The 263,845-nt window shown below is 52.6% G+C and overlaps 9 protein-coding genes, 1 long non-coding RNA gene and 1 pseudogene across 31 annotated transcripts; 7 read left to right on the top strand and 4 right to left on the bottom strand.

Moving 5' to 3' along the window:
- Positions 1-20,288: 20,288 nt before the first annotated feature.
- On the bottom strand, positions 20,289-31,336 carry NFATC4 (nuclear factor of activated T cells 4). The gene is made up of 10 exons (XM_073308585.2): positions 31,069-31,336; positions 27,699-28,629; positions 26,625-26,787; positions 24,707-24,906; positions 23,772-23,944; positions 23,250-23,390; positions 22,916-22,971; positions 22,514-22,640; positions 21,658-22,203; positions 20,289-21,191 (listed from the first exon to the last, which is right to left on the bottom strand). Exons 1-10 carry the CDS (start codon positions 31,163-31,165, stop codon positions 21,124-21,126), a joined length of 2,502 nt encoding a protein of 833 aa, XP_073164686.1. The 5' UTR covers positions 31,166-31,336; the 3' UTR covers positions 20,289-21,123.
- Positions 31,337-31,832: 496 nt separating this feature from the next.
- On the top strand, positions 31,833-45,902 carry LOC140896644 (ubiquitin carboxyl-terminal hydrolase CYLD). 4 transcript variants are annotated; one of them, XM_073308581.2, is made up of 16 exons: positions 31,833-31,908; positions 35,130-35,187; positions 35,801-36,233; positions 36,554-36,886; positions 36,993-37,098; positions 37,561-37,880; positions 38,115-38,283; positions 38,478-38,619; positions 39,053-39,175; positions 39,799-39,890; positions 40,128-40,191; positions 40,549-40,690; positions 40,803-40,911; positions 41,393-41,511; positions 41,701-41,917; positions 43,041-45,902. In XM_073308581.2, exons 2-16 carry the CDS (start codon positions 35,174-35,176, stop codon positions 43,223-43,225), a joined length of 2,568 nt encoding a protein of 855 aa, XP_073164682.1. In that variant the 5' UTR covers positions 31,833-31,908; positions 35,130-35,173; the 3' UTR covers positions 43,226-45,902. The 4 variants fall into 4 exon arrangements, with proteins under 4 accessions (XP_073164682.1, XP_073164683.1, XP_073164684.1 ...); XM_073308582.2 differs by lacking the exon at positions 31,833-31,908 and having other exon boundaries at positions 34,821-35,187; positions 35,801-36,152; XM_073308583.2 differs by lacking the exons at positions 31,833-31,908; positions 36,554-36,886 and having other exon boundaries at positions 34,821-35,187.
- A 10,306-nt stretch (positions 45,903-56,208) lies between these two features.
- Positions 56,209-88,962, top strand: KHNYN (KH and NYN domain containing). Of its 10 annotated transcripts, none has more exons than XM_073308568.2 (11): positions 56,209-56,268; positions 61,379-61,423; positions 62,034-62,294; positions 73,575-75,145; positions 76,451-76,581; positions 76,887-76,983; positions 77,600-77,707; positions 78,055-78,156; positions 78,424-80,186; positions 85,205-86,190; positions 88,843-88,962. In XM_073308568.2, the coding sequence occupies exons 1-9, from the start codon at positions 56,257-56,259 to the stop codon at positions 78,743-78,745; spliced, it is 2,649 nt and encodes an 882-aa protein (XP_073164669.1). In that variant the 5' UTR covers positions 56,209-56,256; the 3' UTR covers positions 78,746-80,186; positions 85,205-86,190; positions 88,843-88,962. The 10 variants fall into 10 exon arrangements, with proteins under 10 accessions (XP_073164669.1, XP_073164668.1, XP_073164676.1 ...); XM_073308567.1 differs by having other exon boundaries at positions 56,242-56,268; positions 61,376-61,423; XM_073308575.2 differs by having other exon boundaries at positions 56,251-56,268; positions 62,030-62,294.
- Positions 85,547-120,284, bottom strand: LOC140896641 (uncharacterized). Of its 8 annotated transcripts, none has more exons than XM_073308576.2 (10): positions 119,888-120,258; positions 118,189-118,270; positions 117,641-117,787; positions 103,857-105,566; positions 98,023-98,322; positions 96,977-97,104; positions 95,795-96,077; positions 90,288-90,422; positions 87,078-90,024; positions 85,547-86,667 (listed from the first exon to the last, which is right to left on the bottom strand). In XM_073308576.2, the coding sequence occupies exon 10, from the start codon at positions 86,650-86,652 to the stop codon at positions 85,621-85,623; it is 1,032 nt and encodes a 343-aa protein (XP_073164677.1). In that variant the 5' UTR covers positions 86,653-86,667; positions 87,078-90,024; positions 90,288-90,422; positions 95,795-96,077; positions 96,977-97,104; positions 98,023-98,322; positions 103,857-105,566; positions 117,641-117,787; positions 118,189-118,270; positions 119,888-120,258; the 3' UTR covers positions 85,547-85,620. The 8 variants fall into 8 exon arrangements, 5 of the variants coding, with proteins under 5 accessions (XP_073164677.1, XP_078704351.1, XP_078704352.1 ...); XM_078848225.1 differs by having other exon boundaries at positions 95,795-95,999; XM_078848226.1 differs by lacking the exon at positions 118,189-118,270.
- LOC140896643 (uncharacterized) lies at positions 104,098-110,985 on the top strand. The gene is made up of 3 exons (XR_012154602.2): positions 104,098-105,247; positions 107,106-107,303; positions 107,794-110,985. It is a non-coding gene; the product is annotated as an uncharacterized LOC140896643 (long non-coding RNA).
- Positions 120,005-132,219, top strand: LOC140896642 (rano class II histocompatibility antigen, A beta chain). 2 transcript variants are annotated; one of them, XM_073308578.2, is made up of 5 exons: positions 120,005-120,411; positions 128,508-128,774; positions 129,456-129,743; positions 130,194-130,298; positions 130,639-132,219. In XM_073308578.2, the coding sequence occupies exons 1-5, from the start codon at positions 120,342-120,344 to the stop codon at positions 130,764-130,766; spliced, it is 858 nt and encodes a 285-aa protein (XP_073164679.2). In that variant the 5' UTR covers positions 120,005-120,341; the 3' UTR covers positions 130,767-132,219. The 2 variants fall into 2 exon arrangements, with proteins under 2 accessions (XP_073164679.2, XP_073164680.2); XM_073308579.2 differs by lacking the exon at positions 130,194-130,298 and having other exon boundaries at positions 130,639-132,218.
- Positions 132,220-137,475: 5,256 nt separating this feature from the next.
- LOC144929239 (uncharacterized) lies at positions 137,476-140,600 on the top strand. The gene is made up of 3 exons (XM_078848312.1): positions 137,476-137,550; positions 137,955-138,218; positions 138,469-140,600. The coding sequence occupies exons 2-3, from the start codon at positions 138,029-138,031 to the stop codon at positions 138,735-138,737; spliced, it is 459 nt and encodes a 152-aa protein (XP_078704438.1). The 5' UTR covers positions 137,476-137,550; positions 137,955-138,028; the 3' UTR covers positions 138,738-140,600.
- A 3,754-nt stretch (positions 140,601-144,354) lies between these two features.
- LOC140897076 (uncharacterized) lies at positions 144,355-155,658 on the top strand. Of its 2 annotated transcripts, XM_073309358.2 has the most exons (6): positions 144,355-144,521; positions 144,670-144,872; positions 147,071-147,206; positions 147,689-147,781; positions 148,854-148,918; positions 149,544-155,658. In XM_073309358.2, exons 3-6 carry the CDS (start codon positions 147,161-147,163, stop codon positions 150,126-150,128), a joined length of 789 nt encoding a protein of 262 aa, XP_073165459.1. In that variant the 5' UTR covers positions 144,355-144,521; positions 144,670-144,872; positions 147,071-147,160; the 3' UTR covers positions 150,129-155,658. The 2 variants fall into 2 exon arrangements, with proteins under 2 accessions (XP_073165459.1, XP_073165458.1); XM_073309357.2 differs by lacking the exons at positions 144,355-144,521; positions 144,670-144,872; positions 147,071-147,206; positions 147,689-147,781 and having other exon boundaries at positions 148,473-148,918.
- Positions 155,659-186,829: 31,171 nt separating this feature from the next.
- On the bottom strand, positions 186,830-199,912 carry LOC140896777 (mast cell protease 3-like; annotated as a pseudogene).
- Positions 199,913-209,653: 9,741 nt separating this feature from the next.
- Positions 209,654-215,958, bottom strand: LOC140897128 (duodenase-1). The gene is made up of 5 exons (XM_073309470.1): positions 215,793-215,958; positions 214,477-214,621; positions 212,591-212,726; positions 212,052-212,306; positions 209,654-209,800 (listed from the first exon to the last, which is right to left on the bottom strand). The coding sequence occupies exons 1-5, from the start codon at positions 215,956-215,958 to the stop codon at positions 209,654-209,656; spliced, it is 849 nt and encodes a 282-aa protein (XP_073165571.1).
- A 41,679-nt stretch (positions 215,959-257,637) lies between these two features.
- Positions 257,638-262,724, top strand: LOC140897074 (mast cell protease 1A). Its single transcript, XM_073309354.1, has 5 exons — positions 257,638-257,695; positions 260,976-261,123; positions 261,657-261,792; positions 261,963-262,235; positions 262,575-262,724. Exons 1-5 carry the CDS (start codon positions 257,638-257,640, stop codon positions 262,722-262,724), a joined length of 765 nt encoding a protein of 254 aa, XP_073165455.1.
- The last annotated feature ends 1,121 nt before the right edge of the window (positions 262,725-263,845 follow it).

Raw genomic sequence — 263,845 nt, 5'->3', positions numbered from 1 at the left:
GAGATTGGAGGAAGGAAGGTGTGTCGGACAGGGACAGGTAGAGTTGGGAGGAGGGAAGGTGTGTAGGACAAGACAGGCAGAGATTGGGAGGGAAGGAAGTGTGGTAGGGACAGACAGGCAGAAGATTGGGAGGGATGGAAGGTGTGTAGGGACAGACAGGCAGAGATTGGGAGGGAAAGAAGAAGGGAGGTGTGTAGGGACAGACAGGTAGAGATTGGGAGGGAGGAAGTGGTGTAGGGACAGACAGGTAGAGATTGGGAGGAAGAAGAAGGGAAGGTGTGTAGGGGCAGACAGGCAGAGATTGGGAGGGAAGAAGGTGTGTAGGGCCAGACAGGCAGAGATTGGAGGAGGGGGGAACGGAAGGTGTGTAGGGGCAGACAGGCTAGAGATTGGGAGGGAAGGAAGGTGTGTAGGGGACAGACAGGCAGAGATTGGGAGGGAAAGGAAGGTGTGTAGGGACAGACAGGATAGAGATTGGGAGGGAGGGAAGGAGGTGTGTAGGGACAGACAGGTAGAGATTGGGAGGGAAGGAAGGAGTGTGTAGGGCAGACAGGCAGAGATTGGGAGGAAGGAAGGTGTGTAGGGACAGACAGGTAGAGATTGGGAGGGAAGGAAGGTGTGTAGGGCAAGACAGGCAGAGATTGGAAGAGGAAGGAAGGTGTGTAGGGACAGACAGGCAGAGATTGGGAGGGAAGGAAGGTGTTGTAAGGACAGACAGGCAGAGATTGGGAGGAAAGAAGAAGGGAAGGTGTGTAGGACAGACAGTAGAGATTGGGAGGGAGGGAAGGTGTGTAGGGACAGACAGGTAGAGATTGGGAGGGAAGGAAGAAGGGAAGGTGTGGAGGGCAGACAGGCAGAGATGGAGGGAAGGAAGGTGTGTAGGGGCAGACAGGCAGAGATTGGGAGGGAAGGAAAGGTGTGTAGGGCAGACAGGTAGAGATTGGGAGGGAGGGAAGGTGTGTAGGGACAGACAGGCAGAGATTGGGAGGGAAGGAAGGTGTGTAGGGACAGACAGGTAGAGATTGGGAGGGAGGGAAGGTGTGTAGGACAGACAGGCAGAGATTGGGAGGGAAGGAAGGTGTGTAGGGACAGACAGCAGAGATTGGGAGGGAGGGAAGGTGTGTAGGGACAGACAGGCTAGAGATTGGGAGGGAAGGAAGGTGTGTAGGGACAGACAGGCAGAGATTGGGAGGGAAGGAAGGTGTGTAGGGACAGACAGGCAGAGATTGGGAGGGAGGAAGGTGTGTAGGGACAGACAGGCAGAGATTGGGAGGAAGGAAGGTGTGTAGGGACAGACAGATAGAGATTGGGAGGGAAGAAGGTGTGTAGGGACAGACAGGTAGAGATTGGGAGGGAAGGAAGAAGGTGTGTAGGGCAGACAGGCAGAGATTGGAGGAGGAAGAAGGGAAGGTGTGTAGGGACAGACAGGTAGAGATTGGGAGGGAGGGAAGGTGTGTAGGGACAGACAGGCAGAGATTGGGAGGGAAGGAAGGTGTGTAGGGACAGACAGGTAGAGATTGGGAGGGAAGGAAGGTGTGTAGGGACAGACAGGCAGAGATTGGGAGGAGAAGGAAGGTGTGTAGGGACAGACAGGCAGAGATTGGGAGGGAAGGAAGGTGTGTAGGGACAGACAGGCAGAGATTGGAGGAAGAAGAAGGGAGGTGTGTAGGGGACAGACAGGTAGAGATTGGGAGGGAGGGAAGGTGTGTAGGGACAGACAGGAGAGTTGGGAGGGAAGGAGAGGAGGTGTGTAGGGGACAGACAGTAGAGATTGGGAGGGAGGAAGGTGTGTAGGGGACAGACAGGCAGAGATTGGGAGGGAAGGAAGGTGTGTAGGGGCAGACAGGTAGAGATTGGGAGGGAGGAAGGTGTGTATGGACAGACAGGCAGAGATTGGGAGGGAAGGAAGGGTGTGTAGGGACAGACAGGTAGAAGATTGGGAGGGAGGGAAGGTGTGTAGGGACAGACAGGCAGAGATTGGGAGGGAAGGAAGGTGTGTAGGGGACAGACAGGCAGAGATTGGGAGGGAGGAAGGTGTGTAGGGACAGACAGTAGAGATTGGGAGGGAAGGAAGGTGTGTAGGGACAGACAGGCAGAGATTGGGAGGGAAGGAAGGTGTGTAGGGACAGACAGGCAGAGATTGGGAGGGAAGGAAGGTGTGTAGGGACAGACAGGCAGAGATTGGGAGGGAAGGAAGGTGTGTAGGGACAGACAGGCAGAGATTGGAGGAAGGAGAAGGGAAGGTGTGTAGGGACAGACAGGTAGAGATTGGGAGGGAGGGAAGGTGTGTAGGGACAGACAGGTAGAGATTGGGAGGGAGGGAAGGTGTGTAGGGACAGACAGGTAGAGATTGGGAGGGAAGGAAGAGGAAGGTGTGTAGGGGCAGACAGGCAGAGATTGGAGGGAAGGAAGGTGTGTAGGGGACAGACAGGCAGAGATTGGGAGGGAAGGAAGGTGTGTAGGGGCAGACAGGCAGAGATTGGGAGGAAGGAAGAAGGGAAGGTGTGTAGGGACAGACAGGTAGAGATTGGGAGGGAAGGAAGGTGTGTAGGGACAGACAGGTAGAGATTGGGAGGGAAGGAAGGTGTGTAGGACAGACAGGCAGAGATTGGGAGGGAAGGAAGGTGTGTAGGGGCAGACAGGCAGAGATTGGAGGGAAGGAAGAAGGGAGGTGTGTAGGACAGACAGGCAGAGATTGGGAGGGAAGGAAGGTGTGTAGGGGACAGACAGGTAGAGATTGGGAGGGAAGGAAGGTGTGTAGGGACAGACAGGTAGAGATTGGGAGGGAGGGAAGGTGTGTAGGGACAGACAGGTAGAGATTGGGAGGGAAGGGAAGGTGTGTAGGGACAGACAGGTAGAGATTGGGAGGGAAGGAAGAAGGAAGGTGTGTAGGGACAGACAGGCAGAGATTGGGAGGGAAGGAAGGTGTGTAGGGACAGACAGGTAGAGATTGGGAGGGAAGGAAGGTGTGTAGGGACAGACAGGCAGAGATTGGGAGGGAAGGAAGGTGTGTAGGGGCAGACAGGTAGAGATTGGGAGGGAAGAAGAAGGGAAGGTGTGTAGGGACAGACAGGCAGAGATTGGGAGGGAAGGAAGGTGTGTAGGGACAGACAGGTAGAGTTGGGAGGGAGGGAAGGTGTGTAGGGACAGACAGGCAGAGATTGGGAGGGAAGGAAGGTGTGTAGGGACAGACAGGTAGAGATTGGGAGGGAGGGAAGGTGTGTAGGGACAGACAGGCAGAGATTGGGAGGGAAGGAAGGTGTGTAGGGACAGACAGGCAGAGATTGGGAGGGAAGGAAGGTGTGTAGGGACAGACAGGCAGAGATTGGGAGGGAAGAGAAGGGAAGGTGTGTAGGGACAGACAGGTAGAGATTGGGAGGGAGGGAAGGTGTGTAGGGACAGACAGGTAGAGATTGGGAGGGAAGGAAGAAGGGAAGGTGTGTAGGGACAGACAGGCAGAGATTGGGAGGGAAGGAAGGTGTGTAGGGGCAGACAGGCAGAGATTGGGAGGGAAGGAAGGTGTGTAGGGACAGACAGATAGAGATTGGGAGGGAAGGAAGGTGTGTAGGGACAGACAGGTAGAGATTGGGAGGGAAGGAAGAAGGAGGTGTGTAGGGGCAGACAGGCAGAGATTGGGAGGGAAGGAAGAAGGGAAGGTGTGTAGGGACAGACAGGTAGAGATTGGGAGGGAGGGAAGGTGTGTAGGGACAGACAGGCAGAGATTGGGAGGGAAGGGAAGGTGTGTAGGGACAGACAGGTAGAGATTGGGAGGGAGGGAAGGTGTGTAGGGACAGACAGGCAGAGATTGGGAGGGAAGGAAGGTGTGTAGGGACAGACAGGTAGAGATTGGGAGGGAGGGAAGGTGTGTAGGGACAGACAGGCAGAGATTGGGAGGGAAGGAAGGTGTGTAGGGACAGACAGGCAGAGATTGGGAGGGAAGGAAGGTGTGTAGGGGCAGACAGGCAGAGATTGGGAGGGAAGGAAGAAGGGAAGGTGTGTAGGGACAGACAGGCAGAGATTGGGAGGGAAGGAAGGTGTGTAGGGGCAGACAGGCAGAGATTGGGAGGGAAGGAAGAAGGGAAGGTGTGTAGGGACAGACAGGCAGAGATTGGGAGGGAAGGAAGGTGTGTAGGGACAGACAGGTAGAGATTGGGAGGGAGGGAAGGTGTGTAGGGACAGACAGGCAGAGATTGGGAGGGAAGGAAGGTGTGTAGGGACAGACAGGTAGAGATTGGGAGGGAGGGAAGGTGTGTAGGGACAGACAGGCAGAGATTGGGAGGGAAGGAAGGTGTGTAGGGGCAGACAGGCAGAGATTGGGAGGGAAGGAAGAAGGGAAGGTGTGTAGGGACAGACAGGCAGAGATTGGGAGGGAAGGAAGGTGTGTAGGGACAGACAGGTAGAGATTGGGAGGGAGGGAAGGTGTGTAGGGGACAGACAGGCAGAGATTGGGAGGGAAGGAAGGTGTGTAGGGACAGACAGGTAGAGATTGGGAGGGAGGGAAGGTGTGTAGGGACAGACAGGCAGAGATTGGGAGGGAAGGAAGGTGTGTAGGGACAGACAGGTAGAGATGGGAGGGAAGGAAGAAGGGAAGGTGTGTAGGGACAGACAGGCAGAGATTGGGAGGGAAGGAAGGTGTGTAGGGACAGACAGGTAGAGATTGGGAGGGAAGGAAGGTGTGTAGGGACAGACAGGTAGAGATTGGGAGGGAAGGAAGGTGTGTAGGGACAGACAGGTAGAGATTGGGAGGGAAGGAAGGTGTGTAGGGACAGACAGGCAGAGATTGGGAGGGAAGGAAGGTGTGTAGGGGCAGACAGGCAGAGATTGGGAGGGAAGGAAGGTGTCTAGGGGCAGACAGGTAGAGATTGGGAGGGAGGGAAGGTGTGTAGGGACAGACAGGTAGAGATTGGGAGGGAAGGAAGGAGTGTAGGGACAGACAGGCAGAGATTGGGAGGGAAGGAAGGTGTGTAGGGACAGACAGGTAGAGATTGGGAGGGAGGGAAGGTGTGTAGGGACAGACAGGCAGAGATTGGGAGGGAAGGAAGGTGTGTAGGGACAGACAGGCAGAGATTGGGAGGGAGGGAAGGTGTGTAGGGACAGACAGGCAGAGATTGGGAGGGAGGGAAGGTGTGTAGGGACAGACAGGTAGAGATTGGGAGGGAGGGAAGGTGTGTAGGGACAGACAGGTAGAGATTGGGAGGGAAGGAAGGTGTGTAGGGACAGACAGGCAGAGATTGGGAGGGAAGGAAGGTGTGTAGGGACAGACAGGTAGAGATTGGGAGGGAAGGAAGAAGGGAAGGTGTGTAGGGACAGACAGGCAGAGATTGGGAGGGAAGGAAGGTGTGTAGGGACAGACAGGTAGAGATTGGGAGGGAAGGAAGGTGTGTAGGGACAGACAGGCAGAGATTGGGAGGGAAGGAAGGTGTGTAGGGACAGACAGGCAGAGATTGGGAGGGAAGGAAGGTGTGTAGGGACAGACAGGCAGAGATTGGGAGGGAAGGAAGGTGTGTAGGGACAGACAGGCAGAGATTGGGAGGGAAGGAAGAAGGGAAGGTGTGTAGGGACAGACAGGTAGAGATTGGGAGGGAGGGAAGGTGTGTAGGGACAGACAGGTAGAGATTGGGAGGGAGGGAAGGTGTGTAGGGACAGACAGGTAGAGATTGGGAGGGAAGGAAGAAGGGAAGGTGTGTAGGGGCAGACAGGCAGAGATTGGGAGGGAAGGAAGGTGTGTAGGGGCAGACAGGCAGAGATTGGGAGGGAAGGAAGGTGTGTAGGGGCAGACAGGCAGAGATTGGGAGGGAAGGAAGAAGGGAAGGTGTGTAGGGACAGACAGGTAGAGATTGGGAGGGAAGGAAGGTGTGTAGGGACAGACAGGTAGAGATTGGGAGGGAAGGAAGGTGTGTAGGGACAGACAGGCAGAGATTGGGAGGGAAGGAAGGTGTGTAGGGGCAGACAGGCAGAGATTGGGAGGGAAGGAAGAAGGGAAGGTGTGTAGGGACAGACAGGCAGAGATTGGGAGGGAAGGAAGGTGTGTAGGGACAGACAGGTAGAGATTGGGAGGGAGGGAAGGTGTGTAGGGACAGACAGGCAGAGATTGGGAGGGAAGGAAGGTGTGTAGGGACAGACACGTAGAGATTGGGAGCGAGGGAAGGTGTGTAGGGACAGACAGGCAGAGATTGGGAGGGAAGGAAGGTGTGTAGGGACAGACAGGCAGAGATTGGGAGGGAAGGAAGGTGTGTAGGGACAGACAGGCAGAGATTGGGAGGGAAGGAAGAAGGGAAGGTGTGTAGGGACAGACAGGTAGAGATTGGGAGGGAGGGAAGGTGTGTAGGGACAGACAGGTAGAGATTGGGAGGGAGGGAAGGTGTGTAGGGACAGACAGGTAGAGATTGGGAGGGAGGGAAGGTGTGTAGGGGCAGACAGGTAGAGATTGGGAGGGAGGGAAGGTGTGTAGGGACAGACAGGTAGAGATTGGGAGGGAAGGAAGGTGTGTAGGGACAGACAGGTAGAGATTGGGAGGGAAGGAAGGTGTGTAGGGACAGACAGGTAGAGATTGGGAGGGAAGGAAGAAGGGAAGGTGTGTAGGGGCAGACAGGCAGAGATTGGGAGGGAAGGAAGAAGGGAAGGTGTGTAGGGACAGACAGGTAGAGATTGGGAGGGAGGGAAGGTGTGTAGGGACAGACAGGCAGAGATTGGGAGGGAAGGAAGGTGTGTAGGGACAGACAGGTAGAGATTGGGAGGGAGGGAAGGTGTGTAGGGACAGACAGGCAGAGATTGGGAGGGAAGGAAGGTGTGTAGGGGCAGACAGGCAGAGATTGGGAGGGAAGGAAGAAGGGAAGGTGTGTAGGGGCAGACAGGCAGAAATTGGGAGGGAAGGAAGGTGTGTAGGGACAGACAGGTAGAGATTGGGAGGGAGGGAAGGTGTGTAGGGACAGACAGGCAGAGATTGGGAGGGAAGGAAGGTGTGTAGGGACAGACAGGTAGAGATTGGAAGGGAGGGAAGGTGTGTAGGGACAGACAGGCAGACATTGGGAGGGAAGGAAGGTGTGTAGGGGCAGACAGGCAGAGATTGGGAGGGAAGGAAGAAGGGAAGGTGTGTAGGGACAGACAGGCAGAGATTGGGAGGGAAGGAAGGTGTGTAGGGACAGACAGGTAGAGATTGGGAGGGAGGGAAGGTGTGTAGGGACAGACAGGCAGAGATTGGGAGGGAAGGAAGGTGTGTAGGGACAGACAGGTAGAGATTGGGAGGGAGGGAAGGTGTGTAGGGACAGACAGGTAGAGATTGGGAGGGAAGGAAGGTGTGTAGGGACAGACAGGTAGAGATTGGGAGGGAAGGAAGAAGGGAAGGTGTGTAGGGACAGACAGGCAGAGATTGGGAGGGAAGGAAGGTGTGTAGGGACAGACAGGTAGAGATTGGGAGGGAAGGAAGGTGTGTAGGGACAGACAGGCAGAGATTGGGAGGGAAGGAAGGTGTGTAGGGACAGACAGGTAGAGATTGGGAGGGAGGGAAGGTGTGTAGGGACAGACAGGCAGAGATTGGGAGGGAAGGAAGGTGTGTAGGGACAGACAGGCAGAGATTGGGAGGGAAGGAAGAAGGGAAGGTGTGTAGGGACAGACAGGTAGAGATTGGGAGGGAGGGAAGGTGTGTAGGGACAGACAGGTAGAGATTGGGAGGGAGGGAAGGTGTGTAGGGACAGACAGGTAGAGATTGGGAGGGAAGGAAGAAGGGAAGGTGTGTAGGGGCAGACAGGCAGAGATTGGGAGGGAAGGAAGGTGTGTAGGGGCAGACAGGCAGAGATTGGGAGGGAAGGAAGGTGTGTAGGGGCAGACAGGCAGAGATTGGGAGGGAAGGAAGAAGGGAAGGTGTGTAGGGACAGACAGGTAGAGATTGGGAGGGAGGGAAGGTGTGTAGGGACAGACAGGTAGAGATTGGGAGGGAAGGAAGAAGGGAAGGTGTGTAGGGACAGACAGGTAGAGATTGGGAGGGAAGGAAGAAGGGAAGGTGTGTAGGGACAGACAGGTAGAGATTGGGAGGGAAGGAAGGTGTGTAGGGACAGACAGGCAGAGATTGGGAGGGAAGGAAGAAGGGAAGGTGTGTAGGGACAGACAGGTAGAGATTGGGAGGGAGGGAAGGTGTGTAGGGACAGACAGGTAGAGATTGGGAGGGAGGGAAGGTGTGTAGGGACAGACAGGTAGAGATTGGGAGGGAAGGAAGGTGTGTAGGGACAGACAGGTAGAGATTGGGAGGGAAGGAAGGTGTGTAGGGACAGACAGGCAGAGATTGGGAGGGAAGGAAGGTGTGTAGGGGCAGACAGGCAGAGATTGGGAGGGAAGGAAGAAGGGAAGGTGTGTAGGGACAGACAGGCAGAGATTGGGAGGGAAGGAAGGTGTGTAGGGACAGACAGGTAGAGATTGGGAGGGAAGGAAGGTGTGTAGGGACAGACAGGTAGAGATTGGGAGGGAGGGAAGGTGTGTAGGGACAGACAGGTAGAGATTGGGAGGGAAGGAAGGTGTGTAGGGACAGACAGGTAGAGATTGGGAGGGAAGGAAGAAGGGAAGGTGTGTAGGGACAGACAGGCAGAGATTGGGAGGGAAGGAAGGTGTGTAGGGACAGACAGGTAGAGATTGGGAGGGAAGGAAGGTGTGTAGGGACAGACAGGCAGAGATTGGGAGGGAAGGAAGGTGTGTAGGGGCAGACAGGTAGAGATTGGGAGGGAAGGAAGAAGGGAAGGTGTGTAGGGACAGACAGGCAGAGATTGGGAGGGAAGGAAGGTGTGTAGGGACAGACAGGTAGAGGTTGGGAGGGAGGGAAGGTGTGTAGGGACAGACAGGCAGAGATTGGGAGGGAAGGAAGGTGTGTAGGGACAGACAGGTAGAGATTGGGAGGGAGGGAAGGTGTGTAGGGACAGACAGGCAGAGATTGGGAGGGAAGGAAGGTGTGTAGGGACAGACAGGCAGAGATTGGGAGGGAAGGAAGGTGTGTAGGGACAGACAGGCAGAGATTGGGAGGGAAAGAAGAAGGGAAGGTGTGTAGGGACAGACAGGTAGAGATTGGGAGGGAGGGAAGGTGTGTAGGGACAGACAGGTAGAGATTGGGAGGGAAGGAAGAAGGGAAGGTGTGTAGGGGCAGACAGGCAGAGATTGGGAGGGAAGGAAGGTGTGTAGGGGCAGACAGGCAGAGATTGGGAGGGAAGGAAGGTGTGTAGGGACAGACAGATAGAGATTGGGAGGGAAGGAAGGTGTGTAGGGACAGACAGGTAGAGATTGGGAGGGAAGGAAGAAGGGAAGGTGTGTAGGGGCAGACAGGCAGAGATTGGGAGGGAAGGAAGAAGGGAAGGTGTGTAGGGACAGACAGGTAGAGATTGGGAGGGAGGGAAGGTGTGTAGGGACAGACAGGCAGAGATTGGGAGGGAAGGAAGGTGTGTAGGGACAGACAGGTAGAGATTGGGAGGGAGGGAAGGTGTGTAGGGACAGACAGGCAGAGATTGGGAGGGAAGGAAGGTGTGTAGGGACAGACAGGTAGAGATTGGGAGGGAGGGAAGGTGTGTAGGGACAGACAGGCAGAGATTGGGAGGGAAGGAAGGTGTGTAGGGGCAGACAGGCAGAGATTGGGAGGGAAGGAAGGTGTGTAGGGGCAGACAGGCAGAGATTGGGAGGGAAGGAAGAAGGGAAGGTGTGTAGGGACAGACAGGCAGAGATTGGGAGGGAAGGAAGGTGTGTAGGGGCAGACAGGCAGAGATTGGGAGGGAAGGAAGAAGGGAAGGTGTGTAGGGACAGACAGGCAGAGATTGGGAGGGAAGGAAGGTGTGTAGGGACAGACAGGTAGAGATTGGGAGGGAGGGAAGGTGTGTAGGGACAGACAGGCAGAGATTGGGAGGGAGGGAAGGTGTGTAGGGACAGACAGGTAGAGATTGGGAGGGAGGGAAGGTGTGTAGGGACAGACAGGCAGAGATTGGGAGGGAAGGAAGGTGTGTAGGGGCAGACAGGCAGAGATTGGGAGGGAAGGAAGAAGGGAAGGTGTGTAGGGACAGACAGGCAGAGATTGGGAGGGAAGGAAGGTGTGTAGGGACAGACAGGTAGAGATTGGGAGGGAGGGAAGGTGTGTAGGGACAGACAGGCAGAGATTGGGAGGGAAGGAAGGTGTGTAGGGACAGACAGGTAGAGATTGGGAGGGAGGGAAGGTGTGTAGGGACAGACAGGCAGAGATTGGGAGGGAAGGAAGGTGTGTAGGGACAGACAGGTAGAGATTGGGAGGGAAGGAAGAAGGGAAGGTGTGTAGGGACAGACAGGCAGAGATTGGGAGGGAAGGAAGGTGTGTAGGGACAGACAGGTAGAGATTGGGAGGGAAGGAAGGTGTGTAGGGACAGACAGGTAGAGATTGGGAGGGAAGGAAGGTGTGTAGGGACAGACAGGTAGAGATTGGGAGGGAAGGAAGGTGTGTAGGGACAGACAGGCAGAGATTGGGAGGGAAGGAAGGTGTGTAGGGGCAGACAGGCAGAGATTGGGAGGGAAGGAAGGTGTCTAGGGGCAGACAGGTAGAGATTGGGAGGGAGGGAAGGTGTGTAGGGACAGACAGGTAGAGATTGGGAGGGAAGGAAGGAGTGTAGGGACAGACAGGCAGAGATTGGGAGGGAAGGAAGGTGTGTAGGGACAGACAGGTAGAGATTGGGAGGGAGGGAAGGTGTGTAGGGACAGACAGGCAGAGATTGGGAGGGAAGGAAGGTGTGTAGGGACAGACAGGCAGAGATTGGGAGGGAGGGAAGGTGTGTAGGGACAGACAGGCAGAGATTGGGAGGGAGGGAAGGTGTGTAGGGACAGACAGGTAGAGATTGGGAGGGAGGGAAGGTGTGTAGGGACAGACAGGTAGAGATTGGGAGGGAAGGAAGGTGTGTAGGGACAGACAGGCAGAGATTGGGAGGGAAGGAAGGTGTGTAGGGACAGACAGGTAGAGATTGGGAGGGAAGGAAGAAGGGAAGGTGTGTAGGGACAGACAGGCAGAGATTGGGAGGGAAGGAAGGTGTGTAGGGACAGACAGGTAGAGATTGGGAGGGAAGGAAGGTGTGTAGGGACAGACAGGCAGAGATTGGGAGGGAAGGAAGGTGTGTAGGGACAGACAGGCAGAGATTGGGAGGGAAGGAAGGTGTGTAGGGACAGACAGGCAGAGATTGGGAGGGAAGGAAGGTGTGTAGGGACAGACAGGCAGAGATTGGGAGGGAAGGAAGAAGGGAAGGTGTGTAGGGACAGACAGGTAGAGATTGGGAGGGAGGGAAGGTGTGTAGGGACAGACAGGTAGAGATTGGGAGGGAGGGAAGGTGTGTAGGGACAGACAGGTAGAGATTGGGAGGGAAGGAAGAAGGGAAGGTGTGTAGGGGCAGACAGGCAGAGATTGGGAGGGAAGGAAGGTGTGTAGGGGCAGACAGGCAGAGATTGGGAGGGAAGGAAGGTGTGTAGGGGCAGACAGGCAGAGATTGGGAGGGAAGGAAGAAGGGAAGGTGTGTAGGGACAGACAGGTAGAGATTGGGAGGGAAGGAAGGTGTGTAGGGACAGACAGGTAGAGATTGGGAGGGAAGGAAGGTGTGTAGGGACAGACAGGCAGAGATTGGGAGGGAAGGAAGGTGTGTAGGGGCAGACAGGCAGAGATTGGGAGGGAAGGAAGAAGGGAAGGTGTGTAGGGACAGACAGGCAGAGATTGGGAGGGAAGGAAGGTGTGTAGGGACAGACAGGTAGAGATTGGGAGGGAGGGAAGGTGTGTAGGGACAGACAGGCAGAGATTGGGAGGGAAGGAAGGTGTGTAGGGACAGACACGTAGAGATTGGGAGCGAGGGAAGGTGTGTAGGGACAGACAGGCAGAGATTGGGAGGGAAGGAAGGTGTGTAGGGACAGACAGGCAGAGATTGGGAGGGAAGGAAGGTGTGTAGGGACAGACAGGCAGAGATTGGGAGGGAAGGAAGAAGGGAAGGTGTGTAGGGACAGACAGGTAGAGATTGGGAGGGAGGGAAGGTGTGTAGGGACAGACAGGTAGAGATTGGGAGGGAGGGAAGGTGTGTAGGGACAGACAGGTAGAGATTGGGAGGGAGGGAAGGTGTGTAGGGGCAGACAGGTAGAGATTGGGAGGGAGGGAAGGTGTGTAGGGACAGACAGGTAGAGATTGGGAGGGAAGGAAGGTGTGTAGGGACAGACAGGTAGAGATTGGGAGGGAAGGAAGGTGTGTAGGGACAGACAGGTAGAGATTGGGAGGGAAGGAAGAAGGGAAGGTGTGTAGGGGCAGACAGGCAGAGATTGGGAGGGAAGGAAGAAGGGAAGGTGTGTAGGGACAGACAGGTAGAGATTGGGAGGGAGGGAAGGTGTGTAGGGACAGACAGGCAGAGATTGGGAGGGAAGGAAGGTGTGTAGGGACAGACAGGTAGAGATTGGGAGGGAGGGAAGGTGTGTAGGGACAGACAGGCAGAGATTGGGAGGGAAGGAAGGTGTGTAGGGGCAGACAGGCAGAGATTGGGAGGGAAGGAAGAAGGGAAGGTGTGTAGGGGCAGACAGGCAGAAATTGGGAGGGAAGGAAGGTGTGTAGGGACAGACAGGTAGAGATTGGGAGGGAGGGAAGGTGTGTAGGGACAGACAGGCAGAGATTGGGAGGGAAGGAAGGTGTGTAGGGACAGACAGGTAGAGATTGGAAGGGAGGGAAGGTGTGTAGGGACAGACAGGCAGACATTGGGAGGGAAGGAAGGTGTGTAGGGGCAGACAGGCAGAGATTGGGAGGGAAGGAAGAAGGGAAGGTGTGTAGGGACAGACAGGCAGAGATTGGGAGGGAAGGAAGGTGTGTAGGGACAGACAGGTAGAGATTGGGAGGGAGGGAAGGTGTGTAGGGACAGACAGGCAGAGATTGGGAGGGAAGGAAGGTGTGTAGGGACAGACAGGTAGAGATTGGGAGGGAGGGAAGGTGTGTAGGGACAGACAGGTAGAGATTGGGAGGGAAGGAAGGTGTGTAGGGACAGACAGGTAGAGATTGGGAGGGAAGGAAGAAGGGAAGGTGTGTAGGGACAGACAGGCAGAGATTGGGAGGGAAGGAAGGTGTGTAGGGACAGACAGGTAGAGATTGGGAGGGAAGGAAGGTGTGTAGGGACAGACAGGCAGAGATTGGGAGGGAAGGAAGGTGTGTAGGGACAGACAGGTAGAGATTGGGAGGGAGGGAAGGTGTGTAGGGACAGACAGGCAGAGATTGGGAGGGAAGGAAGGTGTGTAGGGACAGACAGGCAGAGATTGGGAGGGAAGGAAGGTGTGTAGGGACAGACAGGCAGAGATTGGGAGGGAAGGAAGGTGTGTAGGGACAGACAGGCAGAGATTGGGAGGGAAGGAAGAAGGGAAGGTGTGTAGGGACAGACAGGTAGAGATTGGGAGGGAGGGAAGGTGTGTAGGGACAGACAGGTAGAGATTGGGAGGGAGGGAAGGTGTGTAGGGACAGACAGGCAGAGATTGGGATGGAAGGAAGGTGTGTAGGGACAGACAGGCAGAGATTGGGATGGAAGGAAGAAGGGAAGGTGTGTAGGGACAGACAGGTAGAGATTGGGAGGGAGGGAAGGTGTGTAGGGACAGACAGGTAGAGATTGGGAGGGAGGGAAGGTGTGTAGGGACAGACAGGTAGAGATTGGGAGGGAGGGAAGGTGTGTAGGGACAGACAGGCAGAGATTGGGAGGGAGGGAAGGTCTGTAGGGACAGACAGGTAGAGATTGGGAGGGAAGGAAGAAGGGAAGGTGTGTAGGGGCAGACAGGCAGAGATTGGGAGGGAAGGAAGGTGTGTAGGGACAGACAGGTAGAGATTGGGAGGGAGGGAAGGTGTGTAGGGACAGACAGGCAGAGATTGGGAGGGAAGGAAGGTGTGTAGGGACAGACAGGTAGAGATTGGGAGGGAAGGAAGGTGTGTTGGGACAGACAGGCAGAGATTGGGAGGGAAGGAAGGTGTGTAGGGACAGACAGGTAGAGATTGGGAGGGAAGGAAGGTGTGTAGGGACAGACAGGTAGAGATTGGGAGGGAAGGAAGAAGGGAAGGTGTGTAGGGACAGACAGGCAGAGATTGGGAGTGAAGGAAGGTGTGTAGGGACAGACAGGTAGAGATTGGGAGGGAAGGAAGAAGGGAAGGTGTGTAGGGACAGACAGGCAGAGATTGGGAGGGAAGGAAGGTGTGTAGGGACAGACAGGCAGAGATTGGGAGGGAAGGAAGGTGTGTAGGGACAGACAGGTAGAGATTGGGAGGGAGGGAAGGTGTGTAGGGACAGACAGGCAGAGATTGGGAGGGAAGGAAGGCGTGTAGGGACAGACAGGCAGAGATTGGGAGGGAAGGAAGGTGTGTAGGGACAGACAGGCAGAGATTGGGAGGGAAGGAAGAAGGGAAGGTGTGTAGGGACAGACAGGTAGAGATTGGGAGGGAGGGAAGGTGTGTAGGGACAGACTGGTAGAGATTAACAGAGATTAACAGATTAACGGAATAACAGAGACTTGGTGGGATAACTCATATGACTGGAGTACTGTCATGGATGGTTATAAACTGTTCAGGAAGGACAGGCAGGGCAGAAAAGGTGGGGGAGTAGCACTGTATGTAAGGGAGCAGTATGACTGCTCAGAGCTCCGGTACGAAACTGCAGAAAAACCTGAGTGTCTCTGGATTAAGTTTAGAAGTGTGTGCAACAAGAGTGATGTAGTGGTGGGAGTCTGCTATAGACCACCGGACCAGGGGGATGAGGTGGATGAGGCTTTCTTCCGGCAGCTCACGGAAGCTACTAGATCGCATGCCCTGATTCTCATGGGTGACTTTAATTTTCCTGATATCTGCTGGGAGAGCAATACAGCGGTGCATAGACAATCCAGGAAGTTTTTGGAAAGCGTAGGGGACAATTTCCTGGCGCAAGTGCTAGAGGAGCCAACTAGGGGGGGTGCTTTTCTTGACCTGCTGCTCACAAACCGGGTAGAATTAGTGGGGGAAACAAAAGTGGATGGGAATCTGGGAGGCAGTGACCATGAGTTGGTTGAGTTCAGGATCCTGACGCAGGGAACAAAGGTAAGCAGCAGGATACGGACCCTGGACTTCAGGAAAGCAGACTTCGACTCCCTCAGGGAACGGATGGCCAGGATCCCCTGGGGGACTAACTTGAAGGGGAAAGGAGTCCAGGAGAGCTGGCTGTATTTCAAGGAATCCCTGTTGAGGTTACAGGGACAAACCATCCCGATGAGTCGAAAGAATAGTAAATATGGCAGGCGACCAACTTGGCTTAATGGTGAAATCCTAGCGGATCTTAAACATAAAAAAGAAGCTTACAAGAAGTGGAAGGTTGGACATATGACCAGGGAAGAGTATAAAAATATTGCTCGGGCATGTAGGAATGAAATCAGGAGGGCCAAATCGCACCTGGAGCTGCAGCTAGCCAGAGATGTCAAGAGTAACAAGAAGGGTTTCTTCAGGTATGTTGGCAACAAGAAGAAAGCCAAGGAATGTGTGGGCCCCTTACTGAATGAGGGAGGCAACCTAGTGACAGAGGATGTGGAAAAAGCTAATGTACTCAATGCTTTTTTTGCCTCTGTTTTCACTAACAAGGTCAGCTCCCAGACTGCTGCGCTGGGCATCACAAAATGCGGAAGAGATGGCCAGCCCTCTGTGGAGATAGAGGCGGTTAGGGACTATTTAGAAAAGCTGGACGTGCACAAGTCCATGGGGCCGGACGAGTTGCATCCGAGAGTGCTAAAGGAATTGGCGGCTGTGATTGCAGAGCCACTGGCCATTATCTTTGAAAACTCGTGGCGAACCGGGGAAGTCCCGGATGACTGGAAAAAGGCTAATGTAGTGCCAATCTTTAAAAAAGGGAAGAAGGAAGATCCTGGGAACTACAGGCCAGTCAGCCTCACCTCAGTCCCTGGAAAAATCATGGAGCAGGTCCTCAAAGAATCAATCCTGAAGCACTTGCATGAGAGGAAAGTGATCAGGAACAGCCAGCATGGATTCACCAAGGGAAGGTCATGCCTGACTAATCTAATCGCCTTTTATGATGAGATTACTGGTTCTGTGGATGAAGGGAAAGCAGTGGATGTATTGTTTCTTGACTTTAGCAAAGCTTTTGACACGGTCTCCCATAGTATTCTTGTCAGCAAGTTAAGGAAGTATGGGCTGGATGAATGCACTATAAGGTGGGTAGAAAGCTGGCTAGATTGTCGGGCTCAACGGGTAGTGATCAATGGCTCCATGTCTAGTTGGCAGCCGGTATCAAGTGGAGTGCCCCAAGGGTCGGTCCTGGGGCCGGTTTTGTTCAATATCTTCATAAATGATCTGGAGGATGGTGTGGATTGCACTCTCAGCAAATTTGCGGATGATACTAAACTGGGAGGAGTGGTAGATACGCTGGAGGGGAGGGATAGGATACAGAAGGACCTAGACCAATTGGAAGATTGGGCCAAAAGGAATCTGATGAGGTTCAATAAGGATAAGTGCAGGGTCCTGCACTTAGGACGGAAGAACCCAATGCACAGCTACAGACTAGGGACCGAATGGCTAGGCAGCAGTTCTGCAGAAAAGGACCTAGGGGTGACAGTGGACGAGAAGCTGGATATGAGTCAGCAGTGTGCCCTTGTTGCCAAGAAGGCCAATGGCATTTTGGGATGTATAAGTAGGGGCATAGCGAGCAGATCGAGGGACGTGATCGTTCCCCTCTATTCGACATTGGTGAGGCCTCATCTGGAGTACTGTGTCCAGTTTTGGGCCCCACACTTCAAGAAGGATGTGGATAAATTGGAGAGAGTCCAGCGAAGGGCAACAAAAATGATTAGGGGACTGGAACACATGACTTATGAGGAGAGGCTGAGGGAGCTGGGATTGTTTAGCCTGCAGAAGAGAAGAATGAGGGGGGATTTGATAGCTGCTTTCAACTACCTGAAAGGGGGTTCCAAAGAGGATGGCTCTAGACTGTTCTCAATGGTAGCAGATGACAGAACGAGGAGTAATGGTCTCAAGTTGCAGTGGGGGAGGTTTAGATTGGATATTAGGAAAAACTTTTTCACTAAGAGGGTGGTGAAACACTGGAATGCGTTACCTAGGGAGGTGGTAGAATCTCCTTCCTTAGAGGTTTTTAAGGTCAGGCTTGACAAAGCCCTGGCTGGGATGATTTAACTGGGAATTGGTCCTGCTTTGAGCAGGGGGTTGGACTAGATGACCTTCTGGGGTCCCTTCCAACCCTGATATTCTATGATTCTATGATTGGGAGGGAGGGAAGGTGTGTAGGGACAGACAGGCAGAGATTGGGAGGGAGGGAAGGTGTGTAGGGACAGACAGGTAGAGATTGGGAGGGAGGGAAGGTGTGTAGGGGCAGACAGGCAGAGATTGGGAGGGAAGGAAGAAGGGAAGGTGTGTAGGGACAGACAGGTAGAGATTGGGAGGGAGGGAAGGTGTGTAGGGACAGACAGGTAGAGATTGGGAGGGAAGGAAGAAGGGAAGGTGTGTAGGGGCAGACAGGCAGAGATTGGGAGGGAGGGAAGGTGTGTAGGGACAGACAGGTAGAGATTGGGAGGGAAGGAAGGTGTGTAGGGACAGACAGGTAGAGATTGGGAGGGAAGGAAGGTGTGTAGGGACAGACAGGTAGAGATTGGGAGGGAGGGAAGGTGTGTAGGGGCAGACAGGCAGAGATTGGGAGGGAAGGAAGGTGTGTAGGGACAGACAGGCAGAGATTGGGAGGGAAGGAAGGTGTGTAGGGACAGACAGGCAGAGATTGGGAGGGAAGGAAGAAGGGAAGGTGTGTAGGGGCAGACAGGCAGAGATTGGGAGGGAAGGAAGGTGTTTAGGGACAGACAGGTAGAGATTGGGAGGGAGGGAAGGTGTGTAGGGACAGACAGGTAGAGATTGGGAGGGAAGGAAGGTGTGTAGGGACAGACAGGTAGAGATTGGGAGGGAAGGAAGGTGTGTAGGGACAGACAGGTAGAGATTGGGAGGGAAGGAAGAAGGGAAGGTGTGTAGGGACAGACAGGCAGAGATTGGGAGGGAAGGAAGGTGTGTAGGGACAGACAGGTAGAGATTGGGAGGGAGGGAAGGTGTGTAGGGACAGACAGGCAGAGATTGGGAGGGAAGGAAGGTGTGTAGGGACAGACAGGCAGAGATTGGGAGGGAAGGAAGGTGTGTAGGAACAGACAGGTAGAGATTGGGAGGGAGGGAAGGTGTGTAGGGACAGACAGGTAGAGATTGGGAGGGAGGGAAGGTGTGTAGGGACAGACAGGTAGAGATTGGGAGGGAGGGAAGGTGTGTAGGGACAGACAGGTAGAGATTGGGAGGGAGGGAAGGTGTGTAGGGACAGACAGGCAGAGATTGGGAGGGAGGGAAGGTGTGTAGGGACAGACAGGCAGAGATTGGGAGGGAAGGAAGGTGTGTAGGGACAGACAGGTAGAGATTGGGAGGGAAGGAAGAAGGGAAGGTGTGTAGGGACAGACAGGCAGAGATTGGGAGGGAAGGAAGGTGTGTAGGGACAGACAGGCAGAGATTGGGAGGGAAGGAAGGTGTGTAGGGACAGACAGGTAGAGATTGGGAGGGAGGGAAGGTGTGTAGGGACAGACAGGCAGAGATTGGGAGGGAAGGAAGGTGTGTAGGGACAGACAGGCAGAGATTGGGAGGGAAGGAAGGTGTGTAGGGACAGACAGGCAGAGATTGGGAGGGAAGGAAGAAGGGAAGGTGTGTAGGGGCAGACAGGCAGAGATTGGGAGGGAAGGAAGGTGTTTAGGGACAGACAGGTAGAGATTGGGAGGGAGGGAAGGTGTGTAGGGACAGACAGGTAGAGATTGGGAGGGAAGGAAGGTGTGTAGGGACAGACAGGTAGAGATTGGGAGGGAAGGAAGGTGTGTAGGGACAGACAGGTAGAGATTGGGAGGGAAGGAAGGTGTGTAGGGACAGACAGGTAGAGATTGGGAGGGAAGGAAGGTGTGTAGGGACAGACAGGCAGAGATTGGGAGGGAAGGAAGAAGGGAAGGTGTGTAGGGACAGACAGGCAGAGATTGGGAGGGAAGGAAGGTGTGTAGGGACAGACAGGTAGAGATTGGGAGGGAAGGAAGAAGGGAAGGTGTGTAGGGACAGACAGGTAGAGATTGGGAGGGAAGGAAGGTGTGTAGGGACAGACAGGCAGAGATTGGGAGGGAAGGAAGGTGTGTAGGGACAGACAGGTAGAGATTGGGAGGGAGGGAAGGTGTGTAGGGACAGACAGGCAGAGATTGGGAGGGAAGGAAGGTGTGTAGGGACAGACAGGTAGAGATTGGGAGTGAAGGAAGGTGTGTAGGGGCAAACAGGTAGAGATTGGGAGGGAAGGAAGAAGGGAAGGTGTGTAGGGGCAGACAGGCAGAGATTGGGACGGAGGGAAGGTGTGTAGGGACAGACAGGTAGAGATTGGGAGGGAAGGAAGGTGTGTAGGGACAGACAGGTAGAGATTGGGAGGGAAGGAAGGTGTGTAGGGACAGACAGGCAAAGATTGGGAGGGAGGGAAGGTGTGTAGGGACAGACAGGTAGAGATTGGGAGTGAAGGAAGGTGTGTTGGGACACACAGGTAGTGATTGGGAGGGAGGGAAGGAAGGTGTGTAGGGACACAGGCAGATAAATGTGCTGTGCATGGGTGCAGAGAGACGAATTTGATCAATCAATTGATATTCTTTCCTTCTCCCTGTCTCCGGTCCTTCCTTCTAACTTGCCCCCACCCCATTTGTCCTGCCCCCCGACTCTGTTCCCAGTCTGGGATCCTAGTTGCACACATTAGTCACCCACCCAGACAGATCAGCCAGGAGCCCTGCTCAGACCCTGAGCCCCTGTCACCCTTGCACACACGTCGTCGTGTGTCGGTGATAAATTACTTCTTCCACCAGGCGCCAGGAGGGTCTCTCTGCTCCTGTATCGCACCGCCCCGCGTCCAGAGCGACCCACAGCAGCTAACCCCAAACAGGCCAGCAGTAATTATCCCGTGACTGTTATTCCGTATAATGGGCACTGGGGCAGTAGAGGGTAGGGAAGGGGAAGGGGTGGCTGTACTGTGTAAGGGGCACTGGGGGGCAGCAGAGGGTGGGGGCGGGGAAGGGGCGGCTGTACTGTATAAGGGGCACTAGGGGGCAGCAGAGGGTGGGGGCGGGGAAGGGGCGGCTGTACTGTATAATGGCCACTAGGGGCAGTATTGTCACCCCACTCCACCTTCCATCCCCCTTCCCCCCTTTCCCTCTCCCTCCCATCCCCACTTGCCCAGCCTGTGCCTTTACTCCCGCCCCCTCCGAATCAGACACGCTTTTATTGTATTGAGCTGTTGTTTTTTTAATCAATTCATTTCATTACAAAACAAACCAAGATTCAAAGAAAAGGAGAAAAAATAAATGGTATAAAACTGGATATTATCACAGATACCCCTCTCCCCGTGCCCCCCAACAATACCACTGTAGTCATTAATGCCTTCCTGTCCCCATGGGGTGAGGGAGGGAAATTTAGGGAAGGGGCTTCCATGTGACACCATGGGGTGGAACCTCCTCCCCCACTCTATTGGAGAGTTACTTTACCCCATGGGGGGGGTGTGTGTGTTTCGTATACCCTGCAAAATCTGATGGCTCAAACTCCCCCCCACTTCCCCACCATTAGCTACATCTGCCCCCCACCCCCATTGCTGAATTGATGGGGCTGGGCTCACACAGAGGGGATAGGAATATCCCCTTCCCCTGGTTGGGTATTTTTGCCTGATAGGAAAATAGCTCCAGGAGGGAGGCGGAGAACGGGGGTGTTAGAGGCCAGGGGCCCCCTCACCCTGCATCTGGCATATGCTGTGAAGCCCAGATGGTAGGGGCATTTGGGGGAGGAGATCAGGGGGTAGGAGTGGGGACTTCAGAGTCATCCTTCCTGGATGTAGAAAGAAAGAGAACTAGGACAGGCGGTCAGAGAGCTAGGATGGATGGACGGAGCTGTGATCGACAGACAGAGAGCTTGGACAGACGGACAGAGAACTTGGATGGATGGATGATTGGAGGTGTGACTGATGGACATAGAGCTTGGACAGACAGACGGACGGACAGAGAGTTTGGACAGATGGATGAACAGAAATGAGATGGACAGAGCTTGGATAGGCCAGGAAGGACCCAGGAGCAGCCAGGGTCTCAGCTCCCTCTGCCCTCACAGAGCGGCTCCGGGAAGTCACTCAGGTCCCGGCCAATGATCTCGGTCACTAGGAGAAAAGAGAGGGGAAACCAGAGTGAGGGCCAGACAGACCCTGAGCCAGACAGACCCTCGCCCTGGGGCTGGATCAGAGCCAGTGCACCCTGGAGGGGAAAGGCCCCGTGTCCCATTCCCTAGCCCATGAGCCAGGCTGTCCCTCGCCCTGGGGTAGGATCGGGGCCAGCGCCCCATAGAGGGGAAAGACCCTGATTCCCATTCTACATCCTGTGATCAAGCCAGGGGAGGGATAGCTCAGTGGTTTGAGCATTGGCCTGCTAAACCCGGGGTTGTGAGTTCAATCGTTGAGGGGGCCATTTGGGATCAGGGCAAAAATTGGGGATTTGTCTTGCTCTGAGCAGGGGGTTGGACTAGATGACCTCCTGAGGTCCCTTCCAACCCTGGTATTCTATGATTCAGTCCCCTGCTTTAGAGCCGGGTGGGAGCCAGCGCCCCCTAGAGGGGAAAAGTCCCATTACCTTCCTCCAGCGTGATCCCCTGGACAGGCAGGCTGTCACGGAAAGCCGCCCGGTATCCGCTGCCCCTGGGTTTCTCCACCTCCTCAGTCTCCCCCGACTCTGGATCCCCCCAGTTGGGGGGCCCGGCTCCCTCTGACAGTGGTGGGGGGGTGAGCTGGGCAGAGGCTTGGAAGTGTGGGGGCCGGTAGCCCAACGGATGGAAGTGGGAGGGCACCGTCAGCCCAGCCCCCCCATACTGCTCCGTGTGTGGGTAGTGGTGGGAGGGATCAGTGGCCAGGCAGCGGTGATAAGGGGGTGTCAAAGGAAGCAGTGGGGGCCCATCAGGGTATGGGGAGGGGCTCCCAAAGGCCGCAGGGGAGGGAGAGTAGCCAGCCCTGTAGGGGGAGTCATCAGGGTAGCAGGGGAAGTGAGGGCGACTGGGAGAAATGTCCATGTCCCCAGGGCCCTTGGGGGGATAGGGGGGACTGCAAGGGGGCACCGGGGAGGAGGGGCCAGGGGGGAAGCTGCGGAGTGGGGAGGAGGGGGGTGGCTCCTCCTTGAAGATCACTGTGGGGACGGGGGGGGAGGGAAAGAGAGAGAGAGAGAGAGAGAGAGAGAGAGAGAGTCAGAGACTGCGGGGGGAGGGAACTGCCCCAAATCCTTCCCATCAAACAGCATCCCTCCCCTCTTCTCCTGCTCTCTCCCTCCCGCTCCTTGTCTATTTGCCATCTTTGCCCCTCCCCCCTCCCCCCACTAACCATGAGGCCAGGTGGGAATCACGCCCCCAATCGCTGCCTCCCCAACCTCTTCTCCTTCCTCCTCCCGCATCTCGTGCCCCTCTCCCCATTTACACGACTCCTCCCCCCACCCCACTCACCAGGCAGGTATTTAAAGGTCTGCGTTGGGCTCCGTTTCCGCCGCCCATTGGAGACGTAGAAATAGACTTGGACAGGCCGGGCCACCTGTGGGTTGCTGTATTCTGGGACTGTGAGGGTCAGCGTGGTCTGGAGGGGGGGGGGGAGAGGGAATTCGGGTGAGGGGGAGCATCAAAATTCCCTCATCCTGGGTGGGGCTGGAATTTGCAATCTGTTCCAGGAATCCAGATCCAGGGTCGATCCACTCCTGGATTTACTGCACCCCCACTCCACTCCCCCAGGGTCGATCCACTCCAGGATTTCCCCCATTCCCCACCCCGCTTCCACATGGGTGATCAGCTCCAGGACTTCCCCTGTCCCCCACCCTGTTCCCCCAGGGTGGATCCGCTCTGGGATTTTCTCACCTCGTTGCTCTTGAGCCGGTTGATACAGGCCTCCTCCTCCCATTGGAGCTTCCCATCTGAAAGGAGAGAGGTTATTGGAGAAGAGGCCATGGAGGAGTGGAGCAAGGGGGAAGGGAGGGGGGTAGGGAAGGTCCTGGGGGGATCTCTCCAAGTGCAGGGAGCGGAGGCATTGTAGGTCCAAGCGTCTCCTGGGCATAAGGGTGCACAGAAGGGACAGTGGAGAAGAGGGGATTGGGAGGGTACCAGTGGGGTGGGGGGAGGAATTGTGGCTCCCAGGGGGCTTCCCAAGTGCAGGGGGCAGGGAGGAGATGGTGGGGGTGGGGCTCACACTTACCGGGACCCCTCTCAATGAAGACGACCTTGGAGTCAGGCAGGAAGTTGGCGCCAGATAGCACCATCTCCTCGCCCCCACGCCCCGACCCCGTGCTGAGGCTGCATCTCTCCACCAGGGGGAGCTCCTGCGCCGAGCGCTGGGCTGGGGGCAGCAGAGGGTCAATGGTGAGTGCCCAGCCCCATGGACAGACACCCCCCACCCCACCCCGTGACCTCTAGTGGGGCCTGTAGTGGGCATGGACCGCATAGTCCTAGTTCGACCCACCACAGCCCCCAGCGGGGCCCATAGGTGGCACCAACCAATTGCCCGGGGCTGACCCACCATGGCCCCCAGTGGGGCCCATAGGTGGCACCAACCCCATAGCCCTGGGCTGACCCACCACAGCCCCCAGTGGGGCCCATAGGTGGCACCAACCCCATAGCCCTGGGCTGACCCACCACAGCCCCCAGTGGGGCCCATAGGCGGCACCAACCCCATAGCCCTGGGCTAGCCCACAGCACCCCTTGGCACCTGGGCACTCACAGCACTCGATGGGCACAGAGGCAGCTTGGATGGAGACGACTTTCCCATTGCCCTGGGGGACGTGGACCCTGAACACGAGCCGGACCCGGGTGTTCTTGCGCCCTATATCGGTCTCGCCCTTCCGCAGCTCGATGTCCGAGTTCCGCAGCTTCAGGATCCCCGCGCAATCAATGCTGGGGAAGGGAGGCAGGGTTAGGGGCCCCCCTGGAGTGTGGGGGGCAGGTCAGACCCTGGAATGGGGCCCTTGGTACCACTTCAGCCCCCGCCCTTGGGTCTGGAAAACCTAGAACCGGGTCCCTGAGTTGTTTGGATTGGCCTCTGGGGTGCAGGTCAACCAGGAGAGGGAGAAAACCCAGAGCTGGATCCCAGAGCTCCCTGGATTGGCCTCTGGGGTGCAGCTGCTGGATTCCCCACCCCACCCCCTGCCTCCCAGGACTGGACTCTGGGCCACAGCCTCTGGGGAAGGGAAAGACCTGGAAGTGGATCTCTGTGCCCATCCGAATGGGTTCTGCTGTGTAGCCCCTGTGGAGATAGGAAGATTGGGAGCAGGATCCCTTTATACCCTGGAATGATCTCTGGAGGCACCTCCCACGCCCTGGAGGACGAGAAGACCTGGGCCTGGATCTCTGCATCCCCTGGATTAGACTTTGGGATGCTGCCTCCCCTGGGAATGAGGGGAAGATCTCGAACCAGATCCCCTGCGTTCCTGCAGTGGACTCCTGGTCCAATCTTCCTGGGGCAGGGTGGGGTGGGGGACACCAGAATTGGACTCCTTTGCCATTGGCATGGATTCTGGGTGGAGTCTAGAAGTGGCACTGCCCTGGGATGGGGAAAAAAAATCCAGAAGCGGATCTCTGCTCCTTGTGGAATGGACTCTGGGTGGCACCGCCCTGGGATGGGGAGAAAATCTTGAAGCAGCTCCCCAGGGAACTCACTTGGCCGCCATGTTGTTCTCGGGCAGCAGGGACATCTCCAGCACCTTGGTGCTGCTGAGGATGGTCTCGTAGCTGGCGGTGGCCACCATCTTGCCGGTGATGCGGTGCACCTGGTAGAAGGCATGAGGCCGCAGGTTGCGCTCATCGGCTGTGCCGATGAACATCTGCAGGGTCAGTGGCTTCTCGTCATAGCCCAGGAGCTTGCCAGGAGGGAGGGGGAGAAGGGGAAGGACAGTCAGGAATCAGGGGCCCGATCTGCTCAGCCTGTGATCCACCAGCCAGGATTTCCCAAGGAGAAGTATGGGAGGGTGACATGAAAATCCTGGCCTGGATCCGTCCATGCAGAATAGAGAGGGGGGCTGGGGAAACCTGGACTGGATTAACCCCCCAGGGAATGGGGAGAGAGGGTGGGGGAAACACACACCAGGTGCCCCCTCCATGGGGAATAGGGAAGGAGTCTGGGGGAACCCAGACCGGATTCCTTTTGCTGTCGAGACAGGGATTTGGCTTTCCTGCCAAGGACCATGCCTGGACTGGATCCCAGGCAAATGCCCCCACCCCATGACTCAGTTTCCCACCCCTGAGGGAGCTTGGGTTCTCTCAGAGCCCCATCGTGTGCCTCGTCCCCCCCACAGCTCTCGGAGTCTGGACACCAGCCCAGCCAGGGTGGGGCGACGCCAGCGGTTTGGTGGTCTCCCCCAGGGCGGGCCCAGCTGTTTCCAATCAGCAGACGGGATGCACAGCTGGACTCGATTTGGGTTGGAACAGAAACAAGGGGGGAAAATCCTTTCCCCCCCAGACCTGGGTGAAATGGAATGTTCGGGGGGGGGGGGGGGGAAGGACTCATGGGGCAAGCTCCCCTGCACGAGTCCGAGATGGGAGGTGCTAACTGGGGTGAGGTTCCAGGATACAGGGGATCTCCCTTGCCTCCAGCCCCCAACACCCCCTCCACTCCCCTACCACCCTACCTCCTTCAGCCCCCACCCCTAAAGCCCCCCCACAAAACCACTCCCCTCCCCCCAACACCCCCTCCACTCCCCTACCACCCTACCTCCTCCAGCCCCCACCCCTAAAGCCCCCCCACAAAACCACTCCCCTCCAACTTCTTCAAACCCCAGAGCCCCTCCTCTAAAAACCCTTCCCTTCCATCCCCAGAGCCGCTCCCCCACACGCCCCCACCCTCAACCCCTCCATCCTCCCCAACCCCTCCCCCACACTCTGTTTCTCTTTTGCATACTCTGCCTTTCACAAATTAAGACTGATCTTTGTGGGTGTAGGTGTGGGTGCGCGCGCACACCTGCTGCCCCCTGCTGGAAGGGCTGAGCCCTGCAGGGTGTGAGTGTGTGTCTGTGTACCCACACACGCATGCGCGGCCTGTCCCTGGTCTGGAGCGTGGGAAAGGGCACCCTTGCATGTGCACTCCCACCCCACCCCCGCAGCTCCAGCCGGCAGGCTGGGGGGGAGGGCGGCCTGCAATGAGAGGGGGATGTGACCCCCTCCAGCTCTCCCCGCCCCTGCAGATCCACTGTCACACAGAGCCCCTCACAAGCAGGCCGGTCTGGTGGGACCCAGCCGGAGCAGAGCCAGGACAGTGAAGGAGCGGAGCAGAAGGAAACGAAAAGGCGAAGGGCGCAGAGCAAGCGGAGAAGGGTGCTAGTGGCCGAGGAGGCCGCTGTCCCCACCCATCCTGTCTCTGTCACCCCCATCCTGCTCCCCCCATCCCTGGGACCCACCTGCCATGGAACCCATTGCTCCGTAACCACCCACGCCACCATCCATAGTCATGAGAAACTTGGGGTCCCAGCTTGGGGGATCCAATCCCTGTCACCCCCCACCCCAGCCCAGGGGCCACTGGGGACGCCTGGAGATGGGGCTAATGGGGTGAAATCCAGGGATGCCTCCAAGGAAGCTCAGGTACCTTCACCACAGGGTGACCTCCTGGGGCGGCCTTCACGGCACCCCGGCTGCCCTCGGTCTCGTAATGGGCCCGGTGGTGGGTCCGGGGCTGGACTTCGATCTTCAGCTCGTATTGTTCATACTGGCTGGGCAGGGGCCAGTCTAAGGGAGGCAGAGCGGATGACCTAGGGCAGAGAAGAAGACAGGTGTCCTGGATGGCACCTTGGCCTCTAGGAGGCGCCGTGCTGCAGGAAGTGTGTGTGGTGGGGGGCTCAGCAGGGGGCCTCTGCCCTGGCCATCAGTGCTGGCACTAGGGGGCGCTGTGCCACAGAGAATAGGGGTTGGGGCTCCCCCCCATTAAGTGCTGGCCCCAGTGCTGCAGGGGCTCAATAAGGGGGTGCGCTCCCCTCACTGTCAATGCTGGCCCCAATGCAGCGCTAGGGGGTGCCGTGTTGCTAGGGGTGGGGCAGGGGACATTGCACTGCAAAGAATAGGGTTGGGGACTCAGTAGGGGGCACCCTCCTCTCACTGCCAGGGCGAGGGGGCGGGCTGTGTTGTAGGGGCGGGGGGTAGGTCTAGGGTGGCTCAGCAGGGGACATTGTGCTGCAGGGAATGAGGCCGGGGGCTCCGTAGCGGGCGCTCTCCCCTCCCCGCACAGTGCGAGGGGGTGCTATGCCACAGGGGCTCCCTAGGGGGCGCTCCCTACGCAGCCCAGGCTGCAGCATCCTGGGGTTTACCTTAAGAGGGAAGGTGCGGTGCCGCCAGGAGCCGTGTTTACGGCAGCTGCCACCGGGCGTGCTGAGCCGGGCTCTGGGATCTATAACAGGAGACATGGGCCCGTCTGCCGCGGGGCCAGCTTGACAGCTTGTTATTATACAATGGAACCGCTGCCAGCCGCAGCTGCAGCCCAGGGAGCAGCTGGCAAAATGGGACTGGCTGGCGCAGCGGGGTGGGGAATGGGGCCTTTCCCCTGTAGGGGGCGCCGGCTGGGATCCTGCCTGAGGGTGGGGACTGGCTGGGGCAGGCGAGTGGGGCCTTTCTCCTCTAGGGGGCACTGGCCGCACTGCAGTGGGCGGGGTCCTTTAGTAGCTGGTACCTGAAGATGGGGCTGTGGCCCCCGATCCTGGCCTTGGACCAGCCCAGTGGGGAGGGCACGGCCAGATAGTCCATCCCTTCCTTGCGGGCCGCCCCAAACCCCCCGTCGTCACCATTGCAGCATCCCTCCTCCTTCCGCGTCAGCGCCACCGTCTGCTCAGTGGAGGTCTTGCGGGCCTTCTGCGGGATGCTCTCAGCTGGGGGGTGCTGCCCAGTAGCCTCGTAGGGCGGCCCCTCCCCACCTGCCCCCTCTGCCCCCTCCCCGCCCCCCTCGTCGCCCAGGCTGCCGCGGCGGGAGAGGCAGGGCGAGGCCGAGGAGTGGGTCTCCGAGCTGGAGTAGCGCCGCTTGCCGCAGGGCGAGGCCGGGCGGGGTGCCAGGGCCACCCAGCCATCCTCAGCCCCCCGCCCGGCAGGGTACAGGCCCCAGGGCTCCTCCAGCCCGGCCCAGGGCTTGGGCGAGCCACAGGGGGAGCTGAGGGCAAAGCGGGCAGCAGCTTCGTTCAGCTCCCGCTCCACGTCGTCACCGCCTGCCCCGTCATCGTCCGAGAAGAAGCTCCAGGGGGAGGCGCTGCCACTGCTGGCGGGGCTGGGGGTGAAGAAGCCGGAGGCCGGTGGGGCCTCCCGGTAGCTGCCGTGGGCTTCCAGGGGCAGGTAGTCGCGTGGGGAGCAGTCCCACTCGGCGCTGGGCGAAATGGTGGTGATCTGGATGCTGGGGCACTCCAGGACGCGGGCGTCAGCCCCCAGGCGCACCCACCGCGCCGGCTGGCTCTCGAAGGTGTCATCCCGTGCCGGGCGGGGCGGGGGGGAGTGCATGCCGGCCCGGGGGCCCCCGACCAGGCGGGGCGGGCAGGGGATGCCCAGGGGGGAGGCATAGGCCGGTGGGTCACCCAAGGCCAGGGTGCAACACGGAGGGAGGTCTTCAGCATCAAGGTCTGTGGGGGGAGAGAGGAGGAGAGATGGACAGGGATGGTGGCAGGGCTCCTCCTGTCCACCAGGGGGCAGCAGACACACACACAGCAGGGCTAATCCTCTCCACCAGGGGGCAGCAGACACACACACAGCAGGGCTCATCCTCTCCACCAGGGGGCAGCAGGGACACGCAAACAGCAGGGCTCATCCTCTCCACCAGGGGGCAGCAGGGACGCGCACAAAGCAGGGCTCATCCTCTCCACCAGGGGGGCAGCAGACACACACACAGCAGGGCTCATCCTCTCCACCAGGGGGCAGCAGACACACACACACAGCAGGGCTCATCCTCTCCACCAGGGGGGCAGCAGACACACACACAGCAGGGCTCATCCTCTCCACCAGGGGGCAGCAGACACACACACACAGCAGGGCTCATCCTCTCCACCAGGGGGGCAGCAGGGACGCGCAAACAGCAGGGCTCATCCTCTCCACCAGGGGGGCAGCAGGGACGCACACACGGCAGGGCTCATCCTCTCCACCAGGGGGGCAGCAGGGACACACACACAGCAGGGCTCATCCTCTCCACCAGGGGGCAGCAGACACACACACACAGCAGGGCTCATCCTCTCCACCAGGGGGGCAGCAGGGACGCGCAAACAGCAGGGCTCATCCTCTCCACCAGGGGGGCAGCAGGGACGCACACACGGCAGGGCTCATCCTCTCCACCAGGGGGGCAGCAGGGACACACACACAGCAGGGCTCATCCTCTCCACCAGGGGGCAGCAGGGACACACACACAGCAGTAGTAAATTGTTCTCTCTCTCTCTAACACACCCACACAAACCAGCAGTAGTAGGCTGGGGTCTGTCTCTCTCTCTCTCTCCAGTAGAGGGCAGCAGCAACATAGTTTATCACACCACAAAAGCCCTAGCGCAGCGGCAGTGACCCCTGTTCCCCCCTTGACAAGGCTGCACCCTGGAGGACGCCAGGTTCCCGTCCGGCCCAGGGCCGTGGCATTTCCATGGGGCCCCAGACAAGAGGGCCAGGAATCTTGCGGGCAGAAACGTCTGTGCTGAAAACCACCGGCAGGAAAGCCGCCTTCCCACGAAAACACAAAGAGTTGGAGAGACACAAAGCAACGTGATCTCAACCCAATTGCCAGCTCCGACACACACCTGCTTCTCATTTAAGGCCCCATCTCTGCCCCTTTCCTCGGGTGGGCCCTTGGCCGGGGGAGGGGTTCTGGGGCTGTGATGTCAGACACCTTCGCCCCAGCCATGTGTCCAGCAACACGGGAACCCCAAGAGCCCTGAGGCTGGGCTGCCTGGGACCTCCCCTGCACCCACAGCGCCCCCTGCTGGGGCTGGAGTAGCTAGGAGCTCCCCCCCAAAGCCAGCCCTCCTGCCCCACTCCCCACAGCGCCCCCTGCTGGGGCTGGAGTAGCTAGGAGCTCCCCCCCAAAGCCAGCCCTCCTGCCCCACTCCCCACAGCGCCCCCTGCTGGGGCTGGAGTAGCTAGGAGCTCCCCCCCAAAGCCAGCCCTCCTGCCCCGCTCCCCACAGTGCCCCCTGCTGGGACTGGAGTAGCCAGGAGCCCCTCCCACTCCTCACATCACTCCCTGCTGGAAGGGGCTGGGGTCAGGGGGCTGCAGACCCCCCCCCCCAATGATCGGGGTCTGGAAACTTGATAAACTGGGCACCAGCTCTGGGACCTGAGACTCTCCCCCACCCTGTGGAGTGGGGCAGCCTGGCCTGGGATGGGAGGGGGCCGACACATGAACCCAATTAAAGGCGCACTCGCCTCCACTGGCAAGGCCTGGGTCGCCATGGGAACGTGGGGCACAGGGCCAGGAATGGGGGCGGGGGGAGTACGAGTCTGAGGGCGCTAGTTAAAACTGTGTGTCAGACAGACGGATGGCGGGGCAGGACACACAGACAGACCACCATGTTCCTCACAGCCTGGGGGGATCTGTGTGTGTGTATGTTGCAGGACAGGGTTGGAGAGCATGGGACCTGATGGACAGACACCCGAGGGAATTCTCTTCCCACCCCCCATGGCTGGGCTGTTCCGGGGCTGCGAGCTTCCCCAGAGCAGTGCCCCAGCTGGATGGGACGTGCATGGGGGGGGGGGTACTCTGGGGCTGCAAGCTTCCCCAGAGCAGTGCCCTGGCAGAACGGTCCGGGGCTGGGGCCGGCAGAGAGGCCACCCGTAGCCCTTGCCAGGCTCTTAGCATCCATCCCAGGGAGCTGCTCTTCCCATAACGTGAGAAACCAGAAGGGGTGTGTGTGTGTGTGTGTGTGTGTGTAAACCGAGCCCCCCCCTCCCCCTCATCCTTAATAGGACAAAACTTTCCATGCTCTTCCAGCCAGGGAAGAGCAGAAATCCTGCTGGCCCTTTAATACTCTCTCCCAGCCCACGCTGGCCCTTTAAGAGCAGCCCCCCCCCAAACCCCACATCCCTCACCTTCCAGAGACACCCCCATTCCCGGGGGGTCCTTCTCCTCTTCTCCAAAGATCAGCTTGAATTCCAGATCCTCATCTTCGCAGCTGGCCGCCCCCATGGGAGAGGCTGGGTCGACTGGGGGGAGGGGAGCGTCCCCCAATAGGGTGGGATATATGGGAGGTCCTAGGGGGCGCCCCAATAAACCTTCACCCCCTTATTCCACCGGGGGGGGCAAGATCTTCCTTCTCTCCCTTCTTCCCTCGCCTCAATTTTCGACCTTTATTATAACGTCCCCAAAAAAAAAAAAGTTGTCCCAAACTTTTCCCCAAGCCCCGCCCACATTCCCCCCTCCAAGCCCCGCCCCCCACTCCCGCCTTCCTGTGATTGGTCCCAGCCCCGCCCCCTCAGCCTGTCATATTTAAGGCCTCGCCCACAAACCTATTAAAGCTGGAAAAATAATAAATCCATTCCTGTCGTCCCTCCACCCCGTCTCCCTCCGGATGGAACAACCCGCCCCGTGCCGATTGGATGGCTGCCCGCGGAGCCCCGCCCTCCCCAGTAGAATGCATTTGGGTCGGGTCTCCCCCATCTGGAGATTTAAAGAGACAGAGTCTGATTTTGAAAAGGGAAGGAGAAGCCAAGTGCGATGGAAACCTTTCCCCTCTAGGGGGCGCCGGCTCCGTTCCGGCCCCAGGGCGGGGACCGGCTGGCTCAGGGGGGTGGGGAATGGGTCCTTTCCCCTATAGGGGGCGCCAGCTCCGTGCCGGCCCCAGGGCGGGGACTAGCTGGTTCCAGGGGATGAGGAATAGAGCATGGGGCCTTTCCCCTCTGGGGGGCGCTGGTGACTGGCTGGCTAAGGGGGTGAGTAATGGGTCCTTTCCCCTCTAGGGGGCGCCAGCTCCGAGCCGGCCCAGGGTCAGCAGGCGGCTGAAGTCTCTGCAACCCTTTTCCCGTTCAGTCGGGGGATCCGCTCTGGTTTCTGCTCTGACCTGTGGCTGGGTGAAGCTGTCCAAAGAGGGGTGGTGGCCAAGTCCCCCCCCCACCCCGTCGCCTGTGCAGACCTCGGGGTGGGCTGCTTGGAAAACCGGGAGCAACTTCCCCGTTGCAACTGGAATGGGCTTGCTGCAGCCCCCTCCCTTTGCCCCTGGAAATAGCCAGTGGGATGGAAGACCTCTGGTCTAGGAGGGTCCACACCCAGATCTCCTGGTGCCCCTCACTCCTGACCCGCAGCCCCTGCGAGCTCAGCCCCGGAGGGGTTAATGTTTTCAGGTTCCCTTTGCCATGACCAGCGAGTAAATGACGTGGTTAAGAAAATCCAGAACAGCCCTGGTCTCCCTCGTTCTCATTAAACTAATGGAAACCAGGCCAAGCTTGGGGGGCTGGGATCGGGGCCAAACGTCGGGCCTGGCCCAGCCTGAATCGATATCCCAGCGTCTGGGCCGGCTGGGGCCCCTGGGGGGGATCAAAGGCCTCGCCCCCGAGCTGGGTGGGCAGTGCTGCCCTTGAACCCCACCCTTCACCAGCCCTGCATCTCAGAGATCCCCAACCCCTCCCCTGGCCTCTCTGCACCCCAACCCTGCAGCCCCCCTCCGTCTTGCCAAACCCTGGCCCTCCAGCCCCACACTGTCCTTCCAGAACCCGACCTGAGCCTCTCCCCTACTTCCCACTCTGCCCCCACCATGCCCCCTTTCCGCTCCAGCTCTGTCCCCCAGCCTCCCCTCCCTTATAGCCCCGGCCTGAGCCTCTCTCCCCATCTCACCACCCCTTCTAGTACAGGTGCCTCGACCCCCCATTTCCTTTCAGACCCCTCCCCCAACTCCCTACTCTCCAACCCCCCACGTGCTCCTTCACTTCCCCTCCAGCTTCCCTTCCAGGCTCCCCTCCTGCCCCCACTTCTCCTCTACCCCCCCCCACCGCAGCTCTTCCCCCATCTGACTAACCCTCTCTAATCCAGTGGCCCCAACACCCTCACCCATTTCCCTGCAGACCCCCCCTCCCTTCCGCGCCCCGAACTCTCCCTCCTTACTCCTCCCCCAGTTCCTTTACCACCACCCCCGACCCCCCCCAGATGATTCGCACTCCCCCAGCCCTTCCCCCATGTCTGTGTGTCCCATTGACGTGGGTCTGGCTCCGCTCTCCAGTAGAAATCACGCCCCTGAGAGCTGGACTCTGACCCGAGACTGCGGAGATTTCGCAGCCCGCCCGCGCCGATCCGTCCGCTTCCCCAAAGTGTGTCGGAGAAAGAAAGAAAAGGGGAAAGGACCAGAAAGGACAAATCTCAGCCTCAGAATGTCACCTGCCAACTTAGGTCCCCCATGTCCAGCAGGGGGCAGAGTGACAAACTCTCCCCAGCCCCCCCTCCCCCCCGCCACAAGCCTGCATGGAATTATCAGCACCTGCCCCCCCACAGTGCCCATTGTACTGTACAGCCGCCCCCACCCTCTGCTGCCCCCTAGTGCCCATTACACAGTACAGCCGCCCCTTCCCCGCCCCCACCCTCTGCTGCCCCTAGTGGCCATTATACAGTATAGCCGCCCCTTCCCCGCCCCCACCCTCTGCTGCCCCCTAGTGCCCATTGCACAGTATAGCCGCCCCTTCCCCGCCCCCACCCTCTGCTGCCCCTAGTGGCCATTATACAGTATAGCCGCCCCTTCCCCGCCCCCACCCTCTGCTGCCCCCTAGTGCCCATTACACAGTATAGCCGCCCCTTCCCCGCCCCCACCCTCTGCTGCCCCCTAGTGCCCATTACACAGTATAGCCGCCCCTTCCCCGCCCCCACCCTCTGCTGCCCCTAGTGGCCATTATACAGTATAGCCGCCCCTTCCCCGCCCCCACCCTCTGCTGCCCCCTAGTGCCCATTATACAGTACAGCCGCCCCTTCCCCGCCCCCAACCTCTGCTGCCCCAGGACAAAGCTTCCAGCTGGAGACCAAAGGGTTGTGTGGCGGGGTGAAGACCGGGGCATTTGGAGACCTGGACCACTGGCACTAAGGGGAGAGGGACAGAGCCAGGGCCAGCCAAGGGGACTTCAGGGTCCACGTGGCTCCCAGGAGCCTTTATCTCAACCCTGGCCTTTGTGGGGGACCCAAGGTCAGGCCGACAAAGCGTGCCACGCGAAGCAGGGAGTATGTCTGCCATCGCTGCCGGTACCCCCTGGGTGTCCTGGGCTCACAAGGATCCCAGCCGTGGTTCATCTGGGCTGGATCAGCTGAGCTGAGCCCCGCAGAGGAGAGGGGTGGCTGGTACTAAAGTTCCTGTCTCAGAGGCCGGGGGGACTGCCTCTGCAGAGACATGGGGGTCCTGCTGGGGCCCCGGCCCAGTGAAGGGGTCACTCCCAGGAGACGGGTGCCTGGCAGAGTACAGTGCAGCCCTGTGGCTGGGCGACAGGGACAGGGGTGATACTGGGATTGGGAACGGGAGTTGTGGCTGCCATGGGATAGTCTGCATCCCCCGCAGGACCACCCAGTGCAGCTCCACGTCAGTGGGGCACAGGCGTGTGGGTCAGAGACTGTACATGGTCCATCCACTTGAGCCAGACCCACCCCCTGCCTTCTGTCATACACAGAGCAGGGCTGCTGCCCCCCAGAAGTGGGTGGAACAGACAGACAGAAACCCCCTTTTTGTAGTGTCAAACACTAGACCCCACTGCCATAAAGCCAGCCTGCTCTTTCTTTCTTTCTTTCTTTCTTTCCCCACCCCTCTCCACCCTCATTGGCTCCTCTCCCCTTCATCACACCCCTTTGATTCACACCCCCTTTCTCTCCAGCCCCACCCCCAGCCTCTGCCACTTCCTCTTTTGTTGTTTTCAGGGTTCCCACACGAGTCCCCCAAGGGGTGGGGGAGAGCTGGGACGCTCCTCGCCCACTCTCCCTGGCCCCACAGCCCCTGTTCTGGCAAGGCAGGGAGCGGGGGAACGAAGAAGACTTCCTGGAGGACGAGTGGCGAAGGAGGGGGAGGGCAGTTGCGGGCTTGAGGTTCTTCCCACCCGGCTGACTCTGTCTCCTTCCCTCTCTTTCTGAACTTTCTTTTCTCTCTCTCTCTCACTATCTCTCTCTCTCTCTTCCTCCATCCCTTGTGCTCCAGCTCGTCGGGGAAACCCCACCACGACTGATGACATCCGGACGGGGATGACGGGCGACAGGCGAGTCTCCGTCGGGTACCCAGGGACATCCTTTCCCCCAGAGCAGGATGGGCCCCCGTGGCCCGGGCCCCCAAGGCCCTTGCCCCCAGAGCAGGATGGGTCCCCGCAGCCCGTCCCCCTAGCAGGATCATAGACTCCCTTGGTGTTGGGGTCCTGAGTTTCCCCCATCCCAATGTTCCCCTCAGCCTGCCTGGTCTCTCCCACTCCCCGTCTCCTAGATCAACCTCGCCCCCCCCCCCGCCCGCCTGGTTCCCCCACTCCTGTTCCTATCCACGGGCTGCTCAGCCTGGTCTCTCCCCCCACCCATCGACCTCCCCCCACAGTCTGTTTTCCCCTGCCTCCCAGATGGGATTGACCCCTCAGCCCTGGCTGCCCCCAATTATCCCCTAAACCTGGTCTCCCCCACTGATATCCCCCGCCTGCTTGGTCTCCCCCCTCCCCTCCAGGATACTGGTTTCTCCGGATCAGCTCCCCAGCTTGGTGTCCCCCATCCCCTCCTAATGCCCCCCTAACCTGCTATCCCTCTCTCCTGGGTGTGCCCCTCAGCCCAGTCTCCCCCGCTCTCCTCACGCAGCAGTCAGCCCCTCTCTGATCTCCTCTCTCCCACCTCCAGGTCTCACCCCCCCATCACCATGCGGCCACGCCGGTTCTTCATCTTGGTGCAGGATTTCTCTGGGGAAGGTGGGGGGCAGGTGCCCCGGGGCAGCCTCCTGAGCCAGGCGGGCGAGCCCCCCGCTTTGGACTGCCCCTTCTGGGCCAAGCTGCTGGACACGGAGGCCATGGTGCAGCTGCCGGCTCGGGCTGCACGGGAGCTGAGCAAAGAGCAAGCTGGGATGCTGCAGGCCGTGACCAATGGGGACGAGCGACTGGGGCTCTTCAGACAGGAGGGGCTGCTGCGCAGGCGGGGGGCCCTGCGCCCAGGGGACCGGGTCCGGGTCCAGATCACCTCGGCCTCCGGGGAAAAGGTCCGGGGTGTCCTGCGCTACCGGGGACCCATGGGAGACAGCAAGGAGCAGGCTGGAGTCATCTTTGGGGTGGAGCTGGTGGTGAGTGAAGGGGGAGCCTCTAGGGGGCACCAGCTCCAGTCAAGGATTGGCTGGACTGGGGGGAATGGAACATGATGTCTTACCCCCCTAGGGGGCACCAGCTCTGACCCGGGCCTGGTGGGCTAAAGGGGGTGGGGGATAGGACATGGGGCCTTTCCCCTCGAGGGCGCACCAGCTCCAATCTGGAACTGGCTGGCTCAAGGGTCAGGGAACAGGACATGGGGCCTTTCCCCTCTAGGGCGCACCAGCTCCAATCTGGCCTCATGGTAGGGGACTGTATCAGGCATCCATGTCAACCCCCCTATTCTGTTCCTCTCCAGGGATCAGCGGCTGGGAAGGGTTTCACCGACGGCTCCTTCAGAGGCCAGAAGTTCTTCTCATGCCGGGAGAACTGCGGGGTTTTTGTGCCTGTGAGCCGGATTGAGCCGGATGAGGGGGCCGAGTGCAGCCCCCTGATAGCTCCCCGGGGCAGCCGCCGGGCATGCACCAGGCTCCAGCTGGCCACAGGGGACCCCCTCAAATCTCCTCCACCCCTGGAGCTCGGAGATCGGGTCTTCTTCAAGATGGGTGACAGTGCCCCTGGGGGCACTGTGTTTTTCTGCGACTATCTGCCCAAGAAGGAGATGGCTGGGGTCTTCGTGGGGATCTGCCTGGTGAGAGGGCGTTGACCCCCAACTTCCAGGGTGGGATCAGACAGCAAGATCCTTATTGAGAGGATCATAATTGGGGGCCCCTTTCCTGAATCCCCTTATTTTCCAGGATCAGCCTGTTGGCTCATGGGATGGCAAATTCAGTGGCCAATCGCTCTGCCACTTCCCCTCTCCGGAGCACGGGATCCTCCTGCCAATCACCAAAGTCCATAAAGGTAGGACCTACAGTAAACAGCAGGGGCGGGAGGCCCTCTGGGCTCGGCTTCATTGTACGGGGCGTTGGCCCTGCCCATGTCATGCGGTCGCTGAGATACAACAGCATTTCTTGGCCAACAAGATGGCTGCCCTCATGGCCTCTCTCCCAGGCATGCAATGGGACATAATGACATCCCTTCCAGACCTTCCGACTAGCTGTCCAAGATGGCTACCCTAATGGTGGTCACTTTCTGCCAGCCAAAATGGCCACCCCCCTGTAGCGGTCAATGCCTGTTGGCCAAGATGGTCACCCCAGTGCCAGTCAGTGATCACTGGCCAAGCTGGCCTCCTCAGGGGTGGTCAAAGCCTGACAGCCAAGATGGCCATCCCAGTGGTGGTCAATACCTGATGGCCAAGATGGCCATCCAACAGGCCCCATCTGCTTAATGTCTGCCATGTTGTTTTGGTTCCTTTCCCTACAGAAAAGGCTGATGAAGGCCCCAAGGCCTTGAGTGATGACCCCTCCCTAAGGCTCCTCAATGACCCCCCATCCCCCTCCTCCATTCGGTATCCACCCAGGCCGGAATGGGGGTCCCCTCATGGCTCTCCCTCCTCCCTGTTGATGGGGGGCACTGAGGAGCAGGGGGAAGGGGAGGAGGAGGAAGGAGAGGAGGAGGAGCTGGCTTTTCCTCTGCTGGAAATCAACTCAATGGTGGAGGTGCACGACCCCCCCATCTACGGGGTGATCCGCTGGATTGGGGCGCCGCCGGATGTGGGGGAGACCATTGCAGGGCTGGAGCTGGTGAGACAATGGCAGACATCTGCAGGGGACAGACATGGGGGTTTATGGGACCCCAACCCTGTCCTGAGTGGGGTCACCCCCATGGGGCAGGGTATGGGACTCTCATCCCATCTTTAGTAGGGTCAATCCATGGGAGGATTATAGGGCCCCCCAGCTGCCTCCCTCCTGGGGTCATCCCATGGGGAGCAATGGGACTCCTGGCCCCCTTGACACAGTCCCTGCCCCTCTCTCCAGGAGGAGCCGCTGCCCTCAGGCTGCACGGACGGGATCTACCGAGGGATGCGGTACTTCCAGTGCCCGCCCGGCAAGGCCCTCTTCGTCAAGCTACGCCACTGCCGGCCCGATGCCCGCTTCGGGGCTCCCCAGCCCCCTGAGAACCCCGTGCTGCGCTGCAACTCACTGGGTAAGTCCCTGGGGGCCTGGCAGGGGAGAGATGGAAGGTGGGGGGCACGCCACTGCGGGGGGCGGGCATTGGAGGGGGTGGGGGACAATGCCCCAGGGGGTGGGGACAGAGCTGAGGGGGGTGTCTCCCTATAGGGATGGGAGGGGCGGGCTAGTGATAGCAATCCCAGTCCAGGTCTGCCTCCCCTCCCACAGCTTTCAGGGTCTATGCCAGCGAGCGGGTGCCAGAGGACACCCCCCCAGGGCTGGGTGAAGAGGGGGGGCAGCGCCTGATGGGCTGGAAGAAAGGGATCCAGGGCCATTGCAACTCCTGCTACCTCGATGCCACCCTCTTCTGGTGAGTGACTTCCCCCCCACCCCCCGCCCTAACCACTAAGCCCCACTCCCCTCCCAGAGCCAGGGAGAGAACCCAGGAGTCCTGGCTCCCAGTCCCCGCCCTGGCTTTATTCCCTAGCCCCCACTCCCCTCCCAGAGCCAAGGAGAGAACCCAAGAGTCCTGGCTCCCAGCCCCCACCCACCTGCCTGCCTGTTCATTGGCCGCTCTAACCACTGGGCCCCCTTCCCTCCCCTCCCAGAGCCAGGAATAGAACCCAAGAGTCCTGGCTCCCACCTCCCCCGCCCTCTAACCACTAGCCCCCATTCCCCTCCCCGCACTGTGGAGAGACCCCAGGAGTCCTGGCTCCCAGCCCCCTGCTCTAACCACTAGCCCCCACTCCCCTCCCAGAGCCAAAGAGAGAACTCAGGAGTCCTGACCTTCCTTGCCCCCACAGCATGTTTGCCTTCAGCTCCGTGCTGGACTCGCTGCTGCTGCGCCCCGCGGACAAGAACGATGGGGCGTCTTACGAGGAGACCCGGGACCTGCTGAGAACTGAGATCGTTAACCCCCTGCGCAAGTGCGAGCATGGGGGGCGGGTGTCTCTCCAGGGGGTGAGGGGTCCATGGAGGGGTGAGGGGGGGTCTCTCCAGGAGGCAGGTGGGTCTCTGGGGGTGAGGGGTCTATGGAGGGGTGAGGAGGGGTCTCTGGGGTTGAAGGGGGGTCTCTCCAGGATCCAGGGGGAGTCTCTGGGGGTGAACAGGGGTCTTTCCAAGGGCAGGGGGGTCTCTGGGGGTGAAGGGTTTGTGGAAGGGTGAGGGGGGGTCTCTGGGGATGAAGGGGGGTCTCTCCAGGGTGCAGGGGAGTCTATGGGGGAGACAGGTCTATGGAAGGGTGTGTGGGGGTCTCTGGAGATGAAGGGGGTCTCTCCAGGGGGCAGGAGCTCTCTGGGGGTGGGGGTCTATGAAGGGGTGAGGGGGTCTCTGGGGGATGTGGGGGGTCTCTCCAGGGGGTAAGGGGGGGTCTCTGTGGGTGAGGAGGTGTTTGGAGGAGGGAGGAAGGGAGGGGGTGTCTCTGGGAGAGGCTGGGGGTGTGGCAGGTTCTGTCCAGGGGGAGGGAGTCCCAGCGGGAGGGGGCTGAGGGGGAGGTATGTAGGCAGATTGCCAGTGGGGTAACCCCCCACCCCCAACCCCCCACCCCCAGACACGGCTACGTCTGCGCCACCAAGGTGATGTCCCTGCGGCGGGTCCTGGAGGCAGCTGGACACTCCCCAGGCTTCACCAGCGAGGAGAAAGGTGGGGTGGGGAGGGGAATGGGACAGGAGGAGCCGGGGTGCAGGGAAGGGGGTGGGGGAGAGTGGCGGGGGGAGGGGCAGGGTATATGGGGCAAAGAGGTTGGGGTGCAGAGGGAGGGGATGTGGGGAAGGGGCCACGGGAGGTTTGGGGGTGCAGGGGAAAGGGGTGGAGGGGCTGGGGGAGGGGGGCTGGGGAAGCAGGGGGTCCCCGCTCTCACCCATGCATTCCCCCCCCCAGACCCCGAGGAGTTCCTCACCCTGCTGTTCCGGGTGCTGAAGATGGAGCCCCTCTTTAAGATCCGGTAAGACTCCCCCAGCCCCTCATTCCCCTGTCTGGCCAGCTCCTCCCCCTCCCCATCTGCCTGACTGGCAGGGTCTCCCCTCCCTCCACCCCCTCCCCCTTCTGCTGCCCCCCCCCACCAAGCTTCCACCCCCCCACCACTGTCTGCCAAACACCCGCTACCCCACTACCCCGCTTATCCCCCCCTACAATTCTCTCCAAAGTCCCCCTCCCAACCCCCCTTCCTCACACCCTCTCCATCTCCCCGCTACACATTCCCCTTCTACTCCTCCTAACACCCCCCAGCTCCCCCCTTTCCCCCTCCACTCCCCCCGCTCTCTGCCCCCCACTAACCCCATCTCTCTCTCCCCCCACCCAGGTCAGCGGACAAGGACCCCCAGGGCTGCATCTTCTACCAGATCTTCATGGAGGGTGGTGCAGGGGGGGCAGGCCGGGGGGTCCCCACAGTGCAGCAGCTGCTGGAGGGGTCACTGGTCGCCGGTGACCTCAAGTTCACTGAGGTGAGAGGTGGGGGACAAGGGGAGGAGCTGGGTGCTGGGGGGGGGGACTGGAGCCCCTATCCCCCCTTCCTGCCCCCCCACACTAACCCCTTCTTGCCCCTACCCCCGTCAGGCCCCCTCCTGCCTCATCCTGCAGATGCCCCGCAATGGCAAGGACTACAAGGCCTTCGCCACCATCCTGCCCAGCCTGGAGCTGGACCTCACTGACCTGCTGGAGGACAGTAAGGGGGGGGCAGGGGAGGGCTGGGGGGCGGTGGGTAGTGAGAGAAGGAGGGGACAGCCAGGAGGTGGGCAGGAGATGTGAGGAATGTGGCAAGACGGGGGTGGATGGGGGGCAGTGAGGAAGGGGGAGGTTTGCGGGGAAGGGGAGGGGTCAGCAAGGAGGAGGGTGGCGGGGGGTGCGAGAGGGTTGGGGTCAGAAGAAGGTAATGGGGGAGGGGCACAGAAAGATGGACGGAGGGGCAGGGGCAGAAAGAGGTGGTGCGGAAGGGTCACAGGGAGGTGGGGGGAGTGGAGGGGTCAGAAGGAGGGGGTGTGGGAGGAGATGGTGGAGGAGGGGCAGGCAGCCGATGGGGGTGTTGGGGAGGGGGTAGCGGGAGGGGGCAGGGTGCAGGGAGGTGGCGGGGGAGGGGAAGCAGTGCGGAGGGGGTTTGGCCCTGGGGTGCTGGTGCTGTGACTGACCACCCCCCTCTGCTTTGACAGCCCCCCGGGAGTGCTGTATCTGTCAGGATCTGGCACGGAGCGAATGCCCCGAGTGCTACGGGGACCCCAGCATCGGGACAGGGAGCACCCGTCAGTACTGCACTGTCTGCTGGCAGCAGGTACTGCCCACTGGCCACCAGGGGGAGACACGGCGATGGGGGTGGGGGGCGTTGGGGGCCAGAGGGGAGAAGGGGATGGAGGATGCAGGGAGTATTGGGGGGTGGGGGAGGCAGAGGTGGGTGTCTGGGGGAGGTGGGGGGGGTTCTGGGACATGCTGTTCCCTGTAATCACCCCCTCCCCCCACCCAGGTTCACCGTCACCGTGCCCGGCGCTCCCACCACCCCCGCGCCCTGCGCCTACCCCCAGAGCTGGAGCACCTGCCACCCCCACCAGGCCCCCTGCCCCGCCAGACTATGCAGCTCTACGCCGCCCTCTGCATCCAGACCAGCCACTATGTGGCCTTCGCCCGCCACGGTCCGCACCGCGGCCAATGGCTCTTCTTTGACAGCATGGCCGACCGCCAGGGTGAGCTGTGCGCCGGCCCTTTAAGGGCGGCGGGGGGCAGGGGGGCGGTGTCGCTGCAGGGGGCGTGGCTGGGGGCTGCCCCTGGTGGGCACCCCAGGAATTGCAGCAGGGAGACTCCCGTCTTCCTTCCTTCTTTCCATCCATTTTCTCTCTCTCCCTTTTCTCCTTCCCTCTTTTTTCTTTTCTCTCCTTTCTGTCCTTACCTCCATTTTCCTCCAGCTCTTCCCTCTTTTCCTTCTCTCATTTTCTCCTTCCTTCTTTTCTTCGATTCTCACCATTCTTTCCCCTTTTCCTTCTCTATTTCCATCTGTTTTTTCCTTCTCTCCCTTTTCTCCTTCCTGCTTTCCTCCACCTATTTCTTTGCTCTCTTCTCCTTCCCTCTTTCTCTCCATTTGCTCCTTCTCTTTTCAACTTCTCCTTCCTTTTCTTTTTTCTTTCTCTCATTTCCCTTTCCTCCTCTCTCTCCATTTTTTCCTTTTTCCTTTTGTCTCTTTTTTCTTTTCTGTCTCATTTCTTCCCCTTTCCCCTTTATGAGTCTCTCTCCATTTTCTCTTCTCTTTCCCATTCCCCCTCTCTCCCCTTTATATTCTTCTCTCTCTCCATTTTCTCTTTCCCGTTCTTTCCTTTTCTATATTCTCTCCACTTTCTCCTTTTTCTGTTTTGCACTTGTCTTTCCCCTTCACTTTCCCCTTTTTCCACTCCTTTTTCTTCCCCCCAATTTCTCCTCCTTTATATCCATCCTTCTCTCCACTTTTTCCTTCTCTCTCTTTCTAGCTTTTGTCACTCCTTATTTCTCCCTCTTTTGTTTCCAATTTTGTTTTTCCTCTCTCTCCTTTTTCTTATTCTCATCTTCTCTCTCCATTTCTCCATTCTCCTCTTCCCATTTTCTTTATCCATTCCTCTTGTCCCTCTTTCTCTGTTAATTTTCTCATTCCCTTTTTTGCTTCATTTTCTCATTCCCTTCTTCCTCTCTCCATTTTCTTGTTCCCATCTTCTCCCCCTTTCCATACCTTCCCTCCCTCCCTCCCGCCTCTATTTTATTCATTCTTTTTCTCTCCTTTTCCTCCTTCTCTCTTTCCCTCTCTCCTTTTTAACCCCTTCCTTCCCCCTTCTTCCTTTCCAGGTGGCCAGAATGGCTTCAACATCCCACGGGTCACACCTTGCCCGGAGGTGGCCGACTACCTGGAGATGAGCCCGGAGGAGCTCCAGGTGCTGGACCCCAAGTCCCTGCCCCCCTGCGCCCGACGCCTGCTCTGTGATGCCTACATGTGCCTCTACCACAGCCCCACCCTTGGGCTCTACAAATAGTCTCTCCCCTGGGGTGGAGGGATACGGTGACTGGGGAGAGGGCAACGAGACTCCATCAGCCCCAGGACTGCAGCCCAGTGAGGGGACTTTATTTGCACCATGAATGGGACACCTGTGCCTTTAAGAAGCGGCTGGGAACTACTTGGACCTATAGCTCAACCTTGGTATCCTTATGCCCCTTAAAGGGGCTGGATCAGAGCTGACGCCCCCTAAAGGGGAAAGGCCCTGTGTCCCATTCCCCTCCCTCCGAGCCAGCCGGTCCTCCATCCTGGGGCAAGATGGGAGCTGGCGCCCCCTAGAGGGGAAAGGCTCCATGTCCCGTTCCCCACCCCCTGAGCCAGCCAGTCCCACATCCTGGGTCCAGATGGGAGCCCCCCTATTCACCCACCTCCATGCAGGTGGTCTAATTTCTGGAGCAAGAGCAAGCACACGAGCTCTGAGTTTTTCTACACCCTGCTGGGGGGACAAGAGGGCCTGAACCTGGTCCCCACTTCTTCTGCTGCTTCCCCCTGCCCCGCTCCCCGTGGCCTGTAGGTGGTGATGGCCCCATTGTGACACCTCCATTAAAAGCGGACAGGACTGAAAAATCCCATTGCCGCAGGCCTGAACCAAACCAGATTTAAGACTCATCCTTTGCAAACCTGCCTGAGTAAACTGGTGACGTATAGGATTACGGCGCCGAGAAGAACTGGACCTACCCGATCTTTATCTCAGCAGCTGGGCTGTGATGCCACTGTGCTGTAGAGGCTTGCCGCACCGAGCAGCCGCTGCAGACATCCTGGAGGGCTTCCAGGAGAGACGGGGGGCAGTGAGGACATCCCTGGACAAGGCCAGGGCTCTGCTGGAATCCGGGGTGCAATTCTGGGCCCCAACCGTTCCAGAAGGAGGGATTTAAACTGGAGCAGGCACTGAGAAGGGACGACCAGGGGAACGGAGAGTCGGGCTGACGCGAGGGGAGTGAAAGAGCTGGGCTTGTTTAGTCTACCAAAAAGCCAGCCGAGAGGAGATCTGTCTGCCGGCTATAAATACACCAGGCCGGGGGCGGGCTAAATACCAGGGAGGGTGAAGAGCTATTGAAGCTAAAGGACAATGTTGGCATGAGAACAAATGGCTGCAAACAGGCCATCAACCAACTCCAGCTGGAAAGGAGGAGGAGGTTTCTCAGCACCAGAGGGGTGAGGGGCTGGAATGACCTCCAATAGGGGGTGTGGGGGCAAATAATCAAGTAGATTTAAGGTTGAGCTGGGGAAATGGATTAATGCAATTGTATGACAGGGAGGGAGCCTTGGAGCCAATCGTCCTCTGTTCCTAATGGTCATGCTTCAGTGTTCCAGACGGCCACTGGCAGGGGTCAGGAAGGGATTCCCCACCCGGTGTATGCTGGGAAGTTATTTTTGAATCACCTTCCTCGGAAGCCCCAGGGATGTCCACTTCTGGAGAGGGGCCATTGGACAGGGAGGGCAGAGGTCTGAGGTCTCCAAGCATCCTCTCTCTCAGGTGCTCTGGCTGGTTCTTGCTCCTGGGCCCAGAGTCTCGCTGGTCGCCGTATGTGGGGCAGGCAAGCAATTTTCCCCCAGCGCAGTTTGGCAGGGACCTGGGCGGGTTGCCTCCCTCTGCAGCATGTGGGTGCAGATAACTTGCCAAGATTAGCTGGATTCCATGGGGTGAGTGTTGGCATTGGACACTAATTGGATTAAACTCCCACTCTGGGTAGGCAAGCCCGAAGAGCGACCGACTTTGTGCCGATTCTGTTCCCAGAGTGGAATGTGATTCACCCCCCAGAACTACTAGCTTCCCCGGTGTAGACCAGCCCTTAGTGATAAGGAAGGTCACGAGGTGTGGTAGCAAGTTTCACTACCCCCTGCCACATTGATCCTGCCACGCCCCAAAAGACCTTCACTTTGTGTGGGCCTGCTACTGTCTCTGTGTCACGCCGAGGGTTTGGGACGTCAGGGCTGGTGCCAGAGAGAGCCCAGACCTTAGGCTGGGATCTAAGAGCGATATCCTGAGCTGGGGACCAGGATCAGGGTCCCAGTGCTGATGCCAGGGGCAAAGCTGGTGGCAAGGCCCAAGTACCGATGCTAGGGGTTGGGACTGGAGTCGCCCTTCCAGGCCCGGGCTGGGGTCGGCAGACTGAACCGAGAGACGGGTCCATCTCTGGCTGGCCTCCTTGCACAGTCACTTTCTGGAATGCCTCCTGGGTTCAAATAGGGCATCTGGGCCAATCAGGGACCAGGAGGAAGCTGTCACGCAGTCCGGCCCTCTGAGGCGGTACTTCCTGTGGTGGTGATCTTCCAGGGAAGGGTGCCCGTGGCATGGAGGTGTCAGCCACCCCTGCAGAACCTCACCCCTGAGCCTGCTGCTCTCCTAGAGCCAAGCCCCTGGGAAATCCTTCTGGGGATCCCCTCTGCCCAGGAGTGGGGTTTCAGGTGGCAAGGGTGGGACCCGGCTGTGCCAGCCCAATATGTGAGGAAGGTCTCCTCCCCGATGCTAGCGGCACCTCATCGGATTGGAGGGGAGCAGTGGCCCCACCCAGAGGAAAGATGGGGCACAGACCAGCTGATCACCCCAAGAAGACTGCAGAGGGGATGGGGCTGTGTAACCATCTGCCCTGTCTGCCCTGAGAAGACTTGCAGGAGCAGTGGGGAGCTGATAGGATTGGAGGGGGGGCAGGAGCTCGGGAAGGGTTGTGGGGAACAAGGGGCTGCTGCCGCTGGGGAGGGATCAGGAGAGCCCAGAGTGGGGAGGTAGGTAGGGCTTGGGGTGGAGGGTGGTGTGGGGAGCAGGTATATATAGACCAGCCAGCAGCGGGCACTCAGGGCAGTGGGGGTGGGTGGGATGAAGTGACCACTTTCTGTGCCATTTTTATGAAGCAGGTGTGTGCCTCAGTTTCCCCCTGCACATTGCCTTGCTGCCTGGTGGGTGCACACCGGCTAACGCTGCTCCTGGCACAGGAAGTGCGGGCGGGGGGTGTCTCCTCACTCTCTGGGGGTCAGCAAAGAACAGCTTGGAACCGACCCAGCTTCCAGAGGGGGAGCAAGATTCCCCCAAGGACTGAACGATCGACATCCAGTCGCTGGAAACCCCGGCAGGCGGGATGTGGGGACTGAGCTGGGGAACAAAGGGGAGAAGGTGTCAGGCGGCTGGGGTGGGAGGGTGTGAGCTGGGTCTAAGGGCAAAGAGACAAAGAGCCATTTCCCTCCTTTTATAGCCCCCAAAGAGAAACAAAGGAGTAAAGCAAGGAAATTCAATGCCAACAACTTGGTGAACGCCAAAAAAAAATCGATGCTTTATTCAGGATTGACAAATGCATTGTGTTTCTGCAGCAGATTCGACCCCAAAATGATCCCAAAGCAGAATTCAGGCTGCAGGAGGATTCAATTTTTATCGTTAAATGTCGGTAAATGTTGATTGCACGATAATAATCAAAATCAACAGCTAGGCAAGGTAAGCAAAATGCTATTGGAGTAATTACTAGACTTTGATTAAAGGCCGTTTACACCATATATTTGGCCATGTGCTGTTGACAATTTGTGTTTTACCAGCTATAAAGCTTTAACTTTTTGAATCTCAATGTCCACTGTCATTAAATAATTATTGTCTGTCCTCCTCCACTGTCTGATCCCACTCAATTTCCCACAACTGTGAAAATGTAAATACATATTTTTTTTTAAAAAAGGTTAAAGGCCATAATTTTGCACAACTGAAAATTTAAATTGATCAAAATGGAAGAAAATGTTTATAAACAAACATTGATCATACCTGTTGAAATTAAAAAAAAAAAGGCAAAAATCAAATTCTGCCACACCTAGCCGTAACTATAAAAGACCGAGAGGAGAATTAATTAAATTATCTGTGTTGCTAAGGATCGTGGGAGAGCCGCTTAGGAGAGGCAGATGAGCTGGGTGGGAAGGCGGGGAGGAAGGCACGGATTTCGAGGGATTGATTTGATCCCACAAATTTCTAGGAAGCCAACGCGACACTCAATCCAAGAGGCTCTGGCTTGGCTGTCGCCCATGGGATGGTCACGGCATCGTCAGTGGGCTTTGTCTCCAAGAGGCTCAGGAGGATGAAGGCAGAGGGAGGGAGGAGGGTCAGGTGGGGTCAAGGCACAAGAGGACGGGCTCCTGGCCCAGGCTGAGATGGTACTGCCATACAAAGCAGCTCTGTTTGGGTCTCACAGTCACCTGCAGCATCTCCTCGTTCTCCTGGGCTTCAGTCCAGTCCTCCTCCTGCTTCATCTGGGATCCGCTCCTGCCGTACTGGGCTGACAGGGAGAACTGAGCCTAAGTGATGAGCCCAGTGATGGTGCCTGTCTCGAAAGAGCTGCTGGTGGCCACATCCCAGCTGCCCCCAATGCTGGACAGCTCCTGCTTGGTGGAACCCCCCTTGCAGGTCATCTTCTCGGTCCAGGTGATGGACACATCAGCCACGTTGTCTTGATGCAGTCGCAGCTGCGGATGGAGATGCCCCTGGTGAGGGTCAGGAGCCCTGGTCAGGAAGCTGAACAGGTTGGGGTGGGTGGAGAAGATTCCTCTTGTAAGGCTTGGGTCAGTCCTCACATTGGCTCCCCACTTCTCGTCCACCATGACCAGCGCCTTGTGGGAGTCCATGCGGAGGTAGCAGAGGCCCTGGTGGTGCTTGGGGTGAATGGGGTAGGGGGAGAGCTGGTGGGGCTGGCTCAGGTCCTTCTTGGGCAGGATGACGCCCTGCTCCAGACAGCAGACATAGAAGGTGCTGTGTGGCAGTGTATGAAGTGGTCTCCCTAGCAGTGCAGCGTCCCAACAGACGCACCCTGGTCTGTGCGCAGGTCCTCCACCACCCGGAAGAATCATAGAATCATAGAATCATAGAATATCAGGGTTGGAAGGGACCCCAGAAGGTCATCTAGTCCAACCCCCTGCTCAAAGCAGGACCAATTCCCAGTTAAATCATCCCAGCCAGGGCTTTGTCAAGCCTGACCTTAAAAACCTCTAAGGAAGGAGATTCTACCACCTCCCTAGGTAACGCATTCCAGTATTTCACCACCCTCTTAGTGAAAAAGTTTTTCCTAATATCCAATCTAAACCTCCCCCACTGCAACTTGAGACCATTACTCCTCGTTCTGTCATCTGCTACCATTGAGAACAGTCTAGAGCCATCCTCTTTGGAACCCCCTTTCAGGTAGTTGAAAGCAGCTATCAAATCCCCCCTCATTCTTCTCTTCTGCAGGCTAAACAATCCCAGCTCCCTCAGCCTCTCCTCATAAGTCATGTGTTCCAGTCCCCTAATCATTTTTGTTGCCCTTCGCTGGACTCTCTCCAATTTATCCACATCCTTCTTGAAGTGTGGGGCCCAAAACTGGACACAGTACTCCAGATGAGGCCTCACCAATGTCGAATAGAGGGGAACGATCACACCCCTCGATCTGCTCGCTATGCCCCTTCTTATACATCCCAAAATGCCATTGGCCTTCTTGGCAACAAGGGCACACTGCTGACTCATATCCAGCTTCTCATCCACTGTCACCCCTAGGTCCTTTTCCGCAGAACTGCTGCCTAGCCATTCGGTCCCTAGTCTGTAGCTGTGCATTGGGTTCTTCCGTCCTAAGTGCAGGACCCTGCACTTATCCTTATTGAACCTCATCAGATTTCTTTTGGCCCAATCCTCCAATTTGTCTAGGTCCTTCTGTATCCTATCCCTCCCCTCCAGCGTATCTACCACTCCTCCCAGTTTAGTATCATCCGCAAATTTGCTGAGAGTGCAATCCACACCATCCTCCAGATCATTTATGAAGATATTGAACAAAACTGGCCCCAGGACCGACCCTTGGGATACTCCACTTGATACCGGCTGCCAACTAGACAAGGAGCCATTGATCACTACCCGTTGAGCCCGACAATCTAGCCAGCTTTCTACCCACCTTGTAGTGCATTCATCCAGCCCATACTTCCTTAACTTGCTGACAAGAATACTGTGGGAGACCGTGTCAAAAGCTTTGCTAAAGTCAAGAAACAGTACATCCACTGCTTTCCCTTCATCCACAGAACCAGTAATCTCATCATAAAAGGCGATTAGATTAGTCAGGCATGACCTTCCCTTGGTGAATCCATGCTGGCTGTTCCTGATCACTTTCCTCTCATGCAAGTGCTTCAGGATTGATTCTTTGAGGACCTGCTCCATGATTTTTCCAGGGACTGAAGTGAGGCTGACTGGCCTGTAGTTCCCAGGATCCTCCTTCTTCCCTTTTTTAAAGATTGGCACTACATTAGCCTTTTTCCAGTCATCCGGGACTTCCCCGGTTCGCCACGAGTTTTCAAAGAAGGAGTTGCCCCAGCTGATGTAGACCTTGGAGTCTGTCTGAGAGCCCAGGTAGCGCTCGCTGAGCCGGTGCAAGGGGTGCAGGCTGTGAAGCTGGATCTACTGCCCTTCGTTGAGGCAGTTGGTGGTGAGGTAGCAGCTGAGGTGGTCCTTCTTAGGGACCAGCCTGGCCTTGGGGTGCTTGGGCCTGAGGCAGACACAGAAGAGGTCGGGGAGGCAGAGCCAGCAAGGGGACGGAGCCGGTCTGAGGAGGAGGAACCCCATGGCCCCATAGAGATGGGGGTGGGGGTGGGCCCCCTGGCCTAGGGCTGGAGGGACACCTCAGTAGCGCCAGAGGGGAATCCGGAATGACTCCCCCTGGGCTTTGGACAAAGGCCAGATCGAAAGTTGCTCTGAGCTCCCCAACCCCAGCAGCTGCCAAAAGTAAAGCAGAAGGGACCCACAATGCATCAGGGTTCTCCCTAGAGGGGGAAATAGGGGTAGTGGGGCAGAGCTGGTCAAATAGTGAAGCTCCCACCATGGGACTAAGGTGACCAGACCAACCTAGTAAGGCACAAAACAAGACCAAGTAACCCTGAGAAATGAACCAGGGCAACAGGTTGTGTGGGACCAAGGGTGGTCGTGGGCCTCAGAGACCCCCTGAAATCGCAGATTCCCGAAGAGCTACTGAAGGCGCTTCAGAGGCCCCCCCTCCCCCCAAAGCCATAGAGTCCTCACCATCCTTCTGGACATTTGGCACCTTTATAGGTCTTTCTGCATCATGGTCATTGTGGGTTAGTCAAGCCTTGGTGGGGGGCAGACGGACCTCCTAGGAGTCACTGCCATGAAGGGCTGCGGACAGACCTCATGGTCCAAACAGGCCCACTACTGTCCTGAAGGACGTCTTGGGTCTCTCAGGCCCCTCGTAGGCTGCATGGACCCTCAGGTTCTTCACAGGCCTCAAGGCCATTTATAGTCCCATAGACCACTTGTTTCATGATGTTTTCAGGGGAAAATGTCTGTTTTGGAGAGACTAGCCCCAGTGGGGATGGGGAGGAAGAGACTGGGCACAGGGCCGAGGGCATCTCCATGGGCTTTCTGGCTCAAGAGTTGGGAGGAAGAGAAGGGTCAGGGTCTCTGGTGATGGAGCTATTCTGGCCTTGTCTCCACGGCCTGGAGCGAAGAATAATGTGGTAGCGGTTCATTATTTCTACAGCAGGAGTCCCCAGGCAAGATCACAGCCCCACTGTGCTAAGTGCCGTACATACACGTTGTGAGAGAAAGGCCCTGTCACAGAATATCAGGGGTGGAAGGGACCTCAAGAGGTCATCTAGTCCAACCCCCTGCTCGAAGCAGGGCCAATCCCCAACTCCCCAGACGGCACCCTCAAGCATCACAACCCTGGGTTTAGCAGGCCAATGCTCAAACCACTGAGCTATCCCTCCCAAAGAGCTCACAGTCTATGTAGACCAGCCAGAGGGGAAACTGAGTCACACACAGGGGAAGTGACTTGCCCAAGACCTTGCCTGGCAGCAGAGCCAGGGCTAGAACCCGGGTGTCCTGATTGCCAGCCCAGAGCTCTACCCACTAGACAACACCGCAGGCCCCTGGAGAGAAATTGGGGGCCATGGTGCACTATGTTCACTGGGCCCCACCTCCCACATTTTGCCCCAGTTACAGATCTTTTGGGGACCCCCTGAGTTTGGGGCCTGGTACAATTGCTTCCCATTTGTCCCCCTCTCGTCAGCCCTACGTGGGGCCTGTATCCTACAAACTCTGCCTTTCTCACACCCCACCCACCCCAATCTCCAAGCCCAGCCCCAGGACACTGTGTTTACACAATTCCTTTCTTCTGCCCTGCCGGTCTTGCAACATCTGTGGCGTTGCCTCCACCACTTCCTGGCCCAGGGAGGGTTATGCTAGAGACGCCTGCTGGAGCAGCGGCCGTGTCTCCGAACCCTGCTGGGCTTCTGGGTCTTTATCTCTCTGAGGCTCTCGATATTTCCTGGCAGATCCACAAGTTTCTGGTTGTAAATTCTCCCTGACGTATGGCAGGAGAGCAGGAAAGGAACATCTTGCCAGTGCTGAGCCGTCTCACGCAGGGACCAGCCAGTTGGGGCAGTGCCTGGCCATTGTCTTACAATTCTTCCGCCCCCCACCCCCGACCTCTCCTTGCTGTCTCCCTCAGGGTCTGAGGCTCGATGGCCAGGATCGTTCCACGGAAAGATGCTCCTGGCACCGGCATCTTCCGGAAGAGACACAGAGACTTCATGGTCCGCTCCGACCTGGGCTGCTACTTGCGGACAGAGCGTCTGGAGACCGGACGCAGCATCGAGATCCGGGGTCTGCACCCCTCATGCCAGGGCGGGGATCATTACCTGGGCTCCGAGAGGGACCCTGACATCTACATCATCAAGGGCGACTCCTACCGGGTGGTACAGGACCTGAGCACAGATGAAGGTGCTCAGGTCTACCAGCTGCATCCCAATTGCCGCCGCGGGGACCACTACATGAAACGCGCCGACTTCTTCTTCATCCTCTTCTTTGGCCAGGGGGTCGTGCGTGGTGTGTGCGATTTAAGCACAGACTCCAGGGGTGAAGACATCCCCCTACATCCCCAAAGCTGCCTGGGGCTCTACTACTTTGGCATCGGGAGCTACTGGGCGATGGTCACTGTGGACCAAAGATGGGGAGCTCAGTTCTACCTCTACAAGAGTTTTATCAACGCCAACTTGGCTGCAGTCTACTCCATCCACCCTGACCTGGTGAGTTTCCTTCCTGGGGGGCTGGCCCTGACCAGGGGCCCCTCCTTTGGAGGCTGGCAGTGCATCAAGACCCTCTCCAATGATTCGGACACCCCTATCACCTGGACTCACGCTGTGGCCCGGAAGGTGGGCTTCGCCAAGGAGAAGGTGGCCAGCGTCGGGCGCAACTGGAAGGTGGGCACTTCCGCCTCACTCGGGGCCGGGGAGCTGACAGCAGCTGTTGTCAAGGCCCAGTTCTCACTCTCGGCCGAGTACGGTGGGAGCAGTGTCAAGACGGAGAAGGAGGACTGGACTGAAGCCCGGGAGGAAGAGGAGACCTTCCAGGCTACCCTGGAGCCCAAACAGAGCCTCTACGTGTGGCAGTACCGCCTTGGCCTGGGCCAGGAGCCCATCTTGTTTTGCCGGGACATCAAGTTCACCAAAGACCCCACCCCGCCTGCCACCATCCCACTGCCCCAATTTTAAGACTATCTTGAGGTGGACCAACCAGCATTGGCCAGGACATTCTTGTGCATCCATGTGGTACATCATCATCTTCCTGGTTATTGGGTCACAGCTAGGCACAGCTACCCAAGGTGGGTCTTTTAGCTCACGCACTAAGATCCCAAGGTTCAATCCCTGATGCCAATAACTCCCCGAGGGGCATGGTGGTTACACGGATTGAGCTTCTTTGACTTGCTCTTGTGTTAATGTCTGGAAATCAGCGATGTGGCTGGGGAGTCCAATGGTATTTGCTAGTAATAGGAAGGCTGTTGTGTTAGTCAGGCCACTGGAGTGGGGCTGGATTCAATCCCCGGCTAGGAGCAACTGTCTTCCATGAGTCTTTGGGTGGGTCAAATTCGGGAAACTGAGGTATCAAGTGATTTAAGGGTGAAAGTGATTTAGGCACCTCAGTCCCACTAAAAGCTTCCATGTGACCAAGTCACTGCTAAAAAATGGGGTTTGGCCCCTGAATCACTTTGAACAATTTGACCCTGTTTCCCCATCTGGACAATGGGGCCAGTAGCATTTCTGTACTGCACAAGGCATAGTGAGAATTGTAGGCATGACTGGGCATCCATTTTATGAATTCGCCGCAGTGCCTGTTAGATTTTAAATCTAGCAAAGTAGATTTGCCAGTTGGATGAATATATTCCATAGCAATTGAATTGAGGATAAAGCCCATTTTGTTGAGTCCAGGCAGCTTAAGTATTCAAATGCTAGGTTCTGCTATTTCCCAAATCAGGGCACTTGCTTATTCTTAACCAATCAACACGCTTATTAATTCACCAAGGGCCACACAGGTCATGGTAAATCCCTTAGATTTAGAAATCTCGGTCAGATACCCAGTAGGGACTGAACGCAAAATACACGTGCAATCAAGTGAAACAGACTAGCATTGGGCCCAGCTGTTATAGACTTATCCATAAGATTTCTTCCGACATTTACTTCTCATCATCAGTCGTCAATTCTATAGTATTTCTGCTATGTTTATCACCCTCCCAGGAGTACAGTGACTCTTGTCTTAAGGGACTTTGAGGAATTTTTCAAAGCTCTGCTCTAGTTCAAAAGGGGTGTTTTGGGGGTCAGTTTTTGGCCTGTGTTCAGGCTTTGTGATCACATTGGTCCCATCTGGCTTGGAATCCCTGCTCTTGGAAAGGCTGGGTTGGAAAGGGACTAATTTAAGTGATCAAAAGCAATTGCTTGATATTATTAAGTTTCCTCTGGCCAATTGACTTGGCTTTGTAAAGGTTTATCCACATATCACTGGTAAAAATCTAAACAACCAATTCTTGGGTCTGTCAGCAGGAAGAGGCTGGGCTCATCAGGGAATTTGCAGGTGCCGGTTTTTAAAGGCCACAACAAGAGGAACCCAATCTCTGAAATGAAATCTCATTGCGCCTTCTCAGCCCTGGGAACTCTACAGTAGAGGGCATCTTTCCACACGGCTGGTCTAAATGTTGGTAGCACTTCTGCAGCTGCCTTTGTGGATTCTTCTGTTGAAGCCCTATAACCTTGGAGGAAGGGCGAGTAGGACCAATGGAGGGTGAGCTATCTCTGGGATCCCACAGGGCATCCTCAATTTTATACATCCTGATTTAAGGGCCATTGGAAACCAACCGGCTTCTGATTTCTACTGGACACTTGCTTCATAACCATCAGACTTTGGTTGTTTGCAGTGTAGATAAGAACATAAGAATGGCCACACTGGATCAGACCAATGGTCTGTCTAGCCTGGTATCCTTTCTTCCAACAGTGGCCAAAGCCAGGTGCTTCAGAGGGAATGAACAGAACAGGTCATGTTTGGTCCCAGGACATGTGAAAGACGAGGTGGGTCAGATAACGCCTTTTATTGGACCAACTTCTTTTGATGAAAGAGAAGTTTCAGCTTCTGCACCAGCTCTGTGGAGCTCGAAAGCTTGTCTCCCTCATCGACAGAAGCTGGTCCAAAAAAGGTATCAACTCACCCACCTTGTCTCTCCCTCTCTCAGCCTTTAGCTGATTCCTTCTGCTGCTTCCATCTACGTCCAGTAGATGGTGATGGTGTCCAACAAGTATCTTCGATTCTTTCCTTAGAGGGTTTTTAAGTTGTTTTCATTTCAGTGACCGTATTTCCCTGTATTCACCCCAGCTATGAGTTGGGATCCTCCCCCCTCTTTTAAGCATTGTCTGTTGATGCTTCGTTGATTTCAGTTCTTTTTCCTTCTCGCACCCAACGAACCCTCTTATGTCTAGGGTGCAAAAGTCCTTCTGAAAGCAAACACAATCCATTATAGTTCCCCGAAACATAGTGGGCTTTTGGCTAGTTCTAATATCTTTCCTTTCGTACCCTTTGATCTGATGCAGACCAACGCACAGCTCCTAATTGGGGGTGAAAGATAACGGAGGAGCAAACAGATTATCCATGGGATATTTTTCCTAGATTCAGCCATCCTGCTCTTCCAGGACAGTCTTTCAACTTTAGCTGGGCTGAGGTGTCACAAGGCTAATGGTTGTTTTCTTATGGTCTCTAGTTTCCAGCAGGGGTTCAGAACTAGCCTATTTTGGGGGGATCAGAGGGGAATAGCTTTTCTGCCCTTGAGGACCGAGAGGAACTAATTATTATTAGCCACATATTCTAGGCATACTTCTAACAGGATGTAACCCAAACTGTGAGACATTCAGATACTAACGTGATTCATACAAGTGACTGGCTAAGTATTGGATAACTGGGTTATCTGAGGTCTGCACTAGCTGATTTAATGGTCCCTTTAAATCCATGAATATAAGCACCTTTATGGTTTCCCGCTACCTGAAACCTGCATATGGGCCTTTAACTTCCAAATTCACCGGAGAAATGTCAGCAATTTGTCAGCTGTGAATAAAGGAACTTTGCACATTAACAAAGTGTTGTTTGGTATTGCACCGCCCCTCCCCCCCCGTTATATGATTTTGTGTGGATTTTTTTTTAAGGGTAAGAATTGGGAATGAAAGAGGAAACTAAAGGGATTAGCAGTGAGGTGTGGTAGGTAGAGGACTGGACTGAGGGTCTGGACTCCTGGTTCTATCCCCAGCTCTGGGAAAGGAATTGGGTCTAGCGGTTAGAGCAGCAGGGTCAGGAGCCAGGACTCTTCGATTCTTTCCCCAGCTCTGGGAGAGGAGTGGAGTTTAGTGTTAGAGCAGCAAGTCTGGGAGTCAGGACTCCTGGGTTCCATGCCAGCTCTGGGAGGAGAGTGAGATTTAATGAGCTGTTCCCCAACTGCCCCACCCCAGAGCTGGCTGCATTTCAGTGGGTGGGTGAACACTTCCTTGCAGATAGTCTACAAAGCCCGACAGTAGAAACGTGTCCATCTCACTAAGGCCCCTTTGGGGCAGTTCACAAAGGGTTAAGAGAGGGCAGGGCTGCGGGAGGGATGAATGGAAGTTCATAGCCTGGCCCCGCCCTCAGGAAGCTGGAAGCCACTGGCTGGATCAGGTGCATAGGACAGGTGATTGGGACTCAGCACACAGCTCTGCCACGGAATTGCTATGAGACCTGGGGTAAGTCCTGTCCCCTCTCTATCTCAGTTTCCCCTTTCACCCTGTGTCTGTTCAGACTTTGAGCTCTTCGGGACAGGGACTGTGTCCGTGCAGCACCGGGCACAACGTGGGGGGGAGGGGGCTGATCTCAGTTGGGGTCCGTGCAGCACCGGGCACAAAGGGGGGCCTGATCTCTGCGGAGGGGCTCAGAAGATATGAGTCAGCCACACCTGGCAGGGGGGAGGCTGGAAGCCTCAGACTTTCCTCCCATTCATACAAAGAGCCAGCCGCACAAACCCACTTCCCCGGCCAGAGCCGGTCCCCGCCCCTGCCTCGCCCCGTGTCACAACCTGGAATTTCCCAGCTGGGCCGGGCAGTGGCGGGAGGGGGCCTCTAGGGGGGTGGGGAGAGCAGTGACAGCCAGAGAGAGTGTGTGGGGCCAGATAGATGGGCTGCATGGGACAGACAGAAACTGGGGCAGATGGATGGGTGTTTGTGGAGATGGATGGATGGAAAGAGAGATAGAGGGCTTGGGGATGGATAGACAGGGGGGCGGATGGATGAATAGATACATAAAGGGTGGATGGATGGACAGATAAAGCGGTGGATGGATGGATGGAGAGATAGAGGGCTTGGGGATGGATAGACGGGGACGGATGGATGGATAGATACATAAAGGGTGGATGGATGGACAGATAAAGCGGTGGATGGATGGATGGATGGATGGATGGATGGATGGGATAGAGAGATAGAGGGCTTGGGGATGGATGGATAGATACATAAGGGTGGATGGATGGACAGATAAAGCGGTGGATGGATGGATGAATGGATGGGATAGAGAGATAGAGGGCTTGGGGATGGATGGATAGATACATAAAGGGTGGATGGATGGACAGATAAAGCGGTGGATGGATGGGATAGAGAGATAGAGGGCTTGGGGATGGATAGACGGGGCGGATGGATGGATAGATACATAAAGGGTGGATGGATGGACAGATAAAGCGGTGGATGGATGGATGGATGGATGGATGGGATAGAGAGATAGAGGGCTTGGGGATGGATAGATGGGGGCGGGCGGGTGGATGGATAGATACATAAGGGTGGATGGATGGACAGATAAAGTGGTGGATGGATGGATAGCAGGGTGGATGGATGAAAGGATAAAGGAGCATATGGATGGAGAGCTAGGGGGATGGATGGAGGGATGGGTTTGTGGATGGATGAACAGGCAGGCAGAGGCTGTATGGGCACAGCTAGCCATGGGGCCAGGGTGCAGAGGCCAGTGGAGGGGGCACAGGGCACCAGGCAGGGCAGAAGTAGACAAAGGGGGGCTCATGGCACTTGGCAGGGCGGAGGCCGATTGGAGGGGGGGGGCGCCTGGCACCGGGCAGGGGCAGGGGCTGGCCAAGGGGGGCACCAGGCAGGGCAGAGGCTGGTGGAGGTGGGCACATGGCACTGGGCAGAGGCAGGGGCCGGTGGAGGGGGGCACCGGGCGGGAGCAGGGGCAGAGGCAGGGGCCGGTGGAGGGGGAAACCGGGCGGGGGCAGGGGCAGGGGCCGGTGGAGGGGGGCACCGGGCGGGGGCAGGGGCAGAGGCAGGGGCCGGTGGAGGGGGAAACCGGGCGGGGGCAGGTCAGGGGCAGGGGCCGGTGGAGGGGGGCACCGGGCGGGAGCAGGGGCAGAGGCAGGGGCCGGTGGAGGGGGAAACCGGGCGGGGGCAGGGGCAGGGGCCGGTGGAGGGGGGCACCGGGCGGGGGCAGGGGCAGAGGCAGGGGCCGGTGGAGGGGGAAACCGGGCGGGGGCAGGTCAGGGGCAGGGGCCGGTGGAGGGGGGCACCGGGCGGGGGCAGGTCAGGGGCAGGGGCCGGTGGAGGGGGGCACCGGGCGGGGGCAGGGGCAGGGGCCGGTGGAGGGGGGCACCGGGCGGGGGCAGGTCAGGGGCAGGGGCCGGCAGACACAAGGGCCGGGGGAAGTGAAACTTCGCAGCAGCTGGAGCCTCCCCCGCCCGCTCGGGGCCCCGCGGGGTGGAGCCGCCGTCAGCGCTTCCGCCTGGCTGCGTCGCCCGCAGCCTGCTCGGGGCAGCCCGGACCCGGGCTCTGGTGAGTGCGATCCTGGGGGGGGGTCTGGGAGTCAGGACTCCTGGGTTCTATCCGCGGCTCCGGGAGGGGAGTGGGGGGGGGAGCGGATGGGGGGATGGGAGGCAGGACTCCTGGGTTCTATCCGCGCCTCTGGGAGGGAAGTGGAGTCTAGGGGGTAGAATGGGGGGAGGGGGCTGGGAGTCAGGACTCCTGGGTTCTGTCCCTGGCGCGGGGAGGGAGTGGGGGGAGCGGATGGAGATGGGGATGGGGACGGGAGGCAGGACCCCTGGGCTCTATCCCCAGGTCTGGGAGGGAAGTGGAGTCTAGGGGGTAGAATGGGGGAAGGGGGCTGGGAGTCAGGACTCCTGGGTTCTGTCCCTGGCGCGGGGAGGGGAGTGGGGTCTAGGGGATAGAGCGCTGGGAACCAGGACTCCTGGGTTCTATTCCTGGTTCTGCTACGGGCCTGCTGGCTCACCTTGGGCAAATCCCTTCCCCTTGGGTGACTACATTTTCCCATCTGTACAATGGGGAAGACAATCCTGACCCTCTTGGAAGAGCCAGGGATTACGGGTCACACACCAAACTTGTACCCCCTTCATGCGCTCTGGTATCATTCATTATGAGCCATATTATCTTATTTATAATTCACTAGTAGCTATTTATAATGGCTATTATGCCTTGTATAATAATTTAATCATTGTGATTATTCCATTTATTTAGTCAGACTGGTTATATATCATTAGTTACCATTTCTAATTCAACATTATTATGGACTGTATATTTATTGTGAATATTATAATGTGTTTATTATGAGCAATTATTTATGTCATTAATTACTATTTCTAATGCATCGTTATTGTGTATTGTATATTAATTATTATTAATTAAGAATGAGCATATATTTTGTAGTTCATTAATTACTCTCTATAATGCATTGTATATTAATATGATTATTATTTATTTTAGATTTATTATATATTATTTGCAAAAAGAAAAGGAGGACTCGTGGCACCTTAGAGACTAACCAATTTATTTGAGCATAAGCTTTCGTGAGCTACAGCTCACTTCATCGGATGCATTCTGTGGAAAATACAGGGGGGAGATTTATATACATAGAGACCATGAAACAATGGGTGTTACCATACACACTGTAAGGAGAGTGATCACTTAAGGTGAGCTATTACCAGCAGGAGAGCAGGCGGGGGCGGGGGGGGGAACCTTTTGTAGTGATAATCAAGGTGGGCCATTTCCAGCAGTTGACAAGAACATCTGAGGAACAGTGTGGGGTGGAGGGGGGGAATAAACATGGGGAAATAGTTTTACTTTGTGTAATGACCCATCCACTCCCAGTCTCTATTCAAGCCTAAATTAATTGTGTCCAATTTGCAAATGAATTCCAATTCAGCAGTCTCTCCTTGGAGTCTGTTTTTGAAGTTTTTTTGTTGAAGAATTGCAACTTTTAGGTCCGTAATCGAGTGACCAAAGAGATTGAAGTGTTCTCCAACTGGTTTTTGAATGTTATAATTCTTGACGTCTGATTTATATCCATTTATTCTTTTACGTAGAGACTGTCCAGTTTGACCAATGTACATGGCAGAGGGGCATTGCTGGCACATGATGGCATCTATCACATTGGTAGATGTGCAGGTGAACAAGCCTCTGATAGTGTGGCTGATTTGATTAGGCCCTATGATGGTGTCCCCTTACACTCTTACAACTACAATACTCACCTGCTGAAGTGAAGAAACAGATTGACAGAGCCAGAAGAGTACCCAGAAGTCATCTACTACAGGACAGGCCCAACAAACAAAGGAACAGAATGCCACTAGCCCTCACCTTCAGCCCCCAACTAAAACCTCTCCAGCGCCTCATCAAGGATCTACAACCTATCCTGAAGACAACCCATCACTCTCACAGATCTTGGGAGACAGGCCAGTCCTTGCTTACAGACAGCCCCACAACGTGAAGCAAATACTCACCGGCAACCACACACCACACAACAGAACCACTAACCCAGGAACCTATCCTTGCAACAAAGCCCGTTGCCAACTGTGTCCACGTATCTATTCAGGGGATACCATCATAGGGCCTAATCACATCAGCCACACTATCAGAGGCTCGTTCACCTGCACATCTACCAATGTGATATATGCCATCATGTGCCAGCAATGTCCCTCTGCCATGTACATTGGTCAAACTGGACAGTCTCTACGTAAAAGAATAAATGGACACAAATCAGACGTCAAGAATTATAACATTCAAAAACCAGTCGGAGAACACTTCAATCTCTTTCGACCTAAAAGTTGCAATTCTTCAACAAAAAAAACTTCAAAAACAGACTCCAAGGAGAGACTGCTGAATTGGAATTCATTTGCAAACTGGACACAATTAATTTAGGCTTGAATAGAGACTGGGAGTGGATGGGTCATTACACAAAGTAAAACTATTTCCCCATGTTTATTTCCCCCCCTCCAACCCCCACTGTCCCTCAGATGTTCTTGTCAACTGCTGGAAATGGCCCACCTTGATTATCACTACAAAAGTTCCCCCCTCCCCTCCCGCGCTCTCCTGCTGGTAATAGCTCACCTTAAGTGATCACTCTCCTTACAGTGTGTATGGTAACACCCATTGTTTCATGTTCTCTATGTATATAAATCTCCCCCCTGTATTTTCCACAGAATGCATCCGATGAAGTGAGCTGTAGCTCACGAAAGCTTATGCTCAAATAAATTGGTTAGTCTCTAAGGTGCCACGAGTCCTCCTTTTCTTTTTACGAATATAGACGAACACGGCTGCTACTCTGAAACCTATATATTATTTGTAATTCATTGGTATTATGTGCTGTAGATTAATTATTGTGATTATCACTGATTATTTACAATTCATTAGTTACTATTTATAATTCATCGTTACATACTGTATGTTAACTATTATGATTATTGGGTATTTATGATCAATTATGTATAATTTGGAATTCATAATTTAGTGTTATCTTGCAGTATTATTAACGTGTAATATCTCATCTATTAATTATTATATATATCTTTGTTAGCAGCGCCCAAAGACCCAAGCCAGCACTACAGAAACGTTTGAAACTCAGGTAGGAACACGCGTGCACAGTGATTCTGACCCGGGTTAAACCCACGCCTTTAGCTGGCTCCCAGAATGGCTGATCTGGGTGAGCTGGGAACCATCCGGAGCATGAAACGAAGATCAGAGCGTTTACACTGGAGTCGCTGGGCTGGTTTAGAGCTTGATCCAGAGTTTATTCCCCTTCCTGTCTGGGAAGAGTTGGTTGTGATGCTCGGGTCTGGCGCTCTTTGGTATTCAGACAAGGTGGGCGGTAGCTCAGCGGGGGTACATCGTCATGGCGGAGAGAGCCCAGCGGTTGGCGCTTGCCTTAGCCCAGTGCACTGTGGGAGCCAGAGTCTTTGTCCCTGTTTCCCACGGTCCTTTGCGCTGTGCCAAGCTGCTCCCAGTGCATTGTGGGAGCCCTCTTGGGGCATTATGGGGAGGCACTGCAAGACTAGGGGGTAGCCTGCGTCCCCAATGCAAAATCTAAGCCCCCCCCTCCGCCCCTGGCCAGCCAAGTCTCTTCACCTGCCTCTCACCCCTCCCCTGCCTGCCCAGCGCCCGCATTGCCCACCACCCGCACCCCCGTGAATTAACGATGACCTGTAATTAACCCCTCCCCCCTGTGGCCCAGGCAGGCCGAGGTGGGCGCCGTGGCGCCAGGCGGCACCATGGAGATGGGCGCCGCGGCGATGGGGGCGCTGGACGAGTTCGCAGTCCCCGAGGAGGCCCAGGCAGCTGTCACAGAGCAGTGGCCCCGCATCGAGCGGCTCTTCGGCGTGGAGCTCAACGTGCTGGGGGTGCTGGACGCCAGGCAGGCCCCCCCCTGCGCCCCCATGAGCGCCAGGCAGAGCTGGCTGCAGCTGCAGGGCCCCCAGCAGGACCTGCAGAGAGCAAAGGTAACGGGGGGCTGCTGGGTTCTCCCCGACACACCCCCGCCTCTCCCCATGCCCCTGTCCCCCGACATACCTCCATCTCCTTGCGTGCCCGCTACCCCCACACTCCCGTCCCCCATTCCAGCCCCATCTCCCCCCACCGCCATGTCCACCGACATACCCCCATCTCCCCGCATGCTCGCTACCCCCACACTCCCGTCCCCCATCCCCCATTCCAGCCCCATCTCCCCCCACTCCCACGTCCCCCGACATACCCCTGATGCCCGCTACCCCCACACTTCCGTCCCCCATCCCTTATTCCAGACCCATCTCCCCCCACCCCCACATCCCCCGACATATCCCCATCTCCCCGCATGCCCGCTACCCCCACACTCCCGTCCCCCATCTCCCCCCACCCCACGTCCCCCGACATACCCCCGATGCCCACTACGCCCACTCTCCCATCCGCCATCCCCCCTCACACACCCACATCTCCCCCACCCCCCACTCCTATCCCCCATCCCCAGACACACCCCCATCTCCCCCCACGTCCCCCGACATACCCCCGATGCCCACTACCCCCACTCTCCCGTCCGCCATCCCCTCTCACACACCCCCATCTCCCCCACCCCCGACTCCCATCCCCCATCTCCCCCCACCCCCACGTCCCCCGACATACCTCTGATGCCCGCTACCCCCACACTCCCGTCCCCCATCCCTTATTCCAGACCCATCTCCCCCCACCCCCACATCCCCCGACATATCCCCATCTCCCCGCATGCCCGCTACCCCCACACTCCCGTCCCCCATCTCCCCCCACCCCACGTCCCCCGACATACCCCCGATGCCCACTACGCCCACTCTCCCATCCGCCATCCCCCCTCACACACCCACATCTCCCCCACCCCCCACTCCTATCCCCCATCCCCAGACACACCCCCATCTCCCCCCACGTCCCCCGACATACCCCCGATGCCCACTACCCCCACTCTCCCGTCCGCCATCCCCTCTCACACACCCCCATCTCCCCCACCCCCGACTCCCATCCCCCATCTCCCCCCACCCCCACGTCCCCCGACATACCCCCACGCCCGCCACCCCCCACTCCCATCCCCAGACACACCCCCATCTCCCCATCCCCCGACACCCCCCATCTTCCTCCACCCCCACACTCCCATCCCCAATCCCCCGACAGCCCCCCACCCCTGCCACCCCCACACTCCCATCCCCCGACATACGTCCATCTCCCCCCACGCCCGCTGTCATAAATATAAAGGGAAGGGTAAACCCCTTTAAAATCCCTCCTGGCCAGAGGAAAAACCCTTTCACCTGTAAAGCGTTAAGAAGCTAGGATAACCTCGCTGGCACCTGACCACAATGACCAATGAGGAGACAAAAAGAAAAGGAGTACTTGTGGCACCTTAGAGACTAAAGAGACTTTCAAAGCTGGGGGGGGGAGGACAAAGGGTTTGGGTCTGTCTGGGTGATGCTTTTGCCGGGGACAGAACAGGAATAGAGTCTGAGAACTTAGTAAGTAATCTAGCTAGAGATGCATTAGATTATGATTTCTTTAAATGGCTGAGAAAATAGCTGTGCTGAATGGAATTGATATTCCTGTTTTTGTGTCTTTTTGTAACTTAAGGTTTTGCCTAGAGGGATTCTCTGTGTTTTGAATCTAATTACCTTGTAAGGTATTCACCATCCTGATTTTACAGAGGTGATTCTTTTACTTCCATTAAAATTCTTCTTAAGAACCGGATTGCTTTTTCCTTGTTCTTAAGATCCAAGGGTTTGGGTCTGTGGTCACCTGTGCAAATTGGTGAGGATTTTTATCAAACCTTCCCCAGGAAAGGGGGTGTAAGATTTGGGAGGATTTTGGGGGGAAAGATGTTTCCAAGCGGGCTCTTTCCCGGTTATATATTTATTAGATGTTTGGTGGTGGCAGCGATAAAGTCCAAGGGCAAAAGGTAAAATAGTTTGTATCTTGGGGAAGTTTTAACCTAAGCTGGTAAGAATAAGCTTAGGGGGTTTTCATGCAGGTCCCCACATCTGTACCCTAGAGTTCAGAGTGGGGAAGGAACCTTGACATGGTGGCAGAGTGGTGGGATTACCTTGAAATCATTTTGAGATCAATTTGAGATTTTTTGAATCAGAAGCACAGATTTGAAAAGGAAATATTTTTTTTTCCCTTTGGGCTGCTGGAAAGCAGGTTTTCAGCTGAAAGCAGTTAGAGGTTTTTTTGTCTCTGCTTGGGGGCCAGAGCAGAGACAACAGGGGATTGTCTTGGGTGAGCTGGAGTTTTCTCTACCTAGCCTGTTTCCTCTTGTTTTTTCCTACCCCCCCCCCCCCCCAGATGTTCTGGTTTAACTTGGATTTAAACCTGGAGAATGGTCAGTTTAGATGAGCTATTACCAGCAGGAGAGTGAGTTTGTGTGTGTATGGGGGTGGGGGGGATGTGAGAAAACCTTGATCTATGCAGGAAATAGCCCGACTTGATTATGTAAAGAGTTGTCACTTTGGATGGGCTAGCACCAGCAGGAGAGTGAATTTGTGTGGGGGGGTGGAGGGTGAGAAAACCTGGATTTGTGCTGGAAATGGCCCACCTGTTGATCACTTTAGATAAGCTATTACCAGCAGGACAGTGGGGTGGGAGGAGGTATTGTTTCATGATTTCTGTGTGTATATAAAGTCTGCTGCAGTTTCCACGGTAAACATCTGATGAAGTGAGCTGTAGCTCACGAAAGCTCATGCTCAAATAAATTGGTTAGTCTCTAAGGTGCCACAAGTACTCCTTTTCTTTTAAAGGCAGGGTAGTTAATCTTCTGCAGGGAAATTCACTAGTCTTCAGAGACTGGAAGAAGTGTTTTTTTTTTTTTTTTAACCTAAGAGCAACTAGAGGGGTTTTCTGTCTGTTTACCTGGAGACAAAGGTGTTAGGTTTTTTTTTTAAAGGATTTTTCTGTAGGCTGACAATCACTATCAGAGAACATAGGTATCCGGTTAGAGCAGAGCAAAATTTTCTCAGCCATTTAAAGAAATCATAATCTAACACATCTCTAGCTAGATTACTTACTAAGTTCTAAGACTCCATTCCTGTTCTGTCCCTGGCAAAAGCATCACCCAGACAGACCCAGACCCTTTGTTTTTCCCCACCTTCAGCTTTGAAAGTATCTTGTCTCCTCATTGGTCATTGTGGTCAGGTGCCAGTGAGGTTACCTTTAGCTTCTTAACCCTTTACAGGTGAGAGGATTTTTCCTCTGGCCAGGAGGGATTTTAAAGGTGTTTACGCTTCCCTTTATATTTATGACACCTGATATCCCCACACTCCCATCCCCCAATACACCTCTTGTCCTCCACTCCTAATCCACCCCCCCCCACACCTCCCCATCCCCTCACACCCCCGCAGACCTCCATCCATCTCCTCAACCCCCCCATGCCTCCATTCCCCCATGCTCCTGTCTCACATCCCCCGAAACACTTACCCATCCCCTGACACCCTCATCCATTCCCCCAACCCCCGACATACACCCCCATCTCCCCATCCCCATAAACGCACACCCATCCTCAGACACTTCCCCACGCTCCCAACACACACACACATCCTCCCACACCCCCATTGCCCATGCCCTCTATCCCTCCTCTAATTATCTATCACCATACACACCCTTCTAGCTAGATATATATTTTTCTATCCCCCATACACCTCTCCATCCGTCCACCTTTCATTCACCCCTTCATCCATCTATCCATCCCTCCACCCTTCCATCCACCCCCCCGTCCATCAATCTATCCCCCCATCCATCCATCCACGGCCCTCCACCCTGTCCATCCATCCATCCATTCATCCATCCATCCACGGCCCTCCACCCACCCACTGGGTCCATCCATCTATCCATCCATCCATGGCCCTGCACCGGGTCCATCCATCCACCCATCCATCCATCCACAGCCCCCCACTGGGTCCATCCATCCATCCATGGCCCTCCACCCTGTCCATCCATCAATCCATCCATCCACGGCCCTCCACCCACCCAGTCCATCCATCTATCCATCCATCCATCCACGGCCCTCCACTGTCTCCATCCATCTATCCATCCATCCATCCACGGCCCTCCACTGTCTCCATCCATCCATCCATCTATCCACGGCCCTCCACCTACCCATCCACCCACCCTGTCCATCCATCTATCCATCCATCCATCCACAGCCCTCCACCCTGTCCATCCATCCATCTATCCACAGCCCTCCACCTACCCATCCACCCACCCTGTCCATCCATCTATCCATCCATCCATCCATCCTTCCACAGCCCTCCACCCTGTCCATCCATCTATCCATCCATCCATCCATCCATCCACAACCCTCCACCCTGTCCATGCATCCATCCATCCACGGCCCTCCACCCACCCATTCACCCACCCTGTCCATCCATCTGTCCATCCATCCACCCATCCATCCATCCATGGCCCTCCACCCACCCACCCTGTCCATCCATCCATCCATCCATCCATCCTTGGCCCTCCACCCACCCTTCCACAAACCCTGTCCATCCATCCATCCACGGCCCTCCACCTACTCTGTCCATCCATCCATGGTGCTCCACCCATCCATCCACCCACCCTTCCACACACCCTGTCCATCCATCCATCTGTCTGTCCAGCCAAAACTCCTCTCCACTATTTCTAAGCTCTTTGTAAAATGGCCAACCTTTTCTGGCTTTTGTGCAGAAACATAAATCCACCTTCAGACTGTGTACAGTAGCAACCAGTGAGTGTGCGTATAACCGTAACACACTCACCGTGCGTGTGCATGTGTCCCAACCCCGCCTGTGTAAATATATCACATGTGGATACTAACCAACCATGGCCGTCGATACTGATCACAAACCAGCAGGGGTGCAGAGCACAGCACGATGTGTGTGTGTGTGGGATGTATCACAACCGTGAGTGTGAGATAACACTAAAGGGGTTTAATACACATACAGCCCCCACCCCCCTTGTATCACAACCTTGCATGCGGGTGTGTTACAATTCCAAAGGGATTCACTCCCTAAGGAATTTAACGCCCCCGTCCCCAGTGTGTGTGTGTGTGTCCCAACACCTTGTGAGTAGGTTTCACACCATCTTGTGTGTATGACAACTCTGGGTGTAGCTCCACCAACATCCCGTGTGTAGTTCAACCTCATGACTTTGCTTCTCTCTGTGTTTACATTTGGTAGCTAACTCATATCATCTAAACCTCCCCACACCTGTCTCTGCCCTGAGTGAATTTCGATACACCCTGCATCTTCAAGATTGTCACTCACTCCCTGGGTTCTGCACCAGTTGTTCTAACATTGAGTTTCTGCCTCTTCCCACCATTCCTTGCCTCTGAAATCGATTGATGAATTTTTAACCAGTATTTATGCAGTCTGGACCCCACCATAGTCAATGGGGCCAGATCCCAGCTGGAGTCAATGGGTCGTATGTCCATTGGAGTCAATGGGGCCAGATCCCAGCTGGGGTCAATAAGCCGTCGCTCTATTGAAGTTGGTGTGAGCAGATCCCCAGTCGAGTGACACTGATTCACAGCCCATTGGGGATTTGGTCCTGTGTTTATATCCCTTTGTCCTTCAACGGTTCAAGAGTGTGGTAGCAACCTCAGAGCAAACTTAGGAACCAGGCACAGAGCCCAGACTGGCTGGGAGTTCTGTGCTTAGATGTCACCAATCGATTCTCAAGTGTGAACTCCTCAGGCACGATCACACCCTTAGCATGGAGTCACAGAGAGTTCCCCTAGGGTACCCCAATCTGTCTCAGCACCCGGGGAGCCTGCCTTTGTGACAGATGGTCCCTTACCCCAAGAATCACAGCAATATTCAGCTTCCTCCCAGCTGCAAAGAACTGGTCACTTATCCTAGGTCAATCGCATCTTAGAACTCATGCCAAAGACAACCCTTGTAGTCAATCCTATAATAGACTATATCCAGTTTTATTACATAGGAAAAGGAAACAAGGGTAAAGCAGGTAGACACATGCACACCAATGAGTTCCAGGCTAGGTATCAAAAAGTAATAGACATTTCGATAAGAAGCCAGCTCTATATGTCCTCCAGGGCTAGCCCAGGCCAAGCACTGGGGATCTTTTGCTTGTGCTTAGTAATCCTCACCCCACCATGTCTAAGCAGCATAAAGATACAGCTCCTCCTTTTTAGGGCTTTTTCTTCCCTTCCCCCTCTTCTGCTCTGAGCTGGAAACTCAGCTGACAGGAGGCACTGGCTTGCTTCATAAGGCGGGGAGAGCAAAGGGCAAAGTCTTGCAGTCTCTTTAACGTCCCACGATTGTCTGGCAACGCCGGGACAGGAGGTTGCTGTTGGAGCCCAGCATTTTGCCCTAGTTCATGTCTCGCCCCTGCCCTCCTGCATTTTACAGCCATTCATGTCCCTGTCCTGGTGATTTACAGGGCAGATATGATCTCCCAAACAGGGATACTGGTGTTATAAGTGAGATTAACACAGGCCGCGGCTCACAAGCATCCCCTAAAGTCTCCATACATTCCTAGAACCCTCATACTGATTTCACCAGGTAGGGTTGCCAATTTCGGTTGGACGTATTCCTGGAGGTTTCATCACATAACATAACCTTTCACTAAAGATTAATCTTTAATTCCTGGAAACTCCAGGACAATCCTGGCAGGCTAGCAAATTTATCACCAACACTAATGCACAGGGGAGCCAGATGGGTGCCCGCCCTCTATTTGTCAGTGTTCAGTTGAGGCCTGGGGACCTTGGCACGAGCTGGCACCTGGTCTGCCAGTGTCACTCTCTCTGGTTTGTTCTGAAAGGTGGGAGCCCCTACAGCAGGGGGTCTCAAACTGGGGGTTGGGACCCCTCAGGGGGTCGTGAAGTGATTACATGGGGGTCGCGAGCTGTCAGCCTCCACCCCAAACCCTGCTTTGCATCCAGCATTTATAATGGTGTTAAATATATGAAAAAGTGCTTTTAATTGATAAGGGGGGTCGCACTCAGAGGTGTCTTGTGTGAAAGTGGTCACCAGTACAAAAGTTTGAGAACCCTGCCCAACAGGGAGCTGACCTGCCATAACTCTCCGGCACCCTAGGAAGTGATTGTATTTCAGGACACACCCCTGACTGATTTTGCTTTCGATTCCACCCAAAGCGGCAGGGAATTTTTCTTCTGCTGCTGCGGGCGTGAAACCGACAGGGGGGGAAATTGCAGCCAAAATAACCATCTTCTCTCCCTCCCTCCCCACAGTCACGCCCACGTGCTGATCAGCTTGCACACAGTGGTTTAGGAAGTACACGCAGCTGGGGAAGCCCAGGGCTGGGCTAGCAGGGGGCTCCAGGTCAGGAGTGAGGGGCACCTGCAGAGCTGGGGGTGGGGGCTGTTAGGGGGCTTATTCCTTCACCCACTTACTTCCCTGGTCCTTCTCGCATGAAGAGAGAGCAACAATACCCGAAGTCCAAAGGTGCAAACAATTCAATGTTTATTGGGGTGAACTTCCAGCAAGCATGATTCCAGTTTCCTTCCTTAGTGTCCCCCTTCCCAGCTCTGACACCACAGAGCCTTACACCTGTGTCCCTGTTCCCATTCCTGCCCTTAGCCGAACATGATTCCAACTTCCTTACTCCCATTCCCTGTTCCCATTTCCCCCTTTAGCAAAACATGATTCCAATTTTCTTACCCCCATTCCCTGTTCCCATCTCCCACACCCACCCACTTCCTCATTGACTACAGACTATATAGTAAAACTTGAGTTCTGCTTAGCTATACCTTAACCAATCATTTTCCTGAAATTTAACTAACCAATCCTAACATATTGTAACATGATTATGTAACCAATTATATCCCACCACCTTAATTAGTTTACACCCAGCAAAATTAATTATACAGCAGACAGGAACAATCACAGAACCAGACAGAGATTATACAGACAAACAATAGCAAAGTGGGAACTATAATGACAAGACAATACAGAAGTGAGGATTTCACATCCCAGCTATCGATAAGTGAGTTCTTGCCAGACAGGATGCTATCAAACTAAGTTTCCTTTTACATTTTCTAGGCACTTCCCTTTCTCTGGAGGTGATAGGAATACAATCCTGTCCTGATAGTGCCTAACAGCCCAATAGCACCTTATTTCAATGTGACTAGATTGGAATGTGAGGATGTGACCGTTCGCTTCCCAGCTTATGGCTGCCTCTGCTGCTTAGCCAAAGGCCTTAGCCTAAGAACAGGGCCTCAGACTGTCACAGTAAGAGAAGGCCCTTACACCAGCAGACAGTGATTTTGATTCTTTCTTTTATACCTCTATCACCAGCCAAGTGATAAGAATACACCTAAATTCTTAGAGTATAGGCCTTTACAGACAGGCCTGAATATCTATATCCTAACACTCCACCCCTTTTTTTTCTTTTGGGATCCTCCTGCCCAGGTATCCCTGGAAAAGCATAGGACATATGGCGACACATTTCCTGATAGGGCCACGCATCAAGGTGGAAGGTGTCGATATTCCATTTGTCCCACTGCCCCTTGTGTAGTATAGAGCCCTGCACCTTCTCTCGTACGGGCATACCACACCTATTCCAATTAGTGTTCCAGACTTCCCATTAGAGTGGGCCTGAGAAGGTTGGGTCCGGGTTGTCTAGTACACTGCAGGGTTTGGAGGGCTTATTACATTACTTATAGGTTATATCCCTATGCAGCGTAACACAAGTACAGTTAACAATACAAAATCCACAGCAACACCGAGTCCTGACCACTGCAGTATGGTCCAACATCCGAGACACCCCCAAAACACTGCCTCTCCTCCTTCGATGGGGTCACGATCTTGTGTCCAGTTGCTGGCAGATGCAACAAGCTGCCCCTGGAGGTTTTGCTTGCTTTTGTCCATATCATAAGTCCACTGAATGTTCACAGAGAAATGGGATATTGTCCAAACCAGCTTGACCACTTGGTATGGAATCAGGCAGTAAGCCCTGGCTTATTCACAGCAATAAGATTCACAGATCCATTTGTGCACCAAAGTCCATATAGCAGCATGTAGATGGGTGTAGTTTGGTTATGGGCTGGTGTAATTGTGCCCCCAGTAATATGTACATTCCCAGCAAAACACCTTATACACAGTACACCCAATTGTCCACCCCTTGCATAGGCCATTGATTCTGCTCCTCTATAGTCGCAGGAGAGGGGCACATCCAAACATCTTCTGTTGATTTACACTATTTTACACACCCCTCCATTGATTCCCAGTGAGCTCCTCCCCTTCTCATTATTTCCATAGGGCTTGTGGGGGCCACCTTAGTTGCCATTCCATTTCCAGGTACCACGGCAGCTATTACACAGATGCTGGCCTCCTAGTTGAGCATTTTGCATTCCCATACACATCTGCCCCCCCAAGGTCAGCCTTTTGAAGCCATCCCCCACCCACATCATGAGATTTTCTGTTCATTAAAACACAACAATGCTAGCAACAAGACAAACACCACAGACAAACAACACAAAACATAGATCCATAGATTCTGAGTTATTCTTCCGCTGGCGCCAGCTTGCTTGTAGAGTGTCTGAAAAACAAAAGAAACAATTTCCACCCCCCTGGTGGGGACAGATTATTGCTTAATAATAATACCACTTTCTTTTACAAATTTCCTTGCTAATTGCAGGAAAAACAGAAGAATTACCCCTAGGCTGTCCTTATTTTGTTCTATAGTCAGGCTAGTGAATTACCTCACTCACTGATCATTTATGAAATTCATGAGATGGTGTACCTCAGTTTCCCCTCTTGTACAACAGACCAAGTTTGCAATAGTTTCTCTGCTGTACCAAGCTTTAAGTTTATTCTCAGGTAATAGCTGAGACACAGCTTCAGATTTTAGCACTGTACACACACACACACACACCCCTTAAGGTTAACCTGTCCCCCTTATTTTCAGACTTGACTTGTTTTTTTCACCTCCCTTTCCTGAAGGGCCATAATCTGAGTCTTCTAGTAGCTTGTTTGCTGACCAGATGTATTTGTTATTTGCAGCTCCTTTGTGCCCATCAGCTAGGTAATTTGCATTTACACACAGAGGCTTACTAGCTTGCTTTTGGATCCAAAGCTGTTAGCAGTTTAGAGAGTGTCTTAAAAGGGAAACATTCCACTTCCACTAGAGTTCTGATTACTTTCCACTTTCATCTCCTGCTCCAAAACACACAGATCTGAAAAAGAAAGCACAACCTATTGTGGCTCCTTTTGGAGCCCTATTAGGATTTTAATGAAGTACCATGTTTTATTTGCATTTCTTTTACCCCTTCTCCAATAGACACTCCACACGTCCTGGGAAAATGCACATTCCTTCCATATAGTTTAACCTCCATAACATCATATTAGCCAAATTAATTTTACACAAGGTGTAACTGCCTCCCCCATGCCCACAGAGTTTTCATGCACACCCACCAAAGCAACAATCTAATCCCCCAGAGCCACCCCAAGGCTCAGTGTTCCCATCATTCCTCCCCTTTTCCTTTTACCACACAAAATTCTCTTTTGCCTAACATTTCTTGCACTGTGATTACTCTTTTACACAACTGTACCCCGATTACCCTGCCATCTTGTACAACTAGACACAACCAGGGGCAGCCAAGTTAAGTTCCGGACAGCAGGGGGCTGTGGGTAGGGGTTGAGGGGCATCATCACACACCCTTTGTAGCCATTATTAATTGTGATAAGGGCAACTAGTGGGGTGTATGGAGATAGATAGATGGATAGATAGATAGGGAGCGTATGGATGCATGGATGGATAGATGGTAGAGATTGTCTGGACACAGTGATAGAGAGAGAGTGGGGGTCTGTATGAGGATAGATAGATACCTGTGATGGTGTAATTAAAACCTGTGTGGTGATGTATGCGTGGGAGGGGGCAGAGTTAAGATTACCCAGACATCTGCTATTCTGGCATTTCCTAACTTTTGAGTGCTGGGTTTTGCGTCTTAAAAAATATTCATTTAAATGCAGATTTTGTTTGTATACAAACATATAATTATGTATCAGGGCCCCACTGTTCTGGGCACTCCACAGACCCCAACTGAGATCAGGGCCGTATTGTGCCAGGCGCTCCACAGACTCCGACCGAGATCAGGGCCTTGTTGTGCAAGGTGTTGCACAGACAATCTTTGCCTCAAATAAAGCCCCAGCCCAGCGCTGAGTAGTACAGGGCTCATGATACACAGTGAGAAGTTCTCATTCCAGCCAGCAGAAGACACATTCTTGGAAGCCGGTGTCCCGCAATAGCCCGTTCTAACCCTGTCCCTGTGTTGTGTCCTCCAGGAGTATATCAAGGGGCTCTGCAGCCCGGAGTTGAGCGAGAAAGTCTGCTACCCTAAGGACATGCAGTGCGTCTTTGTGGGAGCTCAAGGTCTCTTCCTGGACTGTCTCACTAAGGGGACCTCTGCCAACCTGGTCCTGCTCAGCCCCGGCTCCCTGCTGGTCTCAGGCCTAGCCGAAGCCTTCGTGATGGCCCAGAGCCGCATCCAGGAGTTTGTGGAGAAATACCAGAAGGCACCACGGCTGCCGGAGGAGCAGGAGGCTCTGGTGAAGAAGGCCTTCCGGGAGCTGGTGGAGTCCCACGATGACAAGCATGCCATAGACCTTCTTATCCTGCCCACCCCACTCAAGGAGGAGCTGCTCAGCCTAGTGCGGGACATCCAGGAGGAAGTCGGGGAATGGACACCAAGAAATAGAGCATGGGTGCCACCAGGTATCAATTGGGACCAGCTGCAGTGGTGGGAAGCGAAAGCGACAGGTGGGGCTAGGCCCCAGGGCTTCTTTGACCTCAGTAGACCTCCAGACCAGACCAGGCATCAGGGCTCCAGGTCTGGCATCCCAGGCTGTCCTCAGGACCAGGAGAAGCTGGCGGAGGAGGCCTCCGAGAGGCCAGTGCTTTACAAGAGGTCATCGAAACCCATCCCAGGTTTGGACGGCAGCCAGCAGGCTCAAGAAGACTTGATGTTCCCCGGCACCCAGGACTGGATGAGAGAAGTGGAGGAAAGGGGGCCGGAGGAGAGCAGCCAGGAGGAGGAGGAGGAACAGTCGGCTGGGGCCCTGTCATCATGGACGGAGAAGGAGTTCAAGATCATGCTGAACTTCTTCAAGACCATGGGCTACGAGGAGCGGGTGGTGAAGAAGGTGCTATTGGAATGTGGTGTGCGGGAAGCCCCCTCAAAAATCCTGGACAGGGTCCAGATGGAACAGGCCTCCTCCTCCCAGCAGGGGCATGACCCTGCGCCCTTTCAGGAGTCCAGGGCAAGGGAGACGTCTTCTCCTCCTCCTCCGCCCCCAGAGACGACCCAAGATGAACACGAATACCTGCTGGAGGTCATCAAGTCAGCAGCGGCCAACTGTGGCCACTCACCCAGCGAGATCCCGGCTGAGATCTGGACAGGGGCCCCCTTGGCCGGCCTACTGAGAAGGCTCAATGAGAAAGCCAACCACCAAGAGGAGGCTGGGGTTAAAACTAGGCTGGAGGATAGAGGCAGCTGCAGAGATGGAGAGCCGGCCCTCTCGAATGGCAAGGAGTATCCCCAGGGTCAACATCACTGTGAACCGGGGAGGAAAGGAGGGTCTCCTGTCCACAGAGGAGTCCGTGGCCCACCTCCCCTCCCAGAAGGCTCTGATTTCCCCATGGATGTGACCCCTGTAGCTTCCCCTGCATGGGCTGCTGAGGAGAGCCAGCCAGCTGAGGATGTGTACCCAGTGCCAGCAGGCCCAGTGCCAATGGTGACCGGAGCCCAGCGGTTTAAGGAAGCCATCCGGACACCCTTCAAGCTCATCTTGGCCAACACGCCAGGGAAAAAGAACCTAAGGAGGGTCATTATCGATGGCAGCAATGTAGCCATGGTGTAAGTAGCCTGTGTTGCTGCGTCTTGCTCCGAGACCTAGGGCATGGTGCGTGGTGAGCCCAGCTAAGAAACCAGGATGCTTGGTCAGCTGAATACCTCTTAACCCTATTGACTTAGGTCTTGCAACTTGCCTGCAGGCCTCAATACACCTTAACTAGGCTTCAAGGCCTTTTCTTTCTTGTAGGCCTCAAGACCAGACTAGGCCCCAGCATTTTATGGTTGACTTGTCCATTGACTTCAGGACCAGAGTAGGCCTGGAGAATCTAGGCTTGATGTACCTTTAAGCATCAATATGCCTTAAGAGCAGCTAAGCTTCAAGACTGTAGGCTTGACTTTCCTGTAGGCCTCACTAGGCCTCAAAACCCAAACAGGCCCCAAGACTCTAGGCTTCACTTTCCTACAGGCCTCAAGATCAGATCAGGCCCCAGATCTCTATGTTTGATCTGCCCCATAGGTCCCAAGATCAGACTAAGATCCTAGACTTGGCATTCCTGTAGGCCTCAAGACTCTATGTTTGTCTTGACCATAGACCTCAAAATCAATTTAGGCCGCAGGATTCTATGTTAGATTTTCCTGCCCTCAAGACCAACTTAGGCCCCAAGACCATAGGCTTGACTTGTCTGTAGGCCTTAGGGCCTAGTCTACTCTTGAGGTCACCACAGGAATGTCTTGAGGTCACCACAAGCTTAGAGTCCTGAGGGATAGTGTAGTCTTGAGGCCTATGCACAATCCAGTCTCAGGTTTCTGGAGCCTAGTCTAGTCTTGGAGCCTATCGGAACATCAAGCCTTTGATCTTGGGGCTTCATCTGGATTTGAGGTCTCCTAAGGCCCTATACTTGACTAGTCCATAGGCATCATTTGGCTTCAGGACCAAACCAGCCCCAATTCATAGAATCATGGAATATCAGGGTTGGAAGGGACCTCAGGAGGTCATCTAGTCCAACCCCCTGCTCAAAGCAGGACCAGTCCCCAATGAAATCATCCCAGCCAGGGCTTTGCCAAGCCTGACCTTAAAAACCTCTAAGGAAGGAGATTCCACCACTTCCCTAGGTAACCCATTCCAGTACTTCACCATCCTCCTAGTGAAAAAGTTTTTCCTAATATCCAACCTAAACCTTCCCCACTGCAACTTGAGACCATTACTCCTTGTTCTTGCAATTCCTCTCCCACACCTGGCGTAGAGCTCAGAATTCTAGGACTGTCCTATTGCATTGGCCCCTCTTCCCCTATTTGCCCAACGCTGTGCCAGGGGAACCCAGTGCCAGCACCTCCATGCCTCAACATCGCCTTCCGTCCCTCCTGTAGGCACGGCTTACACCAGTTCTTCTCCTGCCGGGGCATCGCTCTGGCTGTGCAGTATTTCTGGGACCGTGGGCACCGGGAGGTGACGGTCTTCGTGCCACAGTGGAGGATGGAGAAGGTTGCCAGGGTGGAAGGTAAGAAGGGAGGTGGGGTGATGATGGAGCTTTATCGCCCTGCATGACATTGCCCGGGCCTGCCACCTGGGGCCCTTCACCACCCCACCAGGCTGGCCCCCTGGGGCCCCTTGCTACCCTGCCATGAGCTTGCCCCCTGGGGCCCCTCGCTACTCTGCCATGAGCTTGCCCCCCGGGGCCTCTTGTTACCCCATACCACCCTGCCCCCTAGGGCTTGATGCTCACCCTCATAGATCCCACTTCCTAAAGCCCCACCCTGTCCTCCAGCCCCATGCTTGCTGACTCCATCTCCCCTCCTCCCCCAGAGAGACATTTCCTGACCCAGCTGCAGGACCTGAGCTTGCTGTCACTGACACCCTCACGCCAAGTGGCTGGGAAGCGCATCACATCCTACGATGACAGGTAAACCTGGGGCTCCCTCTCCGCCCCCCTCCTGATGTGGGGAGCCCTCCCACACTCTACGCTGCCCCTGCAGGAGCAGAGGACTCAGTGGAGCCACCGATGTGGTGCTGTCTGAGCCCAGCTGGCAGAGAGCTGAGGGGCCAGGCCTCGGAGGTCCACCCCCACTGGGCTTTCCAAGCTGCGAGGGGCTGCTACACCCCTATCTGGTCACATGAGGAACGAGGGGGTGGCTGTGAAGCAGAAAGTCCCTGCAGCTGGGGGTTAATTGAAGGCTGAGCTCCAGAGGTGGGGATGAAATAGCTCTGTGCGGCCTCTCAATCCTTACCCAGGGATCCCTGCCATCCCAGCTCTGGCATCCACCCCCCAGCTCCGTGGTGCCCCTCACTCCAGACCTGCAGCCTGCTTAGAGCAGGCAGACAGGGACCCCCTTATGCCCATCACCTCATTATCACACTGCTTCCCTATAGGGGACTATGGTTCTACTCCTGTGGTGCTGCCGCCACCTTGTGGTCAGTGTTGGGTACAGCCAGCACCTGGGACCCAGCTGTTAGCCTTGTCCTGGAACCCAGAGCAGGGCCTGGAGTGCTGGGGTCTCACTCTGCCCCCTTTGGGTTAGGTTCATGCTCAGGCTGGCAGAGGAGACTAACGGAGTCATCGTCACCAATGACCAGCTCCGGGACCTCATGCAGGAGTCCAAGAAATGGACCAGAATCATCAAAGAGAGGTGAGGGGGCCAGGGAATGGGACATGGGGCCTTTCCCCTCTAGGGGGTGCTGGTTCCCACCCAGCTCCTGGGCAGAGACTGGCTGGCTCAGGGGGTGGGGAATGGGACACAGGGCCTTTCCCCTCTAGGGGGGCATCAAGTCTGATCCAGGCCCAGGGTAGGGGAACTGGCTAGCTCAGCAGGGTGGGAATGGGATCTTAGGCCTTTCCCCTCCAGCTCCAACCTGGCCCCAGAGCAGGAAACTAGCCGGCTCAGGGGGACAGAGAAGGGGACACGAGGCCTTTTCCTCTCTATGGGGTGCTGGCTCTAATCCCGAATGGGATTCTAAACTTCTTCTTCCCTCTCAGACTGCTGCAGTTCACCTTCGTGGGGAACATCTTCATGGTTCCAGATGACCCGCTGGGCCGAGAGGGTCCCACCTTGGACGAATTCCTGCAGAAACCCCTCAGGTACCTAGTCATGTGGGGAACCACCCCTCTCAGCCAAACCTCCTTCAGCTGAGAAGAAATGCCCCATGTGCCAAAATCCCTTTAAGGAGATGCTGATTCCTCCCCTTGAATGCTGGCATTTTTGACTGCCAAATGCCTGCCTGCGCCCTGCTGGTCAGACTTGGGAACTGCATCCATGTCCCACTGCCAACCATCTGGGGGGTCAGGCTTGGGGCTGGGGGTGGCTGGGAGCTGATGCTAACTTTGCCTCAATGCTCCTCACTGCAGGCAGAAGCCTCCCACTTGCCACTCCTTCGCGGGGCATGGGGCTCCCTTTCCCGCCCCCAGCCGGCCAGCCTCCCAGACAGAGGTGCTGCAGCTGCGGGACAGGAAGCCCCCCGGGGAGCGGCGGCAGAGGAGACAGCCGCAGGAGGAAAAGGGAGAGGAGGCGGAGGTGGTACGGAAGCCGCGGGAGACTGAGCGGCTTCGGCAGGAGCTCTTGACGATCTTCACGGGTCAGGACCAGAAGGTGGACTTCGTCCTGCACAGAGAGCCCTGTAGCCGGGATCTGAACAAGCTCTCTGAAAACCTGCTGAGCCTCAACTTCTGAGACGCCCATGTCAGCCATTGCTGACCCCCTGGGGTCTACCCTTATCCTCCCACCAGCAGGGATTGCACCCACCAAAATCCCAGATGAACTTCATTAGCAGCAGTAAGCTATTAACCTCCCACCTGGACTAGCTCTTTACGTGACAACCTCCCATGGTGCATCATGAACAAGGGACTGAACCAATGACCTTCAGGACCAAAATCATGGACTTTGCCCCACGTAACTCCACTGTGTGGTAGCAGTAGAAAGCTGTTATCCTCTCATGTAAACAAGCTCCCCCCCAAGTTATCAGCAGGGCTTGAACCCACAGCTGTCAGTGCTAATAATAATTGAACACAGCCAACTGAGCTGCAGGAGTAAGCCCATTAGCTGGTAGCAGTAGCAGGTTGTTATCCTGTGTGAACCATCATGTTATATAGCAGCTGGGTCACCAGCTGGGATTGAAGCCACAACCTTAAGTGCCAACATCACAGATGGAGCTGCAGGTGTAACTCTCATTGTTTAGTAGCAGTAGTAGGTTGTTATCCTGTTCTGCGGACCACACATGTTGCAGGTGGGTTCCCCACTACGTCTCTCTCTACTCATCCCTCTGAAGTTGGGCCTGGCATCTGATCCAGGTGCCTCACAGTTAGGACTTCAGCAAATGCTGAAGGACCATTTATAGCTCATCTAGGGTGCCTTCTCAGAGAGAGACATCCAGCAGCCCTTCTCTGGCCTGGGGAGAGAGATTGCTGCACCTGTGGGAGAACCCACCCGAACTTGCCTCATCAACCGTCATGGAGAAGGGACAGACCATGGCGTATTTATTTTGGAAAACTGACCGCTATACCTGGAAGGTACGACCGAAGCCACCCATGGGAGAAGCATTGGCTGGTCCTTTTCCAAGCCAACTGTCTGTGGTGGCAATGGCTGCTTGAAGTTCACAGGAAAACCAGGCAACGGCCTCCAAACCCAGCCAAGCTGGAGGCTCAGAGCCAGGCAGATGGAATGCAAGCAGGCATGGTCTTCATCCTTCGTTGCTGTTGATGGACAAGGGGGAAGAGGGTGTCGGCGAGGAAAGAAAGATTGGAGGAGCCCAAGGTTGGGTCCATACTTCTCCACCCCACTTCTCCTCCTCTCACCTTGGCTTCTGCCCCCTCAGACCCAGCGGGCATGTCACTTCCCCACCCAGAGTCCGTTCCACTGTGCCAGCCCAAGGAGCTCTACAAGGCTACTTCCAGCCATCATAGGATGCTGGCAATAATGTCCTCTTGCTGCTGTATAGAGATGTCCTATTCCAGGGGCCGGCAGGAAGTCCATGGCTCTGGCCTTCCCCTCTGGTCTGTGCTGTAAACCCACGACACATGGATGCTTCTCCAAGTCACCCTACACCCTAGATATACCTCTGCCTGGCTCCGGTGTCAACGAAGCAGAATCTGTTCCGAGTGCCTCCAAGCGATGGGTGCGTTGTGGACCTTAAAGCATGAGTCATAGAATCATAGAATATCAGGGTTGGAAGGGACCTCAGGAGGTCATCTAGTCCAACCCCCTGCTCAAAGCAGGACCAATCCCCAATTAAATCATCCCAGCCAGGGCTTTGTCAAGCCTGACCTTAAAAACTTCTAAGGAAGGAGATTCTACCACCTCCCTAGGTAACGCATTCCAGTGTTTCACCACCCTCCTAGTGAAAAAGTTTTTCCTAATATCCAACCTAAACCTTCCCCACTGCAACTTGAGACCATTACTCCTTGTCCTGTCCTCTTCTACCACAGAGAATAGTCTAGAACCATCCTCTCTGGAACCACTTCTCAGGTAGTTGAAAGCAGCTAGCAAATCCCCCCTCATTCTTCTCTTCTGCAGACTAAACAATCCCAGTTCCCTCAGCCTCTCCTCATAAGTCATGTGTTCCAGACCCCTAATCATTTTTGTTGCCCTTCGCTGGACTCTCTCCAATTTATCCACATCCTTCTTGTAGTGTGGGGCCCAAAACTGGACACAGGACTCCAGATGAGGCCTCACCAATGTCGAATAGAGGGGGATGATCACGTCCCTCAATCTGCTCGCTATGCCCCTACTTATACATCCCAAAATGCCATTGGCCTTCTTGGCAACAAGGGCACACTGCTGACTCATATCCAGCTTCTCGTCCACTGTCACCCCTAGGTCCTTTTCCGCAGAACTGCTGCCTAGCCATTTGGTCCCTAGTCTGTAGCGGTGCATTGGGTTCTTCCGTCCTAAGTGCAGGACCCTGCACTTATCCTTATTGAACCTCATCAGATTTCTTTTGGCCCAATCCTCCAATTTGTCTAGGTCCCTCTGTATCCTATCCCTGCCCTCCAGCATATCTACCACTCCTCCCAGTTTAGTACCATCCGCAAATTTGCTGAGAGTGCAATCCACACCATCCTCCAGATCATTTATGAAGATATTGAACAAAACCGGCCCCAGGACCGACCCCTGGGGCACTCCACTTGACACTGGCTGCCAGCTAGACATGGAGCCATTGATCACTACCCGTTGAGCCCGACAATCTAGCCAACTTTCTATCCACCTTATAGTCCATTTATCCAGCCCATACTTCTTTAACTTGCTGACAAGAATACTGTGGGAGACCGTGTCAAAAGCTTTGCTAAAGTCAAGAAACAATACATCCACTGCTTTCCCTTCATCCACAGAACCAGTAATCTCATCATAGAAGGCGATTAGATTAGTCAGGCATGACCTTCCCTTGGTGAATCCATGCTGACTGTTCCTGATCACTTTCCTCTCATGTAAGTGCTTCAGGATTGATTCTTTGAGGACCTGCTCCATGATTTTTCCAGGGACTGAGGTGAGGCTGACTGGCCTGTAGTTCCCAGGATCTTCCTTCTTCCCTTTTTTAAAGATGGGCACTACATTAGCCTTTTTCCAGTCATCTGGGACTTTCCCCGTTCGCCACGAGTTTTCAAAGATAATGGCGAATGGCTCAGCAATCACAGCCGCCAATTCCTTTAGCACTCTCGGATGCAACTCGTCCGGCTCCATGGACTTGTGCACGTCCAGCTTTTCTAAATAGTCCCTAACCACCTCTTTCTCCACAGAGGGCTGGCCATCTATTCCCCATGTTGTTATGCCCAACGCAGCAGTCTGGGAGCTGACCTTGTTAGCGAAGACAGAGGCATTGAGTACATTAGCTTTTTCCACATCCTCTGTCACTAGGTTGCCTCCCTCATTCATTAAGGGGCCCACACTTTCCTTGGCTTTCTTCTTGTTGCCAACATACCTGAAGAAACCCTTCTTGTTACTCTTGACATCTCTCGCTTGCTGCAGCTCCAGGTGCGATTTGGCCCTCCTGATTTCATTCCTACATGCCCGAGCAATATTTTTATACTCTTCCCTGGTCATATGTCCAACCTTCCACTTCTTGTAAGCTTCTTTTTTATGTTTAAGATCCGCTAGGATTTCACCGTTAAGCCAAGCTGGTCGCCTGCCATATTTACTATTCTTTCGACTCATCGGGATGGTTTGTCCCTGTAACCTCAACAGGGATTCCTTGAAATACAGCCAGCTCTCCTGGACTCCTTTCCCCTTCATGTTAGTCCCTCAGGGGATCCTACCCATCCGTTCCCTGAGGGAGTCGAAGTCTGCTTTCGTGAAGTCCAGGGTCTGTATCCTGCTGCTTACCTTTCTTCCCTGTGTCAGGATCCTGAACTCAACCAACTCATGGTCACTGCCTCCTAGATTCCCATCCACTTTTGCTTCCCCTACTAATTCTTCCCGGTTTGTGAGCAGCAGGTCAAGAAAAGCTCCCCCCCTAGTTGGCTCCTGTAGCACTTGCACCAGGAAATTGTCCCCTACGCTTTCCAAAAACTTCCTGGATTGTCTGTGCACGGCTGTATTGCTCTCCCAGCAGATGTCCGGAAAATTAAAGTCACCCATGAGAACCAGGGCGTGCGATCTAGTAGCTTCTACGAGCTGACGGAAGAAAGCCTCATCCACCTCATCCCCCTGGTCCGGTGGTCTATAGCAGACTCCCACCATTACATCACTCTTGTTGCTCACACTTCTAAACTTAATCCAGAGACACTCAGGTTTTTCTGCAGTTTCGTACCGGAGCTCTGAGCAGTCATACTGCTCCCTTACATACAGTGCTACTCCCTGACCTTTTCTGCCCTGCCTGTCCTTCCTGAACAGTTTATAACCATCCATGACAGTACTCCAGTCATGTGAGTTATCCCACCAAGTCTCTGTTATTCCAATCACGTCATAATTCCTTGACATCACCAGGACCTCCAGTTCTCCCTGCTTGTTTCCAAGGCTTTGTGCATTCGTATATAAGCACTTGAGATAACCTGCTGATCGCCTCTCATTCTCAGTATGAGGCAGGAGCCCTCCCCTCACAGACATTCCTACCTGTGCTTCCTCGCGGTATCCCGCTTTTCCACTTACCTCAGGGCTTTGGTCTCCTTCCCCCGGTGAACCTAGTTTAAAGCCCTCCTCACTAGGTTAGCCAGCCTGCTTGCAAAGATGCTCTTCCCTCTCTTTGTAAGGTGGAGCCCGTCTCTGCCCAGCACTCCTCCTTCATGGAACACCATCCCATGGTCAAAGAATCCAAAGCCTTCTCTCCGACACCACCTGCGTAGCCATTCGTTGACTTCCACGATTCAACGATCTCTACCCAGGCCTTTTCCTTCCACGGGGAGGATGGACGAGAACACCACTTGCGCCTCAAACTCCTTTATCCTTCTTCCCAGAGCCACGTAGTACGCAGTGATCTGCTCAAGGTCATTCTTGGCAGTATCATTGGTGCCCACGTGGAGAAGCAGGAAGGGGTAGCGATCCGAGGGCTTGATGAGTCTCGGCAGTCTCTCCGTCACATTGCGAATCTTAGCCCCCGGCAAGCAGCAGACTTCACGGTCTGCTGGTTTGAGTCACTATGGCCTGAGCTCAAAGACGCCCTGGCTGTAGGAGGTTCAACATCTCCTTGCTAGAGCTTCTCTGCAAGCTTTGGCTACCGTACTTCCTCCTTGCTCGCCTGTCTCCTTCTGACCTCGGTCAGCTCCAGCCTTCTTCTGTCTCCTACCTCTTGCCCTCAGCCAGGCCAAAAGTCTCGCTCAAGAGAGAGTCCCCTTCTTTGCTCTACCCATCTTTTCTGGAGTCCCAGTTCCCTCAGCTCCATGCGTGGAGATGATCTGACCCGCTTGGCACATCCTTCATTTTCCTGAAATCCAATGGCACTCTTCCAGCCATGTCTCCTGCATTCCCGTCCCCTAAGCCTTGTGTTCTCCATCTTTCTTGTCTTGTCTCTATCCCACCAAAGCTGAGGGCGTGGCGGGTCATTACCCAGCCTTATCGACCTTTATACATTCAGTGGCTATTTATGTAAATATGTTTTTTGATAATGATGATAAATAAATGGCAGGGCCCATCTGATAAAACTGCATTTTTGTCACCCCAAAATTCAGAGACTCCAAGAGGTAGTGGGATAGAATTCAGGGTAACCACTGCTTATCGCTCCCCTCCCAGAGCTGGGGATAGAATCCAGGAGTCCTGACTCCTAATCCAGCACTGCAAATGTCAGACCACCCACATGTCCTGGATACTTCTACTCCATTGTAAATCTGGAGCAACACCATTACAGTCAATTCCAGATGGATGCCGGAGGGGCCCTGAGATCAGAATCCAGCCCTTATCCCAATGCAGTTGGGAGTGACTCTGGATTGACCCTGAGGGAGCTGAAACCATACCAGGATAGGGCACCTAGGGGGTCTCAGTTTGAGCCCCTCCCCTCCTCAGGAGACAAACCCAGTGCCCCGGTCACAGATAGGACATTCTCTGTGTCCCTGGAGAGAGCCAGCGAGTAAGAGCTCCCCATGCCCCCTTGGTACATGGTTCCCAACCCACACCCTCCTCATGGGCCCTGCTTAGATGGGATGGAGATGCCTGAACATAGGGTGGGGGTAAGGGAGCTAAATGGCTGGGCGATATGGGATGGATGGAGAAGTGAGAATGGAGATGGAGGGAGAGAGAGGCAAATTATTTGTGTTGGGGTAGATCCTAGAATACCCGGACTGAGATCAGGGCCCCTGCCATGCCAGGCACTGCACAGACCCTTTGTGAGAAACAGTCCTTGCCCCAACGATCTTAGTCTCACTAGACAATAGGTAGGATCCTCACCCCATTTCACAGCCAGGGAAACCAAGTCAGAGAGAAGAACATTCCCAAGTGTGTTGAAGGTTTGTAACTGGCTCTGGTGCTGAACGAGGTCATAGGAACAGCAGCACGACTTCCCCTAAAGAGCCTTCCCCCGATCCCATGTGTCCCTCGCCCCCCAAGCTCCCACTGCCATGACCCCGCCCCCCAAACTGATCCCTGGTCTCCTCCAGGCTGCCCCCCCCATAAACACCGTTTCCATGGGGTCCTGCAGTGCAGTTATCACCTGGATCTGGAAGGTGGGGGGTCCCTGTTGGGCCAAACCCCATTTTTCCCCTGTATTCCCAGACCCCCTGCGACCCGGATAGTGCAGTGCCTGTCCCAGGGGTGCAATACCTGCTTGGGACATGAGGGAAGCTTGAAGAAAGAAAACCGTGTTGCTGGCCTTCAGGACTCCTGCGTTCTCTCCCTGGCTCTGGAGGGTGAGTCGAGTCAAGTGGTTGGGGGGTGGGGCTAGGAGTCAGGACTCCGGGGTTCTATCCCCAGCTCCGGGATGGGAGTGGGGTCTAGTGGTTAGAGCAGGGTGCTGGGAGCCACAACTCCGTGTCCTACCCTGATACATTCTATGCCTCAATTTCTCCACCTTGGGAGGAGTGGGGTGGGGTCCCAAAGCCATCCACAGACAGCCGCTGACAGTGCAATAGAACATCATTTATTCAGCGACAACGTTAACCTTTCCTCTACCGCCAGCCTCCATTCCCCAGTCAGATGCCAGCGTCTCCTGCGTCCGACCGGGGCAGTGGGAGGCTGGCAGGTGAGGCGGGGCTACGGGTCACCTTGAGGCAGCGGCAGAAGAGAACAGGCCGGTGCCCCAAGCCCAGGTGATACTGCCACCAGTAGAGCTTCTGCCGGGGCTGAAGAATGACCCGCAGCTCCTCTCCCTCTTCAGCCACGGCCTCCCACTCCTCCTGCTCCGTCCTGAGCCCCAGCCCCCCATACATGGGGGGCAGGGAGAACTGGGCCTGGAGCAAGGCCACAGAAAGGTCTGCAGGTGCCGGGGAACCGGCCGTGGAGAAGGTCCAGTTGGCCAATTTCTCTTCCACACGTCCCACCTTCCGGGTTATCTCATGGCTGCCGGGGAGCGGCCCGTCCGTCTCGTTCTGGATCAGCTTGACACATTCCCATGCCCCAAAGGTGCCCCTGTGGACCAGGGACAATCCACCCGGGAGGAAGCTGGCCACGTCCGCGTGGACGGGGAGGACCTCCTGGTGCCCCGAGCTAGAGAAGACCTGGCTGTATAGCCCCCGCTGCTCGTCCACACCCAGGAAAGCCAGGTGGGTAGCGTCAAGAGCGTAGTAGTAGAGTCCGTGGCGGGACGCGGGCTCCAGGGGCATCTCCTCTGCTTCGGCCCCCGTGGTCAGGTCAGCCACAGACAGAACCACGCCCCGGGCCAGGAAGATGAGGGAGAAGCGGCTGCCCCACGAGGCATAGTGGTCGCCTCCGCGGCATGTGGGGTGCAGGGGGAGGGCGTCGGGGCTGGGGGCGGCGCTCAGGTCTGTGGTTCGGTGGAACGCGTCCCCCCGGAGGATGCAGACACAGGAGCCGGTGGTGTCGCCCACATAGTGTTCCCCACCCTGGCAGGCAGGGTGCAGGCCCCGGATCTCCACGGCCTCTGGGGAGTGGCACTCGGGCGCCTGGAGGAAGCAGCCCACGTCGGAGCGGACGATGAAGAAGCCATGAGGGGTGGTGAAGACATCGGTGCCAGGGGAGCGTGCCCGTGGGGCGATCCCGGCCATGGGGGGGCTGAGCTCCTGGGGGACACCAGAGGGGGAGAGTGAGGGGGGGGGTCCATATTGAAATGGGCTAGGCCGAGACCAGCCAGACCCTGGCGGTGTGGAGGGCAGGAAGGGCACCACCGCCCAGGGCACAGGGTGGGGGGAGAATCAGCTTGGTCCCTGAAAGGGAGGTTGGGGGAGTCTGTGGGGGAGTCACACCAAGAAGGGCCAGGCCCTGGGTGTGTGTGGGAGGGGGAAGGAGGCCTGGGTCCCGGGTGGAAGCTGGCTCTGCACCGGGCACCACGGGTAACCAGCAGCCCAGCGCGGCCTCTGCTCCCCCTATCCCAGAAGGGGGGACCCCCCTGGAGAGGCCCCACTTGCAGAGCCCCCCGGGAAGGGGCGATGGGGCAGCCCGGAATGGGGCGGGGATGCTCCCCGCATCTCACCGGCGCTCGGAGTGGAGACGGGGCCGTGCGCCCCTCTCCAAGGCGCTGCGCTCCCGGGGCCGTGCGCCCCTCTCCAAGGCGCTGCGCCTCCAGCCGGCGATGGTAACCCGCAGCCTTGCCCGGGCTGAGATCCGCCTGGCCCGCCCCCAAACGGGAAGTCGTAGCTAAAGGGGAGGGGAAGTCGCTAGCCGGCTCCTCCCAACTGCACAGCCATTAAAGGGGTGGGGGGGGGGGGGACGGGACGCCTGGGTTCTCTCCTAGGCTGGGGGAGGGGATGGGCTAGTCAGTGGTTAGAACAGAGGAGGCTGGTGGCTAGGATGCCTGGGTTCTATCCTCTGCTCGGAGATGGGGGCGTGTCTAATAGTTGGGAGGGGGTGGCAGGACTCTTGGGTTCTTTTCCCTGCTTGGAGATGGGATGAAGAGTTTAGTAGTTAAAGGGAGGTCAGGACGCCTGGGTTCTCTCCCTGGCTCTGGGAGGGGAGTGGGGTCTTGTGGTTGGAGTGTGTGTGTATGGGGGGCCTTTGAGACCGGGAATCCTGGGTTCTTTCTGCTGCTCAGAGGTGGGAGGGGGGCGTCTAATGGTGAGAGCAGGGAGGTCAGGGGTCTGGGAGGTAAGGCTTTTGGGGTTTCAGTCCTAGCTCTCCCCATCTGTATATGGATCCCTCCCCCTTGGTGGGTTGCTGGAGCTGGAATGAAGCTGGGAGGTAACTGGCCCAGAGTCTGCCATGCTTGCCCTAAATCTGTGCTGTTGCTGAAGGATCCCTAGGGCCCCTCAGCCCAGGGAGCCCACCTAGCTTGGCCTTTGAGAGCGGCACCCCCTTGTGGACAATTGTGGAATAACCTGCCCAGGGAAGCCACTTCCTCCTGCTCCCCCTATTGCTGGGCCATGCCCTCAATTGCAGACTTTCCTCCTGCCCCCTCACCTCAGGGCGTGGCTCCTCTGGCTTGCAGGGAGTGATCCAAGAACCTCTGATTGGCCGTTCAGCCTCTGTTAAATTCATGTGGTGGTGAGTTCCACAGGCTGTTCCATTCCCTATGGCTCTCAGGGTCCCATTCCTGCTGCCCCCTCCCCCACCAGTGCTGTCTCGTGATGACACCCTTCTAGCTACATGCTGGGGGCTCAGGATGGAGAAGGCAGGGCAGACATGAGGTGGAGGGGATGCAGAAGGCTCTCCGGGGACTAAGATGGGTTCTCTGCCTGGGCACCTCCCCCTTACCTGTGCCTTGTGTCCCTTGCCCTACCCCCCTTTATAGGGTGTGCCAGGCATTTGTTGCCCCCTGCTGGGGGCTCAGCCATGTGGGGGCACCAGGCCCCAAGAAGCTGGCCTGTCTGGGGGGGAAAGAGCAGCAAGTTTGGACCCTCTAGAAAGCCCCCACTTGGTCCCACAGTGGCTAGAAGGACCGGGAGTAGGCAGAAGTCAATCAGGGTCCAACAGGCAGGATAAAAAGGGCCAGTCACGCCTGCTAGGGGCCAGTTCAGGTGGAGCAGGACGTAACTAGTTGAGGCTGAAGATTCTCCAGTTTGTGCGAGGGTCAGTGAAAGTGTCACAGGGCCTTTCCCCTCTAGGGCCGCTGGTTCCCATCCAGCCCCAGGGCTGGGGGGTTGGGGACTCAGGGAGGCGAGAACGGGACACGGGGCCTTTCCCCTCTACATGAATGGGTCAGGGATGCAGCTCAACATGCTCCTAGCACTTGCAGCCCCATATGAAGACAATTATTACCATCCCGGCTCCCTCATGCTTTCTTGTTTTTTACCCTTCTACAGACCCCCAAACCAAGGAGAAGACCAAGGAAAGTCAACCCCAACAGCCTGGTGAATGCTGGACAAATTCTTTGTGCTTCTGCAGCAGATTCGACCCTGGAATTATCCCAAAGCAGAATTCAGGCTGCGGGTTATAATGAGAGAAGACTCATGAAATGAAATCATCTGCCCTGGTGACGCGATTTGCAGAGAAGCTGGGGGAGGGGAAGTGGATGAGCAGGGTTTGCGAGCTGGGAGGAGGGCACTGGGAAGCGATAAGTATGGATTTGAAGGGGCTGATTTGATCCCATTGATACACTCCCAGCTGCTGGTTGAGGTGCCCTTGGGGAGGGTCAGCCCCCCGGGGAAGAAGGTCAGCACGTTGGGGTGGATGGAGAAGGAGATCTGTTGGTGGGCTCAGTAGTACATGTATATGAACATGAGCTCCACCCACCATTTCTCATCCACCTTCAGTACTGTTGGAAAGAAGTGGTAGGGGAGCATCCATCCCATGTTCATCTGTGCCCACGTCAAGGGCAGAGCACACGACACGCAGCTCTCGGAAGATGATGTGGAACCCGGAAGCACAGTGCATGGTCCCCGCCACAGCAGTTGGGATGCAGCTTATGGACCTTGGCCTCAGCATCTGTGCTGAAGTCCTTTACCACCTGGTAGGAGTCGCCCTTGATGATGTAGATGTTGGGGGGAATCGTCTTGTCACTCCCGTAGAGATCCCCATCCTGTCACGCAGGGTGCAGTCTCCCGATCTCTATACCAGTCCCGCTCTTTTGATTGTCTGTCCGCAGGTAGCAATCCAGGTCGGAGCAGATGATAAAGAAGCCCTTTTGATTATCGAAGATGTCGGTGCCTGGGGCGTCATTGTGAGGGACCAATGGTCCATCGCAGGTGTCCAGCCCTGAGACGAGGAGAAGTGAGGGCAGGATGATAGCTCATCTCATCCTTTGTGAACCTTTGATGCTTGAAGATCCCCAGGTCCAAGAGCAACCAGGCACCTGTCTGCAATGAAGTCTCCTAGATGTGCCCTGCAGACCAATCTCCAGGGGGTGGCGCAATCCTGAGGAAGGGGAAAGCCCAGCGTCCTGCCCCATGAGGATCCCACCTCACACGGGCTCCCACTTTCCACCATGGATCTATCCATCTGGGCCATGTCTCCTCCATCTCACCCCATAAGTGCAAAGGGCTGCCCTGCGTGGAGATAAAGAGGGGAGGAAATATCGACAGGATCCCAAGGACTAACTCTGTGCCCAGCCAGGAGTCCCTGAATGGAGCTCAGAGGAAAACAACGCACCAAAGTTCCCTCACTCCCGACCCGCAACCCCCCAGCTATCCTAGCCCTGGGCTCAGTCCTCGCCACCAGCTCTGCCGTTGCCCCTCAGTCCCAACACACAGCCCCCTGCTAGCCCAGCCCTGGGGTCCCCCCGCCCCAAAGTTCCAGCTGACACTCCCACCTGGTAGTTCCTCTCAGCTGATGACAGCTCCGCTTGGGGCCAGGAGCGAGTTCCTGGGCTGTACCGAGATGGATGGGACCTTAGAGAAGAGCAAAACCAGCCCTGCAATTCTCTGGATGTAAACGCTGACGGGGTCTGTGTAGAAGTAAAATTTTATATTTGTACTATAAGAATTAATGTATAGTTTAATCATCCTGCCAGCCACCCTTTTTGAACAGCAGAAAGGAAAGACCCTCTGGAACACTGGTTAAAAACGCATCTGACAGACTGCCAGTGTCTGTACTAATGTTAAGGCAAAAACCGACCAAAACAATCCTTATAACTAATTATGGTCGCCCTTTTGTTTTAAAATAAGTTGTAATGTCTACTTTGGTTTCCTATGTGTATTATATAAATTAGCCACTCTCGTTAAATATACATTTCTTTGTTTTAAGGTTTAGTAAGTAAAAAACAGAATCTTGTATTGTGTCTACGTTAAAAAAAATAATTTTTTTTGAAAAGCCCAGGCCACAATGTGAACTGTTTTAATCACAAAATGTAGTCAGGTTTAATTTACAAACTACTGGATACCTTTAAAGGTCTCTGTAAAAAATGGTTTATGTAAATAAAAAATGTATGCATCAAAAAGAAAGGTGTAAAGGCCGTTGTTATAGCCAAATAATCAAAAAAAAAAAAAAACCCTTCCCAACGCCATCAGCCCACATCCATAATGAAAGAAGGGCAAATTAATACCCTGAGGTAAAGGCTGGCACCACTAGAAACAAAACAATTAACTGCATCAAAACCAAACCAAAATAACCCCCTCCAAGGTGTTTTGGAATGTTAACATCAAAAAATAACACCAATTAAAAAGTAACCGGTCAGAAACTGACACAGCAAAATTCTTAAACTTCAACGGCAAAAGAAGACTCCATAAGAGCAGGCTGCTTGGCCATGGGACTTTGGGTTTGTCTTGCCGCCACTCCAAAAGCATCGAATTGCAACCGACAGAGCCCGGCTCCCCTCTGTGATCTATCTGGCTGGCCACTAGATTGATCCAGACTCTAGACTGGCGGGGCTGTATGCCTAATATGTATGTGTATGTAATTAAAAAGCATCTGCTAACTGTCGTATTCTCAATAAATGCGGCGTGCTGCCTTCTCCCCTATAAAAATCCCGTGTGCTTCTTGTAAGTATAACATCTGTTTGCTTCCTCTCCAGTGGCTCCTCCCCCTTTCCACTGACTCCGCCTTCTCACCAGGCTCATCCTTCCTCCCTCATACTATGCCTCCCTTTTCCCCTGAGTGTTCCCTCCCCATCTCCCACTCTGGCTTCCACCCCCTCACCCTGCCCCTGTGGGCCAATCGAGCCCCTTCTCCGTGTTAAGGGGTCCCCAATTCTGTTCCCCCAAGCCCTGCTCTCTGATAGGGGCCATGGCTGCTTCACCAGAGGGTGGGATCCCTGCCAGACTCTTATCTGCATGGCCTGTATTGCAGCCACCTGCTATCAGGCCGTCCTGTGCTTGCAACACTTTGTGTGTTTCCAGGGAGGAAAACAGGACATAACCGATTAGGGCTGAAGGTTCTGCCATCTGGGAGAGGGTCAGTGACTGTGTCATGGGGCCTTTCTCCTCGAGGGGGATCTGGCTCCGATCCAGCCCCAGTGCAGGGGGATGGGTGACTCAGGGAGGTGGGAATGGGACAGGAGGCCTTTGCCCTCTTGATGAACTGGGGGGATTGAAGGTAAGGAACTAAACCAGTGCAGCTCAACATGCTCATAACACTTGCAGCCCTGTATAAAGACTATTATTACCATCTAATCTCATGCTTCCGGGCTTCCCCTGCAGGGGTCAGGCAGGACGGGTTACCTCGATACCCCATTGGCTCCCTGGGATTTTTTTTCACTTTCCTCTGAAGTGTAGTGATCAGAGATAGTCCACACCTGGAGACAGGACAGAGTGGGTCACAGCTCTGAGCTGCCTGGTTGGTGCTTGGGCTGGCATGCTCAGGATCCAATTGATCATCAGAATCGAGGTGGGGAAGGAATCCCCCCCGCACGTCAGATTGGCAGGTATCTGAGGTAGAGGGTCATCTTTCTCTTCAGTATGGGGCAGGTGCAGGGTTGCCAATCCTCCCGGTTTTGTCAGGAGTCTCCTGGGATTGGGCTCTATCTCCCGGAGGGTACTGAAGCCAAACCGGGAGATTTTGGGCTGCTAAAAGTCCAGCAGCACAGCAGAGCTAAGGCAGTCTCCCTATCTCCTAAGGCACACCCCACCCCCTTGCCCCAGCCCTGTCCTGGAACCAGCACTCCAAACCCCTTGCTGCACCCCGACGCCCTGCCCTAGCCCTGAGCCCCCTCCGGCACCCAAACTCCCTCCCAGAGCCTGCACCCCGCACCCCCTCCTGCATCCCAACCCCCTGCCCCAGGCTCAGCCCAGAGCCCCCTCCTCCATTCCAAAACCCTCGGCCCCAGTCCAGAGCCTGCACCCCTTCCTGCACTCCAACCCCCTTCCAGTGCCTGGTGAAAGTGAGTGAGGGCATTCTCCATCCTCCCGGACGTTTAGGGGACTGGAGCCGATGGTTTTCTTCTGTGAACTGGACAACCCTGCAGAACAAGATGGGCTTGTGCCCTATGCTGAGGCGGTACTGCCGGATGTACAGGTTCTTTTTGGGCTCCAGGGTCACCTGGGCTGACTCCTCTTCTTCCTGGGCTTCATTCCAGTCCTCCTGCTCCATGCAGACGCTTCTTCCACTGTACTCGGGCTTGAAGGAGAACTGGACCTGGGTGCTGAGCTTGAGCCCTGAGGGACATCTCAGCAGAGATCCTCCAGCTGTGCTTGATGCGGGACATATGGTGCTTGGCATAGCCCACCTTGCGGGTGACCTTGTCTGACCAGGTGATGGGAGATTCGGAGTCCTTCGGTTCTTGATGCACTTCCAGGCACCGGTTGAGATGCCTGTTGTGAGAGTCAGCCCCCCCTGGGCAAGAAGTTCAGCACGTTGGGGTGGATGGAGAAGGAGACTGAATCGGTGGAGCTCATGTCATTGTACTGGTGGAACTGAGTCCCCCCATTTCTGAACACCTTGGTCAGGGTTGGGAAGACGCTGAAGTCAAAGTAATAGAGCCCCTTGCAGCATTCAGGCCGAAGGGGAGTGTCGAACCCATTTTCATCTGTGCTCATGTCAAAGACATGGCACATAACCCCCCGCTCTAGGAAGATGATGCAGAAAAAGAAATCATAGTGCATGTAGTGGTCCCCGCTCACAGACCTTGGACTCAGCATCTGTGCTCAAGTCCTTCACAACCCGGTAGGATTCGCCCTCGATGATGTAGATGTTGGGGTGGGGGGGTTCATCTTGTCACTCATGTAGTAATCCCCACCCTGGCATGCGGGGTGCAGTCCCTGGAACTTGATACCATCCCCCTTTTTAGATCCTCTGTCTGTCGGTAGCTGCCAAAACAAACAAAAATATTTCCTGAAAACAAAACTGGTTTATTGCTAGTCAAACATTTTCAGGTTTTGTAAAGAAAAATTTGACAGTTTTCGAGGGAAGAAGATGCTTTCTGGGAATATTTTCCTTTTGCGAAAAAAGAATCCAATTTCCTCTCAATAACAATGTTTCTAATGGCTTTAATGATGAGGACACACGGCCGGACCAAACTTCTCCCCCAGCCACTTCTGCTTTTTCCATTCTCCTTCATCCACCTCCTTCGCAGCAGTTCCCAAACTTCCTTCCAAATCTCATCGGTAGTGTAGGTGATTGAATGGCGTCTTCTCTCTCCTACTATTACTATTACTCACAGCCTTGAATTTGCTTTGGGCTTCCCCCATGTCAGTAGAAACAAGAGAACCCTGTGCACTCTTTTAAGTGAGAAGGGGGCGGGTGGGGGGTAAAGAGTATGGATTTGCCAAGGTGCCAGAGTAGATCTGAAAGCTGAAATCTATCAAACTGGATTTTCCATCCTTGTTTTTAGGAAATTTAATTAGGATAACTCCTTATTATTGAGTCCAGGGAGTGTGAGCTTTCTCATTTTAATGCTAAGCTCTACTCAGGTCTGCTTTTACCCTGGACAGTACTGCTGCAGTCAACAAGGCATATAATCATCAACTTTATAGATCAAAGATTAGATACAGAAAATGTCCTAGGAATGTACTGAACCCAGATTACACACGCAGTCTGGCACTCAATGGATGTAGATAGACCAGTGTTGAGGCCTATCACCTGTACCATACAAATCACACAGTCAGATTTCTTACTACATTTATTTATAACAATCAGTTCTTCAATATCTCAACTACATTTGTCACACTTTAAGTAATTCTCTGATGCACTTTGTCTGAAGGCATCCTACTAACCTGGTCCCTGCTCTTTCTAATGTGGAGGTTTGAAAGAGTTTAAACTATCAAAAGCAGTTGCTTAAAGTTATTGTTAGAGGTTCTCTTATGCTATTGAGTTGGATGGATAAAGGAGAAACAGGCATATGACATTGCTTAGTTAAAATGGTTTAGATACAAAAAATCCTGTATCTTGCAGGGGGTTAGACTACCTGACCCTTGTGGTCCCTTCTCACCCTATGGTCCTATGAGTCTATGAAAAATCCAAGATGTTTTTCCTTGAGGTCTTGCTAGAAAGTGCAGGTGCAACAGGGGAACTTCCAGATACTGGGATTAAAGAAACACAGTCTCTGAAAGGAAGTCTCACCGTCTTTTCTCAGCCTGATAAGCCCGGGATAGGCGAGAGCAGGACACATGGTTTGTCCAAGTGTCTGGCAGCACTTCTAAGTTCTCCAGCTTCACTGGTAGGCTCAGCAAAACTCTGAGGTCCAGCATGCTGATGCCAGTTGATATACCCTGTTTGTTGGAGGATGGTGTCTAAGGTCCAATAGAGAATAAGAGGATTACTTGCCAACAGCTCCCGGATTTCGTCTATTACTTTCTCTGCTGCTTCCAGCACTATCCAGTAGATGGCGCTGGTGCATGAACATTCTGTCATTCTTTGCTTATCTGAGGCTCTTAATGTGTTAGTCATTCCAAACACTTCGGATGAAGTGAGCTGTAGCCCACGAAAGCTCATGCTCAAATAAATTGGTTAGTCTCTAAGGTGCCCCAAGTCCTCCTTTTCTTTTTGCGAATACAGACTAACACGGCTGTCACTCTGAAAATTCCAAACCTTGTATTTTTGCATTAACCCGGCCTATTAATTGTGTCCCCTCCTTTTTAAAAACAATTTATTTTAATGTTTCCAAGTCACACACATATTAATTTTCCTTCTTCTGCCAGACAAACCCTATCACTTCTGGGGGCAACAATCAGTGTCAAAAAACCCAGACACAATCTTGTATAGTTCCTCTAAATGTAGTGGACATGGGGCCAGCTTTGTCAAGGTATTTAGGTGCCTGAAGGTGCAAACTGGGTTTTTCATGAACATCGTGGGTGTCTGCAGGAGTGAGAGCTTCTTGGGTTGAGTCTTGCATTGGTCTCCTGAAAATCAGTGGGATCAATTCAGTCCCTTCCAACCCATGCTTACCACTTCTCAGTGCCCTCCTCCCAGCTTGCAAAACCGGCTCATGTGCTTCCCGTTCCCCAGCTTCTCTCCAAATCTCGTTACCAAAGCAGAGGACTTTATTACATCTTCTCTGAGTCTTCTCTCGTTATGACCTGCAGCCTCAGTTCTGCTTTGGGATTTTCTGGGGGATTGAATCTGCTGCCAGAATGCAGAGAATTTGTCGAGCCTGAATAAAGAATAAAATTTTCACTGTTCATCAAGTTGTTGGTATTGAACTTTCTTGGTTTTCTCCTTGATCTGGGATCTACAGATGGGTAAAAATGGAAACAAAAGAAGGAAATCAGGAGGGAGCCAGGAAAGGCCTGGGAGTTGGGGTTTCTGTGGAGACAAAGGGGGGAAATATTTGTGCATCATAAGGCCAGAAGGGTATGATGGTTCTCAGGGTACTAAGCAAGGTGTATCACCTAGTTACTCTGTTACCCTTTGCCTCCAGAGAGAAGGGCTCTTGCTTGTACTAGCTGCTTAGCAGCTGCCTACCACCACCAGTCCCTGATAATGGGATCCCCAGAGAAATCTCAGTCCTTTGGCACCCAAAAGAATGATGCACCCCCGTTTACCATTTTTATCACAGTGCCTTAGAATCATAGAATCTCAGGGTTGGAAGGGACTTCTAGAGGTCATCTAGTCCAACCCCCTGCTCAGAGCAGGACCAATCCCCAATTTTTGCCCCAGATCCTTAAATTGCCCCCTCAAGGACTGAACTCACAACCCTGGGTTTAGCAGGCCAATGCTCAAAGCACTGAGCTATCCCTCCATTAGCTTGGGGTACCCACCGACCTTGTTTGAGGTGGAAAAAAGCTTAGCTATGCCATTTGGTTCCCTCTCTTCTTTTTCATATTTTAAGAGGCTACTGACACTCTTAAGGAAAAATCCAGTCTTTGCATCTACATGGGGCATCCTGCAGTGTGTGAAGAAGCCTACAGAGTTTGATCTTACTAATTCTCTATGTAAAAGGTTGTGACATCATTCTTCAATTGCCCACATGTGGTATTCGTTCTGGGAATTAGCTAAACGTGTGAATGAAAGCCAGGATCTTAAACCTCCTGGATCTGTTAGTTCCAAGGCCAGTGAGAGTATTGTGTTTGTGTGTATTGAGGCATTGCACAAAGAGGATAGAGGGACGGTGGCGTGGTGCAACCATACCTTGGGCCTTTCCTGGTTTCCAGATGTTTGAGTTTTGCTCATCTCACCATTCTGGAAGTCGACGACAATACCACCAAGTGACCTTCATTTGGCATTAACATTTTTGTTTTGTTTTGCCATTGAACATCCTAGTTTTTTTGAACAGGAGAAGAGATCTTGTTGGTAGGAGTTAGCGATCAACTAAACTGTTGTACATATCATGCCTTGCAATTTGCATACTGAGCCAGCCATCCCCACATACATCAGCTGGGCCCCACAAGCCCTGTTTCTGCATACCTCCCCAGCCATGCCCCTGATCTTTTCACTGTAACCTGGCCCCCTTGCTACTACTGTACCCAGCTCCCCACCCATCAGCGCATTCAGGGAATGCTTCTCCCCGAAATCTTCCCCACTCCTATAACCTGACTCACTCGCATTGCCTGAAGTGAAGGACAACTGTGTGACAGTGGCCTGGTGTTCCTGGTCATGTGTCACAATGGGTGGAGTTTGTGGCAGGGGTGGCAAGAGAAATCAGAGACCGGGTTTGTTCCAAAACACAGAGAGTTTTATGTTTGGGAGAAAGATCCCTGCCCAATAGACATACTCCATCTCCAAGCAACAGGGGTGTGTCAGAGCTCTTCTTAGTTCTGTGCAGCAAGTGGTCAGCCATGAACACTTTGATTTCCTGATTAACGTTCTTCCAACACTGATTAACAGCTTTCGTGTTGTCACTGTTGCAGTGATTGAGAGGCTCAGACAAATCAGGGAAAACTATCCCAGTTCCTGGACCCCGATCCCTGACGCCGTCCGCATCTGCTCTCACATTCTGTGAGGTGAGTACCAGGAATTAGGCCGAGATCACACCAGCAATGCCAGAACGGGGGAGCCAGGGAGCATAGCCCCATCACTTTTAAAAAGAGTGGCGCAGGGGCAGGGCCTCGGGGGGGAAGGGCTGACACGGGGGCAGGGCCACGGTTCAGGCACTAGTGGACTCCCCGGTTTTAGGAAGCTTCCAGCGCTCCTGGATAACACCACAGTGTCTGATAGATCACAGCCTCTTAACTCACAGTTTAAGATGCTGCAGGGCAAGCAAAACATGATGCCAAAGCAGGCCAGCTTGGTCCACGCAGATCAGCCTGTTGTCAGGAATCCCCCTTTCATGAGCCAATCCTCCCTCTCCTGCAAGCTTCTGCTACCTCGTGACCCAGGAATTGGCCACAATACACATTAGCTACCCTAATCAGCGCACGCATTTCTTTCCCCACAGCAGTCAAGGTGCGTGCATTCTCAGCTCCAGACCTCCACATTGTGCGGCTTTGGAAGCACTGCATCAATGTGCCTCGAGATCAGGACGTAGGTTCTTCCACCTGCCGAGTAAAACACAGAGTTTCACACATAACCGATCCAAGGCTTCCCAACCCCCTGTCCTCATTGGTGACCCCCATCCACAGCCACAACCCTTCTCCCTATATCTGTGCCCTCCATCCTCTCCGTCCCCAACCACCCCCAAAGTCCCATGTCTCTGGATAGTCCCTACCAATTATAACAGCTGTTGTGGGGAATGGCTGAGGAGTGGTTTTCTGTGCTCACAGAAAACTTCCCCATAAAATAATCACATGTTGTAACAGAGTCAATTGGAACAAGCTACAGGAGTTATTCAATCTTTATTGGTTTCAGAGGAGCAGCCGTGTTAGTCTGTATTCGCAAAAAGAAAAGGAGTACTGGTGGCATCTTAGAGAATTTATTTGAGCATAAGCTTTCGTGAGCTACAGCTCGCTTTATTGTGCTGGTGGGGAGCGAGGCTTCCTGGGAAGCAGTGAGCAGGACTGGAAAGGGACAGCTGATTTGTCTTTATTGAACTTTGCTAAGCTTGTGGGTCTGGCTGGGTTTCCTCTCAGGTGTCACCTGTCAGAGCAGCAGAGAGCTCAGTGCAGGGAGGGGCAGCTGTGCCCTCTTCAGCTCTCTGGGTCCTAGCCCCAGACCCCACTCCATAGAGCTGCCATTCTCTCCCCTCCAGGGAAATGGCTCTTTGGGCCACACCTGCCTTGGTCTCCTTCTGGCTCCTATCTCTCTCCCCTGTCACCATGGCTGGTAAGTGACCCCAGTTTTCCTGGACACCTGGGTCCCATTCCCCATCCCAGTGTCTTTCCCCAGGGCTGGGTGCTGCAGGGCCCCCTCGGGTCGCTGTCCCAGATGTCTGGATCTCACTCCCATCCCAGTCTCTTTTTCCTACAGGGGTTCACTGTGTGTCCTATCTCCAACTCATCTCCCCACAAGCGGCCTTCCCAGATGGCTTCATGTGATGAGGGCGAATGACCTGGTGCACTCAGCCTATGACAACAACACTGGCAGGCTGGCTCCCTGAACTTGTGACATCCTGCATGACCAGGAGACCCACCAGTTCTGGAGAGCAGGTAGCTTTGAGTGCCTGGCCTGGGACTCCTGGTTGGAGACCGAGGACCAGGGCCTGGAGTGAGAGATAAATGCCAGCTCCCCAAAGGCAGGTGAGTCCCCAGACCCCAGCACTCAGATTGGCTCAGGAAGGTGATGAGCAGGTGACTGGGTAGGAGGGAGCTGCGGGAGGGTACACCAGGGGGGATACATAGCGGTTAAAAGTGGAGTTTGGATCCAGGACTCTTGGGTTCTATCTCTGGCTGTAGGAGGGGAGTGGGATCTGGTGGGTTGGAGCAGGGGGGCTGGGAGGAAGATCTCCTCAGTTCTTTCCCCAGCTCTGGGAGAGGAGTGGGGTCTGGAGGATTGCGGAGGGGGTGGGGCACTGGGACAGTTCTGCCGGTGCACCTTACTCCTGGCCTATAGCCCCTGCTATCCCAGCCGTGGGCTCCCTCCCCAGCTCTGCTTGTGGCACTCAGACCTGACCCACAACTCCCTGCTTTCCCAGCCCTGGCCTCTCTCCCAATCCCAAAGGTGTGCCTATGCCCCTTAATCCCAACCCGCAGCCCCCTGCAGTCCCAGGCCTGGGCTACCTCCCAGATCTGCTGGTGCCTCTCAATCCCAACCCACACCCCCGAGCTGTCCCATTCCCTGTGACTAATAACCCTTTCTCACCGTCCCCTGAGCCCAGTCCACAGTGCATCTGGCCCTCGTCCCAGGGACTTGGGACCGATCAGCTCATCCGCCACGTGACGGGGTTCTTTCCCTGCTCCATCACTGTGACCTGGGAGCAGCGGGACCAGGTGACCCTAGGGAAGCAGTTGACCAGCAGCATCCAGCTGAATGAGGACCGCACCTTCCAAATCCAGGTGTCCATTGAGCAGGGGCAGGAGGGGGTTGGTCCTGCGGAGCACGTGTTTGTGGTGAGACACAGCAGCCTGGGGGATGCCCCTCTGAGGGTGACCTGGGGTGAGTACTGGGGGCGCAGAGCAGGGAGGAGCAGTGGGAAGATACTGGGAATGGGGGGCCTCACACTGAGGGGAGAGATATGGAGGAGATGGACACAAGGGGTGGGGGGAAGAGGGAGTTGGGAAATGCAGAGGGGCAGTTTTGAGGGGCACCAGGGTTTAGTAGACAGAGAGAGGTACTAGGGGGCAAGAGGAGGTGGAGATGTGTTTTGGCTGGCTCAGAGGAGAGGGGCAGGCAGAGGGGCATACTGGGGGCTCAGAGGGGAGGGGAAACCAGAGAGCAGGGGTTCTGGGGGCTCAGAGGAGACGGGAAACAGAGAGGGGTTTTGTGGGGGCTCAGACAGGGAAGGGAGGCAGAGAAGCGGGTGTCTAGCTGCAGGGAAGACCCACAGGGGGTGGCTGGGAGGGGCAGACGGGCTGCGGGAGGCAGGATGCTAGCTCAGGTTTATTGGGCAGAGAGCAGGAGGGGGAGCCGGGAGGCCCCAGGAGAGGTGAAGGGCACAAGGGCTTCGGGTGACCCAGGGCTTCGTCTCTCTCGGGGCACTTCTAGATTCCCAAGCCATAGGCCAGGCTGCTATCCTGGCGATTGTTGCTGGCTGCTGTTAGGGGGCTTATTCCTTCACCCACTTACTTCCCTGGTCCTTCTTGCATGAACAGAGAGCAACAATCCCTGAAGTCCAAAGGTGCAAACAATTCGATGTTTATTGGAGTGAACTTCCAGCAAGCATGATTCTAGTTTCCTTCCTTAGTGTCCCCCTTCCCAGCTCTGACACCACAGAGCCTTACACCTGTGTCCCTGTTCCCATTCCTGCCCTTAGCCGAACATGATTCCAACTTCCTTACCCCCATTCCCTGTTCCCATTTCCCCCTTTAGCAAAACACGATTCCAATTCCCCACCCCCATTCCCTGTTCCCATCTCCCCCACCCACACACTCACCCCCTCACTTTCTGATTGACTGCAGACTATATAGTAAATCTTGAGTTCAGCTTAGCTATACCTTAACCAATCATTTTTCTGAAATTTAACTAACCAATCCTAACATATTGTAACATGATTATGTAACCAATTATATCCCACCACCTTAATTAGTTTACACCCAGCAAAATTAATTATACAGCAGACAGGAACAATCACAGAACCAGACAGAGATTATACAGACAAACAATAGGGAAATGGGGACTACAGTGATACAACAAACACAGAAATGAGGATTTCACATCCCAGCTACTGATAAGTGAGTTCTTGTCAGACAGGATGCTATCAAACTAAGTTTCCTTTTACATTTTCTAGGCAAAAAGAAAAGGAGGACTTGTGGCACCTTAGAGACTAACCAATTTATTTGAGCATAAGCTTTCGTGAGCTACAGCTCACTTCATGCTTATGCTCAAATAAATTGGTTAGTCTCTAAGGTGCCACAAGTCCTCCTTTTCTTTTTGCGAATACGGACTAACACGGCTGTTCCTCTGAAACCTGTCATTTTCTAGGCACTTCCCTTTCTCTGGAGGCGATGGGCACTATCAGGACAGGATTGTATCCTAACAGCCCAATAGCACCTTCTTTCAGTGTGACTAGTTTGGAATGTGAGCAGGTGACCAGTCGCTTCCCAGCTTATGGCTGCCTCTGCTGCTTAGCCAAAGGCCTTAGCCTAAGCACAGGGCCTTAGACTGTCACAGTAAGAGAAGGACCTTACACTGGCAGACAGTGATTTTGATTCTTTCTTTTATACCTCTAACTAGCCAAGTGATAAGAATACACCTAAATTCTTCGAGTACAGGCCTTTACCAACAGGCCTGAATATCTATATCCTAACAGCTGCATCCTCACTGTGCTGGGAGTCGGGGCTCTGGGCTGGTTCCTGAGGATGAGGCCAGGTGAGTGGTGCAGCACGACTCCCCCTCTTGAGTCCCCACCGGGCTCCCTGCAGCACAGAGCCCCCTAGCACTGCGCTGGGTCCCTGGTGACAACATTAACAGGCAGGGGAGAGAGACCCCTGGTGAGCCCCCACCCTGCAGCACTTGGTCTCCCAGCCAAGTCCCAAACCAGCCTGGCCCTGCTTAGCATGAGATCCCAGGGGCTCCATGCTGAGCCCTGGAGGGACACAGGGGTTGTGGCGGTGGGAAGCCACCCACCGATGTGATCCCCACTGCCCCCTGTAGTAGGGTCCTTGGTGGGCTGGGTGGCCGAATGGTTAGCATCCAGTCACCTGGGGGAGAATGTGATGTTGCACTCTATATTGTTTTATGAAAGTATGTTGATGAGTGTGAATATATTGTAACTAAAATATGCTTCATGCAAAAGGTCTCTTGTGAGGTATTGTTACAAAGCTTATAATCTACTGAGTGTGGTCATCCTGTTTGTATAAAGGTATCACTTTTGTATCTGAAACTAGAAATATGAAATATAACTCTGATGGCCTATTGTAATTATTAATGGTGGCTTGGAATCTTGCTGGCTCCCATCAACCAGGACAACTGACTGTGGATGGCTCTGGTTGCAGGCAGGCCTTGCTGTGAGTCTGGCTGGGAGGAAGGAAGGCTGGGGGTCTCACAGGACATGTGACCATGTCACCTGAACTTGAACCCATCTTTAACCTGGTGTTTTTCCACTGAGAAGGAGGGGTGGGAACCCAGAGGGACAAAGGGTTCCTGCCTTATGCAAAAGCTATATAAGTGGGTGGAACAGAACAAAGGAAGCAGCCATCATGAGGAATCCCCTAGCTACCACCTGAGCTGGAACAAAGGCTGTACCAGGGGAAAGGATGGTGCCCAGACTAGGAAGGCGTCCAGTCTGTGAAAGAAACCTATTGAAACATCTCTGAGGGTGAGATTTTATCTGTTTTCAGTTTTATTACTGTATTAGGCTTAGATTTGCGTGTTCTATTTTATTTTGCTTGGCAATTCACTTTGTTCTGTCTGTTACTACTTGAAACCACTTAAATCCCTACTTTCTGTATTTAATAAAATCATTTTTAACTTATTAATTAACCCAGAGTATGTATTAATACTTGGAGGGGGGGAACAGCTGTGCATATCTCTCTATCAGTGTTATAGAGGGTGAAGAATATATGAGTTTACCCGGATTTATTTGGGTTTACACCCCATTGGGAGTTGGGCATCTGAGTGTTAAAGCCAGGAACACTTCTTAAATTGCTTTCAGTTAAGCCTGCAGCTTTGGGGCTCGTGGTTCAGACCCTGGGTCTGTGCTGGAGCAGACGGGAGTGTCTGGCTCAGCGAGACAGGGTGCTGGAGTCCCAGCTGGCAGGGAAAGCAGGGGCAGACGTAGTCTTGGCACATCAGTTGGCAGCCCCAAGGGGGTTTCTGTGACCCCACCCATCACGGAGAGTCATGCTAGTTGAGCCCCAACCCACTCAATCCTCCAGGCTCCAACCCAGGGCCTTTAGAGAGTCAGCAGCATTGACCCCTTGGGCAGGGTGGGGGTTGTGGACCCTCTGCATTACCCTCCCTGCATCACTTCCCATCACTGCTCTCTCCACTTCCAGCCCCGGACAAGGAAAAAGACAATATAAAAGGGAAACCAAACCTCAGCCCCAACCGGGCTCAACACACAGTCCCCGGTGTCTCAGCCAGGCTTCTCTGACTCCTTTTGCAGGAGCCTGCAGGGTAGGTCTGCTCCTCCCCAACCTCCCCCTTCTGAGCTGGGCTGCTCCCTTTTCAACCCTTCCTCCAGTTGCAGCTTGCTCTGCTGCGCTGGAGGGGCGGGCCTAGCTGGGCCCAATATAGTCTTTTAACCCTTCTGTCCCAGTGTGGGGTTTGTATATCAGATCCTCCTCCCCACCCCACATGCACACACACCCTCACTGCAGGGGGGCAGGAGTGAGCCAGGGTCTCCAGATGAATCCATTCCTGCTCGGGCTTCCCCTGCAGGGGGCCATATGGGGCCGTATCGCCCAGTGCAGACATAGCCACAGACCCTCGACTCTGCTTCAGCCACAGCTAAGCAGGAAACACCTCGACCACGGCACTTTCTCTCCCAGATGCAGAGTGACCAGATGCAGAGCTGGCTGTACCACGGCCATCAGTTTGGGCTGAGACCACATGGAACACCCCTGGTGAAGAGGAGGTGCTGGGGGTGGGGATTGGCTGTGGATAAGGGCAAAATAACTGAGTTTACAGGGTGGGGGGCACCTCTGTTGAACTTCCACCCTGTGCTGTTCCCCACCCTCCAATCACCCCTGTCCCTCAGAGCTCCCAGCCCCCTCTACAAGATCCCCCAGTTTCCATTCTCTTCCCTCCCACCCCACCGGGCGGCATCTCAATCATTCTGCGTTTGGGAAGTTGCGGCACTTTATGATGCTTGACCCATAAATACAATTTTCACCTTCAGGGAAATTGTTTGGGGACCCCTAGTCCCGGAACTATGTCTTCAACTCAGGGGGTTGGGGGTTTATTACCTGCTGCTTATTAAACCTGTGGAGGGACTTATCACCTTATCCTACTTGTGAGTCTTTTGGGCTTTACTGAACCCCATCAGCTGGTGCATTTAAGATATCGTGGTCACAGGGCATCAAGGGCCCCTGCAAAGTGTGCATAGCCACGGGACACTAATTTTACATTTGCTATGTCAGGTCATGTGATGGGAAATTTATGGGTCTTATCAGCGTGGGTACTGGTGACCCTGAGAATACTGCTTTACCCTCTAATGTTATATTTATCTCTTGTTTAATATACTATGTTGAATGTATTGTGTGTGTTTGTGTTATTTCTGGGGCGTGTCCAACTATCAGGCAAGTAAGTGGGGATTATCCTGTGCTTAGAATTTTTCTCCCAAGCTGCCCGGGTGATGCAGCCAGGAAGTAGTGACGGGGGAGGAGGCCCTGCCACATAAATTCAAAGGGGAAGAAAATACAAAAGTTACGTCCTGCTGAGTGGGAAGCAGGATCCAGAACAACCCAAGCCTGTCCATCAAAACATGTAAGGAGATCGGTGCTGAAGGAGGTAACTGGGTGGATGGGGGGGAGGGGCACTACCTTTAAAAGCTCTTTATTAATAGTATTTTGATCTGTTGCTTTACAAAATATGATACTTAGGATGCTAATTCTGGCTGAAAGCCTTGTTCATGTAATGGAGCAAGCAGTTCTGCTGCTAGTATCTGTTGAAATGCTTGGTCATGTTCCCACAGCGTCTCTCGGTCACCTTGCTTTCAGAGCGACCCACCAGTCCAAAAATCTCTGCTCCCGAGCCGACTCCTCCCAGCTGCCTTCGGTTTCATTGCTGCTCCACCTTGGCAGGCCTGTGAATTTTAAAAGTTTCCTTATTTGTCCATAATGGCTCTCAATAGCTTGTAACCATTTTTGACCAAATCCCACTGACTGCAGACTCGTGAAATTTTACACTTGGCATGTTAATCAACTAAATATTGTGAAACAACATTTTCAATAGCTGTAACCCTAAGCTATTTGTTGGATTTGTTTTTAATCAAGGGCATGTCAATCTTTTATACAAATTGCTTAGTTTTAATACAATTATTCTTTTCCCATTTTCATATCACTACCATATCGGTTTTTACTTGCTAACAACATTTACTTCGCACCACAGCTAGACAGAACTTTTGGATAAGAATAGGAGTACTTGTGGCACCTTAAGAATGTTAATGGTGAAGCTCCATTTATATATTCACTGATCTGTCCTGGTGCCCGGTTGGATTTTGCATCCAAAGCACACATGTGAAAAAGAAAACACAAGCTATTGTGGGTCCTTGTTGGAGCCTCTTTGGGTTTTTAATTAAATACCATGTCTTATCGACAGTTGTTTTGTCCATTGCTATAAACACTCCATGTTTCATGGGAAGGCACCTTCCTTCCATAAAGCAACCCTTACCCTTTATGTGCCATAAAATCACGTTAGCCGATGTAAGGTCTGAATGAGCTCTCCCCTGACATCTAGTGGTGAGCTGGGGAAGAGGACTTCAGGAGCCAACTTTGTTTGCATGAACACACCTACCCTGCCTATGTGCTCAGCATGAGGGAGCTGCTTTGCCCAAATGATGACTTTTGGCTGGTGCTGGATCACAAGTCACTTTGTTATTGGGGGCAGGGGTACGAGAGGGTTGTTATCCTTGTTGTACTAATCAAGGGCAGCAGAGCTGTACTTGTATCCTGTGTGACACTCTGTACCTCAAAGTAGCACTATGGAACCCCCATATTCACACTTTTCAGAGTAACAGCCGTGTTAGTCTGTATTCGCAAAAAGAAAAGGAGGACTTGTGGCACCTTAGAGACTAACCAATTTATTTGAGCATGAGCTTTCGTGAGCTACAGCTCACTTCATCGGATGCATAAAGCGGAAAATACAGTGAGGAGATTTATATACACACAGACCATGAAAAAATGGGTGTTTATCATACACATTGTAAGGAGAGTGATCACTTAAGATGAGCTATTACCAGCAGGAGAGTGGGGTGGGGGGAGAGAAAACCTTTTGAAGTGATAATCAAGGTGGGCCATTTCCAGCACATTTCCAGGAGTTAACAAGAACCTCTGAGGAACGGGGGGAGGGGGGGAGGAATAAACAAGGGGAAATAGTTTTACTTTGTATAATGACTCAACCACTCCCAGTCTCTATTCAAGCCTAAGTTAATTGTATCCAATTTGCAAATTAATTCCAATTCAGCAGTCTCTCGTTGGAGTCTGTTTTCGAAGTTTTTTTGTTGAAGAATTGCCACTTTTAGATCAGAAATCGAGTGACCAGAGAGACTGAAGTGTTCTCCGACTGGTTTATGAATGTTATAATTCTTGACATCTGATTTGTGTCCATTTATTCTTTTACATAGAGACTGTCCAGTTTGACCAATGTACATGGCAGAGGGGCATTGCTGGCACATGATGGCATCTATCACATTGGTAGATGTGCAGGTGAACGAGCATTCTTACAACTACAATACCCACCTGCTGAAGTGAAGAAACAGATTGACAGAGCCAGAAGAGTACCCAGAAGTCACCTACTACAGGACAGACCGAACAAAGAAAATGTGAGGTTATGAAATATTGCTATATGTGGCCAAGAGTCCTGTGGCACCTTATAGACTAACAGACGTGTTGGAGCAGAAGCGTTGGTGGGTGAATCCCCACGTCGTCAGATGCATGTAGTGGAAATTTCCAGAGGCAGGTATAAATATGCCAGCAAGAATCAGGCTAGGGATAACTAGGTTAGTGCAATCAGGGAGGATGAGGCCCTCTTCTAGCAGTGGAGGTGTGAACACCAAGGGAGGAGAAACTGCTTTTGCAGTTGGCGAGCCAGTCCCAGTCTGTGTTTAACCCTGGGCTGATGGTGTCCAATTTGCAAGTGAACTGAAGTTCAGCAGTTTCTCGTTGAAGTCTGGTCCTGAAGTTTTTTTGCTACAGGATGGCTGCCTTGAAATCTGCTACTGTGTGCCCAGGGAGGTTGAAGTGTTCTCCTACAGGTTTCTGTATATTGCCATTCCTAACATCTGATTTGTGTCCATTTATCCTTTTACGTAGGGACTGTCCAGTCTGGCCAACTAACATGGCAGAGGGGCATTGCTGGCACATGATGGCGTAGATGACATTGGTGGACGTGCAGGTGAATGAACTGCCGTCGGCAGAAGCATTCTATGTATAGGTCCAGACTGTCATTTCGACCCTCAGGAGGAGTCCATGTGGAGTCCATGTCTGGACCTATACATAGAGTGCTTCCGCTGACGTGCACAGGCAGAAATTGTGGAAAAAACCATCACTTGCCTCATAATCCAAGTCGTGCAGAACGCAACGCCATCCACAGCCTCAGAAACAACCCTGACATTATAATCAATGAGGCTGATAAAGGCGGTGCTGTTGTCATCATGAACAGGTCTGACTACCAAAAGGAGGCTGCCAGACAACTCTCCAATACCAAATTCTACAGGCCACTTTCCTCAGATCCCACGGAGGAATACACTAAGAAACTGCACCATCTACTCAGGACACTCCCTACACTAACCCAGGAACAAATCAACATACCCTTAGAGCCCCGACCGGGGTTATTCTATCTACTACCCAAGATCCAGAAACTCAGAAACCCTGGATGCCCCATTATCTCAGGCATTGGCACTCTCACTGAAGGACTGCCCAGATATGTGGACCCTCTATTCAGACCCTACGCCACCAGCACTCCCAGCTATCTCTGTGACGCCACTGATTTCCTGAGAAAACTACAATGCACTGGTGATCTTTCAGAAAACACCATCCTAGCCACCATGGATGTAGAGGCCCTCTACACAAACATCCCACACACAGATGGAATACAAGCTGTCAGGAACAGTATCCCTGATGATGCCACAGCACAACTGGTTGCTGAGCTCTGTGACTTTATCTTCACGCACAATTATTTCAAATTTGGTGACAATATATACCTCCAGACGAGTGGTCCCACTATGGGCACCCGCATGGCCCCACAATATGCCAACATTTTTATGGCTGACCTGGAACAATGCTTCCTCAGCTCTTGTCCACTCACGCCCCTTCTCTACCTACATTACATTGATGACCTATTCATCATCTAGACCCATGGGAAGGAAACCCTGGAAGAATTCCACCACAATTTCAACAGCTTCCACCCCACCATCAACCTCAGCCTGGACCAATCTACACGGGAGGTCCACTTCCTAGACACCATGGTGCAAATTAATGATGGTCACGTTAACAGCACCCTATTGTTAAGGAAAAGTTAGCATATGTGACTCCATTTTGGTTTGGGGCCCACCATTGTCTAAGAGCAAGCACATCATGTACCAGGAGGAGTGTTCCTTAGATACTGCATTCCTGGGAAACTCCCCCCCTTGTCTCCAGCCTGTCTCGACTCCCAGTTTCTGTTCTTTGTCTGTTCCTAACTCCCTGCCTCCTGGCCTTTTGCTGTGGGCCTCCCATCCTGATAAGAAAAGTTACTGATGCATTGCTTTAGGGCCATGCTGTGTAGTTGAAGTAATGGTTTAGCATGGGGAATGTACCTTGCAAGAATAGGTGGTAGATAAGGAAAGGGTTTGTCTATTGGCTAAGGTTTCCGATGCACGAGGGCAACATGGTTTGCTAAAAGGTAAAAAATCTTTGTATAACCTGCATTCGGGGTCCCCTTCTGACTAGCAGGGGGGCACCACGCTCGAGTGTAATAAACTTAATGTCTTTGGGAACTCTGCAGTTGTGGACTTTGTTCGTGTGCCTCAGCCTAGACTCGAACTGCGCGTGACCTATCAGGTATAATTCGCAACAGTTCGTGGCGACCCAGATGGGACTCTAGGTTCGCCCCGACGGGCGAGACCGCGCTCCTCCTCTCGGACAGCCCCAGCCGGCACAGGGTGAGTTCACCTTTGAGAACTCCGAGGAGTGGGAGTGTGAGCCGTCACTTAGGTGATAAGGTGGCACATTTGGTGTCCTTTTTTGTAGCCCATTATGGGTTCTGGGCAGAGTGTAAGTAAAGGGACCCCTTTGGCTGAAATTCTCGAGAATTGGAGGAATATTTTTGGTACCCATGGTTTAGGTTAAAAGAAAGCTGTAATCTTGTGCAAGGTTGAGTGCCCAGCACTAACAACTCAAACACTTCTCGAATGGCCACCGGATGGGTCCTTTGCTGGGGAAAAATTAACAGCACTTAGGAAAAGGCTGGAAGACAAAGCTTCAGCCCAGATGGATTATTGGTATGTATGGGACAACTGGGCTTATGCGCGTGCCGAAGGATGTCCTCTTTCTTCCTCCTTCTCTTATTTGTCTCAGGGGTCTCCAGCCCTGCTCTGTGCTATGCCTGCTTCTGCCCCTCCTCCTGCTTATGCTCGGCTTTCTGATTTGTGTCTGTTGCCTCCTTGTTTGCCACCCCCCGACCTGTATAGGCCTGCTATTGACCCACCCGTTGCTCTGCAGGCTCCCCTTGTCAAGCAACCTCTTGTGAGCCATGATCAGGCTGGCAATGAGCAGATAATTTTCCCCCGTGTCCACCGGCCTTTCAGCCCGAATGATTTGGTTACTTGGCAACAGCAGATGCCCCGGCTTCGTGACGATTCGGAAAAGGTTCTGCAAACTATTCGGTCTGTATTTACCGCGTTCAATCCTACATGGGGAGATGTTCAGGTAATTCTCTCTTTAACCCCGATGAAAAATATTCCATCCTGGATGCCAATCGGCGTTGGGACAGAGAAGATAATACCCGAACTCCGTGGCCCCTGACGGATCCCGATTAGAATCCCAATAGCAATAAAGGGATGGCCAGTTAAAGTGGCGGTAAAAATGGCCTTTTAGAGGCTATATGCAAAGTTGGCAGTAAAACAGCTAATTGGTCTAAAATTCGCGAATGCCAGCAGGAGCTCAATGAGCACCTCTCTGCCTTTTTGGCCCCGTTGTCCAAACAGGTTCGTGTCTATGGGGGTGGTATAAACCCTGAGGCAGAGGAAAACCGGCCTATGATGGTCTCCTTTTATGTTGATCAGGCAACCTCAGACATAAAAAAATATTTTTCTAAGCATGTTCCCGACTGGCCAGGAAAACCCCTGCATGAGGTGGTTCGGCTGGCCACTTTTGTGTTTAATGGCAGGGACAAGGAGAAACCTAGAGAGAAACGAAAGCAAAAGAAGGAGGAAGTAAGTATGTTGGTGGCCGTATTGCAGGTTCCCTTCGGAAACCAACCTTGGCAGGGGCGCGGCAGTATGAGAGGAAGGGGGCGGGGACGCAGGACAGGAAGAGGTGAAGGCTGGGGGGGGGAATGAAAAATGGGAACTGTAATTATTGTAAACAACCAGGACACTGGAAAAGGGAGTGCCCCCTGCTTCCAAGAGGGGCTCCTTGGCAGGGTCAACCAAGAAGTGACTCTTCCCTCTCCCCTCAGGCCCCTCAGTGGTATCCCCCTAACGCTCCCCAGGACCTTGTTGACCCCCAGTGACTAGGGGCGGAGATTTTGGGAACCTTGGGAGAGTTGGAATGGGATTTGGGGTTACAGTCGCAAATTTATCTAAAAGTTGGGGAACAGCTTGTGCCTTTTTTAGTAGATACCGGGGCCACCCTCTCCACTTTAACTTTTGTTCCGGGCTCTCTTTCCGATACCAAAGTTTGGGTACAGGGTATAGAGGACAAATCTCTGCCCGGCTCCCCTATCCTACCCTATCCCTGTTGAGCATGGTTCTTTAAAGTTGTCACATAGATTTGTTGTAATGCCAGAGGGCCCCGTGAACCTTCTCGGGCGGGATGTGCTGAGCAAACTGGGGGCGCACATATATTGCCCCCCCGAGGGGCTCCACGTGTCTGTCCCGGACTTGGCTGTTGCTTCTCTTATGGCATCGGTTACCCCTGTTCCTGATGTCCCCTCTGAATTGTCCAGTGTTCCACACAGTTTGTGGAGCATGAATTCAACCGAGGTAGGCCTTCTTAAATCAGCCGTTCCAGTTAGTCTGGAAACAAGGGACGGACCGCCTCCCTCCATAAAAAAAATACCCCTTGCCGAGGGAGGCAGAAGAGGACATTTCACTTCTTATTGACAGCTATTTGACTCAGGGGGTTCTAGTCCCCTGCAGTTCGCCCTGTAATACTCCCATTCTTCCTGTAAGGAAGCCTAAACAGGGACCGGACGGGCGTCCAGTATATCGATTTGTTCAGGATCTACAGCTATAAATGGTTATGTTATAGCCCCCCATCCAGTTGTCCCTGATCCAAGCACCATTCTAACACTGATTCCTCAGTCGGCCACTTGTTTTACTGTCGTGGATTTGTGTGCAGCATTTTTCAGTTCCCCTTGGCACCCCGATTCTCAATATTTGTTTGCATTCACCTGGAAGGGCCAGCAGCTAACGTGGACACGTCTTCCCCAAGGGTTTTCAGGATCCCCCACTATTTTTTCCCAGATTCTCACAGAGGATTTAAAAGATATTGTCTTGCCTAGTTCATCTGTCCTAGTTCAATATGTGGATTATTTGAGAATTGCTAACATAGTTCCTATTTTTAAGAAAGGGAAAAAAAGTGATCCAGGTAACTATAGGCCTGTTAGTTTGACATCTGTAGTATGCAAGGTCTTGGAAAAAAATTTGAAGGAGAAGGTAGTTAAGGACATTGAAGTCAATGGTAACTGGGACAAAATACAACATGGTTTTACAAAAGGTAGATCGTGCCAAACCAACCTGATCTCCTTCTTTGAGAAAGTAACAGATTTTTTAGACAAAGGAAATGCAGTGGATCTAATTTACCTAGATTTCAGTAAGGCGTTTGATACCGTGCCACATGGGGAATTATTAGTTAAATTGGATAAGATGGGGATCAACAGGAAAATTGAAAGGTGGATAAGGAATTGGTAAAAGGGGAGACTACAGGAGGTCCTACTGAAAGGTGAACTGTTAGGCTGGAGGGAGGTTACCAGTGGAGTTCCTCAGGGATCGGTTTTGGGACCAATCTTATTTAATCTTTTTATTACTGATCTTGGCACAAAAAGTGGGAGTGTGCTAGTAAAGTTTGCGGATGACACAAAGCTAGGAGGTATTGCCAATTTAGAGAAGGACAGGAATATCCTACAGGAGGATCTGGATGACCTTGTAAACTGGAGTAATAGTAATAGGATGAAATTTAATAGTGAGAAGTGTAAGGTCATGCATTTAGGGATTAATAACAAGAATTTTAGTTATAAGCTGGGGACGCATCAATTAGAAGTATCAGAGGAGGAGAAGGACCTTGGAGTATTGGTTGATCATAGGATGACTATGAGCCGCCAATGTGATATGGCTGTGAAAAAAGCTAATGTGGTCTTGGGATGCATCAGGAGAGGTATTTCCAGTAGGGATAAGGAGGTTTTAATACCGTTATACAAGGCACTGGTGAGACCTCATCTGGAATATTGTGTGCAGTTCTGGTCTCCCATGTTTAAGAAGGATGAATTCAAACTGGAACAGGTACAGAGAAGGGCTACTAGAATGATCCGAGGAATGGAAAACTTGTCTTATGAAAGGAGACTCAAGGAGCTTGGCTTGTTTAGCCTAACTAAAAGAAGGTTGAGGGGAGATATGATTGCTCTCTATAAATATATCAGAGGGATAAATACCAGAGAGGGAGAGGAATTATTTAAGCTCAGTACCAATGTGGACACAAGAACAAATGGATATAAACTGGCCACCAGGAAGTTTAGACTTGAAATTAGATGAAGGTTTCTAACCATTAGAGGAGTGAAGTTTTGGAATAGCCTTCAAAGGGAAGCAGTGGGGGCAAAAGATCTATCTGGCTTTAAGATTAAACTTGATAAATTTATGGAGGAGATGGTATGATGGGATAACATGGTTTTGGTAATTAAATATTCATGGTAAATAGGCCCAATGGACTGTGATAGGATATTAGATGTGGTAGGATCTGAGTTACCCAGGAAAGAATTTTCTGTAGTATCTGGCTGGTGAATCTTGCCCATATGCTCAGGGTTTAGCTGATCGCCATATTTGGGGTCGGGAAGGAATTTTCCTCCAGGGCAGATTGGAAGAGGCCCTGGAGGTTTTTCGCCTTCCTCTGTAACATGGGGCATGGGTCTCTTGCTGGAAGATTCTCTGCTCCTTGAAGTCTTTAAACCACAATTTGAGGACTTCAATAGCTCAGACATAGGTGAGAGGTTTTTCACAGAAGTGGTGGGTGAAATTCTGTGGCCTGCGTTGTGCAGGACATCAGACTAGATGATCATAATGGTCCCTTCTGACCTAAATATCTATGAATCTATGAATTGCTGCCTCTGATTATAATGCATGTTTAATTGACTCTGTTGTTTTGCTTACTGCCCTAGCCAATAAGGGTCATCGTGCATCTCCATCCAAATTGCAGCTGTGCAAAGATCAGGTAATTTATTTAGGCTTTGTGATTCGGCCCGGAGAGCATTTACTCTCTCCTGACAAGGTGCAGGCAATCCGGGATTGCCCACGCCCGGTTACAAAAAAGCAGTTACGGGCTTTCCTGGGGCCTGCTGGGTTCTGTCAATCCTGGATAGTGGCCTTTGGGGAACTGGTCAAACCCCTAGTCCAGGCCACCACAACATCGACCCCCGATCCTGTCTCCTGGACCCTGGAAATGGAAGCCACTTTTGAATCTACCAAGAAGGCTCTGATCTCTGCGCCCGCCTTGGGATTCCCGGATTATGGTAAACCATTTTCTCTTCTCATTCATGAACACCAGGGGGTGGCCAGTGGCATCCTTTTGCAATATCTGGGGGATCGCCCAGGCCCCATAGCCTATTACTCAGTGCAGCTGGACCCTGTCCTTTTGGAAGCCATTCAGGCCCCTCGCCAGGTGGCGGCGGTTCACGGTTATGCGCAAGGCAGCCTAACTCTGTTTTATCCCAGGACAAGCATTAGCTGACTCAGCCGTGAAGGCTGCAGCTCTACAGCCCCTCCTGGTTTTGGCTTCCCTCCCCCTGGATCCGCCCTTCCCGCCTGCTGACTGGACGCTGTTGTCTGCTGACGTATCCCCGGAGGAGCTTCGAGACTGGAAACGCTGGAAGGGATCTGAGGGCCCCGACAAGGTTTGGCGAATCGGGAACAAACCTATTCTCCCCCGTCGTTATCTACTCCCAGCTGCTCATTATTTTCATTCCTTGGGTCACGCTGGTATCCAGGGTATGGCGGCTGCTATACTAAAATCTTGGGTGGCACTCCATGTTTATCCAGCGGTGAAACAGGCTCTCGGCTCCTGCCCTACTTGCCTGGCCTTCTCTGCTAAGACTTGGCTCGATGCCGATTCAAAGCGGGGGAGACCCTGGGCAAACTTCCTGTTTCAACGCTTGCAGATGGACTACGCAGAAATACCTAAAAGCTCAGGGTTTCACCACCTCCTTGTTATAATGGACCAACTTTCCGGATGGCCTGAAGCAATACCAACCAGAAAGGCAGATGCAAGATCTGTGGTAAAGTTTCTAATGAAAGACATTGTACCCAGGTTTGGTGTCCCTGAAGTCATCAATTCAGATCGGGGCTCACACTTTATTGCAAAGATTTTGGAGGAATTGTACCGGTGCTTGGGGATTATCCGACAGTTACATACTCCGTACCACCCCCAGTCTGCAGGTCAGGTGGAGCGCATGAACTGAACAATAAAGACAATGGTAGCAAAGTTTGTAGGGAGACCCGACTTAAGTGGCCAGATGCCTTGCCTATAGTCTTGTGGCACATAAGACAAACCCCACGCATGCCCCTAGGCCTGTCCCTGTTTGAGGTGTTGTTTGGAAGACCAGCTTTAGTCCCGGGAACTTATGTTCCTGCACATGCTAGCCTCTTGGATGGAGATGAAACTTTGGCCAGATACGTTGCCAGACTGCAAAAGGAGCTGACTGACAACCAGTCTGAAGCTCAATTGTTTCAAACCGCACCCTTAGGGTTGAAGGTAAAGGGTCCTGGATCCATCATAGCTACGTTAAGTTGGCGCTGGGACCCCCACCTGACCCTGACAAGCCATCGGACGAGCCACTTCACGAATGAACGCCACGACCAACCCATGGACTGAACTTTCCAGCTATTGGGACCTTTACAGCCCACCAGGACTTCTTGTGTTCGTGTTTATTAGACTTACATTGGTGCTGTTGTTTTTTGTATGGTACAGAGGAGGATGCCGACATTGGTATGGTTTACCTGGGGGGTCCTCTCCCTATTCCCAAGTCCAGAACAAGAATAAGAGGGCAATAGCTTTTTGAATTTAACCCGCGCCATAAAACAGGGTGTAAATCGAACACAGTGTTGGATTTGTATTCATATCCCCACAGATTTGGGTCAGGGGGTCCCGTTGGTAGGGGTACCTATCCCTCTTAATCGAACACTCCAAGCTAAGCTATGGGCAAACACTACATTTAACTGGAATGTTACAATCCAAAGATGGTCGATTGATATGGTGGCCCAAGGTAATTATGCTTTGTGTGTGTCACGACGTAAGGGCAGGGAAAATACAGTTTTTGTGGGGAATTTTGTGGGGTGCAAGGACACCACCCAGATGAGCTCTGGTGTGGCAGGCCCCTCCACCTACTCTGGAGCCCCGTGGCCGGTCCCCGAGGGGTCTGGCTGGTATTGGTTATGCAATCACACAGCCTATAAGGTTCTCCCAGCAGGATGGTGTGGTCCATGTACCTTCGGGGCTATAGTACCCACCGTGACAGTACACCAGACCCTGACCCGGGGAGAGATCCACAATCTAGTATGGAGGGACCGACGAAGTATTCCTTTAAACCCCCTTTCTCAACGGCCCACAGGTTTTCACTCCTTTGTGCGATGGTTTCTGCCATGGTTAGGAGTAAGCGAGCTAGAAAAAGCCATCGTTAACATTCCAGCTGCTTTGGAATTAATGGCAAATGCCACTGCAGACGCCTTAGCTGCCCTTCAAATTGAAGTCACCCAGCTATCCCAAACTACACTGCAAAACCACCTAGCCCTGGACTATCTCCTTGCAAACCAGGGCGGGGTTTGTGCTCTGGTTAACTCAAGCTGTTGTGTATTTGTAAATCAGCACCACAGGGTGGAAACTGACATCCACATCCTCATGCAGCAGGCAGCCCTATTCCACCACGCCAGCCTCGACAATACCAGCGCTGGGTTCCAGGAGGCCTGTAACTGGCTAACCTCATGGCTACCGGATGTGGGGGCTTGGGGACGGCGTATTTTGTATTTCATCCTTTTGGCTGTTATTGCTTTTGTGTTATTGTTTGTATGCCTACAATGTTATAGTCTATGCTGTCGGCAACTGCTAACCCTGCATCGCGTTACTCAGCCCCGATATAGCTGACTGACATAGAAAAGAAAAGGGGGGACTGTTAAGGAAAAGTTAGCATATGTGACTCCATTTTGGTTTGGGGCCCACCATTGTCTAAGAGCAAGCACATCATGCACCAGGAGGAGTGTTCCTTAGATACTGCATTCCTGTGAAACCACCCCACCCTTGTCTCCAGCCTGCCTCGACTCCCAGTTTCTGTTCTTTGTCTGTTCCTAACTCCCTGCCTCCTGGCCTTTTGCTGTGGGCCTTCCATCCTGATAAGAAAAGTTACTGATGCATGGCTTTAGGGCCACGTTGTGTAGCTGAAGTAATGGTTTAGCATGGGGAATTACCTAGCAGGAATAGGAGGTAGATAAGGAAAGGGTTTGTCTATTGGCTAAGGTTTCCAATGCACGAGGGCAACGTGCTTTGCTAAAAGGTAAAAAATCTTTGTATAACCTGCATTCGGGGTCCCCTTCTGACTAGCAGGGGGGCACCACGCTCGAGCGTAATAAACTTAATGTTTTTGGGAACTCTGCAGTTGTGGACTTTGGTTCGTGTGCCTCAGCCTAGACTCGAACTGCACGTGACCTATCAGGTGTAATTCGCAACACTATGCCAAAAACCAACCGACCGCTACACGTACCTTCATGCCTCCAGCTTCCATCCCAGACACACCACACGATCCATTGTCTACAGCTAAGCGCTGAGGTACAACCATATTTGCTCCAGCCCCTCAGACAGAGACCATCACCTTCAAGATCTTCACCAAGCATTCTCAAAACTATGATACCTGCACGAGGAAATAAGGAAACAGATCAACAGAGCCAGATGCGTACCCACAAGCCTCCTGCTGCAAGACAAGCCCAGGAAAGAAACCAACAGAACTCCACTGGCCATCACATACAGTCCTCGGCTAAAACCCCTCCAACGCATCATCAGTGATATACCACCCATCCTGGACAACGATCCCTCACTTTCACAGGCCTTGGGAGGCAGGCCAGTCCTCCCCCACAGACAACCCGCCAACCTGAAGCATATTCTCGCCAGCAACTACACACCGCACCATAGTAACTCTAACTCAGGAACCAATCCATGCAACAAACCTCGATGCCAACTCTGCCCACATATCTACACCAGCAACACCATCACAGGACCTAACCCCATCAGCCACACCATCACCGGTGCATTCACCTGCACGTCCACCAATGTCATCTACGCCATCATGTGCCAGCAATGCCCCTCTGCCATGTTCGTTGGCCAGACTGGACAGTCCCTACGTAAAAGGATAAATGGACACAAATCAGATATTAGGAATGGCAATATACAAAACCCTGTAAGACAACACTTCAACCTCCCTGGGCACACAGTAGCAGATTTCAAGGCAGCCATTCTGCAGCAAAAAAACTTCAGGACCAGACTTCAACGAGAAACTGGTGAACTTCAGTTCACTTGCAAATTGGACACCATCAGCTCAGGGTTAAACACAGACTGGGACTGGCTCGCCAGCTACAAAAGCAGTTTCTCCTCCCTTGGTGTTCACACCTCCACTGCTAGAAGAGGGCCTCATCCTCCCTGATTGCACTAGCCTCGTTATCCCTAGCCTGATTCTTGCTGGCATATTTATACCTGCCTCTGGAAATTTCCACTACATGAATCTGATGACGTGGGGATTCACCCACGAAAGCTTCTGCTCCAACACATCTGTCAGTCTATAAGGTGCCACAGGACTCTGCCGCTTTTACAGATCCAGACTAACACAGCTACCCCTCTGATCATTGCTGTATGTGTTACTGAAATATGTTGTGGGGTTCGGAACAGCCACAACCAGACTTTCAGTTGCAACAAAAGAGTAGCCATCAATAGCCAAACGGGCATTAACAGCTAATCAACACCCAATCCACTATGCCAGAGACTTCTCAGAGAAGGCAGTGCCCTGGGTGCTGACTAACACACATCAAAGCAAGGATCTTTCTAACACCTGGAAGAAAGTCTACAAAGAGGGAGAGTGACATAATCACTTGGCCTCTCCCCCCTCCCCATCCCCTCAACACCTGGAAGCACATCTGGAAGACAAACACTTTGAACTAGGGATGTAAAAACCGTGTAAAAACAGTAACCGTGTTACCCATCAAAATTCTGTTGGTTACATGGTTAAACTCGGGGACATAGGAGTGCAGGAGGGTACGGGGGGGTGCCCCCATGTCCGGGGTCCCTGCTGTCAGCCCCATGGCAGAGGCTCTGCTGCCAGCAGGCATCCTGGCGCACCTGGGGTTCCGGCTACTGCTGCACCTGGCGCTCTGCTGCCATCCAGCATCCCTGCTTGCCCGGGTCCTGGCTGCCAGCCTGTGAGCGAGGTTCTGGTTACCACCACGCCTGGGGCTCTACTACCACCTGGCATCCTGGCGTGCTTGGGATCCCGGCTGCTGGCCCCGTGCTCGGGGATCCCGGCTGCCGGCCTATCCCTGGGGTTCCAGCTGCCACGGCACCTGGGACTGTCCTGCCACCCGGTGCACACAGGATCCCGGCTGCCGGCCTCTCGCCCAGGGGCTCTGCTCAGGGATGGCAGGTTTATATAATTTTTGGTGGTGTCCAGAATGGGTCCAAGTCCTGCCCCTGGCAATGCTCTGGGAGGGAGTTTGGGTGCAGGAGGGGTGCGGGCTCTGGGGCAGAGTTTGGGTGCTGGGTGCAGGCTCTGGGCTGGGGCAGGGGGTTGGGGTGCGGGAGGGAGTGTGGAGCTGGGCCAGGGATGGGGAGTTTGGGGTGCAGCAGGCAGGATGTCCCGGGGCTGGGGCAGGGGGCCAGAGAGGAGGCCTCCCCCCAGCCCTCTCGCCGCCGGCAGCAGCGAGCTCCAGGGGAGGGGGCTCCGCCCCGGCCCCCCCCCGACACTCACCCAAGCCCCCCCAGACTGCTGCTCAGGGAGGTCCAGCCAGGTCCAGGTGTGTGCGGGGGGCGGGGGGCTGCCATGCGCCTCCTCCCCCTCTCCCCCGCAGGCGCAGCCCCCGCCTCCGCCTGCCCCGGCGGCCGGGCAGGGAGCGCAGCGCGGAGCTGCAGGGGGCGGCAGGCGGGGCCGCGGGGGGGGGACCCGGCCCGTACGTCGGTGTAGCCGGGCCCCCAGGTCCTGGTTTTGCTGGAGCTCGGGCACCGCCGGTCCGCGCCTGTGACGCCCCTGGCGGCGGGGAAGGGAGTTGTCGCTGCTGAACTTCGCTGGGTTTCCCCGCGGGTGTTTCCAGCAGAGCAGCCGGAAGCTCCGCGCAGGGCGCGGCCGTGCCCGCTCCAGCTCTCTGGGCCCTGGCTCCCGGCCTCGCCCCGCGAAGCTGCCGGCCCGTCGCCTCCCCTCCAGGACGATGGCTCCTTGGGCCAGGCTTGCCTTGGTCTCCTGCTGGATCCTGTCTCTCTGCTCTGCCACCTTGGCTGGTAGGTGACTCCTGCTCTGCCAGATGCGGGGTCCCATCCCTATCCCCATCCGGGTCTCTTTCCCCAGGGCTGGGGGCTGCAGGGCCCCCTCGGGTCGCTGTCCCAGATGCCGCGGTCCCATCCCCATCCGGGTCTCTTTCCCCAGGGCTGGGGGCTGCAGGGGCCCCTTGGGTCGCTGACCCAGATACCGGGGTCCCATCCCCATCCCAGTCTCTGTCCCCAGGGCTGGGGGCTCCAGGGTCCCCTTGGGTCGCTGTCCCAGATGCCGCGGTCCCATCCCCATCCCAGTCTCTTTCCCCAGGGCTGGGGGCTCCAGGGGCCCCTTGGGTCGCTGACCCAGATACCGGGGTCCCATCCCCATCCCAGTCTCTGTCCCCAGGGCTGGGGCCTGCAGGGTCCCCTTGGGTCGCTGTCCCAGATGCTGGGGTCCCATCCCCATCCGGGTCTCTTTCCCCAGGGCAGGGTGCTGCAGGGCCCCCTTGGGTCGCTGTCCCAGATGCTGGGGTCCCATCCCCATCCCAGTCTCTTTCCCCAGGGCTGGGGGCTGCAGGGTCCCCTTGGGTCGCTGTCTTAGATGTCTGGGTCCCATCCGCATCCCAGTCTCTTTCCCCAGGGCTGGGGGCTGCAGGGGCCCCTTGGGTCGCTGTCCCAGATGCCGGGGTCCCATCCCCATCCGGGTCTCTTTCCCCAGGGCTGGGGGCTGCAGGGGCCCCTTGGGTCGCTGTCTTAGATGTCTGGGTCCCATCCGCATCCCAGTCTCTTTCCCCAGGGCAGGGTGCTGCAGGGCCCCCTTGGGTTGCCGTCCCAGATGTCTGGGTCCCATCCCCATCCGGGTCTCTTTCCCCAGGGCTGGGGGCTGCAGGGCCTCCTCGGGTCGCTGTCCCAGATGCTGGGGTCCCATCCCCATCCCAGTCTCTTTCCCCAGGGCAGGGTGCTGCAGGGACCCCTTGGGTCGCTGTCCCAGATGCCGCGGTCCCATCCCCATCCCAGTCTCTGTCCCCAGGGCAGGGTGCTGCAGGGCCCCCTTGGGTTGCCGTCCCAGATGCCGGGGTCCCATCCCCATCCCAGTCTCTGTCCCCAGGGCAGGGTGCTGCAGGGGCCCCTTGGGTCGCTGTCCCAGATGCCGCGGTCCCATCCCCATCCCAGTCTCTTTCCCCAGGGCAGGGTGCTGCAGGGCCCCCTTGGGTTGCCGTCCCAGATGCCGCGGTCCCATCCCCATCCCAGTCTCTTTCCCCAGGGCTGGGGGCTGCAGGGCCCCCTTGGGTTGCCGTCCCAGATGTCTGGGTCCCATTCCCATCCCAGTCTCTTTCCCCAGGGCAGGGTGCTGCAGGGCCCCCTTGGGTCGCCGTCCCAGATGTCTGGGTCCCATCCCCATCCCAGTCTCTTTCCCCAGGGCAGGGTGCTGCAGGGCCCCCTTGGGTCGCCGTCCCAGATGTCTGGGTCCCATCCCCATCCCAGTCTCTTTCCCCAGGGCAGGGTGCTGCAGGGCCCCCTTGGGTTGCCGTCCCAGATGTCTGGGTCCCATCCCCATCCGGGTCTCTTTCCCCAGGGCTGGGGGCTGCAGGGCCCCCTTGGGTTGCCGTCCCAGATGTCTGGGTCCCATCCCCATCCCAGTCTCTGTCCCCAGGGCAGGGTGCTGCAGGGGCCCCTTGGGTTGCCGTCCCAGATGTCTGGGTCCCATCCCCATCCCAGTCTCTGTCCCCAGGGCTGGGGGCTGCAGGGGCCCCTTGGGTCGCCGTCCCAGATGCTGGGGTCCCATCCCCATCCCAGTCTCTGTCCCCAGGGCAGGGTGCTGCAGGGGCCCCTTGGGTCGCTGTCCCAGATGCCGCGGTCCCATCCCCATCCCAGTCTCTTTCCCCAGGGCAGGGTGCTGCAGGGGCCCCTTGGGTTGCCGTCACAGATGTCTGGGTCCCATCCCCATCCCAGTCTCTGTCCCCAGGGCTGGGGGCTGCAGGGCCCCCTTGGGTCGCTGTCCCAGATGTCTGGGTCCCATCCGCATCCCAGTCTCTTTCCCCAGGGCAGGGTGCTGCAGGGCCCCCTTGGGTCGCCGTCCCAGATGCTGGGGTCCCATCCCCATCCCAGTCTCTGTCCCCAGGGCAGGGTGCTGCAGGGCCCCCTTGGGTTGCCGTCCCAGATGCCGCGGTCCCATCCCCATCCCAGTCTCTTTCCCCAGGGCAGGGTGCTGCAGGGCCCCCTTGGGTCGCCGTCCCAGATGTCTGGGTCCCATCCCCATCCCAGTCTCTGTCCCCAGGGCAGGGGGCTGCAGGGCCCCCTTGGGTCGCCGTCCCAGATGTCTGGGTCCCATCCCCATCCCAGTCTCTGTCCCCAGGGCTGGGGGCTGCAGGGCCCCCTTGGGTCGCCGTCCCAGATGTCTGGGTCCCATCCCCATCCCAGTCTCTTTCCCCAGGGCTGGGGGCTGCAGGGCCCCCTTGGGTCGCTGTCCCAGATGCTGGGGTCCCATCCCCATCCCAGTCTCTGTCCCCAGGGCTGGGTGCTGCAGGGCCCCCTTGGGTCGCTGTCCCAGATGTCTGGGTCCCATCCCCATCCCAGTCTCTGTCCCCAGGGCAGGGTGCTGCAGGGCCCCCTTGGGTCGCCGTCCCAGATGTCTGGGTCCCATCCCCATCCCAGTCTCTGTCCCCAGGGCAGGGTGCTGCAGGGCCCCCTTGGGTCGCCGTCCCAGATGTCTGGGTCCCATCCCCATCCGGGTCTCTGTCCCCAGGGCAGGGGGCTGCAGGGGCCCCTTGGGTCGCCGTCCCAGATGTCTGGGTCCCATCCCCATCCCAGTCTCTTTCCCCAGGGCAGGGTGCTGCAGGGCCCCCTTGGGTCGCCGTCCCAGATGCTGGGGTCCCATCCCCATCCCAGTCTCTGTCCCCAGGGCAGGGGGCTGCAGGGCCCCCTTGGGTCGCCGTCCCAGATGTCTGGGGTCCCATCCCCATCCCAGTCTCTGTCCCCAGGGCAGGGGGCTGCAGGGCCCCCTTGGGTCGCTGTCCCAGATGTCTGGGTCCCATCCCCATCCCAGTCTCTGTCCCCAGGGCAGGGGGCTGCAGGGCCCCCTTGGGTCGCTGTCCCAGATGCCGCGGTCCCATCCCCATCCCAGTCTCTGTCCCCAGGGCAGGGGGCTGCAGGGCCCCCTTGGGTCGCTGTCCCAGATGTCTGGGTCCCATCCGCATCCCAGTCTCTTTCCCCAGGGCAGGGTGCTGCAGGGCCCCCTTGGGTCGCCGTCCCAGATGTCTGGGTCCCATCCCCATCCCAGTCTCTGTCCCCAGGGCAGGGTGCTGCAGGGCCCCCTTGGGTCGCCGTCCCAGATGCTGGGGTCCCATCCCCATCCCAGTCTCTGTCCCCAGGGCAGGGGGCTGCAGGGCCCCCTTGGGTCGCCGTCCCAGATGTCTGGGTCCCATCCCCATCCCAGTCTCTTTCCCCAGGGCTGGGGGCTGCAGGGCCCCCTTTGGTCGCCGTCCCAGATGTCTGGGTCCCATCCCCATCCCAGTCTCTTTCCCCAGGGCTGGGGGCTGCAGGGCCCCTTGGGTCGCTGTCCCAGATGCCGCGGTCCCACCCCCATCCGGGTCTCTGTCCCCAGGGCTGGGGGCTGCAGGGCCCCCTTGGGTCGCCGTCCCAGATGTCTGGGTCCCATCCCCATCCGGGTCTCTGTCCCCAGGGCTGGGTGCTGCAGGGCCCCCTTGGGTCGCCGTCCCAGATGTCTGGGTCCCATCCCCATCCGGGTCTCTGTCCCCAGGGCTGGGGGCTGCAGGGCCCCCTTGGGTCGCCGTCCCAGATGTCTGGGTCCCATCCGCATCCCAGTCTCTTTCCCCAGGGCTGGGGGCTGCAGGGCCCCCTTGGGTCGCCGTCCCAGATGTCTGGGTCCCATCCCCATCCCAGTCTCTTTCCCCAGGGCTGGGGGCTGCAGGGCCCCCTTGGGTCGCCGTCCCAGATGTCTGGGTCCCATCCCCATCCCAGTCTCTTTCCCCAGGGCTGGGGGCTGCAGGGCCCCCTTGGGTCGCCGTCCCAGATGTCTGGGTCCCATCCCCATCCCAGTCTCTGTCCCCAGGGCTGGGTGCTGCAGGGCCCCTTGGGTCGCCGTCCCAGATGTCTGGGTCCCATCCCCATCCCAGTCTCTTTCCCCAGGGCTGGGGGCTGCAGGGCCCCTTGGGTCGCTGTCCCAGATGCCGCGGTCCCACCCCCATCCGGGTCTCTGTCCCCAGGGCTGGGGGCTGCAGGGCCCCCTTGGGTCGCCGTCCCAGATGCCGCGGTCCCATCCCCATCCCAGTCTCTTTCCCCAGGGCTGGGGGCTGCAGGGCCCCCTTGGGTCGCCGTCCCAGATGTCTGGGTCCCATCCCCATCCCAGTCTCTGTCCCCAGGGCTGGGTGCTGCAGGGCCCCTTGGGTCGCCGTCCCAGATGTCTGGGTCCCATCCCCATCCCAGTCTCTTTCCCCAGGGCTGGGGGCTGCAGGGCCCCTTGGGTCGCTGTCCCAGATGCCGCGGTCCCACCCCCATCCGGGTCTCTGTCCCCAGGGCTGGGGGCTGCAGGGCCCCCTTGGGTCGCCGTCCCAGATGCCGCGGTCCCATCCCCATCCCAGTCTCTTTCCCCAGGGCTGGGGGCTGCAGGGCCCCCTTGGGTCGCCGTCCCAGATGTCTGGGTCCCATCCCCATCCCAGTCTCTGTCCCCAGGGCTGGGTGCTGCAGGGCCCCTTGGGTCGCCGTCCCAGATGTCTGGGTCCCATCCCCATCCCAGTCTCTTTCCCCAGGGCTGGGGGCTGCAGGGCCCCTTGGGTCGCTGTCCCAGATGCCGCGGTCCCATCCCCATCCCAGTCTCTGTCCCCAGGGCAGGGGGCTGCAGGGCCCCCTTGGGTCGCCGTCCCAGATGTCTGGGTCCCATCCCCATCCCAGTCTCTGTCCCCAGGGCAGGGGGCTGCAGGGCCCCCTTGGGTCGCCGTCCCAGATGCCGCGGTCCCATCCCCATCCCAGTCTCTGTCCCCAGGGCAGGGGGCTGCAGGGCCCCCTTGGGTCGCCGTCCCAGATGTCTGGGTCCCATCCCCATCCCAGTCTCTTTCCCCAGGGCTGGGGGCTGCAGGGCCCCCTTGGGTCGCCGTCCCAGATGTCTGGGTCCCATCCCCATCCCAGTCTCTTTCCCCAGGGCTGGGGGCTGCAGGGCCCCCTTGGGTTGCCGTCCCAGATGTCTGGGTCCCATCCCCATCCGGGTCTCTTTCCCCAGGGCTGGGGGCTGCAGGGCCCCCTTGGGTCGCTGTCCCAGATGTCTGGGTCCCATCCCCATCCCAGTCTCTGTCCCCAGGGCTGGGGGCTGCAGGGGCCCCTTGGGTCGCTGTCCCAGATGCCGGGGTCCCATCCCCATCCCAGTCTCTGTCCCCAGGGCAGGGGGCTGCAGGGCCCCCTTGGGTCGCCGTCCCAGATGTCTGGGTCCCATCCCCATCCGGGTCTCTTTCCCCAGGGCTGGGGGCTGCAGGGCCCCCTTGGGTTGCCGTCCCAGATGTCTGGGTCCCATCCCCATCCCAGTCTCTGTCCCCAGGGCAGGGTGCTGCAGGGGCCCCTTGGGTCGCCGTCCCAGATGTCTGGGTCCCATCCCCATCCGGGTTTCTGTCCCCAGGGCAGGGGGCTGCAGGGCCCCCTTGGGTCGCTGTCCCAGATGTCTGGGTCCCATCCGCATCCCAGTCTCTTTCCCCAGGGCTGGGGGCTGCAGGGCCCCCTTGGGTCGCTGTCCCAGATGCCGCGGTCCCATCCCCATCCGGGTCTCTTTCCCCAGGGCAGGGTGCTGCAGGGCCCCCTTGGGTCGCCGTCCCAGATGTCTGGGTCCCATCCCCATCCCAGTCTCTGTCCCCAGGGCAGGGGGCTGCAGGGCCCCCTTGGGTTGCCGTCCCAGATGTCTGGGTCCCATCCCCATCCCAGTCTCTGTCCCCAGGGCTGGGGGCTGCAGGGCCCCCTTGGGTCGCCGTCCCAGATGTCTGGGTCCCATCCCCATCCCAGTCTCTTTCCCCAGGGCTGGGGGCTGCAGGGCCCCCTTGGGTCGCTGTCCCAGATGCTGGGGTCCCATCCCCATCCCAGTCTCTGTCCCCAGGGCTGGGTGCTGCAGGGCCCCCTTGGGTCGCTGTCCCAGATGTCTGGGTCCCATCCCCATCCCAGTCTCTGTCCCCAGGGCAGGGTGCTGCAGGGCCCCCTTGGGTCGCCGTCCCAGATGTCTGGGTCCCATCCCCATCCCAGTCTCTGTCCCCAGGGCAGGGTGCTGCAGGGCCCCCTTGGGTCGCCGTCCCAGATGTCTGGGTCCCATCCCCATCCGGGTCTCTGTCCCCAGGGCAGGGGGCTGCAGGGGCCCCTTGGGTCGCCGTCCCAGATGTCTGGGTCCCATCCCCATCCCAGTCTCTTTCCCCAGGGCAGGGTGCTGCAGGGCCCCCTTGGGTCGCCGTCCCAGATGCTGGGGTCCCATCCCCATCCCAGTCTCTGTCCCCAGGGCAGGGGGCTGCAGGGCCCCCTTGGGTCGCCGTCCCAGATGTCTGGGGTCCCATCCCCATCCCAGTCTCTGTCCCCAGGGCAGGGGGCTGCAGGGCCCCCTTGGGTCGCTGTCCCAGATGTCTGGGTCCCATCCCCATCCCAGTCTCTGTCCCCAGGGCAGGGGGCTGCAGGGCCCCCTTGGGTCGCTGTCCCAGATGCCGCGGTCCCATCCCCATCCCAGTCTCTGTCCCCAGGGCAGGGGGCTGCAGGGCCCCCTTGGGTCGCCGTCCCAGATGTCTGGGTCCCATCCCCATCCCAGTCTCTGTCCCCAGGGCAGGGGGCTGCAGGGCCCCCTTGGGTCGCCGTCCCAGATGTCTGGGTCCCATCCCCATCCCAGTCTCTTTCCCCAGGGCAGGGTGCTGCAGGGCCCCCTTGGGTCGCCGTCCCAGATGTCTGGGTCCCATCCCCATCCCAGTCTCTTTCCCCAGGGCTGGGGGCTGCAGGGCCCCCTTGGGTCGCCGTCCCAGATGCTGGGGTCCCATCCCCATCCCAGTCTCTGTCCCCAGGGCAGGGGGCTGCAGGGCCCCCTTGGGTCGCCGTCCCAGATGTCTGGGTCCCATCCCCATCCCAGTCTCTTTCCCCAGGGCTGGGGGCTGCAGGGCCCCCTTTGGTCGCCGTCCCAGATGTCTGGGTCCCATCCCCATCCCAGTCTCTGTCCCCAGGGCTGGGTGCTGCAGGGCCCCTTGGGTCGCCGTCCCAGATGTCTGGGTCCCATCCCCATCCCAGTCTCTTTCCCCAGGGCTGGGGGCTGCAGGGCCCCTTGGGTCGCTGTCCCAGATGCCGCGGTCCCACCCCCATCCGGGTCTCTGTCCCCAGGGCTGGGGGCTGCAGGGCCCCCTTGGGTCGCCGTCCCAGATGCCGCGGTCCCATCCCCATCCCAGTCTCTTTCCCCAGGGCAGGGTGCTGCAGGGCCCCCTTGGGTCGCCGTCCCAGATGTCTGGGTCCCATCCCCATCCCAGTCTCTGTCCCCAGGGCTGGGTGCTGCAGGGCCCCTTGGGTCGCCGTCCCAGATGTCTGGGTCCCATCCCCATCCCAGTCTCTTTCCCCAGGGCTGGGGGCTGCAGGGCCCCTTGGGTCGCTGTCCCAGATGCCGCGGTCCCATCCCCATCCCAGTCTCTGTCCCCACGGCAGGGGGCTGCAGGGCCCCCTTGGGTCGCCGTCCCAGATGTCTGGGTCCCATCCCCATCCCAGTCTCTGTCCCCAGGGCAGGGGGCTGCAGGGCCCCCTTGGGTCGCCGTCCCAGATGTCTGGGTCCCATCCCCATCCCAGTCTCTGTCCCCAGGGCAGGGGGCTGCAGGGCCCCCTTGGGTTGCCGTCCCAGATGCCGCGGTCCCATCCCCATCCCAGTCTCTGTCCCCAGGGCAGGGGGCTGCAGGGCCCCCTTGGGTCGCCGTCCCAGATGCCGCGGTCCCACCCCCATCCCAGTCTCTGTCCCCAGGGCTGGGGGCTGCAGGGCCCCCTTGGGTTGCTGTCCCAGATGTCTGGGTCCCATCCCCATCCCAGTCTCTGTCCCCAGGGCTGGGTGCTGCAGGGCCCCTTGGGTCGCCGTCCCAGATGTCTGGGTCCCATCCCCATTGAACTCTCTCTCCTTCCTGCAGGGGTTCACCATGTCTCCCGCTTCCAGCTCATCTCCCCCTGGGCGGCCCCTGGTCTGCCCAAGCGGCTGCATGTGGTGAGGATGAATGACCTGGCGCTCTCAGCCTATGACAGCAACACCCGCAGGCTGGCTCCCCGCAGTGGCTACACCCCGGCCAACCAGGAGTTCTGGAGTGCAGGCCATGCTGCATGCATGGCCTGGGACTCCTGGGTAGAGCCCAAGTACCAGGCCCTGGTGCAGGAGGTGAACACCAGTTCCCCACAGGCAGGTGAGTCCCTGAGCCCCAGCGCTTGGCTTTGGAAAGGGATGGGCGGGCAGCTCAAAGGAGGTAGGAGGGAGCTGGGGGAAGGGTACACCAGAGAGGAGTGACTTCCCTGATACCTAGTGTTTAGAGTGGGGGAGGGGGCTTGGATTCTGGACTCCTGGGTTCTCTCCCTGAGTGTAGGAGGCAGCAGAGTTTAGTGGGTTAGAGCAGGGCATGCTGGGAGTCAGGACTCCTGGGTTCTAGGCATGAGAACTTCTCCCCCACTCTGGCCCCAGGTGTCAGCTCTGTGCTCAGTTGCTCACGCAGCCAATCTGCCTCCAGAGCCCTACCACATGCAGGTCCTGAAGACTTGTGAGCTGGACGATGCCACCGGTGCTGTCCAAGCCATCACGAGATATTCCCTCAACGGGGAGGACGTGCTGCGGTACCAGTCCGACCACAACCGCTGATTCTCGGAGCACCCGGCAGCCTGGCGAGTGGCGGAGCGCTGGAACCGTGACGGGGAGACTTTCACTGTGTGGAACCTCATCCAGCCCCCGCATTGCAGGTTCTTTATCGAATCCACTCTGCCTTTCATCGCTCAGAAGACAGGTGACAGCTTTGCCAGTGCTCCTCACTCCCAGTCCGCAGTCCCCTGCTATCCTATTACCTGTGAATAATAACCCTTTCTCACTCTCCCCCCAGCCCAGCCCACAGTGCGTGTGGCCCTTGTCCCAGGGACCCAGGACCGGCTGTGCCGCCTCATCTGCCACGTGACGGGGTTCTATCCCCGCAACATCGAGGTGATCTGGGAGCGGGGGGGCCAGGTGGTCCATGGGGAGCAGCTGACCAGTGGCATCCTGCCCAACGGGGACCTAACCTTCCAGATCCAGGTGTCCATCGAGCTGGGGCAGGAGGGGGTTGGCCCTGCAGAACATGTGTGTGTGGTGAGACACAGCAGCCTGGGGCACGACCCGCTAAGGGTGACCTGGGGTGAGTATGGGGGGGGGCAGAGCATGGGGAACAGTGGGGAGAAGCTGGAAATGGGGCACCTCCTACTGAGGGAAGGGGAATGGGGAAGGTGGACACAAAGGGTAGGGGGGAGGGGTGGGTGGGAAATGCAAAGAGGGAGTTTTGGGGGGCACCAGGGGATGGGTAGACAGAGAGAGGTACTAAGGGGAGGTGGAGAGAAAAGTCTTTTGAGGGGCTCAGAGGGGAGGGGAAGAAGAGAAGGGATACTGAGGGCCTAACAGACCGGGAGGGGGAGGCAGAAAGAAGGATATCTAGTTGCAGGGCAGACACAAGGAGGGTGGTGACTGGTGGAGCAAACTGGCTGTGGGAGGGGTGATGCTAGCCCAGGGTTATTGGGCAGGGAGCGGGTGGGGAGCAGGGGTGCAGGGGCTTCGGTGGGCCATGGCTCAGTCTGTCTCGGGGAATTTCCAGATCCCCAGGTCACAGGGCAGGCTGGTGTGCCGGCGATCATTGCTGGGTGCATCCTCGCTGCCTTGGGAGTCGTGGCCCTGGGCTGGTACCTGATGAGGAGGCCAGGTGAGTGATGCCCCCTGCACAGTGCTCCCTTCTAAGCTCCTGTCCCTCTCCCTGCAGCAAGGCTCCCCCTAGCACTGCCCTGGGGCCAGCATGAACCAGGAGGGGATGGTGCCCCCTGCTGAGTCCCCATCCTGCACTATGAGCCTGGCCCTGCTTAGCATGAGATTGCAGGGGCTCTGTGCTGAGCCCTGGATGGACATAGGGGTAATGGCTGTGGGAAGTTGCCCCAGCTGTGATCCCCATTGCCCCCCTCACACACCTTCGCTGCAGGGGGTCAGGACCAAGCCCCAGATGGCAGAGTCTCAAGATGAGTGAATTCCTGCTTTGGCTCCCCCTGCAGGGGCCCAGAAGGGGCCATATCGCCCGGCACAGACACAGCCAGGGACTCTCGACTCTGCTCCAGCCACAGCTAAGCCAGCAGGAAACTCCTTGTTCACAGCATCTTCTTGCCCAGATGCCACCGAGTGACCAGACTCAGAGCCGGCTGTGCCAGGGCCATCGGATTTGACTGGAGCTACATGGAGCATCCCTGGTGAAGGATCACATATCGCTCATTTAATGGATCAAGTACTTCTACTGCTCGCTTCTGTTCAAATGCTTAGTCATGTTCCCACAGCATCTCTCTGTCAGCTTGCTTCCTGAGCGACACACCAGTTCCAGCCATCTTGGCTCCCCTGCCGGTTCCACCAAGCTGCCTTCAGTTTCACTGCTACTCCACCTTGGCAGGCTCATGCATTTTAAAAGTTTCCTTCTTTATCCACCATAAAACCTTTGAGTAATTTGTAACCATTTTTGACCAAACCCCACTGACTGCATGTGACGATGTGACGCAGCAGAGAGGGGGGAGTGTTGACCTGGGAATGTGCCCTGGCGATGGGAGACCTGAGAGCCTGTAACCTGAGCCAGGAGGGGGATGGGGAGGTAACACCTCTGCCCAGGAATGTAAACAGAGGCTGCAGAAGGGAGCCTGCTGGGTGGGAGTTAGTTTCTGTTGGTGCTGGGTGGAGGAACGCAGGGAACCCCAGGGCTTGGGTCTAAGCTCCCTGCTCCCCCAGAAGGACTTGACTGAGGGGTCCTGGTTGTACCCACAACCTCTGTTTTGGACTGTGTTCCTGTTGTCCAATAAACCTTCTGTTTTACTGGCTGGCTGAGAGTCTCAGTGAATCCCAGGAAGAGGGGTGCCGGGCCTGGACTCCCGCACACTCCGTGACACTGCAGACTGGTGAAATTTTACACTTGGCATGTTAATCAACTAAATATTGTGAAACAATATTTTCAATAGCTGTAACCCTAAGCTACTTGTTGGATTTGTTTTTAATCAAGGGAATTTCAATCTTTTATACAATTGCTTAGTTTTAATACAATTATTCTTTTTCCATTTTCATATCACTACCTGTCATAAATATAAAGGGAAGGGTAAACACCTTTAAAATCCCTCCTGGCCAGAGGAAAAACCCTTTCACCTGAAAAGGGTTAAGAAGCTAGGATAACCTCGCTGGCACCTGACCACAATGACCAATGAGGAGACAAGATACTTTCAAAGCTGGAGGCAGGGGGGAGAAAAAAAGGGGCTCTCTGTCTGTGTGATGCTTTTGCCGGGGACAGAACAGGAATGGAGTCTGAGAACTTAGTAAGTAATCTAGCTAGATATGCGTTAGATTCTGATTTCTTTAAATGGCTGAGAAAATAAGCTGTGCTGAATGGAATGTAGATTCCTGTTTTTGTGTCTTTTTGTAACTTAAGGGTTTGCCTAGAGGGATTCTCTATGTTTTGAATCTAATTACCCGGTAAGGTATTTACCATCCTGATTTTACAGAGGTGATTCTTTTTACTTTTTCTTCTATTAAAATCCTTCTTTTAAGAACCTGATTGCTTTTTCATTGTTCTTAAGATCCAAGGGTTTGGGTCTGTGGTCACCTATGCAAATCGGTGAGGATTTTTATCAAACTTTCCCCAGGAAAGGGGGTGTAAGGTTTGGGAGGATTTTGGGGGAAAGATATTTCCAAACGGGCTCTTTCCGAATTATATACCTGTTAGACGTTTGGTGGTGGCAGCGATAAAGTCCAAGGGCAAAAGGTAAAATAGTTTGTACCTTGGGGAAGTTTTAACCTAAGCTGGTAAAAGTAAGCTTAGGAGGTTTTCATGCAGGTCCCCACATCTGTACCCTAGAGTTCAGAGTGGGGAAGGAACCTTGACACTACCATATAGGTTTTTACTTGCTAATGACATTTACTTGACACAACGGCTAAACAGAACTTTTGGATAAGAATGTTAATGGTGAAGCTCTATTTCTTATATTCACTGATCTGTCTTGGTGCCGGGTTGGATTTTGCATCCAAAGCACACAGCCATGTGAAAAAGAAAACACAAGCTATTGTGGCTCCTTTTTTGGAGCCTCTTTGGGTTTTTAATTAAATAGTATGTCTTATTGACAGTTGTTTTGACCACTGCGATACACACTCCATGTTTCATGGGAATGCACCTTCCTTCCGTAAAGCAACCCTTACCCTTTATGTGCCATAAAATCACGTTAGCCGATGTAAGGTCTGAATGAGCTGTCCCCTGACATCTAGAGATGAGCTGGCGAAGAGGACTTCAGGAACCAACCTTGTTTGGATGGGCACACCCCCCCCTGCCTAGGTGCTCAGCATGATGGGGATGCTTTTGGTATATGATGACTTTTGGCTGGTGTTGGATCACAATTCACTTTGTTATTGGCGCAGGGGTACTAAAGGGTTGTTATCCTTGTTGTGTGAATCAAGGGCAGCAGAACTGTACGTGGCGTTCCCTGTGTGACACTCTGTACCTCAAAGTACTATGGAACCCCCATATTCACACTGTCATATAATTATGATATGTGTCATACAAAGTATTCCTTGTGAGGTATCATTTCCAAAGTCTTGATCTGTTGAACATTAACATCTTGTTGGATTGTGTGTGCTATCATTGTATGTGGAGTTATGAAGCATTGCTATCACTGAAATATGTTGGAGGTTGGGAACACCCACAGCCAGCCTTTCAGTTACAACAAAGGAGTAGCTATCACCGGCCAGATGGGTGTTAATGGCTCATCAACACCCAATTCACTCTCCCAGAGTCTTCTCAGAGAAGGCATGTATGCCATGGGGGTGAACTAACCCAAATCACAGAAAAGATCTTTCCAGCAAGCTGGAAGAAGGTATAAAAGAGGGAGAATGACATCATCACTTGGCCTCTCTCTCTCCCTCCACTCCCATCTCAGCACCTGGAAGCATGTCTGGAAGACAAAGACTTTGAACTGGGGAAGTTTGGTCCCAGGTTGGAAGGATGTCCTAGCCTGTGTATTGAGGGAATGTAACCTGCTTGTACCATCTGTTAGGGTGCTTGGTTCAAATCTTGATTAGGGCATGGCTACACTGGAAACTTCAAAGCGCTGTCGCGGGAGCACTCCCGCAGCAGCGCTTTGAAGTGTAAGTGTGGTTGCGTGTGATGCATCTGAAGAAGGGGGTTTTTTACCCACGAAAGCTTATGCCCAAATAAATCTGTTAGTCTTTAAGGTGCCACCGGACTCCTTGTTGTTTTTGTGGATACAGGCTAACACGGCTACCCCCTGATACTAAAAGAGTGTGTTTTCATTAAAGTGCCTGGGGAAATCTCAGCTCAGGTTACAAAGGCTGGTGCATGTCCACTTCCTTTGACGAAGTGGTGAACTAGGTAATGAACTTACCCTGGCCAGGCCTCTGACCAATGCAAGATGGGACAGTTCTGGGACAGGTGAGCTGGGGGAAACTGGCTGAAGCCTCTTTATTAATGGTTCATGAATGGCTGGGGATCATTCATGTACCTCAGCTGGGTGTGTCCCTGCCTGTGGATGGCTGTGTAAGTGCAGGGCCTGCCAGAGGCTTGTAGCCTGAAATCAGCATCACAGTGTGAGAGGCAGCCCAGGCTGGTGGGTTTGGAGGGCTCAGCAGTCCCACAGTCCAGGCTGCACCCCGGGGACCCCGTCACACCCTGACTAAGGACTCAATCTCAGCAAAACTGCACTCGGTAGGCAGGGGACATGGGTGCCAAAGCTCAGTGGAGTTGAGAGAGGGTGTGGACAAGTACTTGTACCTGGTGGTGTGGGTCCTCCCTAAGGGTCCTAGACGTCATTTGACCCTTCCTGTTTCCACTGTGTAATAACAGAGCTGATTGAGACTCAAGGGAGAGTCTTGTTGCAGACCAATAGAGCTGAAATCACTGATAACCAGGCCTAAGCATTAGACCTGCTTTGGGACAGTGTCTCTGATGCAAGAGACTTCTCAGCCTGCACTAGCCATGAGACTTCCCCACTAACAGCTGAAATCACTGAGAGCTGTGTTACGTGGTGGGACATCAATACATCCCAGAGGGTGCAGAGCAAAGCAGAGTGGTGAGTAGCTGTCAGGACAACTGAGGGAGGGACCAGCACAGCAGCTGGCGAAGTGGTGAGTGGCTGGCAGGGCGGACGGCGGAGTGGAGTGCAGTGGCGATCGACCAGCAGGCTGGCTGGTGGAGCACAGAGGTGAGTGGATGGCAGGGGAGCCGGCGGAGCAGAGCAGTGAGCAGCCAGCAGGGTGGTTAATACTGGAGCGAGCCCCTGGACAGCTGAGGAAGCAAGGTCCCCCCACCGCGAGGGTAGGAGGAGGACTCTGCAGAGGCACCTCTGAACTCTGGGTCTTCACTGTCCGAGGACAACAACTGTGAGTGGGGTGCAGTGGAGGAAGAAGAGAGGGACACGTTAAAGGAACTTTTGGTTGCTGGACTTATGAACTGGAGGCAAAAGGACACTGCCCAACATACTCTAGGGTGGGTGTTTTGCTCATGGTTTTATGCTTACAACTCCTGCTTGCAGCATCTTCCCAAGTTAATGCTGAGTTATCTTCCCCCTTTTTATTAAAAGTTTCTTTTCTACACTCAGACTCTGTTCTTGCAAAAGGGGAAATATTGCCTCTATAGGCAACCAATGGGTGGTGTGTAATTGTACATCCCAGTTGTTTGTCTCACTCTATAAATGTCAGGGTATCTTGCCTTATCCTTTTGTGTGGCCTAGGGGACAGAAGACTCCTGCTGCTGACTGAGCTGCTCCTTGCCACTGGACACTCATATGTAAATGTACCTGTCGCCAGGACGCTAGGACTGTGCCTTGAAGGCAATACACTGGCCGAGTGCCTTTGTCACCAAACCACGCTTGTGGTCCTTCTGTGTGAGCAGCAGCGAAGTCTGCTGAATGATCAGGCTGCACTATCTGCTATTAGGGTTGCCAACATTGTCTTTCAAAAATAAGGGACTGTTTTCTTAGCACCCCCCATCCCACCCCTCCTCCTGATATTATTAATAATAATACTAAGCAGGACTCACCTACATTTGCCAGGAGTGTTTCTTGCTGCTTTTTGCAGCACTGACGGTGGTCTTGGTTGACAGGACCAGGCTCCGTACCTATCTGGCTCCCCACGGTGCAGCTGCGGCAGCCACCAACCAGCAGTGATGCTCCTGTGCTGGGGTTGTAGGCAGAGCCTCTGCGAGCGGGGAGGCTGGGTCTTGGGAGTACCCACCCCCCTGCCAGACAGATCCCCTTCCTGACCCTGGCCCTTCAGGGCAGCTCCAGGGCACACAGACCCCGTTCACTTTTCCTGCCAGAAAGAACCTGGGCCAGGAAAGCACATGGGGCTGCACTCAAAGGCTTGCACATGGCCCCATCTGCTTTCCCTGCGCAGCCCTGAAGGGTCCAGAGGGGACTGGGAAGATGCACCCATGGGTACTGGCTCTCTGCTGCTGAAATGCGGGATAAGGGCTGTACCAGCCGGGGCGGGCCAATCACTGTGGGCACAGGAGGCCACGCCCCCTCTCCCTTGCTGCACGTGCTCCAAGCGGAGAACGCCTATAAAAGGAGGCAGCCCAGGCCAGGGGAGAGCGGGAGTGCGCTGTTGGCCCCTGCAGAGCCCCTGGTGGTAAAGCCCGGGGACCTGGACTGCCTGGCAGGCGACCCGCCAACTGCGGAGACCACCGTGGAAGCCGAGCCGCTGGCGATGAGGAAGCTGCCGAAACTACACCCCGGCCCCTAGAGTCATTAGGCCTATAGACTGATTGTTCGCTTGCCTCAACCCGCCCCGGGGCTGCAGCCTGCTTGTTGCTTCGCCCTGACCTGGGGGCTAATTTCCCAGACTGATTGCTTTGCCGCCCCCGCCAGGAGGCTGCGGGGCCACAGGCTCTTTGATTGTTTTGCCTCTCAGAATCCAGGGGTTATCTGTTTAGGTGCCCCCGGCTGGGGGCCGGGCCACACTTGGCAGAAATCACCCACTTAACGGGGAAGCCTGACGACCGAGTGGCGGAGTGGGCCACTCCCATACTGGTGTCACAGAGCGTGGGGGAGTCAGGGCCCTGCACCCCCACTTCCTGCGATTCCCCGTGACTCTCAGCCAACCAGTAAAATGGAAGGTTTATTGGATGACAGGAACACAGTCCCAAACAGCTTGTAGGAACAACCGGGACCCCTCAGTCGAGTCCTTCTGGGGGGCAGGGAGCTTAGACCCCAGTTCTGGCACTCCCTCCGTTTCCCCAGCCAGCTCCAAACTGAAACCCCCTCCAGCCCTCTCACCCCGCCTCGTTCCTCCTCCAGCCTCTGTCCAGTTTCCTGGGCAGAAGGTGTCACCTGGTCCCAATCCCCATCCTGGGCTCTCATGTTACATGCTCAGGTATCTTCCCTCAAGGAAAGTCTCCCATCCCCCATGCAGACAGTCCCAGTAAAACTCCCCTGCAACATTCCCAGGTCAATACTCCCCACTCCCTGCTGCGTCACAGCTGGGCTGACAGGGGCGCCCCAACTCGACCATCAAGGCCCCGCCTGTCACAGCATCCAGGACTAATCGAGTATGGGACAGGCTATTTTCTATTTCAGTAAGGGACGTCCCTTGTAATATGGGACAGCTGATAACCCTAGGCAGTGTTGATAACACCGGCGCTTCTGAGGTAAAACCACCGAGCAGCTGGCAGAGCTCCAGCAGCCCGAACAACATTAGTGAGGCAACAACAGGCCAGCCTTCTACACTGGACACCACCCACAAAGTCATGTGTCCCGGCACAGTCCTGACCGATTGCAACAGTTGTGTGTTGGGTCACCTCTGACGACTAGCCTGCTGTGCTCACAGAGAGCAACCTCCCCCCCCCCCCCCGACACACACACACAAAGGACCCCACGTTATAATAGAGACAACTTGGAAACATCAACAGGAGTTATTCAGTCTTAATTGTGCTGGTGGGGAACGGGACTTCCTGTGGCGCAGTGAGCGGGGGGAAGGGACAGTTGATCTGTGCTTATTGAAGTTTGCTCAGCTTGTGGGTCTGGGTTCGCCCTCTGATGTTTCCTGTCAGAGCAGCAGAGAGCTCAGCAGTCAGCACAGGGATAGCTGTGCTCTCTGCTCCTCTGAGAGGACACACCAGAGGGCCTCTCCAGCTCTCTGGGTCCTGGCTTCCGGTCTCACCCTGTAAAGCTGCCGTCCTGTCCCCTCCAGGACGATGCCTCCTTGGGTCGCTGTTCCAGATGCTGGGGTCCCATTCCCATCCCAGTCTCTCTTCCCCAGGGCTGGGTGCTGCAGGGGCCCCTTGGGTTGTTGTCCTGTCTGGGTCCCATTCCCATCCCGGTGTCTCTCCTTCCTGCAGGGGTTCACCATGTCTCCCGCTTCCAGCTCATCTCCCCCTGGGCGGCCCCTGGTCTGCCCAAGCGGCTGCATGTGATGAGGGTGAATGACTTGGTGCTCTCAGCCTATGACAGCAACACCGGCAGGCTGGCTCCCTGCAATGGGTACAACCTGGGAGACCAGTTCTGGAGCGAGAGCAAAGCTTGGTACCAGGCCTGGGACTCCTGGGTGGAGACCGAGTACCAGAGCCTGGTGAGGAAGATGAACACCAGCTCCCCAAGGGCAGGTGAGTCCCTGAGCCCCAACACTCAGCTTGGCTCAGAAAGGGAATGGGTGGGCACTTGAATTTAGGTTGGAGGGAGGTGGGGGAGAGGACACCAGAGGGGAGTGATTTCCCTAATACTTAGTGTGGGGGAGAGGGGATGGAATCCAGGACTCCTGGTTTCTATACATGGGAGAACTTCGCCCTGCCTCTCCTCCTCGTGGCAGCTCTGTGCTCAGCTGCTCAGTTCCTCACGCAGCCATTCTGCCCCCAGAGTCCTACTACATGCAGATCCTGAAGACCTGTGAGCAGGACGATGCCATCACCTCAACGGGGAGGACATGCTGCAGTACCAGGCCGACCAAAGCTGCTGGTTCTCATGGCACCTGGCGGCCACCGAGTGACCAGACATGGAGCTGTCCGTGCAATGGCTATCAGCTCGGACTGGAGCCACATGGAGCATCCCTGGAAAAGGGGATGTGCTGGGGGGTCGTGGATAAGGCCAAAATCCCTGAGGTACATTGTAGGGTGTACCTTTGCTGAACCTCCATCCTATGCTCCTCCCCTCACTCCAGTCACCACTGTACCCATAGCTCCCCCCTCCCCCAAACACCCCCCATTTTCCATTCTCTGTCCCCACTCAGGCATCACCTCCATTTTTCTCCATTTGGGAATTTGTGGCTGTTATACAGGTCTGTTTGTTCACCTGGGATAGAATTTTGGTCGGGGGTTGTAACCATGATTGTGAAGCTCAGTCCAGCAGCCTCCTGTTGCTAACTACTGACAGTAGAAGGTCATAGACCTGGTAACACTGTTCAGGATGCTCAGTGCTTCTGTCCTTGGAGCTCCAGTTATCACTACTAACAGCAGATCAGGCAGCCTGCAAATTCAGTGGGCTTTGATGTTACTCATAAAGAAAGACCACAGGCACCATTCGGTGACAAAGGCACTCAGCCAGGTGTATTGCCCTCAAGGCACAGTCCTAGCGCCCTGGCTCTGTGGTTACAGGGACATTAACACATGAGTGCTCAGTGGCAAGGAGGGGCTCAGTCAGTAGTGGGAGTCTCTACTGTCCCCTAGGCCACACAAAGGGTAAAGGTGAGGTACCCCGACATTTATAGACTGAGACAAACAACGGGGATGTACAATTTATGTACCACCTGACGTGTTTCATGACATCTCTTTATTACCTCTTCTTGTTCCTGTTATCTTGGACACAACATCCCTATTCATTGTTCTTTCAAACCATCTTATCTTGTGCTAGATGGGGATATATCTGGGCTAGTCTTAAAATGTAATTACATAAATATCTAATGCTTAATACGCTAGCAACAACTCTGCAAAGTTCATGTTCTGGACAGTGAACTTGTAAGCATCTGCCTTAGTACGTGGCCTGACTTTGGTTCACAGCCTCTGGTTCAGGCCTCAGGCCTTGCATCAGGCCCAGTACTCCACGCTCGCTCTTTCTCTACTGTTCTTCTTTTTCTTCTTTAGATTTTTCTCACCAAATCTCTTTCCTGAAGGACTGTGACTGATTAAAATATGACCATATAGATCATTGTTGCAACCACCGTTATATATTTGCAGAACATATTGTACAAAGGTTGTTGAGTGAGGTGTCTATGAATAGGTTATGATTATGCTATCTGTATGCATGTATCATTTTTGTATGTGAAGTTATAAGCATTTGAATATCCACCAGCTTTATGGTAATTGTCTGACCCATTCTTTGCAGTTCACCCTAATTTAGTGACCATAGCTAGCCAGCACTGTGATCCTGGTCACAGCCAAATAGGCCATGTAAGATATCTGCAAAAATGTTAGAATTTGCCAGATATGATAATCTTGTTCATATGTTTGTATCACCTTTGTATTATGAGATATAGATAAGTAGGTATGTCTGTATTTCAAACTTATGCTATGACACCCCCAGACAGTTTGGCATCAGCACTGCCTAGCCTGCTTCATGGTCCATTGAGGACCATCAGCTACACAACTGACCCATTGAGAGAAGGCAGACACGCCTTGTGACTCAGCAAGGCCTGCAGGGAGATGCCTATGGACAGAACTCTGAGGCTTCCCAGCCACGTGCGGGGCAGCTTGTGTTGGAAACAAAGGAAGCAGAGGCCGCATGGCAAGAGACTAAACAGTGCAGCTGCATCTTCTCCACTTTGTCTTCAGCCCTGCTTCGTACCGCTGGAGGAACCTTGCTACAAAATTAAGCTCTGAACAAAGGCCTGAATGACCCATCCCAGCTGTGGATGTTCTCCAGAGACTTGACTTAGGCCAGCAGTTTAGTCCATCACTGCTACAAGCCTGAACCAAGAACTTTGCCATTACTGGATGTAATTTTTCCTTTAACCAATTTTAACTCTCACCTTTCTTTCTTTCTTTTTTTATAAATAAACCTTTAGATTTTAGATACTAAAGGATTGGCAACAGCGTGATTTTTTTGGGTAAGATCTAAGTTATAGATTGACCTGGGTGTATGGCTGGTACTTTGGGATCAGAAGAACCTATTATTTGATGAGTCTGGTTGTAAAGAACCACTCATCTCTGAATCCAGTGGTTTTGGTGTTGATAGAAAAACTAGAATGCCTGAGGAAACTGCCTTTATGTTTTCTTGTTAGCCAGTGTGGGGAAACAGGAGTTTACTTTTGTGGCTGGTTTGGTCTATCTTATAAAAGAATAACCACCAGTTTTGGGTTGCGTTTGCCCTATTTCTCAGCAGTTCGTCCTGAATTTGGCATCCTCCATTGTGACCCACTAAGGCACGGTTACAAGGACACCAAAAGGGCAGCGTTGGGCAGAATGGCCCATCCCCTTATTATTTTGTTCACCAATTAGGCCTAAATTTCAACACATCAGTTTTAACTTCCGGCTCCATGTCATCTGGCTTTAACAAGTATGATTTCTCAGCATGGTCCTTGGATTATATCAAAGTAACCTTTTTAGTTTAGACTGATCCAATTTTTCTGTCTGGTTTCCCTGTGCCTTGCACATCAACATTTGCTATTATTGGTCATTACAACATCTTATGAACTTTCACTCACTTCTTACAATTAAACTCAAAATTAGGGTAAATTTGCAGGCCCTGTTAGTGCAACACAGTCCCGCTCTTTTATGAACCCGTTCCACCTAGGATCAGACATTTGTTCATAAAACCACAGTTACAAAACCAAAATCTGATTTCAGTTTAAGCATTTAGAGGAAAGGAGTTCTATTTTAAGCATGGTAAATTCCTTGTCCTTAAATTGGGATTTACAAATCTTAACTTAATCCAATTGTGATGAAGTGGGGATTTTACCTTGTTACGTTGTATGTGAGTCTTACTATTGAGCCTATGTGATGTTTATTGTTTTGCAAGAATAATGTGTGCCTCAGTTTCCCTGTGTGCTACACCAATACCTCAGTGGGAATAGGGATGTGTGACTTTGGCTAAGACCTCTGGGGCAGGTGAGGCTGTTCTAGCTGTCTGCTATGACCGGTGCCCTTCGTAACCTGAGACCTAGGAGAGGGATGCAACCAGGTGACAACCAGGTGACTCTTTGCCTGGGAAGCAAGAGAAAGACAAGGAGGAGGAACAATGGCGGTGTTGGAGGTTGGGTCTCTGTAAGCTAGCAGTCTGCTTGGGGGGCTGGAGGGGGGAGTCCAGGCCGCCTGGCTCAGGATTCCCCAAGATGGACTTGGCTGAAAGTCACTGATTTCTGTGCTAACAAGTTCTGTCCTACGCCATGTTCCTGTCGACTAATAAACCTTCTGTTTTACCGTCTGGCTGAGTCACGTCTGACTGCGGAGTTGTGGGGCAGGACCCTCTGGCTTCCCCAGGAGCCTCGCCTGGGCAGACTGGCTGTGGGAAGTGCACGGTGGGGCAGGGGAGGCTGAATGCTCCGAGGTTAGACTCAGGAAGGCCGAAGCTGTGTGAGCTTCTTGCCCTGGAGACAGGCTGCTCCGAGAGAGGAGGCTCCCCCAGAGTCCTGACTGGCTTTGTAGGGAGCAGTTCCAGAGCATTGCCCGGGGACTCCGTGACACCAATATCATAAAAAAATGACAGTAAAACCTTTCAGATATTAACACAGCTTTTGAACTTAGAACTCACTTCGTTTGTAGCTAAAGTGAAAGTGATAGCTGCTGTTTTATAGTTGTAAGATGTTTAAGGACAAGCCAGCTCTTATAATTGCCTTGGCTATAAGCCCAGAATGGCCAAAGATGGAAAAATTTCCCCCTTCTTTTACTGTTTACACAGTGAAAGCGGGGCATTTACACAAAGCCTGAACATTGTATGCACCAGTGAATAAGCTTGCTCACTGGGAGAGAAAAATTAGTCTTAATGCCATTCTTCCTCAAGCGTGTTGCCACCTTTAAAAAGAAGCCACAAAATGATGTTCTTTTGAAATCACTTTTGCTTTCCTGAACCAGCTGCAACACCCAAGGATGGTCAATAATCCCAGACATTTTTAGTCCGTGACAGATCCTGACCACCTGGTTTACCACCAACATTTGTGAAGACAACATGGCCTCTTGTCACAACTTGGCCCGTCATAGGATCCAACCTGTGACCCTAGAACTGTGCTGTCCTACACGCAGAGAAGAACAACAAAAATTTTTGGACATTATCACAAAAATTCGGGTGTTGGTTCTGTTGATCTGAGATTAAATTCACAGTCAATGCTGTCACATCCCTGAATTAAAATGGTATTCTATTAAGAAGAGGGGGTTACCCAAGATGTTATTTCAATGAAAGTTGTTTTAGCCACTTAATCTTCAACAATTTAAAATGCTTCATCTTTTACCTTTTTTGTTTTTACTTAAAAATACCCTATCATTACACCTTCCACACTATTACCAAGCACAGAAACCACCTGTTATATGTTATTGTGACATCTTATGAACTTTCACTAACATTTTGGAGTTAAACTCACAATTGGGGTAAATCTGTAGTCCCTATTACGACTGCCTACTGTAATTTTCACTGCCTACATCTGAAGAAGTGGGTCAGAGCCCACGAAAGCTTATGCTCCAATAAATTTGTTAGTCTTTAAGGTGCCACAAGGACTCCTCATTTTATTATGACAACGAACCCTGGGAATAAGCCTAAGAGAGTTGTAAATTGCTGTAGCATGGCTCTTCCAACGTCCACCTCTGGTAGTCGTTCTGCAGAGCTGGCTCAATGTGCGAATTGAGGGGAGGGATAGGATACAGAAGGACCTAGACAAATTGGAGGATTGGGCCAAAAGAAATCTGATGAAATCTGATGAGGTTCAATAAGGATAAGTGCAGGGTCCTGCACTTAGGACGGAAGAACCCAATGCACAGCTACAGACTAGGGACCGAATGGCTAGGCAGCAGTTCTGCGGAAAAGGACCTAGGGGTGACAGTGGACGAGAAGCTGGATATGAGTCAGCAGTGTGCCCTTGTTGCCAAGAAGGCCAATGGCATTTTGGGATGTATAAGTAGGGGCATAGCGAGCAGATCGAGGGACGTGATCGTTCCCCTCTATTCGACATTGGTGAGGCCTCATCTGGAGTACTGTGTCCAGTTTTGGGCCCCACACTACAAGAAGGATGTGGATAAATTGGAGAGAGTCCAGCGAAGGGCAACAAAAATGATTAGGGGTCTGGAACACATGACTTATGAGGAGAGGCTGAGGGAGCTGGGCTTGTTTAGCCTGCAGAAGAGAAGAATGAGGGGGGATTTGATAGCTGCTTTCAACTACCTGAAAGGGGGTTCCAAAGAGGATGGCTCTAGACTGTTCTCAATGGTAGCAGATGACAGAACGAGGAGTAATGGTCTCAAGTTGCAGTGGGGGAGGTTTAGATTGGATATTAGGAAAAACTTTTTCACTAAGAGGGTGGTGAAACACTGGAATGCGTTACCTAGGGAGGTGGTAGAATCTCCTTCCTTAGAGGTAACAGCTGCTATTTGGAGCCGCTGAGGACTATTCTGCTGCACTAACACAAACCCTCCCCATAAAGGAAACACACATTATAACAGAGACGACTGGGAACAAGCTACGGGAGTTATTCAGTATTTATTGTGCCAGTGGGGATCGAGGCTTCCTGTGACACACTGAGCAGGGCGGGGAAGGTACGTGTGATTTGTCTTTATTGAATTTTGCTTAGACTGGGAGTCTGGGTTTCCCCTCTCATGTTTCCTGTCAGAGCAACAGAGAGCTCAGCACAGGGAGGGGTGGCCGAGCCCTCTCCAGCTCTCTGGGTCTTGGCCCCAGGCCTCACCCTGTAGAGCTGCCATCCTGTCCTACCCAGGGTGATGGCTCCTTGGGCTAAACCTTCTGGCTCCTGTATCTCTTCTCTGTCCCCTTGGCTGGTAAGTGACCTGTGTTCTCCTGGACAGCCTGGGTCCCATTCCCTATCCCAGTCTTTCCCCCACAAGGCTGAGTGCTACAGGGCCCCATCGGATCGCTGTTCCAGATGCCTGGATCCCATTCCCATCCTGGTCTCTCTTCTTCCTCCAGGGGTTCACCAGGCCTCCTATTTCCAGCTCATCTCCCCGCAGAAGGCCCCTGGTCTGCCCAAGCACCTGCATGTGATGAGGGTGAATGACTTGGTGCTCTCAACCTATGACAACAACACCGGCAGGCTGGCTCCCCGTAATGGCTACACCCTGGGCAACCAGGACAGCCAGCAGTTCTGGAGAGCATGCAGCGCTCTCTGCCTGGTCAGTGACTCCTGGGTGGAGACCAAGTACCAGGCCCTGGTGTGGGAGGTGAATTCCAGCTCCCCCCCCAGCACTCAGCTTGGCTTGGAAAAGGGATGGGTGGGTGGCTCAAAGGAGGTAGGAGGGAGCTGGGGGAGGGGACACCAGAAGGGAGCGACTTCCCTGATATATAGTGGTTAGGCTTGGTGGGGGAGAGGGCTGGGAGCCTGGATTCCTGGGTTCTGTCTTTGGGTATGGGATGGGCTGTCAAACTGACGGAAACTGTCAAAGTTAAAAGTATGCACAGAGCTATAAAAATGTTTGGAAAACTGTCTGTGAGTTTATTTTCACAAACAAACTTCAGTACTTCTTCAGGACTGGAAGGTTTCTTAAGTCGTCTTGAAAAAGCCTGAAGCTCACTCCACAAATCTGTAGCATCAATGTCTTTTGAATTTTCATGAGTCAATGCTGACTCCAGTTTTATACACAAGTTTCTTATCTGTTTTGCTGTTTCCTTTTGCAAGCTGTGGATATCATATAGAAAGCCAAATACTGACTCTAGCTGCTGCATCTGTTGAAATCTTTCGTCAACTGAGTGAATAGCAGTATCAAGGACTGCGAAGTAGAAATTCACTTTGAACCTTTGTTTTGAGTTCTGAATGGGTGTGTCTCATCCTTCATACAAAACCTGCTGTTTCTTTTGCCGAATGCGAACTGGCTCTGGTTCAAATTCTGTTGGAAAGTCTATTTCTTCAGCAAGCTCAATCTACCAGTGTTCTTTTGAACCCTTCATCTCTTCTGAATTCCTCCAGAATATTTTTAGTTTGCTGCAGTTTTTGAATAGCAGAATGTATGTTCAAGTTCTTTTCCTGAAGCTGCTTACTAGTGAGGTTAATCTCGAAAAGGATATTATATCACAAAATGAGTGAAGTCACAAATTTGAACTTGGAAAGGCCATTTGCAAGAACTTCTGCATCTGAATGTGCTGTATTGCCAGATGATCCAGTAAAGGTAGTAACATCAGAAATTTTAATTAGGGCATCATAAATGTTTCCCAAGTTCATAGAGAAGAGGCTTCAAAGCATCAATGCGACTCTCCCATCTTGTCTGACTAAGTGGTTTTACAGTTAGAGGATTCACATGGTGAGACAGAATCTCCCAACGGCGTGTTGAGCCTGAGAAAAAGACATAAACATGTTGCACCGGGTCAAAGAAACTGCTTGCCTCCAAACAGCATCATGCAGCATCATTGACAACCAAATTCAGAGAATGCGCACTGCAAGGAATGAAAAAGGCCCTAGGATTGATTTCCGTCATTCTCCTTTGCACACCATTGTCTTTACCCTTCAGATTACTCCCATTATCATAGCCTTGGCCACGTAAGTTTTCAACAGATAATGACATTGTTTCAGTCATATATGCTCCAGTCATCTCCTTCAGCGGTACAAAACCCCAAAAATGTTCTTTTATGAGCACTTCTACATTATCTTCATCTGCAGACTTTTCCATATCCACAAAACGAATGATCATCTTCCTTTGTTCAATGCGACTCGCACCTGTTGTACAGCCCAGTGTTATTGAAAAGCATTTTGCAGAATGGGCAGCGTCTACAATTTTCTTTTTAATGGCATTTGCTAGGATTTGAATCACTTCATTCTGCATATTTTTTCCTAAGTAATGAACCTGTGTTTCACAATCAGTTATTTTATGTAGATGCTCCTCCATGACTGGATCAAACAAAGTGAGGTATTCAATGAATTTTAAAAAGTTTCCATTACCTGGAGTATGTCATTTTTCATTTCTGCTGTGGCTGTGGAATGCTAAATTTTGCCCACTGAGAACTCTCAGTAAAGCAATCAGAAGCTCTAATATTTGTTGCCAATATTCTTCTTTTTCCTTGATCACTCGTAAATTTTCTTCATCGATAGTTTTTCCTCTTTTCAATTGTAATTCAAGTTCTTTCCAATTTTGAAAATATTCCAAATGTTCTGTACTTTGTTTATGTGAAGAGAGAATTGAAAATATGTTTTTCCAGTCCTTTGAACCATTTTCAGTAAGTGATGTACCAATTGCTTGATTTCTAAACAACTTGCAGCAAAAGCAAAACACAGAGTCCTTCGACACTGAATATTGTAACCAGTTTTGATTAATTTCTTCCCCATTAATGAGTTTCCTCTGGTAATGCTGAGCAGAGAATTTCATTTTATTTCCATCCTTAGGAAAGGGAAATTCATGAACTTGTTCGGGTCCAAGTTCCATGAGAATTTGCCGCACACTGTCACTGTGCCCCAGAAGCCACAGCATCAGAGATGTGTGAGCACATCACCAGCGTGGACACACTGCCTCAGATACAGGGTGGGTACCAGTGCAGAGTGGAGGCTTGTAGGCAAGTTTGGAAAGCATGGTCTGGCAGGCAGGGTACATGGACCTGGCACATGATGCAGTGCAGACATACCCTTAGACTAGAGAAGAAATGAGGTGGGGAAGGAAAAGGACACATGGGGCAGGGGGTTTGATAGCAAGACCCCAAATCTCCCATCCTAGGGTGGGGTCAGGACTCAGCCACAGCTGGGGAGGTGGTAATGTTGTCTGGGTCCCTCTCTGGCCCAGGACTGCCTGGGTGCTGGTGGCTCATTAAACACTGTGTCCCTGCCCCAGAGAGACTGTCTGGGTGTCAGCTCCCTGCAGGCTGGGGGGAGGGGGAATTGCACTCCGGGAACCCAGGGAAGAAAAGGGTGTGTTGGTGACGCCCAGAGAGGAAGGTCAGGGGAAGGGGGCGGGAATGCCCAGCTCTGCCTGATATAACCTGGTCTCTTTGTGAGCATCTCATGTTGCAGAGGATCCTCAACAGAAACCCCCAGCTCCATCCACCCTAGAGGGAGACTCCCCGACAGGGACAGGGACAGTGACTGCAAACACAACTCCTACCTGTGAGTATCTTCCTCATGACCAGCCAGCCCAGGGTTGGGAAAGCAGAGGCTGCGGTTTGGGATTGAGGGGTACTGGCAGAGTTGTGGGAGGAGGGGGGAGCTCCTTCTCCCCCAGTGGTCAGCTAGTTACATGCAGAGTTGCCAATTTAGTCCTTTTCCAACTAATTGTTCTAACTGGAAAAAAATCCATTCAGTTGTTGGTTGGAAATTCGAATTGAAATTGAACCATATATCTATAAATGTATATATATTATATGTATAAAATGTATATAAAAATCATCATACATTCAAATGCTGGTGTTTATTTGTGTTTTTTGATGGTTAAAAGGTGGTGACAAGAGTTAGCGCCAAATCACCTTGCCAATGAAAACTTAAGGAACTTGCTTGTAGCAACCAGGCAGTCACAGGAAGCTTAACTCCTTTTTTGATTGAAATTTTGTGAAAGCTTATGCATATATAGAAGGAATTAATATAATTTCTCATTCTTTCAACAGCTAGATTAGTATGTTTTAGTGACTTTGCTCCAGAATGCTTGATTTGTGACTAGGAAACGTATAAATATATGTTTCCTAGAAGGACAAGATATTTAGAAAACCTTATTTGCCAAGGTTGTTATCTTGCACCATCACTGTCTCAAAGAGTTTCTGTACTTTAAAAAAAATTATATTAAAATTAATTTTTCAAAAGTAAATTTAAATTAAATACACTTTAAAAATATTTTTGTTTTGCTTTTACTGTGGTGCTATACAGCCCATCTTCACCCCCATGATCTTATCCCTTGGCCCTCAGCCCACTGTAAATTCAACAGCCCCTCTAATTTCAATTCCCAGGGAAAACACTGAGCCCAATTCTGGGCTAGCAGGGGGCTGCAGGTTGGAACTGAGGGGCACCGGCAGAGCTGGCGGGGAGAGGGGAGCCAAGGACTGGGATAGCAGGGGGCTGTGGGTTGAGATTGAGGGAACTTTGGTGCACTGTTTTCTTTTGAGCTCTGTTCATGGACTCCTGGCTGGGCACAGAGTTGTTATATGTCAGGATCTTGTTCTTGTTTCCTCACCTCTTTATCTCCACGCAGGGCAGCCCTTTGTACTTACTGGGTGCGACAGAGGAGACATGGCCCAGTCAGATAGATCAACGGTGGTAAGTGGGAACCCAGGTGAAGCAGGATTCTCCCAAGGCAGGACCCTGGGCTTTCCCCTCCCCTTCCTCTCTCAAGAAAATTCCCCGCCGCCCCCCAAAGATAGTGTTGCAGGCCCAGGGCACATTTAGGAGACTTCACTGCAGATACTTCCAGGGCTGCCCAATTCCTGTCCCAGGTGCCTGGTTGCTCTTGGAACCAGGGTTGTGGGGGGGGTCTTCAAGCATCAAACATTCACAAAAGATCAGATGAGCTAAGGTCAAAGGGCTGCAGCTCCACTGGAAGCGGTGGACCAGACCCCAGCTGGCGTATATTGGCAGTAGCTCCATTGGTGTCACTGAGCCAGATCTCCAGCTGGCTTTAACGGGCCATAGTGTCACTGGCGTCAATGGGCCATACTCCCGCTGGTGTATGTCAGCCGTAGCTCCACTGGGGTGAGAGAAGAGGGGTCATTGTTGCCCTGAGGGATTCATTCCTGGTGTCACTGAAAAGTTTTTCCCTTGATAGAAACAGAGAAGTCTCCTGACGTCTCCCAGTCCAACCCCATGTGCACATGGTCTTCTCAAGCTGCCTTGATCCTTTTGCCAACTGCACCCTTCCCTTCCCTCCACTTTGTCCCCACCCCAGGGCTCCAGGCCAGTCACTGGATCATTGGTCCCTCGGAAGGACTCCCCGGGCACAGACATCTTTCGCAACCTCAGTGGAGACTGCATCGTCCGTTCTGACCTGGGATGCTACCTGCAGATGACTGAGTTCCTTGAGAAGGGGCACAACATCAAGATCCAGGGCCTACACCCTGCGTGCCTGGGTGGGGATCACTATGTGGGCAGCAGGCAGGACCCCAATATCTACATCATCAAAGGCAGTTCCTACCGGGTGGTGCAGGACCTAAGTACAGATAAGGGAGCTCAGGTCTTTGAGCTGCATCCCAGGTGCCGCGGTGGGGACCACTACGGGAGGGTTTGTTGGACCTTCTTCATCATTTTCCAAAACCAGGGTGTAATCCACAGCGTGAAAAATTTGAGGATAGCTGAAGGTGAAAATAATGTTGTCCTGCCCCCTGAATACTGCAAGGGGCTCTACTACTTCGGGATCGATCATTTCCTAACCCTGATCAAGATGGATGAGAAGCGGGGGGCTCAGTTCTTCCTGTACCCAGACATGAGATTTGACAAGCTGGACTCCTTCTACTCCATCCACCCAAAGTGCTGAACTTCTTCCCTGGGGGCTTGACGCTCACCAAGGGCACTCAACTGGTGGCTGGGAATGCATCAAGACCCTGCACAATGACTCCGACTCCCCCATCATCTGGTCCGACAAGGTCACCCGCAAGGTGGGCTACGCCAAGCAGAAGATGTCCAGCATTGAGCACAACTGGAGCATCTCCACTGAGATGTCTATTGGGGCCAGAGAGCTCACTAAGCTCATCACCCAGGTCCAGTTCTCCCTCAGGGCCGAGTACGGTGGGAGAAGCGTCTGCACAGAGCAGGAGGACTGGAACGAAGCCCAAGAAGAAGAGGAGTCAATCCAGGTGACCCTGGAGCCCCAAAAGAACCTGTACATCTGGCAGTACCGCCTCAGCATAGGTCAGAAGCCCGTCCTGTTCTGCAGGGACCTCCAGTTCACCAAAGAAAACAACCCACCCGACCGCATCCCGCTGCCTCCAGTCCCCTAAGTGCTCATGAGGATGGAGAATGCAGCACCATGATGCTAATCTGGTTGTGTGCATGTGAGTTTCTTTGTCCTGTTATTGCTCCTTCAGATCTTTCCCTGAGCTGCTCAAAATTTCTCCCATCCCATCCCGACTGTTTCTCCTCCTGGTTTTCCTCCTGTTCCCAGCTGTACCCAAATCTTGTTTGCAATGAAGATGGTTTAATTAAACTTCCTTTCCTTCCTATTATTATTATTACAGCTGGTCAGAAAATGGTGTTTGATTTTCTTGTGGAAAATTTAGACTTTCTATTGAAAAACAAAAAATTGACTAAAACCTGCTGAAACCCCAGAAAATTGGGCAGAAAAGCGCTGACAACTGAAAACATTTGCAAAAACATGCCAAAAACTGAAAAGTTATTGGCAAAAAGCTGCCAAAACAAACACAAATTTGCTGAAAACTGAATTTTTTTTTACTTGTAGCCAAGCATTTTCAGGTTTTCTGACCAAAAAATGTCAGTTTTTGACAGAAACTAACACTTGCTGTGAATATATATATATATATATATATATATATATATATATATAATCCAATTTTCCCTCAAATCTAATGTTTCAACCAGCGTTCATTATGACAATACACAACCTGCCCAAACTTCTCTCCCCACCCCTTCTGCTTTTTCAGTTCTCTTTCATCCACCTGCTTCACAGCCTTCCCCAAACCTCCTGCCAAATCTTATCTGTAATGTCAGTGATTGAATGGCATGTTTTCTCTCCAATTGTTACTGCTACTCACAGCCTAGAATTTGCTTTGGGGTCCCTCAGAGTTAAGAGTCCAGTGGAAACCAGAGGAATCCCTGAAGTGTTGTAAGTGAGAATGGGGGTCAATACTTTGGATTTGCCCTGGTGCCAGAGTAGATATGAAAGCTGAAATCTAGCATATTGCATTTGCTGTCCATGTCTGAATGAAATTTTATTAGGATAATCCCGTATTACTGAGTCCAGGGAGCATTAGCATTCTCATTTTAATGCTAAGCTCTTGTCAGGTCTACTTCTACCATGGTCAGTACTGCTGCAGTCAACATAGTATGTAATCATCAGTTTTACGGATCAAATGTCCTACGGATGTACGGAACTCAAAATATACTCCATGGCCATAGATAGACCAGTGTTGGGGCCCAGGACTTATACCATAGACCAATCACTTAGTCAGCTTAATGACTTCACCTCTGGAAGAGCCGATAGCTAGGTCGGAGGGAGCTCTCACCAACATAGCAGTGTCTACACAGGGGGTTAAGGTCAGTATAACTACATTGTTTGGGGTGTGGATTTTTTTCACACCCCTGAGTGATGTAGTTACAACAAAGAAAGTATGTAGTGTAGACCAAGCCTTATTTATAATCATCAGTTCTTCAGTCTCTCCAATATATTTGTCAGACTTTAAGTGACTCTCTGAAGCACTTGGTCTGAAGGTGTCCTACTAACCTGGTCCCGGGCTTTCTAGTGTGGGGTTTGAAAGGGACAAGTATAAACTAACAAAAGCAGCTGTTTAAAGTTATTGTGGGAGGTTCTCTGGGGCCATTGACTTGGGCTGAGGAAGGAGAAACATGCTAATGGCATGGCATAGTTAAAATCCAAGACATATTTCCTTGAGGATGTGCTACGAAGAGAGCAGACACAGCAGGGCAACTTTCAGACACTGATATGAAAGAGACAGCAAGCGATACGGCCTCCGAAAGGAAGTCTCGCCGTTTCTTCCCAGCCTGGTAAGCCTGGCCCAGGAGAATGGGGACAGATAGCTCAGTGGTTTGAGCACTGGCCTGCTAAACCCAGGGCTGTGAGTTCAATCCTTGAGGGGGCCATTTAGGGATCTGAGGCAAAAATTGGGGATTGGTCCTGCTTTGGGGGGAGGGATAGCTCAGTGGTTTGAGCATTGGCCTGCTAAACCCAGGGTTGTGAGTTCAAACCTTGAGGGGGCCATTTGGGATCTGGGGCAAAAATTGGGGATTGGTCCTGCTTTGAGCAGGGGGTTGGACTAGATGACCTCCTGAGGTCCCTTCCAAACCTGATATTCTATGATTCTATGAATGCAGGACACATGGTCTGTCCAAGTGTCTGGCAGGGCTTCACTGGTGAGTTCAGCAAAGCTCTGAGGTCCACCATGACGACCCCAGTTTATACACCCGGTGTTGGGGTTCACTGGAGGACAATCTTCTTCTTTTCTACTGGACACTTGATGCAGCTCTCGGATTTCTGGTCTGTTACTTTCTCTGCAGCTTCCATCGAGATGGCACAGCCATGTTTTCTCTCATTCTGTGCTTATCTGAGGCTCTTGGTTTTCTTCTTTTTAACACTGCATTCCTGAATTAAAACAGCCAATTAATTGGGTCCCCCCCTTTTAAAGCAATTTCTTTGAATGTTTCAAAGTCACACATACGTCGGGTGCGTCTGCCTTTCAATATTCATTTTCCTTCCCGTGCCAGACAATCCCTATCAATTCCAGGAGGCACCAATCAGTCTGAAAGAAAACAGGCACAAGCTTGTATAGTTCTTCTACACGTAGCAGACACGGGGCCAGCTTTTAAAAGGTGTTTAGGTGCCTGAAGGTATGGGGTGGTGCCTAGTGGGAATTTTACGAATGCCAGGTGTGTCTGTAGGAGCAAGAGCTTCCTGAGTTGAGTCTTGCATTGGCCTCCTGGAAATCAATGGGACCAAATCCGTCCCTTCAAATCTGTGCTTACACCTTCCCAGTGCCCTCCTCCCAGCTTGGAAACCTGGCTCAGCCGCTTCCCATTCCCCAGCTTCTCTCCAAAATCTAGTTACCAAGGCAGATGATTTCATTATGTTTTCTCTCTGTTTTCTCTCATTATTACCTACAGCCTGAATTCTGATTTGGGATCGTTTAGGGGTTAAATCTTCTGCCAAAATGCAAACAAATTGTGAAGCCTAAATAAAGAATCTATTTTTCAGCATTCACTAAGTTGTGGGGTTGAATTTCCTTTGTTTTCCCCTTGGTTTGGGGTCTATAGAAGGGTAAAAATGGAGGTGAAAGCAGCAACGCAGGAGGAAGCCAGGAAGGGACTGGGAGCTTGGGATCTCTGTGGAGATGATGATGGGAAACCTAAAATAAACAGGGACATTGGGGGAAATGTTGATACTGCGAAAAACTGATAAATGAGTTTGGGGAGAGGAACAAAGAGGCATCACAGGCCTAAGACTCTTCATGGGCATGAGGCTCTTCACCATAGGGGAATTAAGATTAACTGGGACCCTTGTCACAAAGAACTTTTGGGCCCCCTGTGATGCTCTGTACCTTGGGGGAACACCCTACAACCCCATGTTCATCATTATAATATGATTGTGTGATCATTATAATATGATCAGTGCAAAATTTGTCATGTTGGGTGTCTTCGGAAGGCTCATGATGCACTGAGCATGGTTGTTATAGTAATGTTATAGTAATCGTTGTTATAGTGATGTTATAGGTTGTAATTTCATGTATATAGTTATGAGGCTGAAAATGTGTCCTCATGACTTAAAACAAGCCCAGGCAAAAACTCTCCAAGAACAGAGGGACAGTTCACACCGCATCAGGGCATGTATGGGACAAACCCAACCCAGCCTCACAAGAACAAAGGACTCTGGCCTAGGCAGCAACCAAGGATCTGTTGGACTCTTGATTGAGTCACCCCCCCTTCCTTTGGTCAGTCTGGGACTGCAATGAGGTAATGCTCACCTGACTCTGAAGTTGGGGGGCAAAGCCAAGAGGGAAGAAAGGACATGATAAAAGGGAGAGACGTTTGCCATGCTCTTCCTGTCTCTTCCACCTCCATGAGTGCCCAGTGGCAAGGAGGGGCTCAGTCAGCAGCGGGAGTCTCTGCTGTCCCCTAGGCCACACAAATGGTTAATGTGAGGTACCCCGACATTTATAGACTGAGACAAACAACAGGGATACACAATTGATGTACCAACTTACATGTTTCATGACATCTGTTTGTTACCTCTCCTTGTTCCTAATATCTCAGACACAACATCCCTATTCATTGTTCTTTCAAACCATCTTATCTTGTGCTAGATGGGGATGTAGAAGTGCTAGCCTTAAAATATATTTACATAAATATCTAATGCCTAATATGCTAGCAAAAACTCTGCTAAGTTCGTATCTAAGAATCTGCTTTAATACATGGCCTGACTAGTTCACAGCCTCTGATTCCGTCCTCAGGTCTTGTACCAGGCTCAGTGCTCCAGGCTCGCTCTTTCTCTACTGTTCTTCTTAATCTTTTTCTCACAAAATCTCTTTCTTGACGGACCCCTGTAGCCAAACAGCCAGCCCCCGCCCCTGCTCAGACCAGCATTGCTGGAAACACAGGAGGAAGCTGGAACAGGGCACTTAACATATATTCCAGCACAGCCTTTGAAGCTGTGAAAACACAGGTGTGCTGCTACAATGTGCCTCTGGGAACAGATACAAGGATTAAGCTCACAGCAGGCAGAGGCCCTGTGACAGACATGGCTCTTAGCCCCTACTAAATAGCGTGATGCACACACACCAACTTCCTAGGTGGGAAAATATTTACCCTGATAAAAGAAATGTCCAGTAGTTGAAACTTATTGTTTCTCTCCCTTGCAAGTGTAAACTACTCTTGCGAAAGCTGGCGTCACCCCGACAGACCAGCCTCAATTTGGCATAAAAAAGGAGAAAGAGAATAAAGGAGTACAGAGGTATAAGTAGGGGACCTACAGCACCATGATTTTTGAGTGCTTTTCACTATCTATCTGCTGGTCAGATAAGTGACAGCCTCCCAAGGCTTCTGCAGCTAAGAGGGTCCCTACGCCTTGTCCCTTATTCGTCTTTCCGTGGAATTGAGTGACCGATCCTGGCTTGGCACCGCTGGAATCGAGAGATGCAAGGAGGGTAAGAAGCACCCACACCTGATCTCCTATCTTTAGTGTACACATATTTTGAAATAGAGCTCTATACTTTGTTTTCTTTCTTTGGGATTGTGGCTTCAGTTTTGTAACTTGTTTGTGTGTGTAACATCTCTACATTTAAATAAGTAGGCACTAGCAATTTTGTAACCACATGATTAGAATCTACCTTAATAAATTTTGGTAACCATTTGTGCATAAGCCTGACTTGTTTTCTCTGGTTTACTGTAAAGCAGCCAACACAATTAAAGAACCTCAGCCGTTTTGGCTCTAAAGCCTGGCCATTAGGTGAGAGTACTAAGAGCCTAGCGTTGAGTTGTGCCGCCTCCACGGGGCAAACTCTTGGGGCACCTGTCAGTCAATCCTGGCTGCCCGCTGCGAAGGAGCTCTGAGCTCTAGCAGTTAAACTCACGGGTGTGGAGAGGCTCTTAGTGCTGCCATTGGGGCACCTGTCAGTCAGTATTGACTGCCTGCTGCAAAGGAGCTCTGAGCTCTAGCAATTAAAGTCACGGGTGGTTAGGACCTTGGGGCATCCGTCAGCCTAGCCCGGGCTGCCCGCCGCGAAGGGACAGTGCGTCCTAGCGGTTAAAGTCACGGATGGTATAAACGGGCATAGCTGGCACCTCACCAAACATCCTTGGCCGTCGGCTAACAACCCCAAAGGGCAGTGATGGGTGGAATGGCCCATCCCCTTATTATTTTGTCCATCAATTAGGCCTAAATTCCAACACACCAATTCTGGCTCATTAACTTCTGGCTCCATGTCATCTGGTTTTAACAAGGGGGGAGAATACTTTGTTATATTTTAAGTATGGGAAATTCCTTATCCTAAAATTGGGATTTACAAATCTTAACTTGATCCAACATTACAAAAAATGACAGTTAAACCTTTCAAATGTGAACAAAGCTTACGAACTTACAACTCACTTCCTTTGTAGCTAAAATGAAACTGAAAACTGCTGCTGTTATATGGTTGTAAGATGTTTAAGGACAAGCCAGCTTTTATCACTGCCTTGGCTGTACGTCTAGAATGGGCAAAGGTGGAAAAACTTCCCCCCTCTTTTACCATTTACACAGCTAAAGCTAGGTTTTTACAGAAAGCATGAACATTGTATGTACTAGGCCAGTGGTTCTCAAACTCCATTGTACCTTGACCCCCATCTGACAACAAAAAAACTACACGACTCCAGGAGGGGGGACCAAAGCCTGAGCCCCCCTGAACCCCACTGCCCTGGGGGGGGGGGAGAAAAGCCTGAGCCCCACTGCTCCAGGCAAGGGGGGGGCCAAAGCTGAAGCACAAGGGCTTTAGCCCCAGGCAGGGGTCCTGTAAGCTGAGCTTTGGTGCTCAGGGCTGAAGCCCTCGAGCTTTGGCTTCGGCCCTGGTTGGTGGGGCTCATGCTTTGGCCCCAGGCCCCAGCAAGTCTAAGGCCATATCTACACTACCCGCCAGATTGGCGGGTAGTGATCCATCTACTGGGGATCGATTTATCGCGTCTAGTGTAGACATGATAAATTGATCCCAAATCGCTCCGCCGTCGACCCCGGAACTCCACCATGGCGAGAGGAGTCGATGGGGGAGCGGCGGCCGTTGTTCCCGCGCCGCGAGGATGCGAAGAAAGTGATTCTAAGTCGATCTAAGATACGTCGACTTCAGCTATGCTATTCTCGTAGCTGAAGTTGCGTATCTTATATCGATCCCCCCCCCCAGCGTAGACCAGGCCTAAGACAGCCCTGGCGACTCCATTAAAAAGTTGGAGAACCACTGCACTAGTGGATAAGCTCGCTCACTTGGAGGACTCAGGCCTGTTGCCACCTCTCAAAAGAAGCAACAAAATGATGATCTTTTGGAACCGCTTTTGCTGTCATGAACCCGTTCCAACAGCCAAAGGTTGTAAAACATCCCAGACATTTTTAGTCCGTGACAGATCCTGACCACCTGGTTTACCACCAACATTTGTGAAGACAACATGGCCTCTTGTCACAACTTGGCCCGTCATAGGATCCAACCTGTGATCCTAGAACTGTGCTGTCCTACACGCAGAGAAGAACAACAAAAATTTGTGGACACTATCACCAAAAGTTGGGTGTTGCAACAGCCTGTTGATGAGATTAAATTCACAGCCAATGCAGTCACAGCCCTGAATTAAAATGGAATTCTATTAACAAGAGAGGGTTACCGAAGACGTTATTTCAGTGAAAGTCTGTTTTAGCCACTTAACCTTCAAAAATTTAAAATGCTTCATCTTTTACCTTTTTCGTTTTTACTTAAAAATACCCTGTCATTACACCTTCCACACTATTACCAACCATAGAAACCACCTGTTATATGTTATTGTGATGTCTTACGAACTGTCACTCACATTTTAGAGTTAAACTTGCAATTGGGGTAAATCTGCAGACCCTATTATGACAAGATATTCTGTGAATAAACCTAAGGGAGTTGTAAATTGCTGTAGCATGGTTCTTCCATTGTCCACCTCTGGTAGTCATTCTGCAGAGCTGGCTAAATGTTCGAATGTAAGCCAGGCTCTCCAGCCTCCTGGATCTTCCAGCTCCAAAGGACAGTGGGAATATGTATTTAGGCAGTACTTGAAGATGGTAGAGGGACAGCAGGATAGGGAAACCTTACCTGGACCATTCCTGGTTTCTAGAAGTTTGCGTTTTGCTCATCTCATTGTTCTGCCATGGGACGAAAATGCCACTTCACGCTGCATGAACATGTTTTTTTTTTTTTTTTTGTCATTGAATATCCTAGTTATTTTACTAGGAAAAGAGATGTTGTTGGTAGGAGCTAGTGGTCAACGAGGCCATTGTATATCGTGTCCTACAACTTGCATACTGAGCCAGTCCCCACCCCCCCCACATCAGCTGGGCCCTACCAGCCCTGTTTCAGCCTCCCCAGCCTTGCCCCTGATCCTTTCCCTGCGTCCCCTCCCCCAACCTGGCTCCCTTCCTATTAATGTGAGCCAGGATCTCCTGCCCCACCCCTCCTCCTGATATTATCATTATCATTCTTATTACTAATACAAATACCAAGCAGGACTCACCTACATTCACCAGGGGTGCAGCCTCCCCGTTCGCAGAGTCTCTGCCAGCGCCCCCAGCAGAGGAGCATCACTGCTGGTCGATGGCTGCTGCAGGGTGGGAGAGCAAGGCAGGCAGGGAGCCTGGTCCTGGCAGCTGAGACCATTAGTGCTGGTCTGTGCTCACATTGTAACCAATTAGTTAGTATATTATTCTCAAGCCTCCCCAGAAACGAGGGTGAAGAGATGAACGCCAGCTCACCAAAGGCGTGTGAGTCCCTGAGCCCCTGCATGTGGCTCAGCTCAGAAAGGGGATGGATGGGCAGCTCAAAGGAGGTAGAGGGAGCTGGGAAAGGGGACACCAGAGGGGAGTGACTTCCCTGATACCTAGTGGTTAGGGCCAGTGGGGAAAGAGGCTGGGAGCCAGGACTCCTAGGTTCTGTCCCCCTCTCTGGAAAAGGAATGGGGTCTGGAGGGTCTGTCCCGCTCTGCCTCCTGGTGGCAACTCCATGCTCACGCAGCCATTCTGCCCCCAGAACCCTACTACATGCAGGTCCTGAAGACCTGTGAGCTGGACGATGCCACCAGTGCTGTCCGAGCCATCACCAGATATTCCCTCAATGGGGAGGACGTGCTGTGGTACCAGTCCGACCAGAACCACTGATTCTCGGTGCACCCAGCGGCCTGGCGAGTGGGTGAAGCACTGGAACCGTGACGGGGAGTCTTTAGCTTTTATGAACCTCCTCATACCGCAACAATGCAGGTTCTGAATCGAGAGCTCTGTGCCATTCACCACTCAGAAGACAGGTGACAACTCTGCTGGTGCCCCTCATTCCTGACCTGCAGCCCCCTGCTATTCCATTCCCTGTGACTAATAACCCTTTCTCGCCCTCCCCCCAGCCGAGCCCACAGTCTGTGTGGCCCTTGTCCCAGGGACCCAGGACTGGCCGCGCCTCCTTGTCTGCCATGTGACAGGGTTCTATCCCTGCGATATCGAGTTGACCTGGGAGCTGTCTCTCTGCTCCATCACCTTGGCCGGTAAGTGACCCTTGTTCTCCCGGATACTTGCATCTCATTCCCCATCCCAGTCTCTTTCTTCCAGGGCTTTGTGCTGCAGGGCCCCCTTGGGTTGCTGTCCCAGATGTCTGGGTCCCATTCCCATTGAAGTCTCTCTCCTTCCTACAGGGGTTCACCATCTCTCCTATCTCCAGCTCATCTCCCCCGATGCAGCTCCCGGTTTGCCCAAGCGGCTGCATGTGGAAAGGGTGAATGGCCTGGTGCTCTCAGCCTGTGTCAGCAACACCGGCAGGCTAGATCCCTGAACTGGTTACACCCTGGATGACTGAGAGACCCACCAGTTTTGGAGAGCAGGTAGCTCTAAGTGCCTGGCCTGGGACTCCTGGGTGGAGATCAAATACCAGGGCCTGGTGCGAGAGATGAACGCCAGCTCCCCAAAGGCAGGTGAGTCCCCAGACCCAGCACTTGACTCAGCTTGGGAAGGGGTTGTCAAAGGAGGTAGGCGGGAGCTGGGGGAGGGGACACAAGAGAGAAGTGGTTTCCCTGATACCTAGTGGCTAGGACTGGTGTGGGAGGGGACTGGGAGTCAGGACTCCTGGATTTTATCCCCATCTCTGGGAGGAGTGTGGGGTCTAGTAGCTTAGAGGAGAAGGCTCACCCCCTTCTCTGCCTCTTGGTGGCAATTCCCTACTCAGTTTCGTATGCACCCACTTTGCCCCCAGAGCCCAATTACACGCAGGTCCTGCACAGCTGTGAATTGGATGATGACATCGGTGACATCTGAGCGTCACCTGATGTTCCCTGAATGGGGAGGACGTGCTGCAGCACTAGAGGGGTCAGAACGGCTGGTTCTCAGTTCACCTGACAGCCTGGCATGTGGCAGAGCGCTAGAACTGTGAAGGGGAGACATTCGGTTTGATACACCTCCTCGCTCCTCAGCAATGCAGGTTCTGGATTGAGAGCTCTGCGTCATTCATCACTGTCCCTCAACCAGTGATGAGCTGCCAAAATCTTAACAACGGGTTCCCTCCTCACCCCACGAGGGGGTCGTTGCCAACCCCCGCCCCCCGGGACTCCTGCCCCATTCAATCTCCCCATGTTCCTTGACGCCCCGCCAGGACCTCTGCCCCATCCACCCCCCTCCCCTGTCCCCTGACTGCCCTCAGAACCAGGCAGGAGGGTCTCGTGGGCCACCGTAGTGCGTGCCCACCCCACCCCTAAGAGCCAGAGGGACCTGCCGGGGGGCGAGGTGGGGAGTCCCGGGGGTGCTTACCTGGGGCAGCTCCCAGGAAGAATCCGGCAGGCCCCTCTGGCTCCTATGGGCAGGGGAGCGTAGCTAGGGTGGGAGCAGGGGGAGCGGCCGCTCCCCCACTGATCACATCAAAAGTGGCACCTTAGGCGCCGACTCCCTGGGTGCTCCAGGACTGGAGCACCCACAGGGGAAATTTGGTGGGTACAGAGCCCCCACCGGCAGCTCCCTGCCCTGCGCCCGGCCCCAGCCCCAGCTCACCTCCGCTCTGCCTCCTCCCCGAACGCACTGCCCCGCTTTGCTTCTCCGCCCCCACCCCACCGGTTTCTCGCGAATCAGCTGTTTGGCGGGAAGCCGGGGAGGGCTGAGAAGCAGGTGGCGGCTTCCCGCTCAGGCCGAGGGTGGCGGAGGTGAGCTGGGGCGGGGAGCGGTTCCCCTGCGTGCCCCCACCCCATGGGTTACCTGCTGCAGCGCGGGCAGCCCTCCTCGCGCCCCCCCGCCCCAGCTTACCTCTGCCTCCCTGGGCCTGAGTGCGAAGCCACCACCTGCTTCTCAGCCTGCCCCGGCTTCCCATGCTAACAGTTGATTCGCGGGAAGCCTGGGGTGGGGGGGCGGAGAAGCAGAGCGGGGCAGCGCGTTCAGGGGAGGAGGCGGAGTGGAGGTGAGCTGGGGTGGGGGGTCGCAGAGAAGCCGGGGGGGGGGCGGCGCGTTCAGGGGAGGAGGTGGAGCGGAGGTGAGCTGGGGCCAGGGGTGGGGCGGGGAGCTGCCGGTGGGTGCTCTGCGCCCACCAAATTTTCCCCTTGGGTGCTCCAGGGTTGGAGCACCCAAGGAGTCGGCGCCTAAGGCGCCACTTTTGGCCAGTTAAATTTCGAAGCCCTTTTAGAACCGGTTCTCCCCCGCGGGTTTCTAAATTGTACAACCGGTTCTAGTGAAGCGGCTCCAGCTCACCACTGCCCTCAACCCAACCCGCAGCCCCCTGCTATGCCATTCCCTGTGACTAAAAAACGTTCCTCGCACTCCCAACAGCCCAGCCCACAGTGCCTGAGGGAGCAGTTGATCAGCGGCATCCTGCCAAATGGAGACCCCACCTTCCAGATCTAGGTGGCCACTGAACTGGGGCCAGAGGGGTTCGGCCCCACAGAGCACGTGTGTGTAGTCAGACACAGCAGCCGAGGGGGCAACCCTCTGAGGGTGACCTGGGGTGAGACCTGGGGCGGGCAGAGCGGAGGGAGCACTGGGAAGAGGCTGGGAATGGGGCACCTCCGATTGAGGGGAGGAAGATGGGGGAAGTGGACATGGGGGGGGGGAGGATGAGGGAGGTGGGAAATGCAGAGGGGCAGTTTTGAGGGGTGCCAGGGGATGGGTAGACAGAGAGAGGTACTAGGGGGCAGGTGGAGGTGGAGATGGGTTTTGGTTGGCTCCGAGGAGAGGGGAGGGAGAGGGGCATTCTGGGGGGCTCAGAGAGGAGGCAAAACCAGAAAGTGGGGTTCTGGGGGCTTAGAGGGCAGAGAAAAACAGAGTGGGACACGGGGGGGCTCAGAGGGGAGCGAAAGCAGAGATGAGATTTTGTGGGGCTCACAGACAGGGAGGGGGAGGCAGAGAAGGGGGTGTCTAGCTGCAGGGCAGACACACAGGTGTGGCTGTAAGGGGCAGACGGGCTGGGGGAGGGGGATGCTATCCCAGGCCTATTGGGCAGAAAACAGGGTGGGGGCAGTCCCCAGGGGAGGGGCGGGGCGCAGGGACTGTGAGGGGCCCAGGGTTCAGTCTGTCTCCGGACATTTCCAGATTCTGAAATCCCAGGCCAGGCTGGTTTCCCAATGATCGTTGCTGGCTGCATCCTGGCTGTGCTGGGAGTTGGGGCCTTGGGCTGGTTCCTGAGGAGGAGGCAAGCTGAGTGATGCCCCCTGCAGTACAGCGCCCCCCTCCTGAGCCCCTGCCCCCTCCCTGCAGCACAGCGCCACCTAGTGCCCCTCCTGAGCCCCTGCCCCCTCCCTGCAGCACAGCGCCGCCTAGTGCCCCTCCTGAGCCCCCACCCTGCTCCCTGCAGCACAGCGCCGCCTAGTGCCCCTCCTGAGCCCCCACCCTGCTCCCTGCAGCACAGCGCCGCCTAGTGCCCCTCCTGAGCCCCCACCCTGCTCCCTGCAGCACAGCGCCGCCTAGTGCCCCTCCTGAGCCCCACCCTGCTCCCTGCAGCACAGCGCCACCTAGTGCCCCTCCTGAGCCCCTGCCCCCTCCCTGCAGCACAGCGCCACCTAGTGCCCCTCCTGAGCCCCTGCCCCCTCCCTGCAGCACAGCGCCGCCTAGTGCCCCTCCTGAGCCCCCACCCTGCTCCCTGCAGCACAGCGCCACCTAGTGCCCCTCCTGAGCCCCTGCCCCCTCCCTGCAGCACAGTGCCACCTCGTGCCCCTCCTGAGCCCCTGCCCCCTCCCTGCAGCACAGCGCCACCTAGTGCCCCTCCTGAGCCCCCACCCTGCTCCCTGCAGCACAGCGCCGCCTAGTGCCCCTCCTGAGCCCCCACCCTGCTCCCTGCAGCACAGCGCCACCTAGTGCCCCTCCTGAGCCCCTGCCCCCTCCCTGCAGCACAGCGCCGCCTAGTGCCCCTCCTGAGCCCCCACCCTGCTCCCTGCAGCACAGCGCCGCCTAGTGCCCCTCCTGAGCCCCTACCCTGCTCCCTGCAGCACAGCGCCGCCTAGTGCCCCTCCTGAGCCCCCACCCTGCTCCCTGCAGCACAGCGCCGCCTAGTGCCCCTCCTGAGCCCCCACCCTGCTCCCTGCAGCACAGCGCCGCCTAGTGCCCCTCCTGAGCCCCTGCCCCCTCCCTGCAGCACAGCGCCGCCTAGTGCCCCTCCTGAGCCCCTGCCCCCTCCCTGCAGCACAGCGCCGCCTAGTGCCCCTCCTGAGCCCCTGCCCCCTCCCTGCAGCACAGCGCCACCTAGTGCCCCTCCTGAGCCCCTGCCCCCTCCCTGCAGCACAGCGCCGCCTAGTGCCCCTCCTGAGCCCCTGCCCCCTCCCTGCAGCACAGCGCCGCCTAGTGCCCCTCCTGAGCCCCTGCCCCCTCCCTGCAGCACAGCGCCGCCTAGTGCCCCTCCTGAGCCCCACCCTGCTCCCTGCAGCACAGCGCCGCCTAGTGCCCCTCCTGAGCCCCCACCCTGCTCCCTGCAGCACAGCGCCACCTAGTGCCCCTCCTGAGCCCCTGCCCCCTCCCTGCAGCACAGCGCCGCCTAGTGCCCCTCCTGAGCCCCCACCCTGCTCCCTGCAGCACAGCGCCGCCTAGTGCCCCTCCTGAGCCCCACCCTGCTCCCTGCAGCACAGCGCCACCTAGTGCCCCTCCTGAGCCCCTGCCCCCTCCCTGCAGCACAGCGCCACCTAGCACTGCACTGGGAAAGCACTCCCTGCTGAGCTCCTACCCTGCAGCACTTGGTCCCCCAGCCAAGTACCAAGCCAGCCTGACCCTGCTTAGTATGAGATCCCAGGGGCTCTGTGCTGAGGCCTGGCACAGGATTCGTGGGTAGTGGGTATGGGAAGCAACCCACCAATCCGATCCCCATTGCCCTGTAGTAGGCACTTGGTGAGCTGGGTGGCCTGGTGGTTAGCAGCGTCTCAGCTGTGGGTGCTAGTGGTAGGGGTTGGGGAGCTCAGGCCCGCTCACTCCTCCAGGATCCAAACCAGGGCCCTAGGAAGGTCAGCAGCAGTGACCATTGGGGAGCATTGTGGACCCTCTGCGTTACTCTCCCTGGGTCATTTCCTACCACGTGTCTCTCCGCTGCCCGCTCCAGATAAGAAGAAAGAAAATATAAAAGGGAAACCAAACCTCAGCTTCAGCTGAGCTCAGCATACAGACTCTGCTGCCTGAGGGAGGCGTCTCTGCCTCATGCCCCAGCCCCACCCCACCCCTTTTCCCAAGCCCCCACCCCACCTCTTTCTGCCCAGCTCCATCCCCTCCCCTGAGCACGCCCTGTACCCATTCCTTCCCTCCCCCCCAGCACTTCCTGCACACTGCAGAACAGGAGGCCCTGGGGGGGAGGAGGGGAGGAGTTGATTGGCTGGGCTGCCGGCAGGCAGGAGGCTCTGGCTGGAGACTGGGGAGCTCACTGCCGGTGCGTGCTGAGCACCCATTAATTGTTTTCTGGGGGTGTTCCAGTCCTGTACTAATTGGTTTGTGCATATGTTGTTTAATTAACTAGTAGCAACAGCTGATTTCCTTTGTTTTCTTTCTCAGCTCTTCCCTGGGGGGGGGGGGGGGGGGTGAAAGGGCTTCAGGGTAGCCACAAAGGGAGCCCCAAAGGCCTCATCTGGAGTACTGTGTCCAGTTTTGGGCCCCACACTACAAGAAGGATGTGGATAAATTGGAGAGAGTCCAGCGAAGGGCAACAAAAATGATTAGGGGTCTAGAACACATGACTTATGAGGAGAGGCTGAGGGAGCTGGGATTGTTTAGTCTGCAGAAGAGAAGAATGAGGGGGGATTTGATAGCTGCTTTCAACTACCTGAAAGGGGGTTCCAAAGAGGATGGCTCTAGACTGTTCTCAATGGTAGCAGATGACAGAACGAGGAGTAATGGTCTCAAGTTGCAGTGGGGGAGGTTTAGATTGGATATTAGGAAAAACTTTTTCACTAAGAGGGTGGTGAAACACTGGAATGCGTTACCTAGGGAGGTGGTAGAATCTCCTTCCTTAGAGGTTTTTAAGGTCAGGCTTGACAAAGCCCTGGCTGGGATGATTTAACTGGGAATTGGTCCTGCTTCGAGCAGGAGGTTGGACTAGATGACCTTCTGGGGTCCCTTCCAACCCTGATATTCTATGATTCTATGAATTCCCATGTGCGCCTTCCTGGGTCCAAAGGGGTTTTTTTGCACTTGGGTGGTGACAGCATCTACCCATCCAAGGTCAGAGAGAAGCTGTTACCCTGGGAGTTTAATAGCAGCCTGGAGTGGCCAGTATTAATTTTTAGAATCTTTGCAGGCCCCCACCTTCTGCATTCGAAGTGCCAGAGTGGGGAATCAGCCTTGACAGCAGGGCAGCCCTTCATACTTACAGGGTGAGACGGAGGAGACGTGGCCCATTCAGATAGATCAACAGTGTTAAGTGGGATCCCGTGTGAGGCAGGATCCTCCCAAGGCAGGACCCTGGTCTTTGCCTTCCTCTCCTTCCCTCAGGACAATGCCACACTCTGGAGATAGGGCTGCAGGGCACATCTAGGAGATTTCAATGCAGACACCTCCGAGGGCTGCCCCATTTCTGTACCAGGTGCCTGGTCACTGTTGGAACTGAGGAGTCTTCAAGCATCAAAAATTCACGTAAGATCAGATGAGCTAGGGTGAAATGTCTCTAGCTCCATTGGTGTCAAAGGGCCAGATCCCCAGCTGGTGTATATTGGTCATAGCTCCACTGGGGTGAGTGAAGAGGGGTTGTGGTTGCCCTTAGGGATTCACTCCTGGTATTATTGAAAATGTTTTCCTTGATAGAAACAGAGAAGTCCCCTGATGTCTCCCAGTCCAGCCCCATGTTCACATGATCTTCTCAAACTGCCTTGATCCTTTTGCCAACTGCTCCACTCCCCCTGTCTCCTCTGTGTCCCCATACCAGGCCTACAGGCCAGTCCATGGATCACTGGTCCCTCGGAAGGACTCCCTAGGCACAGACATCTTCCGCAACGACAATGGAGACTACATCGTCCACTCTGACCTGGGCTGCTACCTGCAGACGGAGCTCCTTGAGAACATCAAGATCCAGAGATTGCATCCCTTGTGCCAGGGAGGGGACCACTACCTGGGCTGTGTAGAGGACCCCAATGTCTACATCATCAAGGGCAGCTCCTACCGGGTGGTGAAGGACCTGAGCATGGATGAGGAAGCCAAGGTCTATGAGCTGCATCCCAGCTGCTGTGGTGGAGACACTACTTGAAGTGTGGTGGGAAGTTCATCATCATCTTCCAGGATTGGGGCATAGTCCGCAGTGTGGAGGATTTGAGCACAGATGAAGGTGGGTTTGACTCCTGCTTGGCCCCCGAATGCTGCGAGGGGCTCTACTACTTCGGGATCCAGGAATTCCTAACCCTGATCAAGGTGGATGAGAAGTGGGGGGGCTCAGTTCTTCCTGGACCAGGACATGAGCTCCGCTGCCAGCCTGATCTCCTTCTATTCCATCTACCCGGATGTGCTCAGCTTCTTCCCCGCGGGGGGCTGACCTTCACCAAAGGAATCGCCTGTGGGGCTGGGAGTGCATCAAGACCCTGCAGAATGACACCGACTCCCCTATCACCTGGTCTGGCATGGTCACCCGCAAGGTGGCTTCGCCCTGCAGTACATGTCCAGCATCGAGCACAATTGGAGTGTTTCTGCTGAGATGTCCTGTGGGCTGGAGAGATCACCAAGCTCACCACCCAGTTCCAGTTCTCTCTCAAGGATAATTATGGCAGGAAAAGCATCTACACATAGCAGGAGGACTGGACTGAAGCCCGAGGAGAAGAGGAGTCAGTCCAGATGAACATGGAGAACAAGCAGAACCTCTACATCTGGCAGTACCACCTTGGCATAGGCCAGGAGACTGTCTTGGTCTGTAGGAACATCCAGTTCACCAAAGAAAACAACCCACCCAACCGCATCCCTCTGTCTCTGGTCGCCTGAGCATCTGTGAGGATGGAGGATGCCAGCACCATGATCATATTCTGGATGTGTGCATGTGAGCTTCTTTGCCCTGGTACTGCCCCTTCAGATCTTTTCCTGAGTTGCCCAAAGTTTCTCCCAAAATCACCAACATTCCTCCTCCTGTTTTTACTCCCGTTCCCAGCTTTACCCAAATCTCGTTTGCAATGTAGACGGTTTCATTAAATGTCCTTTCCTTCCTATTATTATTATTAAAGCTGGCCTGCAAATGAGGTTTGATTTTCCTGTGCAAAATTTGGATTCTCTATTGAAAAACCAAAACAACAACAAAATTGACTAAAAGCTGCTGAAACCTGAAAAATTTGGCAAAAATGTGCCAAGAACTGAAAAAAATATTGGCAAAATGGTTTCAAAACAATATATATATGCATATATTTCATGAAAACTGAAATATGTTTTATTTGCAGCCAAACGTTTTCAGGTTTTCTGACCCAAAAAATGACCCTGTTTTCAAGGGAAGTCAACGCTTGCTGGGAATATTTTTTGTGTGTAAAACAATCCGATTTTCCCTCGTAATCAATATTTCAGCCAGCTTTAATGATGAGGACACACAGCTAGCCCAAACTTCTCCCCACTCCACTTCTGCTTTTTCCATTCTCCTTCATCCACCTCCTTCTCAGTGCCTACCTCCCAGCCTGCACACCCAGCTCATCCACGTCCTAATTCCCAGCTTGTCTCCAAACCACGTTACCAAGGCAGATGACTTCATTGCATTTCCCTGTCTTCTCTCATTATAACCTGCTGCCTGAATTCTGCTTTGGGATCATTTGGGGATCAAATCTGCTGCCAAAATGCAAAATATTTGTCAAGCCTGAATAAAGAATCGATTTTGTAGCATTCACCAAGTTGTTTGCATTGAATTTCTTGGTTTTCTCCTTGGTTTGGGGTCTATAGAAGGGTAAAAAATGGAGGCAAAAGAAGGAAGGCAGGAAGGAGGTGGGATGTGCCTAGGAGTTGGAGTCTCTGTGGAGATGATGGTGGGAAACTAGAAAAGAACCATGAAAACTGGGGGGAAAGTTGATACTGTAAAAAAATGAGAAATGAGCTCTGGGACAGGAACAAATGAAAGAGGCTTTACAAGCCTCTTGGTCTTCAGAGGCCTCCTGGGTCCCATAGGCCTCTCGCTCCTCACAGGCCTTCCAGCGCTGAGGGACCTCAGAGTCTTCCAGTCTCAGCATCCTCTCGGGCCTGCTGGGGTCCACGGGGCCAGCCACACTCAACACCAGGCCTGAGGCCTCACAACCCATGATGAACCATGGCACAAGAGGCGACATCAGGGCAGGGCTCAGAGGCCATATTTCTCCTCCCATGGGCCACACAATCAGCTTACAGCAGTGGGTCCCCCGGAAAGGAGCATTTCTTTGTGGGTGCAGCAGTGAAGGCGGGATCCCAGTTCCCTTTGCTCTAGCCCACACTGCCTGCCTTGGCAAGCCAAGGGGGCCCTCCCACCCCCATGAAATCAACTGGCCTCTTTCCCCTGGCTGCACATCAGGCCCGACAGTGACAAGGGCAGTATTATTTTAACCCCCTTCTGGACACGGGGCAGCTGCCTCACCCAAGGGGTGGGTCTGAGCCCACATCCTTCTGCAGCACGTGATGCAACCCACACACCTGGCAGAGGCCGTGGCTGAAGCTTTCTTGCCAGGCTCATATTTGAGTAGTCCACCAATGCTATCCCACAATCCTCTGGGCTTGCATCCCCCAGACCTTCTCTCTCCCATCTTCCCACTCACCTCCCAAGAGCCAGAAATGACCTCCTGGTTCACACACAGCCATTCATTGTTTAGCCCTTTATTTCCATGGGGACTGCTAGACTTCAAACACAGCTCAGCCCAGCGGGCTGGAAAACTAAACCTCTGCCCCTCCCACTCCAGCCACCCGCTGGCCAGGCACATCAGGATTCTGTTCTGCATGTGGGGTAAAATCAGCAAGGTCCATGACTTCGGCAGGAGCACAAATAACCAGCATGTCCATGACAGCTCAGCAACTTGTATTGTTGGGTGGAAAGGGCAGAGCTCAGGGGTGAAGCCAGAGAACATATCCACTTCATCTGCGGTGCAAAAGGAGGTGAGAGGCAGATCCATCCCTTGTCGCCCATTCCCAGCTTCTGGCAAGCAGAGACTAGGGACACCATCCCTGCCCATCCTGGCTAATAGCCATTGATGGATCTATCCTCCATGAATTTATCTAGTTTTTTTTGAACCCTGTTATAGTCTTGGCCTTCACAACGTCCTCTGGGAAAGAGTTTCACAGGTTGACTGTGCGTTGTGTGAAGAAATACTTCCTTTTGTTTGTTTTAAATCATCTGCCTATTAATTTCATTTGGTGACCCCTAGTTCTTGTGTTATGAGAAGGAGTAAATAACACTTCTTTATTCACTTTCTCCGCACCAGTTATGATTTTATAGACCTCTATCATATTCCCCCCTTAGTCGTTTCTTTTCCAAGCTGAAGAGTCCCAATCTTGTTACTCTCTCCTCATACAGAAGCTGTTCCTTACCCCTCATCATTTTTGTTGCCCTTCTCTGAACCTTTTCCAATTCCAGTACATCTTTTCCGAGATGGGGCGAACACATCTGCACACAGGATTCAAGATGTGGGCGTACCATGGATTTAGATAGAGGCAATATGGTATTTTCTGTCTTATCATCTGTCCCTTTCCTAATGCTTCCCAACATTCTGTTTGCTTTTTTGGCTGCCACTGCATATTGAGTGGCTGTTTTCACAATATTCAATATGTTCTTGGAATGTACTGGGGCAACTTTTGGTTTGAGAAAGTGGAGGAAGCACTGAGGAGACAGCCATTTTAGACTTGATTCTGACTTACAGGGAGGAACTGGTTGCGAATCTGAAAGTGGAAAGCAATTTGGGTGAAAGTGACCATGAAATGTTGAGGTTTTGTGAGTCTAAGGAATGGAAGGAGTGAGAGCAACAGAATAAGGAAAGTGGACTTCCACAGAGCAGAGATGAACAAACTCAGAGAACTGGTAGGTGAAGTCTGATGGTAAGAAAGCATACAGTCAAATGTAGCGCAGGAGAGCTGGCAGATTCTCAAGGAGACAATATTAAAGGCATAAAATCATAGAATCATAGAAGATTGGGGTTGGAAGAGGCCTCAGCAGACTCAAAGCAGGACCAACCCCAAATCTTCCCAGCCAGGACTTTGTCATGCTGGGCCTTAAAAACCTCTAAGGATGGTGATTCCACCACCTCCCTTGGTAACCCATCCCAGTGCTTCACCACACTTCTAGTGAAATAGTTTTGCATAACTGCAAAGTAATCCATTGTGAAGGAAAGATAGGAAGAACAGTATAAGGCCAATGTGGCTCCATCTGGAGCTCTTTAATAACCTGAAAGTTAAAAAGGAATCCTGCAAAAGTTATAAATGGGGCCAAATTGCCAAGCAGGAGTAGAAAAGAAGCAGAAACACATGGGGACAAAATCAGAAAGGGTATTGCACAAAACGACACACCTAGCATGGGACAGAAAAGGTAATCAAAAAAGGTTCTTGACATTCATTAGGAGGAAGAGAAAGAAGAAGAAAAGTGTAGGTCCTCTGCTTAGCAAGGAAGGAGAGCTAATAACTAGTCACATCAAGAAAGCTGAGATGTTTAATGATTATTTTGCTTCAATCTTCACTAAAATGGCCAATGGTGACCAACTGCTGAACACAGTTAATATTAACAACCAGGGGGAAGGAACTCAGGCAAAACTAGAGAAAGAAGAGATTAAAGAACATTTAGTTAAGTTAGATGTACTGAAGTCAGCAGGGCCTGATGAAATTTACATAGTACATTTAAAGGGGGGAGGGATAGCTCTGTGGTTTGAGCATTGGCCTGCTAAACCCAGGGTTGTGAGTTCAATCCTCAAGGGGGCCGTGTGGGATCTGGGGCAAAAAAACATTTTATTTGTAGCCAAGTTTTTGAGGAAAGCCGACTCTTGTTATGAATATTTTCCTTTTGCAAAACTATGCAGTTTTCCCTCAAAATCAATATCTCAACCAGGTTTAATGATGAGAAAACATGGCCGGCCCAAGCTTCTCCCTGCACCACTTCTGCTTTTTTCCATTCTCCTTCATTCACCTCCTTCACAGCCTTTCCCAAACCTCCCTCCAAATCTCACCTCTAATGTCAGTGATTGAATGGCTTGTTCTTTCTCCAATTGTTATTGTTAGTTACAGCCTAGAATTTGCTTTGGGCTCCCTCACAGTCAAGAGTTCAGTAGAAACCAGAGGAATCCCTGAAACGTTGTAAGTGAGAACGGGGGTCAATACTATGGATTTGCCAAGGTGCCAGAGTAGATTTGAAAGCTGAAATCTAGCAAACTGGATTTGCAGTCCACGTTTGAATGAAATTTAATGAGGATAACCCCATATTATTGAGTCCAAGGAGCATTAGTGTTCTCATTTTAATGCTAAACTCTTCTCTGGTCTAATTCTACTCTGGACAGTACTTCTACAATTAACAAGGTATATAATCATCAGCTTTACAGATCAAAGATTAGATAAACCAACTATCCTAGGGATGTACCAAACTCAGAAAAATCACAGTCTTGCATTCAATGGCCATAGAGAGGCCAGTGTTAGGGACCAGCATTTATGCCATGGACCAAACAACCAGTCACATTTCTTACTTCGTTTATTTATAGTCATCAGTTCTTCCGTATCTTGGATATATATCCCACCATTGAAGTAGTTCTCTACTGCACTTTGTCTGTAGGCACTCTAGTAATGTGGTCCTTACTGTTTCTAGTGTTTGGTTTATACGGGACTAGTTTAACTAACAAAAGCAATTGCTTAAAGTTCTTGTAGGAGATTCTCTTAGGCCATTGACATGGATGGACAAAGCAGAAACATGCAAATGGCCTTGCTTGGTTAAAATCCAAGATGTGGTTCCTTGGGGTCATGCTAGAAAGTGCAGATGCAGCAGGGGATCTTTCAGACACTGCAATTAAAGAAACACCAAGAGATGCAATCTCTGAAAGGAAGTTTCACCACTTCTTCTCAGCCTGGGAATCCTGAGACAGGAGAGAGCAGGACACGTGGCTTATCTGGTGTCTGGTAGAACTTCTTGGTTCCCTAGCTTCACTGGTGGCTTCAAGAAAACTCTGAAGTTCATCATGCTGATGCTGTTTTTGGAGTCATTGGAGGATGGCAATCCTCTTATTTTCTATTGGACACTTATCAAGACTCACAGATTTCTGGTCTTACTTTCTCTGCTGCTTCCACCACTAGCCAGTAGATGGCAATGGAGCATCATTCTCTGTCATTCTTCATTTATCAGAGGCTCAAATAAATTGGTTAGTCTCTAAGGTGCCACAAGTCCTCCTTTTCTTTTTGCGGATACAGACTAACACGGCCGCTACTCTGAAACCTGTCTTTATAGTTTAGTCATTTCTAACATTGCATTTCTATATTAAACCAGCCTATTAATTGGGTCCCCCCACCCTTTTTAAGCAATTTCTTTTAATGTTTCAAAGTCACACGCACATTTGGTGCCTCTGCCTTTCAATATTCGCTTTTCTTCTTGGGGCAGACAATTCCGATCACTTCCAAGGGGGCAACAATCAGTTTGAGAGAAAACAAACACAACCTTGTATCGTTCCTCTAAATGTAGTGGATGCGAGGCCAGATTGTAAAGGCGTTTAGGTGCCTGAAGGAGTGTGATTCCTAGCTTGGTGCTGCTGTGGTGGGAGCCATGGTTTGACTAAGACTCAGATCAGCTTATGGTGGGACCTCGGCCCCTTGATCCTTCTCAACTGCCCCCTCCCCTGCTGTGTGGCCTGGGGAGAGGGACGTGGGTCATGGTGACCAGATTTCCCCTCCCCCCATCTGTGACAGCACCGCTTCCCACAGACATCCGAATTGAGAGCAGGGGCATAAAGACATATTAGGAAAATATACCAAATGATCATTATAAATAGCTGACAATGCTGGGTTAGATAGACGAGAGCTTTGAAATGCAAACCTGTATCGTTAGAGAATTAGTGGTAAATACTCATTGTGTTTATGTGTTTACCTATATCTTGTTAGAGGTTAACAATATTACCAGAAGGTTCCTGTCCGTTGGTATATTCTATTGAGTCAGAGATCAAAAGGGAATATTAACATTTAGATGAAACTTGGGTGTCAGAATATCATTGTCGATATTTCTCTTTGAAGTTTGTAGTAAACTGTCTATGAACTGCTTAAAGGAGAATTACCTTATGCTGATGTATGCAACTAATTGCGTGTACACTTAGGAAATAGGAGGTTTTACTTCAAAGCCACAATGATCACCTAGTATCACCCAGCTGTCAAGAGGCTGTCTTCATAGCCTTCCAGAGATCTATGAAAAGAACTCTAGGACCTGATTCTCTTATCTCAGACCTTCTCAAGCTTTGTCAGGGGACATTTGAGTTGCAAGACTGAGGTCTCCAGCTCCTGCCTGGATCATCCTGATATTGGACATGAACTGCCTACGTGGACTATAACCTATAACCTATATAATTCTGTTTGCAACTCTAAAGCTCAACATCTCTACTCAGGAACCCAGGAACTTATCCTTGCAACAAAGCCCGTTGCCAATTGTGCCCACATATCTATTCAGGGGACACCATCACAGGGCCTAATAACATCAGCCACACTATCAGAGGCTCGTTCACCTGCACATCCACCAATGTGATATATGCCATCATGTGCCAGCAATGCCCCTCTGCCATGTACATTGGTCAAACTGGACAGTCTCTACGTAAAAGAATAAATGGACACAAATCAGATGTCAAGAATTATAACATTCATAAACCAGTCGGAGAACACTTCAATCTCTCTGGTCACGCGATCACAGACATGAAGGTCGCTATCTTAAAACAAAAAAACTTCAAATCCAGACTCCAGCGAGAAACTGCTGAATTGGAATTCATTTGCAAATTGGATACTATTAATTTAGGCTTAAATAGAGACTTGGAGTGGCTAAGTCATTATGCAAGGTAGCCTGTTTCCTCTTGTTTTTTCCTACCCGCCCCCCCCCCCCAGATGTTCTGGTTTAACTTGGATTTAAACGTGAAGAGTGGTCAGTCTGGATGAGCTATTACCAGCAGGAGAGTGAATTTGTGTGTGTATGGGGGTGGGGGGGATGTGAGAAAACCTGGATTTGTGCAGGAAATAGCCCAACTTGATTGTCATGCACATTGTGTAAAGAGTTGTCACTTTGGATGGGCTATCACCAGCAGGAGAGTGAATTTGTGTGGGGGGGTGGAGGGTGAGAAAACCTGGATTTGTGCTGGAAATGGCCCACCTGATGATCACTTTAGATAAGCTATTACCAGCAGGACAGTGGGGTGGGAGGAGGTATTGGTTCATATTCTCTGTGTATATATAAAGTCTGCAGCAGTTTCCACGATATGCATCTGATGAAGTGAGCCTTAGCTCACGAAAGCTTATGCTCTAATAAATTGGTTAGTCTCTAAGGTGCCACAAGTACTCCTTTTCTTTTTGCGAATACAGACTAACACGGCTGTTACTCTGAAACATCTCTACTATGATATTGACCTAAGGACTCTATTCATATCTATATGAGTAACGATCTTTTAACCAATGCACTCTCTCTTTTCTTTTTTAATAATTGTTAGTGTAGTTAATATGGTAGTGTAAGTGTAGTTAATACGAACTGGATGTAAGCGTGTATATGGGTAAGATCTGAAATATTCATTGATGTGGTGGGATGATGTGTCCAATCCTTTGGGATTGGTAGACCTTTATATCAATCTTTAATGAGGCTATTGAGGATCTTGAGGGATAATGGTAGCATGACAAATGGGAATGAGGATATGGAGGTAGATATTACCATATCTGAGGTAGAAGTGAAACTCGAACAGCTTAATGGGACTAAATCGGGGGGCCCAGATAATCTTCATCCAAGAATATAAAAGGAACTGGCACATGAAATTGCAAGCCCATTAGCAAGGATTTTTAATGAATCTGTAAACTCAGGGGTTGTACCGTATGACTGGAGAATTGCTAACATAGTTCCTATTTTTAAGAAAGGAAAAAAAAGTGATCCGGGTAACTATAGGCCTGTTAGTTTGACATCTGTAGTATGCAAGGTCTTGGAAAAACTTTTGAAGGAGAAAGTAGTTAAGGACATTAAGGTCAATGGTAACTGGGACAAAATGCAACAAGGTTTTACAAAAGGTAGATCGTGCCAAACCAGCCTGATCTCCTTCTTTGAGAAAGTAACAGATTTTTTAGACAAAGGAAACGCAGTGGATCTAATTTACTTCGATTTCAGTAAGGCGTTTGATACCGTGCCACATGGGGAATTATTAGTTAAATTGGAAAAGATGGGGATCAACAGGAAAATTGAAAGGTGGATAAGGAATTGGTTAAAGGGGAGACTACAGCAGGTCCTACTGAAAGGTGAACTGTCAGGCTGGAGGGAGGTTACCAGTGGAGTTCCTCAGGGATCGGTTTTGCGACCAATCTTATTTAATCTTTTTATTACTGATCTTGGCACAAAAAGTGGGAGTGTGCTAATAAAGTTTGCGGATGACAGAAAGCTGGGAGGTATTGCCAATTTAGAGAAGGACAGGGATATCCTACAGGAGGATCTGGATGACCTTGTAAACTGGAGTAATAGTAATAGGATGAAATTTAATAATGAGAAGTGTAAGGTCATGCATTTAGGGATTAATAACAAGAATTTTAGTTGTAAGCTGGGTATGCATCAATTAGAAGTAACAGAGGAGGAGAAGGATCTTGGAGTATTGGTTGATCACAGGATGACTATGAGCCGCCAATGTGATATGGCTGTGAAATGCGGTCTTGGGATGCATCAGGCGAGGTATTTCCGGTGGAGATAAGGAGGTGTTAGTACCGTTATATAAGGCACTGGTGAGACCTCACCTGGAATACTGTGTGCAGTTCTGGTCTCCCATGTTCAAGAAGGATGAATTCAAACTGGAACAGGTACAGAGAAGGGCTACTAGGATGATCCGAGGAATGGAAAACCTGTCTTATGAAAGGAGACTCAAGGAGCTTGGCTTGTTTAGCCTAACCAAAAGAAGGCTGAGGGGAGATATGATTGCTCTCTATAAATATATCAGCGGGATAAATACCAGGGAGGGAGAGGAATTATACCTGACAGGTTACGTGCAGTTCGAGTCTAGGCTGAGGTACATGAACAAAGTCCACAACTGCAGAGTTCCCAAAGATATTAAATTTATTACGCTAGAGCGTGGTGCCCCCCTGCTAGTCAGAAGGGGACCCCGAATGCAGGCTATCCAAAGGTTATATACCTTTTAGCAAAGCATGTTGCCCTCGTGCATTGGAAACCTTAGCCAATAGATAAACACTTCCCTTATCTACCACCTATCCTTGCTAGGTACATTCCCCGTGCTAAACTATTACTTCAACTACACAGCATGGCCCTAAAGCAATGCATCAATAGCCTTTCTTATCAGGATGGAAGGCTCACATCAAGGCCAGGAAGAAAGGAGTTAGGAACAGACAAAGAACAGAAACCGGGAGTCGAGGCAGGCTGGAGACAAGGGTGGGGTGGTTTCACAGGAATGCAGTATCTAAGGAACACTCCTCCTGGTGCATGATGTGCTTGCTCTTAGACAATGGTGGGCCCCAAACCAAAATGGAGTCACATATGCTAACTTTTCCTTAACAGTCCCCCCTTTTCTTTCCTACGTCAGTCAGCTATATCGGGGCTGAGTAACGCGATGCAGGGTTAGCAGTTGCCGACAGCATAGACTATAACATTGTAGGCATACAAACAATAACACAAAAGCAATAACAGCCAAAAGGATGAAATACAAAATACGCCGTCCCCAAGCCCCCACATCCGGTAGCCATGAGGTGAGCCAGTTACAGGCCTCCTGGAACCCAGCGCTGGTATTGTCGAGGCTGGCGTGGTGGAATAGGGCTGCCTGCTGCATGAGGATGTGGATGTCAGTTTCCACCCTGTGGTGCTGATTTACAAATACACACCAGCTTGAGTTAACCAGAGCACAAACCCCGCCCTGGTTTGCAAGGAGATAGTCCAGGGCTAGGTGGTTTTGCAGTGTAGTTTGGGATAGCTGGGTGACTTCAATTTGAAGGGCAGCTAAGGTGTCTGCAGTGGCATTTGCCATTAATTCCAAAGCAGCTGGAATGTTAACGATGGCTTTTTCTAGCTCGCTTACTCCTAACCATGGCAGAAACCATCGCACAAAGGAGTGAAAGCCTGTGGGCCGTTGAGAAAGAGGGTTTAAAGGAATACTTCGTCTGTCCCTCCATACTAGATTGCGGATCTCTCCCCGGGTCAGGGTCTGGTGTACTGTCACGGCGGGTACTATAGCCCCGAAGGTACATGGACCACACCATCCTGCTGGGAGAACCTTATAGGCTGTGTGATTGCATAACCAATACCAGCCAGACCCCTCGGGGACCGGCCACGGGGCCCCAGAGTAGGTGGAGGGGCCTGCCACACCAGAGCTCATCTGGATGGTGTTCTTGCACCCCACAAAATTCCCCACAAAAACTGTATTTTCCCTGCCCTTACGTCGTGACACACATAAAGCATAATTACCTTGGGCCACCATATCAATCGACCATCTTTGGATTGTAACATTCCAGTTAAATGTAGTGTTTGCCCATAGCTTAGCTTGGAGTGTTCGATTAAGAGGGATAGGTACCCCTACCAACGGGACCCCCTGACCCAAATCTGTGGGGGTATGAATACAAATCCAACACTGCGTTCGATTTACACCCTGTTTTATGGCCCGGGTTAAATTCAAAAAGCTATTGCCCTCTTATTCTTGTCCTGGACTTGGGAATAGGGAGAGGACCCCCCAGGCAAGCCATACCAATGTCGGCATCTTCCTCTATGCCATACAAAAAACAACACCGCGAAAGTAAGTCCAATAAACAGGAACAGAAGAAGTCTTGGTGGGTTGTAAAGGTCTCAATAGCTGGAAAGCTCAGTCCCTGGGTTGGTCGTGGCGTTCATTTGTGAAGTGGCTCGTCCGATGGCTTGTCAGGGTCAGGTGGGGGTCCCAGCGCCAACTTAACGTAGCTATGATGGATCCAGGAACCTTTACCTGCAAAGGAGTGGTGGCAGATGGTGGGAGTAATGTTCTTGGCTGTAAGGTGTTTTTGGTATTTATCATCCGGAAGACAATTAGGGAGGACAGTGCATTCTGATGGTACTTGCCCACAAGCACAGATTCCAGCCCTTGGAATAAACTCACCCCACTACTTTACTCCACATTTTTAAGAATACATCTCGCAGCTCCCTCCCTGCCAATGTACAATGCTCCGTCTTCGCCACTAAGGCCAAGTCTCAGTGTCTTTTGCAGTCAGGAATCCTTGGATCTTGGTGGTTTCAGCAGAGCAGGCGTTCCTTCTTCTCTCTTGGAACAGGCATGGTTTTGCATTATAAAGGGGAGAGGTTACTAGCACGTCACCCTGTAGTGCTTTGGTTTCTTTAGCAAATACTGAATGCAGGTTAGCTCTGTCAGTGGACAAGGGAGAGGTTACTAGCACTTCACCTTGTCCTTTCCCCTGCTGACCAAAAGGAGGAAAAAAAAACCTAGAAGGGGGGACAGGCTGATCAGTAGTCGAAATGAAGTCATCTCGAGGCGGAGGGGTCTTTTTGCAGTAAGAAGCATGGGTCCAGGCTGTCAGTCCTTGGCACTTCACAGCAGTGTTGGTAGTTAGCAGGACTTAATAAGGGCTTTTCCAGCGTGGGGCCAGAGCAGTCTTTCGCTGATGGACCTTTATGTAGACTGGGTTTTACCGAGTGGCAGGGTTGTTCAGGATCTTTGGGTAGTGCTTTTTTTACCAGTGTGTAAACAGACTTAACATATTTTATTAGCGCCTGACAGTGTTTTGCAGCTTTTACGGCTGCTTGGGCACATTCAAGCCCCCTCTCTTTCTTGGCTGTTAGCCAAGTCTTAGCTGGGAGCAGTGTCCTTGGGCGGGCAAGTGTCTTGTCTTTGGACCAAGCCTGCCAGCTACAGCATTGAGTTAACTCGTCCTCTATTTTTTCCCCCCCTTTTTGGCTTCTGTTAACTTACAAAGGAACCTTTTACTTTTTACTCACACATTTTTGTTTAAAAACGAACACATATACATTGCCCATTATACAGCACTTTAGTCTTATTGTTCAATGTATGCCACATACACCCTTCTAGGAAAATGACTTTATTACAGAGCTTTGGAGCAACAAGCTGGGACAAGCACACCCCCTTTTGAGGAGTCCACTTGGTACAACCTCTGGTGTCCAATAGCTTTCCTCCCTCCCCAGCCCTCTGGTGAGAAATCTGAGGTAGCCAGAAGGATCCCATGTGTAATATGGGGAGTGGGTTAACCTTTCATGTCCTTGCTTCCCAAGACTGTTGGTGTGCGAATTTTAACAACAATTTTTTTTAATTAAAAGATCTGGCCAATGAAATTTCTTCTTCTTACTTAAGCAAATGTATTCAACTTTAGTTTATCACATTTTCCTGATATTATCCAAACACTTTGTATTCTGAGTTGAATAAAACAAGTATCTGCATTTTGATTTAACTTTTCTATTTAGTTTTAAACTAAACTGTCTTATGAAAAATTAAACACAGCAATTTTGGCCACAAGACAAACGCTACAAGACAGGACATAGAACACAGAACAGAATTTCTATTGTGCCAGTAAATTCATGATATGTTGAATTGCTTTTCAGCTGGCATCAGTTTTCTCTGATTTTTTGAAAGACAAAAAGAACATAGATCTACCCCTTCTGGGCAGTCAGTCATTGCTTAAAATATTTTCTTTTTATACAAATACCCTTGTTAATTTGCAGGCAAAACAGAGGAATTACACAATTTTTTCTGTATTTGTTTCATAGGCAGCCCAGGTTTCAGTGGCTTCTACTTTATCAGTTAGGTAATTTACATTAAAACAGATGCTTTCCGGCTTGCTTTTGGATCCAAAGCTATCCACAGCTTAAAGATTTTTACTTTAAAAAGGGCACAATAAACGTTACCAGACTTTTGATTGCCTTTTACTTTTAACTTTTGCTGTCAAACACACAGTGACCTGAAAAGGAAGACACCACCTATTGTAGCCCCTTGGAGCCTAATAAGATATTAATTAAGTAGCACTGTATAATTGCATTCCTTTGGAAAAGGGCCCATTTTTCTTCAAAATGGCTGCAAAGAAACCAAGAATTCTTTTTCTTTCTAGTATTTCACAAAGTTCAACTGCTTAATTCCCTTCAGCAACTACAGAGTTAACTTCTCACTTTCCTTTCTTAAATCACTTGCTTATTTCCCAAAACGACACCCAATCAACTCAGATTTTATCATTCCAAGTATTATTCCGGGATTTACATTTCCCCATTCCTGTAATTATTTACTCCTCTTTTTTCACTACGCCCTCCAAGTTTCCAACCTGTTTTCCAATCTCTCTATCTGTTGCCTGCCCGCTTGGGCCCGATCCTGTTTTTCTCTCTGAACTGCCCCTTCCATGAGCACCAGCTTTGTCCCACTACCAATTTAACAAGGAGGGTGGCCTTCTTAACTAGCCCCCAGCCCTCCTGGTCTCTTCTTTTAAATATCCTCACTCACAAGGGCTACCCGAGTCCTCCCCCGTGAGGCTTGTCACCTTTAATTATGCAATTCTTAACATGTAATACCAACTGTGCCAAACAAAGCAAATGTAAAATATTAAGGGCAAAAGAGATAGATTGTGTGCATCCTGCAGGGTTCTCCCCATCTTCACTTTTCTATTAATACTGTGACAGATTTTCATTACCAATTGGCCTGTGCCTCAGTTGATCAGGCTAAGACCACAGGATCGTAGCGCGGAGATGAAGAGAACACACCATGTGACTGAATTTAAAGCATTAATTAATAAAATAATAAAATAACAGCACTCAAGGGGAAAAAAACGTTAATGCTGTTGCCAAGTGACTAAATCATTTGGGCCAAAGGGACGGTGGACACGGGGGAAAACAATTTGTTCATTGCCAGCCGCATCATGACTGACAAGAGCTTGCTGGACGAGGGGAGCTTGCAAAGCAACCGGCGGGTCAATAGTGGGCCTGTACGGGTCGGGGGGTGGCAAGCAAGGAGGTGACGGGCATTAGTCAGAAAGCCGAGGATAAGCCGGAGGAGGGGCAGAAGCAGGCATAGCACAGAGTGGGGCTGGAGACCTCTGAGATGAATAAGAAAAGGAGGAGGAAAGAGGACGTCCTTTCGCACGCGCCGAAGCCCAGTTGTCCCATACATACCAATAATTCATCTGGGCTGGAGCTTTGTCCTCCAGCCTTTTCCTAAGTGCTGTTAATTTTTCCCCAGTAAAGGACCCATCCGGTGGCCATTCGAAAGGTGTTTGAGTTGTTAGTGCTGGCCACTCAACCTTGCACAAGATTACAGCTTTCTTTTTACCTTACCCATGGGTACCAGAAATATTCCTCCAGTTCTCGAGAATTTCAGCCAAAGGGGTCCCCTTACTTACACTCTGCCCAGAACCCATAATGGGCTACCAAAAAGGACACCAAATGTGCCACCTTATCGCCTAAGCGACGGCTCACACTCCAGCTCCTCGGAGTTCTCAAAGGTGAACTCACTCTGTGCCGGCTGGCGCTGTCCGAGAGGAGGAGTGCGGTCTCGCTCGTCGGGGCGAGCCTAGAGTCCCATCTGGGTCACCAAGAACTGTTGCGAATTATACCTGATAGGTCACGCGCAGTTGGAGTCTAGGCTGAGGCACACAAACAAAGTCCACAACTGCAGAGTTCCCAAAGACATTAAATTTATTACGCTTGAGCATGGTGCTCCCCCGCTAATCAGAAGGGGACCCCGAATGCAGGTTATATAAAGATTATATATCTTTTAGCAAAGCATGTTGCCCTCGTGCATCGGAAACCTTAGCCAATAGACAAACCCTCTCCTTATCTACCACCTATCCTTGCTAGGTACTTTCCTCATGCTAAACCATTACTTCAGCTACACAACGTGGCCCTAAAGCAATGCATCAGTAACTTTGCTTATCAGGATGGGAGGCCCACATCAAGGCCAGGAGGCAGGGAGTTAGGAACAGACAAAGAACAGAAACCAGGAGTCGAGACAGGCTGGAAAAAGGGGGGTAGGTTTCACAGTATCTAAGGAACACTCCTCCTGGTGCATGATGTGCTTGCTCTTAGACAATGGTGGGCCCCAAACCAAAATGGAGTCATATATGCTAACTTTTCCTTAACAGGAGGGAGAGGAATTATTTAAACTCAGTATTTAAGTTCAGGGGGAGGGATAGCTCAGTGGTTTGAGCATTGGCCTGCTAAACCCAGGGTTGTGAGTTCAATCCTTGAGGGGGCCATTTAGGGATCTGGGGCAAAAATTGGGCTGCTTTGAGCAGGGGGTTGGACTAGATGATCTCCTGAGGTCCCTTCCAACCCTGACATTCTATGACTTTACCAATGTGGACACAAGAACAAATGGATATAAACTGGCCATCGGGAAGTTTAGACTTGAAACTAGATGAAGGTTTCTAACCATCAGAGGAGTGAAGTTCTGGAACAGCCTTCCAAGGGAAGCAGTGGGGGCAAAAGACCTATCTGGCTTCAAGATTAAACTCGATAAGTTTATGGAGGAGATGGTATGATGGGATAACATGATTTTGGCAATTAATTGATCTTTAACTCTTCATGGTAAATAGGCCCAATGGCCTGTGATGGGATGTTGGATGGGGTGGGATCTGAGTTTCTACAGAGAATTCTTTCCTGGGTATCTGGCTGGTGAGTCTTGCGCACATGCTCAGGGTTCAGCTGATCGCCATATTTGGGGTCAGGAAGGAATTTTCCTCCAGGGCAGATTGGAAGAGGCCCTGGGTTTTTTTCGCCTTCCTCTGCAGTATGGGGCACGGGTCACTTGCTGGAGGATTCTCTGCACCTTCAAGTCTTTAAACCATGGTTTGAGGACTTCGATAGCTCAGACATAGGTGAGAGGTTTATCACAGGAGTGGGTGGGTGAGATTGTGTAGCCTGCATTGTGCAGGAGGTTCAGTCTAGATGATCATAATGGTCCCTTCTGACCTTAATATCTACGATTAACAAGATTTTTAATAATCTTCATCATATCTGACGTGGCTGGTTGGCTGGGAGCCCAGGGATGGGGTGCTTTAAGGGAGCTGTGTTTGGCTTCTGGGTAACCTTAGCTCAGTGGTTTGAGCATTGGCCTGCTAAACCCAGGGTTGTGAGTTCAATCCTTGAGGGGGCCATTTAGGGATCTGGGGCAAAAATTGGGGATTGGTCCTGCTTCAAGCAGGGGGTTGGACTAGATGACCTCCTGAGGTTCCTTCCAACCCTAACCTTCTATGATTCTAAGCTGTTTTGTTGCAGGCTGGATGAATCTAAGTATTAGAATAACCACCAGTTTTGGGGATCGTCTGCCCCATTCTTTGCAGTTTGTTCCAATGGAGAAATCTCAGTATGCCCTACCCCCTAGGCACTACCCCCACTGAGCTGAGCCCATTGTCACGGGCATACATGCGTTCATGTACCGGTAGCATGTATAGGGCACTAATACTGTGCTTTGTGGGCAATAAACCTGGCCGAGTGCCTTCACCACTGAACCGGGTCTGGGGTCTTCTTGGGTAGTTCGATTGAAGTCTGCTGTATTGGATACCTGGCCAGAACGAGTGCAGCAGACAAAGAGAACACACATGCAGCCAACAACAGACAACACTGGTGACCCCGACTGCTGATCTGGTAAGTAGGTGAATTGTCCCCTGCAGGAATCATGATCTAATATGGTAGAAAGCTTTATCGCCTCCCTGAAAATCCCCATGGAGTTTGATGAGATATGGATGCAATGGGTTGCCAGCAAAGGACATCCATATGAATTTAAGAAAGATAGTGGGGAAGAAACATAGAATTGAATCTGTATAGCTAGGGCAGAGATAGTAGCCTTGGAAAATAAGAGTAAATTCTGATTGGAGGAAATGTCATGGCAGACTCGACTCGTCATTTGTTCATTTCTCTCGCACGTCAGTAGCTTTCTGTCCGTCTTTCCTCTGCTATATCCAGCTGTCTCTCTTCTAAACTTCCACATCCATCCATCAATCCCTCCATCCATCCTGTATCAACATCTATCCATCATCAATCCTGTGATGTTGCACTCTATATAATTTTAGGAAAATATGCTAATGAGTGTGAATATAATGTAACTGGAACATGCTTCATGCAGAAGGTCTCCTGTAAGGTATCATTACAAAGCTTATAATCTGCTGAGTGTGGTCATCCTATTTGTATGTATGTATCATTCTTGTATCTGAAACTAGAAATATGAAATATAATTCTGATGGCCTATTGTAGTTATGCAAAGTGTGGGCCATTAATGGTGGTTTGGAATCTTGCTGGATCCCATCAACCAGGACAATTGACTGTGGATGGCTCTGTTTGCAGGCAGGCCTTCTTGTGAGTCTGGCTGGGAGGAAGGAAGGCTGGGGGGTCTCACAGGACATGTGACCATGTCACCTGGTACTGAAATCCATCTTAAACATGCTGCTTTTCCATTTCCGGGCGGTGGGAGGGACCCAGAGAGGCAAAAGATTTCCGCCTTGTGCCAAACCCATATAAGGGGGTGGAACAGAACGAAATGGGCTGCAATCATGAGAAATCCCCTAGCTACCACCTGAGCTGGAACAAGGGCTGTGCTGGGGAAAGGATTGGGCCCAGACTAGGAAGGTGTCCAGTCTGCGATAGAAGCTTATTGAAACATCTGAGGGTGAGGTTTTATCTGTATTCAGTTTTCTCACTGTACTAGGCTTAGACTTGCGGGTTTTGTTTTATTTTGCTGGGTAATTCACTTTTTTCTGTCTGTTACTACTTGGAACCACTTCAATCCTACTTTTTGTATTTAATAAAATTGCTTTTTACTTATTAATTCACCCAGAGTATGTATTAATACCTGGGGGGCAAACAGCTGTGCATACCTCTCTATCAGTGTTATAGAGGGCGAACAATTTATGAGTTTACCCTGTATAAGTTTATACAGGGTAAAACGAATTTATTTGGGGTTTAGACCTCATTGGGAGTTGAGCATCTGAGTGTTAGAGATAAGAACACTTCTTAAGCCGTTTTCAGTTAAGCCTGCAGCTTTTGGGGGATGGTTCAGACCTGGGTCTGAGTTTGCAGCAGGCAAGCGTGTCTGGCTCAAACCAGGTGAGGCACTGAAGTCCCAAGCTGCCAGGGGAAACAGACTTAGAAGTAGTCTCAGCACATCAGTTGGCAGTTCCCAAGGGGGTTTCTGTGAGCCAACCTGTCACAAATCCATCCATCCTTCTGCAATATCAGTCCCTCCATACATCCTTCTTCAATATCCATCTAACTGTCTTCTCATCTAGTATGTCCATCCATTCATTGTTCTCCAGTATCTATTCATGATCATCCATCATTCTTCAATATCAGTCTGTCTATCCTCTTGCAATATACATCCATCTGTCTATCCATTCTTCTGCATTATCCATCCATCTATCCATCCTGCTATCTTCTTATCTGCCATGTCCATCCGTTCATTGTTCCGTAGTATCTATCCATCATCTCTCCGTCCATCCTTCTGCAATATCTGTAAGTCTTCTCATCTACCTTTTCTATCCATCCATTCACAATATCCATCCATCCAGCTCTCCATCCACCGTTCGGAAATAGCCATCCATCTGTTGCCTTTCATTTGATTTAAAGTGAATTTTGTAGTGGGGTATTACAACACTGTGGGTTTGGCTCTAGTGGCTACAGTTTCAAGCTCACAGAGTGAAAGTCACCTCTGCTACTTGCATCAGATTTAGAGTCTCTATGAACACCTAAGGACCAAGGGTCATGACCACACATTGACAAGGACAAGATTCAGTCTATTTTAAACGTTTGATTAAAGTTGCAGTTAAAATTATCATTACCCAAGCATACAGAGATCCTATAAAACCTATGCAGAAGCTTCAAATATAGATATACTCACATCCTTAAGGATATTCTCACCCATGGGTACATCTTTCCCCATAATCTTGTGGGATAGGGTCATTCTTTGGTCGCTTACTCATGCCAAGCATTTCTTAAGGTTATGGCCTAGTATGGCTAAGCTAAAATTTTACAGGCTATAGACCTTGCTTTTGAGCCCTCTTTACTTAGACACCTAATACCTAATTATACCCCCTATCTACTGATCAATCTTATACTTCTATAAACCTACACCTTCACTCTATTCATCATACAGAGATTATATATGACATAACGTTAATTAATAATAACACCACACAATAAATGAGTAATAAACTAAAATCATTGGCTACACATCCATCCATCCACCCATATGCAATAGCCAGCCAGCCATGCCTCTGCAATACCCATCTATATCTCCAGTCAGGCTGGAGGAGATGGATGCTCCTCTCTAAGGCTTCATCTTTTGCAGAGTTTTCTTGATCCAGCACATGTATTTGGAGAGCCTGGTAAAGACACTAGGAGTTAACCAGTCACCACTGCCATGGGATATTATGCCATGGGCCTTCCCATCACAGCCCAGGGGACCCCCAGAGTCACCCTGAGAAGCAAACATCAGGTGCAGGGTTACTGATGTCCAAGCAAAGGCAGGCTGCATTCTGTATTCACTGTCCTGAAATCCAGCTCTGTACCCCACTTCCTTGGGACTCACGGTCAAGTCACTCCCAGGACGTGCCCAGGGCTCCCACTCCACGGTCCAGGGATGCAGCAGACCCCTGTCCCTGATTTCTCGGACTTTCCAAGTTCCAGTTTCTGATTTCTAGCATCCATTCCCAATTTCTTTAAGCTGCTCGGTTCCCATCCCTGATTCTGAATCCTGATTTCTAGCATCTGGTTGACTCCTGCCCTCAGTTACTAGAAACTCCTGTTGATTTCTCAGATCCACCCCTGGGTTCTTCATTCACTAATTCACATAATCTCTCTCCTAGGATCCAGCTGATTCCCAAACCTGATTTCTAGGATCTGTCCCTCACTATTAAGATCCTTCCCTGATTTAAGGGATGTGGCTGACTTTTGTCCTTGATTTCTAGAACATTTCAAGCATCCAGCCGATTTCTGTCCCTGATTTCTATGATCTAGCCAGTTCCTGTCCCAAATTATTCAGATCCATTCCTCGTTTGAAAGATCTGACTGGTTCCTGTCCCTGATTTCCAGATTCCATTCCTGATTCCTAGGATCTGGCCAGTTCCTGTTCCTGATTGCCAGGATCTGCCTGGCTCACCATGGAGCCTGACTCTCCCCATTCTGCCCAGCCCTGTCAGTCTCCTGTTCTAGCAGCACCTTGCCCCAGGTGCCGCGTGCCCCTGTCCCAAACTTACCAGGAATGGCGACTTCCTCTCCTGGGGGTCCCCCATGCACAGCATCCTGGACGGTTCATAGTGCAGATAGGGCCGAGAAAGACACATTTTTTGCCCACGACCATCAGTGCTACCTCCTGCAGGGCCAGGGAGGGCTTGTCGTTTGTTTTGACACTAGTCTGGCCCCAGCCAGCTACGCTGCACACTTCCCCCTTCTTCACCTTCTTCTGGGACAGGGAGATGGTGCCCACAGTCTGGGTCAGCTCGGCCTTGTCCCTCAGCTGTGATGGGAGAGAGAGAGAAGCAAAATCAAACTCCTCTTGGCGGCTGCATCCTGTAATAGCAGTGGTCAGTTCTAAAGGCCCTGGAAGGAATTAAACACTGAAGAAGGCTGAATGTCACAACACTCCACTGATGCTGGCAGCTAGAGGACAGGGAGTGAAAGTAACAAGCAAACATGGCAGAGGTGACATACTACAGCAATGGGTAACACTGTCAGTTGTTGCAGGGGGTGGTGGGGAGGGAGGGAGGGATGGAGACTTGCATATGCACAGGGAGAGAGGGAGCGATGGATGGCAGGATGGAGAGATCGAACGGTGTGGATGGACATGGAGGATGTAGGAGAAAGAGATCCTGAGACATGAGGCCTGCTATAAGGGGCCTGGTGTAAAATCTAAGGCCTGAACTAAAGTCAGGCCCTGCTGAGATAAAGTAAAATTTGCAAGATTCAGGCAACAAGCAAAAGTGAAGCCCTGTAACTAAGCAGATGCCTGCTTGCAGGTTCACTATCCGATACATGAACTTGCCAAGGACAGGGCTGGGGTGGCAAAATCACAAGCACTCCTAGGCACTAAGTATTCATGTAAACACATTTCAGAAAGATCGTGCCAGAACACCCCTCGTAAAAGTTAAACACACTGCCTGCGAGCTAGGGAGACACTGACCCCTGCTAAAGATAAGGTCAAGATGACAGCATGCTGGATAGAGGTGTTTTGATCGAACCAACAGGTACATGGTAAAGCCACGTCAGAGGGGCAATACATACCTTGTTTGTGTCAGTGTATAAAAGTGGGGGGTCACAGAGGGAGTGTCCTTGTCTGGCTGAGGGAGGAGCGACCCTCACTGAGCTGAGTCCATTGTCACGGGAGTACATGTATTCGTGTACCTGTTGCCTGTATACGGCACTAATACCATGCTTTGTCGGCAATAAACCTGGCTGAGTATGTGAAGTGTGGGGCAAATCTGCTCATGTTTGTTATCCACTTTCCCATGATGAAGTGGTGAACCAATTCATAAATCTGCATTGCTCGTCTTGAGCTGTGCAAGACAGTATGTTCCTGGGGTACAGTGCTGGGAGCTGGGGGGATCTGGCTCTGGTGCCTTTCTCTGTGTGATTCATGAATGGCTCTGGGAGCGCTCATGCCGTCTAGCTGGGGGTGGGGCTCCACATGCGGTTGTGCTGAGTGATCACAGTGCCTGGAGGGGATTGCTGCTGGTCACTAGCAAAGCACTGTGAGAGACAGCCCAGGCTGGAGAGAGTTAAGGGGGCACAGCGGTCCCAGAGTCCCAGGCTGCACCTTGGGGATTGCGTCACACCCACCACAGGGGCTGGGTGGGGCGGGGAGATCAAGGTTGGCTGGGTCACACCCCCCTGTAGCCTTCATACAAGGTTCAGGCACTCGGCAACATTCAGGGCACACCCGGAGTGTTGTGTAGGAGCTGTGCACACACTGCTCCTCTCAAGGGCATGAACCTTGGAATCTCGCCCAGATGACATGAACCGTGGGAAGCCTCCCAGGACTGGGCTCAAGGCCCGAGAGCAAGGAATGCGGTAGCTAGAAATTGGTAAATAAGAATGTTAAACAAAGCCAGTGTATTCCTTTTATCTGTTGGAGAATGTAATGCGCGGGGGGAGAGAAAGAATAAAGGAGAGGGTGGGAAGCTGACAGGAGCAGTCCGTTGGCAGACCAGCCTGTTTGCTTGCTTAAAGCTTTGTGCTGTCTTGTATTTGAACTGCAACACCCCCCCCCAACTGCCGAGCCCCTGGAGCCCTGTCCAGCTGGAGGCTGCCTGTTCTGGTCCCAGGCTAAGCTGGGACCACACCTATCTGGGACCCACCTTGTGCCCCTGGCAGCCATGCACTGCTGGACACCATGCACATCTGCAGCACAGCTGCGGGAGGTTGCTCAGCAGCTAACAGAGTCTGAGCTCTCACCCTGGCTTGGTGTTACTGTGGTGGGAGCCATGGTTTGACCAAGATTCAGCTCAGCTTTTGGTGGGAATCTGGCCCCTTGATCCTTCTCAATGCTTCCGCCACCCCCGCAGCGTGGGTGTGAGATGGGGTAAGGGACTTGGGTCAGGGAGACTAGACCCCCCCCCCCTTTCTGTGACAGCAGTGCTTCCCACAGACACCCAGACTGGGGACAGGGGCAGAAACAGTGAATCTGATTCTCAAACCCTCTGAGCCAGCCAGCCTTGGATGGGTGTTGGCGCCCCTTAGAGGGGAAAGCCCCCCTGACCCATTTCCCACCACCCTGGAGCCAGCCATTCCTCGTCCTGGGGCTTTATTGGAGCTGATGCCCCCTAGAGGGGAAAGGCCCCATATCCATTTCCCACCCATCCTCACATGAAGTGTAGCTGTGTAGCAAGAGGCTGGATCCCATGGGGAACTGTTCCCATTGCACTGGGTTGGGGGCTGAGTGGACTTCAGTATGTACGTGCTCCTGGCCATATGTTTTTTGGGAGGCCATTGCATGTTTGACTCTTATGAAAATCTCCCCATATTCCCCAGTTGGGAGGTGCTGGGTGCTGAGCTTCCATGGGACTGAGCCCAGCACTTGACAGGATGGGCTGCAGTTGTAAAGGGATGTCAGGGTGTTAGGATCCTACTGAATATCAATGGGATTTTGATAACTCACTCCTGCAGGAGGCTTTGAACATCCCAGCCGGGCTGTCTGCGATAGCGGCGACCAGTTCTAAAGGCCCTGAAAGGAATTATATACCCATGGAGACTGAACATCACTAGGCTCCAGCAGCTGGAGGACTGGGAGTGAAATTAACAAGAAAAGCCAGTGAAGGTGAAGGTGCCAGAAGAGCTGAGCAATGATTAACCCATTCAGGGAGTGGGTGGGTGGTGCGCGTGTGGGGGAGGGAGGGAGAGCTAGATAGAAAGGGTGGGTGGATATGGAGGGTGCAGTTAAAAGACAGATCCTGAGATATGAGGCCTGCTAGAAGGGCTGATGTTGCAGCAACACAAGAACTCCTAGGCACTAAGCATTCATGTAAACACATTCCAGAAGGACAGTGCCAGAACATCCTAATACAAGTGAAACACACTCCCTGAAGGTGACACAAAGACACACCGACCCCATCTAAAGATGCGGTCAGGATGACAGGGTGACGGATAGAGATGTTTTGAGTGAACCAACATGTACAAGGTAAAGGGTGGTAACTGACCACGTCAGAGGGGCAATTTGTTTTTATCAGTGTATAAAAGGCGGGATCACAGAAGGGGTGTCCCCCCCTCAGTGAGCTGAGCCCATTGTCAGCAATAAATCTGGCCGAGCGTCTTCGCCACTGAACCGAGTCTGTGGCCTTCTTGGGGACTTGGATTGAAGTCTGCTGTACGGGCTATCTGGCCAGAGCCAGCAAAGCACACACAGAAAACACACATGCAGCCAACAACTGACAACACTGGTGACCCCGACTGCTGATCTGGTAAGTAGGTGATCTGTCCTCTGTAGGAATCACGTTATAATATAACAGAAAGCTACAAACTAGAAACCACCTTATCCCCTCCCTGCGAATCCGCACAGAGTTTGATGAGATATGGATGCACTGGGTTGCCAGCAAAGAAAGTCCATATTAATTTTAAAAAGATAGTAGGGAAGAAACATAGAATGGAATCTGTACGGCTAGGGCAGAGACTGTAGCGCTGGAAAATAATAAGAGTAAGTTCTGCCTGGAGGGAGATCTCACAGCAGGCTCGACTGGTTGTTCATTTCTCTGTCCATCTTTCCTTTGCAATATCCAGCTGTTCGTCTTCTTATCTCCCACATCCATCCCTCCCTCCATCCTGCTTCAACATCTATCCATCATTCATTCATCCCTCCTCTTACAATATCTATCCATCATCCATCCTTCTGCAATATCCATCTGTCTGCCTTCTCGTCTGCCATCCATCCATGCTTCCGCAGTATCTATCCATCATCTGTTCACCCATCCTTCCGCAATATCCAGCAGTCTTCTCATCTACTACCATTTTTATCCATCCATCCCCAATATCCATCCATCCAGCTCTCCATCTACCCTTTGGAAATAGTCATCCATCTGTAGCCTTTTTATTTTATTTCAAGTGAATTTTGTACTGTAGTGTAACATCACCGTTAGTTTGGCTCTAGTGGCTACAGTTTCAAGCTCACAGAGTGAAAGTCACCTCTGCTACTTGCTTCAGATTTAGAGTCTCTAGGATCACATAAAGACCAATGGTAGTGACCACACACATTTCACAAGGGCAAGGTCTAGTCTGTTTTACAAGTTTGATAAAGTTACAGTTAAAGTTATGATTACCCAAGCATGTAGAAATTCTATAGAGACCTAGGCACACATTACATATATAGTTACACTCCGATTCTTAATGATATTCTTAAGGTCTGATGGCTGGCCGGCCAAACGGTCATCAGTAGAGGGATGGCTCATGCTGGGGTTTCCCACAGGGAACTCAATTTTCCTAATCTGAGCTCCCTCTTCTTATAATGTGATTCTGACTTCCTCATTAGCATTTAGGCACGTACTGCAGCCTGTGGTTAGGGCGTGTGTTAGAAAAATATCACTACCAGGAATCTTGCAAGTAAAAAAATACTTTTAATGTTAATTTTTCGCAATATCACCCCTGGGTACATCCTTTCCTTTAATCTTGTGGCATAAGGTCATTCTTTCGTCAGTTACTTATGTCAAGCATTTCTTAAGCCTATGGCCTAGTGTGACTAAGCTACTATCTTACAGGCCTCAGCCTGTAGGCCTTGCATTTCAGCCCCACTTATTTAGATACCTAATACCAAATTATCACTTCTAACTACTGATCAATCTTATATTTCTATAATCCTACAGTTTAATTCTATTCAGCATAGAAAGATTATGTACGGCATAACGTGTTAGTTAATCATAACATCACAGAATAAATGAGCAATCAACTAAAATCATTGGCTACACATCCATCCATCTGTCCATCCATCCATCCATCTGCAATAGCCAGCTATCTCTCCAGTCACACTAGAGATGGATGCTCCCCTCTAAGGATTCAGATTGCACACAGTTTTCTTGACCCAGCACATGTATTTGTAGAGCCTGTTATGGAAGTAGTTCAATGACGCAGAAACTTCTGACAACGATGGTGCTAAATATCACTGAGGCTGGAAAGGTATTGCAGTGGGATCTGGCTTGTTCAGAAATTCAGGATTTCCTGAATGACCAGCTCACGGCCATTTGGAGCGATCTGGAGCATCAGGCTTGGCCCACTGCCCTTAGAGATACTTCAGGAGTATCATCTAATCTGTGGCCATGGAGACGTACTTGGAGATTTTCTGGGTGGAAGTGCAGACATTCGCAGTGCTCCTTCCACGTATACGGATCAATTGAAGAGATGTGGGGCCCCCACATACCAAATCCTGCCGGGTCCGTGGGAAGGATGCATGTGGGATTGAATAATTCACTGAGACATTTGGGAAATTAAACTACCTGGTATGACCAACCGATTTATAGTCCGTGCTCCTGAAATAATACTCAATATTTGGGTAGGGAGTCAATGGGCACTCTGGCCTTTAGAACCCCCACAGCTTCAGTGTGTACAAAAGCTGAAGCCAGGGGAAGTTGTCATTGTTCATGACAACGTCTGCTGGGAAGATATGGGACAAGGAACTACCCTGACAGGACACCTGCTCTTCCAAGCTAATAACAGTTGTGTGTATGGTAAGGCCACCACTTTGCAAGACATACATTTTAATCTCACCACGGCTGCAGGCAATCATATCATGGATTGGCCTGTGGATAGAACCCTACAATCAGCCCTTAGGTTTCAGATTCCCTTTAATTGGACTGCCTTAGTACCTGACCGGTTCCAAAATTTGCTTTCATTCCTACCAGAGGCCTGGGAAATCTCTGAATTACAAGGTCAAATTCATATGCTTCAAAATATATATCAGATTGAAAAATATGCCTTTCATACAGCCTATAAAGTTTCTACGTTATGTACTAATTATGAGGCATTGTGCTATGTAACTAAGGCTGTAAAAGAACCCCATCATATTATTACAATGGAAATGTTAATGCTTTTATTGCTGTTGTTTATCTTAGGATTATGTTATTGTTGTAAAGGACGTAATAATAATCACACCTTCCATGTTCATACTAACCAGGCGTTGTCATTGCATCCAACCGAAGCCCCTGGGGCTGAGTCATTTGATCTAGAACCAGAAATACAAGTTTTGATAAAAAGGGAGGTTTGAGACTGAGAGTCGTGCTAGAAGCACAAACGAGGGGCGCGTGGAAGTAAAAAAGGGATAAAGGAGATTTGGAGGCAGACATCTTAGTTTTCTTAGGAATAGAGCAAGAGTCAGGCTAGCTCTAACTCTAATAACACGAGACTTTAAGGCAGGGCCTGGGCGAGTGGGAAGCGAGTGGGAAACCTGTAAGAGGTGCTGTTTTGACCTTGTGTTAGATAAGAATGGAACTTAGACCGTCGCAGGAACTGCTGAGAAAAAGTAAGATCTCAGGAAGGAACATGTATAAACAAGACGCAGCAGTTGATCATTATTGTATGTAACAAAAGGTATAAATGCTTGCCCTAATTGTTTATCAGGCGGAGACCTGCCTAGAAAGGGGGAATCCCTGTCCGTGCGCTCTCTCCCCCTTGCAATTGCTTGAGAATAAATTGTCTCTGACTTGTTGCAAACAACCTAAGAGTGAAGATTGCGTTTTTCTTCCACACTGGTAAACACACTAGAAGTTGTCCAGTCACTACTGCCATGGGAGACGATGTCTGTGGCCTTCCCATCACAGACCAGGGGCCCTCCGGAATCACCCTGAGACTCAAAAAGGAGGCGCGGGGTTACTGATGTCCAAGCAAAGGGCAGGCTGCATTCTGTATTCACGGTCCTAAATCCGGCTCTGTACCTCGCTTTCTGAGGACTCACAATCAAGTCACTCCCAGGATGTGCCCAGGACTCCCACCCCATGATCCAGGGACCCAGATGATCCCCATTCCTGATTCCTAGGATCTGCCCAGTTCCGGTGTCTGATTTCTAGTATCCTTCCCCAATTTCTTTAACCTGCTCAGTTCCCATCCCTGATTCCAAATCCTGATTTCCAGCATTTGGCTGACTCGTGCCCTTGATTTCTAGGATCTCATGCTGATTTCTCCTGGGTTTCTACTGATCCACCCTGGGTTTTTGATTCTGCAATACCCCTCTCTGACTCCTAGGATCCGTCTGATTCCCAACCATGATTTCTAGGATCTCTCCCTGACTGTTAAATTCCATCCCTGATTTCCAGGATGTGGCTAATTCTTCTCTCTGATTTCTAGAGATTGTTGAATATCCAGCCAATTTCTGTCCTTGATTTCTGTGATCTAGCCAGTTCCTGTCCCAAATTATTAGGATCCATTCCTCATTTGAAAGAACTGCCTGGTTCTTGTCCCCGATTCCTAGCCTCTAATCCTTATTCCTAGGATCTGGCCAATTCTTATTCCTGGTTCCCAGGATCTGCCTGGCTCACCATGGATCCTGACTCTCCCCATTCTGCCCAGCCCTGTCGGTCTCCTGTTCTAGCAACACATTGTCTGGGGCACTGCGTGCCCCTGTCTCACGCTTACCAGGAATGGTGCCTTCCTCTCCTGGGGATCCCCCACGCACAGCATCCTGGATGGGATATAATGGAGGTAGGGCTGAGACAGATACATGCGCCTGGCCGTGATCATCAGTTCCACCTCCTGCAGGGTTGGGGAGGGCTGGGTTTTTGTCTTGATACTGATCTGGCCCCAGCCAGCCACACTGCATACATCCCCCTTCTTCACCTTCTTCTGGGACAGAAGGATGGTGCCCACAGTCTGGGTCAGCTCGGCCTTGTCCCTGCACGGTGATGGGAGAGAGAGAGAAGGGAAAGCAAACTCCTTTTGGGGGATTGATCAGTCATGGAGGGATGGGGCTAGATGGCACCAGGTGGGGCATCCCCATGAAAACTGTGCAAATCTGTGATGTCATATGCCCACTGGGGGCTTGGTGATGGGATGGAGTGATACCTGCAGTATGTGTGAGGTCACTGAGGGTGGGGTGAGGGGATGGGTGTGGTACCTGCCACAGTGTGAGGTCACTGTGGGTGGGGTGATGGGATGGGGTGGTACCTGCCACAGTGTGTGGTAACTTGGGGTGGGCGGATGGAATGAAAGTGGTACCTGAAGGAGTTTGAGGTCGCTGGAGTCAGAGTGATGGGATGGCGACAGTATCTGCCACAGTGTGAGGTCAAGGGGGTGGGATGATGAGATGAGGGCCATACCTGAAGCAGTGTGAATTCACTGGGGCGGGGATGGCATTACGCCACATATTCTTCATAGTAATATTATGATACGAGTATGGCATAATTATGATATCTTTTGTGCAAGATAAGGCATGTGAGATAACATTGGAAAGATTATGATTTACGAAACATGATTATCATATTTGGATAGTGAGAGGTGTTAGCAGGAAGGATGAGTATGCATGTATCAGTTTTGGATCTGAAGTTAGGATTATTATCTATGCACCTATTACAAATGTGTTTACACCTGGGGAACACCCACTAGACAGAATGCAGTCAGTCTAGATTGCTGGCAGGCAAGGGGAATTAGGAAGAATACTATATCTTAGAAGATGCTAATCTCTTCCTAGGCAAGCCTTCCTGGGGATGCTGCAAACAGCCTTTATGTTATGCCTGCAAGGTCATGTGATCAAGCCACCTGGTCATGGATTCCATGATAATATTAGTATTTTTCCACTGACCAGGGGTGGGAATCACACTGGAAGACAAAGGATTCCCACCATATGTAAAACCTATTTAAGGCAGGTGAAATAGACATGGTTCGTTCTTCACTGAATCCCCCCCCTCAAGATGACTGCTGTAAACATCTAAGAAACAAAGACTGAATGTGGGGGAGGGGAGGGGAGCAGGGGGGAGCAGGATTGAGTCCAGGCAAGAAGTTGGCTAGCCTGTGAATGAAATATCTGAAGGTTTAAGCTGTAGGCAAGTGCAACTGGCCTTCAAGAATCTCATCAATCTGCCTAAAACAACATTTAGGATGGGAATTTGCTACTTGTAACCAGTTTCTTTAGTATATTAAGCTTAGATTGCATATTTGTCTTATTTGCTAGGTAATCTGCTTTGATCTGTTTGCTATCCCTTATAATCACTTCAAATCTATATTTTGTAGTTAATAAACTTGTTTTGTCTAAAACCAGTGTGTGTGTGTGGAAATTACAATTTATAAATTATAAAGCTGTGCAATCTGTCTCCACATTGAGGGAGGGGGCGAATTTCATGAGCTTATGCTGGGCAGCGCAAGACGGTACAGTCTTGGGTTTAGCGTCTAGAGGAGGGTGTGCACTTGAGTACTGGGTAATTCCTTAGCTGAGCCGTCCCATGCAGGGCTGCAGCTGGGTGTGTCCCTTCCTGTATGTATGCTGGAGGGGGCTTGGGAGCCTATCACAGCAGTACAGTATAAAGGGGGCCCAGACTGGTGGGTCAGGCTGGTTCAGTGGTACCCCAGTTCGAAGCGGCACCCCAGGGGGAAGCCGTCACAGTGGGGTAATGGAATGAGGGTGGTCCCTGCAGCAAGATGAGGTCACTGGGGGCAGGATGATGCAAATGGGGCTGTACCTGCAGCAGCATGAGGTCATTGTATTCTGGATGGGGGATCTGGCGACATACCCAATCTTCTGCCTCCCTGGTTCATCTGTTGCAATGAGTTGGGCCCCCAGCAGCATGGAGGAAACCAGGGGAGACAAGTAGTGGAGACAGGCCAATACTGTAGATACGGTCTTCAGTCAGTAACCTCGCTAAAGTGGGTGTGTGTAGATGCTGCCTTGTACTCAGGCTCAATGTTCAGAAGTCAGCACTCCAGGGGTGCCGGCTTTGACCTGGTCCCTGGGAAGGGGGCTGGCTGGCTCAGGGGCAGGGGCTCTTGCATTCCTTACCCAAAGTTTCAGTTGCAATGAGCCGCCGTCACCACCACGTCCTCCCCGATGAGGAACCCTCCACACGTTTCCTCCCTTTGCTTCTCTCTCTATTTTCACAAAGGCCATGTAGGGTCTGGCGTGAGGCCGGGCTTCCCGTCCCCGATGATCTCCCCTGGCAGAGACGCCAAGAGAAGGAGTTAGTTCAGGCCCCCAATCCAGCCAGCTGGTGAACCCCTCCCCTGATCGAGATCAGGGCCTCATTGTCCTCGGCGCGACACAGACCCTGACGAGACCAGGGCCCCTGTTGTGCCGAGTGCTGTGCGGACACCACCTAGGATCAGGCCCCCATCGTGCCAGACACAGGATGGATCCTCATCCCCATTTCACACACTGGGAAATCCAGGCACAGTGGGAAAGTGACTCACTCCAGATCACGGGTGCAGAGTGGGGTAGAATTAGAAAATGAACCCAGGAGTCCTGATGCTCGACTCCCGCACAGCCACCCACTCTAACCACTAGAACCCACTCCCCTTCCAGATCCGGACACTGAACCCAGGAGTCCTGGCTCCCAGCCCCCTGCTCTAACCACACAGGCTGCACCGCTCTGCATTTCCTGTCTAGGAGTTGGCCGTTCACATCAGCCCTTACTGAGTTTCTCTTTGTCACCTCCCTCTTAGGCAATTTATTATGGTAGCATCAAGCCCCGCCTCTCCCCCTCCCCCTTTAGCTCCCTGCCCACCTGCCCCCAGACTCCACAGCTCCCCAGCTGGATCCTGGGCACACACCAATGCCCCCAGACCCCATGGCTCTGGGGCACCTCAGCTTTGTCCTGGGCACACACACACTGACAACTGCCCCGGGCCCTGAGGCTCGCCAGTTCTGCAAACGCTGTTAGCCCTGGGCCCAATGGCACTCCAGCTGGGTGCTGGGGACAGACCACTGGCCCTGGTGGAAGCGTCTGACTCTGGGGAGGAGCCCAGGTTTGCAGACAGGTCCGATAGTGCCAGGCTCCGTTCCCTGTGAGGCCGGCGTTGCCTAGCCTCTCCTGTACTCGCCAGCCTGAGCCCCAGGGGGGCAGGGGAAAGATCATGGGGAGCAGAAGCAGCATCCTCAGAGGGAGTTGGGGGAAGTTGACGATGCATCTGCCTCTGGGGTCAGTTATAGGACTGGCCGGGGAAAAAGAAAGGGAGGGGCTGGGCCCCCCCCAGGCGACTCTTGGCTCAGGGTAAACCACAGTATCTGGATCCTGCCGGGAAGGAGTTCACACATAGGATAAGGCACTCACCAGCCACCCTGCAGAGCTAGCAGAAAGCAAACTCTTGGGATATGCATATCTGGGCCCCTGCTCCCCTGGGACAGTGCACATCTGGGGCCCTAGAGCCTCTGGGGATGTGCACATATGAAGCCCTGTACCCCTGGAGGCTCTGGGGTCCTGAAAACCCTGGAGACTGAGCAGATATGGGGCCCTGAACCCCTGCGGGGCTGTGCACATGTGGGTCCTCTTACCCTCAGGGCTATGCATATCTGGGACCCTACACCCCAGGAGGCTGTGCACTTTGGGTGGCCCTGCACACCCTGGGGTTATGTACTTCTTGGGCTCTGCATCCCTGGGCCTGTGCACATTGGGTGCTGTTGTCAGGGGCCATGCATATCTGGGGTCCTGAACTCCCAGGGGGCTGTGCACAATGGGGCCACTATGCCCCTCCCCCCCAATCACCAGCCTGAGCCCTGGGGAGCAGGTGTATGAGAGGCATTGTCATGGCCCAGCTGGGGAGGGGGCATCTGCCTGGGTGGCGAGTTACAGGCCTGGCTGGGCACCGGGGATGCAAGGAAGGAAACCTCAGGTCATATGCTATGGGGTGTGGGTGGGGGACCTGCTGTCTCAGCACTTGGACCCTCCTCTCACCACATCAGCTGGTTGGGAGGGTGGTAAAGGGGAGCTGCCATCTGGGGCCCCTCAGCCCCTGAGTCCATTCTGGTGGGGCCATGGGCATCGCAGGGCTGCGCTCACCTAGGCAGTGCCCTGCTGTGTGCGGGGAAGTGGCTCAGCTGCTAAGAGGAAGGGTCCAGTCTGAGACCTTTGCTGGGGTTAACTCAGCCTCATCTCAACGTCTCTCTGCACGGGGAGGGCTCCTGTGTCTGGCTGGGGCCTTCACCAGTCACAGGCTCACAGACTTGCTTGCCCGCTCTCCTGCAAAGCAACGCAACCCCCCTCCCTCCTTGCTTACCAGTGAAGGAGCTGGAGGAAGGTTCCTCTGAGGTCTGGAGGCTTCCTAAGCTGAGGATGTGACACACCCTAGCACTGGCCCAGCCTGGAGCGGTTGCACATCTGAGGCAGAGCTGAGCCCTGAAGCAGCTTGCATTGATACACCCCACCCCCTGGTCTGTTCACATGCCTGTTGGGGCATGTGGCTACGATGAGACATCCGCTGAACCGGCTTTGTTGGCCTCTTCCTCCAGGCACCTGGGCTGGAGCAGAGATGGGGGTGTGGGGGACACCTCAGTGTGATGTTTCCACCCACCAAATGGTCTTCGGCCATCTCTGTTCCCGGAAATGCCTGGTGCAAGATAAAAGATCTGGCCCAACTGGGTGACACCCCCCACAGCTGAGCCACCGGAGCCCTGCCCAGCTGGGGGTTGCCCATTCTGGGGCCAGGCACAGCTGGGGACACACCTAGATGGGACCCCCATTGTGCCCCTGGCACCTGTGTACTGCTGGGTACCGTGCACATCTGGAATGAAGCTGGGGGAAGTGGTTCAGAAGCTAACAACAGAGTCTGAGCTCTCGCCCCGCTTTGGTGGGAGCTGTGGTTTGACCAACAGTCAGCTCAGCTTCTGGTGGGAACCTGGCCCCTTGATCCTTACCAATTGCCCCTCCCCTGCAGTGCGGATGTGAGCTGGATGGAGGGACGTGGGTCAGGGACACCAGATACCCCCTTCTGTGACACCACTGCTTCCCACAGATACCTGGACTGGGGACCGGGGCAAAAACAATTAATCTGATTCTCAGCCTCCCTGAGCCAGCCAGTCTTGGATGGGAGAGTCAGCGCTCCGAGAGGGGAAAGGCCCCATGTCCCATTCCCTATGCTGCTGAGCCAGCCAGTCCCCATCCTAGGGCTTTATTGGAACTAAGGAGGAGAAAGGCCCCATGTCCATTTCCCACCCACCCTCACATGAAGGCTGGCTGTGTAGGGTGAGGCTGGATCTCATGAGGAGCTGTTCCCATTGCACTGGGTGAGGGGCTGAGTGGACTCCACTGTGTACCTGCACCTGGCCATATGTCCTCGTGGGGGGAGATTGCTTGTTCAGTGCTTCTGAATATGTCCCCATAACCCCCCATTGAGAGATGCTGGGCGCTGAGCTTATGTGGGATTGGGCCCCAGGAATTGACAGGATGGGTGGGGAATTGTAAAGGCGGGGGGTCAAGGTGCTAGGGGCCCAACTCTCACTGAAAGTCAATGGGATTTAGACATCTCACTCCTGCAGGTGGCTTTGCACATGCCGGCCTGGCTGTCTATGATACCGCTGGCTGGTTCTAAAGGCCCTGGAAGGAATTAAACACCGACAAAGGCTGAATGTCACTAGACTCCATTGATGCCGGCAGACAGAAGACAGAATGAAATTAACAAGCAAACATGGCGGAGGTGAAGGAACCAACAAAGCTGAGATATTACAGCCATGGGTAACACAGTCAGGGGATGGATGGAGAGGGTGTGTGGGGAGGGAGGGATGGAGACTTCCATATGTGTAGGGAGAAGGAGGGATGGATGGCAGGATGGATTGATAGATGGGGTGGATGGACATGAAGGGTGTAGTCAAAAAAGAGATCCTGAGACATGAGGCCTGCAATAAGGAGCCTGGTGTTAGACCTCAGGCCTGAATTTAAGTCAGGCCTTGCTGAGATAAAGTAAAGTTAGTAAGAGCCAGGCAATGAGGAAAACTCAGGCCCTGTAACTAAGCAGATGCCTGCTTGCAGGTTCCCCATCCGACACATGAACTTGCCAAGACCAGGGCTGTCATTGCAAAAACACAAGCACTCTTAGGCACTAAGTGTTCACACAAACACATTTCAGAAGGATCGTGCCAGAACATCCTAATACAAGGTAAACACCCCCCATACAAGTTAAACACACTCCCTGAAGATGATACAGGGACACACCGACCCCTCCTAAAGATAAGGTCATAAAGATAAGGTCATAAATGATCTGGACCTAAAGATAAGGTCATAAATGATCTGGAGGATGGCGTGGATTGCACTCTCAGCAAATTTGCGGATGATACTAAACTGGGAGGAGTGGTAGATACGCTGGAGGGGAGGGATAGGATACAGAAGGACCTAGACAAATTGGAGGATTGGGCCAAAAGAAATCTGATGAGGTTCAATAAGGATAAGTGCAGGGTCCTGCACTTAGGACGGAAGAACCCAATGCACAGCTACAGACTAGGGACCGAATGGCTAGGCAGCAGTTCTGCGGAAAAGGACCTAGGGGTGATAGTGGACGAGAAGCTGGATATGAGCCAGCAGTGTGCCCTTGTTGCCAAGAAGGCCAATGGCATTTTGGGATGTATAAGTAGGGGCATAGCGAGCAGATCGAGGGACGTGATCGTTCCCCTCTATTCGACATTGGTGAGGCCTCATCTGGAGTACTGTGTCCAGTTTTGGGCCCCACACTTCAAGAAGGATGTGGATAAATTGGAGAGAGTCCAGTGAAGGGCAACAAAAATGATTAGGGGACTGGAACACATGACTTATGAGGAGAGGCTGAGGGAGCTGGGATTGTTTAGCCTGCAGAAGAGAAGAATGAGGAGGGATTTGATAGCTGCTTTCAACTACCTGAAAGGGGGTTCCAAAGAGGATGGCTCTAGACTGTTCTCAATGGTAGCAGATGACAGAACGAGGAGTAATGGTCTCAAGTTGCAGTGGGGGAGGTTTAGATTGGATATTAGGAAAAACTTTTTCACTAAGAGGGTGGTGAAACACTGGAATGCGTTACCTAGGGAGGTGGTAGAATCTCCTTCCTTAGAGGTTTTTAAGGTCAGGCTTGACAAAGCCCTGGCTGGGATGATTTAACTGGGAATTGGTCCTGCTTCGAGCAGGGGGTTGGACTAGATGACCTTCTGGGGTCCCTTCCAACCCTGATATTCTATGATTCTATGATTCTATGGATAGAGATGTTTTGAGCAAACCACCAAGTACAAGGTAAAGGGTGGTAACTAACCACGTCAGAGGGGCAATACATAATTTGTTTGTGTCGGTGTATAAAAGAGGGGTCACAGAGCGGGTGTCCCTGTTCAGCTGAGTGGGGAGTAGAAAGTCCCTCATGGAGTCGAGTCCATAGTCTTGGGCATACAGGTACTGAGTGTACCTCTAGTACGTATATGGCACTAATACTGTGCATTGTTGGCAATAAACCTGGCTGAGCGCCTTTGCCACTGAACCGAGTCTGAGGTCTTCTTGGACAGTTTGATAGAAATCTGCTGTACGGGCTACCTGGCTAGAGCTGGTGCAGCACACACAGAAAACACACACACAGCCAACGGATGACAACACTGGTGACCCCCGACCACTCATCTGGTAAGTAGGTGAGCTGCCCTCTGTAGGAATCATGATCTAACATGGCAGAAAGCTACGAGCTAGGGAACCCCCTTCTCTGCTCCGTGCAAATCCTTACAGAGTTTGATGGGATATGGAAGCACTGGGATATCAGCAAAGGGAGTCCATATGAATTTTTAAAAGATAGTGGGGAAGAAACATAGAATGGAATCTGTAAGGCAAGGGCAGAGACTGCAGACTTGGAAAATAATAAGAGTAAGTTCTGACTGGAGGGAGATCTCACAGCAGGCTCAACTGGTTGTTTGTTCATTTCTCTGGAACACCAGGAGCTCTCTGCCCATCTTTCCTCTCAATATTCAGCTGTCTGTCTTCTTATCTGCCACATCCATCCACCCGATCTTCTTCAACATCTATTCATAATCAATCCAGTCATCCTTTTGCAAATCACCCCTCCATCCATCCTTCTGCAATGTCCATCTGTCCATGTTCTTGCAATATCCATCCATCCATCCATCCATTCATCCTTCTGCAACATGCATCTGTCTTCTCATTTGCCATGTCCATCTGTCCAATATTCTGCAGTATCCATCTATCATCTATCACCCACGGGTACATCTTTTCCCATAACCTTGTGGCATAGGGTCATTCTTTGTTCACTTACTTATGTCAAGCATTTCTTAAGCCTGTGGCGTAGTATGGCTCAGCTAAAATGTTACAGGCCTCAGCCTGTAGGCCTTGTATTTAAGCCCTCCTTACCTAGTCTTTTAGATACGTAATACATAACTATTCCCTCTAACTACTGATCCATCTTATCCTTCTATTTACCATAACGTAACTCTATTTACCATACAGAGGTTATATATGACATCACATGTTAATTGATCATAACATGACACAATAAATGAACAATCAACTAAAATCATTGGCTACACATCCATCTATCCATGCCTCTGCAATACCCAGCAAGCCAACCATGCCTCTGCAATACCCAGCTCTCTCTCCACTCACGCTGGAGGAGATGGATGCTCCCCTCTAAGGCTTCAGCTTGTGCAGAGTTTTCTTGATCTGCGGGACGTATTTGGAGACCTCGGTGAACATCAGGGGTGCTGAACCATGAAGTTTGCCCTAGGAGACAATGCCATAGGCCTTCCCATCACAGACCAGGGGCCCCTGGAGTCGCCCTGAGAAACAAACACAAGGTGTGGGGTTACTGATGTCCAAGCAAAGGGTGGGCTGCTTTCTCTATTCACTGTCCTGAAATCCACCTCCATACCCCGCTTCCTGGGGATTCACGGTCAAGTCACTCCCAGGTCTTCTCCCACCCCCAGGGTTCCCACCCCATGGGCCAGGGATCCAGCTGGCCCCTATCCCTGATTCATAGGATCTGGTCAGTTCCTGTGTCTGATTTCTAGCATCCATCCCCAATTTCTTTAACTTGCTCAATTTCCATCCCTGATTTCTGACTCTGATTTCCAGCGTCTGGTTGACTCCTGCCTCTTATTTCTAGGATCTCCTGCTGATTTCTCGGAACCACTCCTGGTTCTTGATTCAGGAATCCCCCTCTCTGTCTTCTAGGATCCAGTTGATTCCCAACTGTGATTTCTAGAATCTGTCTCTCACTATTAAGATCCATCCCGGATTTCCAGAATGTGGCTGGTTTTTTGTCCCTGATTTACAGAACATGTTGAACATCCAGCTGATTTCTGTCCCTGATTTCTATGATCTTGCCAGTTCCTGTCCCAAATTATAGGGATCCAGTCCTCATTTAAAAGACCTGCCAACTTCTTGTCCCTGCTTTCTAGCCTCCATGCCTGATTCCTAGGATCTGGCCTGTTTTGGTCCCTAATTTCTACCCTCCATCCTTGAGTCCTAGGATCTAGGAACCCCTTTTCCACACTCACCTGGAATGACGCCTTCCTCTTCTGGGGGTCCCCCACGCACAGCATCCTGGATGGGGCATAGTGCAGAAAAGCCTGAGACAGACACAGGCCCTTTCTCATGACCTTCAGTTCCACCTCCTGCATGGTTGGGGAGGCTGGCGTTTTCCTCAGTACTAGCCAGGCCCCAGCCGGCCACGCTGCACACAGCCCCCTCCTTCGCCTCCCTCCGGGACAGGGGGATGGTGCCCGCAGTCTCAGTCAGATTGGCCTTGTGCCTCAGCCATGATGGGGGAGAGAGAGAGAAGGGAAATCAAACTCCTCTTGGGGGATGGATCTTGTCCTAGGGGGATGGGGCCAGATGGGAGCAAGTGGGGCAACCCCTTAACAACTGTGCAACACTGTGATGCCATGTGCTCTGTGGGGTGGGGGGGATGGGATGGGGCAGTAATTGCAGCAGTGTGAGGTCATGGGGGTGGGGTGATGGGATGGGGGAGGTACCTGCAGCACTGTGAGGTCAGTGGGGGCGGGGTGATGGGATGGGGATGGTACCTGCAGCACTGTGAGGTCATGGGGGGCGGGGTGATGGGATGGGGATGGTACCTGCAGCACTGTGAGGTCATGGGGGGCGGGGTGATGGGAGGGGGATGGTACCTGCAGCATGGTGAGGTCATGGGGGCGGGGTGATGGGAGGGGGATGGTACCTGCAGCACTGTGAGGTCATGGGGGCGGGGTGATGGGATGGGGGTGGTACCTGCAGCACTGTGAGGTCAGTGGGGGGCGGGGTGATGGGAGGGGGGAGGTACCTGCAGCACTGTGAGGTCATGGGGGGCGGGGTGATGGGAGGGGGGTGGTACCTGCAGCAGTGTGAGGTCACAGGGGGCGGGGTGATGGGAGGGGGGAGGTACCTGCAGCACTGTGAGGTCATGGGGGGCAGGGGGATGGGATGGGGGTGGTACCTGCAGCAGTGTGAGGTCACTGGGGGCGGGGTGATGGGATGGGGATGGTACCTGCAGCACTGTGAGGTCAGTGGGGGCAGGGGGATGGGATGGGGGAGGTACCTGCCGCACTGTGAGGTCATGGGGGGCGGGGTGATGGGATGGGGGTGGTACCTGCTGCACTGTGAGGTCATGGGGGGTGGTGTGATGGGATGGTACCTTTAGCAGTCTGACATCACTCGGAGCAGGGAGATGCAAAGGCATGGTACCTGCAGAAGCATTATGTCATTTTCATCTGTCTCGTCATTGTGTTCTGGGTGGGGGATTTAGGGAGAATGGGGCCAGATCCCAGCTGGGGCAATGGGACATAGCTCCATTGAGGTCAATGGGGCCAGGTCCCAGCTGGGGTCAGTGGGGCGTAGCAGTGCAATAACCCGCAGGGTAACTCTCAGCAGTTAGGGGTCTCCCCTCCCAAGCGGTGGGAGAACCCCCGGTGTTTGTTACACGGCTGGAGACAGACTCTGTTTAACAAGAATTGCCCTGAATACAGAGAAGGAAACACCGTGGGAAGGTTTCTATCATGTCGATGCTGAGCTGTTTGTACAGCGGCAGAGGTGATGGCCAGCGGGGACCATCAGACCATCTCCTCTGCCCGCACCCCCAGGCCAGAGTGCCCAGCCCAGGGGATCTGAATGACGTTGCCTAGGAATTGGCCATTCGAATCCCTTCGGTGGCTGAGCCAGTGTCAGGCTCGGAGACGCTGCTGCCAAGGCCTGGGCTGGATTCTCCATCCCTGGTGACGTGTAAGTCAAGCCGGGACATTTCTCTAATAGCTCTCCTGTAATTCGAGCTGGGATTAGCTCAGGGCTGTCCCAAGGCCAGGGCTACGCAGAGGTCAGACAGGACGAGCACCGTGGGCCCTTCTGGCCTTGGAATGGATGAATCTATCAAAGGAATGTGGCTTTCCTATTGCAGCAGGTCGGGGTGGAGGGACCCAGAGCATCTGCGGGAAGCTCTGGGAATCTCTGTCATGCCTCTGGCTCAGATGAATCTGGTATTTGTCCAGACAGTGACAAACAGAGCACTGCCCCTGTTACCAGACAGAGAGAGCCAGATGGAGGGACAAGAAGCAATGGTCTCAAGTTGCACGGGGCGGAGGTCTAGATTGGATATTAGAAAACACTATTTCACTAGGAGGGTGGTGAAGCACTGGGATGGGTTACCTAGGGAGGTGGTGGAATCGCCATCCTTAGAGGTTTTTAAGGCCCGGTTTGACAAAGCCCTGGCTGGGATGGTTTAGTTGGTGTTGGTCCTGCTTTGAGCAGGGGGTTGGACTAGATGACCTCCTGAGGTCCCTTTCAGCCCTGATATTCTACAATTCTTCGATTCTATGAGGGGAGTGTGGAGACAGACAGATCAATACTGTCTGTATTTGCTCCACAGCCACTGGATTTGGGGGTGGGTGTAATTCCAGCCCTGCAGATGTTACATCCTCACATCCTGTAACCTGAGACCTCCCCTGCCCTGGTGGACCTAGCCCCTGCCCCAGACGACATGGGTCAGGCGGGAATTCAGTGCTGGAGAAGTTTGTATCAGATCTGTCCTGATTCCAGAAAACACAGGATGGGAATTGAAATTAACAAGCGGTGTGGTTGAGGGGCTGTGGGGCCATGGTGTGTGGGACGGCCTGACTGGGCTGTTGTGAGCTGGGAAGCTGTGTGGCCAAGTAGCCAGAGCAAAGGCCTGCACCTCAGGACATCTGTGTTCTGTTCCCGGCTTAGCTGCTGCATGACCTTCGGCGAGTCCTGGCCCCTTTCTGTGCCTCAGTTTACCCATCTGGGGCTAATGATCCTGACCACCCTTTGTAAAGAGCTTTGAGATCTCCTGGAGGGATGAGCTAGGAGCCCAGATTCTCAAAAGTATTCAGGCTCCCGGTGATTTCAATGGGAGTTAGGCACCCAAACACCTCTGAGGATCTGGGCCTAGATGTTTTTATTTAGCACCAGTTTTGTGTATGGCTCAACCCAGCACCTGCATCCTGCCCACTGCCCCATTATCCTCCCCCAACCCTGTATCATCCACACACACAACATCCAGTCTACAGGCCAGCAATGGAAAAGGCCTTGCAAATTGTTCAGAGAAAACATTTTTTATTTAGAAAAATGGCTTTTTTTCTCTTCAAATGCCATTTGTTTTTCAAACAAGCGTCCGTTTTCAATATTTTCCAAATATTTGGAAATAGACAATTCTTTCTTTTGCCCCAGTGTATCTCAGCGATGCTTTCTGGGTTCCCTTCCTTTGGGTTTTTTCAACCTCCTGTCAGTATCACAATAATAAATAATAAATAATTAAATACTTGTGGGGTGGGGAGAGGAAAAAAGAAAAAAAAAATGCTGAAAACAAACAGAAGTTGGGTCCAGCTCAAAATGTGTGAAACAAAATCACAGAAATTTCACACAACCATTTCAATGTGCTATTGTCATGGGCTGTTTAATTCGACTAGCCACTCTTCATGGTCATAGGTTGGCCATCAAAGTCACATGGCCCCATTCCTGCTCTCTGCTTGGGTGAAAGAATGTTTTTAAGCCAGCCAAGGACATGCTGCAGCTCGGAATTTTGATGGTGGAAAACCCTTGAGGAATGGATTAGGTGTACAAATGATCAGCATTTGTAGAGGTCCTATACAATTCAGCTGAGAAAATACAACCCTTGCTCCAGAATCCCCTTAGCTGATGTAAAACCCTGTGCACACGTGGGAATTCGAATGACTCAGGAGGAAAGGTTGTCACCAAATTTTGTTCTGGGGTAATGGGGCATGTGGATCGGACAGACACAACATAAACACAGAGATCCGGGGACAGGAGCGAGTCAGACGCAAAGTAAAAAGCCAGGCAGACATAGCCTGGAAGCACAGGAATGTGGCCCTGAGAAAAAGCTAAGAGAAGAACCATTTGGGCACAGAGTCTTGGCTTCAGAGGCAGGCTCTGTACAGTGAATAGAGGAGCTGTCTGCTGCTGTTTGATTCCAGCTGTGTTCAGGGACTTTGGATATTCCTTGTAAATAAACTAGATCGCATCAGAGGAAATACCAGACTCCATTGTCAATTTCTGCTCCCAACCGGAACACACATAGGGTCCCAAACATTGACTCGACACTTGGGGAGACAATATAACAAAATTTAAACATTGATGGGGTATTTCTAGCTACAAAAGGATTTCAGGACTGAGCCACTCGCAGCATTTCTCTAACACTAGAAACAAATACTCTGATCTAAAGCACCTCAGGGTTCCACTCAGGCACATTGCCCATTATGGTGAAATTGGCCCTTTAAAGGGGAGCATCTCCTTTAACTCAGTTTCTGCAGAGTTTTGTTGATCCAGGGGATGAATTTGGAGATTCTTGTGTATATGCTGGGGGGTCGCCCATCCGGATCTCCATTGGAAATGATGCCCTGGACCACCCCGTCGCACACCAACGGCCCACCGGAATCACCCTGCCAATAAGAAGAAGAACATCAGTGACTGATATTACCCAGCCCAGCCTGTCCAGCGGAGATCTCAGATTGCATGTGGAACAAGTGCTCTCTGCAGCTGAAGGCCCAGCCCTTCCTGCCAAACAGAACCAGCCTGGAAATGGGTTGGCAGAGAGGGAAATCTAGAGCTGCACAGAATGTGGAAAAGGCAGTTTCTACAAAATTGAAATTTTCCACAGAAAACAATCAATTTTAAATTTTTGCTTTAGGAAAATTGAAAGGAAATATTTCATTTCGGGTCAGTTCCACCTGAATCAGAATATTTTACCTTTTAAAAAATGGCCTGAAACATTTAGTTTGGAATGAGTTCAACAAGGTGTAAAACTGCTTTCTCCTAACCATGCATTGGCTTGTGGGAGTTGTCCTTCAGGTCTTCATTCTCTCCTAAGAACTTGGCTCCCTGGAGCAGTACATCTCCCATAATGCAACTCAGATTTGCTTCTGACTGAGCTGTTTGAGGCATCATGGGAATCACATGACTCAGTGCATTGTGGGAGACATAGTCCAGGCAGGGGCTACCTAAGGGAAAATAGAGGCCTGAACTACAGCTCCCAGAAGGCAATGCGCTGCTAAGGAACTGCAGCCCCTTCAGCCTCATCTTCTCTAGCCTAAACATGCCCAATTCTTTTAGCTTTTCCTCCTACATAAGGTTTTCTAAACCTCTGATCATATTTTTTTGTTCTTGTTTCTCTCCTCTGGACTCTCTCCAGTTTGTTCACATGGAAGGAAACGTTTCAATCTATTCACGTCTGAGCATGTTTCATTTCCATTTAAAATGTTGCAATGAAACATTTTGACATTTCTGAGTCAAACCAGCTTTTGGAATTTCTGTTCTGCCAAAAATGTTGAAATCTCAACTTTTCCTCAAAAACAACTTTTCTTCGAAAACAAAGATTGAAATGTTGCCATTTCCTGAGAGATGGGAACACTGATTCTCCCTCAGCTCCAGTGCCAACCTGGCCCTACGGACATCATCAGCAAAGCTCCCATCCACATGTATGGGGCCAGGATTTCACCCAGGGTCCTATCTGTTGGGTGGCCTCAGGGTTGAGTTCACCAGTAGAGCCATGAGTGAAGGTGAAGAGTAGAGATGGTCAGAACATGTGGTAGGGAAGGGGGGTTTCCCCGTTTTCATCAACACTTTTCCTGGAACATTTTGCTAAAAACGCAAAGCCTAACCATGTCTAATCATGGGAGGTGTATTTCAGGTGTCTCGTGCCCTTATGGGAACACAGGACTGGAAGGGCCCTACTGGGTCATGAAGTGCAGTTTCTGCTATTACAGGCAGTCCTGTCATATCATCCCATCCATGAACTTATCAAGCTCTGTCTGCATCCTTGTTAGGTTGTACCCCTCGCCCAAAGGCTCCTGTTGGAGCTTTTTCCAGAACTTCCCCCCTCTGGTGGTTAGAAACTTTCTCCTCATCTCCAGCTTCCATTGATCCCTGCCACATTTGTCCCCATTTGATTCACCCTTTAGCTTCAACAGCTCGTCTCCCTGCCTGGTGTAGTCATCCCCGCCCCAGACCGATGTATTTATAGAGCAATCAGACCCCTCTCAGCCTATCTTCTATCTGAGCTAGCCCAGGTATTTTATTCCTTTCTCCTCAGACCGGTTCTCCATTCCCCTGATCGTCCCACCAGCCCTTCTCAACACCTGCTCCAGCTGAGATTCCTCTTTCCGGAACAGGGCTGCCCAGAACTCTGCACCGGATTCCAGCTGAGCTCTCCCCAGAGCCTTCTCCGCTGGCATTAAACCCTCCCTCTCTACTGGAGACACGTGACCTGCTCAATCCCAGGATCACATGGGCCTTTCTTCTGGCCTCATCCTGATGGTGGCCCATGGTCACCCTGTGGTTGACTCACACACCCATTTCTCCCTCCCTCCCTGTCACTTCCAGCTGAGAAGTCCCCAGCTCAGAGCAGCAATTCTTGTTTCTTGACACTACGTGCATGAGCCCATGTTAAATTTCAGCCCATTTCCACCAGCACCTTGCACAAGGGCACTAACGCTGGAGATACCTCTCCACAGTCACCCTTTGTGCTGGGCTCCCCAGCTGGACTGCATCTCCCATGATGCACGATGGGCTCCCCTCTTGGCGCAGTGGAGCATGGGAGGGGCACGTCCATGGTGGTGGACCAGCTCCTTCCCAGCTCCTTCCCCTGGAGCAGCTTGCTGCACCCCCAGTGGCTCTGGGCTGGGGGGTATTTACCTGGAAGGCTGATTTCTTGGCGTGGGGGCTGCCGGCACACAGCATGGTGGTGGGGTCGTAATGCCGATACCGCTCTCCGCACAGCCCGTCCGACACCACCTCTTGCTCCGCCTCCTGCAGCCTGTCGGAGGTGGTGTTCACTCCGGTCCGACCCCACCCGGCCACGCTGCACTCGGAGCCTGGGCTGACGTGGTGATCGGCCTCCGGCAGGGGGATGGGCATCACCCACTCGGTCAGCTCCGCACTGCGCCACAGCTGCCATGGGGAGGAGAGAGAGAGAATGGACCCGGATCAGCGCCGGGACTGGGGCTGGGAAGGGGCAGCACCACCCGGCCAGAGCATGGATGTGAGTCCAGGGAGTGAGTGTGAGGTCACTGGGGGAGGGATGATGGGACGGGAGTGCTACCTTCAGCAGTGTGAGGTCACTGGGGGAAGGATGATGGGATGGGGGTGGTACCTGCAGCAGTGCGAGGTCACTGGGGGCTGGCTGATGGGATGGGGGTGGTACCCTAGCAGAATGAGGTCACTGGTGTTGGTACCTTCAGCAGCATGATGTCATTATCAAAGTTCTCATTGCTGAAGTCAGGGTGCTGGATCCAGCGACGGGCCCGGATCCGTTGCCAGTTCTGTCCTGGCTTCTTGAAGTCTTGGACTCCCAGGTAGACATAGATGTTGCTGGAAAAACCAAGGGGAAAATATGGGGGCGTTAGTGCCCATTGGATATTGGGGTGGGGCCATCACAGACCCTCTGGAAGGGACACCAGCCCAGCTCCTGGCCTGTGCAGATTTCTACCCACAGTTTTGCAGCTGAGTAACATAGAGACCATCTTATGCACCTACATGTGGATGGACTTCCTCCTTCTCCATTCTGGTTGGCTAAAGAGACCCAAAAGACTGACCAATGGACTATTCTCCTATGCAGGGTGACCCATTGTCCAGTTCTTGTGTCCATGGTTCAAGAAAGATGTTGATAAATTGGAGAGGGGTCAGAGAAGAGCCGCAAGAATGATCAGAAGATTGGAAAACACACCTTATACTGAGAAACTCAAGATCAATTGATTTCAAATTCAGAGGGACTATAGAGGATTCTGTTTGATTTCTTTCTCAATGATTATTTTGTGGTGTGAGTTTTTAATAGGGACTGTAACTAACGTTGTAACCACTTACCAAAGTTCATCGTGGATTCTCCATCACTGGCAATTTTTAGTCACGGTTAGATTTTTTTAAAAGATCTTCTGTAGATCAAGAGGAATTATTTGGGAGATGTTCTGTGGTCTGTGTTATACAGGAGGTCAATCAAAATGATCATAAAGATCTTGAAATCTATGAATCATTGAACTCCATATGGCAGAAGAAGGAAAATATCTATGGGAAGGTGTAAGGCCCTAATCTGGGTGCCACTTTGAAATATTAAAAGAAATTGTTTAAAGGGGGGGAATCCCAGATGCCTTGGCTGGGCTGACACAGAAATAAAGTGGCTGGAAGGAATGAAACATACAAATAAGAAAAGGATCAAAGAGTTTTTATGCACTGTCGCCATCTACTGGCCATGGACAGCAGTAACAGGAAGCCAAACTCTCTCTGTGCAAATGACCCTGGGGACAGAGGTCACAGTGTGGGGCATGAGTGGCTGCTGAGTGCATCAGCGAAGATGTTGAAGTCCAGAAGGGAACCAGGATGCTTGGCCCAGCCCCTCTGGACAGCCCCTTCCCTCCTCCAGGGTTAGCAGGACAGGAGAAGTAGTGGTGAGACTTGATGGCAGAGATTGAGTCTCCTCCATCTTTCCTTAATCTCTGTCTGGGTGTTCCCCTTTTGACCCCAAGAAACACGATACAGACAGAAAAGAATTAATGTCTGACGATTGTAAGCGAAAATAGCAGGAAATAGTGGGGACTGGATCAGTCTCTGGTGCAACAGCTGGGCCCCAGCGCTGATCTATGTCCATTGCCTACAGTGTTGTTCTGTTCAGTAGGGCTCAGATCCGCAAAGGCAATCGGGGGATTTCTTGATTGCTTACGAACAACCAAGTGTCTGGGTTTGAGAAGTGATGGCCAAGGGAAAAGACTTGAGAAGAGGCTAGGTTTCAACTGAGTGAAGTAACTCAATGACAGGGGTTGTCCTTATGGGACTGACTAAAAACATCATCTGGGATGTTTGCCCTGTGGGGCAGGTCTAGTTTGGTTGGTTTGGGCTTTAAAATTTAACAGGCACCCAGTGAAATTCGTATTTTTCACATCCCATAAATGCTTCTAGTCTTTGGGACAACATATTGCCAGCTCCTGTCCCATCCCAGAGTTGGGGACTGGCTGGCTCGGGGGGTGGGAAATTGGACACGGGGCCTTTCTCCTCCAGGGGCACCAGCCCTGATCCAGCCCCAGGGCAGGGGACTGGCTGGCTCAGGAGTGGGGGATGGTGCGTTTCTTACCCCAGGTTGCAGTTACAATGAGCCGCCGTCACCACCACGTCCTCCTGGATCAGGAACCCTCCGCAGCTTCCCTTTGACCCTATTTGTACATAGGCCATGTAGGGTCTGGAGCCAAGCGGGGCTTCCTGGCCCCTGATGACCTGAGCTGGAGAGACAGGAAGGGGTTCAAAAGGGAGCTGGAGAGTGGGACCAAGAGCCCAGTGCAACCCGCACCCTCATCCCTTAGCTCAGCCCCCTGCTGGCTTGGATCAGCCCCTTCGGGCCCCTAGCCCAGCCTGCCACTCGGTCAGCCCCTCACCCCAACCAGCCCGGTATATCCCATAATACATGTACCCACTTCAAATCTACCTTTTCCCACATGGACCTATTCATCCATCCATCCATTCCTTATCCCATACATGCCCATCCATCTTCGGTCTGTGGGGCTGCCCCCAGCCATCTCCCCTCTCAGAGAACTAGGTCAGGAATTCCCTATCAACCCTCAGCTTCATTGTCCCATCGCCTGACACCTGCCTGAGCCCGATGGCTAATTCTTTCCCCCTGCCCTTGGTGTGGGCTGCGCTGCCCACAGCCCCAATTGCCCAATTCTTACCACTAGAGCTGGGCAAAAATTGATAAGCAATTGGCAAATTTGCTTTTTAAAAAAAAGCAATTTTGGGGCATCAAAAGTACCTGTGAATTCAGGTGGAATTCGGTGCATTGTTTTGGCTGGAAAAAAAGATTAATTTTTTCCAGGAAAAAGTAGAAAAGTTTTGGTGTGAGCACTGGGAAACGAAACATCTCGAGTTTCTGTTTGAAATGGTGCTTCCTTTAGAAATGGAGCAATTGGGTTTTTTTAAACTATTTTTTTTAACAGTGACTAAAACCCCTTCTAAAGTGACCTGAAGTCAAATAAAAAAGTACCCCCAAAGTTTGGAGTTGAAAGCAAATGAAAAAGAAAAAAAAAGTTTCTGGATCAATTTTTGTTTCAAAATTGCATTTCAGTTCAAAACTCAGCTAATGAACAATAAGGGTGAAAAACCCCTGCACAGGCCCCAAAATGGAAGCAAAAAGCAAAAAAAAAAAACAAACCCAACTGTTTCAGGGTGAAGGAGACACCCCAAAGCAAACAACCCCCCATTTTGTTTTGAAACGCTGTCTTTTTAGGGTTTCTGCTTCTGCGAGAAAAAATGAAAAAAATAATTTTGGGAGGAACCCAGCTTTTCCCAGATTTTACGGTTCGGCCCCTAAACCAAAAACTCTGTGATTCACTCAGCCCCACTCCCAGTGTGAGCCCCCCGGGGCCGGGAAATACCCGGTCGCTCAGCTCAACTCACCGGTATGAAGTGGGACAAAGGCCATGGGGAACAGGAGCAGGAGCAGCCTCATTGGTGCACATCCAGGAGCTGGGGCTGGTGGCTCTGTCTCAGCCCCGGGGTTTATATAGAGCAGACAGTGGGGAGGGGAGGCTGGGAAGAGGTGGCCCAGGAAGTGCAGGGTCATGTACCTGGCTACCAAGAAATTTCCCATCAGCAATGTGTCAGGGGTGGGGATTCCCGGAGAGGAAACCTTGAGCCACGTCCCCGCCCGCATCGCAGAGGGGGGCGGGGTTCCTTCCTGCACTGGTGCCCTCCCTGCCCTCAGGTGGGGACGTGGCCAGTGCTGAGGCCTCCCAGCTGCAGATGGCAGAATCCCCCCTGGTCTGTTCTGCCCCTGGATCCCTGGATCCACAGATGTTCAGGCCAGCAGGGTCCATTCGACCGACCCGTCTGCCCTCCCGAGTGACCCTGGCCGGAGACCTTGCCCAGTTCCCGGTCACTGGTGTTCTGTGAACGCCTCTCCCAGCAAGGTAGCCAGGCGGGGTCTGAGGCCACCCGGAGATGGAGAAACCCCCTGCTCTGGGGAGCTGGTTCCCCTGTCCCACACTGGGCCCTCCATTGCTTCTGGATTTGGTCAGGCTTTAGTTTCCCCAGTTGGATCTTGCTCTGCCTTTCCCTGCTGGATTGAAGAGCCCCCAGCACCCGGCTTTGTCTCTCCACGACGGTTCTTGGACGCCGACCTTCAGGCACCTCCCACGCGACTTGTGGAGAGGCCACACAGAGCGAGCGCTTTCAGTCTCTCCCTGCCAGGCATTTTCTCTAGCACTCCAATCATTTGCCTGGCCCCATCCTGCCCCATCTCCAGTTTGCCGCCCGCCCTTTTAAAGTGCTCACCCCAGACCTGGGCACAGGATCCCAGGATCCCCCCGGAAACACTCCTCCCTGCCCCTGCTCAGCATGGCTCTGTTCACATGGCCAAGGGGGGCACTACTCCTGGTGCTGCAGTTTCACATGGGGAGGTCGGAGTGCGGGGGGGAGGAGGGGGTGTTGTTGGGTCAAAATAACATTTGTCTGGACAATTCCCCACCAGTTGGGATGGGAGAGAAGCTGCTTTAGGAAGGATCCTGGTTCTCCTGGGTTTGTGTCTGTGGGGCGCCGAGGACACCAAAGGCAGGATAAAAACCCGACAGCAACTTCTGCCTCCAAGAGAAACTGTAGGGCCAGGATTTAAATAAAGCTCAGTCCCCAAAGGTCGTCTAGGGTCTCAGCAGCAGTCCAAGTCCATAATCTATTTGTCCATCTATAAACCCTCCGCCCCCGCTTTCTCTCTCATATTTTATTCAGTTAATTTGTTTGTTGATGTTGATTTAATTCTGGGTAATTGTTTCAGGTTAGGTTGGGCTTACTACGGCAGGAGGGTGAGTGTCATTTTTATGATGGAAAAGCCTATTCATGCATCCACCCATCCCCACCTGTCCATCCATCCATCCATCCATCCATCCATCCACCCATCCCTGCCTATCCATCCATCCATCCATCCATCCATCCATCCATCCATCCCAGCCATCTGTACATCTATCCATCCCCATCCCTGCCTATCTATCCCTTCATCCATCCCCACACCTAAATTCACAGATTCCAAGGCCAGAAGGGACCATTGTGATAATCTAGTCTGACCCCCTGCAAAGCAAAGTCCAGAGAACTGCTTCACAGTTATTCCTAGAGGAGATAATTTAGAAAAAACATCCAGTCTTGATTTAAAAATTGTCAGTGACTTTGGTCACTTGTTCCGATGGTTAATTATCCTCACTGTTAGAAATGTATGCCTTATTTCTAGTCTGACTTCATCTAGCTTCAGCTTCCACCCATTGGATTGTGTTAGACCTTTGTCTTCTAGACTTAGGAGCCTGTTATTAAATATTTCCCCCTCTGTATGTACTTATAGACTTTGATCACGTCACCCCTTCTCTTTGTTAAACTAAACAGATTGAATCTTTGAGTCTACCACTAGGTGGCAGGTTTTCTAATCCTTTGATCATTCTTGTGGATGTTCTCTGAACCCTCCTCAATTCAGCAACATCCTTTCTGAATTTTGTGGGCACCAGAACTGGACACAGGATTCCAGCAGTGGGCTGCACCAGTGCCAAATGCGAAGGTAAAATAACCACCCTGCTCCTACTCGAGATTCCCAGGATCGCATTTGCCCTTTTGGCCACAGGGTGGAACTGGGAGCTCGTGTTCAGTTGCTTCTGCACTGTGACCCCCAAATCTTTTGCAGAGTCTGTTTCCCAGGACAGAATCTGCCAGCCTGTAAGTATGTTGGAGAGGTGCAATTGCTGGAAAGAGCCCTGAAACCCCTGGCGTAGACAGGTAAAGGGGGCTCTGGAATTTCTTCCTGTTCTCTTTGTGTGTTTCTAATGGGGTCAGACTGGAGGGCCCAGGAGGGCTTTCCCAGCTCTGTATTTGGCTTTCCATTGGCATTCCAGACTGGCAGTCGGGAGCTGCCCACGATAATGGTGATAGCACCCAGCTCTTCGAGACTGTCTGTCATGCAGAGGCCTCACAGTACAAGTGAATGTCCTTATCCCAATAGGGCTGTGAGTAAACTGAGGCACAGGGAGCGATGGGAGATGCCCCCAGCCCCCCAGCAGTCCAGGGTGAGAGCTTTTCCACTGGGCTTTTTGGATCCACCCTATGGCCTTTAGCAGGGAAAAGGCAGCCCCTGCTTCTGGATCCTGTTGGGTGGGGCCTAAGCCCTACAAAGAGTTTGCAGGTTTGGAGACATCACTTCATGCAGGGGAGGAATGTGGAGATCCTTATGTGTAGGTGCTGGGCAGGGCCCACTGGAGTGCAAGCTCCGATCCAGGACCAGGGCAGGCGACTGACTGGCTCAGGGGGGTGGGGAATGGGATATGGGGCTTTCCCTTCTATGGAAATTCAGTGCTTCCATCTCCTTTCCAAGTGCCAATTTCTGTCCTTCCGTAGCTTACCCTTACATGGTCTGTGGGTAACGCTGATTGGTATCGATGCTGGGTGAGAGAACACACCCTGATCCCACCCCCGTCTGAGTGGGATAAAAGAGGTTGTGACTCTGATCTCCCTAATACCAGCCCCCCCCCCCGATGCCCAGGGTGTCTCTGAACCCCCACAACCACATTGTCAGAGCCAGATGCCTCCCCTCCTCCTGCTGCCCACACTGGGTTTATCAGCCCCTGCCCAGGGGGCTTCAGCCCTACCCCCTATCATGGATCCCTGGCCTATCAGTGGAGACACTCTCTTGCTGTGGGGATTCACATAGACAGAGCCAGGAGCATCACTGGTCTAGACATTCCTGCTTCCAGCTTCTCCCAGGGGCCAGTCCTGGATGCTCCCAGCCAACTCTCCATGCTGGCCTTGGAGCCCAGTTGGTGACCCTTTCTGTAGCTATCAGCAGAACTCAGTGGGTCCAGCAGGCCATGGCTGGTGAATGGGTCTAGATACTAATGGTGTGGGTCTAGGTGGATCTAGAATCGATTTGCATAGATGTGAGTTGATCAAGACTGATAGCTCTAGACTGGAATTGCATTGATCCATTATTGACCTAAATGGATCCAGTAGCACATTTGTGCATTTGCATTGCTCAGGCATGGATCTTAAATGGTTTGGGCATGACTCTAGATGAGCAATCATGGGTCTACGTCAGGGGTGGGCAAACTACGGCCCTTGGGCTGTGTCCGGCCCGTTAGAACTTTTAATCTGGCCTTCAAGTTTCCACCAGGAGCGGTGTCAGGGGCTTTCCGCATGGCTCCTGGAAGCAGCGGCATGTCCCCCCTCTGGCTGCCATGCGTAGGGGCAGCCAGGGTGCTCCACACGCTGCCCCTGCCCCAAGGGCCACCCCACAGCTGCCATTGGCTGGGAAATGCAGCCAATGGGAGCTTCAGGGGCTGTGCCCGCAGATGGGCAAGCATGCAGAGCCGCCTGGCCGATGCCGCGCCTCCATGTAGGAGCTGGAGGGGGGCATGCTGCTGCTTCCGGGGGCATTACCTGTTGACAGGGCAGCGTGCAGAGCTGCCTGGCTATGCCTCCATGTGGGAGCCAGACAGGGGACATGCCGCTGCTTCCAGGAGCTGCTTGAGGTAAGCCCTGCCAGAAACTGCAATCCTGAGCCTGCCCCCCTCCAGCGCCCCAACCCCCTGCCCCAGACCTGATCCCCCTCCCACCCACCGAACCCCTCAGTCGCAGTCCAGAGCACCTTCCTACACCCCAAACTCCTCATCCCTAGCCCCACCCCAGAGCCTGCACCCCCAGCCGGAGCCCTCACCCCCCTGCATCCTAACCCCCAAGTTCATGAGCATTCATGGCCCGTCATACAATTTCTATACCCAGAAGTGGTCCTCAGGCCAAAGAGTTTGCCCACCCCGGTCTACATGGAGCTAGATAGGATGGGTGTGATGGGACCCCATCAACAGAAGAGACAGAGCTATAACTGAGACCAATCAACATGGTTCCGTGGACAGCAGGCCTTGTTAAATGAAGATAATGTCATTTTTTGACAACATTGTAAGGCTGGTTGATAGAGGCAACGATGCTGCGGGAAGAGAGAGATTTGGACTCCTGGATGGCATTTGAGAAAGTGTAACATCAACATGGCCCATGTGAAATGGGTTAAGAAAACCTGACTCACCAACTGAGCACAAAATGCAATCCTGAATAGGGAACCAAGGGACTTTCTAGGGAGGGTCCCACAGGGACCTGTTCTGGGCAAGAGGCTCTAGAGGGGCTCATGCTTTTAGCTCTGGAGGCCCCTAGTTCGATCCCTGGTGTATCAGCTAAGATGACAGACATAATACTCCAGCTCCCATAGCCACATTGCCAGCACTCCTGTTACTGTCTGCTCGGTTATCTCATGACTTCTATCTCTCTCTGCCCCTCCTCTCTCTTGCACATGGTCAACAGCTGTTCCACTGAGCAAAGCCCTGGCCCCTGCCTTTCCTAGGCATGCCCATGGAAACCCCTGGAACCACGTGGTTCAGCGTCTACTCCAGCTTTCCCATGATCCTGTGTCAGGCACTTTGATTGTGGGTTCCCCACATGGCTACAACGGCTTCTTTCCATTCATCTATGAGAGGGGAGGCCTTACCCAGAACAAGGTTTAACCCAACCCCCAGCAATAGCATTGGCCCATCTCCTCCTTAGGTACTGGACACCCTGGTTTCACATGATGACTAGGAGGCTGTTAGAGAGCTTATTCCTTCACTCTCCTACTTCCCTGGTCCTTCTCGCATGAACAGAGAGCAACAATACCCAAAGTCCGAAGGTGCAAACAATTCAATGTTTCTTGGGGTGAACTTCCAGCAAGCTTAAATCCAAGTTCCTTTTTCCTTATTTTCGAATCCCAACTTACTTCCTGTTTGCCCCTAATTTATATAGTAATATTCTTAGCTATACCTTAACCAATCATTCTACTGAAATTTAACTAACCAATCCTAACATATTGTACCATGATTAGCTAACAAATTATATCCCACCACGTTAATTAGTTTACACCCAACAACATTAATTATACAGCAGACAGAAACAATCACAGAACCAGACAGAGACCATGCAAATAATAGCAAAGTGGGGACTATAATGACAAAACAATACAGAAGTGAGGATTTCACAACTACATCTATAAAGACATAAGGGTTTCCCAGCTGTGTCTATTGATAAGTGAGTTCTTACCAGACAGAAAACCATCAAACTAAATTTCCTTTTACATCTTCTAGGCTCTTCCCTTTCTCTGGAGGTGGTAGATCGGATCACCTTCCGAACAGCCCCATATTGACTAGTTTGGAATGTGAGGCTGTGACCGGTCGCTTCCTAGCTTATGGCTGCCTCAGCTGCTTAGCCGAAGGCCTTGGCCTAAGAACAGGGCCTCAGACTGTCAGTGAGAGAAGGCCCTTACACAGATTATTTCTTGTATACCTCTATTACTAGCTAAATGATAAACATATACCTAAATTCTTAAAGTAGAGGCCTTTACAGGCAGGCCTGAATATCTATATCCTAACAGAAGCCACATCTCCCAGGCATCTGTGACAATCTTGACCTTAAGACAAATGACCCCATCCCATAGTTAGCTAGCTAGCATGAATCCCTGAGGAGAGCACTGGGAGATCAAGGGAAGGGGAGTCCCTTGGTGAATCCATGGTGACTATTCCTGATCACCTTCCTCTCCGCAAAGTGCTTCAAAATGGATTCCTTGAGGACCTGCTCCATGATTTTTCCAGGGAGTGAGGTGAGGCTGAGCAGTCTGTAGTTCCCTGGATTCTCCTTCTTCCCTTTTTTAAAACATAGGCACTATATTTTCCTTTTTCCGGTCATCCAGGATCTCCCCTGATCTCCACGAATTTTGAAAGATAATGGCGAATGGCTCTGCAATCACATCAGCCAACTTTCTCAGCACCCCTGGATGCATTAGATCTGGACCCATAAATGTCTGCATGTCCAGCTTTTCTAAATAGTCCTTAACCTGTTCTTTCACCAGTGTGGGCTGCTCACCTCCTCCCCACGCTGTGTTGCCCAGTGCAGCACTCTGGGAGTTGACCTTGTCCCACACTTTCCCTGACCTATTTCTTGTTGTTAACATACCTGTAGAAACCCTTCTTGTCACCCTTCACATCCCTTGCTAGCTGCAACTCCAATTGTTCTTTGGCCTTCCTAATTACGTTCCTGCATGCTTGAGCGATATTTTTATACTCATCCCGAGTCATCTGTCCAAGTTTCTACTTCTTGTAAGCTTCCTTTTTGTGTTTAAGCTCACTCAGGTTTTCTCTGCTAAGCCAAGTATGGTCACCTGCCATATTTGCTATTCTTTCTGCACATTGGGGTGGTTTGTTCCTGTGCCCTCAATAAGGCTTCTTTAAAATACAGCCAGCTCTCCTGGACTCCTTTCCCCCTCATATTAGCCTTTCATGGGATCCTGCCCATCAGTTCCCTGAGGGAGTCAAAGTCTCCTTTTCTGAAGTCCAGGGTCTGTATTCCACTGCTCTCCTTTCTTTCTTTTGTCAGGATACTGAACTTGACCATCTCATGGTCACTGCTGCCCAGTTTGCCACCCACTTCTACTTCCCCTACCAATGTGAAGAGCAGCACAACTGCTAGTTGGTTCCTCCAGCTCTTTCACTTTCAATCCAGGAAGTTGTCCCCAACACTCTCCGAAGACTTCCTGTATTGTCCGTGCACTGCTGTATTGCTCTCCCAGCAGATGTCAGGGTGATTGAAATCCCCCATGAGAACCAAGGGCCTGTGATCTGGAAACTTCTGTTATTTGTCCGAAGAAAGCCTCGTCTACCACCTCCTCCTGGTCTGGTGGTCTATAGCAGACATCCACCATGACATTGCTCTTGTTGCTCTCGTCTCTAAACTTAATCCAAAGACTCTCAATAGACTTTTCTCCAGTTTCATACTGGAGTTCTGAGCAGTCATACTGCTCCCTTACATTCAGTGCAACTCCCCCACCTTTTCTCCCCTGCTTGTCCTTCCTGAACAGTTTGTACCCCTCTATGACAGTTCTCCAGTCATGTGAGTTACCCCACCAAGTCTCCATTATTCCAATCACATCATAGTTCCTTGACTGTGCCAGGACTTCCAATTCTTCCTGTTTGTTTCCCAGGCTTCTTGAGTTCATGTGCAGGCTCCTAAGATAACTAGCCGATTGCCCTACTTTCTCAGTATGAATCAAGAGGCTTCCCCTGTTGCACCCTCCTCCTTGTGTTTCCTCCCAGTATCCCTCTTCCCCACTTACCTCCAGGCTTAGGTCACCATCCCCAAGTGAATCTAGTTTTAAGCCCTCTTCACTAGCTTAGCAAGCGTGTCTGCGAAGATGCTCTTTCCTCTCTTCGTTAGGTGGGTCCCATCTCTTCCTAGCACTCCTCCTTCCTGGACCAACATCCCATGGTCGAAGAATCCAAAGCCAACACCACCTGTGCAACCACACATTTCCCTCCAGAACTTGATGGTCCCTACCCGGGCCTTTTCCTTCCACGGGGAGGAGGGACGAGAACACCACCTGCACCTCAAACTCCTTTATCCTTCTTCCCAGAGCCACGTAGTCTGCAGTGATCCGCTCAAGGTCATTCTTAGCAGTATCATTGGTGCCCACGTGGAGAAGCAGAAAGGGGTAGCGGTCCGAGGGCTTGATCAGTCTCAGCAGACACTCCGTCACATCCTGGATTGTCGCTCCAGGCAAGCAGCAGACTTCTCGCGTTTCCCAGTCTGGACGGCAGATGGATGACTCCGTCCCCCTTAGGAGCGAGTCCCCGACCACCACCACCCATCTCCTCCTCTTGGGAGTGGTGACCATGGAACCCCCATCCCTAGGACAATGCATCCCCTGCCTTCCGGTCAATGGGGGTCCCCTTTTGATCCCTTCCCTCAGATACCTCTTCCAAACCATTCTCTGCCATAGTGCCTGTTTGGACATCCTGAAAACAGTTTCTTACCTCTGTCTCTATTGGGGTACATGAGTTCTCCTCCTCCTTCTTCTGGAGGTCACATGCTGCCAATTTTCTTCCCCGTTCTGCCCTGTCCTCTCTGATTCTTCAGCATGCTGTGCCTGCAGTGCCAAACGCCGACTTCCATCCAGAAACTCTTCATTCTCTCTGACGCATCGCAGGGTTGATACTTGGGTCTCTAGTCCCTTAACCGTCTCTTCCAATATGGAGACCAGCTTGCACTTCATACAGACAAAGTCACTTCTATCCTCTGGGAGAAAGACAAGCCTGGAACATCCTTTGCAGGTCGCAACCAGCTGATCTCTCCCTATCCATATTGTCTTCCTTCTAAGAGCCTCTTCCAATGTTGTGTTTACTGCTCACAGGAGCCTGAAAGGCAAACAACTCCATGGGAATTCCCACCAGGTGAAATCCCAGGCAAACTCCCTCTATTTACCTGTCCTGCCATTCACTGTCCTGGGCCATGGCTGGGGCACACAGGTACTACCCTAGTACACATAATAAATAATGTACAGCACCTGGCACAAGGAGATCCTTTGCCATGACCCAGTCTTCTACATGCTGCCATAATAAACATAATAAACATGGTACAGCACCCAGCACAATGGGTCCCTGCTACTCTGACAGTCCTGGCCATGCTGAATGTCTCAGGTTGGACACCCAAAATTGGCATCACCCCAGTGTCCCAGCTCAAGCTGCAATCAGATCTGAGGGTGTCACGGCACCAGGCAGAGTGGTAAATGCTGACAAAGCAGGGGCAGGTACAGGGATCGAGCTGGGGCGCTTGGTGAGCTGAGCCCAGTCACACACAAGGGGTGTGAATCCAGCCAATGCAGTGTTCTCCATCTTGGCCCAAGAGACCTGGCCACCTCCCCAGAGCTGGGACTATGTCCTGGAGAACTGGGGCTCTGCAAAGGACCTAGGAGGGCTTACAGTGAACAAGCAGTGCCATGAGCGCCGCACGCACTACCAGGGCAAAACTGGTGGCTCTAGAATGGATGTGCATCAATCTAGAAGGGATCTACAGGTAGCTATGTGGGTATGGATCAGTCTAGAATGGAACAGCATCCACTGAAATGAATCTAGCTTGAATGGACTAGGTTGGGTATTCATGCATCTGTATTGATCTTGAATGGATATAGAGTGGTTCTGGAATGGTTCTATATGGTGACACACAGATCTAGTTATATCTGGATGGATAGATCCCACCACTCATTCATGAGACATGCTGTCACGGTTCCTCCCCCACTCTGAACTCTAGGGTACAGATGTGGGGACCTGCATGAAAAACCTCCTAAGCTTATCTTTACCAGCTTAGGTCAAAACTTCCCCAAGGTACAAAATATTACACCTTGGACTGGCCGCTACCACCACCAAACTAATACTGGTTACTGGGGAAGAGCTGTTTGGACGCGTCCTTCCCCCCAAAATACTTCCCAAAACCTTGCACCCCACTTCCTGGACAAGGTTTGGTAAAAAGCCTCACCAATTTGCCTAGGTGACTACAGATCCAGACCCTTGGATCTTAAGAACAATGAACAATCCTCCCAACACTTGCACCCCCCCTTTCCTAGGAAATGTTGGATAAAAAGCCTCACCAATTTGCATAGGTGACCACAGACCCAAACCCTTGGATCTGAGAACAATGAAAAAGCATTCAGTGTTTTACAAGAAGACTTTTAATAAAAAATAGAAGTAAATAGAAATAAAGAAATCCCCCCTGTAAAATCAGGATGGTAGATATCTTACAGGGTAATTAGATTCAAAAACATAGAGAAACCCTCTAGGCAAAACCTTAAGTTACAAAAAAGATACACAGACAGAAATAGTTATTCTATTCAGCACAATTCTTTTCTCAGCCATTTAAAGAAATCATAATCTAACACATACCTAGCTAGATTACTTACTAAAAGTTCTAAGACTCCATTCCTGTTCTGTCCCTGGCCAAGACGACTACAGACAGACACAGACCCTTTGTTTCTCTCCCTCCTCCCAGCTTTTGAAAGTATCTTGTCTCCTCATTGGTCATTTTGGTCAGGTGCCAGCGAGGTTACCTTTAGCTTCTTAACCCTTTACAGGTGAGAGGAGCTTTCCCCTGGCCAGGAGGGATTTCAAAGGGGTTTACCCTTCCCTTTATATTTATGACACATGCCAATTCTAAGAGGGGGATCCAGAGCCAAATAATGGATGGCTGAGATTGGATTCAAGTTGCAGTGGGGGAGGTTTAGGTTGGATATTAGGAAAAACTTTTTCACTAGGAGGGCGGTGAAACACTGGAATGCGTTACCTAGGGAGGTGGTAGAATCTTCTTCCTTAGAAGTTTTTAAGGTCAGGCTTGACAAAGCCCTGGCTGGGATGATTTAATTGGGGATTGGTCCTGCTTTGAGCAGGGGGTTGGACTAGATGACCTGCTGAGGTCCCTTTCAACCCTGATATTCTATGATTCTATGATTTACCAATAGGCAGATACTAAAGGATGGAAACAGAGTTAATGCCAGTCAATATGGGTTCATGGAGAGCAGACCATGTTCAATAACCACTCTAAAAAACCCCCGAGGAGTCCTTGTGGCACTTTAGAGACTAACAAATTTATTTGGGCATAAGCTTTCATGGGCTAGAACCCATTTCATCAGAAGCATGGAGTGGAAAAAACAGTAGGCAGGTATAAATACACAGCACATGAAGAGATGTGAGTTGCCTTACGAAGTGGGGGGGTCAGTGCTAACGAGCCAATTCAATTAAGGTGACTCCAGCGAGAAACTGCAGAACAGGAATTAATTTGCAAACTGGACACCATCAAATTAGGCCGGAATAAAGACTGGGAGTGGATGGGTCACTACAAAAATTAATTTCCCTCTGCTGATACTCACACCTTCTTGTCAACTGTTTGAAACGGGCCACCTTGTTTGCCTTGGCCTCATTAGCACTACAAAAGTGATTTCTCCCTCCCTTGGTATTCACCCCTTCTTGTCAACAGTTGAGAATAGGCCACATCTACCTTAATTGAATTGGCTTGTTAGCACTGACCCCCCACTTGGTAAGGCAACTCCGATTTTTTCAATTTCTGTGTATTTAAACCTGCCTACTGTATTTTCCACTCCATGCATCTGATGAAGTGGGTTCTAGCCCACAAAAGTTTATGCCCAAATAAATGTGTTAGACTCTAAGTTGCCACAAGGACTCCTAATTCTCTTTGCTGATACAAACTAATAAGGCTGCTACTCTGAAACCAGTAACCACTCTGTCATTTCTGAGCAATGTTAAAAGTATGGTTCATGAAGGTGACTGTGCTGATGTGATATATATGTGGATTTCCTTAGGGAGTTTGCCAAGTACCACACAACATTTGAATTGAGAAATTAGCTCTCAAAAAACTCAACATGGCTCCAAAATGGGCTAATTGATCCTCCTCAAAGTGTGATCTTCAAAGGGAATCAGCATCCACATGTGTGTTTCTGGTGGGCCCCACAAAGCTCTGTTCTGGACCTGAGGTTATTCAGTATCTGTATCAATGATCTGGAAGTTCATGTAAAATTGTTGCTGGTAAATTCTGCAGAGAACACAAGGATAGGTGGGATGGGGGACGCCTCCAAGCTACAGAGCTACTTGGGTCACCTGGTGAGTTTGGCTCAATTAGACCTTCACATGAATCCAGGCAAATGCAAGGTCAAACATTGAGGGACAAGGGATGTTGTTCACGCTGGCAGGACGGGAGCTGTGACCTGGAGAGCAGGGGCTCTGAAAGGGAGCATGGCGGAACCCATCCAAACAAGAGGTTTCAGAGCAACGCTGGAGCTAAGCAGGCAGATACCGTCCTAGTGTCACGGAGTCCCCAGGCGATGCTCTGGAACTGCTCCCTACGAAGCCAGGGAGGACTCTGGGGAAGTCTCCTCTCGGGGAGCAGCCTGTCCGCAGGGCAAAAAGCTGACACGGCTTCCACCTTCCTGGGTCTGACCTCGGAGCATTCAGCATCCTCTGTCCCTCCATGCACTTCCCACCATGAGTCCACCCAGGCGGGGTCCTGAGGAAGCCAGGGGGTCCTGCACCCCAACTCCGCTGTCAGACATGACTCTCAGCCAGCCAGTAAAACAGAGGTTTATTAGACGACAGGAACACTGTCTAAAACAGAGCTTGTAGGTGCAGAGAACAGGACGCCTTAGCTGGGTCCATTTTGGGGGGCAGTGAGCCAGACAACCACGTCTGCACTTCACTCCATGTCCCAGCCAGCCCCAAACTGAAACTCCCTCCAGCCCCTCCTCCTCTGGGCTTTGTCCCTTTCCCAGGCCAGAAGGTCACCTGATTCCTTTGTTCTCCAACCCTTTAGCTCTCACCTTGCAGGGGAGAAGGGCCCAGGCCATCAGTTGCCAGGAGACAAAGTGTCGGCCATTTATGTACACTGGCCCTTTGCTCTGCAACAATTACACCCCTTTATCCCACCACCTAGAGACTTAAGAACTGCATAGGGGAAACTTAGGCACCCCTACAGTATTCAGAGGAAACATTAAGAACAGTCCTTGGGTGTATAAACCAGGGGATATTGAGTAGCAGCAAGGAGGTGGGGTCAGCAAGGAGAAGGTCTGGGGTGCAGGCCCTAGGCTGGGGATTGGGGTGCAGAGTGCAGGCTCTGGGAGGGAATTTGGGGATGGGAGGGGGTGTGGAGGGAGGGGGTGCAGGGATGAGGGGTGTGGGGTGAGGACTGTGGGGTATGGCTGCAGATGAGGGGTTTGGGGTGTGGGAGGGGCTCAGGGCAAGAGTAGAAGTGCGGGGGATGAGGGCTCTGTCTGGGGCTGGGGGTTTGTGGTGTTGGAGAGGCTCAGGGCTGGGGCAGCGGGTTGGAGTGTGGGACGAGGGCTGTGGTTGGGGCTGGGGATGCGGAGTTTGGGGTGTTGGAGGGACTCAGGGCTGGGGCAGAGAGTTGAGGGTGTGGTTGGGGGGTGAAAGCTCTGCCTGGGGGTGTGGGCTCTGGGGTGGGGCGGGGCTGAGGATGAGTTTGGGGTGCAGGGGCTAGAGAGGAGGACTCCTCCCAGCCCTTTCCCTGCCGGCAGCAGCGAGCTCTGGGGGAGGAGCCCCCCTTCCCGCCCCCCAGCAGCACACGCACCCCCACCACTGTCACTGCATGTGATCCTAGGGCCCCTCTCAGGTCCAGGAATCTCCCTGGCCTCCCCCGTGGTGGGTGCTGGGGGTGCTCCGTGCACCTCCTCCCCTGCTGTTGCCCCTGACTGTATCCTCACTGAGGGCGAGGGATGGGGCTGCCCCTTTGCCCAGCATGGGGCAGGAGCGGTGACTGCGGGCGGGGGGGCCCTGTGAAAAGGGAAGGGTCTGAAGGGGAAGGGCAGGCTCAGAGTCAGTCTGCCCTGGCAAAGGGCTTGGGGGGCACGAGGACCCTGTGGCATGGAGGCAGGGACGCTCTACTCCGGTGCCTGGGGGCAGCAAGCAGAGGCCGGGGGACACTCGGGGAAGGCACGGGGGGGCAGCAGGTGGGGCCGGGGGGACACACCCAGCCCCAAATATTGGTGGAGCTGGGCCCATGGACTCTGAATATTGCTGGTGCGAAGGCACCAGGGGCCCGTGTAACTCGCCCCTGTGCCTTCAGGGCTGGATTTCCCGGTGTGTGAAATGGAGACGAGGATCCGTCCTGTGTCCATGTAAACGCCCCAGAGCAGGATTCTCACTCTGCGTCTCTGCAGCGCCCCTCGTGATGGGGGCCCTGCTCTCGGTCTGGGTCCGTGCAGCAGCTGGCACGATGGGGGCCCTGCTGTTGGTCAGGGGAAGGGTTCAGCAGCTGGCTGGACTGGGGGCCTGAACTAACTCCTTCTCTTGGGGGCTTTGCCCGGGGAGATCCTCAGAGGACGGGAAGCCCGGCCTCACACCAGACCCTACATGGCCTTTGTAAAGACAAAGATGGGAGGAAATCAAAGAAGCAGGTGTGGAGGGTTCCTGAGCAGGGGGGACGTGGTGGTGAGGGCAGTTCATTGTAACTGCAACCTGCGGTAAGAAATGCAGGATCCCCTGTTCCTGAGCCAGCCAGTCCTCTGCTGTCAGGCCAGATCAAAGCTGGCCGCTGCTCCTGCAGGGGAAAGGCCCTGGAGTGCTGGCTTCTCTACATTCATCCTGAGTGCAAGGCAGCTGCTAAACCCACCCACTTTAACTCGGTTAACGGCCCATGACTGGATCCCTAGTAGGGGCCTGTCTGCAGCACTTGCATCCCCTTGTATTTCACAGCATCATCACCGTGCTCCTGGGGGGCCACAACATTTCTGTACATGAACCTGGGAGGCAGGAGATCTGGGTACGTCATCTGTGTTGAAGTGGGACTGTTCTTAATGTTTTCTCTGAATCGTGTGGGGGTGCCTCAGTTTCCCCTATGCAGTTCTTAAGTACCTAGGTGGTGGGATAAGGGTGTGTGATCCTTGCAGAGCCCTAGAGGGCAGGTGTGTGCAGGGATCTGGACACAGAGAATGGCCAACACTCTGTTTCCTGGCAACTGATGGCCTGGCCCTTCCCTCCTGCAAAGGGAGAGCTAAAGGGTTGAACACAAAGAGATCAGGTGACCTCCTGGCCTGGGAAAGGGACAAAACCCAGAGGAGGAGGAGCTGGAGAGAGTTTCAGTTTGGGGCTGGCTGGAGACATGGAGTGAAGTGCAGACATGGTTGTCTGGCTCACTGTCCCCCAAAATGGACCCAGCTAAGGCGTCCTGTTCTCTGCACCTACAAGCTCTGTTTTAGACCATGTTCCTGTCGTCTAATAAACCTCTGTTTTACTGGCTGGCTGAGAGTCACGTCTGACTGCGAAGTTGGGGTGCATGACCCTCTGGCTTCCCCAGGAGCCCGCCTGGGCGGACTCGCTGTGGGAAGCGCACGGAGGGACAAAGGATGCTGAATGCTCTGAGGTCAGACCCAGGAAGGTGGAAGCCATGTGAGCTTTTTGCCCTGTGGACAGTCTGCTCCCAGAGAGGAGACTTCCCCAGAGTCCTGCCTGGCTTCATAGGGAGCAGTTCCAGAGCATCGCCCGGGGACTCCGTGACATCATCAAATCCCCCACCCAGAATACAGTGATGAGACGGATGAAAATGACATCATGGTGCTGCAGGTACCACCCCCCATCCCATCCCCCCGCCTCCAGTGACCTCACACTGCTTCAGGTACCACCCCCATCCCATCACCCCACCCCCAGTGACATCACACTGCTGCAGGTACCTCCCCATCCCATCACCCCAGCCCCAGAGACCTCACACTGCTTCAGGTACCACCCCCATCCCATCACCCCAGCCCAGTGACATCACACTGCTTCAGGTACCACCCCCATCCCATCACCCCGCGCCCAGTGACCTCACACTGCTTCAGGTACCACCCCCATCCCATCACCCCACCCCCAGTGACTTCACACTGCTTCAGGTACCACCCCCATCCCATCACCCCACCCCCAGTGACATCACACTGCTTCAGGTACCACCCCCATCCCATCCCCCCACCCCCAGTGACCTCACACTGCTGCAGGTACCGCCCCTATCCCATCACCCCACCACAAAAGACCTCACAAGGCTGGAGGTATGGCTCCCATCTCATAACCCAATTCCCTGTGACTTCATACTGCTGCAAGTACCACGCCTATCCCATTACCAATCCCCCAATGACTCACACTGGTGCAAGTACCACACCTATCCCATTACCCAGCCTCCAGTGACTCACACTGCTAAACATTCCGACCCATCCCATCTCCGAGACTTCTGCGACCTTACAATGCTGCAGATATAGCGTATCCCCCTGCCTGCAGCGATCTCACACTGCTGCAGATATCGTAATCAAAGTGTGACGCATGGCCAGAGAAGGGTAAAGCAGCTTGCAGGCTAAATGACCCAGATTCAACCTTTAGAGACATAATAGAAAAATATGTAAATGGTAATCAGGGCCATTCATTGCGAGATAGGCTAGAACTTTGAAATGTAAACCTATGTTGTTAGAAGTTAGAAGTAACACAAATCCTGTGTGTTTACTTATAGATGCTAACCATGTAAACAGACAGTTCCTGTCTGTTACTATAGCTATTGATTCAGAGATAAAAAGGGAATATTAACACTTGGATGAATCTTGGGTGGAATAATGTCAGTGTCTATATGTCTCTTTGAAGTTTATGATAGACTGGCTTATGGATAAATTGCCCTGTGTTAATTTGTGTAACTAATTACTGGTGGTGTTTAGAAAACATAGGTTACATCAAAAGCCAATTGTTTACCCAGGACTTTAAGATCAAGTGGATGCTAGAACACTGTATAAAAGACCCTTGGGTCCTGATCCTTTTTATCTCCCATCTGCTTAAGCATCATCAGGGGACGTTTGAGTCACAAGATTGAGTTCTCCAAGCCTGCTTGGATTCACCCTGAATATGGATATTGGACTATAACCTATGGACTAATTCTGTAAGAACTCTTTGCAGCCACAAAGCTCACCGTCTGTATTGTGAATCTGATCTCAGGAATGCATTTATGTCTGTATGTATACTGATCTTTTAGAATCAGAGCAGATTACGGTTGGAAGAGACCTCAGGAGGTCCTCTAGTCCATCCCCCAAACTTTTTTTTACCAATATTCTATTTGCTTTTTTTAAATAAAGTTTAGTTTAGTTAATAAGAATTGTTAATAAGTTAATAAGTAAGCATGTATTTGGAGAAGATCTGAAACATTCATTAACCTGTGTTAATGTGTTAATGGGTAATGTGTCCGATCCTTTGGGATTGATAGAACTTTCTTATATGATGAATAAGATCTGCAGTGATCCTCATCAAATTTGACGTGGGGATCTGGGTAGAGGCCTAAGGCTGGGTTGCTGTAAGGGAACTGTGCTATTGGCTTCTGGGTAACCAGTGCGGTATTATAGAAGCCGTTTTGTGCTGGCTTGGTAAAGCTACGTATTGGAACAACCACCACTTTTGGGGGCTTGCCTGCCCCATTTTTTGCAGTTTGTGGCTAATTGAGTAACCTCAGGTGGCTCCCCTGGGACCCCAGTCACACTGGCTGAGGGGCTGAGTGGACTCCAGTGTGTTCCTGCTCCTGGTCATAAGTTCTAGGGGGGCCCATTACTTGCTCAATGCTTCTGAAAACCTCCCCACATCCCTCACTGGGAGGTGCTGGGAGCTGAGCTTCCATGGGATTGAGCCTCAGCACTTGACAGGATGGGCTGGAGATTGCAAAGGGGCATCAGGGTGTTAGGGGCCCAAGGCCCATTGAAAGCCAATGGGATTTCAACACCTCACTCCTGCAGGTGGCTTTGAACATCCCAGCCTGGTCGTGTGAGATAGCAGTGGCCACTTCTAAAGACTGTAGAATGAATTAAACACCCAAGAACGCTGAATGTCATTACACTCCATTGATGCCTACAACTAGAGGACAGGGAGAGAAAGCAACAAGCAAACACAGCAGAGGTGAAAGCATCAACAGAGCTGACATACTACAGCAATGGGTAACACTGTCAGGGGATGGAGGGGGTGGGAGTGGGGGGAATGGAGACTTGCATATGTGTAGGGAGAGAGGGATGGATGGATGGCAGAATGGAGAGATAGAAGGGGTGGGTGGGCATGGAGGATGGAGGAGAAAGAGAGATCCTGCTATAAGGGACCTGGTGTAAAGTCTAAGTCCTGAATTAAAGGCAGGCCCTGCTGAGATAAAGTAAAGTTAGCAAAAGTCAGGCTACAAGCAAATGTGAGGCCCTGTGACAAAGCAGATGCCTGCTTGCCCGTTCACCACCCGATACGTGAACTTGCCAAGAACAGGGCTGGTGTTGCAGAAACAGAAGCACCCCTAGGCGCTAAGTGTTCGTGTAGACAGGTTCCCAAAGGATTGTGCCAGAACATCCTAATACAAAGTAAACACACTCCCTGAAGGTGATAGAGGGAGATACTGACCCCTCCTAAAGATGAGATCAGGATAACAGGGTGATGGATAGAGATGTTTTGAGCGAACCAACAGGGACATGGTAAAGGGGGGTAATTAACCACCTCAGAAAGGCAATACATAAGTTGCTTATATGAGTGTATAAAACGGGAGTCACAGAGGGGGTGTCTTTGGCTGAGGGGGGAGTGGAAAGTCACCCCCCCACGAGCGAAGCCCATTGTCACGGGTGTACACGTGTCAGTGGACCTGTAGCACGTAGAGGACACTAATACCGTGCTTTGTCGGCAATAAACCTGGCTGAGGTGAGCGCCTTTGCCACTGAACCGAGTCTGGGGTCTTCTCGGGTAGTTTGAGCAAAATCTGCTGTACGGGCTACGTGGCCAGAGCCAGTGCAGCACACACACAGAAAACACACACACAGCCAACAACTGACAACACTGGTGACCCCGACCACTCATCTGGTAAGTAGGTGAGCTGTGCTCCGTAGGAATCATGAACTAACATGGCAGAAAGCTACCAGCTAGGGAACCCCCTTATCCCCTCCCTGCAAATCCTCACAGAGTCTGATGAGATATGGACGCACTGGGTTTCCAGGAAAGGACGTCCATATGAATTTTAAAAAGACAGTGTGGAAGAAACATAGAATGGAATCTGTATGGCTAGAGTGGAGACTGTAGCCTTGGAAAATAATAAGAGTAAGTTCTGACTGGAGGGAGGTCTCACAGCAGGCCCAACTGGTTGTTTGTTCATTTCTCTGGAACATCAGGAGCTTTCTGTCCATCTTTCCTCTCAATATTCAGCTGTCTCTCTTCTTATCTGCCACATCCATCCATCCATCCATCCATCCTGTATCGACATCTATCCATCATCAATCCATCCACCTTCTGCAATATCAGTCCCTCCATACATCCTTCTTCAATGTCCATCTATCTGTCTTCTCATCTACTATGTTCATCCATTCATCGTTCTCCAGTATCTATTCATGATCATCCATCCTTCTTCAATATCAATCTGTCTATCCTCTTGCAATATATATCCATCCATCTTTCCAGCCATCCTTCTGCAGTGTCCATCCATCCATCCATCCATCTTCTCATTTGCCATGTCCATCCATCCATCATTCTGCAGTATCTATCCATCATCTGTCCGTCCATCCTTCTGCAATATCAATAAGTCTCCTCATCTACCCTTTTGTATCCATCCATTCACAATCACCATCCATCCAGTTCTCCGTCCACCCTTCCAAAATAGCCATCCATCTGTTGCCTTTTATTTTATTTAAAGTGAACTTTGTAGTGGGGTATTACAACACCGTGGGTTTGGCTTTAGTGGCTACAGTTTCAAGCTCACAGAGTGAAAGTAACCTCTGCTACTTGCTTCAGATTTAGAGTCTCTGGGAACACATAAGGACAAAGGGTCGTAACCACACGTACATTCATAAGGACAAGGTTCAGTCTATTTAAAAAGTTTTATTAAAGTTACAGTTAAAGTTATGATTACCCAAGCATATAGAAATCCTATAAAGACCTATGCACAAGCTTCAAATATAGATATACTCACACCCTTAAGGATATTCTTAAGGTGTGATTGCTGCGTGGCCAATTGATTGCCAGTAAAGGGATGGTTCCTGGTCGGGTTTCCCATAGGGAGCTCAATTTTAATAATTTGGGTACCCTCTTTTTATAATATGATTGTGACCTCAGCCATCCTGTCCATAGGAGGGACGCTTTGTGGGGCCCCGCACTTTGGGACATGGGGTCCAGGGCAACCTGCGGGGCTAGCGGGGGGCCTGGCGCCGGCAGCAGCAAGCAACCCGCCTCCAGCCTGCCTCGCTCCGCTCCGCCCCACTACGCCGGCTCCCCTCATCACTTGGGGGCGGGGGCGGAAGCCAGAAGGAGGCAGGGCAGCAGCTTGGGGGAAGGGGTGGAATAGGTGCTGGGAGTGTGTGGAGCAGGGGCGGGAAGAGGCGGGGTGGGGGCGGGGGTTTGGGGGAAGGGGTGAAGTGGGGGCGGGACAAGGGCTGGAGGGGGTGGAGTTGTCTCGAGCCCCGCACCCTCTTAGGGACATCCCTGATTCTGACTATACCTCATTAGCATTTACACACATTGTGCACCCTGCGGTTAAGGCATATGTTCGAAAAATGTGACAACCGGTACCTTGTAAGCAAAAAGCAACTCTTGCTCTTAATTTTTCACAATATCCCACATGGGTACATCTTTCCTCGTAATCTTGTGGGATAGGGTCATTCTTTAGTCACTTACTCATGCAAGCATTTCTTAAGGCTTTGGCCTAGTATGGCTAAGCTAAAATTTTACAGGCTGTAGGCCTTGCATTTGAGCCCTCCTTACTTAGACACCTAATACCTAATTATATTTCTAACTACTGATCAGTCTTATACTTCTATAATCCTACAATTTCACTCAATTCAGCATACAGAGATTATAGATGACATAACATGTTAGTTAATTATGACGTCACACAATAAAAGAGTAATAAACTAAAACCATTGGCTACACATCCATCCATCCATCCATCTGCAATAGCCAGCCAGCCATGCCTCTGCAATACCCATCTATATCTCCACTTAGGCTGGAGGAGATGGACGCGCCTCTCTAAAGATTCAGCTTTTGCAGAGTTTTCTTGATCCAGCACACATATTTGGAGAGCCTGGTAAACACACTGGGAGTTGACCAGTCACCACTGCCATGGGAGACTATGGCCCGGGCCTTCCCATCACAGACCAGGGGGCCCCCAGAGTTGCCTGAGAAGCAAACACCAGGCGCGGGGTTACTGATGTCCAAGCAAAGGGCAGGCTGCATTCTCTATTCATGGTCCTGAAATCCACCTCCTTACCCCGCTTCCTGGGGACTCACGGCCCCTGCTTCCCTGGGGGACTGTGCACATGTGGCTTCCTGCCCCCATGGGACTGTACATATCTGGGGCCCCTTACCTCCAGGACTATGCATATGTGGGACCTTTCACCCACTGGGGTTATGCTCTTCTGGGGCCCTGCACCCCTGGGCCTGTGCACATCTGGGCCTGCACCCCATGGAGATGCACACATGTGGGGTCCTGTAGTCCAGGGGACATGAATATCTGGGGCCCTGAACCCCTTGGGGGCTGTGCACATTGGGGCCACTATGACCCACCCCCACTAACCAGCCCCGGGGAGAAGGAGTAGGATCAGCATTGTCAGGACCCAGCTGGGGCAGCATCTGCTTGGGAGGTGGGTTACAGGCCTGGCTGAGCAGTGCGGATTCAAGGCAAGAAACCTCAGGGTCATGCGCTTCGGGGTGCGGATGGGGGACCTGCCACCTCAGCGCCTGGACCTCCCACCACACCAGCTAGCTGGGAGGTTCAAAAAGGGGAGTCACTATCTGCAACCCCTTGGCTGCAGAGTGTATTCTGATGGGGCCATGGGCATCGCAGCACTGCGCTCACCCTGGACAGTGCCCTGAAGCCCTGCCAAGCAGTAGCGGGAAGTGTCTCAGCCACAAAGAGGAAGGGTGCTGTTTGAGGCCTGTGCTGTGGTTCACTCGGCCTCATCTCAGCATCTCTGTGCACCAGGGCAGCTCCTGTGTCCGTTTGGGGCCTTCACCAGCCGCAGGCTCACAGCCCTCACTTGCCAGATGTTTTGCAAAGCAACGCCACCCCCTCCGCCATCATCCAGGTGAAGGGACAGGAATAAGGATCCTCTGTGGCCTGGTGCCTTCCACAGCTGGGGCTGCGGCACATCTGGGCACTGGTCCAGCCTGGAGCCATGCACATCTAGGACATATCTGAGCCCTCTTGCAGCTTGCACAGAAACCTCCCCCTCCCCCCGCTCTGTGCACGCGCCTGGTGGGGCATGTGGCTAGGGCTGAGACATAGGGCCCAGGGAATTGTGTCCCATGGCAGAGTTGATGGGTTGTACACAGCGTGTTCACCAAGGTCTCCAAATACATGTCCTGGATCAAGAAAATTCTGTGCAAGCTGAAGCCTTAAAGGGAAGTGTCCATCTCCTCTAGCGTGAGTGGACAGATAGCTGGGTATTGCAGAGGGATGGCTGGCTGGTTGGCTGGGTATTGCAGAGGGATGGCTGGCTGGTTGGCTGGGTATTGCAGCTGGAGGGATGGATGGATGTGTAGCCAATGATTTTAGTTTATTGCTCATTTATTGTTTGATGTTATGATTAACTAACATGTTATGTCATGTAGAATCTCTGTATGCTGAATAGAGTTAATTTGTTGAATTATAAAATTGATGAACAGTTACAAGCAAGAACTGGGTATTAGGTATCTAAATCAGGGGGCTGAAACACAAGGCCTACAGGCTGAGGCCTGTCAGATTTTAGCTTAGCCATACTAAGTCATAGGCTTAAGAAATGCTGGCCATAAGGAAGTTACCAAAGAATGACCCTATGCCACAAGATGATGGGGAAAGATGTGCCCATGGATGATAGTGTGAAAAATTAGAAGTAAGAGTAATTTTTTGCTGACAAGATCCCAGTTGTCAGATTTTTCTAACACACGCCCTAACTGCAAGGTGCACAATGTGAGTAAATGCTGCGCTCAAGGCCTGCGGGGCTGCAGAGGCAGGAGCTGTGGGGGGCTGCTTTGGAGAGGCCCACTAGCCCAGAGTGGCCCGGGGGATTAGCGGGGGGCCTGGTGCCGGCAGCAGGAAGCGGAACGACCCGGCCCCAGCCCGCTCCATTCACCCTAGCCATGACGCTCCGGGGCGGGGGATTGGGGAAAGAGGTCTGCCCCCCCTTCCCTGCACTCTCCGGCAGCAGGAAGCGGAGCGAGCCAGCAGGGAGCCAGCGGAGTGGAGTGGGCTGGGGCTGGGTTGCTCTGCTTCCCGCCATCTTCAGTGTGTGCGGGGTAGGCCTGACCCCTGCTGCCAGTGCCAGGCCCCCCGCTAATCCCCTGGGCCACGTCCGTCACAGGGGTGGGGGCTTGGGAGAAGGGGTGGAAAATGGGAATGGGGTGGGGGGGGGGAAGGTGTGGGGGCGGGAAGAGATGGGGCAGGGGTGGAGGGAGTTGTCCCAGCCCCCAAACCCGGCTAGGAATGTCCCTGCCCCTTGCAGGGGGCGCACCCCACGGGGGACCAGCTGAGGGATGGGGCTGGCTGCCGGTGCTGCCACCTTTGAAGCATGCAGCTGCGTAGGACATTATGAAATTTGGGGCAATTTGGTGCCCCAAATTTTGTGGTGCCCTACGCCGCTGCATATTCTGCGCATGCCTAAGGACGGCCCTGAGAACAACTCACCTACTTACCAGATCAGCGGCCGGGGTCACCAGAGACTGGCTGTGTGTGTGTTATATGTGTGTGCTTTACTGGCTCTGGCCACGCAGCCTGTACAGCAGAGCTCGATCGGCCTGCCCAAGAAGACCCCAGACTCGCTTCAGTGGCAAAGGCGCTCTGCCAAGTTTATTGCCGACGAACTAATGGCATCAGTGCCATATACTTGCTACAGGTACACAAACACGTGTGTGCCCGGGACAATGGACTTGTCTCAGAACTTTCTACTCCCCCCTCAGACGGAAAAAGACACCCCCTCTGTGTCCCCTCCTTTATACACTGATATAAACAAGTTATGTCTTGCCCTCTGCTGGAAATGGGTCGGCAGAGAGGGAAATCTAGAGCAGTTTCTACAAAATTGAAATTTTCCACAGGAAAAAAAAAAGTCAATTTGGCTTTAGGCAAATTGAAAGGAAATATTTCATTTCAGGTCAGTTTCACCTGAATCAGAATATTTTACTTTTTAAAAAATGGCCTGAAGCATTTAGTTTGGAATAAGTTCAACAAGATGTTAAACTGCTTTCTCTTAACCATGCATTGGCTTGTGGGAGTTGTCCTTCAGGTCTTCATTCTCTCCGAAGGACTTGGCTCCCTGGAGCAGTACATCTCTCATAATGCAACTCAGATTTGCTCTTTGGGGCATCATGGGAATCACATGACTCAGTGCATTGTGGGAGACATAGTCCAGGCAGGGGCTACCTAAGGGAAAATAGAGGCCTGAACTACAGCTCCCAGAAGGCAATGTGCTGCTAAGGAACTGCAGCCCCTTCAGCCTCATCTTCTCTAGCCTATACATGCCCAATTCTTTTAGCCTTTCCTCCTACATAAGTTTTTCTAAACCTCTGATCAAATTTTTTTGTTCTTAAAAAGAAAAGGAGTACTTGTGGCACCTTAGAGACTAACCAATTTTTTGATCATAAGCTTTTGTGAGCTACAGCTCATTTCATCGGATGCATACTGTGGAAAGTACACAAGATCTTTTTATACACACAAAGCATGAAAAAATGGGTGTTTACCACTACAAAAGGTTTTCTCTCCCCCCACCCCACTCTCCTGCTGGTAATAGCTTATCTAAAGTGATCACTCTCCTTACAATGTGTATGATAATCAAGGTGGGCCATTTCCAGCACAAATCCAGGGTTTAACAGGAACGTCTGGGGGGGGGTAGGAAAAAACAAGGGGAAATAGGTTACCTTGCATAATGAATTAGCCACTCCCAGTCTCTATTCAAGCCTAAGTTAATTGTATCCAATTTGCAAATGAATTCCAATTCAACAGTCTCTCGCTGGAGTCTGGTTTTGACGTTTTTTTGTTGTAATATCGCAACTTTCATGTCTGTAATCGCATGACCAGAGAGATTGAAGTGTTCTCTGACTGGTTTATGAATGTTATAATTCTTGACATCTGATTTGTGTTCATTTATTCTTTTACGTAGAGACTGTCCAGTTTGACCAATGTACATGGCAGAGGGGCATTGCTGGCACCTGATGGCATAGATCACATTGGTGGATGTGCAGGTGAATGAGCCTCTGATAGTGTGGCTGATGTTATTAGGCCCTGTGATGGTGTCCCCTGAATAGATATGTGGGCACAGTTGGCAACGGGCTTTGTTGCAAGGATAGGTTCCTGGGTTAGTGGTTCTGTTGTGTGGTACATGGTTGCTGGTGAGTATTTGCTTCAGGTTGGGGGGCTGTCTGAAGGCAAGGACTGGCCTGTCTCCCAAGATTTGTGAGAGTGTTGGGTCATCCTTCAGGATAGGTTGTAGATCCTTAATAATGCGTTGGAGGGGTTTTAGTTGGGGGCTGAAGGTGACGGCTAGTGGCGTTCTGTTATTTTCTTTGTTAGGCCTGTCCTGTAGTAGGTGACTTCTGGGAACTCTTCTGGCTCTATCAATCTGTTTCTTCACTTCCGCAGGTGGGTATTGTAGTTGTAAGAATGCTTGATCGAGATCTTGTAGGTGTTTGTCTCTGTCTGAGGGGTTGGAGCAAATGCGGTTGTATCGCAGAGCTTGGCTGTAGAGTATGGATCGTGTGGTGTGGTCAGGGTGAAAGCTGGAGGCATGTAGGTAGGAATAGCGGTCAGTAGGTTTCCGGTATAGGGTGGTGTTTATGTGACCATCATTTATTAGCACTGTAGTGTCCAGGAAGTGGATCTCTTGTGTGGACTGGACGAGGCTGAGGTTGATGGTGGGATGGAAATTGTTGAAATCATGGTGGAATTCCTCAAGGGCTTCTTTTCCATGGGTCCAGATGATGAATATGTCATCAATATAGCGCAAGTAGAGTAGGGGCATTAGGGGACGAGAGCTGAGGAAGTGTTGTTCTACGTCAGCCATAAAAATGTTGGCATACTGTGGGGCCATGCGGGTACCCATAGCAGTGCCGCTGATTTGAAGGTATACATTGTCCCCAAATGTAAAATAGTTATGGGTCAAAGTCACAAAGTTCAGCCACCAGGTTAGCCGTGACATTATCGGGGATAGTGTTCTTGACGGCTTGTAGTCCATCTTTGTGTGGAATGTTGGTGTAGAGGGCTTCTACATCCATAGTGGCCAGGATGGTGTTATCAGGAAGATCACCGATGGATTGTAGTTTCCTCAGGAAGTCAGTGGTGTCTCAAAGGTAGCTGGGAGTGCTGGTAGCTTAGGGCCTGAGGAGGGAGTCTACATAGCTAGACAGTCCTGCTGTCAGGGTGCCAATGTCTTGTTTCTCTCCTCTGGACTCTTTCCAGTTTGTTCACATGGAAGGAAACGTTTCAATCTGTTCACGTCTGAGCATGTTTCATTTTGATTGAAAATGTTGCAATGAAACATTTCAACATTTCTGAGTCAAACCTGCTTTTGGAATTTCCATTGTGACAAAAATGTTGAAATCTCAACTTTTCTTCTAAAACAAAGATTGAAATGTTGCCATTTCCTGAGAGATGGGAACACTGATTCTCCGTCAGCTCCAAAGTCAACCTGGCCCTACGGACATCATCAGCAAAGCTCCCATCCACATGTACGGAGCCAGGATTTCATCCAGGGTCCCATCTGTTGGGTGGCCTCAGGGTTGAGTTCACCAGTAGAGCCTCGAGTGAAGGTGAAGAGTAGAGATGGTCAGAACATGTGGTAGGGAAGGGGGGTTTCCCCGTTTTCATCAACACTTTTCCTGGAACATTTAGCTAAAAATGCAAAGCCTAACCATGTCTAATCATGGGAGGTGTATTTCAGGTGTCTCATGCCCTTATGGGAACACAGGACTGGAAGGGCCCTACTGGGTCATGAAGTGCCGTTTCTGTTATTACAGGCAGCCCTGTCATATCATCCCATCCATGAACTTATCAAGCTCTGTCTGCATCCTTGTTAGGTTGTTCCCCTTACCCAAAGGCTCCTGTTGGAGGTTTTTCCAGAACTTCCCCCCTCTAATGGTCCTCATTTCCAGCCTCCATAGATCCCTGCCACATTTATCCCCATTTGATTCTCCCTTTAGATTCAACAGCTCGTCTCCCTACCTGGTGTCTTCCCCCACCCCGCCCGATGTATTTATAGAGCAATCAGACCCCTCTCAGCTTATCTTCTATGCTAAGCTAGCCCAGGTATTTTATTCCTTTCTCCTCAGACCGGTTCTCCATTCCCCTGATCGTCCCACCAGCCCTTCTCAACACCTGCTCCAGCTGAGATTCCTCTTTCCGGAACAGGGCTGCCCAGAACTCTGCACCGGATTCCAGCTGAGCTCTCCCCAGAGCCTTCTCCGCTGGCATTAAACCCTCCCTCTCTACTGGAGACACCTGACCTGCTCCATCCCAGGACCACATGGGCCTTTCTCCTGGCCTCATTCTGATGGTGGCCCATGGTCATCCTGTGATTGACTGAGACACCCATTTCTCCCTCCCCGTCTGTCACTTCAAGCTGATGAGTCCCCAGCTCAGAGCAGCAATTCTTGTTTCTTGACACTATGTGCATGAGCCCATGTTAAATTTCAACCCATTTCCACCAGCACCTTGCACAAGGGCACTAACACTGGATACCTCTCCACAGTCATCCTACATGCTGGGCTCCCCAGCTGGGCTGTATCTCCCATGATGCACGATGGGCTCCCCTCTTGGTGCAGTGGAGCATGGGAGGGGCACGTCCATGGTGGTTTCCACCAGCTCCTTCCCCTGGAGCAGCTTGCTGCACCCCCAGTGGCTCTGGGTGAGGGGATATTTACCTGGAAGGCTGATTTCTTGGCGTGGGGGCTGCCGGCACACAGCATGGTGGTGGGGTTGTAATGCCGGTACCGCTCTCCGCACAGCCCGTCCGACACCACCTCCTGCTCCGCCTCCTGCAGCCTGTCGATGGTGGTGTTCACTCCGGTCCGACCCCACCCGGCCACGCTGCACTCGGAGCCTGGACTGACGTGGTGATCAGCCTCCGGCAGGGGGATGGGCATCACCCACTCGGTCAGCTCCGCACTGCGCCACAGCTGCCATGGGGAGGAGAGAGAGAGAATGGACCCAGATCAGCGCCGGTACTGGGGCTGGGAAGGGGCAGCACCACCCGGCCAGAGCATGGATGTGAGTCCAGGGAGTGAGTGTGAGGTCACTGGGGGACGGATGATGGGATGGGGGTGGTACCTGCAGCAGTGTGAGGTCACTGGGGGTGGGGTGAAGGGGTGGGGGCAGTACTTTTAGGACTGTGTGGTCACTGGGCGTGGGATGATGTGATGGTGTCAAGGTTCCTTCCCCACTCTGAACTCTAGGGTACAGATGTGGGGACCTGGATGAAAACCTCCTAAGCTTACTTTTACCAGCTTAGGTTAAAACTTCCCCAAGGTACAAATTAATTTTACCCTTTGCCCTTGGATTTCCACTGCCACCACCAAACTTTATCTGGGTTTACTAGGAAACGTAGTTTGGACACGTCTTTCCCCCCAAAATTCTCCCAACCCTTGCACCCCACTTCCTGGGGAAGGTTTGGTAAAAATCCTCAGCAATTTCCATAAGTGACCACAGACCCAAACCCTTGGATCTTAGAACAATGAAAAAGCATTCAGTTTTCTTACAAGAAAACTTTTAATAGAAGTAAAGGAATCACCTCTGTAAAATCAGGATGGTAGATACCTTACAGGGTAATTAGATTGAAAATATAGAGAATCCCTCTAGGCAAAACCTTAAGTTACAAAAAAGACACACAGACAGGAATAGTCATTCTATTCAGCACAGCTCTTTTCTCAGTCATTTAAAGAAATCATAATCTAACACATACCTAGCTAGATTACTTACTAAAAGTTCTAAGACTCCATTCCTGTTCTATCCCCGGCAAAAGCAGCATACAGACAGACAGAGACCCTTTGTTTCTCTCCCTCTTCCCAGCTTTTGAAAGTATCTTGTCTCCTCATTGGTCATTTTGGTCAGGTGCCAGTGAGGTTACCTTTAGCTTCTTAACCCTTTACAGGTGAGAGGATTTTTCCTCTGGCCAGGAGGGATTTTAAAGGGGTTTACCCTTCCCTTTATATTTATGACACGCCCCCCAAATCTCAACTAGGGTGAAACGCTGGCTGGGATTTCTTCCTGGAGCCCTAGGAAAAACAGAGTTAATAAGACACATTCACCTCTAAATATACTACCAAGTACATAAAGACTAACAATATTTTCCACATCTCAAGGACAATTTTAACCAGTTGATTCTGGAAAACTTTCACGGGAGAGTGCATCGGCCACTTTGTTAGAAGCTCCTGAGTTGTGTTGGATGTGGAAATCAAAATCTTGGAGAGCTTAACTCCACCGAATAAGTTTTTTGTTATTTCCCATGGCGGTATGAAGCCACTGTAGCGCAGCATGGTCGGTTTGCAGGTGGAAATGCCGTCCCCAAACATATGGGCGTAGCTTTTCCAGGGCGTAGACAATGGCGTAACATTCTTTTTCACTGACTGACCAGTTGCTTTCCCTCTCAGACAGTTTTTTGCTGAGAAACACTACAGGGTGGAATTCTTGATCCGGTCCTTTCTGCATTAAAAGTGCTCCCACACCACGCTCGGACGCATCTGTGGTTACTAGGAACGGTTTGTCAAAGTCTGGGGCCCCCTTAGTACAGGGTCAGACATGAGTGTCGCTTTAAGGTGGTTAAAGGCCTTCTGGCACTCTTCGGTCCACTGAACGGCATTTGGCTGTTTCTTTTTGGTTAGGTCTGTCAGTGGGGCGGTGATTTGGCTGTATTGCGATACAAATCGTCTGTAATAACCGGCCAAGCCTAAGAAGGATTGAACCTGTTTCTTTGACTTTGGGACAGGCCACTTTTGGATAGCATCCACTTTGGCCTGTAGGAAGCTGATAGTTCCTTGACCCACCTGGTGTCCAAGGTAAGTCACTCTGATTAGGCCTATTTGACACTTCTTAGCCTTAACAGTTACTCCTGCCTCCCTTATGCGCTCAAGGACTTTTTGTAGATGTTCCAGGTGTTCTGCCCAGGAATCCAAAAATATGGCCACATCGTCAAGGTAGACGATTGCATATTCTCCTAATCTCGCTAGGAGACCATCTACAAGTCTTTGGAAGGTGGCGGGTGCATTTCAAAGCCTGAAAGGGAGGACATTAAATTCATACAGCCCGAGATGTGTGGTGGAGGTTGACCTTTCCTTGGCGGATTCATCTATCGGTACCTGCCAGTACCCCTTGGTTAAGTCCAAGGTAGAGATGAACTGATCCCGTCCCAGTTTCTCTAATAGTTCATCTGTGCATGGCATTGGACAGTTGTCTGGGCGAGTTACAGCATTTAGTTTATGGTAGTCCATGCAAAAACGTTTCTCCCCATCTGGTTTGGGAACTAGAACCACTGGAGATGCCATGCACTTCCAGAGGGGCGGATTACACCCATCTGTAACATATCCTGGATCTCACGGTCTATAGCAGTTTTAGCTTGAGGAGACACCCGGTAAGGTTGGACTTTAATTGGGTGAGCGTTACCTGTGTCAATGGAGTGGTATGCCAGTTCAGTCAGTCCTGGGGTGCCTGAGAACGTTGGCGCGTAGCTAGTGCACAGCTCCTTGATCTGCTGTTGCTGCATACGCCCAAGTGTCATGGAGAGGTTCACTTCTTCCACACCACCAGCACTTTTCCCTTCGTAGTAGACACCTTCAGGCCACTCAGCGTCGTCTCCTCCCTGGGCTGTAAACTGACAAACCTTTAATTCTCTGGAATAAAAGGGCTTTAGAGAATTAATATGGTACACCTTAGGCTTTTGGCTGGAGGTGGGGAATGCTAGGAGATAATTAACAGCTCCCAGGCGCTCCTGGACGGTGAATGGCCCTTCCCACGATGCTTCCATTTTATGGGCCTGGAGCACCTTTAAGACCATGACCTGGTCCCCTACTTTGAAGGAATGCTCTCTGGCATGTTTATCATACCAGGCTTTTTGCTCTTTTTGAGCATCCTGCAAGTTTTCTTTAGCAAGGGCTAAAGAAGTTCGGAGGGTGTTTTGTAGGTTGGTTACAAAGTCTAGAATGTTGGTTCCTGGAGAAGGTGTAAATCCCTCCCATTGCTGCTTCACCAGCTGTAATGGCCCCTTAACCTCATGGCCATATACAAGTTCAAATGGGGAAAACCCTAAACTGGGATGTGGTACAGCTCTGTAGGCAAAGAGCAACTGCTGCAACACTAGGTCCCAATCATTGGAGTGCTCATTTACGAATTTACATATCATGGCCCCCAAAGTCCCATTAAATTTCTCCACCAGGCCATTTGTTTGATGGTGGTAAGGAGTGGCAACAAAGTGATTTACCCCATGAGCTTCCCAGAGGTTTTCCATAGTTCCTGCCAGGAAATTAGTCCCTGCATCTGTGAGGATGTCGGAGGGCCAACCTACCCTGGCAAAAATGTCTGCTAGTGCCTGGCACACACTTTTAGCCCTGGTGTTGCTTAGAGCTACTGCTTCCGGCCATCGGGTGGCAAAATCCATGAAAGTCAGTATGTACTGCTTTCCTCTGGGTGTCTTTTTCGGAAAAGGACCCAGAATATCTACAGCTACTCGCTGAAATGGAACTTCAATGATGGGGAGTGGCTGGAGAGGGCTTTGACCTGGTCTCGGGGTTTTCCCACTCTTTGGCATACTTCACAAGACCGGACATAGGTAGAAACATCCTTGCCCATTCCCTCCCAGTGGAATGAGCCCCCCAAACGGTCTTTGGTCCTGTTCACCCCAGCATGGCCAAGAGGATGATCGTGGGCTAAGCTCAAGAGCTTGGCCCGGTATTTAGTTGGAACTACCAACTGTCTCTGAGGGTGCCAGTCTTCCTGGTGTCCACCAGAAATAGTTTCCTTGTATAAAAGTCCTCTTTCTACAACAAACCTGGATCGATTAGAAGAGCTGAGAGGCGGTGGGTTGCTCCGTGCCGCCACCCAAGCTCTCTGGAGGCTTTCATCTGCTTCCTGTTTGGTCTGGAACTGTTCCCTTGATGCTGGAGACATCAGTTCCTCATTGGATTGTGGACCTATGCTTGGTCCCTCTGGAAGCGATGTAGGGGACGGGGCTGTTTCCATTGACTGTGAACCGCTCTCCACTGGGACACTATGTTGGGGTTCAGGCTCTGGCTGAGCCTCTTGTGTAGGGTTATGGGCTGCTGCCGGTTCAGGTTCGGTGGGACCCTCTGGTTTTGAGGTTGCAAGTACTGGATTCAGTGCTGGCAATGGGTCTGGTGTTGGTTGTTTGGCTGGTTCCGGTTCTGGGACTGGTTCCGTCTGGGTCTCTGGGACTGGATCCACTACTGCTGTTGCAGACATTGGCCTGTGGTCCGGGTCAATCACCTCTGACCGGGTCCTGATAGAAGTTTCCGGAACAGAGCTAGGCGTCACAGCTTGTTTAGTCTGGCTGCGGGTGACCATTCCCACCCTCTTGGCCCGCTTCACATGATTGGCAAAGTCTTCCCCCAACAGCATGGGGATGGTATAATCATCATAGACTGCAAAAGTCCACGTTCCTGACCAGCCTTGGTACTGGACAGGCAACTTGGCTGTAAGCAAATTGAAAGAGTTGGACTTCAAGGGTTGAATCGTCACTTGGATCTCTGGATTGATTAAATTGGGGTCCACTAAGGAAGCATGGATAGCTGACACTTGTGCTCCGGTGTCCCTCTACGCGGTGACCTTCTTCCCGCCCACACTCACAGTTTCCCTCCACTCCAAGTGTATCTGGGAGGTATCTGGGCTTGAGGATCTTTGGTGTGATTCCGGTGCAATGAACTGTAATCTGTTGGGGTTCTTGGGGCAGTTGGCCTTTACATGCCCCAGCTCGTTACATTTAAAACATCGTCCAGCTGACGGGTCACTGGGGCGAGGTGGGTTGCTGGAGAACGGGGTGGTGGGACGATAAGGTGTCTGGAGGGTTCTTTGGGAGGTAGGTGGGGCCTTGGGCAGCCCCCGGTAATAGAGTGTGGTCTGGGGTTGTCCCTTCTGGTCTCCGCTCCAACTGCGACCAGTTTTCTTCTTCTCTGCCACCTCCACCCATCTGGCTCCAATCTCTCCTGCCTCGATTACAGTTTTGGGCTTCCCATCTAGGATGTATCTTTCTATTTCCTCAGGAACACCCTCTAAGAATTGTTCCATTTGCATTAGGAAGGGCAAATTTACTGGAGATTCAACACTTGCTCCCGATATCCAGGCATCCCAATGTTTCACAATGTGGTAGGCATGTCGGGTAAATGACATGTCTGGTTTCCACCTTAGGGCTCTGAACCTCCGATGAGAATGCTCGGGTGTTATCCCCATTCTGACTCTCGCCTTGGATTTAAACAGTTCATACTTGTTCATGTGTTCTCTAGGCATTTCAGCTGCCACCTCAGCTAAGGATCCACTGAGCTGCGGCCTCAGTTCTACCATGCATAGATGCTGTACCCAAGGCAGGCCCTTTTGAAGTTTTCTAAGAAGGCCTCCGTATCATCGCCTGCCTTGTAGGTGGGGAACTTTCTGGGATGGGAAGTGGTACCTGGAGAAGGATTGCTAGGGTTTGTTGGTATATTCTGCTGAGCCTTTACCTTCTCCATCTCCAGTTCATGCTTCCTCTCGTTTTCCTTCTCCTCCTCCACATGCTTCCTCTCTTTTTCCTTCCTCTCCTCCACATGCTTCCTTGCCTCCATTTCGCTCCTGTGGGCAGCCTCCTGTACCTCCTTCTCCAGCCGCATGAGCTCTATCTGTCTTTCATGTTCCTTTTGTTTTTCCTCAGCCTGAAATCTGGCTAATTCCAGCTCTTGTTGAGCCATGGATTCTGTCAGCCTAACCTCTCTGTTTTTAACTAACTTTACACCCGAGGTTTAGAAATAAACAAACAAAACTTGGCTGTAAAATTTTGCTGTGCTGGAATAGGATACCTATTCTCTGATAGTGAGTGTCAGCCTACAGAAAAATACAATTCCCTTTGTCTCTGCTCAGCCCCAAATCAAAGCAAAAAACCTCCATCTACTTGGAAACCTGCTTACCAGCAGCCCAAAGGAAAAAAAAATTCCTTTTCAAACCTGTGCTCCTTGTAAAAAAAAATCAAAATCCTATAAAAAAAACAAAAAACCCTGCCACTTTTGTCTCCAGGCAAATGGGTAGAACACCCCCCCCCTATTTACTTTTAGGGAAAAAAAAACCTCAGGTTTGTGAAGACTGTGAATTTCCCTGCAGGAGATTAACTACTCTGCCTCCAGGCAAAGAAAACCTGCAATTCACAAAGATAATCCCCTTTTGTCTCTGCTCTGGCCCCAAAGCAGAGAAAAAACTAGCTGCTTTCAGTTGGACCTCCTTTCCAGCAACCCCAAAGGAAAAAAAAATCCTTGTTAAGATCTGTTTTTCTGGTTCAAAAAATCTCAAATTGATCTCAGAAGGATTTCAGGTTAATCCCACCACTCTGCCACCATGTCAAGGTTCCTTCCCCACTCTGAACTCTAGGGTACAGATGTGGGGACCTGCATGAAAATCTCCTCAGCTTACTTTTACCAGCTTAGGTTAACACTTCCCCAAGGTACAAATTAATTTTACCCTTTGCCCTTGGATTTCCACTGCCACCACCAAACTTTATCTGGGTTTACTAGGAAACGTAGTTTGGACACGTCTTTCCCCCCAAAATCCTCCCAACCCTTGCACCCCACTTCCTGGGGAGGTTTCGTAAAAATCCTCAGCAATTTGCAAAGGTGACCACAGACCCAAACCCTTGGATCTTAGAACAATGAAAAAGCATTCAGTTTTCTTACAAGAAAACTTTTAATAGAAGTAAAGGAATCACCTCTGTAAAATCAGGATGGTAGATACCTTACAGGGTAATTAGATTGAAAATATAGAGAATCCCTCTAGGCAAAACCTTAAGTTCCAAAAAAGACACACAGACAGGAATAGTCATTCTATTCAGCACAGCTCTTTTCTCAGCCATTTAAAGAAATCATAATCTAACACATACCTAGCTAGATTACTTACTAAAAGATGGGATGCGGGTGGTACCTGACACATCCCATAAATGCTGGCACATGATGGCGTAGATTACATTAGTGGACCGGCAGGTGAATAAACCGGTGACAGTGTGGCTGATCTGGTTAGGTCCTTTGATGGTGTCGCTGGTGTAGATATGTGGGCAGAGTTGGCATTGAGGTTTGTTGCATGGATTGATTCCTGAGTTAGAGTTACTATGGTGCGGTGTGTAGTTGCTTGTGAGAATATGCTTCAGGTTGGTGGGTTGTCTGTGGGCGAGGACTGGCCTGCCTCCCAAGGCCTGTGAAAGTGGGGGATCATTGTCCAGGATGGGTTGTAGATCACTGATGATGCGTTGGAGAGGTTTTAGCTGAGGACTGTATGTGATGGCCAGTGGAGTCCTGTTGGTTCATTCATTCACCTGCCCGTCCACTAATGTAATCTACGCCATCATGTGCCAGCAATGCCCCTCTGCTATGTACATTGGCCAAATTGGACAGTCCCTACGTAAAAGGATAAATGGACATAAATCAGATATTAGGAATGGCAATATACCAAACCCTGTAGGAGAACACTTCAACCTCCCTAGGCACACAGTAGCAGATTTCAAGGCAGCCATCCTGCAGCAAAAAAACTTCAGGACCAGACTTCAACGAGAAACTGCTGAACTTCAGTTCACTTGCAAATTGGACACCATCAGCTGAGGGTTAAACACAGACTGTGACTGGCTCGCCAGCTACAAAAGCAGTTTCTCCTCCCTTGGTGTTCACACCTCCACTGCTAGAAGAGGGCCTCATCCTCCCTGATTGAACTAACCTTGTTATCCCTAGCCTGATTCTTGCTTGCAAAATTTATACCAGTCTCTGGAAATTTCCACTACATGAATCCGATGATGTGGGGATTCACCCACGAAAGCTTCTGCTCCAACACATCTGTTCGTCGATAAGGTGCCACAGGACTCTTTGCCACATTAACATTTAGCCATGTTAAAATGCATAAAGTTTGCTTGTGCCCAGTTTACCAAACAATCCAGATTACTCCTTATCAGTGCCTGTCCTCTGCATTATTTATCACTCCTCCAATCTTTGTGTCATCTGCAATTGTTATCTGTGATCTTTTGTGTTTTCTTCCAGGGCATTGATAAAAATGGTAAATTGCATTGGGCCAAGTACCAATCCCTCACCTCACAAGAAAAACACCCATTTGCTGATGATTCCCCAATTACAATGTCATTCTGAGATCTATAATTAAGCCAGCTTTTAACCTATGTTAAACCTATGTTAAAACCTACCAAGGAAGTATGGGCTGGATGAATGCACTATAAGGTGGGTAGAAAGCTGGCTAGATTGTCGGGCTCAACGGGTAGTGATCAATGGCTCCATGTCTAGTTGGCAGCCGGTATCAAGTGGAGTACCCCAAGGGTCGGTCCTGGGGCCGGTTTTGTTCAATATCTTAATAAATGATCTGGAGGATGGTGTGGATTGCACTCTCAGCAAATTTGCGGATGATACTAAACTGGGAGGAGTGGTAGATACGCTGGAGGGGAGGGATAGGATACAGAAGGACCTAGACAAATTGGAGGATTGGGCCAAAAGAAATCTGATGAGGTTCAATAAGGATAAGTGCAGGGTCCTGCACTTAGGACGGAAGAACCCAATGCACAGCTACAGACTAGGGACCGAATGGCTAGGCAGCAGTTCTGCGGAAAAGGACCTAGGGGTGACAGTGGACGAGAAGCTGGATATGAGTCAGCAGTGTGCCCTTGTTGCCAAGAAGGCCAATGGCATTTTGGGATGTATAAGTAGGGGCATAGCGAGCAGGTCGAGGGATGTGATCGTTCCCCTCTATTCGACATTGGTGAGGCCTCATCTGGAGTACTGTGTCCAGTTTTGGGCCCCACACTTCAAGAAGGGTGTGGATAAATTGGAGAGAGTCCAGCGAAGGGCAACAAAAATGATTAGGGGACTGGAACACATGAGTTATGAGGAAAGGCTGAGGGAGCTGGGATTGTTTAGCCTGCAGAAGAGAAGAATGAGGAGGGATTTGATAGCTGCTTTCAACTACCTGAAAGGGGGTTCCAAAGAGGATGGCTCTAGACTGTTCTCAATGGTAGCAGATGACAGAACGAGGAGTAATGGTCTCAAGTTGCAGTGGGGGAGGTTTAGATTGGATATTAGGAAAACTTTTTCACTAAGAGGGTGGTGAAACACTGGAATGCGTTACCTAGGGAGGTGGTAGAATCTCCTTCCTTAGAGGTTTTTAAGGTCAGGCTTGACAAAGCCCTGGCTGGGATGATTTAGTTGGGGATTGGTCCTGCTTTGAGCAGGGGTTTGGATTAGATGACCTTCTGGGGTCTCTTCCAACCCTGATATTCTATGATTCTATGATTCTATGATTCTATGGATCATGGTAATCTTATATCATTCTAGATCTTTCTTCAACCTGTGTAGTATCAAGTCACCTAACAGTATATTACTCCAATACTGTTATCTATATCAACCACACTTGTAATCTCATTAAAAATAAAAAAGACAAGGTGGTTATATCTTTTATTGGACTGACTTCTATTGGTGAGAGAGACAAGTTTTGGAGCTTACATAGAGTTCTTCTCAAGGGCTGGAAAATGTTCTCCGGGTGTCACAGCTAAGAACAAGGTGGAACATATTGGGTGGGTCCCATCTCTTCCTAGCACTCCTCCTTCTTGGACCAACATCCCATGGTCGAAGAATCCAAAGCCAACACTACCTGTGCAACCACACATTTCCCTCCAGAACTCGATGGTCCCTACCTGGGCCTTTTCCTTCAATGGGGAGGATGGACGAGAACACGACTTGTGCCTCAAACTCCTTTATCCTTCTTCCCAGAGCCACGTAGCCTGCAGTGACCCGCTCAAGGTCATTCTTGGCAGTATCATTGGTGCCCACGTGGAGAAGCAGGAAGGGGTAGCGGTCCGAGGGCTTGATCAGTCTCAGCAGACACTCCGTCACATCCTGGATTGTCGCTCCAGGCAAGCAGCAGACTTCTCGCGTTTCCCGGTCTGGACGGCAGATGGATGACTCCGTCTCCCTTAGGAGCGAGTCCCCGACCACCACCACCCATCTCCTCCTCTTGGGAGTGGTGACCATGGAACCCCCATCCCTAGGACAATGCATCCCCTGCCTTCCGGGCCATGGGGTCTCCTAATCCCTTCCCTCAGATACCTCTTCCAAACCATTCTCCGCCATAGTACCTGGGCAGCGAGCCTGAAAACGGTTTCTTACCTCTGTCTGCACTGGGGATACCTGAGTTCTCCTCCTCCTGGAGGTCACACGCTGCCACTTTTCCTCCCCGTTCTGCCCTCTCTGACTCCTCAGCATGCTGTGCCTGCATTACTACACGCCGGCTTCTATGCAGAAACTCTTCATTCTCTCTGACGCATCGCAGGGTTGATACTTGGGTCTCTAGTCCCTTAACCGTCTCTTCCAATATGGAGACCAGCTTGCATTTCGTACAGATGAAGTCGCTTCTATCCTCTGGGAGTAAGACAAACTTGGAACATCCTGTGCAGGTCACAACAGCTGATTGCTCACTATCCATATGTTGTGTTTACTGCACACAGAAGCCTGAAAGGCAAACAACTCCGTGGGAACTCCCACCAGGCGAAATCCCAGGCAAACTCCCTCTGTTTGCCTGTCCTGCCGTTCACTGTCCTGGGCCATGGCTGGGGCACATAGGTGCTACCGTAGTACACCTAATAAATAATGTACAGCACCTGGCACAATGAGATCCTTTGCCATGACCTGGTCTTCTACGGGCCACCATAATAAATGTAATTAATACAGTACAGCTCCAGCACAATGGGGCCCTGCTACTCTGACAGTCCCGGCCACGCTGAATGTCTTAGGTTGAACACCCAAAACTGGCATCACCCCAGTGTCTGAGCTCAAGCTGCCATCAGTTCTGTGGGTGCCACAGGACCGGGCAAAGTGGTATGACAAGGCAGGGGCACGTACAGGGATCAAGCTGGGACGCTTGGTGATCTGAGCCCAGTCACACACCAGGGTGGTGAATCCAGCCAATGAAATGTCCTCCATCTTGGTCCAAGAGACCTGGCCACCTCCCCAGAGCTGGAACTCTGTCCTGGAGAACTGGGGCTCTACAAAGGATCTAGGAAGGTACACAGTGAAGAAGCAGTGCCGTGAGCTCCCCACACACCGCTGGGGCAAAACTGGCTAGAGCCTGGGCTGTAAAACCAGGGGCATAGGAGCAGGGAGGGGATTTTGCCTCTCTATGCAGCATTGGTGAGACTAATACCGGCCCTGGGATGGGGGAAAGGCTGGCTCCGGGGGGGTGGGGAATACACATGGGACCTTTGCCCTATAGGGGGTGCCTGCTGTGAGCCAGCCCCATGGCAGGGGACTGGCTGGTTCAGGGGGTGAGATGAGATGTGGGCCATTTCCCCTCTAGGGCATCTCTGTCCTGCTGTCACTGTTCCAAGCACCAAGTTCTGCCCTTCCCCAGCTCGCCTGTTTCCGTGGGCTGTGGGTAACACTGATTGGTATTGATGCAGGGTGAGAAAACACACCTCTGTCCCACTGCATGTGAGATAAAAGCAGGTGGTTCTGAGCACCCTGATACCGATGCCCCACCCCAGACATCGTGGACGTGACCCCCAAAATACCTCTGACACCCCCCAACAGATTGTAAGAGAAAGACAACTCCCCGGCTTCTGCTGCAGAGCTGTCCTTGGGCTGTGAGCCCCCCCGCCCCGATCGGGACAGTGGGCCAGAGCCCAGCTGGTGTCAATGGGACGTAGCTCCACTGATTTACCCAGTGTTGGATCTGGACCACGGTTTGCAGAGGCCCCGAGAAACACTGCAATGCCCCCTCAGTCCCAGGCTCCGCTCTCCCAGCCTGTCGCACGAACTGAGCTTTGTTCCCTTCCGTTGCCCGTTATCTGGAGACCAGCTAGCCAGGGGCCAGGCAGTTATGAAACATCACACCGAGAAAACAAAGCTGGTCTTGAAAGTTTTCTAAGAACCAGGAGAAGAAGGAAATGACTCAGCCCATGGGGAGTGGAGAAATAACAATTTGCAGAGAAAGATGTAGACATTTAACAGTCTTGCTGGTGCAGGCCAGAGGCCGTTCGGTGTGGGGGGGTGGTATGTGACCACAAATGCCCCCCCAGATTTGCTGTTTAGCTTATACGGACCATGCTCACATGGACTGAGCATGCTGGATAGCACTGCTGAAACCTGCTGCCCTCATTCTGTGCCCCCACTATGGGCAGGCATGGGTAATCTCTGCCAGTGACCCTCAATCCCGTCCTGCAGACCCACCATCCCAGTCCTGGACTCAGGCCCTCAGAGAGCTCCGTTTGTGCTCCCTAACATCTGACTCTGAGAACTGTTTCCGTTCGTGACACGGCCGTGTGTGGGGACACACCTTTCACTGCCAGGGAGACAGGGAGATGTCCCTGCTCAAATGCTGAGCTTGTCAGTCAGGCCTCAGAGCTGACAGCCTGCTGCAGATGGGAGGGTTTTACCCTCCAGGCCATTGCCACTGTGGGTACGTCAACTCCACAAAAAACCCCACGGCAGCAAGTATCAGAGGCCAAGTCAATTGATCCCTTAGGGTGGACCAGACTGGACACAGCCCCAGCTGTGCAGAGCCCAAGACGCTGAGTGTCTGCAGGTGTTAGGGGCCCGTCCTTTCTTCCTGCCATGTGGCTGGGTGTACATGCCCCAGGACAGCCTCGCACCCACCTATGCACTGGGAACCTGACCCTAAGGTTTCCTGTCCCCACTCAGCTGGGGCTGCAACCCTTCTGGGCCCAGGCAGAACTGCCGCCCCCTCCTTAGACAGGCCATGAAGATGCTGCTTGTGGGCGATTAGAGGACGTCCTCTGAGAGAGAAGAGGGGGTTCTCATGCTCTGTGGGTGCTGTCTCAGTCGTATTAGGGCACCCTGAGGGAGTGGGATGGTGGAGGAGAAGACCAGGGGGCTTTATACATTTAGGGATCATGTCTTCAAGCTCTTCTCTGCAGCTTCGTGGGCTCAAAATGTCCAATTTACCACAAGAGAAGCCGAAATTTGCAGGTGATCCCATGACTCCTGATGCTGGGGCTTTACGAAATACACCAAGGCATTTCAGGAGAGCTTGGAGCTTGATGGAGAAATGGGGCCGGGGCCTCAGGGCAATTTGAAGCCACTTTCTGGGGCCCAGAATTGTAGGCGCGTGAGATGTTCAAACATCTGGACAGCCAGAGTCACATTTCCAAGTGGTCACCCCTGTTGTGTGGGGACATTTGCACCGCCTGTTTAGGGCCTTCCCCATCGCCCATCACCATGGTATCTGTGCTCCCCCATATCCACCATGGGTGGACTATGTGCTCCACATCCTCTGGGAGAATTTCTGCCGTGGGCTCGGTGGCTGGGCTACAGGAAGTCCCAGCATGGCCCCCATCCCCTTCTTACTGCTCTGAGACGCACGCTGGGGCAGAAGCGGGGAGCTGAGCCAAGCCAGCGGGTGACTCAGCATCGGCTGCAGTCCCCACTAGATGAGCTGCTGGAGCAGAGGAGACGGGCGAACTCCAGATGAGCCCAGCACCAGGTGAGAGATGCCCCGTCCCAGGCTCCTTCCCCTCGAGAGAGGTTATTTTCCAGACCCAGCTCCCTCCCTCGTGCCCCCATGTGTCAGTGGAATGATGCTGAGGTTTCTGAGGGTGCCTGTGTGTGGTCCCAGCTCCCTGCGAGGGGGGCGCGTACGTGACCTGTGGTTTGCTGCTGGCTCTATAAATCCCCCAGGACTGGGGCTTGAGCACTGTCACTTTCCCCAGACGGTGACGATGCTGATCCTGATCCTGCTGCCGGCGGCCTTTCTCCTGCCCCCCTGGGCTGGGGCTGGTGAGTGCGGGGGCATCAGGGATCATGGGGAGTAGAGCCGGGAGCTCCTCTGGGCTGTTTGCAAATCCTGGATCCTCCCCAGAGTCAGATGCTTCTGCCAGGGTGATCGCTGGCTCCCAGGACCTGGCTAGGGACGGGTTTGGAGGTGGGGGTGAAGGAGTCTGGGTGGTGGAGCTGGTACTGAGATAAAGCCCCCGAGAGACACACAGAGAGCTTGAGAGCAGGAGAGAGACACTGGGGTATCTTAAGTGGGGACTGGGAGCCAAGACGCCTGGATTCTAGTCCCTGCTTGGGAGTGGGGTCTAGTGATTAGAGTAGAGCTTGGGGGTGACAGCCAGGACTCCTGGGTTCTAGCTCATTCTTCCTATGTCTGTGCTGTCATTTTAAATCGAAGTTCTTTAGGGAAGGGACTGACTTTCCCTGAGGGTCTGCGCAGCACCCGGCAGAACGGGGCCCTCCTCTGGGTTGGTGGCACCATATGCAAATAACAGCACCAGACTGTCAAAACAGCCTCCTTCATATGGACGTCAAACTAACATCCATGAGTCGTCTGCTAAAACGTTCAGATGTGAGCTGCACACAAACTTGTATGGCTTTAATTAACCTGATTTTAAACCACATCTGTAGTTCAACTGGGTCAGCTCTGCCTGTGGCTGCCCTGATATTGATTTAAACCTGGCCAAAGCATCGGAAACTTCCCAGGGGCCAGTTAACCTCAGAGAACCAGCCTTCAACCCATACAAGTGTCTCAGGACGTGCATTTGCACAAGGTTAAAACAAACCATGCAGTCTGGCAATTCCTAAGTCCTACATCCCTCTGATGGTTAGAGACCCTCTCACTTCCACCTCCATCTATCCCTGCCCAGTTTATCTCCATTTCTTCTTCTGCCTACGTTGTCCTTCAGCTTCACCAGCTCTTCCCTGCCCCTCCTGTCACCTCCACCCTGATGTCTTTACACCAATTGTCTAGCTTTGACTTCATCCACCTGGGCTGAGATGTGTTCAGAGTTGGTCTGAAAAGTTTTTCCCTGGGAAATTTCAACTTTTCAGTGAAGACCCCCAAAGTAATTTGTTTTTCTAATAACTTTTTATTATTTTTAAAAGATATATAGAGAGAGTGAGAAAACAAACAGCAAAATATACATAAACTTCTCATAATGCATAAACACCTCATAAGATATTAAGTATTTGCTACCTCACCTTAGCTAGGCTTCAAATATTTAGTTATCTATAATATGAATGGTTAGAATATCAATCCTTTATTGTATTCCACAATTTACAAACAAAATATGCTTTATAAAAATCCCGCTAGTTAAAGAAAAGTTATTAAAGTAAGATAAAGGCTAGAAGCAAAATTCAAATGAGAGGGATAGATACAGGGAGTGGAAGGAAGTGGGTAGGGAAGCAGGGTGGTGAGGTGGATCCATGCATTTGACAAGATGATCAGATACTTCAAGGAAAGCATCTCATAGTACTCCTTTTCTTTTTGCGAATACAGACTAACACGGCTGTTACTCTGAAACTTCTCTTGGAAATCTCTGTAACAGTCGATAGCTCTTTCCCTTGGCAGCCAAGCTGAGGATGTCTACGCTCTAATCTTTGATTGTTGGTTGTTTTTTGGATTTCCGTTTTGGCGGTACTTGCTTTTCACTGCTGTTAGTGCTCTGCTTAGCCGAAGTCTTTCTGTTTTATTCTGCTTCCAGTTAACACCCACTAGGTTGAAAATTACAGGTTTAATTTTATTTGATGGGGGGGAAAAAACACTGTCCCCTTCAGTTCTGCCCAAAGCCTACTGGTCTATGAGCATATGGGTGAAGTCAGCACCTTCTGTGTCACAGCTGACTTAGCAGCACGTGCATTGAACAGTTGAAGAGGGGTCCAATGCATCCTCCATAGGATTTCCTGTGGAATTCATCTTAAATGTAGCTCCAAGGAGCAGTTCGGAGCATGGGCTACAATTTGTTTCCGTTTGGTTAGCAGAAAATTATTGGCCTAGTTCCTTCTCCCAATGCTTTTTCAGAGGATGAGTGTTTAGTTCAAATTTGCTGGCCAGGTCTGCATAACGTTGCCATAGATCCTGGCAATCTTGGTAACATTTGGAGAAACAAAAGCAGTAATGGCTGAAGGGCTGTGAAGGCAGCAGGGCTAAACAGATGGGGGGCAGCATGTTTCCCTTTCATACCTTGCCACTCCATCTTCGTCTGTAGTGTGACCAAAATTAAAATTGTTTTGGTGACTAAAAACTCACACATTTTCAGCTGAAAACTGGCAAAAACTGGGGGGGAAATAATCAGTTTTCCAAAAAAAAAAAGCCAAAATGTTTGAGGAGAGGAGACGCTTTCTGGGAAACTTTTCATTGTCTAGACAATCTGATTTTCTGTACAAAAGCAGTTTGGAGGGGCAGCTTTGGACCAGCCCTGGATTGTCACTAGGGGTTGCTGGAGAAGGTGAAATGTCAGCAGGGGACCTGTCAGTGGCATTCTGGCTGACGTTGACACCCAAAGCCGTTACCTCAAGGCAGTGCGATTACTGACCCACTCCCGGTGCGTTTTGCACCAATTCTCCATCTCGTGAGGTCAGAGCTTTAGATTTACCCTCCGGCCCCATGGGGTGTCCAGTCTGGGGCAGAGCTCAGGATGCGAAGGATGTGGAAAAATTGGAGAGAGTCCAGTGAAGGGCAACAAAAATGATTAGGGGTCTGGAACACATGACTTATGAGGAGAGGCTGAGGGAACTGGGATTGTTTAGTCTGCAGAAGAGAAGAATGAGGGGGGATTTGATAGCTGCTTTCAACTACCTGAGAGGTGGTTCCAAAGAGGATGGTTCTAGACTGTTCTCAGTGGTAGAAGAGGACAGGACAAGGAGTAATGGTCTCAGGTTACAGTGGGGGAGGTTTAGATTGGATATTAGGAAAAACTTTTTCACTAGGGGGGTGGTGAAACACTGGAATGCGTTACCTAGGGAGGTGGTAGAATCTCCTTCCTTAGAGGTTTTTAAGGTCAGGCTTGACAAAGCCCTGGCTGGCATGATTTAATTGGGGATTGGTCCTGCTTTGAGCAGGGGGTTGGACTAGATGACCTCCTGAGGTCCTTTCCAACCCTGATATTCTATGATTCTATGATTCTATGGGGCAGAGTTCCAGGCACAGGGATCCCCCAGGGAGAGCACCACAGGGGGTGGTTTGAGGCTGTGGGGACTCCCCTTTGGGATGGGGAGCTCGGTCCCAGCTCGGCCCAAGGAGATGATGAGACTCTTTATATGAACCTGGTCCCCCCAACAGGTGAGATCATCGGAGGCCGGGAAGCCCAGCCCCACTCTAGACCCTATATGGCCTGTCTGCAAATAAAACACGGAGCCATGAGTTTTCGCTGTGGAGGGTTCCTGGTGGCGGAGAACTTTGTGCTGACGGCCGCTCACTGCAATGGAGAGTAAGCGCCTCTGTGCTGGGGATGTCGGGGCAGGTCGGGGTTAGCGGGTGATGGGGGAGCCGGGAGCTCTGGTGCTGTCACAGGTTGCAGGGAAGGAGCAGTTAGTGTGACAGGCTGGGAGAGCAGAGCCCAGGGGTCTGAGCTGCTCAGGGGGCGTCGCCATGTCTCTAGGGGCCTCTGCAAACCATGGTCCAGATCCAGCTCTGGGTAAATCAATGGAGCCACAGCCATTGGCACCAGCTGGGGTCTGGCCCATTGCCGAGATGGGAGAGGGAGGGGCTCAGAGCCCAAGGACAGCTCTGGGGTGGCGGGAGCTGGGCATAGACCCCTGTCTGGATCTAGCTGGGAGGGGTCCCCTGGCTGGAGGGGAGCTGAGACCCAGGGGTCAAGGGGAATGAAGGCGTCTGAGATCAGTGCCTGAGTGTCCCATGCTGCCCACAAGATCAGTACTTATGTCAGACCAACATGTGCCCACCCCCCACTTCAGTACACTCCTGCCCCAAGTGCCCATGTCTTGCTCTTGGCTTTTACAGCAAGATCAGTGTGTGCCTGGGAGCCCATGACATTAACCAAGGGGAACCGAGCCAACAGAAACTCTCCGTGCGCCACCAGATCCCCCATCCGCAATACAACAGAGAGACCCGTAATAATGACCTCATGCTGCTGCAGGTAACACCCCACCCCATCACCCCTCCCGCAGTGACCTCACACTGCTGCAGGTACTACCCTCATCCCATCTACATTGGCTGTAGTTTCTCTCTTCTTGGATTCTCTCTCTACCCATCATCAGCTCTGACCTTCAGATTGACCCTGGAGCTTGTGTCCTCTCTTGTTTGTAGCTGGAGCACAAGGCAAAGCTCAATGAACAGGTCGGGCTCATCCCGCTCCCCCTGGCTCATCAGGGAGTGCAACCAGGGACCGTGTGCAGTGTCGCCGGCTGGGGCCAGACGAGTGCACAGAACAAGGAGCTCCCCCATAAACTCCAGGAGGTGGATTTGAAGGTGCTGGATGATCAGACGTGTCTGAAGTATCCTGGTGGGCCATATTCTAAATATAACAGCTACACGATGATGTGTGTGGGGGACCCAAAGGAGAGTAAAGCCTCTTTTAAGGTGAAACTCCCAAGCGTCCTTGATAAATCCTTATTATTAACGAGGCTCCTGCTGTTGCAGCTGGGCCCACAAGCTAAGATCAGAGATCAGGCCCTGCTGCGCTAAGTGCTGTACGAACCAATGGGAAAATATCTGGTCTTCTCTCGGGGGGTGGCGGGGGACAGAGACTGACTGGGAGGAGTTGGGGGTTTGTTGAGACAGGCTGGGCTGTGGGGGGGCCCAAGCAGAGACCATCTGGGTAGCAGGGGGGGTGTCACTAAAGTGTCCACCAGTGTTTAAAGAGCAGTGGGAAATGACTCACTGAGCTTTTCACCATCTGTGGCTTGTTTTGTTTCGCAGGGTGACTCTGGGGGCCCCCTGGTGTGTGGGAAAACAGCCCAGGGCATTGTCTCTTGGGGGCCTATAAGTGGGAGCCCCCCAAGGGTCTACACAAGAGTCTCCACCTTCATCCCCTGGATACAGGCCACGATGAGGAGGCTGCAGCTCTGAGCCGTGCTGGGAATCGCTACATGGGCTGGATCTGCGCCGCTTCTGCCCTTTGCATTGGCCCAGATGCAGGGCCTGCTTTGCAGAGGGGCTGAGTCCCCCAGGCTGATCTCCCCCACCCCAGACACCGCTCCTCTTAGGCAGTGCCCCACCCATGAGCATCAAGGCAGGGAGCCTCGGGGAGTTAGGAGCCATGTTCAATTCGAACTCCCACAACTCCCTTGGCAATCCCAACCCAGGCCCTTAGGCTGCGTCTTTGCTAGGGAACCAGCTGGTTTATTTACCCCGGGGTAACGGACACGATCCAAACCCTGGGGCAGACCCGGCAGTTTGTAGCCCTCCCCCATGTCAGCCAGTTGAGTGACCGTTTATGGGAGATCCTCATCATTACCTGACCTGCTAACTTCTGTTAAAACTGCAGCCTGCCCTATCCTCACTGGGCCTTTTCCACATGTTATTTCCCCCGGGGTAGCCACCGCCCATTCCAAAGACACCTGTTCCCAGCACCGACAAGAAGAGTGGGAGTTTGTTCATGGGAAGGGAAATTGGGAAATTATGCACCTAACTGATTTCAGCTGAAATGACAGCTCTGAACACCTCCCCCTAACCTCCGCTGCCCTGCCCATCCACACGGCCTGGTGCATTTCGCTCGCTGCTTCTTAGCCAGCAATGAGTAAAAATGAAGTTGCAAAACAATGAATTGGTGCCTTCCTGGGAACTGAATGAATGCCCCCCAGCCTCGGACTCCCAGCTAACTTGTACCTAGCAGGTGTAACCAGGGTTTTGGGCCTGGTGGTGAATTCACGCCCTGGGTTTGAGTAATTCATGCCGGATCTGCTAGAAAGACAAGGAAAATCACCAGTGAAAAAGCAAATCACTGTGTGACTGATATTAACTCTGGTATCCCACCACTGACACCTAGGCCAACTCCCTGCCAACAGGAGTGCACTTTAGGCCCACTGGAGGAGAAATCAGTACCAAGGTATTCTTAGTTTCTCTTGTACGTCATTCCCCTTCCACTCTGCACCTGGCCAGTCCCCTCTATCAGGCATCTCAGCGCAGATTCAAGGCCTGATCCCAAAGAGACTCTGTGTGTCCTCCCAGCCTGACTGACTCTAATCAAG

This window comes from Lepidochelys kempii, chromosome 13 (genome assembly GCF_965140285.1).
Source record: "Lepidochelys kempii isolate rLepKem1 chromosome 13, rLepKem1.hap1, whole genome shotgun sequence".
NCBI lineage: Eukaryota > Metazoa > Chordata > Testudines > Cheloniidae > Lepidochelys > Lepidochelys kempii.
Note: the sequence above shows the minus strand (reverse complement) of the source record. Positions and strands in the feature narration are given on the sequence as shown.

Bases quoted from the DNA above. Each gene is read 5' to 3' on its own strand.
- LOC140896641 (XM_073308576.2), bottom strand. From the start codon at position 86,652: ATGGCCGGGATCGCCCCACGGGCACGCTCCCCTGGCACCGATGTCTTC.
- LOC140897076 (XM_073309357.2), top strand. From the start codon at position 148,547: ATGATCTTATCCCTTGGCCCTCAGCCCACTGTAAATTCAACAGCCCCT. The intron at 148,919-149,543 runs GTAAGTGGGAAC...TCCCCACCCCAG, and splicing joins AGTCAGATAGATCAACGGTG to GGCTCCAGGCCAGTCACTGG.
- KHNYN (XM_073308565.2), top strand. From the start codon at position 58,848: ATGGGGAAGACAATCCTGACCCTCTTGGAAGAGCCAGGGATTACGGGT. The intron at 75,146-76,450 runs GTAAGTAGCCTG...TCCCTCCTGTAG, and splicing joins GGCAGCAATGTAGCCATGGT to GCACGGCTTACACCAGTTCT. The intron at 77,708-78,054 runs GTGAGGGGGCCA...CTTCCCTCTCAG, and splicing joins ACCAGAATCATCAAAGAGAG to ACTGCTGCAGTTCACCTTCG.
- LOC140897074 (XM_073309354.1), top strand. From the start codon at position 257,638: ATGCTGATCCTGATCCTGCTGCCGGCGGCCTTTCTCCTGCCCCCCTGG. The intron at 261,793-261,962 runs GTAACACCCCAC...TCTTGTTTGTAG, and splicing joins ATGACCTCATGCTGCTGCAG to CTGGAGCACAAGGCAAAGCT. The intron at 262,236-262,574 runs GTGAAACTCCCA...TTTGTTTCGCAG, and splicing joins AGAGTAAAGCCTCTTTTAAG to GGTGACTCTGGGGGCCCCCT.
- LOC140896642 (XM_073308578.2), top strand. From the start codon at position 120,342: ATGGCTCCTTGGGCCAGGCTTGCCTTGGTCTCCTGCTGGATCCTGTCT. The intron at 120,412-128,507 runs GTAGGTGACTCC...TCCTTCCTGCAG, and splicing joins CTGCTCTGCCACCTTGGCTG to GGGTTCACCATGTCTCCCGC. The intron at 128,775-129,455 runs GTGAGTCCCTGA...CTCTCCCCCCAG, and splicing joins CACCAGTTCCCCACAGGCAG to CCCAGCCCACAGTGCGTGTG.
- LOC144929239 (XM_078848312.1), top strand. From the start codon at position 138,029: ATGAGGGTGAATGACTTGGTGCTCTCAGCCTATGACAGCAACACCGGC. The intron at 138,219-138,468 runs GTGAGTCCCTGA...TTCTGCCCCCAG, and splicing joins CACCAGCTCCCCAAGGGCAG to AGTCCTACTACATGCAGATC.
- LOC140896644 (XM_073308581.2), top strand. The intron at 37,881-38,114 runs GTGAGACAATGG...CCCTCTCTCCAG, and splicing joins CCATTGCAGGGCTGGAGCTG to GAGGAGCCGCTGCCCTCAGG. The intron at 40,691-40,802 runs GTGAGAGGTGGG...TACCCCCGTCAG, and splicing joins GTGACCTCAAGTTCACTGAG to GCCCCCTCCTGCCTCATCCT.
- LOC140897128 (XM_073309470.1), bottom strand. From the start codon at position 215,958: ATGACCCTGCACTTCCTGGGCCACCTCTTCCCAGCCTCCCCTCCCCAC. The intron at 214,622-215,792 runs GTGAGTTGAGCT...CTGTCTCTCCAG, and splicing joins CTTTGTCCCACTTCATACCG to CTCAGGTCATCAGGGGCCAG. The intron at 212,307-212,590 runs GTACCAACACCA...TCCCCATGGCAG, and splicing joins ATGACATCATGCTGCTGAAG to CTGTGGCGCAGTGCGGAGCT.
- NFATC4 (XM_073308585.2), bottom strand. From the start codon at position 31,165: ATGGGGGCGGCCAGCTGCGAAGATGAGGATCTGGAATTCAAGCTGATC. The intron at 22,972-23,249 runs GTAAGTGTGAGC...CTCTCCTTTCAG, and splicing joins CTTCATTGAGAGGGGTCCCG to ATGGGAAGCTCCAATGGGAG. The intron at 21,192-21,657 runs GTAATGGGACTT...CTTTTCTCCTAG, and splicing joins GGGGATCACGCTGGAGGAAG to TGACCGAGATCATTGGCCGG.